The 241,968-nt window shown below is 46.0% G+C and overlaps 10 protein-coding genes, 1 long non-coding RNA gene and 1 pseudogene across 16 annotated transcripts in view; 6 read left to right on the top strand and 6 right to left on the bottom strand.

Annotated features, from left to right (window-relative positions):
- Positions 1-3,332: 3,332 nt before the first annotated feature.
- On the bottom strand, positions 3,333-5,139 carry Ydjc (YdjC chitooligosaccharide deacetylase homolog). The gene is made up of 5 exons (XM_090320160.1): positions 4,927-5,139; positions 4,685-4,844; positions 4,448-4,547; positions 4,185-4,362; positions 3,333-3,992 (listed from the first exon to the last, which is right to left on the bottom strand). Exons 1-5 carry the CDS (start codon positions 5,088-5,090, stop codon positions 3,626-3,628), a joined length of 969 nt encoding a protein of 322 aa, XP_090176286.1. The 5' UTR covers positions 5,091-5,139; the 3' UTR covers positions 3,333-3,625.
- A 2,419-nt stretch (positions 5,140-7,558) lies between these two features.
- Ccdc116 (coiled-coil domain containing 116) lies at positions 7,559-14,645 on the top strand. The gene is made up of 5 exons (XM_090320555.1): positions 7,559-7,650; positions 7,949-8,085; positions 11,112-11,678; positions 11,817-12,395; positions 13,635-14,645. Exons 2-5 carry the CDS (start codon positions 8,014-8,016, stop codon positions 14,469-14,471), a joined length of 2,055 nt encoding a protein of 684 aa, XP_090176681.1. The 5' UTR covers positions 7,559-7,650; positions 7,949-8,013; the 3' UTR covers positions 14,472-14,645.
- Positions 14,646-17,945: 3,300 nt separating this feature from the next.
- Sdf2l1 (stromal cell derived factor 2 like 1) lies at positions 17,946-20,436 on the top strand. Its single transcript, XM_090320158.1, has 3 exons — positions 17,946-18,176; positions 18,482-18,678; positions 20,037-20,436. Exons 1-3 carry the CDS (start codon positions 17,990-17,992, stop codon positions 20,316-20,318), a joined length of 666 nt encoding a protein of 221 aa, XP_090176284.1. The 5' UTR covers positions 17,946-17,989; the 3' UTR covers positions 20,319-20,436.
- Positions 20,437-30,038: 9,602 nt separating this feature from the next.
- On the top strand, positions 30,039-38,746 carry LOC150045265 (uncharacterized). The gene is made up of 6 exons (XM_090320554.1): positions 30,039-30,288; positions 30,420-30,543; positions 32,437-32,627; positions 34,250-34,320; positions 37,478-37,582; positions 38,518-38,746. Exons 1-6 carry the CDS (start codon positions 30,067-30,069, stop codon positions 38,690-38,692), a joined length of 888 nt encoding a protein of 295 aa, XP_090176680.1. The 5' UTR covers positions 30,039-30,066; the 3' UTR covers positions 38,693-38,746.
- Positions 38,747-40,907: 2,161 nt separating this feature from the next.
- Positions 40,908-65,928, top strand: Ppil2 (peptidylprolyl isomerase like 2). Its single transcript, XM_090320549.1, has 20 exons — positions 40,908-41,079; positions 44,187-44,236; positions 45,022-45,067; positions 46,236-46,298; positions 48,721-48,772; positions 51,324-51,375; positions 53,905-53,996; positions 54,568-54,657; positions 55,213-55,288; positions 57,232-57,392; positions 59,299-59,374; positions 60,165-60,271; positions 61,098-61,187; positions 61,493-61,526; positions 62,059-62,176; positions 63,001-63,057; positions 63,487-63,559; positions 63,647-63,709; positions 63,828-63,964; positions 64,249-65,928. Exons 1-20 carry the CDS (start codon positions 41,048-41,050, stop codon positions 64,343-64,345), a joined length of 1,566 nt encoding a protein of 521 aa, XP_090176675.1. The 5' UTR covers positions 40,908-41,047; the 3' UTR covers positions 64,346-65,928.
- Positions 65,929-66,508: 580 nt separating this feature from the next.
- Positions 66,509-87,752, bottom strand: Ypel1 (yippee like 1). 4 transcript variants are annotated; one of them, XM_090320553.1, is made up of 5 exons: positions 87,578-87,752; positions 73,302-73,564; positions 71,384-71,427; positions 70,839-70,947; positions 66,509-68,768 (listed from the first exon to the last, which is right to left on the bottom strand). In XM_090320553.1, exons 2-5 carry the CDS (start codon positions 73,416-73,418, stop codon positions 68,679-68,681), a joined length of 360 nt encoding a protein of 119 aa, XP_090176679.1. In that variant the 5' UTR covers positions 73,419-73,564; positions 87,578-87,752; the 3' UTR covers positions 66,509-68,678. The 4 variants fall into 4 exon arrangements, with proteins under 4 accessions (XP_090176679.1, XP_090176676.1, XP_090176677.1 ...); XM_090320550.1 differs by having other exon boundaries at positions 73,302-73,538; XM_090320551.1 differs by having other exon boundaries at positions 73,302-73,499.
- A 5,175-nt stretch (positions 87,753-92,927) lies between these two features.
- On the bottom strand, positions 92,928-106,759 carry LOC150045262 (heterogeneous nuclear ribonucleoprotein A3 pseudogene; annotated as a pseudogene).
- Positions 104,656-178,090, bottom strand: Mapk1 (mitogen-activated protein kinase 1). The gene is made up of 9 exons (XM_090320548.1): positions 177,754-178,090; positions 139,036-139,218; positions 136,451-136,640; positions 128,601-128,717; positions 124,122-124,236; positions 123,747-123,878; positions 115,241-115,350; positions 112,305-112,430; positions 104,656-108,774 (listed from the first exon to the last, which is right to left on the bottom strand). The coding sequence occupies exons 1-8, from the start codon at positions 177,870-177,872 to the stop codon at positions 112,314-112,316; spliced, it is 1,083 nt and encodes a 360-aa protein (XP_090176674.1). The 5' UTR covers positions 177,873-178,090; the 3' UTR covers positions 104,656-108,774; positions 112,305-112,313.
- Positions 178,091-192,241: 14,151 nt separating this feature from the next.
- Positions 192,242-193,717, top strand: Babam1 (BRISC and BRCA1 A complex member 1). Its single transcript, XM_090320157.1, has one exon. The coding sequence runs from the start codon at positions 192,352-192,354 to the stop codon at positions 193,351-193,353; it is 1,002 nt and encodes a 333-aa protein (XP_090176283.1). The 5' UTR covers positions 192,242-192,351; the 3' UTR covers positions 193,354-193,717.
- A 10,662-nt stretch (positions 193,718-204,379) lies between these two features.
- On the bottom strand, positions 204,380-224,585 carry Ppm1f (protein phosphatase, Mg2+/Mn2+ dependent 1F). Its single transcript, XM_090320547.1, has 7 exons — positions 224,337-224,585; positions 217,911-218,056; positions 213,028-213,230; positions 211,166-211,354; positions 207,922-208,065; positions 206,349-206,442; positions 204,380-205,421 (listed from the first exon to the last, which is right to left on the bottom strand). The coding sequence occupies exons 1-7, from the start codon at positions 224,537-224,539 to the stop codon at positions 205,042-205,044; spliced, it is 1,359 nt and encodes a 452-aa protein (XP_090176673.1). The 5' UTR covers positions 224,540-224,585; the 3' UTR covers positions 204,380-205,041.
- A 1,744-nt stretch (positions 224,586-226,329) lies between these two features.
- Positions 226,330-229,441, top strand: LOC150045258 (uncharacterized). Its single transcript, XR_016532952.1, has 3 exons — positions 226,330-226,496; positions 228,766-228,891; positions 229,338-229,441. It is a non-coding gene; the product is annotated as an uncharacterized LOC150045258 (long non-coding RNA).
- Positions 229,442-236,373: 6,932 nt separating this feature from the next.
- Top3b (DNA topoisomerase III beta) overlaps positions 236,374-241,968 on the bottom strand; it is an 18,754-nt gene continuing 13,159 nt past the window's right edge. For all 3 annotated transcript variants that reach the window (XM_090320542.1, XM_090320545.1, XM_090320543.1), the window contains 7 exons: positions 241,202-241,348; positions 240,923-241,096; positions 239,528-239,656; positions 238,881-239,030; positions 238,462-238,562; positions 237,836-238,037; positions 236,374-236,966 (listed from right to left, as the gene is read on the bottom strand). In XM_090320542.1, coding sequence (XP_090176668.1) covers positions 236,485-236,966; positions 237,836-238,037; positions 238,462-238,562; positions 238,881-239,030; positions 239,528-239,656; positions 240,923-241,096; positions 241,202-241,348 — 1,385 coding nt within the window. In that variant the 3' untranslated portion in view covers positions 236,374-236,484. The remainder of the gene's footprint in view (positions 236,967-237,835; positions 238,038-238,461; positions 238,563-238,880; positions 239,031-239,527; positions 239,657-240,922; positions 241,097-241,201; positions 241,349-241,968) is intronic.

Below are 241,968 nucleotides of genomic sequence, written 5' to 3'. Positions count from 1 at the left end.
CTGAGTTCAAGCCCCAGGACTGGCAAAAAAAAAAAAAAGAAAGAAAGAAAGAAAGAACTGAAACCATAGTTCAAGGATTTGGAGGCAGGCAGGAGGAATGGAACAGTATCCTCTTCATGCCGTCAGAAAACTGCTTGTCCCCAAAGGCTGCCTAGAGGGAGTAGAAGCTCTTTTGGCATCTGATCCCATATTTGACTCAGGCCAGGGGGGTCTAATGCATATTAAATATCAAATAAATGAATGAGCATATTAAAAGTTCTGTTCTAGCTGGATGCAGTGGCTCACATCTGTAATCCTAGCTGAGGCTGAGATCTGAGGGTCAAGGTTCAAAGCCAGCCCAGGCATTAAAGTCTGTGATACTCTTATCTCCAATTAGCCAGCAGAAAACCGGAAGTGGTGCTGTGGCTCCAGGGGTAGGGCAGTAGCCTGGAGCTGAAGAGCTCAGGGACAGTGCCCAGGCCCAGAGTTCAAGCCCCTTAACCGACAAATAAATAAATAAATAAATAAATAGAAACTCTGTTCTGTGACTTCTACCTGTAAATCTGTAAATGGAGACATGAGAAATTAAGTAACTACAAGACTCTTATCTCCAGTTAATCATTAAAAAGCCAGACCTAGAAATGTGGTTGAAGTATAGAATGTCAGCCATGACTGACATTTTTCAGTCATGACTGAAAAGGCTGAGCAAGAACACAAGGCCCTGAGTTCAAGCCCCAGTACCAAATCCCTCCCCCTCCCCAAACAGGGCTGGGAATGTGACTTAGTGGTAGAGTGCTTGCCTAGCATGCATAAAGACCTGGGTTCAATTCCTTGGTAACACATACATAGAAAAAAGCTGGAAGTGGTGCTGTGACTGAAATGGTAGAGTTCCAGCCATGAGAAAGCCCAATAACAGTGCTCACATCCTGAGTTCAAGCCCCAGGACAGGCAAAAAAAAAAAGAAAGAAAGAAAAAATCTTGCAGGACATTTTCTGCCTCACCTGGCTTTGAACTGCAATCCTCAGATCTCAGCCTTCTGAGTATCTAGATTATAGCCACAAGCCCCTGGCTAATCCCAGGTTCTTAGTTCTACAGAAGACAGACCCTCCTGGAAAAATTTCAGCACTTCTATGTTTGTGCAGTATCTACATAGACATGTGCCCTATAAAGGCATATGATCTTTTTTATAAAGTGAAAATTGTGGTTACCATATGTCTTTTAAAAAATAACTAGTGAGGGGCCGGGAGTTTGACCTAGTGATACAATGCTTGCTAGCATGCATGAAGACCCGGGTATGATTCCTCCGTAACACATACATAGAAAAAAAAAGCCAGAAGTGATGCTGAGGCTCAAGTAGTAGAGCTCTAGCCCTGAGAAAGTCCAAGGACAGTGCTTAGGCCCTGAGCTCAACCCCAGGACTGACAATAATAATAATAATAATAATAATAATAATAATAATGATAATAATGATAATCTGGGCACAGTCGCTCATGCCTGTAATCCTAGCTACTCAGGAGGCTGAGATGTAAGGATCAGCGTTCAAAGCCAGGTGAGGCAGAAAAAGTCCTGCAAGATTTTTTCTTTCTTTCTTTTTTTTTTTGCCTGTCCTGGGGCTTGAACTCAGGATGTGACCTGAGACTCTTATCTCTAATTAACCTCTAGAAAATGGGAAGTGGGGCTTGGCTCAAGGGTAGGATGGTAGCCTTGAGCTAAAGAGCTCAGGGACAACGCCTAGGCCAAATTCAAGCCCCATGACCCACCAAAATAATAATAATAACTAGTGAGATGACAATCTCCTATTCTTAATCTCTCCTATCACACACAAAAAAAGAATAAAGAGAAACTGAAGCTGAAGAGAGAGTAACACTGTTCAAAAAGAAATTAACTAAAAAAAAATGTGCTCGGGGCTGGGAGTTTGGCCTAGTGGTAGAGTGCTTGCCTAGTATGGATGAAGACCCAGATTCAATTTCTTGGTACCACATACATAGAAAAAACCAGAAGTGGTGTTGTGACTCAAGTGGTGGAGCTTTAGCCTTGAGAAAGTGCAAAACAGTCCTCAGGTCCTAAGTTCAAGCTCCAGGACTGGCAACCCGCTCCTCCACCCTAAACCCTCCCCCCAAAAAAACTGAAGCTGGAGCTGGTAGAAGTGACTAACTCCTGTAATGCTAGCTACTCAGGTGTCTGAGATCTGAGGATATCAAAGCCATCCTGGGCACTAAAGAATGTGCCAGGGGCCTGGAGTTTGGCCTAGTGGTTAAAGTGCTTGCCTAGCATGCACGAAGACATGGGTTCGATTCCACCGTACCACATACATAGAAAAAAGCCGGAAGTGGTGCTGAGGCTCAAGTGGTAGAGCTCTAGCCTTGAGAAAGTCCAAGGACAGTGCTCAAGCCCTGAGCTCAAGCCCAGGACTGGCAAAAAAAAAAAAAAAGAATGTGCCACTCTTTTCTCCAATTAATCACTAGAAAACCAGAAGTGGCGATGTATCTCAAGGGGTAGGGCAGTAGCCTTTAGCTGAAGAGCTCGGGGACAGTGTCCAGGCCCAGAGTTCAAGCCCCATGATCTACCAAAAAAAAAAAAAAGGGATGCATTCACTACCTCACAAATGTAACTGTAACCCCTCTATACATCACCCTGACAATAAAATAGAGAGAGAAAGAAAGAAAAAGAAGAAAAAATAACATTGTCAGATGCAGTAGCATGTACCTGTCCTAGCTACTAGGTAGGCTTGAATCCAGGAGTTCAAGGTCATAATGAGACTCCCCCTCCCATGTCAAATCCAAACCAAAAATACCCAAACATGAACAAAACTAGAATGTAGAGATGCTTTTTCCCCCCCTCAGTCCTAAGGCTTAAGCTCAGGGCCTGAGCAATGTCCTTGAGCTTTCCCAAGGCTAGCGCTCTACCACTTGAGCCATAGTACCACATCTAACATTTTCTATGTATGTGATACTGAGAAATTCAACCTGGGTCTTTGTGCATGCTAAGCAAGCACTCTACCACTAGGCCATGCTCTCAGCCTGCAGAGATGCTTTTGCCATTTTTTTTTCCAGTCCTGGGGCTTGAACTCAGTACCTAGACACTGTCCCCGAGCTTCTTTTGCTAAAGGCTAGCAGTCTACTATTTGAGCCACAATGCCACGTCCAGCCTTTTTCTGTGTATGTGGTATTAATGAATCAAACCCAAGGCTTCATACCTGCTAGGCAAACACTCTACCACTAAGCCACATTTCCAACCATAGAGCATTTTCTTTTGGTTTGGGCCACAGAAGAGTTGCTCTACATCCAATCTTGTTTCTGTGAAAGTTTTCTGTACACTATTTATACACCATCCAAGTCTGAAGGATACCGTTATTCTTTTATTAACATGCATTTTCTACTCATTGCCCCTGAGCAATCAGTTTTGACATGCAACAGGAATTGGCTCTGCAGGCCTTAGGTCAAGATGTCACAGTCTGCATGCAGGCAGAAGAGGCTACCCAAGCACTAGTTATCACTCTGAGTCATAGGAACACAGAGCTTGGCACAGAACTGGCAGAGTCTTAATCTGGGAAGTCACAGACAATGCTCTGAGACCTGTTTCTAGACTGTGCCAAAAGCTTAATCTTGGCCCACATTGGGCATTGGTGCTTAGCTGGCTGCTGACATCAAGGTGATGGCTCCAGGATAGGTTCCAGACTTGGCTCCGGAGGGACTCCTTCCTCAACACACTTGGAGTTCAAGACATCAAGAGTACAGAGCTGTATGCTTTCCTGGGCCAGCTGGGTCTTCAGTGTAGGTTCCGTGAGGACTTGGAGCTCATGCAGCCGCTCCCAAGAGCAGGAGAACGCATCTGGGCCCTCACCACATCCCCCGGCTGGAGGCACACTGGGGTAGCCCGGGTGGACCATCCACTCGGCTGTCACAGCCTGGCCGGCAGGAATGCCTTCCAGAGCTTGCTCCAGGGCCCTCAACACGCGATCAGCAGACATGTGGCGGCCACAAGTGCTCAGGCCCACGAAGGCATCAGTCCACCTATGGGTGCCAGGTCAGAACAAGAGCTGCAACAAGGCGAGGCAGAGGGCAGGGCAGAGCGCGAATAGGGGCAGCCAATGGATGTTTGCAAGGCCACGTCAGGCCAGACATCTGTGCCCTGGATCCCGTGGAGGTGGGGTGGGGGCGGGGAGCGTTCAGACCCAGACACCTGGAGCAGAAAGGGGTGCTCACCGCAGGCCGTGTCGGGAGAAGGGGTCCACGGCGGCCCGGGCATCGCGCTCCACAGTGCAGGCGAAGGCGTGCGCTGGTGTTTCCAGCCAAGTGCAGCTGCCCACGCCGCGTTCCACCGGTAGCCGTGTGACGCACACCCCGTAAGCGTGCAGCACCTCAGCAAACACCTGGCACACGCCTGCCAGAGAAGCAGGTTTAGGGAGGAGCCAGAATCTTCACCCCAGAGCAACGCCTCTTACACGTGTGAGCCTCCGTCCACACACCTGGGAGCACGTGTACGTGTTGGTGGGCATCCACGTGCGTGGGGGCCCTGCCCAGCAACTCCCGGAAGCGGCTCAGTTGGGCCTCTAGCTCCTCCCGCACCTGCGGGGAGAGGTAAAACACCCTGAGCCCCCGCTGTGCTTCTCCAGCGTGGGAGAGCCCCTGACGCCTTCGTGGCCCCCTCCGGGCTGAGCTTTGGGGTTCACCGCGCGCATCTTCCTGCAGGCGCGCCCTCGCACCTGGGGCAAAGCTACGTCTCCCGCCGCTACCGCCTCCCGGAATCCCATCTTGCCGAGGAAGAAGCCTTTCCGGCTGAGCAGCGACGAGTTTCCATGGCGGGCCGGGCCCACCGGGCGGCCCTCCGACAGGTTGGCGTGGAGGCCCGTGGGGATGCTATACCTGCGGGCGAAGCTCGAGCGGGAGCACAGGCAGCCGCCAGGGCCCCCAGACCCACCCGATCTTGGAAGGGGATCGTCCTCACCTGCGGGCCAGCTCCGCCGCGCTCTCTGCTGATGTGCCGTTAACCAATAGGGACACACTGGTCACGGTTCCTGCCAAGAAGGCCGCCAGGATGCCCTCATCGCGTCGCGGGCAGTAGCCAAAGTCATCTGCGGTGACCACCAGCTGCACACGCGGCCAGGCCATGATCGCGGGGAACCCTCCACTGACCTAAGGGGTGGAGGCTAGACCCCCCCCCCCATTCAGCTCCTGCAAGCTGCTGGAGGCCCCGCGCCGACGCACACGCCCAGACATGCCTCTGTTATCGCCATCTAGTGGTCCCAGATGGGCACTGCAACCACTCTCGCCTGCCCTCAAAGATCCTACTGCTTCCCAGAACTTGTCTTGGGAAGGAGAGAGGCGGTGAGAGGAAAAAAGAAGAGGGCTAGAGCTTGAACTCAGAGCCTGGCCACTACCTCTTAGCTTGTTTGCTCAAGGTTGATAGTCTACCACTTGAGAGTCACTGTACCACTTGCAGCTTTTTGGTGATAACTTGAAGAAAAGAGTTTCACAGACTTTCCTGGCCAGGCTGGCTTCAATCTGCTATCCATGGATCTCAGCTTCCTGAGTAGTTAGGATTACTGGCGTGAAGAACTGGTCCCTTATCCTCTTTAATTATTATTATCGTTATTATTATTATTTTGGTCGGTCCTTGGGCTTGAACTCTGGACCTGGGTGCTGTTCCTGAGCTCTTCAGCATAAGGCTAGCGCTTTGAGACACAACGCCACTTCCGGTTTTCTGGTGGTTAAAAAATTGGAGATTTCTCACTGAGTTTCATGCCAGGGCTGGCTTTGAGCCTCAATCCTCAGGTCTCAGCCCCCTTCAGTAGCTAGGATTATAGGCGTGAACCACTGGTGCCAGACATGAATGCAATTCTTTTTGGACGATGTATGTCACTCCTTCATTTGCTTTCCAGTCATCATCTTCTCCATCCCAGCCCACAAGTTCCATAGTTCATTTTCTATGTAGTATCTACTAAAAGGAAGCTTCTTTTGGTTTTGGTCAGTCATGGGACTTGAACTCAGGGCCTGGGCCCTGTCCTTGAGCTCTTTTGCTCACTTGGAGTCACAGCTCTCACTTCTGATTTTCTGGTGGATAATTGAGGATAAGTGTCCTGCCCCCACTGGCTTCAAACTGGGATCCTCTTATCTCAACCTCCTGAGTAGTTAGGATTACAGACATAAGCCACCAGTTCCCAGCAGGAAGCTTTTCCTTTCCTTTTTTTTTTTAAAATTGTTATTATAGAGGTGAAATATAGAGGAGTTACAATTACATGAGTCAGGTAATGAGTACATTTCTTTTCATACAGTAATATCTGAGGCATCTTTTTCTTTTTCTTTTTGTGGTCATGAGACTTGAACTCTGGGCCTGGGCATTGTCCCTGAGCTCTTCGACTCAAGGCTACTGCCCTACCCCTTGAGTCACAGGGCCACTTCCAGTTTTGTTTTGTTTCTGGTGGTTAATTGGAATTAACCACCAGAAAAGTCTCATAGTCTTTAGTGCCCAGGCTGACTTTGAACTGCAATCCTTAGATCTCAGCCTCCTGAGTAGCTAGGATTACAGGCATGAGCCACAGCACCTGGCTTAGGAAGTTTTTTTTTTTTGCATTTTTTATTGTAATTAGTAAAAGGGTTACATGATATTTGCCAGATAGAAGGTGCATTAATTCACATACATTGATACCCTTTCACATGTCTTGGTACCCATTTCCCTCCCCCCCCAAGGAAGCTTTTTCTTAATGAAAACTCTAGGCAAGAAAATGAATGTCCATTTATACCAAGAGTTTAATCAAATATTTAAAGTCTGTTTTTATCTTCGGTTATGAACTAAGCCTGACTTCCAGTTTTCAAGTCGCTCCCGTTTTTTTACAGAGAAGGAATCAGTGTCCAAACAGAGTGCATGCGATCCTGCAGTAGTGGTAGAGCTGAGACTCTGGGCCTGTATCCCTTGTCTGATCCCCTAGATCAGCAAAAGGAATAGAGTAGAAGTTGAGAAATATAAACAAGCCTCAAAGCGTCCATCAACCAAGATTATGGTATAAAGACTGTTGTCTTCTATCATAGTGACTGGAAAAGAGAAACTGACATTAAGCATCTCTGCATGCTGGGTAGTTTGAATATTAGACATTAGTGCCTCAGTTCCTGTCCCAAGGGAGTACCGTCTGGTAGACCAGTAAAAAACATACGGAGCTTCTCTTACAGTTCTGGGTGTAGTGTATGCACATTTTTATGTAATCCACATACTCCTTCGTGTACTAATGCTCAACCCTTTTCAGATGAGTCCATGCTCTAACTGAATCACTCTAGCAAGAAACAGCAGAGCCAGGACTCTATACTGTTCTCTGGAAGACTGGGGTAGTAGACAGCTGTAGACTGGAAAGCAGTGTAGTGACCAGGGAGGAACTGAGGAAAGTGTGTCACTGGTGGAGGCTGTAGCTTTGCCCTAAAAATGATTCGACCTCCAGTTTCAACACTCCTTCTGGTGGATGAAAGAATAGGGTCTTCCCGAACAGCGCGTGGTGGGGGCGGAGCCAGAAACGACCACGCCCCAACCATTGTGTCGAGTGGAAAAGAAATGCGTCATTATCCAATCAGAACCTTATATGTAAATGAGCAAGCGAGGGAGGCTTTCTGATAATTCTAGCCACTCTCTTCAGGCTGCGCGGATCGCGGGAACCGATCCGAGCTCAGCGCGGCCAGGGCTCTGGTGAGTGGTCAGAATGCCAGGGCGACCCTGATTTGGGAGAAGGGAGGATTGGACATATACCCAGACCCAGAGACAGTGAGAGGCAGGATTTGAATTTTCTCATGGTAACTCTGGAATGGGACAGTCTGCAAAGTCCTGGGGGTTCTGAGCAAAGGAAGGGCCTAACGCACCCAGGACACAGGGTGTGGGGACAAGGGCCCTTGGAGCCACTGACACAGAAAGAGACAGACGAATAAGGAATTGGAACCATGAAGGATTGGACCGACCCTCATGCCATCTTCTTTCCCCCTCCCCTCAGAGGAGTCCTTGGCTGTGCTGCCAACTTAAGAGAGAAGAAGCAGGAAAGGCTTGTCTGCAAGCATCATGCCTAGCTACCGCTACCAATCCGGATACCTGGCTGACGACGAGGCTGGCCACAGCACTTTTGTAGCACGGGTAAGTGTGCCCAGCAGATTACCACCTCCTTCCTCACTTCCTATTGACTCTCCTCACTGGGCCCAGTAGTGAAGCATTAATGTAGTGGTGACCTCTCCTATGACTGCCTGCTACATCCTCTGATCACCTTTGGTTTCCCTTTCCCCTCTGATTCCAGCGGTGCAAGAGGACTTGGGTGGGGCTGGGAGTTTGGCCTAGTGGTTAAAGTGCTTGCCTAGCATGCATGAAGAGCCGGGTTCGATTCCTTGGTACTACATACATAGAAAAAAAGCCAGAAGTGGTGCTGAGGCTCAAGTGGTAGAGCTCTAGCCTTGAGAAAATTCAAGGACAGTGCTCAGGCCCTGAGCTCAAGCCCAGGACTGGCAAAAAAAAAAAAAAAAAAAAAAAAAAAGAGGACTTGGGTGGAACCCAGCATTAGAACATAGACAGGCAAGACCTAGGATACAAGTTAGGTAGAGCAGAGGGTCAGGGGCTCTTTATTGTACAGCAGTGAATACAGAGTTGGCAGCTCTATGGATGAATTAAGAGCTGGAAACTGGTTGCTGGTGCCTCTGCTTCTAATCCTAGTTACTTAGGAGGCTGAGATCTGAGGATTGTAATTTGAAGCTAGCTCAGGCAGCAAAGTCTATGGGACTCTTATCTCCAATTAACCAGCAAGAATCCACATATGGCTCAAGTGGTAGAGTGGCAGTCAAGTGAGAAAGCAAGGCCCTGAGTTCAAGTCCCAGTACTAGGATATGTGCATGTGTACACCTGAACTCATGTACATGCACACGTACACAAGCTGAGGGGGACATCAAGATTTCCCACTTATACCATATGTGAGTACAGAGTCCAGTTTGCTTTCAGAATTCCCAGCCGGGTCTTGTATATATGAAAGGTAGATCCTCACTTTAAAGATGAGGAAATTGGACCTCAAGAGGGGCTACTGGGGCAAGGATCCTAACCCAGGATTAACTGATTCTTCGTGTGTGTGTGTGTGTGTGTGTGTGTGTGTGTGTGTGTGCCACTACTGAATTTAGGGCCTGGTTGCTGTCCCATACTTTTTTACTCTACTACTTAAGTCACAGCTTCACTTTCAGATTTTTAGAGATTTATTGGAAATTAAAGTTTCATAGAAGCTGGGTGCTAGTGGCTCACGCCTATCATCCTAGCTACTCAGGAGGATTGTGGTTCAAAGCCAACCTGGTCACCAAAGTCCATGAGACTCTTATCTCCAGTTAGCCAACAGAAAACCAGAAGTGGCACTGGGACTGAAAATGGTAGAGTGCTATCCTTGAGCTGAAGAGCTCAGGGATAGTGTTCAGGCCCTGAATTCAAGCCCTACTACCAGAACAACAACAACAAAAAGTTTAGTGGATTTTCCTGCCCAGGCTGATATTGAGCTGCAATCCTCAGGTACCAGCCTTCTAAACAGCTAGGATTAAAGAGGTGAGCCAAAGGCTAGGAATGTGGCTTAGTGATAGAATGCTTGCCAAGCATGCATGAAGCCCTTTTGATTCCTCAGTACCACATACACAGAAAAAGCTGGAAATGGTGCTGTGGTTCAAGTGATAGAGTGCTATCCTTGACCAAAAAGAAGCTCAGGGATAGTGCCCAGCCCCAGGACTGCCTCAGAGAGAGACAGAGACAAACACAGAGACAGAGAGGAGGAATCAGAAGTGGTGCTGTGGCTCAAGTGGTAGAGTGCTAGCTTTGAGCAAAAGAAGCTCAAGGACAGTGCCCAGGCCATGAATTCTAGCCCCAAAACCAGTAAAAATTAAAAATAAAGATGTGAGCCACTAGTGCTCATTGAGTTAAATGACTTTTTTTCTGGTCCTGGATTCAAACTCAGGGCTTGGGTGCTATCCCTGAGCTCCTTTTGCTCAAGGCTAGCATTTACCGCTTCAGCCACAGTGCCATTTCTGGTGGCTGTATCCTCCTCCTCCTCCTCCTCCTCCTCCTCCTCCTCCTCCTCCTCCTCCTCCTCCTCCTCCTCCTCCTCCTGGGGCTTGAATTAGGACCTGGGCATTATCCTTGGAAAATTTTGCTCAAGGCTAATGCTTTGCCACTTGAGCTACAGCATAATATCCGGCTTTTGGGGGGGTATGTGGTACTGGGGAATCGAACCTAGACTTCATGCATGCTAAGCAAGCACTGTACCACTGGGCTACACTCCCAGCCACTTCCGGCTTTTTCTATCATTAATCTAGAGATAAAGAGTCTCATGGACTTTCTAGTCCAGGCTGGCTTCAAAATGCAATTTTCAGCTCTCAGCTTTCTGAATATCTAGGATTACAGCTGTGAGCCACTGGTGCCCAGATTAAGTGACTTTTTTTTTTTCCAGTCCTGGGGCTTAAACTCAGGGCCTGGGAACTATCCTTGAGCTTTTTCAAGGCTAGTACTCTACTCCTTGAGTGCTTGAGTGCTTCATCTTAAAGCTACAGCCCTACCCCTTGAACCACTGCCCTACTTCCCGTTTTTTTTTTTTTTTTCTAGTGATTAATTGGAGATAAGAGTCTCATGTTCTTTAGTGCCTGGGCTGGCTTTGAACCATGATCCTCAGATCTCAGGTTCCTAAGATTACAGAGGCACCGTGCCCAGCTCCTTAAGTGACTTTTTAATTTTTAATTTTTATTTTTTGCCAGTCCTGGGCTTGAGCTCAAGGCCTGAACACGGTCCTTGGACTTTCTCAAGGCTAAAGCTCTACCACTTGAGCCTCAGCACCACTTCCGGCTTTTTTCTATGTATGTGGTACCGAGGAATCAAACCCTGGTCTTCGTGCATGCTAGGCAAGTACTCTACCACTAGGCCAATCTCTGGGTCCCTTAAGTGACTTTTAATGTGCAATTCCTGGGCTGGAAATGCTTAGGGATGGAGCACTCACATAACATGCTCAAGGACCTGGGTTCAATCTCTGAAAGGAAAAAAAAAAAAAGATTTTACTGCTGAGTCCCCAAACAGCTTCTAGACTTCAGGAGGTCCCCAGGGATACCCCCAACCCCTTACAGGGCATCTTGCCCACTGTGACAAGCCTGTCTGCTCAGGTGCAGCCCAGGAAGCCATTGTTGCCAGAAATGGAGCCAGCCTTCAAGCAGAGTCGCAAGCCACATCCACCATCAGTGGATGGCAGTTCAGCACACCGAAGCCACCGCCACCGCCGCCGAGACCCTACATGCCCCCAGGCCTTTGGTAGTTTCCTGGATTTCCTGACTGAGGGTCAGATACTGGATAGCTTGCAGTCAGTGGTGGAAGAGGCAACTGAGCGTATGGCTGCCATGAAGACAAACACCGGGGCGCCACTGGTGGAGGTTAAGGACCCTGTGGAAGTGGCCACTCCTATCCGGCGGCCCAGGACCCGACCAAGACCAAGTTTTGACACTGTGCACAGGCACCGTGCTCGACCTACCCTCTGCACTGGGCGCCTCAATAATTACCCATCCTGCTCCAGCTCCATGTCTGACTCCCAGAGCAGCCTCAAAACTGGCTATCTGGATTTCCACTTCCGAGACAGTGACTTGGATTTCCAAGACTTGGGCTCAGTGCCACTGGTAAAGGATGAACTCCTGCTGGAAAAAAGCCTCAAGAGAATGCAGCGGCTGGAGAACAAAGGGGTGAGATCTGGGGCCACAGCTGGGCTGAGTTGGGGGGGGAGGGAGTGGTGTTTGAACCCAAGCCTAGAGCTTGGGGCAAGCCTGACTTCTGACTTGCATGCTCCAGAATGCCTCTTAGAGTCCCTGTCTCTTTTGCAGAGAAGTTCAAGTCAACGCTACTCCCAGGGGGATTCCCAACTGTGGAATCCGCTGACCAACAGCCAGTGGTCTCGTGAGCAGTCCCTGCCCTGGTTCTCAGAGGTGCTGGGCTCCAGAGCAGACACCAGTAGGGAATCAGAGCTGGGATCTGGAGAACGTGAGCTGAGTGTCCCCAAACAAGAGTTCAAGGAGATGAAGTCATTGCTGAGCCAACCAGAATCCTTTGACTCACCAGGCTACTGTTCAATCCGTGAACCTCACCACACGTTGGACTTCCTGGCCAAGCATCACCTCTTCCCAGCCCTGCAGAGTGTGGTCAGCCAGGCTGTGGAAAAGTTCAGCAGTGCTCGTTGCCACAATGGCTGTCCTCTCTTCCATGGGAACGTGGAGCCCAATCTAAGGCTCCCAGTTTCCCATATGCTGCACCTACAGTCTAAGATGCCTATGCCCACCAACACAGAGGAGACTCAGTCGTTTCCCACCAGAGCCTCCAGCCCCAAGATACCTCACAGAAAAAGCAAGACCAGATGGGTCTCCCCCATACCTTCTACACAGATGGCCACCAGATTCAGGCCCAAGGTGACTTCCACAGAAGAGCCCAAAGCCCCCAGGCCCTTGCCCCACCCCATCCAGGGGCCAGATCCCAAATTACCCAAATCATCTATGGTCCTGAGCTCCAGCCAGAGGGCCCAGCCCTGGCATGGCCACCACATTACCTTTCCCAACCCTGATACCACTGAAGAGGCCTCCAGCTAGGGTTGCCTCAGGGAATCCTGTCTGCGAACTTGCCTTCTACCATTCCTCCATATTGTTCCCACTCTTTTCAGTGAAGAGCGATTCCCATTCTCCCCCAAGATTTCCCTGCTCTCCCCTCTTTGGAAAGCAACATCTCTCTCTCTCTCCCTGTGTTTTTCACCCTTCTCCTCCTCCTGTTTTCCCCACTCCCTGTGGATAAGGGCCATCTCCTATTTTCCCCATGCTATCTTTGGTCCCTACCTTTTGTCTCCCCTTCACCCAGTGTAGGGTGGGGAAACATTTGGTAGGGTAGTGCTCTTTTAGTCTAATTCTCCTGGCCTGCACGTGGGAAACCCACATGGATACAGTGCAAGCTGCTGAAGGCCTAGGGATCCTGGCCTAACTACTATCAAGTATTGTCAAAGACAAATAAAGGCTCCTCTTCTTCTTTTTCTTGTTTTTAAATCCTGGAGATTTTTTTTTAAACATCTGTTTAAAACATCTGTTTTTAAACATCTCACATGGAGAGAGTCCTGTCCCTCATGGACAACAGGCATTGTTCAAAGCGGGACCTGAGATCCTGTGTCCTAGGGTCTACTACCCCTAACTCTCATTTAGGACAGTATGGTATCTCTTTCCTGCTGAGGAAACATTGCTCAGGAAGGGTAAGTAGAAGATGTAGATGGTCCCACCCTACTGGGTCCCCAGCATTCCCTAAGTTCTGTCATTTCCTAGAGCCTAGGTATGCTTCCCTCTGAACAAGAGGTCTCGCATAACCTTGCCAATCTATCCAAGATTCATGTTCATTGACATGGACGGAGGCCACTGGTCTGTCCCAGGCTCAACGGGAGAGGCAGAGAAAGTATGAGTTGGCTGTTGAGTATGATAGCATGGCAGACCTGGCAGAGCTGTGTCCTTAGTATGGCAAGCATGGTTTTGTGTTCATGATGGGAAGGGGTAGTGGGGGAGGGGCCGCAAAGGAGGGTGCTGTGGAGTGATGGGTGTCACAGGACAGCAAGAAGCGAAAGACTGACAAGGGATGACATATCTTCTCATTTTTTCCATTCCTTGATTGCTGTGCAGAGCTCCAGCACCAAGTTCTCAAAGACGAAACCACTGCCTTCCATCTTGTCCCAATCGAGCATAACCAACCCTTGGCAAGAAGAACTTAGCAATCTTTTGACTGAACAAGCTGTCTCCTTGATCATCTATAAGTACAAGTTTGAGGACAGCCTCAAAAAGCAACTTGGCTTCCTCTCCTTTCCTGTCACTGAGACTCTCATGGATATTTTCCTGGGCTTCAAGAATGTGACGGATTCCCACATCTGCCTGTCCTCCACCATTGACTGGAGGTGCCTGTTACACAAACTGGAGGAGGCTGAATTAGAACAGCAGGCCTTGAAGCAGGCCTCAAAGCAGGCCTCAAAGCAGGCCTCAAAACAAGTCTCAGCGCAGCCCTCCCAGATATCAGTCAACTTGTCTGACATCTCTCACGAGGTTACTACTCACCAGGAAATCACTGGACCCAGCACAGAGTCCATGGATCCACTTGAGGCACTCACTGACATTAGCCAGAAACAGATCACTACCAAATCCCACCATAACGAGTTGCCAATTTACCAGCTGCTCAGTCCTCAAGGATCTGCTGAAGCTGAGGAGCAGACACCCCCAAGCTTTTCAGATCCCAATGTCTCTGTGTTCTCCCTCATTAGCATGGACTCGGATGTCTTCAAATCCAGGGAAACGGTGAACATAGAGGACAATAAAGGCAGTGAAGAGGAGGAGGAGGAGGAGGAGGAGGTGGAGGAGGAGGAGGAGAAAGAGAAGGAGGAGGATGAAAGTGAGCCCCAGATCCACACTAAGCATTCACCGGAGGCCCTGATCAGCTCCTGGGATATGGAGCACACTGACCCCACATGACATTCCTGGAAGCCACACCCAGTCCTCCATTCCCTACTGCTGCTCCTCCTCTAATAGAATAGTTGCTCACCCAGCTGGCCCCTACCCTGAGCAGAGGTCAGGATGGGCAGAATGCCCATTGACACTCTCAGGGGAGCCAATGACAAAAATAAAGAATGTGTTAATGGAGCCTAATATTTCATCTAGCCATCTAAGCATCCTTGTCCTGGAACGTATGCCTTTGCCCTGTGTTTAGCACCTTGCAGTTGGGTTAGCCCTAGCTGCTGGCCTTCTGGAAGCTAGTGATAGTCTGACCCTGCTCTGCCTTGGAGCTAATTGTTTTGCTATATTTTGTTTGTGCTGGTACAACCCAAGGTCTGGTGCCCTGTCCTTTAGCTTTTTCACTCAAGAATGGGCACTCTTATCACTTAAGATAGAGTGGTGAATTGGAGATGACTTTCATGAACTTTCCTACCTTGGGTTGGCGTCAAACTACAATCTTCAGATTGTGCCATATCCTCACATGTCAGCCTCCTGTGTAACTCAGCTCTTTGGCACTGTCACATATATATATATATATATATATATATATATATATATATATTTTTTTTTTTTTTTTTTTTTTTTTTTTTTTTTTTTTTTTGTCGGTCCTGGGGCTTGGGCTCTGGGCCTGGGTGCTATCCCTGAGCTCTTCAGCTCAAGGCTATTGCCCTACACAGCGTCACTTCTAGTTTTCTAATGGTTAATTGGAGATGAGAGTCTCATGTTCTTTCATGCCCTGGCTGGCTTTGAACTAAGATCCTCAGATCTCAGCCTCCTGAGTAGCTAGTATTACAGGCATGAGCCACCAATGCCCCGCTTGTCCTGTAGGGTTTTTTGTTTGTTTTGCATTTTATTTTTTGGTCAGTTGTGGGGCTTGAATTCAGGGCCTGGGCATTGGAACAGAGCCTCTCAGATCTCAGCCTCCCAAAAAACTAGGATTATACACATGTTACCATGCCTGACATCCCTAGTTTTGTTTTTTTTTTTTGCCAGTCCTGGGCTTGAGCTCAGGGCCTGAGCACTGTCCTTTGACTTTCTCAAGGCTAGAGCTCTACCACTTGAACCTCAGCACCACTTCTGGCTTTTTTTTTTTTTTTCTATGTATGTGGTGCCGAGGAATCAAACCCGGGTTTTCGTGCATGCTAGGCCAGCACTCTACCACTAGGCCAAACTCCCAGCCCCCTAGTTTGTTTTTTTTTTTTTCTTTTCCTCAAGGCAAGTACTCTTACCACTTGAGCCACAATTCTACTTCTAGTTTTTTGGTGGTTAATTGGAGGTAAAAGGGGCTAGGAGTTTGGCCTAGTAGTAGAGTATTTGCTTGCCTAGCATGCACAAAGCCCTGGATTCAATTCCTCAGTGTCACATATACAGAGAAAGCCATAAGTAATGTGGCTTAAATGGTAGAGCAGTAGCCTTGCGAAATCTCAGGGACAGTGCTCAGACCCTGAGTTCAAGCCTCAGGATTGGCAAAAAAAAAAAAAAAAAAAAAGCTGTAAACAGGAAAAACCTTGCTTTGAGCTCAGTGTGACAGTGTCTAGCCCTGGGTTTGATCCTCAGTACTACAGAAAAAGTCTAAACACCACTGTACACTTGTAATCCAAGTTACTGAAGAGGTACGTATCATGAAATTTTGGTCAGAGACTGGCTCCATGAAAATCTTACAACAAAACTAAAAGGTCTAGGGCTCAAATGGTAGAGTACTTGCTACAGGACTCTGAATTCAAATCAGTATTTTAAAAAATTGAATCATGTTGCTATGCTAAAAAATCTCCCCCCTTCCTGCCAGTACTAGGGTTTGAACACTGGTACTATCCTAGCTTTCCACTCAAGGCTAGTGTTTTATCACTTAAACCACAGCTCCACTTTATTTTTTTGGGGGGGGGTTAATTGGATATAAAAGTCTCATGGAACTTTTCCCTGGCTGGCTTCAAACTGCAAGCCTCAGATTTCAGCCTAAGTAGCAAGGGTTACAAACATAAACTACCAGTTTTCAGCTTCTTTGTATTTTCTGAGTGTAAAATTCTGAATAACTTAATGAACTTTAATCGCTTTTTCAGTGTCCTAAGTGCATGATTTATCACACTATTGGGAAGTGGAGCTCAGAGGCAGTTCCTCTGTGACCCTAGCATAAAGCCTGGAGTGAAATCAATATAGGAGCTTTGCATGTATAAGTAAACAAGGGCAGACTTTCCACCCTTGAAGACTGAGTGGACAATCCTCTGAGAAGGTATCAAGAGGAGCATACTCATGTCCAGAAGACCTGAGATCTAATGAGGCTTAGTTCCTACAGCCCCGTAGTGTCCTTAGGTTATAATTTCCTAAGACAGCGTTGTAACTTCTGTGAGAACCTGATATTGTCCTCTACACTATAGCTCCCTGCCACCCTCTGCTGCCTGACCCAGTGACTATGACAGTTTGGAATGGAAGGACTCAAAAGGCTGAGTGGCCAGGGGAATTCAGAAGCTCCACTGTTCAGGGATTTAGGTGACCCGTTATCAAGAGAGATCAAGTAGCTGGGGGGATGGATTCCAAGGGTAAAAGACTTGAAGGATCAGGGGATTCAGCAAGGGATTCACAGATCCCAAAGTTGTCATCACAAAATATAGTGACCCAGCAGCCTCAAGACTGCAAGCAGGGAGTCACTGCTGGCCCATACCTGTAAGTCTAACTACTCAAGAGGCTGAGATCTGAGGATCAAGTTCGAGGCCAGCACAGGCAGAAAAGGATGTGAGGCACTCTTGTCTCCAATTAACCACCAAATAGCCAGAAGGGTCCCAAATGGTGGCCTGCTAGCCTTTTTCTGTCCTCTCTCCCTCTCCCTCCCCCACCCTCTCTTTCTCTCCCCTCTCTCCTTTGAGCTTCTTATGCTTACACTTGAGCCCAGCGCCACTTCTGCCCTTTTCTGCTCACGTTACTGAGGAATGCCCAGGGCTTCAGGTAAGACAGACAAGCACTCTACCCCTAAGCCACATTCCCAGCCCAGGGTGCTAGCCTTGAACAAAAACCTCCAGGACTGTGCCAGGTCCTAAATTCAAGCCCTAGAACTGGCACCCCCCCCCCCCAAAAAAAAAAAAAGGCAAGCTGCAGGCCCAGGAAGAGCCAAAATGTCTGAGATCCCAGGGATGCAGAATCACGAGCTCCCAGTGTATAAGGATTGTAAGGTGGGTGATGTCCAGTTACCCTAAAGCCCGGGAAGCTCACGCTCCACGCCACTCCGCGATCTCTTCAAGCCTGGGGCTACAGCCTTGGCATTCATTGGTGGGTTCGCCGAAGCGTGGACCAATCAAAACCCTCCTCGTGTCTGCAGCCTCCTCCCACCTACCGCTCTGGAAAGCTTGGGGGTGGGTCCCCTTCTCGGTCATCCAATGGCAGTGCAGGAGGAGCGCCGCGCGGGATGATGATTGGCTGCCGCGAGCGGGCGCTGTCAGAGCCGGATTGGCTTGTGGCGGGGACGGAAGCTTCCCGGGGTCTGGAGCAGCAGGAGCCGGGCAGCGGCGATGTGGAGCGCGGGCCGCGGCGGGGCTGCTGGACCAGCGCTCCTGGTGCTGCTACTGGCGCTTTTGGTGCCGAGAGGTGACACCTCCAAGACTGGCGTGGGTCTCGTGACCTGTGGATCGGTGCTGAAGCTACTCAACACGAACCACCGGGTGCGGCTGCACTCGCACGACATCAAATACGGATCTGGTGCGCGGAGCTGGGGACGGGGGGGGGGCGGGGGCGTCACGGGGGGGGGCGGGGATGGGAGTTTGAGAAGGGGTCGTAGAGATCTGGGATGGCTGGCGGGGGCCATGAGAGAGAAAGACCGGGGCATGGAGGGACCTTCTACAGTATTGGGAAGGCCCACGGGGAACTTGGTGCCGAGAGACTTGGGGTTCAGGCAGGACTGAAGCTGAGTCTTTGGAGCCCTAGGCTTGGGCCTGTGTTCAAGACCAGCGCCCGGAGTTGTGCGGTTGACAGACCCTCGGGTCGGGGGGGGTGTCACTCCTCAGGCAGCGGCCAACAGTCGGTGACCGGCGTGGAAGCGTCGGACGACGCCAATAGCTACTGGCGGATTCGCGGCGGCTCGGAGGGCGGGTGCCCGCGCGGGCTCCCGGTTCGCTGCGGGCAGGCGGTGCGGCTCACCCACGTGCTCACGGGCAAGAACCTGCACACGCACCACTTCCCCTCGCCGCTGTCCAACAACCAGGTGAGCCCGCTCCCTGACCTCCTGGAGAGGCACCCGGGTTAAGGTTTCTGGGCCTCTGCGAAATAGGAACCTCATTTCGGAAATGTTACCTTACCTGAGCGCCCTCTCTGGTGATGCGGGGTTCCTCTCCCCAGGAGCTTCCAGACCCACTGAGAGAGACAGGAAGAGAAGTCCTTGTCATTAGCTTCTCTTTGGGTACATGAGACTCAGCACCTTCTGCATGTGCAATAAGAAATTTCACAAGATCACCAAAGTCTAGAAGGATGAGGAGCTCTCCAGGCCCCAGAGAGGAAAACAGACTTTCCAGACCTGTATAAGAGAATATGTCAGGATCTGGAGATTAAGTGAGGTGCCACTGGTTCAAACCTGTAATCCTAGAGACCTGAAGATCACAGTTTGAAGCCAATCCAGGAAGGAAATTTTATGAGGCCTTTATCTTCAATTATCTTACCAAAAAGCTGGGTGTGAAGTTGTGGCTCAAGTGGTAGAACACCAACCTTAAGGGAAAATACTAGGGAACAGCACTCATGGCCCTAAATACAAACTGCAGTACTAGTAGAAAATCATGTGCATACACACAGAGGCATGGAGATCATTACAATTGTAACTGGTAGATTGGTGGGAGAGAGGATTGTGCAGGGAACAGGGTGTGGAAAAACTAAAACCTCTTTCTCCTTGTTCTCAAAATACTAACCCTTCTCAAGTCCAGTCCCCAGTCAAGGCCTTTGTCTCCAGGTGGCTCATTGTAATCTTAGCTTCTCAGGAAGCTGAGATCTGAGGATTCTGTGTGTGTGTGTGTGTGCCAGTGTGCCAGTGTGCCAGTCTTGGGCTTGAGTGTGGGTGCTGTCCCCAAGCTCTTTTGCTCAAAGCTACCACTCTACCACTTGGGCCACAGCTCTAATTCTGGCTGTTTTTGGTGGTTAATTGGAGATAAGAGTCTCATGGAGACTCTTGTGCCTGGGCTGGCTTTGAACCGTAGTCCTCAGATTGCAGTTTTCTGAATAACTAGGACTACAATGAGCTTTTGAAGGTAGAGGCCTCAACTTGGGACTGGACTTTAGATGGATTAGGACTTGAAAATGAGGAGAAAGGTTTTAGCTTTCAAGGGACCATTTGGATCACTATATAATACAACAGGGTATGTGTATGTGTCATAAAGTTTTGCATTGGGGAAAGAATACTGGTGGTAGAGTGGAGGGGCAGGGTCCTGCTGTTTTATTTTGGCAGCTATGGAAGCTGAGGCTCACAGAGATGCAGAGAAAGGACTAGAGATGAGTACACAGACTCCAGGTGCCCCTGCCAGGCAAACGGCTTCGGAACTGTGGTGACCACTTTAACCCATATCCCACCCCTAACAGGAGGTGAGTGCTTTTGGAGAAGATGGTGAGGGTGATGACCTGGACCTATGGACAGTGCGCTGCTCTGGACAGCACTGGGAACGGGAAGCCACCGTGCGCTTCCAGCACGTGGGCACCTCTGTGTTCCTGTCAGTCACTGGTGAGCAGTATGGGAGTCCCATCCGTGGACAGCTTGAGGTACATGGCATGCCCAGTGCCAACACGCACAATACATGGAAGGCCATGGAAGGCATCTTCATCAAGCCTGGTGCAGAGCCCTCTGCAGATCATGATGAACTCTGAGTGCGTAAATGAATGAGTAACTGGGTGGCAGAATTCAGAGCCACTCTAGAGAGACTTTGGGTTTATAGGGGTCCCAAGTGCCTTTGTGATTAAAGAATGTTGTTATGTTGTTCTGTGATTTTGTTTGCTGTGAATCTTGGTGTGACCAGGAGTTTCCTGGTTATTCCAGATTTTTTTTTTGGCCGGTTGTGGGGCTTGAACTCTCTGGTCCTGTGTGCTGTCCCTGAGCTCTTCAGCTCAAGGCTGTCACTTTGCCACGTTGAGCCACAGTGCTACCTCCAGTTTTCCAGTTGTTAATTAGGATAAGAGTCTCATAGACTTTCGTGCCTGGGCTGGCTTTGAACTGCGATCCTCAGATCTCAGCCTCCTGAGTAGCTGGGATTACAGGTGTGAGTCACTGGCACCTACCCATCTGTTCTTTTATGTTGTTTTGTTGTTGGTCATAGGGCTTGATCTCAGGGTCTGGGAGCTGTCCCTGAGTTCCTTTGCTCAAGGCTAGTGCTCTACTATTTTGAGCCACAGTACCACTTCTGGATTTTGAGTTGTTAATTGGAGATAAGAGACTCACAGGGACTTTAGTGACCAAGCTAGCTTTGAACCACGATCCCCAGATCTCAGTCTCCTGAATAGTTAGGATTACAGGTGTCAGCCACACCAGTGCCTAACTTGTCCAAACTGTTTTGATATTCATTGATGCTTTTTAAGACTTCTCTGAGCAGTTAGCTCTCCTGTCCACCCTTGGCTGCTCTGATGTCAAGTGATAGTTCCCCAGCTCTTGAACTTAATGACATTTCTTCTGGGTTTTCATTTTGGTTTTGGTTTTCCTAGTCCTGGGGTTTGAACTTGGGGCCTGAGCACTGTACTTGGGCTTTCTCAAGGCTAGAGCTCTGCCACGTGAACCACAACACCACTTTCAGCTTTTTTTTCTATGTACATGGTACCAAGGAATCGAGCCAGGCAAGCACTCTACCACTAGGCCAAACCCCCGGCCCTGAAATTTCTTATTAAGGGCCAACCTAGATGACTCAGGCTCTCCAGTCCCTTCTTCCCTTATTCCTGTGGTTGTTGTGGCAGTCTTGACACCTGTCTTCCACCAAGCACCAGGTGAGGACTTTTCCCATCTGCTAGAAATTAACATCACAGGGTCCCTCACTTTTGGTATAACAGCACCCCAACCTAAACAAACTACCCAAGGATGTGGCATCTCAGATCACCACAACAGTCCAAGATGCTAATAAGAGAATTTACAATAATGCTTTAAGGGAAAACAACTACAAAAAGCACCACCTGCAGAAATCTGAGAGGGCTTACTGGAAGAGAGGACCCAATCTGGTATTGACATTTAAAGGGGAAGCATAATAAACTGGAGGACCCAAGTGAAGTAAGCTAGCAGCTCTGCTGGTAATGTGGGTGGCCTATAGAGGGCAGGGGGGAGAGGTGGGGGGGAGAGACATAAACTTCCTGAACTTGCTCACTGAGTCCTGAGAACAGTTTCAAGGAGTTTCTGGGGGCCCTGGGTGCTGCTCTCCTGAAAAAAAGAGCCTAAGGAGAGGCTAGAAGTGCTAGTTTGCCAGAAAGGGCTTGGAATAGTGTGGGCCAAGAAAATCAGTTGGCCTTTTTAAATGCTAGGAGGGTGGGGATTGGAGAGAAGCTCTAAGCCAATTGAGCCTGGGTCTGCGCCTTGGATCTGTTACTCTACTTGCTATCCACTTGAGACCCTGGCCCTGTACTGGCATACTTTATTTTTGGCCAGTCCTGGGGTTTGAACTCAGCTTGGGCACTGTCCTTGAGTTTTTTCAAAGCTAGCTCTGTACCACTTGAGCCACAGCACCACTTCCAGCTTTTTTTTGTATGTGGTTCTGAGGAATTGAACCCAGGGTTTCATGCATGCTGGGCACTGTCACTATGCCATACTCCCAGGTCTCTATTGGCACAAATTTTTTTTTGGGGGGGGCGGTCGTGGGACTTGAACTCTGGGCCTGGACATTTTCCCTGAACTCTTCAGCTCAAGGCTATTGCCCTACCCCTTGAGCCACAGCACCACTTCTGGTTTTCTGGTGGTTAATTGGAGATAAGAGTCTCAGGGACTTTCGTGCCTGGGCTGGCTTTGAATTGTGATCCTCAGATCTCAGCCTCCTGAGTAGCTAGGATTATTGGCGTGAGCCACCACGCCCGGCTTCTGTGGCATACTTCTTGAGAGCATCATCTACAATCTACCCACTTCTAACATCACTACACTGTGGCTTGGAGAAGACTTAAATGGAGCTAGACTGTTGGGAGTTGCTCCCAGAAAACACTGGAATAAAACCATGGAGTTGTGCTGGGTGCAGTGGCTCACACCTGTAATCCTAACTATTCAGGAGGCTGAGATCTGAGGATCAAGGTTCAAAGCCAGCCCAGGCACAAAAGGACCTGAAACTTACTTCCAATTAACTAGTAGAAAAAGGGTAAGTGGGGCTTGGGTAGGGTGGTAGCCTTAAGCTGAAAAGCTCAGGGACAGCCCCCAGGTGGAGTTCAAGCTCTATGAAACCTCCCCCCCAGGCAAACCAACCAACCAACAAACAGAAAACCCATGGAGTTGTGAGAGAGTAAGGGAAAACAGTCAGGGAAGGGTACATTGTGTCTCCTGCACAAGACTAGAATTCAGGTTTATTGGGGATCTCATTGAAGTTGTCCTACCTGAGCCAAGAGCTGATGTCTTCTGCTTAAAATGCCTAGCGACTTAGAAGTTTGAGATCTAAAGATCACAGTTCCAAGCCAGATTAGGCAGGTAAGTCCAAGAGATTTTTATTTCCAACTATCAGCCAATAAGTGAGATGTAGAGCTGTGCCTCAAGTGGTAGGGTACCAACTTGAGCAAAGAGACAATGCTCAGGTCCCAAGTTTAAGCCCCAGAACTGGCACTAAGTAAGTAAGTAAGTAAGTAAGTAAATAAATACTGGTTCTACCTGAAAGGCAAAGAAGCTAGGGTAGGTACTCACCAAAAATCTCTCTCCTCATTGGTTATGGACTGATGGATGGGTGGAGCAATCACACAGCAGTATTTTCCACTGTTCGATCGATCGTTGGAGAAGGGACTTCTGTCATCATGATAAAGCCCTTAGGCAGAGCTACAGATACTGGCAGCAGTGGCCATTCCTTCCCCTCCCCCCCAGTCCTGAGGCTTGAACTCAGGGCCTGCGCACTCTCCTTGGACACTTTTTGCTCAAGGCTAATGCTCTACCACTTGAGCCACAGCACCACTTTTGGCTTTTTCTGTGTCTGTGGGTTCTTGGTTCTGGGGAATGGAACTCAGGGCTTCGCGCATGCTAGGTGAGCACACTACCACTAGGCCATGCTCCTGGTCCCTCAGTGGCCATTCTTTATGTGCCCTGGGATTCATGGCACAAATAGTCTATAGCCTGCACACCTACGAAGTTGTCAGTTCTGGGGCTTGAACTCAGGGCCTGATCTTTGTTCCTGAGCTGCTTTTTGCTCAAGGCTAGCACTCTCCCATTTTAAGCCATAGCACCATTTCTCGCCTTTTCTGTGTATGTGGTTCTAAGGAATCAAAGCCAGGGCATCATGCAAGCTAGGCAAGCACTCTACCACTAAGCCATGTTCCCAGCCCCAGAAGGTGCACTTTTGTTCTATATGCAGATGGACCCTCCTACACCAGGCATACAACAGAGAGGAAAGCAATGAGGTAAGACCAAGAGTGCACAACAAGCAGGAATACCTGGACTACCAAAGCTTAAAATGTAAGAGTAGATAAATTGGCTCCAGACAAACTCAGGACAAAACTAAAAATAAAAATCACATCAACAGCAGAACTGGAATTTATTGAACATTTAGTGCCTGGTGTTGAGTGAATGATTTATACAGCGTCCAATTTGCACTTGGCAACAACTATAAAATAGGTCCAATTATTGTATCAGTTTTGCAGAGGAAACAGTTGAGGTTTGTAAAAAAACAGCTCTGCCTGCTTCACACTTGTTAGAATGATGATGCTTAGTATTATAAAAGTAAAGTAATTGTGATATTAGCCACAGTACTGTATTTATATGTAACCATTTAATCTCAATAAAAATTAAAAAAAGAAGCTGGGAGCTGGGGGCTCACACCTGTAATCCTAGCTACTTAGGAGGTTGAGATCTGAAGATCATGATTCAAAGCCAGCCAAGGCACAAAAAGTCCCTGAAACTCTTATCTCCAATTAACCACCAGAAAACCAGAAGTGTTGTGGCTCAAGCTCTAGCTTTGAGCTGAAGAGCTCAGCGACAGCGCTGACCCAGACCGAGAGTTCAAGTGCCATGACTGACAAAATATATGTATATTAATATTACATATAATAGAATATTAATATAACAACATAATATTAATATATCAGAAGTCATAAAGATAAGGAGTCAAAGTTCTGAGACCTCAGTACTATCCGTGAAGAAGATAGTGCATCTGATTTTCTTTAGAAGTCAGTATGCATATTGCAGATATTGGGCAGACACTAAAAGAATTGAGACAGAATAACACTTTTAAACAAGTACAGTAATGATTACAAAATCCAAAGGATTAAAATACATCTATTAATAACAGAATTGTCCTTATATTTAGAAATTGTTACACTTTTTATGGATTGGAGAAAGACTATTATTAAGGGAAAGCAGATGATGTTCTTGGACTAAATGACCCAATATAAACTTGAACAAAACCTCATGGGATGCAAATCTGGAGAACAATTTTAGCCTGAAATACTAGAAAAGCAAGGGTGGAGATGAATCAGTCATCTTTTCCAAAAAGCTAGGAGATGAACAGAAAACAAAGCCAAACTAAAAGAAGGAATATAGTAGCAATAAAAACACTTGTTCACAGCCACTCAACAGGATAGAGCAGGAAAGGCCTCACTGCCCAGTTGTTTCAACATTCCTCCTAGCTCCCCACACACCCACCTTTCAGAACTGCTTAGTGTCGGGAAACATACATCCGTTCTGTGGATCACAACCACTTCCCTGTACTTCCCTGCACTTAGCCCCGAAGGCGTAGTGAGCCCCAGGATCCCGTCTCTACAACCCCGGAGGTTGCAGTGAAGCTCCACCCCGGCGATGGGTTTGAGAGCAGGAAGAGGAGACTGGCGACCCCTCTCGGAAGCCCACGGGGTCCTGATGAGTACTCCATCCGGGCTGGGCCCAGTGTCGATCTCAGCACACAGTAAGGAGTAGCCTGCGACTGCCTTCCCCGAAGGCCTGGGGTCTCCGCCCTGGGGCTCAGCAGCGGGTCCCCTCCCATGGGTCTGGGAAGCGCTCAAGGCAGGTTAGGTGCGGCTAGAAAACTTGCAGAGACCGGGAGCTGAGAAAAAGGCGGGCACATTTTCCTTCTGATAAGTTATGAATGGGAAGAAAGTGTTTGTGGAACTCATTGTTAAAACCGCAGGGAGCCGAGACTCGGGCGGCGCCAAGCCAACCCCAACCCAAGCCAATCCAAACCCGGAGGCTATTTTAAAATCTCTCGGGTAACAGCCAATAAAGTGTGCGGGAGGCGCAGCCCCGCGCCAGCGCGGGCCAATGAGCACGGCGCTATGCTAAGGACCCGGGGCTCCAGCCCCTCCGACTGTCAGCGGGTTAAAGATGGAGCCGGCGGGCGAGAGGGCGCCACGAGGTGCGGGGTCGTCGGGGTGGGATCGCCGGGCGGACGATGGAAGGCCTCGCTCCGATTAGCCTGGGTACGGTCCCCGCCCTGGGCAAAAGGAGGGTCTTTTACCCCGTGAGTAGCCGGGTCTGGGGAGCAGGGGTGCGGGAAGACGGGCGCACAGAGGGATGTGTGGAGGGGCGCTGCCAGGACCCCTGAACGCCCTCCCTCCGCAGGGAAGTCCAGAAGGGAGAGCTGGCCTTCACCGTGGGCCCCTGGGGTGGAGACTCTCTAGGGCAGCGTGCAGAGCCCACGGGAGGGCTGGGGACCAGGGCAGGGGGGGGGGGGATTGAGCTCGGAAGAGGCACATAGCAAGGGGGTGGGGAGGGGCGGCTACTGTGGTCCCGGAGCTGCGGGGCGGATTGGGGCGCAGGGTCGTCGGGCTGTACACCCCCGGCCCCGAGCACTAGCGGGCTTCAGAGAGCGGGCAGAACGCCGGCCCCTGTCCTTTGTGTGTGCCCTCCCTCCCCTGTCCAGCCCATCAGCTCTCAACGCAGCTGGGATTTGCCTTCCACTAGAAATTGGATCTGGTTCGGATACCCTAGGGTTCTGAAGACCCTGAAGATGGCAGTCCTGCGGTGATCCACTTCTGCGCCCCCCCAAGTCATGGACAAGGGCTCTGGCCCCACCCACCCATCCGTGGCTCAGCTTCCCGCCTTGCGTGTATGGAAGGCTGTGGGGGTCCCCCCTTGCTGGCTGTAGGTGCTCTGACGAGGTTGCACTACTGTGCTCTGAGAAGCAGTGCAATGATATTGTCATAGCATCTGGGACCAGCCTTGGAGACACCCCCCAACCCCTTCTTTCTCCTCCCTGCAGGCCTTGTACCTTAGGCTTGCAGGTTCTCCCCTCCCCCTCCTCAGTGTGCTCTCTTCTCCATGGAAACTTGAGATTCTAGCCAGGCCTGGGCCTCTGGGGTCAGAGGGCACCCTTCCCCCCGAGCAGAGGCCCCGCCCTAGTGGGCCTGCATTCCAGGTCTCAGATACCAACCACCACCACCACCATCACCACGGGGAGAGAGAAAAGACAGACTAGTAGGCCTGGCCAACACTCTTTCCCTGTTGCACTACTGTGGGCCGCTGGGAAGCAGTGCAATGATGAAAGGGCATTGGTCAGGCCCTGCCTGCTGCTCACAGTGCTTGGTGGGAAGAGGGTTTGCTGCTTCGTTCCTCTCAAGCTCAGAAAGCTTGAATCCTTCAGGATCTTTAGGTCATTCCCCAAGCTGTCTACTCAAACATGGCTGGATAGAAGGAAAGACATAGACCTCAGAGTCACAGAGGCTCTTATTTGGAGATCTCTCCCTGGCTCCCCAGGTAAGATTGTGAAGAAATAAATGACCACATGCGGGGGGGTTTCAGTACCTGGCTCAGATCCAGTTCAATTGTTATCATGTGGGGGTCAACTTGACCCAGGCTTCCCTGAATGTTTGAAGAGGGTCCAGCGCTGGAGAGAATATTCTGGGTTTGATCTTGGGAAGTAACTTTCACATTCGGGTTCACACATACACACACACACACACACTCCAGCTAATGCTGGAGTGACACCTGGGATGTGATTCAACAAGACCCATGAGCCAGCCAGTTTATTCCGCGTGCGCGTGTGTGTGTGTGTGTGTGTGTGTGTGTGTGTGTGTGTGTGTAAATGTGTACTCAAGGCCTAGGCACTGTCCCTGAGCATTTTACTCAAGGCTAGCATTCTACCGCTTATGCCACAGCTCCACTTCAGACTTTTCCCTTGGTTAATTGTAGATAAAAATGTCATTGATTTCCCTGCCTGGGCTGGCTTTGAATCTTGATCTTCAAAGCTCAGCCTCCTGGCCCAGCTACCGCCTTGTTCTCTTGTAGTCCTGAGCCTGCCAGAAGGACTGCAATGTGTCTGTGTCTGGCATGCTGCCTTCCCATTTGCAAGAAGGAAGCTGGAGCTGAGCTTCCCAGGATCTTGCCCCTAGGTGTGCTTGCAGGCCACCACTACCATCAGAACTTGACTCAATTTACCCTATTGACAGTCATTTAGGATGCTCTCTTTGAGAGAAAACTAAGGTTTATAGATAGATTTTTGAATGTGTTCTTCACCCCTGGCAGAGAACAATGCAACACTTTTTTTTGGGGGGGGCAGGGCACTGTCCTTGGGCTTGCTTTCTCAAGGCTAGCACTCTACCACTTGAGCACCACTTCCAGCTTTTTCTGTGTTTGTGGTACCAAGGACTCTAACCCAGGGCTCTGTGCATGCTAGGCAGACATTAGTACCACTGGGCCACACTCCTGGCTCCTGCAACACTGATTTCTATATGACTGGAGATGGTATTGCCTCTCCCTCGTACCACGGGGGGTGGGGTGGGGAATTAGGACCAGTAGCACATGCTCCTTGCTTTCTAGCCCTGACCCTTTGTTACATCTTGATCCCAAAGTCACCTGAATCAAGCCTCTCCTCCCTTTCCTTGAGTTCCTGGGCCCAAAGCTAGAGGTGGCTGCTCCTTGCCATCTCTTTGATGGCTAATTGGAGTTTCGGGGACTTTCCTTCCCTCTTGGGATGGCTTTGAACCAGTATCTCCAGCCCTCAACTTGATGGATTATGGGCATGAGCCATTGGTGCCCACCCTGCTTGTCTCAAACAGATTCAGTACTCACTACTAAAGAATCCCTCAAGAGAAGCTTTCTCTTAGCTTTTCTGTTCCTAGTTTTTCCGGCAGAGCCTGAAGTTGTTGCCCAGAGCCTGAAGTCCTCATTTAGACTAGGAGTCTAAAGTCAGATGTTTGTGTGTGTGTGTGTGTGCTTGAACTAAGGGACTGGGAAATGTCCATCCACTTCTGGCTTTTTGATGGTTAATTAGAGATAAAAGTTTCACTGACTCCCTTGCCTTGGCTGGTCTTCAAGGGCAATCAATCCTCAGATCTTAGCCTCCTTAGTAGCTAGGATTACAGGTATGAGCCACTAGCCCATGCTGGGCTTTGATTTTTAAATCTCCTTTTCCCAGAGGAGCCCAGTATACTTTTTATTGTTTTGTTGGGAAAGGGGTGTTGTTTTTTGTTTTGCTGAGATTAGGTCTTGTTATATAGCCCATGCTGGCCTAGAACTCCTCCTGCTTGTGCCTCCTAGCTATTGGAATTACACCATGGTCAAATATATTGTTATACTAAAAAAAAAAAAAAAAATAGCCAGGCATCTGTGGCTCACCCCTGTATCTATGCAGAGGCTAAAATCTGAGGATCTCCATTCAAAGAAGTCTGTGAGACTTTTATCTCTAATTAATCACCAAAAAGCCAGAAGTGGAGCTTTGGCTCAGGTAGTACCATGCAAGTCTTGAGCAGATCAGAGACAATGCCCAGGCCTAGAGTTCAAGCACCAGGATTGGCAACACACACAGACACACACACCACCACCGCCACCACCACCAATATAAAATATGAAGCATGGTTCAATGGTCTCATGGCCTTCATTCCTCCATAAAGTACCACCAGGCAGAAAGCAGCATAAAGGAAGATGCAGGAGTTTCGGAGTAAGCCAGGAGAGGAAAAGTGACTTGAAGGGTGAAGTCCCAGTTAGGCAGATGCAAAGTTTAGCTGCTGTGGTCACTGCCTGGGGATCGGGGGAGGAGGGAAGCAAGACTCCATCCCAGGGAAAGCTGACAGACTGGTTGGATGGGACACTGGACTGGAGCCTGAGAGGTGGGGGCTTCCGGCAAGAAGGAAATTAATAAAGCCTACAATTGCCTGGCGCCGGGGACCCGACTAGGCCCCAGAGACCCTAGCAGCCGCGTGCGTCCCGTCGTAGAAGCGAGGGCGCATGCCCGGAGCGCGGAGCATTGTCACGTGCGTGGGGCCGGCCCCGCCCCCTCCCTCATTGCCTGGGGCGGGCTAGGGAGGGGGGTGGTCGCCGGCCAGGGGAACTGCGTCTGCACCGTGGCTGTGAGGGAGGACAGGACCCCCCCTCCCCCGCCGCCGCCTCGGGTAGCCCCCCCCACCCCCCTCGCCGCGGGCCCCCGGGGAAGTGGGAGTGGGCGAACCCCCGGGGCCACGCCGAGTCCCCAACCCCAAACACTGCGCACCGCTCCGCAGGCGCCCGGGGCCCTTCCACCCCGCAGCCCCGCCTCCGATGGAGGTCCTGGACGAGTTCGACAGCGAGCTCCCCCTGAGTGTGACCTTCTGCCAGCTCATCTCCGAGGAGGACTTCGAGAGGCAGGCGGCCATCCACACGGAGCGCGCGCTGCGCCGCCTCTTCCGCACCCTCGACCGTAACCCCGCGCTGGCCGAGCGGGTGATGCGCCGGGGCAAGCAGGTCGAGTGCGAGCAGCGAGGGCTCTTCTCGTTCCTCTGGGTGCGGAGCGCCCTGCGGGCGGGCCAGGCGAGGGGGGTGTGGGTGGGTGTGGGTGTGGGTGAACACGCCGGCCACTCACTCACCTCGTGGGCGTCTTCCGGGGCCTGGCCCTTCTCCGGACCTTATTGCAGGCTAAGTTCATCAGTGCCGTCCAGGGGGATCTGAACCACTGCAACAGCATGGGCGCCTTAGAGATGCACCGGCGCCTGGAGCAGATGAAGAGGCGCATCCTCCGCGTGCACCTGTACTCCCAGGGTGAGCATCAACCACCTTTGCCCACGCTCCCAGACAGCCAGCGGCTGGGTCACGCACTGACTCAGGTCCACTTTAGGTTAAGCTTTGCCTTTCCGAAACCAGAACCAGAGTTGATTTTTCTTTTTTCTTTTTTTTTTTTTTTTTTTTGCCAGTCCTGGGGCTTGAACGCAGGGCCTGGGTTCTGTTTCTGAGCTTCTATTTTCTCAGGCTAGCACTCTACCACTGGAGTCACAACACCACTTTGGGCTTGCAGCATGCTAGGTGAGCACTCTACTATTGAGACACATTCCCAGCCTGGGACCAGTTTTTCTTCAGAGCAGAAAGGGAGATCTGGGTCAGGTGGGGTCCAGAGAGGACCAAGTACAGCCCCTAGCTAGATTAGCTCAGTAGAAGACCAACGCCACAAGTCACAGTTACCCTTATAAACTGGAGAGTCCTTGGAGCTAAGTTCACAGGATGCTTTGTGGGACTGCAGGCTTTGCCTGGCTTTACTAACCCAGCCAACTTGACACAGGCCCCACTAGTAGCCATTTGTCAAAGTTCTTATTGAAAAGGTCGTCATACAGTGTGCATAGTTTATACCTATAATCCTCACTACCCAAGATGCTACCCGTTCTGAGGACTTCTAGTTCAAACCAGCCTAAGTAGAAAAGTCTGAGAGACTTTAATTATAGATGTGCTGCTGAAGGGCCGGGAGTGTGGCCTACTGGTAGAGTGCCTGCCTAGCACGCATAAAGCCCTGGATTTGATTCCTTGGTACTACATACAAAGAAAAAGCCAGAATTGGTGCCATGGATCAAGTGGTAGGGTGCTGGCCTTGAGAAAGCTCAAGGACAGTGCCCAGGCCTTGAGTTCAAGCCCCAGAACTGGCCAAAAAAAAAAAAAAAAGAATTAGGTTGTAGAGCACCAACTGGGAGCAAAAAAGCCAATGCAGAGTAATGCCTTTCAATTCAAGTCCCAACACCAACACATACATGTACATTAGTTCTGCTGGTGGCTATTGCCTATAATCTTAGCTTCTAGAGGCTGAGACTTGGAAGATTGAAGTTCAAAGCCAGCTAGGTTATACAAATCTTCAAGACTCTTCAATTAAACGTTAAAAATTTACCCCAGCACAAGTTTAAAAAAAAAAAAAAACAACTACAAAGAAATAATACTCACTGCCAGGCCCTGGTCATTTATGTCTAATCCTAGCTATTCAGGAGGCTGATATCTGAGGATCATGATTCAAAACCAGCCTGGGTAGGAAAGCCTGTAAAACTCTTCTCTCCATTTACCCACCAGAGAATGGGAATGAAGTTGTGACTCAAAAGTTTGTAGAGCACTAGCTCTCTTCAAAAAGAGCTCAAGGACAGCTCTCAGGCACTGAGTTCAAGCCCCATAACCAACAAAAGACAGAAAGGAAGAAAGAATACCCAAGGCACCTGTCATCAGCGCTTCAGCCAGTGGTCCCGTCAGGCCATGCTTATGTTCATTTCCTTCTTTGTACCTTTGTATTTTCCTAAAATATTTTAAAAGGAATCTCAGATGTTGTCATTGTGTTGTTGTTTTAAGATTTTAGGCTATATCTTTTTTTTTTTTTTCCAGCCCTGAGGATTGAACTCAGGGCCTGGGCATGGTCCCTGAGTTTTGCTCAATGCTAGCACTCTATCACTTGAGCCACTTCTGGCTTTTTCTGTGTATGTGGTACTGAGGAATGGAACCCAGGGCTTCATACATGCTTGGTAAGCACTCTACCACTAAGCCCTGCCATGAATTTGCTCCTGGAGATGAAAGATGTTTCCCTTTCTCACAGAAAGTGAGTGTGAGAACCTTGCACCCTATTTTTTTTTTGGCTTCTATGCTACCCCATGCTGGCTATAAGTTAAGCACTCACTGAACCCTTTGTTACAGACGCCAAGAGGAAGAGAAGAAAGCCGATACTCAAGAAGCCAGAGCCCATCGTCTTACAGGACCGGTCAACCTCCCCATGCCCGTCACCTCCATCACAGCCTCCACCTGTCAACACCATGTCCTCTGTGGTGGCTTCATCACCCCCTGCCTACACTATGCCTAGGGTCTTTGGTCCCTTCCCTACAAATACGGTCAGTGGTCTTCCCCCACTTCAGAGATTCGTGGTGGGGGCAGCCTCTGGGCCTCCTGATTACAGCAGTTCTTGGTGTTCTAGGTTCTCAGCCACGACGTTCAGGTCTCTGTAGATTGTTCTTTGTAGATCAGATTTGGTAAAATTTCAAGGGATTAAAAAAGGGGCTTCTTGGGGCCGGGAGTGTGGCCCAGTGGTAGAGTGCTGGCCTAGCATGCACAAAGACCCTGGGTTTCAGTCTTCAGTACCACATACAGAGAAAAAGCTGGAAGTGATGCTGTGGTTTAGTGAGTTGAGAAAGCTCAAGGAAAGGGCCCAGGCCCTGAGTTCAAGGCCCAGGACTGGCAATAAAAAAAGGGGGGGTGGGAGGGGCTACTCTTGTTGGAAGGTACTGCTCAATCCTGGTAACTTGCGCCTGTAATTCTACCTGGCTAGGAGGCTGAGATATGGTGATGGTTTGAAGCAGGCCCGGGAAAGAAAGTACATGAGATTCTTTTTAACCAGTCATGGGGTTTGAACTCACGGCCTGAGCACTGTCCTTGGGCTTTGTCAAGGCTATAGCTATACCACTTGAGCCACAGCACCACTTCTAGCTTTTGTCTGTGTATGTGGTACTGAGGAATCGAACCCGGGTCTTCATGCATGCTAAGCAAGCACTCTACCTCCAGTTAACCACAAAAAACAAAGTGGAGCTGTGGCTCAAGTGGTAGAGCACTAGCCTTGAGTACAAAAGCTCAGGGACAGTACCCAGGCCCAGAGTTCCAGCCCCAGCAATACACACACATACAGACACACACACTCCTCTATCTTCTTGGCCTCAGGCCAGCAGCGCAACCCAAGTGAATTGGGCAGGCTTCTTGAACTCCCAAATGACAGGTGGAAAGCCAGGGCCCTTTCCCAGGGTTAACCTTGTCCTCACTCTTCTTCCTATGGCTGTTGCCTCCAGCCTTCAGGTAAGTACCTCTAGGTTTCTGTTTATCTTGGACATCTTACTTTAGGTCCCTTTTCCACCTCCTCCAGGCAGCCCTCCATCCTCTCTGCTGGGTTAGGATCCCTGTTACCATTTCATTCACTGTACTCTTAAAATGTCAAACACAAGGTGGGCATTGATGGTTTTGATGAAGGAATGAAAATCCTCTGGTTCTTTTTTTTTTTTTTTTTTTTTTTTTGTGGGTCATGGGGCTTGAACTTTGGGCTTGGGCTCTGTCCCTGATCTCTTCAGCTCAAGGCTTCTGCCCTACCCCTGGGGCCATAGCCCTACTTCCCATTTCTAGTGATTAATTGAAGATAAGAGTCTCCTGTTCTTTAGTGCCCAGGCTGGCTTTGAACTGTGATCCTCAGATATCAACCTCCTGAGTAGCTAGGATTAAGGTGTGAGCCACCACACCCAACTTTTTTTTTTTAATTGTATTTTATTGTCGGGGTAATGTATAGAGGGGTTACAGTTAACGTTCATCAGGTAGTGGGTGCATTATTTCTTGGACCTTGATACCCTTTCTCATGTTTTTGTCTTCCTGTCATTCCCCCTGCCCCCGCCCCAGTCTTCTGGTTCTTATGTGAGGATTTGTGTTCTGCATGTTGAAGTGTCTGTACTTGTCTTGAAATTTCCTTTGTTTCCTGCAGATGGAGAAATTGGACATTTCAAGGTCTGAAGTGAAATTAACCTGGAATGGCCTGTCATCAAACCCAAAGAGGTGGAAGCAATTTACTCTGGGTTTGAGGGAAGTGAAAAGGAATATATACTGAGAGGGTGACAGCAAAAGAGAGACCAATAGAGTGGTTTTGTTTTTTTTTAGCTTTATTTTCATTTGCTTATTTATTTTTGTGTCAGGCCTGGGACTCAAATTCAGATCCTGAGCACTATCTTTGAGCTTTTTTTTTTTTTGCCAGTCCTGGGCTTGAGCTCAGGGCCTGAGCACTGTTCTTGGACTTTCTCAAGGCTAGAGCTCTACCACTTGAGCCTCAGCACCACTTCCGGCTTTTTTCTATGTATGTGGTACCGAGGAATCGAACCCGGGTCTTCATGCATGCTAGGCAAGCACTTTAACCACTAGGCCAAACTCCCGGCCCCCTTTGAGCTTTTTTTTTTTTTTTTTTTTTTCCCATGACAGCTTGAACTCAGGGCATGGGCACTGTCCTTGAGCCTTCGCTCAAAGCTAGCATTCTATCACTTGAGCCACTCACCACTTGTGGCTTTTTCTGTGTATGTGGCACTGAGGAACCAAACGTAGGGCTTCATGCAAGCTAGGCAAGCACTTTACTACTAAGCCACATTCCTAGCCCTGTCCCTGAGCTTTTGTGCTCCAGGCTAGTGCTCTACCACTTAAGTCATCCCTGTACTTCTATTATTTTTAAAAATTAGCATATGTTAATTGTACAAGAGGGTTTAATTACAACATTGACACAGATGGAAATAATGAATCTCAATCAACCTCAATCCCTTGGTCACATTTATCCCACTCCTCTGTTCTTAAAACGATTTCAACAGGGTTCATTGTTTTCATATATGCAAACTACTTCAACTTTGTTCATCCTTACTCACCTGCTACATTAGCCTTTCCACTCTTACTGGTACTAAGCCTTTTTTTTTTTTTTGATGAGTCTGTCCCTGAGCTCTTCAGCTCAAGGCTACTGCCCTACCCTTGAGCTAAGCCCCACTTCCTGTTTTCTAGACTCCCGGCCCCCCTTATGCTATTTTTCTACATAGTTAGCAGTGTATTTTGAAATTATCTACCCTCCATCTTTTTGTTGTAGAGGGGATTATTCTGATACACACACACACACACACACACACACACACACACATCAGACATATATACACATGTACCTATCCATCTATCTCTATTTTATATATATAATATATATTATATAATACATATATAGATTATATATATATAATCTTGTATTTTTGAAGTACCATGATGAAAACCCTTGGTACTACTGAGATACACTAAAAAGAATGATAGCAGATGCTTGGCACTGGTGACTCATGCTTATAATCCAAGTTATTCAAGAGGCTAAGATCTGAGGATCCCAGTTTGAAATCAGTCTGGGCAGTAAAGTCTGTGAGACTTTCCTCCAGTTAATCACCAAAAAACCTGCAGTGGATCTGTGGCTCAAGCGATAGAGCGCCAGCCTTGATTGAAAAAGGAACAGTGCCTAGGCCCTGAGTTCAAGCCCCAGTGTAGGCCCCCCTCCAAAAAAAAAGAATGACAGATATAGAAAGGTTCTGTTTGAGGGGCCAGGAGTTTAGCCTAGTGGCAGAGTGCTTGCCTAGCATGCACGAAGACCCAAGTTCGATTCCGCAGTACCACACACATAGAAAAAAGCCAGAAGTGGTACTGAGGTTCAAGTGGTAGAGCTCTAGCCTTGAGAAAGCCCAAAGACAGCACTTAGGCCCTGAGCTCAAGCCCAGGACTGGCAAAAAAAAAAAAGGTTCTGTTTGAGGGTATGGCTGTTGATAATGAGGGGATATAGGATGTATGAGGGTGAGTATGACCAAAGTACTTCATTTATGTGTGTGTGAAAGTAGAACAGTGAAACCTTCTGAAATTGTTTTCAGAAGGTGGAGAGAGAAGGTAAGGGAGAATGTTAGAGGATGTCCTCCTCTTGTACAACTCATGTATGGATTTAAAGGCCAGCCTAAGCAATAATAGTGAGACTGGCTCAAAAACAAAATTAAAACAAAAGGGCTGTGGGGAGCATGGCCTACTGGTAGAGGGTAGAGTGCCTGCCTGGCATGCATGAAGCCCTGCGTTCAATTCCTCAGTATCACATACCAGAAAAACCAGAAGTGGTGTTGTGGCTCAAGTGGTAGAGTTCTAGCCTTGAGAAAGCCCAAGGACAGTGCTCAGGCCTTGAGTTCAAGCCCTAGGACTGGCAAAAAATAATAATAATAAGGAAAATTTAAGGGGGTATTCTGATAGCCAACTCCATTGCTGTTTTGTCCCAACCACATTATTATTATTAGTGTGTGTGTGTATGTGTGTGTGTGTACTCATTCTGGCATTGAACTCAGGGCTTTACACTTTTGTTCAGCCTTTTTTCCTGTCATGGTTGGTTGGTATTCTACCACTTGAGACATGACTCTACTTTGCCTTTTTTTTTTTTTTTTTTGACAGTCCTGGGCTTGAACCCAGGGCCTGAGCACTGTTCTTGTGCTTTCTCAAGGCTAGAACTCTACCACTTGAGCCACAACATCACTTCTGGCTTTTCTCTAGGCTAGAGTTCTACCACTTGAGCTATAGCACCACTTCTAGCTTTTTCTATGTATGGGATACCAGGGAATCAAATCCAGAGCTTTGTGCATGCTAGGCAAGCCCTCTACCATTTTGCCAGACTCCTGGTACCTGTACTTTGCCTTTTTTTTGGGGGGGGGGGTCATGGGGTTTGAACTCTGCCTGGGCACTGTCCCTGCAGCTCAAGGCTACCTCCCTACCCCTGGACCTTGCCGTTGTCCCTTGAGCCAAGCCCCACTTCCCATTTTCCAGAGGTTAATTGGAGATAAGAGTCTCAGGTCCTTTTGTACCCCACTGGCTTTGAACCTTGATCCTCTGATTTCAGCCTCCTGAGTAGTTAGGGTTATGGGCATGAGCCACCCATACCTGGCTTACTTTCCCTAAACAGGTTAATTAGAGATAAGAGTCTTGCAGATTTGTCTGTTTCAGCTTGATTCTCAAATGTCAGCCTCCCGATTTGCACTGGTGCCTCTGTGCCTCAGTTCTCTCCACAGTGGTGACTGGTTTTTATCTTCATTTCCTGGGAAAGAGTCTGGGGTCTGTCTGGGAATCCTGCATGTGGAAGCTTTGAAGGGTTCCCGGGCTGACAGCCTGTCTCTGTCTTGTCTTGCAGCCACCTGGTTGATCTGACCCCCTTAGTCCTCAACCCCGGAGGCTTCCATTTCTCATACTTGGCTGGAAACAGTGCACCCAAGCTCCACTGCCCTGGCTTCCCCTGGTAAGCCGGAGTCCTACTTCCTACTTTGTGCTGCTCTCTGCCTGATTATCTCTTTTGTAGGCTTTCTAATGGTCTTCTGCCCCTGACTGGCATTGTGAAGAAATTGCATGATAAGATTTAGTTCATTGATGGGTACCAAGACATGTGAAAGGGTATCAATGTATGTGAATTAATGCACCTTCTATCTGGCAAATATCATGTAACCCTTTTATTAATTACAATAAAAAATTATTTAAAAAAAAGATTTAGTTCACTTACAAGGACTCTAAATAGAATCAGGGGTGCCTGGTGTTTGTATTGGAGAGAAGCCAGTGACAAACTATCTACATACCCAATAAATAAATGATATCACCAACTGAAAAGCAGCCTGGAATTGTTATATATGTGTTTGACAAAGCAGGGATTCCCTGAATATGGGTTTGATCACTTGCTTCTCCTCTTAGAAGGCTAAAAATTTTCTAATGTCATTGAATGCTGTGTGTGTGTGTATGTGTGTGCGCACATCTGTGTACTAGCACTGGGGCTTGAACTCAGGGCCTCATGTTTTCAATTGGCCTTTTAGTTCAAGGCTCTACTGTTGGCCATATGCCTCCACTTGTGTTCTTCTGCTGGTTAATTGGAGATAAGAGTCTCATGGACTTTCCTGCCTAGATTGGCTTGGAAGGAACCTCAATTGTCAGATCTCAGCCTCCTGAACAGCTAGGATTATAGGTATAAGCTACCAGCACTCGCTGAACGCTGTTCTTAGTTTGTTTTGTGCCAGTCCTTGGGTTTGCACCCTCTGTACTGTTTCTTTCTTCTCCACAGGAGAGGTTTCCAGAAGTAGAATTGCCTCAACTCATCTTGCAGGCTAGGATTTTGTCACCTGTACGTTTGGTGACCCTCTATATTGATGACCTACCCTATGAACACGTGCTGTCTTGTCTCCCATGCAGGACCTCAGCCTGTAATGGACCCACCAATGCAGGTGAAATTCCACGCCATGGTGTGAGAGCTTCTATCTTCTCCCCACCTGTCCTACTCAAATTCAAGCCTGTGTCCAAACCCAAAGACGACTCAGAGAATGACCCTGGCAGTGCAGAATCCACGCCCCCCAAGAGGAGCCAGTAACCTCTTCCCTGCAGACCACAGCCTGAGGAATTAATAAAGTTCCCATGGAGGTGCCATCCTTGTGCTGGACTTCCTCGATGTTGTGTGATCCAGAGCCTCTAGCCAGAAGAGGGGGGAGGTGCAGGCCTGAACCCCCTAGGTCTGAGCCTGACTTGGTCAGTTCTATGTGAAGTTCTCTTGTTTACCTATAGCATGACAATTCAGCTGTGTGCACTTTGAAAGACTGGCGAGCACTATGATGTTTAGTACCTCTCAGGCCTACATCGGCCTCTCTTCAGTTGAGTTGCAAGTCTACTGTATTTTTCATATACCTGGCCCCTAAACAAAAGCCTATTGGGTTGGTGGGTATAGAAATGGAGCTGTTTTTTTCCTGGAGGAAAGTGAGCAGGCCTATCAGTTTTCACCTTGGCACTTTTTTTTTTTTTTTTGCCAGTCCTGGGCTTGAGCTCAGGCCTGAGCTCTATCTTTGGGTTTTCTCAAGGTTACTGTTCTACCCCTTGAGCCACAGCACCACTTCTGGCTTTTTTCTATGTATGTATACTGAGGAATCAAACTCCGGTCTTTGTGCATGCTAGGCAAGCACTCTACCACTAGGCCAAACTCCCGGCCCCAATCACCTTGGCACTTTTATCCCAAGAAGTTTCAAAAATATCTGCTGGGCACTGGTAACTCATGCCTGTAATCCTACCTACTCAGGAGGCTAAGATCTGAGGACTGAGGTTCAAAGCCAGCCCCAACACCAAAGTTCGTGAGACTCTTATCTCCATTTAAACACCAGAAAACCAGAAGTGGTACTGTGGCTCAAAGTAGTAGAGCACTAGCCTTGAGCAAAGGAACTCAGGGATAGCTCCCAGACCCTGAGTTCAAGCCCTATGACCAACAACAAAACAACAAAAAAGAACAGATGGGTAGGTGCCAGTGATTCACACCTGTAATCCTAGCTACTCGGGAGGCTGAGATCTGAGGGTTTCAGTTCAAAGCCAGCTCAGGCAGGAAAGTCTGTGAGACTCTTATCCAGAAAACTGGAAGTAGCACTGTGGCTCAATGTGGTAAAGCGATAGCCTTGAGCTGAAGAGCTCAGGGACAGCACACAGGAGCAGAGTTCAAGCCTTATGACTGACCAAAAAGAAAAAGGATCTTTCATTGTTTTTTTTTGCCAGTCCTGGGCTTGAGCTCAGGGCCTGAGCACTGTCCTTGGACTTTCTCAAGGCTAGAGCTCTACCACTTGAGCCTCAGCACCATTTCTGGCTTTTTTCTATGTATGTGGTACCAAGGAATCGAACCCGGGTCTTCATGCATGCTAGGCAAGCACTTTAACCACTAGGCCAAACTCCCGGCCCCAGGATCTTTCATTGTTATCCTGTATGTGGGCATTAGAACCCAATCAGTAATCAGTATGTTGAAATGTAACCCCTTCCTGAATAATGCTTGATTCCTGGACTTTAGCAAATACATTCACTGAGCCTTGGTGCATGCCCATTGTCTTGTTTGGGACTGGAAAATAAACTAAGCAGTCCAGGTGCCCGTGTCTTTCCCTAAAGGGCTTATATCCCGTACTCCTCTGTGTGCATCGATCAGTACACAGGAAAACATCACTGTAGATTACAAATGGGATAAGCTCTATGAGAGATGTGTGGAGAAGGGTGGACAGTGTTCTTGATCTTTTCTGTTATGTATGTTGAAAACGAGTTAAGTCAGTTGTGACCTGAGAACAGGCTTTGAGTGCCTAGATGGATGATGCCTCCAGAGTAGCTAGGATTGGAGGCATGTAATCTATTGGCCCTTAGGGCAGGGCTTTGAGAGATTTATCTCCAATTAACCACCAAAAAGCTAGTGCCAGCTTGAGCAGAAAAAGCTAAAGGGCAGTGCCCAGGCTCAGAGTTCAAATTCTAGTAATAGGATACATGTATGCACACGCACACGCACACGCACATCATGAGTTCATGCTTATTTAGCATGCTTGGGGCCTGGAGTTTAATTCTCAATCACAACAGGCCAGGAAACATACTGATTTGGCTCAAGGGAATAACTTAGCAGGAGAATCCGGGGTGGGGGACTGTGGTGGTTTCGAACAGGGGTAGCATTGAGCGTGGACTGGGCTGGTAACAAGGTTCAGCTTGGACCGTGGGGAAGACGCAGAAACTGACCAGTTCTGCTCTAGCGCCAAAGGCACCGTTCCACGCCCAACTTTGCCTGAGTCCTCGGTACCAGGAAAACTACAGTTCCCGGCATGCCTAGCGTGCATTTCCGGAGCGGAGGCACCGAAACCCGGAAGTACTCAGGAAGGAGCGCGATTCTAGGTTTGTACGCCGCTGCTTTTCCGCGTCCGCTGGTTCTGCTGTCGCCGCTGCCACCATGGGGAAACGACAGCACCAGAAGGACAAGATGTAAGTTTGAGCCGCAGCCAGGAGCGGCGTCCTCTCTCGGTTGGAGTTCTTGGCCTGAACTCATCACACAAGTCACTTCCTTCCAGAAGCCTCCGCCTCCTCCCCGGGCCCAGCTCAGCGTCCGTAGCCTCCGGCGCCCGGCCCCGGCCCGGCAGTGTCTCCTCAGCGGCCGTGGTCGTCCTCCCGACCCCCCTCAGCCCGCACTCGAGCTTGGGATGTCGCCGTCTAAGGCTGCCGGGCCTGTTTGTGTGATGCCGTTTAGACCGAGTAAAAGACGGGACCCCCGGGCTGTTTTTCCGCTGTCTTACCGTGTGTGTGTCGCTCCTGGGGCCTGGGCACCGGCCCTGAGCGCTTCCCCCGCTCCCCCCCCGGGGACCTTGTGGTGGTTAGTTGGAGATGAGCGTCTCATGGGCTTTCCTACCTTGACTGATTTCAAACCTCCATTCCAGCGCGATTAAAGGCCCGGCGCACAGCTTTTGTTGTCTATTGAAAACAGTGTTTTGTTCCCCCCACCAGCAATGGGGGGGGTTCCACATCTGGTTCAACTCACGTCATTTGATTGGGCTTCTCATTACATAGTGTCCACTCCCCCCACACCCTTTCTTTTCTCTTCCCCCTGCTCTTCTTTCTCCTCCTCCTGCTGCTGCTGCTGCTGCTGCTGCTGCTGCTGCTGCTGCTGCTGCTGCTGCTGCTGCTGCTTCTTCTTCTTCTTCTTCTTCTTCTTCTTCTTCTTCTTCTTCTTCTTCTTCTTCTTCTTCTTCTTCTTCTTCTTCTTCTTCTTCTTCTTCTCTCCCCCTCCTCCTTTTTCCTCTTCTGCCCCCCTCTTCGTTTTTTTGGCCAGTCCTGGGGCTTGAACTCAAGGCCTGGACACTGTCCCTGAGCTTCTTTTGCTCAAGTCTTGTACTCCACTACTTCCAGCCTTTTCTGTTTATGTTGTACTCAGAAATAGAACCCAGAACCCAGGGCTTCATGCATGCTAGGCAAGCACGCAACCACTACGCACATTCCTAGCCAGTGTCCACATCTTTCTGAAGCCCTTTCATGGTGCTGCTTCACTAGACACTGGTTTTCTCAGACTCCATTTCTGGGTCTTAGATTTTTTTTTTTTAATCTCTAAGGGTGATTTGAAAGTTGAGTTGTCTAGTCTTGCATAATGGAACTTGGAACCCTGTGTCCCCTCTCGCACCTTCCCCATCTCATGTATGTTTTTATAGACAGTCCCTAACTTACTGTAGGTTGACTTACACTTCTTCAACTTTGTGATATTGTGAAGTAATATACATTTAGTAGAAGCCATATTTTGATTTTATTTATTTATTGCTAGTATCAGGCTGGTGCTTTACCATTTAAGCCACAGCTCTACTTCCAGCACCCCCCCACCTTTTTTTTTTTTTTTTTTTTTTTTAATGATAAAAGTTTCACAGACTTTCCTGCCTTGCCTGGTTTTAAGCCCTAATCCTTAGATTGGAAACTCCTGAATACCTAGGATTATGAGCGGTGAGTCACTGGCACCTGTTTTGATATTTGAATTTTGAGCTTTTTTAGGAGCCAGAAATATCCAGTACTCTTCTCTTACTAGATGCTGTTCAGAGACACCAAAGCAGGCACTCAGTCAGCTAGGCAAGCTTGTGGATAAATAATCCATACTTTGGAGTTGGCTGCTGGTGACTTAGACCTGTAATCTTAGCTACGCAGGAGGTTGATATCTGAGGATTGCTATGAAGCCAGTCTAGGCAGAAATCTGAGAAATTGAAAAGGTTATGTAAGAGCCAGAGACCATGAGTTCAAACCTCAGTATTGGGGGGGGCGGGAGTTTGGTCTAGTGGTAGAGTGCTTGCCTAGCATGCACAAAGACCCAGGTTGGATTCTTCAGTACCACGTACATAGAAAAAAAGCCAGAAGTCGTGCTATGGTTCAAGTGGTAGAGTGTTCACCTTGAGAAAGATCCAAGGACAGTGCTCAGGTCCTGAGCCCAAGCCCAGGACTGGCAAAAAAAAAAAAAACCCAAAAAACAAAAAAACCCCTCAGAATTGGCAGACACAATTTTTTTTTGCATACTTGGCTTACCTTCATTCCACGTGGAGCTTGTTATTTCTCTGTTCACCATGTTCCTTTAAATGGGGGCCTCCTCAGCTTTTTTAGGTACTGAGGATTGAATCCAGAGTACACCCTGTTCTCCTAAAATGAGCTATTTCTTTGATAATTTTGTCTAACTGTAGCAATACAGGTATTAAGAGGTATGCTGGGTGCTGGTGTCTTACACCTGTAATCCTAGCTACTTAGGAGGCTGAGATCTGAGGATCGAGGTTCAAAGCCAGCTGAGGTACTAGAGCCTTTTGGGACTCTTATCTCCAATTAATCACCAGAAAATTGTAAGTGGTGCTGTGGCTCAAGGGGTAGAATGATAGCCTTGAGCTGAAGGGTTCAAACCCTATGACCAACAACAATGAGGGGGCGGGGAGCAGAGGCTAAGCCAAGATAATTGGCAGATTAGGTACATTAAAGGCATTTTCTACTTGGCATTTCTACAATGGATTCCCCATTGTATATTATGGAGAAGCATCTGGGATTGGCCTCTCACCTCTTCATATTTGCCAAGGAAGTTCTACTGGTTTACCCAAGTGACTACTTTTCACTTTGTCTCATGTTCCACCAGCACAAACCCAAAGATCTTTCAATGACCTTAGGGGCCCTTTATGATCCATTTACTGTTTATCTCTATCTACCATTAACATTCTTCAGTGACATCTCCCATTTTCTACATCCTGCTTTACCCACCTCTGGGTTTTTATATGGGCTATGCCCATGCATATTACTTCATAACATTAAGTTGAAGAAGCCTTGATTTCATGTGCTTTGATCCTTTCCCCTATCAGGTCTTTTGATAATCCAGTTCATTTCCTTCAGAGCAAAATAGGATTGTTAATATTTATTTACTAGTCTATGCATCCCTTTGTCTGTTATATTTATCACTATGTGGCTGACACCTTGCAGATGTTTAATAAGCATTTGCTGAATGAATGGCCAATAGGACATCAGTTGCCTACTTCTAGTTTCCTTCCATATGAAGGGAATGTAGTAACATACTCTCTTCCTCTCTCCTTCAGGTACATTACCTGTGCTGAATACACTCACTTCTATGGTGGCAAGAAGCCAGGTAAACCATGAAATCTTTCTGTGCATCTCTAGGAATGGAGGTGGTACTAAGGAACCATGTCTTCATTAGAAATCACCGGAAACATGGATATCACGATAGACAATTAAGCTGAGGCCATGGTCTGTAGACAGGATATATACTTAACATTAGAGAAATTGTTTCATCTTAATGGAGATTTGTGTGTGCATATGTGCGCCATGGTACCAGGGCTTGAATTCGGGGCTTTGTACTCAACTTGCTTGCTTAGGTTTGGTGCTCTAGTACTTGAGCTACATCTTCAGCCTTTTTTTTTTTTTCTTCAATTTTTTAGCCTGACTTTTTTTTGCTAGTAAACTAGAGATGGAATCTTGAAGAATTCTCTGCCTAGGGTTTCAACTTCTTGAGTAGCCAGTATTTTAGGTATAAGCCCCTGGTACTCTGACTTTTTTGTTTTTGAAACACTTTCACAGTGTAGTCCAGGCTGGTCTGGAACTTGAGATCCTCCTGTCTTTCCCTGCTGAGTGCCAGAATTGCAGCAATAGGCAATCATCTTTTTTTCTTTTCTTTTTTTTTTTTTGCCAGTCCTGGGGCTTGAAGGCCTGAGCACTGTCCTTGGGCATTTTCCTCAAGGCTAGCACTCTGCCACTTGGGATTTTCTATGTATACGGTATCGAGGAATTGAACCAGGGTCTTTGTGTGTGCTATGTAAGCACTCCTAGCCCATGAATTTTTTTTCAGAAAATATAATTTTGATGGTAGGTACACCTGGATAATGTATTTTCTCCTTTTTATTTAATTTTAAACAGATATCCCACAGTCAAATTTTCGTCGTCTGCCTTTTGACCACTGCAGGTAAGTTTTAAATTCCTTACTTCCTTTCTATGTTTGTGTGCTGGTACTAGGGTTTGAACTCAGAGCCTTGTAGTCATCAGCTTTTTTGCTTATGGTTGTGAAACTTGAACCATACCTCCAGTTCCTTTTTTCCAAAATGCTTTGGACCAAATGTGTTTTAGATGTGTGAGTTTTTTAGATTTTGGAATAATATTTGCATAGACTACCAGTTGATCAGCCTTAACCTGAAAATCTGACATGTTTTAAAATCCAATGGATTGGGGCCGGGAGTTTGGCCTAGTGGTTAAAGTGCTTGCCTAGCATGCATGAAGACCCGGGTTCGATTCCTCGGTACCACATACATAGAAAAAAGCCAGAAGTGGTGCTGAGGCTCAAGTGGTAGAGCTCTAGCCTTGAGAAAGTCCAAGGACGGTGCTCAGGCCCTGAGCTCAAGCCCAAGACTGGCAAAAAAAAAAAATCCAATGGATTTTCAGGTTAAGGATGTGCATCAGACCTTTGAAAAGGAATCAGGGATCTCACACAGATGCAGTCTGCCTTTCCTCCACAGTAGCTGGGATCTCTGTAGCCCTCTACTCCCACATTCATGTTTCATAGCTTCTGAGGGGCTCCTGGGGCTACTGTCTTAACTCAGTTACGTGCCCAGCACATAGGGAAAGTGAGGATGGTGTGTGCACTCTCTCTCATCAGAGTCAGGCAAAGTACTCCAGATCACCTTGTCTCACTTCAGTCCCCCCTCAGTCCTTCTCTGGAAGGGTAGGAAGAATCACTCTTAATAGAAACGCTTAGTCTGTCTGCTGGCTGAGATTTTGGAGAGTAAATCCCAGCCCCGTTTTCCCAGGTCCACCTCCACAGGTCTCTGTTGAACTTGACATGATAAGTAAAGCTTACATGCTGCACTGGGGTGTGTAAGGAACTTGGCTGCTGCTGTTGCACAACGGCTCCTGCATTATCCTCTGGCACCATGCCTTAGTCTTAATGGTCTGGGGGTGAGGAGGGAGAGCATCGGGGTGGCCACCAACAAAGGCTGTGCAGTGGGACCCCTGGAACTACTGGAGGAGTGACTGAAGGGGGGAAGCCAGAGAAAAAGATTGTGAGAGCCAGTCATGGTGGCTTGACTGGCCGCATGGCATGACAGTGTGCCCAGTAGGAGTAACTTTGTCCTTTTCAGTCTCTCCCTGCAGCCCTTCACTTCCCCAGTCTGCACTCCAGAAGGTGTCATCTTTGACTGGCTGTGAGTATTTCTTAATTTTTTAATCTGACAAATGTAATGAGATTGCTGTCATGCACAGTGAAGGAGACATTGGGTTTGTTATTGCAGGTAGTGCTAATGTCACCAGTCTTGGTTACAAGTGTCTCAGGAGCTCTAGATGGGCCTCATGGGGACCAGGAAGGATAATCAGGACCTCAGGTACCACAACAGTGCTGCAGTCATTGCCGAGAGTGGATTGAGTCCTCCTTTATCCCCACTATGCTAATGTTCTGACTGCTACACTGTACCTGATTGACAAACTACCAAACTGGGGCCCTTCCAGGTTATGGAAGCAGAGCCATAATGATGGCACACAGTACATCTTGAAGTATTATGTCCAGTGTTATGTTTCAGCATAAGTCAGTTTCTGTAATTTTTTTTATTATTTCAAGCTTATCTTAGAAAATTTGCAAAAATACTTCAAAGAAAAAGAAAAGGAAAAACATCCCATAATTTCATTCTTCAGCATCACCACTGTGAATATTTATCCTTTTTGTTTTGAATTTATTTGTAGTGCCACAGCTGAGCTAACACTGTAAAGACCAGTTCAGCTCACTTTTTTTTTTTCCCCCAGTCCTGGGCTTGAGCTCAGGGCCTGAGCACTGTCCTTGGACTTTCTCAAGGCTAGAGCTCTACCACTTGAGCTTCAGCACCACTTCCAGCTTTTTTCTATGTATGTGGTGCTGAGGAATCGAACCTGGGTCTTCATGCATGCTAGGCAAGCACTTTAACCACTAGGCCAAACTCCCGGCCCCTCAGCTCACTTTTTGTTTTTGTTTTTGGCTGGTCTTGAGCCTTGAACTCTGGGCCTGGTGCTATCCTTAAGCTCCTTTTGCTCAAGACCAGCACTCTACCACTTGAGCTACAGCACCATTTCAGGCTTTTTTTTTTTTTTTTTTTTTTTTTTTTTTTTTTTTTTTTTTGCCAGTCTAGGGCTTGAACTCAAGGCCTGAACACTGTCCTTGAGCGTTTTCAAGGCTTGAGCTCTGGCTGGGAGTTTGGCCTAATGGCAGAGTGCTTGCCTAGCATGCATGAAGAACTGGGTTTGATTCCTCAGTAACATATACATAGAAAAGCCGAAGTGGTGCTATAGCTCAAGTGGTAGAGCTCTAGCCTTGAGAAAGCCCAAAGACAGTGCTCAGGCCATGAGTTCAAGCCCCATGACTGGCAAAAACAACAAAAACAAACAAACAAACAAACAAAAAAGGGCTAGAGCTCTACCACTTGAGCCACAGAACCACTTCGGGCTTTTTCTATGTGTGGGGTATGGAGGAATGGAACACCGGTCTTCATGCATGTTAGGCAAGCACTCTACCATTAGGCCAAACTCCCAGCTCCTATTTCAGGCTTTTTCTGTGATTAATTAGAAATGAGTCTCATGGACTTTCTTGCCTGGGATAGCTTTGAACTGTAATCCTCAGATCTTAGCCTCCTGAGTAGTTAAGATTACAGGTGTGAGGCATTGGCTTAGCTTACTGATGAAGAGAGCTTTTCTCTCCATGTCAATAAAAAATCTGTATAACTATCATTGCTCTTTAAAAAAAAGAGGGGGAGGGGGGCAAGATGAGATCTTGCTATGTTGACTACATCGCCTGAAAACTCAAGAGCTTAAATAGTCTGCATGCTTGGTGAGAGGAGCACTGGGATCTGAGTAGATGCATTCTACTGAGCTTGGCTGCAAATATGTTTGATTCTGTTTGGTCTGTTGTTCCATTATACACACATGAAAACACATGTTTATGCTTTCTTACTCAGCTATAGTTTTTGCTGTTTATGCATGATTCAGTCAAAATGCTAAATGGCCTTGGAGTATATAGCTCAATGATAAAGTACATGCTTGGCTTGTGTGAGGCCTACACCAGCCTTCCTCCACCAAAAAAAATTCCTGAACATATTTAGAAATTGTATATCTATAAACAGTGTGCTGCTTCCTTCGATAAGGGAAAGGAACTCTTTCCTCCTACAAGAAGGCTCGGCTGGGGCCAGGAGTTTGGCCTAGTGGTGGAGTGCTTGCCTAGCATGCACGAAGGCCCGGGTTTGATTCCTCGGTACCACATACATGGAAAAAAGCCAGAAGTGGTGCTGTGGCTCAAGGTAACCTAGAGAAAGCCCAAGGACAGTGCGCAGGCCCTGAGCTCAAGGCCCAGGACTGGCAAAAAAAAAAAAAAAAGAAGGGTCAACCAACTTATAGACCTCTTACTGAGATGCAACTAAGACCTATAGCCTCTAATCTTAGGGTATGGTGTTAGGCAAGCACTCTACCATTAGGCCAAACTGCCAGCCCTAGCCTGAATTTTTTTTTTTTTTTTTTTGCCAGTCTTGGGGCTTGAACTCAGGGCCTGTGAACTGTCCTTAGGCTAAATCTTGATGCCCTGGTAAAATATTCTGTTCTCTTTCTCATCAGAAATATTGGTCAATGGCTTAAGAAGTATGGGACCAACCCCAGCACTGGAGAGGTAGGTAGCCATGCGGGAATTTCAGTGATGTTAGTGAGATTTGTCCTTTTGCCTTTCCTCTGTTCTGGTGGTGTTCATGCACACACAGATGACATTGGGAGTAATCTCTTTCCCCACATACACTTTTTTTTTTTTTCACCATTCCTGGGGCTAGAACTCAGAGCCTGGACACTGTCCTTAGGCTTCCTCAAGGCTAGTGCTCTACCACTTGAGCCACAGGACCACTTCCAGTTTTTTCTGTGTATATGATACCAAGGAATTGAACCAAGGGCTACGTGGATGCTAGGTAACCACTCTACCAGTAGGCCACACTCCTGGCCTCTACACATGTTATTTATTTGTTTAGTTAGTTCTCATGTATATCATCACTGAACTATACTGCTAGTCCTCTTGGTGTGTGTATGTGGACGGGGTGGGGGTTGGAGTAGCAGGGATCCTGGGGCTTCAACCAGGCCTGGTCACTGACCCTGGGCTCTTCTGCTCAAAGCTAGTGCTCTACCACTTTGAGTCCCAGTGCCACTTTTGATTTTGTGGTTAACTAGAGATAAGAGTTTCATGGATGGGCCGGGAGTTTGGCCTAGTGGTAGAGTGCTTGCCTAGCATGCACGAAGACCCAGGTTCGATTCCTCGGTACCATATACATAGAAAAAAGCTGAAGTGGTGCTGAGGCTCAAGTGGTAGAGCTCTAGCCTTGAGAAAGTCCAAGGACAGTGCTCAGGCCCTGAGCCCAAGCCCAGGACTGGCAAAAAAAAAAAAAGAGTTTCATGGACTTTTGTGCCCGTGCTGTTTTTGAACCATGATTCTCAAATCTCAGCCTCCTGAGTAGCTAGGATTACAGGTGTGAGCCACTATGCTCCGTTTCTTTCTTTACTTTTAATGATTAGGTTTTTTTTTTTTTTTGCCATCACTGGGGCTTGAACTTAGAGTCTGAGCACTGTCTTTGGGCTTTCTCAAGGCTAGAACTCTACCACTTGAGTTACAGTACCATTTTCCAGCTTTTTCTTTTTTTTTTTTTTGCCAGTCCTGGGCTTGAGCTCAGGGCCTGAGCACTGTCCTTGGACTTTCTCAAGGCTAGAGCTCTACCTCTTGAGCCTTAGCACCACTTCCAGCTTTTTTCTATGTATGTGGTACTGAGGAATCGAACCCAGGTCTTCATGCATGCTAGGCAAGCACTTTAACCACTAGGCCAAACTCCTGGCCCCTTTCCAGCTTTTTCTATGTATGTGGTTTGGAGGAATCGCACCTGGGTCTTTGTGCATGCGAGGCAAGCACTCTACCACTAGGCCAGACTCCCAGCCCATTCTGCTTAGGTTTCTTTTCTTTTTCTTTTTTTTTTTTTGCCAGTCTCAGGGACTGAACTCAGGGCATGAGCACTGTTCTTAGGCTTTTTTCCCTCAGGGCTAGTGCTCTACCAGTTGAGCCACACCACCACTTCTGGCTTTTTCTATGTATGTGGTACCGAGGAATTAAACCCGGGTCTCCGTGCATGCTAGGCAAGCACTCTAACCACTAGGTTAAACGCCCAGCCCCTACTTATGTTTCTTAAATATTCATACAACAGAATAAGCTAAACACCTAAACACCTGGGTACCCCACTAGTACTAAAAATACCTAGCTATTAACCTGATCAAGGAAGTGAAAGGCTTCTACAGTGAAAGCTATAAAATGTTTCAGACAGAAATTGAAGAAGACCAGAAGATGGAAAGGCCTTCCATGCTTATGGATTGATAGAACCAATTTATGAAAATGGTCATAGTGCCAGATGCAGTGGCTCACACCTATAATCATAGCTACTTAGGAGGCTGAGATCTGAGGATCAAGGTTAGAAGCCAGCCCAGGCACAAAAGGACCTGAGACTCTTATCTCCAGTTAACCTCTAGAAAATGGGAAGTTGGGCTTGGCTCAAGGGTAGGGTGGTAGCCTTGAGCTGAAGAGCTCAGGAACAGTGCCCAGGCCCAGAGTCTAAGCCCCACGACAAAAAAAAAAAAAAAAAAAGAAAGAAAAATAAAATGGTTCTAGTGCCAAAAGCAGTCTACAGATTCAGTACAATAACCTGAAAACTAGAGAAATCCAAAATTTTATAGAGAGGTATAAAAGACATAAGACAGCAAGAGTGATTTTGAATAAAATACAACAACCTTGGAGATAGAACAATCAAAAATAAGCTTACCATAAGATGCTCAGAGAAGGATCAGGCATTTAGCTCATTGGTACAGTATGTGCTTTACATCTTTAAGGTCCTGGGTTCAGTACCTGATACCCCCCCAAAAAAATTGTGTGGAAGTCTTAAAAAAAATTGTGGGAGTCTAAAACCAACCTCTGTCCTCCACAGCCTCATCCTTCAACTTAGGATCACCTCTCAGATTTGTCAGTGTTTGTGTCTGCTAACCTGAGCTCTGTTTACAACTTGGGGGAGGGTTGCAGATTTCCTAAACACAACCCCCAGACACGTGCTGCATTGGAGCTTAGACTGGAGTCCTAGCTGTACCCTAGGGCCTCCAGAGGTCCGAGAACTTCTCCACATACTTACTCCTTATTAATTATCTTTTAGAAACTTGATGCAAGATCTCTGATAAGTCTGAACTTTGCCAAAAACTATGAAGGTAAGTCATTGTCAGCCAGTTCTAAGACTGGCCCCTAGAACCCCATAACCCCTGTTTTTACCAAGTTCTTTTTTTGTGTGTGTGGGTCATGGGGCTTGATCTCGGCCTGAGCGCTGTCCCTGAGTTCTTCAGCTCAAGGCTACCGCCCTACCCTTGAACCAAGCCCCACTTCCCATTTTTTAGAGGTTAATTGGAGATAAGAGTCTCAGGTCCTTTTGTGCCCAGGCTGGCTTTGAACCTTAATCTTCAGATCTCAGCCTCCTGAGTAGCTAGGATTACAGGCATGAGCCACCTGTGCCTGGCTTGAATTTTTTTTTTCTATTCTTTTCTTTTTCATCTGAGATCAGGACTAGAACTTGGTACCTGATGCTTTCATTCATTGGCTAGTGCTCTACCAACTGATCCACACCTCCAGCCTTTTGTTCTTTTGTCTAGTTGGCTTAGAACTGTCATCCTCCTACCTTTCTGCCTTCCTTGAGTAACTGGGATTACAACCATATACCACCATGCTCAGCTTTGTTTTTTGTTTTTTTTTTTTTGCCAGTCCTGAGCTTGAGCTCAAGGCTTTAGCACTGTCCTTGGATTTTCTCAAGGCTAGCACTCTACCACTTGAGCCTCAGCACACCACTTCCGGCTTTTTGCTATGTATGTGGGGTACCAAGGAATCGAACCCAGGTCTTCGTGCATGCTAGGCAAGCACTCTACCACTAGGCCAAACTCCTGGCCCCAGCTTTGGGTTTTTGTGTGTGTGTGTGTGTGTGTGTGTTTGCCAGTCCTGGGCTTGAGCTCAAGGCCTGAGCACTGTCCTTGGACTTTCTCAAGGCTAGAGCTCTACCACTTGAGCCTCAGCACCATTTCTGGCTTTTTTCTTTATATGTGGTACTGAGGAATTGAACCAGGGTCTTCGTGTATGCTAGGCAAGCACTCTACCACTGGTCCAAACTCCCAGCTCTCAGCTTGCTTTTAAAATAAGGTCTGGCTCTTTTCCCAGACTGACCTCTAACTACATTGCCCTGCCCACCAAGTAGCTAGGATTATAGATGTGCCTACCACAACCAGCCCAGTTTTAAACTGAGGTAGGCAAGGATGGAACCTCAGGTATTGGGCATATTTACCCATCAAAGACAGGGCATCGTGAGCTGGTGGCCTTTGAGGGCACAGTCTGGCCTTGCAGGGCAAAGAGTACATCTGGCTGAGGCCATTGTCTATTCCTCGCTGAAGACAATCTGTTCAGGGTGAAACCCATGATGTGCATCTGGGCTGTGTGGGTGTGAGAGGTCTGGAGGGATTTGTAGATGGCTTTGGGGCTGGGCCTACATAGCTTGGGGGCCTCTTGCTATTTTTTTCTTTTATTTTCCTTTTTTTTGGTGGTTTTGGGGGCTTGAACTTGGCCTGGATGCTGTCCCTGAGCTTTGCAGCTCAAGGCTACCACCCTACCCTTGAACCAAGCCCCACTTCTTGTTTTCTAGAGGTTAATTGGAGATAAGAGTCTCAGGTCCTTTTGTGCCTGGGCTGGCTTTGAATGTTGATCCTCAGATCTCAGCCGCCTGAGTAGCTAGGATTACTGGCGTGAGCCACAGCACCCGATTCCAGGTCCCCTTTTTGCCTACAGAAAAATACTCTGCTTCCGCCTACAAGGACCTTGCATCTTGGTTGGTGGGAGAAAAAAACCAGTCAGCTAATCAGTGTGTTAGATGCTGGTCTGCCATAGACGAAAGCACAGAAGGGTTAAGGGAGAGAAGGTCACAGATAAGATTTGTGAGGAGCGCCTATGGAAGGAAGAGGGGAGGGAATTGGGTGAAGATCTGGGCAAGAACATTCTAGACGGATGTGTAATCAGTTCCAAAGTCCTAAGACGGTCATGCAGTTGAGAGTTTTCATGTGTGCCCAGGCGTCCAGTGTTAGTGGAACAATGGGAGTGAGGGATGGGGACAGGAGACGTAACTGGGGAGGTTGGGGATGGGGCAGGAGGCAGAGCCAACTTGCGACACCTGAATGGCTAGAGGAGAATCTGGGCATCTATTCTGAAATGAGAACTTTACTACTGAGAGGAAGGATGAGATTGGGCTTCATTTACTTTATTTAGGTTCTGAAGACACAATCCAGGGTTTCGTACATTATTAAGCAAACCCTGCCAGCCTGTTTTTTTTTTTTTTTTTTGTTGTTGTTGTTTTTTTTAAGCATCAATTGTGGGGCTAGAACTCTGGGCCTGGGCACTGTCCCTGAACTTTTCAGTGTTCAAGGCTAGCACTCTACCATGTTGAGCCATAGCCCCATTTCCTAGTGGTTAATTGAAGATAAGAGTCTCCTGGTTTTTAGCGCCTGGGCTGGCTTTGAACCACAATCCTCAGATCTCAGCCTCCTGAGTAGCTAAGATTACAAGCATGAGCCACCTCGCCCAACTTGGTTTTGAATTCTTGATCCTTCTGCCTTAGTCTTGTAAATAGTTAGTCCTATTTGGGTGCCACGGTGCCCTGCTTTGTCATAGTTTTTGAGAGCACTGCTGATCTTTCTCTGCCTTCTGCTTAGGAAAGTACCACTGCCCAGTGCTGTTCACAGTGTTCACTGACAACACCCACATTGTGGCTATCAAGAAAACTGGCAATGTCTATGCCTACGAGGTAGGAGCTGGTTGGGGTGGGGGTGAGTTTGTCACTGTGAGCCTGGCTGTCCTTGTAGCATTTTCAATCATCCGTACAGGGTATCTGCCAGGCTCTGGCTGTGCAGCCTTCCCACTTCCAGATGGGTCCAGAATTGGGGGTAGACGCCTGACAACAGCTCCTCAGTAGTTCCTCATGCCCCTCAGTGGAGGGGGTGCTGAGCCCCATAGGGCAAGGGGAGGTAAAGTCCCCAGCAGGCAATTGTCCCCAGGCTGGTGGGAGGAGCTCTGGCAGGAGTGGATCTAGGGACAGGTAGTGGGCAGGGTCGGGAGAGTGGGGAGCAGCCTGGCAGCACCACACGTGTTCTTGGGCCTTTTTCCTTCCACTTCGGAATATCTGCAGAATCTGGGTGGCCAGAGCTTCCCAGGTGACCTGAGCCACTTGCTGAAGCCCAAGTGGCTTGGGTAGTGCTCATTGGCAGGGAGAAGGTGGGCACCTGTTATGCTTGTTCTCTGCTTGTCTCTGGTCCCAACACTGGGCCAGCATCTGGAGTGGGAGTGGGCCCTGGAACACCAACTTGTATCTGGCACAGGCAGTGGAACAGCTGAACATCAAGGCCAAGAATTTCCGGGACCTGCTGACTGATGAGCCCTTCTCCCGCCAGGATATCATCACACTCCAGGTGGGAGTTGCCAACTGCAGGAGCTCCCACCTGGGCCCAGTTAGCTCTCAAGCTTGGTGGTCTCCTCTCTCACCATCTGCCCTTATGTCCCCTCCTTCCCCTTTTGTCATCTTGTGTCTTTCCACTAATCCCTCCTTCCATCCCAGCCTCAGAGCTTCTCCTGTGAAACCCCTGTCCCCACGTCCATCTCGGCCTCAGAATGGATTGACTACTCTGCAGGCTACTTTTGCACTGCCTCCTAAGATCAGGGACAGGATGTCACATGCTCATATATAGCACCAGTGTGGGACATTTCTGTAGGTGAAGGTGGATGATGTAGAGAAGCAGAGTGGTTAGGTCTTTCCTGTGGCTTGTCCTGTGACTCCTGAGTCAGTCATGTAGTTGTGTGCTTTGTCTCTACCCACCCTTCCTTGGGCAGGGTCTCTGCCTAGCTCACTAGGCCTCTCGCAGCTAACAGCTTCTCCCCTCTGGGCCCTGGTTCATCTGTGCATCTGTCCTACTGTTGAGCTGCAGCCAAGCAAGCATTCACACTATTGGGTTCTGTTCTTGCTACAGGATCCTACCAATCTGGACAAATTTAATGTCTCCAACTTCTTCCATGTTAAGAATAACATGAAAGTAACGGACCCAGGTATGTATAACTAGAACGTGCTTCGGGTAGTATAGATGGTGTTTTGGGGAAAAGCTTTCCCCAGCCTAGGGCCTACAGGGCTATGGCTCTACTCCTAGGCCTCTCATTTCCCAAATCCATGCTCAGTGCCAAGTGTCCAAAGACTCAGCTAAAGGCAGTCAAGGAAGCACCAGCCATTCTCACTCACCACCCTCTGGCATATCTCTACACATAGATTTATTTAGCTTCAGTGGTCAGACCAGAATATCATAGGATCAGGCCCATATATTGATGTCTAGTCCCTGCCCGCAGGAAGGGTGGGGTAGAGATATCCTGTAGAGTGACCAGTACATTCTGATTTCCCACTTGGGGAGGCCTTTCCACCTCATTTTCTCTGCTTACTGTGGCAGTTTTGCAGCCATGGATGAGTCAGCAAGACTCATGCCCAGTGGTGAACTGTACGAACTAGTTCAGATTTTGGAGGGAGGGGACTCATTTCATGGCTAGGGATTGCTGAGTAAGAGACTGAGAGTCTGGGAGTAGGGTCCAAGGATGCCAGCACCCAGATGAGCCACAACCTAGCTTTTTCTAAGTCACTACTACGATTTGACCTCAGCGCCTTATGCTGGCTAGGCAGACTGTTTACCTTTCAACATCACTAATTCTTTTATGTGCTTAATTATTATTATTTTTTGTTTTGCCGGTTGTGGGGCTTGAACTCAGGGGATGAGCCCTGTCCTTGGGCTTTCTCAAGGCTAGAGCTCTACCACTTGAGCCACAGCACCACTTCCAGCTTTTTTTATGTATGTGTTTTTTTTTTTTTTGCCAGTCCTGGGCTTGAACTCAGGGCCTGAGCACTGTACTTGGACTTTCTCAAGGCTAGAGCTCTACCACTTGAGCCTGAGCACCACTTCCGGCTTTTTTCTATGTATGTGGTACCGAGGAATCGAACCCGGGTCTTCATGCATGCTAGGCAAGCACTTTAACCACTAGGCCAAACTCCCGGCCCTATGTATGTGGTTTTGAGGAATGGATCCTCCAGGTCTTTGTGCATGCTAAGCAAGCACTCTACTACTAGGCCAAACTCCCAGCCTGTGACCAATTTTTTTTTTTTTTGTGGGTCATGGGGCTTGAACTCAGGGCCTGGGTGCTGTCCCTGAGCTCTTCAGCTCTAGGCTACTGCCCTACCCCTGGGCCTGGGTGTTGTCCCTGAGCTCTTTAGCTCAAGGCTACCACCCTACCCTTGAGCCAAGCCCCACTTCTTGTTTTCTAGAAGTTAATTGGAGATAAGGGTTCTTTAATGCTCGGGCTGGCTTTGAACCTTGATCCTCAGATCTCAGCCTCCTGAGTAGCTAGGATCACAGACGTGAGCCACAGCGCCATGTGCCACCGCGCCCGGCTCAATTATTTTTGAGATAGGGTCTCACTGTCCAGAAACACATCTGGACCACAATCTATTTTTGGCTTCCTGCTTTAGCTGAGATAATAAGTAAGCACCACTATGTCCAATTTCTTCCATTGAGAAGAAACCTCATAGATTTTTCTGCCTGAACTGGCCTAGAATTTTGCTTTTCCTAATCTCAGCCTTTCTAGAATGATAAGTGGCCAGTAAGGATAATCATTAACGTTATACAAGTAACATGTATACTGTAAGATTACTGTAGTATAAGGTAAATAAAAAAAAGGCAGAAGGCTAACAAGCCTTCCTTTCTGTTTAAGCCTCTTGTTGGTTGTGTGAAGAAGAGCTCTTTGAGTCTGAGACTGGCACCATGGCACTGTGTTTTACCATTCTCACCAGAGCTGCTGAGCTGTGACCCAGGGCCTACACTGTGGCTGATAGCCCTGGCAAACTTGTCAGTAATTCTGTTCCTGTGACTATCTGCTCTAGATCTTGGTTCCCACTGCACCCATCTCTAGACACCACTGGGATCCAGTTACTCAAGGCCTTTCTCTATACTTTGTAGATGAGGAAAAGGCCAAACAGGACCCATCTTACTATTTGAAAAACACAAATGCTGAGACCCGAGAAACCCTACAGGAGCTGTACAAGGAATTCAAAGGGGATGAGATCCTAGCAGCCACTATGAAGGCCCCAGAGAAGAAGAAAGTGGACCAGCTGAATGCTGTGAGTAGACGACTATCATGTTGCCTCTCTGAGCCCAGTGGAATGATCTTTGAAAGACACTCATAAATCTGGAATACCTCTTCCCTTCCCTCCTCACTCCCCCCACTCCCTCCCCAACTCCTGGGCCCTGGATACTTCCATCCCAGTGCTGCTGAGATGTTGCTTCCAGCAGGTGGAGTAGTCACCCAGACTGTCATGATGGGTATGAAATGAATGAACCTGACCATCTAGGAAAGCTACTTCGCCTCAGGAAGGGCAACCTTGCCACCTGGTCCCAGGTTCAGGCTAGGATGGCCAACTACCTGCTGGCATTGATGTGAACATTTCTCCTCCCCTTTTTTGTTTGTCAGCCTTGGGACTTGAACTCAAGAGCCTGGGCACTGGACAGTGACATGTAAGCTTTTCTGCTCAAGGCTAGCACTCTTACTTCTTTGAGTCACAGTGCCACTTCCAGTTTGGGGATGTTTGGTTAGAGTCTCACAGACTTTCTTACCTAGGCTGGTTTTGAACTGTGATTCTCAGATCTCAGCCTCCAGCCTCCTGAGTAGCCAGCTAGCATTACAACATTACAGGTGTGAGCCACCTGTAGGCCTGCCCAGGTAGGCTTTTTTTTTTTTTGTCTTGGGGCTTGAACTTAGTGCTTGGGCACTGTCCCTGAGCTTTTGCTCAAGGCTAGCACTCTACCACTTGAGTTACAGCACAGTCTACAGTCATGGTCTTTTCTGTTTATGTGATACTGACCAATCAAATTCAGCGTTTACTTTACCACTAAGCTACATTCCCATTCCTTAGGCCTTTTTTTTTTTTTTTTTAAACTCAGGCACAGCAGTCCAGAATTTGCAGGTCTGTAATAGAGAAAGCAGGACCCACTGAATTTCAATGTGCCCAGGGCAAAATCAGAGGCTGCAGGGCCTGCTGAATACTCAGCCACTGAGGTGTTGGGAGCTATGCCCAGCCCCTTGGTTGGAAGTGCTTCCCAGGGGAAGTCAAGCTGAAGGCAGCCCTAAGTCTCTGCCCTAAGGAATTATCTAAAGAATTTCTCTACCACTAGGCCACACTCCAGTCCCAGATAATTTTCTTACTACAGAAAAGCATACCGATCTTTTAACTGGGAATCAGTGTCTCATGCCTGTAATCCTAGCTACTCAGAAGGCTGAGTAATCTGAGGATTATTGTTCAAAGCCAGCATAGGTACAAAAGACCATGAGACTCTTATCTCTAAGCACCATTAAACTGGAAGTGGTACTTTGGCTCAAAGTGGTAGAGTACTAGCCCTTAGTTGAAGAGCTCAGGGACAACATCCAGGCCAGGAGTTTAAGCACCATGACTGACAAGAAAAAAAAAGGGAGGGTAGGGGGCAATAGTTTTGCCTAGTGGTAAGAGTGCTTGCCTAGCATACACAAAGACCCAGGTTTGATTCCTTGGTACCACATACATAGAAAAAAAGCCAGAAGTGGTGTTGTGGCGCAAGTGGTAGAGCTGCAGCCTTGAGAAAAATCCAAGGACAGTGCTCAGGCCCTGAGCCTAAGCCTAGGACTGGTAAAAAAAAAAAAAAAAAAAATTTGCAAGCATCTTGTACTTCTATTTCTAGAAAATGCCGGTTGGTTCTTGTATTTATTCCCAGAATTTGACTTAGTGTCATCAATTAGAGCCCAGTTGAGGCCGCCACCCAGACTGACCTTGATACCTCTGTCTGGTTTTGGCTCTCTATTGCCATTACTGCACTCCATGTCTTCTGATCTGTCTGGTTTTGGCTCTCTATTGCCATTACTGCACTCCATGTCTTCTGATCCTTGCTGGCTCCCAGATGTAAATGAGGCTGTCCCCTGGACTTGTGGGTGGTGATTAGGGAACCATCCCGGCAGAGGTACCAGGCAGGGCCTGAGCAGTGTGGTTCTTCTTGCAGGCCCACTATTCCACGGGGAAGGTCAGCGCTTCCTTTACCTCCACTGCCATGGTCCCAGAGACAATTCATGAAGCAGGTACCCACCTCTGACTCATTGGTCGCCAGGCATGTGAGTTTACATGTCACCAAGCAGGGTGTCCGCACCATTGTCATGCCTGCCCCTCAGGATCCACAGGGCTCAGGGGTCAGGTGGGCAGTGTTCTTGCAAGGTGAGTTTTGTGTCAGATACAAGATAAGCTTGACTAGGAGATACTGTCCTCACCATGTGGCCCCCTGCCCCTGGTGGCCTATTCCTTTAGGCCCCTGGCCTAACCTGGCATTGACCTTCTGGGTTCTCATCCTGCCAGTGGCCACACTTTCACCCAAGTTTTTGCTCCTTGCTGTCCTATGCTGCTCCTCAATTCATCATTTTGAGTATTCTCCTCCCTTCCCCTTTTTGTGCTGGTTCTGAGGCTTGAACTTTGGCCTTGGACACTGTCCTTGAGCTTTTTTGCTCAAGGCTAGCACTCTACCACTTGAGCCACAGCTCAACTTAGGGCTTTTTTGGTACTTAATTGGCATTAAGAGTCTCATGTGGTTTCTTGCCTGGGCTGACTTTGAACTTCAATCCTAGATCTCAGCCTTTTGTGTAGCTAGGATTACAGGCGTGAGTTACTACCACTCTGTGTGGGCCCCCCAAACCCATAGTGTCCAGGCAAGCCTAGACATAGACAGGGCAGATTCATGCCCTTTGATCCTGTGCTCTCCCCAGCTGGAAGAGCTGTGGAGCTGGGCCTGGGTGTTAGGACATTAGGACAAGATGGGCTTTGGGTAGTAGGGCTGCCCCATACCCAGGGCAGGTGGACAACTCAGGCCTCTGTTTGTAGCTGCCATCGACGAAGATGTGCTGCGTTACCAGTTTGTGAAAAAGAAAGGCTATGTACGTTTGCACACCAACAAGGGAGATCTCAACCTGGAGCTGCACTGTGACCTGGTAAGTGTTGGGGGTATCCCCTCCACCCAATGCAAGGTGATTTGGGGCCCAACTGACAGCCGTGTCTTAAATATGAAGCTGTAGTTACATGTGTTTATAGAAAATTCCATATGGGAGAGTTTGGCCTAGTGGTAGAGTGCTTACCTAGCATGCACAAAGACCCAGATTCGATTCCTTGGTACCACATACAAAGAAAAAGCTGAATGTGATGCTGTGCCTCAAGTGGTAGAGTTCTAGCCTTGAGAAAGCCCAAGGAAGTGCTCAAGCCCTGAATTCAAGCCCCAGGACTGGATAAAAAAAAAAAGGGCGGGGGGCTGGGAGTTTAGCCTAGTGGTAGAGTGCTTGCCTAGCATGCACGAAGACCTGGGTTCGATTCCTTGGTACCACATACTTAGAAAAAAGCCAGAAGTGGTGCTGAGGCTCAAGAGGTAGAGCTCTAGCCTTGAGAAAAAATCCAAGGACAGTCCTTAGGCCCTGAGCTTAAGCCCAGGACTGGCAAAAAAACCCAAAAAACCCTGTAAGCCCAGCAGTATACTGAGGTGCCCTGGATTCTTTTCCTGGGGCTCTTGGCCTGGCACTTTCCCTGGCTGCTTGGTGGATACATATGCAGGCATGAATGCATCCCAGTGAAGGGTCCCAGCTCCTGTGCTGTTCCACAGTGGGTCACACGGCTACAGAAGTCCTGTTGTTGTTGGACTTTGCCTTCCCTTTTGGGGGTGATTAAAGTAAGGTTTCTGGGGGCTCTGCTGCTCGTGAAGCTGCCCTTCCCTGCTGCATGATAAACACCCACATGACTTTTATGATTCTGCTGGTGGCTGTTTTACAGACACCAAAAACCTGTGAGAACTTCATCAGGCTCTGCAGGAAGAACTACTACGACGGCACCATCTTTCACAGGTCCATCAGGAACTTTGTGGTGAGGGCAAAAGGCAGCATCATGCACAGATGGGTTTGTAAATGGGGGGGGCATTAAGAACCACATGCACTTGTCCAGGGTCCTGGGCCAGGCTGTGGTGCCAGGGCATGGCAGGTCCTGTCAGAAATCTGCAGGCTGAACCTCAAGTGCCCAGTCCAGGCAGACCTGGGTTTTGGCAGAGGTTGTCAAAAGGCGCTGTCCTCCCTAAGGCCCAGACCTTCCGGTGGGGAATATATTCAGGCAGGGCCATCGGTGGGTGGTAGCCTCAAGCTGTACCTCAGGCTGACTTACTTTTGTTCTTGCAGATCCAAGGTGGTGACCCCACAGGCACTGGCACAGGTAAGTGCCCATGCCAGGCCTGTCCCTGACAGCTTTGGCTACTCTGAGGGCCAGGTGGGCAGGGATATGGATGTGGAATCTGACATGTGGGGTAGAATTGCAACTCAGTCTTGGCTCTGTACCACTTGAGACACGTCCCTTGGATTTTCCATCTTGAGGCGAAGTCTCTATGGTAGGTAAAGAGTGTTGCCTCCTCTTGGTGCCACCAGTGTCCATCAGCTCTTAAAGGGAGGCTTGAAGGCCTGAGTTCTTTAACTGACCTCCCTCCTGCTTCCTCTCAAACTTGCCTGCCCCTTCAGCAGCATGAGCTGCTTTGCCCTGTGCATTGTGCTGAGGCAGCCTTACAGCTTTGACCCATAGGCCTCAGTCCTATGAAGGCAAGCTGTGTGGATGGCAGCTAGCCCTCAGGGAGGTTGGCTACAGGGTACCTCAGAGCCCAGGGTTCTCTTTAAAGTGATGTCTCTTCAAGGAGGCATCAGTGAATGGCTCAGGTTTTTGTGGCTGCCAACTGATTATACTCTTTCTGTTCTAGGGGGACAGTCGTACTGGGGCAAGCCCTTCAAAGATGAGTTCCGGCCCAACCTCTCTCACACAGGCCGTGGCATCCTCAGTATGGCCAACACAGGGCCCAACACCAACAAGTCTCAGTTGTGAGTCTGTCCTGTTGTTGTACCTGGCTAGTTGTGTAGGTTAAAGAAAGTTCTTCTGATCTCCTGGGGTTTGTCAGGTTATGCTGAATCTGAATGAAAGCCAGTCTGTAGCATACCTAGACCAAGCACGCTTCTGTTATGGAAAAGGGAGCCCATGCGAAGCAAAACGGGTCAGAGTAAGTGCCTGTGAGAATGGGCTCTCCCTGGAGGGACAGCGCTGATAGAACCAGAGCTGTTTGTGAGTGGCTAGGACCCTGGATGAGGTGTGTAGGGGACGGACAGCTAGGTGGAGGTGCTGGGAGAGAGAGGCTAGGGAATAGAGGAAGGACTCTGTGTCAAGTGTGGCTATAAGGGAGGGCTGGTAGTGCCTGGAGATGCCTGGCCATGTAGGCATGTAGGTACTGTAGAATAGCCATGCATTTTTACATTTGTCCACTATCTAAGAATGTGTCTTGATTTAATATGTCATTTATTTGTTTATTTTGCTAGTCCTGGGGCTTGAATTCAGGGCCTGGGCTTGTCCTTGAGCTTTCTCAAGGCAAACGCTCTTCCATTTGAGCCACACCACCACTTCCAGCTTTTTCTGTGTATGTGGTACCAAGGAATCAAATGCAGGGTTTTGTGCATGCTAGGCACATCGTGGCCCTCAAGGCTGCTTTTTTTTTTTTTGGCCAGTCCTGGGCTTGAGCTCAGGGCCTAAGGACTGTACAGTCTGCACAGCGGACCCTGGATCCACACATTCTCCTGTGTGGATCTAGCAGCTGGCAAGAAGGGGTGGACTGAGCTGAGCTCACCGCTCTCCTGACCCTCTCGCCCTTCTCCAGCTTTATCACATTTCGCTCCTGTGCCTACCTGGATAAGAAGCATACCATCTTTGGACGGTAAGAGCAACTGTTTCATGGGCTGTCTTTCCCCAGATATACGTACACTTGTGCTCCCCCAGTCTGTCTTATAATGCTGCCAGGGACTGCGATGTGCAGAGTGAGGACCTCATAGGTTTCTGCGGAAGGGGCTTAGTTCTTCATACCTTGTAGCCTGTGAAGGACATGAATCCCAGCCCAGTCTGGCCAGCTGACCTGGCCCTCCCACCTTGGCATCTTTTTTTTTTTTTTTTTATGGGTGGGTCATGTGACTTGAACTCAGCCCAGGCGCTGTCCTTGAGCTCTTCAGCTCAAAGCTGCTAATCCTCTCTTCTGGCTGGCAGCCCCACTATTGGCTCTTCTGAGCTTGTGGGGTCCTGCACTATGGGCCAGTCCCCCATAGGGGTCCTACGTTGGGTACCTGCAGACCCATCTCTGACTCTGTTTCAGGGTTGTTGGGGGTTTTGAGACACTGACGATCATGGAGAAGATAGAAAGTGACCCCAAAACTGACCGCCCGAAGGTAAGTGCCCAGGGAGAACAGAAGAAGCATCCTGATTACTGGCTGGGAGGATTCTGTACCTACTCACTGTTCCCCATTTGCCACCAGGAGGAGATCCGCATCCTCACCACCACAGTATTCGTGGATCCATATGAGGAGGCAGATGCCCAGGTGAGGGCATGGAGTAGCCTCTTAGGGCATACCTCTGTGCATGTGTCCTTCTCAGCTGGGGCAGGATGGCCCTGCACCTGAGATGCTCTGGATCAGCTACTGTCCTGTTCCTCCCCAGATTGCCCAGGAGCGGAAGAAGACACAGCTTGAAGAGGCCCCAGAGGCCAAGGTCAAGACTAACCAGCCCCAGTCTAGTAGCCAAGGCCCCCAGACATACCGTCAGGGGGTGGGCAAGTACATCAACCCAGCAGTCACGTAAGTGCCACCATCCATGTCCCTCCAGACAGCTGGAATCATTTTCCACTGTTCTCAAGAAGGGCAGATCAAGTGGTGGTTAGAAAACCATATGCACCTGTTGAGACTGAGCTTATAGTCTGGAAGTTCCCACAGCCAGAGGGGACAGCCTTGTAGGTATGAGCAGGGCTCTGTGTAGGCTGACGACCTTGGGAAAATCATGCTGAGGGAGTCAAAGAGGGCACATGCAGACCTGGCTCAGCTCAGATCTGGCATCTCTAGGCAGCTAGCGTCTCTCTTTTCAGGAAACGAGCAGCAGAAGAAGAGCCATCAACCAGTACAGCTGCCTCTGTGACCAAGAAAAGGCCCAGCCGGGGTTTTGGAGATTTCAGCTCCTGGTAGCAGAGGGCTGCCACCCTGGATCTGGGGTGGGGTGCAAGGAGGCAGGCTGTGTCCACAGCACTGTGTTCTCTGCCCTTGTAAGCTGCTTGACAGGCTTTCATTCAATAAAACCCCTGCCTGTGGACCCATTCCTGGCCCCTGGGAAGACCTGGTCATCCCTCACCAAGGAGGAGTCTGGCTTCTAAGGCTTGAACCCAGCCTTTTGGGTCTGACTTTCCACCTTGCTTGGGTTGCTGGGTTGTAGGTGGGATAGGATTATTGACAAAAAATTGGCTCCCCACCATATTGTCCTGTCCTCTCTTCTGTCATCTTAAGGATGGTCACTTGACCAGTGCCACCACCTAGGACCATGTTAGAAATACAAATTCTCAGCCAAGAGCAGTGGCTCATTCCTGTTATCCTAGCTACTCAGGAGGCTGAGATCTGAGGATCGCCATTCAAAGCCAGCCCAGGCACTAAAGTCTCTGTGACTCTTGTTTCCAATTAAGCACTAGAAAACCGAAAGTGGCTCTGTGGCTCAAGGGGTAGGGCAGTAGCCTGGAGCTGAAGAGCTCAGGGACAATGCTCAGGCCCAGGGATAGGGTGGTAGACTTGAGTTGAAAGAGCTCTTGGTTCTCTGAGCTGGCGAGCTTTACAAACCATTTCTAGCTACTGTCTGTTGCTTGGGCGGGGCTTACCCACTCTGCTAGCTGGTCTCCTGTTCTCCTCTGTCAGCCATACCTGCATGAGGCTAAGGCCCATGCATGTAAGGGCAGCTGGGAGTCCCCCAGCTGAGGAAGAGGCCTCTCTGCTGCAAGCCCAGCCCATCCCCACCATCTCTGGCTTGCCCCTTACCTCTCATCTGCAGTCTCAGGATCTGCTACCTCCCCCACGAGCGCCTTTAGTGTGGGGACATTGCCCCAGCAGTGTCTGTCTAGACAGCCTGAGTCCCACTTGATGTCCAGCCCAGCCTAAGCTCCGTTGTCTCTGCTTTACCACTCCTTTCCAGTTTGTTTTAAATTCTAACTTAAGCTCGAGTCTTAGTTTTCTTTTTCTTGGAATTCTTGACTCAAAAGCTCTTGATTCTAGAACATACCTTGGCCTTTTTTCATCTCGGAAGCAAAGTCCTTTGTCTCTTGGATGGCAGACACTTAGCAACCCCCACTCTGCCCTTGCTTAATTGCACATGGCTGCTGAGTGAGCTTGAGGCACTTTTGCCCTCTGTCATCCTCATGCTTGTTACTGGCTGTTCTTGGGCTGAGAACAGATCTTTACCCCTTGCCTGCAGCCCCCTGGCTCTACAGTGACCTTGTAGCCCACCTTGCCAGTCTCCCTCCAGCTCTAACTCCAGACCACCTGATCCCTCCTCACACAGCGGAGCTGGGCCTAGCGCAGGGCTGACTACTGGGTGACTGTGGGCCTGTTTGCCTCTGGAGCGACACTAGGGTGCCAGATGTGAGAGCTAGGAACTGGCTCTTCAGGATGTCCTCACTGTATTCCTGAACTTGTTTTCCTGGCCATACTTAAAAGCTCCCGGTCAGTTAGTGACAGAGCAGCTGGACCCCAGCAGCTCTGGACCCTTCTGAATTGCTCTGAGACTGTGAGCCCTGGCATTCTGGAAACGAGGCTCCTGAATAGTGAGCACTATAGAACCAAAAGCTGGAGATCAAACGCTTTATTTGTAAGCCTCACATAGACAACAGGACCCAAAGGGTGGCCAGGGGATGTAGGAGGCTGAAGGGAATGCGCATGCTTGAAGCCTGGCCGTTCTGCTCCTCTTGGTGAACATCCAGCTGCCTGCAGGCTGCAGCCCATGTACCCCCTGCCCCTCTAGCCTTAGCCAGCAGTAGCCTGCACCTGCCCCTGCGGGGAAGCCACGTCCCCCTGTACTTACCCACCACAGGGAAGGACAGGGCACATAAGGGGCCTTAGGCAAATGCGGGTTTACTTTTTTGTGGTTCGTTTTAGAGCTTAAATTGTAACTTTCTAAGTATTTAAACCACTTGGATTTTGCAACTGCCTGATGAAGTCATCAGGTAACATAACAGAGCTTTTGGGGGAACAAAAATCTCATTTCTTATCCTTTTGAAGTATATGACAGATGCCATCAAAGAAATAAGTATAAAAATACTGTGTACACAAATAAAATGGCAATAAAACTAAAACACCTTTCTAAAAGCAAAATTGCAAAAGGACACAATAAATGGATTTATTTGTGATCCTGGCATTGCCTGCCACTGTTCTCAAGGAAAATTTTTAAATAAATGAAAGTCATGGTATGACATTTATTGTGTAGGAATTTGAAGAGGGTGGGACGTTCCAGGACTTTAACAGCATATCTGGTTATGGTCTTAGATCACTCCCCCTGAAGCCAGTTCACGGTCAGTTCATTTGGTTTAAAAAGGATCTTGTATTTTGTAGAAGATAACATTTGATGTATTTTTCTTGGTAATGAATTCCAACAAACCTTACAAGTCATAAAATACTAGTAAAATGTTTTCAAGCAACGCCATCACAAGACAATACCAAAACCAAAGTGCTCAAGTTGAAGGGGCAGTAAGCTTGCCCAGATCATAGAAAGGCTTTAAATAGAACCTTCATATATACAAAAATGTGTCTGAAGCATTCTTAAAAAAATTACCTTTCAATTTAAATGGAACATGTGTGGAGACGTGCCCAGACTGACCGCAGCACCCCAGCAGGCTGGCGACACCTCATTTCCCTTGGTCTTCGGGGACTGTTTTTGCAAGAGATGTGACAACTTGGAAGGGAAGTGTCAGCTGGTGCTCAGTCTAAACAAAGTTGTCTCTCCAGCCTTAGGAGTTTCAGATGGGGGTGGAAGCACTCACTCTACGGCGTCAAGTGCCAGTGGTGAGTGAACTATCTTCAGATAGCACACCCCGGCAGTGGCAGTGCAGGACAGCTGTCGCCAGCTCTGGGACACTTCAGGGGAGACACCTGTGTTAACTAGGACAGCCTCTGCAGGGAATTGGCACTAGAGAAAGCAGCTTGTGGGGAAAAGCCTATGTTGGTCTGGATTTGGGGAGAGTTGGGGACTCAAACAGCTAGAAGCCACTTTCTTCCTGCCCACAGTTTCAGAGTCAGGCTGTGACTCCTGCCTCTCCCCTTCCTGGGCCCTCTTCCTGTCCTAAATAAGGGACCGTCCACTGAAAACTTAATCTGAGCCTCATTGTGAACTCTGTGTCTGCTGGTAGATCATGACAGAATCTGTGAGGAACAGCACTGAGGACAGCATGGGCTTTCTGTGTCAGCCCACGGGTGTGCCAGGCAGACAGGGCACTGCCCTGCACAGCCATTGCCTTTACTTACAACACAGGCCTGTCTCTTGACTACCCTTTTCTGACATTTTTCAAACGATCTGCCAAAAGTTTTGAAGGTTTTTTTCCCTGCTGGTTCTGGCCTATTTCATATGCAAACATTTTTTTCAAGTACTTCCAGGGTAGAAAATGAAAACCCACTTGGATTCACTCTGGTAAGCTACTCCACAAGGCCCAGACACTCAACTGCTGGACCAAACTGCTGGACAAATCACGGCTGAGGGTGACACCACTCCCCCCACCAAAAAAAAAAAAAAATGTACAAGCTGGTGCCTTGGGGATAGGCCTTGAGGCCCCTCAGGAAAATCTATTCTAGACACTGGCTCACTTGCTTTCTAGACAGGGAATCCACTGACTGAAATAAACAAGATGCTCACTAGACATTCCTCTAGAAGCTTATCTAAAATGGCCTTAGTGGTAGTCTCTGGTTTTGAACTGAATACAAGAAAACCACTCTTGGCATATATATTTGTTTATAATTCTGGAAGATTCTGAGGACTAAAAATGTGCATGGTGGGATCACAGGACGACTGCCCTGTGGTGTTGGTGGGCTGTTAAATGGACCTATGCCTTTAGTAGTTTCACTGCAGGGAAAAAAAAGTAACCCATTTGTGGTTTTTGAGAATTGGGAGGGCAAACAAACTACAATATCTTTCAAGATATCTTTCTGCTCTTGAAAGAAAGCCTGCCTCTGTGGTCCAAGGTAGGTTGAATGGTATTGAAGACATAGGGTAGAAAGACGGTACAGGTAGATCATCAGCTGGTTAATTCTTTTTCTAGAACTTCAACAGTTAGAAAAAGAACATTTCAAACTTCCAGAAACAACCGTATACGTGAGGAGGATATAGATGGGGCTCCTTACCCAAGGGGGTGGCCTAGAGGCCTTAGAGTGTGGAAGTGTGGCTAGCCTGCGAGGTCAAAGTTCAAGAAACACTGCCATCAGGATGCCGTGTCTCCGGTACATTCACAATCTCTTTCATAAAATAGTATTGGAGAGGGAATGGAAGGTTTCCACTTTACTCCCAGCCGTTGTCTTTGATCATGTGGGCCAGCTCAATAATAAATTTTCCTTCCTTATATTTCTGACTGCTCTCAAAGGCATGTTCCTTGGGAGGAAAAACAAAAGTAGAAAGAAGCCATTCAGGACAATATCGTTTCATTTTTCAGCTTCATTACATTTACTTATTACATTATCTCTGAGTGCTCAGTGTGCTCATCCAAAGTCCTTTGGGCTCATATTCCTACTTTTTTTTTTTTTTTTTTTGGTCGGTTGTGGGGCTTGAGCTTTGGGCCTGGGCACTGTCCTTGGGCTCTTCAGCTCTACCCCTTGAGCCAAGTGCCACTTCCGGTTTTATAGTGGTTAACTGGAGATAAGAGTCTCAAGGACTTTAGTGCCTGGGCTGGCTTTGAACCACAATCCTCAGAGCTCAACCTCCTGAGTAGCTAGGGTTACAGGCATGAGCTACCATGCCTGGCGTACTTTTTTTTTTTTTTTTTTGGCCAGTCATGGGTCTTGAACTCAAGGCCTGAATTCTGTCCCTGAGCTCCTTTTGCTCAAGGTTAGCCCTCTACCAATTGAGCCACAGTACCACCTCTGGCTTTTTCTGAGTAATTTATTGGAGGTTAAGAGTCTCATGGACTTTCCTGCCTTGGGCTGGCTTTGAACCTTGATCCTCAGATCTCAGTCCCCTAAGTAGGTAGGATTGCAGGCGTGAGCCACTGCTGCCCACCAGCTCACTTCTCTTCTGAAGCTGCGATGTGGCTCCGTGGGAAAATGCGTGCCTACCTAAGAACCTGGATTTGATTCCCAGCATCATAAAAATGAATACACAAGTTAGAAGTAAAATCTGTTTACAGAGTAATTCAGGAGTATGGAGTGATGTGAACACAGTGATACAAACAGGTCAAAGGCGCTCAGGGGAAGAGTGGCTTTGTGTGATCTTGTACACAGAGGATGGGTAAGTCCTGCCTGGTGGACAGAGGTCCTAATGGTTGTAGCAGTGCAGAGCTGTACAGGGCTCAGTGGCCATGGCAAAGCTCATGGACCGCATTAACCAGGTAGAAGCAGTAAGGACACACAGGCCCATTGGGCATATCTCTATGCTAGGGTGCTAATCGCAGCTCATGGGGAAACAGGGAGACTTCAAGAAAGAGAGCAGACAACCTCAGTGTAAGATCCGTAGGCTAGGCCTCTCAGTGCCACAACCAGGTGGGGCATCTGCGTGGGCAGAGGGAGCTGGCTGGAAGGTGCTAGAATAGATGTTCACAGCCCCTCTAGGTAGGAGGGCTTGGCATATGAAGGTGGGCAGCAGAGGGTTGACAGGAAGAAAGACAGTGGTGCCGGCTTCTATGGCATGGTGTGCAGGGAGGGAGGGAGGCCAGGCCTGGGGTTGGAGCAGGGGGCCACATAGGGACTGTCTTGTCACGGCTGACCTGTCAGATCTGCTGTGCGTGACAAGAGGAATCTAGAAGGCGAGAGATGGGGCAGCCCCCTGTCTCTGACCCCAGCAGGTCCTGGCACTGAGCAGTCTTGCTGAGGTTGCCCCAAAAAGTGGCACCCGGCTTTATGGTGAAGCTCCTCTGGCATCTGGAGACTGAAGCAGCGCCCAAGATAGCCAGGATGGTGAGGATGGTAGAATGTGGGCCTGCATTGTCCAAAGACAACTGGCTAATTGGCCTATGCCATCCGTCCATGTGAGGTATCCTTAGCAGAGGCGGGTAGGGTATAAACAGAGTATGGTGGCTCATGCCTATAATTTTAGATACTGAGAAGGCATAGATAAGAAAGAGTATTACAGTTAAAGGTCAGCCAAGCCTGCCCCCCCCCCAAAAAAAATTTACAACATCCTAAAGCAAAAAGAGATGAGGGCATGGGCCGGGAGTTTGACCTAGTGGTAGAGTGCTTGCCTAGCATGCACGAAGACTGGGGTTTGATTCCTTGGTACCACACACATTAAAAAAAAAAAAGCCAGAAGTGGTGCTGAAGCTCAAGTGCTAGAGCTCTAGCCTTGAGAAAGTCCAAGGACAGTGCTCAGAGCTCAAGCCCAGGACTGGCAAAAAAAAAAAAAAAAATGAGGGTATGTGGCTCAAGTGTAGAGCACCTGCCCAGCAGACATAAAGTCTTGAGTTCAGGCTCCGATACTAGAATTTTTAAAAAAGGAAGAAGTAATACTCACATATTTCCACCCAAGTGTGGTCTTGCAGTTTTCGCAATAGATGTCCGCAACCGCATGCAGGCCAGTTAGAAGGACTCTTTCCTCAGCAGGGCCACAGCCCACATTCACCCTGCAGAGCCATGGAATGACTGGGCTGGGGGCCTGGACCCCCAGCCCTCCCATCATTTAAAGTTCACCAGAAACAGCATTCTAAAGAGCGGCATTACTTTCTCAGCTCCCCCCCACACCCCATTTTTTTTCTTCTGTGCTAAGGATCAAATTCCAAGTACTCAACACCAACCACCCTGGTCTAGAACTCTCCCAACATGGGGTAGAAGTTTGTGTGTAGGGATTAAATTCTCAGACAAAACCACCACACTTTCAGAACCTCCCAAACATTGGGAGGTTGAATTCCCTGAAAGACACTGGGTAGGCTGTTGTAGACTGCAAACACCATTCCGGCGTTGCTTTCTGGTTGGAATGGAGAGGTGGAGCAGGAGGGAAGGCAGGCTGGCCTCTCACAGACACCCAGGCTACCTGCCAGATACAGACATGCAAGTACTCACACGGAATTGAAGAGGTAGGCTCGCCCCTGACTTCCCTGGAAGGACTGCAAAGAAGAAGACGGTGTTAGGAGACTGCTGTGACACCATGGCCCGTGAGTTCTGCGATCCCGAGTGAGTGAGGAGCAAGGTGAGAGCCATTGGAAGGGCTGAATACCTGCCCAAGGCACCAGACTGCAGGGGCTCCATGAGCTCCATCAGGACACATGACATATCCTCGCCCTCAAATTGCACCCCTAGTAGTAAGAGTTATTAAGCGAACAATGTAGTGCTGCATTTGCAAATGGCAGGATTATAAAAATGATGCCAAGCTGAGCACGGTGATTATTTCATGTATTTTGTTACAGTAATGCAATGCTATCATAGGCATCTTCATCAACAGCGGAAATAAAAGCTTGGATACTTCTTGGAATCCTTAGCCCAGGTCATGAGTTAAGAACGTAGTTCCTGGCATCTTTTCCATCTAGAAGCTCATCTGTTGCCATGGATATTACTTCCCCGCCTTCCTAGCAGGCTTCTGCCTGTCATCATCTCATGGTGCCTGTTTACTCTGAGTGTGCCTCAGAAAATGAGGTGTCTGAAAAGCTCCCATTGCTTTCCAGAAACTTCTTGATGGACAGAGAAGCCACCGAATCCTAGCCACTCAGGAGGCTGAGATCTGAAGATCAAGGTTTAAAGCTAGCCCAGACACAAAAGAACCTGAGACTCTTATCTCCAATGAACCTCTAGAAAACGGGAAGTGGGGCTTGGCTCAAGGGTAGGGCAGTAGCCTTGAGGCTGAAGAGCTCAGGGACAGCACCCAGGCCGAGTTCAAGCCCCATGACCGACAAAAAAAAAAAAAAAAAAAATTGCAATTTTCAACCATGAACAGAAAGTCTTTTATTGTTACTACTGAAAATGCACATAGATAAATTATTCTAATTGAGTTAAATAAGCCCAAGAAGAGATGGTTGAAAGGTATAGCCTCTTGACAGGCCTTTAGCAACAACCCAGGATCCGGGTGGTGGTGGGGGGACCTGCTGAGGAGGGGATGGGTCAGGGCCATACATGACCTGTAAGTGTAGGAGTGTGAGTGTAGAGTATGAGCTTGTTACATTTGGACTGTTCTAAATGTTCTCAATTGGTTAATGATAAGGAGTTTGTGTTCTCAAGATGGCTTACTCTCTGGGCCATTTTTTTCTTTTTATCCTTCCTTCCTTCCTTCCTTCCTTCCTTCCTGCCCCCCTCCCTCCCTCCCTCCCTTCCTCACTCCTTCCTTCCCTATCGATCTCTCTCTGTCTCCTCCTTTTTCTTTCTGGTGCTGCAGATGAACCCAGGCCCTATGTACAGTAAGTAAGCACTCTATCACTGAGATGCATCCAGCCTTAATCTTTTTTTTTTTTTTTTCCAGTCCTGGGCCTTGAACACAGAGCCTGAGCACTGACCTTGGGACAGAGCCACAGCACCACTTCCGGTCTTCGTGCATGCTAGGCAAGCACTCTACCTCTAGGCCAAAGTCCCAGCCCCTTCATCATTTTTTTTTTTCTGAGCAATCTCTTTCCTTCTAAACCATTTTAAGCTTTAAAAATGTTTTGGTTCCCTTATTATTAACCTATTTCTACAGATTCTCTAGATTTCTTTGGATCCTTCAAAGTTCTACAATTGAACATTCATTTCAGTGCTCTGACAAAGAACTGACTCATCGTATTCTTTCTAATCTATGGGACTCCATCCTGCTCCCGCTCCAGTTTGGGCCTCCCTCAAACCACCATTGTGGTACAGTCACACTTAATCACACACAAAACTTCCACCAATACTGGCTGGAAGGCTCTAGGCCTTATAAGTCACATGATGGCTAACTTCCCATTAGCCAGGCCCCAGGAGAACCACCAACCACTGAGCCAGTGAGCAGGTGACTCAGTTTGGGGCCCTAAGCACTTGCCTTGGAGATAAGCTCGTCGTGATTGGCCAGGTGGGCTCTGCAGTGGATGCAGCTGTAAGTTCGGTGACAGTTGGGCAGGTAAGCTTGGAAAGTTTTGGATTTGGTCATTTTCACCATCTCTGCTGGGCACTCCTCACTCAGCTCGGGGCTGGCACTGGCAGAGCTGCGGCTCTGCTGGATTCTCTGACAAAAGAAACACTGGAAAATGCACACAAGAGCCGCCGTTGTTCCACACAGCTGGGACAAGAGAAAAAGGTTACAACCTGTAACAGATCAAGACAAGGCTGAGCGTTATAGACAGACTCAAGCACAGTAAGGCACAATGCTGAGGATTCATGTCTCATCAAGAATGGGGAGCAGGGGCCAGCCTAAAGGTTAATGATCTATTTTTTTTGTGTGCTAGTAACTAGGGCTTGAACTCGGGGCCTGGGTGCTGTCTCCCAAGACTAGCACCCTACCACCTTGAGCCATTTCCAGCTTTTTGGTGGTTAATTGGAGTTAAGAAGCTCACAGATTTTCCTACCCAGGCTGGCGTTGAACTGAGACCCTCAGATCTCAGCCTCCTGAGCAGCTAGGATTACAGGTGTGAGCCACTGGTTCCCAGCTTATGATCTCTACTGATACTAGGACTTGAACTCAAGGCCTGGGCACTGTCCTTGAGCTTCTTCTGCTCAAGGCTGGTGCTCTACTTGAGCTGTAGCTCTACTCCGGACTTTTGTGTGTGTGTGTAATTTACTGGCGATAAGAGTCTCACAGACCTTCCTGCCTAGACTGGGTTTGAGTCCTAAGGCTGTCATTAGTTCCCCACCCCCAGTCCTGGGGCTTGAAGTCAGAGCCTGAGTGAGCACTGTCCTTGGGCTTTTTCCTCAAGGATAGTGCCCTGCCACTTGAGCCTCAGCACCACTTTCAGCATTTCTATGTATGTGGTAACGAGGAATAGATTGGGTCTTTGTGCATGCTAGGCAAGCACTCCACCACTAGAACAAACGCCTGGTCCCCCGTTAGCTTTTTTTTTTTTTTTTTTTGCCAGTCCTGGGCTTGAGCTCAGGGCCTGAGCACTGTCCTTGGACTTTCTCAAGGCTAGAGCTCTACCACTTGAGCCTCAGCACCACTTCTGGCTTTTTTCTATGTATGTGGTACCGAGGAATCGAACCCAAGTCTTTGTGCATGCCAGGCAAGCACTCTACCACTAGGCCAAACTCCCAGCCCCCCATAGCTCCACTTCTTACTTTTTGGTGGTTAACTGGGGGGGGGGGGAGTCTCAGACACTTTTAGTGCCTGGGGTGGTTTTAAACTCTGATCTTCAGATCCCAGCTTCCTGAATCGCTAGGATTTACAAGTATACACCATGGACACCTAGCTTCACTTTTATTTTTGTAATGCTACAGATCAAATGCAGGGCTTTACTGATGTTCCAGCACTGCGTACATCCTCAGCCCAAAATCTAGCTGTCTAAATGGATAGGATACTAATAGTGCCATGAGTTAATGATACTTAGTCCGCAGTTAGTAAGAAGCAGCAAGAGGGCTACTGTACATACAGATCAGAGAAATTGAAAGCCAGGCTCACACCTATACTACTTCTCAGGAGGCTGAGATCTGAAGATTGAGGTTCAAAGCCAGCCCAGGCAGGATAGTCTGTGAGACCCTTATCTCCAATTAACCACCTAAAAGCGGGAAGTGGAGGTGTGGCTCAAGTGGTAGAGCACAAACCTTGAGCTTTAAAAAAAAAAAAAAAGCCCAAGGACAGTGCCCAGCTCTGAGTTAAAAAAAAATGATAGCATTATGGCCTCAATCCTGTACTTGATGACACTTATGAGTGATGGATCTAGTTAACTAATCTTCTGGCTTTTTGCTATTTAACTAGAAATGAGTCTCATGGTCTTCCCTGCAGGGGCTGGCTTCAAGCCCAGATCCTTAGATCTCAGCTTCCTGATTGCTAGGCTCACAGGAGGAAGTACCAGCGCCCAGCCAAGCACACATCTAGTGTGGGCAGGTACCTGTGTCCCTAGCCTGAGAAATCACCAAAAATATGGGCAGAGGTGTAACTCAGGGAAGGAGTGCCTGCCTAGCATGTGGGGGGCCTAAGGCTTTTTTTGCGGGGGGGGGGGTCATGGGGCTTGAACTCTGGGCCTGGGTGCTGTCCCAGAGCTCTTCAGCTCAAGGCTACCACCCTCCCCTCAAGCCGAGCCCCACTTCCCGTTTTCTAGAGGTTAATTGGAGAGAAAGAGTCTCATTTCTTTTGTGCCAGGGCTGGCTTTGAACCTTGATCCTCAGATCTCAGCCTCCTTAGTAGCTAGGATGACAGATGTGAGCCACTGTGCCCGGCTAAGGGGGCCTAGGTTTTGAACCCTAGGAGGGGGAGCTGGAAGCAGAGCAGCAGCACTACCACAAAACCACCAGGCACTCAAGGAAACGAAACAGTACAAAGGAAAAGACAAGCAGCAGAAATGGACTCACAAAAGACTCCACTGAGCATAGGGAAGGAAACACTTGGGGCCAGGAGTTTAGCCTAGTGGTTGACTGCTTGCCTAGCATGCATGAAGCTCTGGGTTTAGATATGGAAAATACCTCAAGTACAACTCAATATCCTGGAACAGAATGGGTTTAACAAGATTAAGACACAGGGGAGGGCTGGGTGTTAGGCCTAGTGGTAGAGTGCTTGCCTAGCATGCACAAAGACCTGGGTTGGATTCCTCAGTACCACATACATAGAAAAAAGCTAGAAGTGGTGCTGTGGCTCAAGTGGTAGAGCTCTAGCCTTGAGAAAGCCCAAGGACAGTGCTCAGGTCCTGAGTTCAAGGCCCAGGATTGGTTAAGAAAAAAAGACACAGGGGAATTAGGGAACTGATGTCAGAGTAATTAATGGTGAAGGATCTTCTCAAAATGAAGGACATAAATATACAGACTTAAGAATCTCAAGTAAGGAAGTGGCCCTGTGGCTCAAGGGGTAGGGCAATAGCCTGAAGCTGAAAAGCTCAGGGACAATGCTTAGGCCCAGGAATAAGATTTAGGCCCAGGGATAAGATGGGTAGTCTTGAGCTGAAGAGCTCAGGGACGGTGCCCACGCCCAGAGTTCAAGCCCCATGACTGACCAAAAAAAAAAAAGAATCTCAAGCAATAAAAATAAACCTATGCTAGGCACATAATAATATAGGTACAGAACACCAAAGAAAATTTGAAAAGAAAAAGAAAGTGTTAAACATATTCAGGAGGGCAGGAGAAAAAAAATTAGTCAACATAACAGCATCCCAAGAAAAACAATGAAATCTAGAAGGCTGTGAAAAAGTACTATTAAGTCCTATTCTAGATAAATACCTTTCAAGAATTAGAGGGCTGGAGGCTAGGAGTGTGGTTTAGTGATAGAATGCTTGCCTAGTTTCCATGAAGACCTGGGTGCAATTGCTCAGCTCAGTACCACATAAACAGAAAAAGCCAGAAGTGGCACTGTGGCTCAAGTGGTAGAGTGCTAGTCTTGGGCAAAAGAAGCTCAGGGACAGTGCCCAGGCCCTGAGTTCAAGCTCCAGGGACTGGCAAAAAAAAAAAAATAGCAATTGTGGTAGGGAGACTGAGACAAGAGGCTCAAGAGTTTGAGGCCAGTCTAAGTTACACAATAAGGGGCTGGGAGTTTGGCTTAGTGGTAGAGTGTTTGCCTGGCATGCATGAAGACCTGGGTTCGAATCCTCAGTACCACATACATAGAAAAGCTAGATACAGTGCTGTGGCTCAAGTGGTAGAGCTCTATCCTTGAGAAATCCCAAGGACAGTGCTCAGGCCTTCAGTTCAAGCCTCAGGACTGGCAAAAAAAAAAAAAGTTAAACAATAAGACTTTTAATAAGTACAAGATCTTGATTTCAACTCAGTCTAGTCAAAAGTACAAGAAAGGAAAATAGAATGGTCACTAGGTAGATAAAGAGAACTACAATTTCATATAGGGCCTTATAAAAGATACAAATGTTTAATACCAAAAAAAAATTCAACTGCAGCTGGGGATGTGGCTCAAGAATACTTGCCTAGGATAAACCAGGGCCTAAACTGAAACTTCAGTACTAACACCAGTAAGTCAAGAAAAAGCTTAAGTTAAAAATTGCCCTTTATTGACCCTTTTTAACTACATGTTGCTAAGGGCAGGAGTAAGTTCTAAGAAAGGTGTGGTAGAGTGTTTTCATTATATAAACAGTGCAGGGCACTTATGTAAACTAGAAGGCCTAGACAACTCTAGGCACCATCATCGGGTGACCCATTGTTAACCATGTCAGCGAGCAGTACATGGCGTGCGTTTCCTCTTTCCTGGTAAAGTAAGGATAAATGCTGTAACTTCTGATGAAATTATTTTTTTTGTTGGTCGTGAGACTCAAACTCTGGGCCTGAGTGCTATTGCTGAGCTCTTCAGCTCAGGGATAAGGTTATCGCCCTACCCCTTGAGCCACAGCCCCATTTCCGATTTCCCAATGGTTAATTGGAGATGAGAGTCTCATACACTTTAGTGCCCGGGCTAGCTTTGAACCCTGATCTTCAGCTCTCAGCCTCCTGAGTAGCTAGGATTACAGTCGTGATTCACTGTACCTGACTCTGACAAAACTTCTATAAGAATAAAAACTATGGGGCTTGGAGTTTGGCCTAGTGGTAGAGTGCTTGCCTAGCATGCACGAGGACCCGGGTTCAATTCCTTGGTACCACATACATAGAAAAAAAGCCAGAAGTGGTGCTGAGGCTCAAGTGGTAGAGCTCTGGCCTTGAGAAAGTCCAAGGACAGTGCTCAGGCCCTGAGTTCATGGCCCAGGACTGGCAAAAAAAAAAAAAAAAAAGAATAAAAACTATGTAACTCCTAAACCTATAAAGGGAAATAGAAATCTGAGCACTAGTAGCAGCAGCTCAGGGACAGTGCCCAGGCTCTGAGTTCAAGCTCCAGAACTGGCAAACAAAAGCAAACAAACAAAAAAAGAGGATAGCGGTAGAAAGGAGGGCACCTACAGTCCATCCATCCTAGATACACAAATCCTACCTTAATATGCAAATCACTCCTCGATATGCAAATCCCTAGGTCTAAGACCATAGCACTCCAAGTACATAAGACAGGGTCTTCAATTGGGTTGTCCAGGGAAAACCAGTGTAGTGGCTTGATAGCGCCCCAAGATAGCCTAGAAGGTTCTAGAAAGGATTTTTATCTACTTAGAAACAAGTTGATATGAGTTTGAGACTTCCTGGAATAAGTTGTTTTTTGCAAAGGCAGTCATGTTCCTGTCTTAGCATTTGCAAATTCTCAGGGCCATCAAATTACCTGTCACAGCACCCTGTGTGATGGTGAAGTCTCAAATGCCCAAGGGACTGCTGTGATCCCTCTAGCAGGCAGTGCTTTAAATCCCAGGTGTCTTCTACTACTCAAGCCCCAGCGGGGAATCGTCCCTAGGTGTCAGGTAGAAAATGGTGTCCTCCTGTCATCAAGGAGCCAGTAGAGGCCAACCCCTCCCAAATCTGATGTCCCTCTAAAGGTCCCCTGCCTGGCCAATTTCTACTTCCCTATTTGCGCCCAGCACAGACACCACCATGAAGCACTCTCCCTGCCAGGATTCTTTACTGCTCCTTCCCTTATCCACTCCTGGCTGTCCACAGGGCATGGTACCAATTGCTGCTGGCTGAGTCTTTCAGAGGCAGGGCAGACACCACCTCAAACTTCAGTCTGGCTCTGTCCTTCTGCCTACTCGTTTCTCTGAAGTTCAGATTCCTCCTGGGAAGTGACCACGCTGCTAATTATGTGGACTGGAGGAAGGCCACCAGTTCAGTGACACTACAGTTCAGCACTGTGGCAGCCAGTTTCCAATCAGAAATCCCAGACAGCCCTGGCCTTCTTCAGAGACTTCTGGACAGGCCTCAGCCTCGGCATCTTTTTTTTTTTTTTGCCAGTCCTGGGACTTGAACTCAGGGCTTGAATACAGTCCTTGGACTCTCTCAAGGCTAGAGTTCTACCACTTGAGCCACAGAATCACTTCTGGCTTTTCCTATGTATGTGGTACTGAGGAATTGAACCTGAGCCTTGGTGCATGTGAGGCAAGCACTCTACCACTAGGCCAGACTCCGCCCACCCTCAGCATCTTTACCTGAAGAAGCCTCTGTGCTCCAGTGTGCCCAAAGCCCCTCCAGTCACAGCTTCTACTGAATCTGGACTGTTCTGTCAGCCCTTCTAAAGGCAGGGCTACCACTCGCCACACAAGTCCTTCAAATGACAGTCAAGTCACCTCAGGCCCAACGGCCACTCTTACCACCAGCCATCAAGTTCCTGCCGCACAACAGCAAGGCTGGCGGCCGCAGCCCTGACAGGCCTGCCATGCTGGTTTGGTCGAGACATCTTAACTCTTTTCAAATGTTTCTTTCAATACTGAGGACTCTGAAGTCAAGGCTTGAGCCATGCCTGCCAGCTTAACTCAGCCTTTAAACTAGACTAGGATGTTGCCTTGGGGAAAATCATGGCCAAGAAAAGCAGCCAATATTACAAAGGGACTTTTTACAATAAGATCTATTGACAAATTAGAAACCATCTTAAAGTAGGGCAAATGCTGGACCATTTACCAAGTGTCCCACAAGGCCCTTGGGGAGTGTCTGAATCTAGACAGCCCCCTCCCTCCCCCCAGCAGGTACTGCTGTGCACTAAGTGTGTGAGGCAAAATCAATTCTTTGGATCCCAGAAGTTTCTCTCCTAAAATAAGAACACAAAATTATTTTAAGAAAACGTGAATCAGATTCCCACCCATATGGCGTCGTTACCGCATTTCTAAAGACAGAAACAGGGAAGGAGAAATCCAAGTCCCAGAGGCCTTCCATCTCTAATGGAATGAGGTGCAGACTGCTGGGGGCCACAAGCACCCCTTCCTCCTCCCTACCCTCCCCCCACATGCCCTCATTAGCCTGGCATGTGAGCTTGCTCCCTTCCACGTTGTGAGGAAGGTTGACACTAGGTAGACAGTGACCATATTTGTGTCACCGGCTGAGGAATCAAACAGAACCAGAGCCTCTGCTGGGCTTGATCAGGAGCACATGTGCCAGATGGACCAAACTCCAGGAACAACGGGGACAAAAAGATAACAGCAAGCTGGTGGTTCAGTTCACACCTATAACCCTAGCTACTCAGGAGGCTGAGATCTGAGGATCACAGTTCAAAGCCAATCTGGGCAGGTAAGTTCATGAGACTCTCATCTTCAATAAACTACTCAGAAAAGGCCAGGAGTGGTGCTGTGGCTGAAATGGTGGGCTGCTAACCTTGAGCAGAAGCAGCTCTGGAACAGGGCCTAGGCCGAGTTCAAGCCTCGGGACTGACACGCACGCACGCACGCACGCACGCATGCACGCACGCGCACACACACCCCCAGAATCCTAGTCCGGCCCCTGGGATAGGAACATCAGATCCATCTCCCACACAGGAGAGAAGAGCAATAGCAGAGGTGAGTGAGGGGAGCCGCCCTTCTTTCCTTCCATGGAAGAGGCCTTCCTGTGCCACCGCTCACTGGCAAGCACTGCCCTAAGGATTAAAAAAAGTAAAAAGGTCACAACTGTCAGACGGAGAAGGACAGCAGATTATCAGCTCAAGGAACAGAAAATGCAGTGGTTCTCTAACAGCCAAAGCTAACACTATGCTCAGCAGTTCACACAAGGAGCAATAACCATAAGACATCTGTTTATTGCAGTTCTCCTATGCGCATGGGCAAATGGAGGCCCAGAACCCAGAGGCAGTCTGACCGAGGCTACAAAGCTAGTAAGCTGTGGAGCCAGCCACAGAGCCAGAGTCCACAGCTTGGACTACTGTGCCTGCAGACACATGAACAGAAGAAAAACTTCATTGGGTACACCAGTTATCTGTCTTCTATCTAACAGGTTGATGATGCTTCAAAAAAAAAAAAACTGCAGCCAGGTGCTAGTAATCCAGGTGTCTGTAATCCTAGCTACTCATGAGGCTGAGAGCTGAAGATCGTGGTTCAAAGCCAGCCCAGACACAAAAGTCCGTGAGACTCTTATCTCCAATTAGTACCAGAAAACCACTGTGGCTCTGTGGCTGAAATGGTAGAGCTCTAAGCTTGAACTGAAGAGCTCAGGGACAATGCCCAGGCCCAGACTTCAAGCCCATGACTGACCACAAAAAAAAAAAAGAAATGGAGCTGGGTGTGTTGGCACATGCCTGTAGTTCTAGAATCTGGGAGACCAAGGTGAAAAGATTCAGGAGTTTGAAGCTGGCCTGGGTGATACAGAGAAATTTATTTTTTTTGTTTTTGTAAATTTGGGGGTTTGAACTCAAGGACTGGGTTCTGTCCCTGAGCTTTTTTTTATTTTTATTTTTTTGCCAGTCCTGGGTTTGAGCTCACGGCCTGAGCACTGTCCTTGGACTTTCTCAAGGCTAGAGCTCTACCACTTGAGCCTTAGCACCACTTCTGGCTTTTTTCTATGTATGTGGTACGGAGGAATCGAACCTGGGTCTTCGTGCATGCTAGGCAAGCACTCTAGTACTAGGCCAAACGCTCAGCCCACAGATACAGTTTTCTGATGGTTAACTGGAGATAAGAGTCTCACAGACTTTTCCTCCCTAGGCTGGCTTTGAACTACAATCCTCAGATCTCAACCTCCTGAGCAGCAAGGATTACAGATGTGAGCAAGCAGCGCCCAGGGAAAAATCTGATTTTTGTTTTTTGGGTTTTTTTTTGTGCCAGTCCTGGGCTTGAGCTCAGGGCCTGAGCACTGTCCTTGGACTTTCTCAAGGCTAGAGCTCCACCACTTGAGCCTCAGCACCACTTCCAGCTTTTTTCTATGTATGTGGTACCGAGGAATCGAACCCAGGTCTTCATGCATGCTAGGCAAGCACTTTAACCATTAGGCCAAACTCTCGGCCCCTTTTTGTTTGTTTTTTAATTGTTGGGATAATATATAGAGAGGTTTCAGTTGGTCAGGTAGTGGGTGCATTACTTCTCGAACATGGATACCCCTTCTCATGTTTTTGTCCCCCTTATCTTCCCCCCACCCCTTCCCTTCCCTATTTCAAATAAATATATAACATACCAGATATAAAGTCTATTTTTTTGTTGTTTGTTTTTTCCAGTCCGGGCTTGAACTCAGGGTCTGAGCACTGTCTTTGGGATTTCTCAAGGCTAGAGCCCTATCACTTGAGCCACAGCACCACTTTAGGCTTTTTTTTTTATGTGTATTGTGCTGAGGAGTTGAATCCCGGTCTTTGTGCATGTTAGGCAAGCACTCTATCACTAGGCTAAACTCCTGGGCCTGTTTTTTAAGGAAAAAAAAGTTTTTAAGGTTACTAGCAAAGACCATTTGATATAGCCACTTAGGAGCTCCCAAAGCATTCAAGGGCCCATACCCCCAAACCACCTCATCACCTCCAGATGGGTTTGTTCTATGCAAAATAGCTGCATGAAAGTGGTGACTATAAAACCAAAATTATAACCCATTCTAATTTGAACCAAGAGACTAGCCCTAATCAACATGTATAAGGTCAGGTACAGTGAGTACCTCTGTAATCCCAGAGGTAGAGATTGGAAGGACTGAGATTTGAAGTTAGCTTGAACAAAAAGTTAGTGAGACACTCCCCCCTCCAACTCCACCTCTAAGGTAGGCACAGCTGTATGTAGTCTGCCAGCCCATCTATGTGGTTCAGGCTGGCAAGGGTAAAAACATGAACTTTTATTCTAACTATTCAAGAGGCTAAGACGTAGAGGATGGATGTTCAAAGTCAGACAAGGTTAAAAAGTTTGCAAGACTCAATCTCCAATTAGCCAGCCCCTCCCCCCTCAAAAACAAAACAAAACACTGGAAGCATGGCTCCTATGATAGAGGCCCAAAATCAAACAAAAAAACTAAAGTAAAAAGGGCTGGGACTGAAGTGGTAGAGCATCTGCTTAACAAACAAGAGGCCCTAAGTTCAGTTCCTTGTATCACACACACACACACACGCACACACTAAGTATCAGAAACACTTCCAATGTGAGCTTCAAGTAAGACACAGACGGTGGCTTTCTTTTCACTTTTTTTTCTTTTGTATTTTCGGTTTTTGACTGGTACTGAGACTTGAACTCAGGGCTTCAAACTCTTGCTCAGCTTTTTCTTCTCATAGTGTTCTATCATTTGAACCACACCTCTACTTTCTGGTTAATTGGAGATAAAAGTGCGGTGGCTTTGTCTGCCTGAGGATGGCTCTGAACAATGTTCCTGAGATCTCAGCTTCCTGAGTGGCATGAGGCACTAGCACTAAGCTGTATCTTTATATTTTGGTGCTAAGTATATGTATTTGGTACTAAGTACACATATTGACTATTCAAACTCAGTTCATGCAGTCATATGCATGAGAAGCCTGCAAGGATTTATTTACTCCAGGGCCACCAGCCTACCTTTACATACACACACCCATGCACGCACATCTTATTTGAATCTCAGGATGACAATTCTTTCTCCATATTTCAGAAACTGGAGCCTTGGTAGAGCACAGAAAACAGAAAAGTGGAGCTGTGGCTCACTCAAGTGGTAGAGGGTTGGCCTTGACAAAAGAACTGCTCAGGACAATGCCCAGGCCCTGAGGTTCAAGCCCCACAACTGACCCCGCCACCTCAAAAAAAAAAAAAAAAAGAGAGAGAGAGAGAAGAAAGTGAAAACGGGAAGAAAGGAAAGGGCTTCTGCTTCTTTGTATTTCAAATGGTTTTTGTTTTCTATGGAGAAAAAAAGAAAACACACATGAAAACCACATGGCTCTCCTACCCTCTCCAACCCTGCCCTACCCTTTGACACAGTGTTGTGTTGCTTAGAGAAGACAGGCACATATCAGAGGGCAGATGTTAATACAGAGACACTGGTGTCGAAATAAACAACTTCATCAATTAAGTACTTAAAAATGGAAAGGGCGCAGTGGTTCACACCTGTAATCCTAGCCACTCAGGAGGCTAAGATCTGAAGATCAAGGTTCAAGGCTAGCCCAGGCACTAAAGAACCTCAGATTCTTATCTCCAATTAACCTCTAGAAAATGGAAAGTGGATCTTGGCTCAAGGATAGGGTGGTAGCCTTGAGCTGAAGAGCTCGGGGACAATGCCCAGTCCCAAGGATAGGGCAGTAATCTTGAGCTGAACGGCTCAGGGACAGCACCCAGGCCAAGTTCAAGCCTTATAACCCATTAAAAAAAAATGGAAAGGGAAGTGGGGCTGTGGCTCCAGGGTAGAGCGGTTAGCCTTGAGCTAAAAACAAAAACACAGAACTGTGGCTCTATATAGAGCTACAGCCTTTAGTATAAAAACTCAGGGACAGCATCCAGGCCCAGAGTTGAAGCCCCAGGACCCACAAAATTAAAAAAAAAAAAAAAAAAAGACTAAGCCCTGAGTTTAAAGAATGGATCCATGATATGTATGATATATGCACACACACATATAGAGAGACATAGATATATAGTTTTTATTTTATTTTTTTTTATTTTATTATTTTTTTTTTTTTGCCAGTCCTGGGCTTGAGCTCAGGGCCTGAGCACTGTCCTTGGACTTTTTCTCAAGGCTAGAACTCTACCACTTGAGCCTCAGCACCACTTCCAGCTTTTTTCTATGTATGTGGTACCGAGGAATCGAACCCGGGTCTTCATGCATGCTAGGCAAGCACTAGGCCAAACTCCCGGCCCTTATTTTATTTTTTTGGTGGGTCGTGGGGTTTGAACTCGGCCTGGGTGCTGTCCCTGAGCTCTTTAGCTCAAGGCTACTGCCCTACACCTGAAGCCACAGCCCCACTTCCCTTTTTCTAGTGGTTAATTGGAGATAAGAGTCTTAGTGCCTGCTGGCTTTGAACCGGGATCCTCAGATCTCAGCCTCTTGAATTGCTAAGATTGCAGGCATGAGCCACCCCGCCCAGCTCCCACATTATTTTTTATGCCAGTCCTGGGTCTTGAACTCAGGGCTTGGGCACTGTCCCTGAGCTTTTGTACTAAAGGCTATAGCTCTATATAGAGCCATAGCTGTACTTTATGTGTGTGTGTGTGTATGTGTGTGTGTGTGGTTTATTAAAGAGTCCATAAAGCTGGGTTCGGTGGCTCACGCCTGTAATCCTAGATACTCAGCAGGTTGAGATCTCAGGGTGGCAGTTCAAAGCCAGCACTGGAACGTGAGACCCTTATCTCTGATGTACCATTAGAAAGCTGGAAGCGTCCCTGTGGCTCCAGGCGTAGGGTGGTAGCCTTGAGCTGAAGAGCTCAGGGACAGTGCGCGGGCCCAGAGTTCAAGCCCCATGACCCACCTGCACACACAAAAAAGAGTCCATAGACTTTCCTTCCAGGCTGGCTTTGAACTATGATCCTTGATCTCAACCTCCTGTATAGTAAAGACTACAGAAATGAGAAAATAGTGCCCAACCCCGGTTATTTATTTTTATCTAATGTAAGGTGGCATAACAAGGTGAGGATATGAGATGTGGATATATAATGGAACATGACGGTATTATCTTCCTAAATTTGTTTTCTTATTGGAGCTAGGGCTTCATCTATGATCATTATCTGTTCTACCACTAAGGTTCATCTCAGCAACTTTACAGTGTGTGTGTGTGTGTGTGTGTGTGTGTGTGTGTGTGTGTGTGTGTGTGTGTGTGTGTGTGTGTGTGTGTGTGTGTGTGTGTGTGTGTGTGTGTGTGTGTGTGTGTGTGTGTGTGTGTGTGTGTGTGTGTGTGTGTGTGTGTGTGTGTGTGTGTGTGCAGAGCACTTGTTCCACATACATAAAGTCCTGGGTGTGATCCCCCAGCACCAAACTAAAAAACAAACAGTAAATGGAACTATTCTTCAGATTGGTAACTAAGATCCTTTCATTGGTTGTTGTTATTGGTGGTGGGGGTGTTGGTGGTGTTGGTGTTTAAACTCAAAGCCTGGGTGCTGCCTCTGAGCTTTTACAAAAGCTCAAAACTAGCGCTCTACCACTGTGAGCCAGAGTGCACTTCTGGTCTAGTGGTTATTTGGAGATAAGAGTCTCATAGACTCTCCTGACAGGCCGGCTTTGAACTGAAATCCTCAGAGCTCAGCATCCTGAGTAGCCAGGATTACAGAAATGAGCCACTTGCACCAGCAAGTTTTATATTGTCATAGACATGAAGAAGAGATGTAAACTGAAGCCAGAGGGCTTGGGGTGGGGAAACTGAAATCTTTCATATCATTAATTCATTTATTATTCATTTATTTATTTATTGCCAGTCCTGGGGCTTTAACTCTGGGCCGGGGCACTGCCCCTGAACTTGTTTTGCTGAAGACTATAGCACTCTACCACTTGAGCCACAGGTGCTACTTGTGGCCTTTTCTGTTTATGTGGTAACTGAGGAATCAAACCCCGGACTTCATGCATGAGAGGCAAGTGCTCTACCCCTAAGCCACATTCCCAGCCCGTCATAGCCATTATTATCTACAACAGAAACTCTGCGACTTTCTATCCCAGAACTTAGCACAGCATAGAGACACGTCTCCTTGTGGCCCTGTGCGAGAGGTTCACACCTGCAACTCCAGCTACTCAGGAGGTTGAGATCTGAGCCTCATGGCTCCAAGACAGCTGAAGCAGAAAAGTTAGGAGATGCTTATCTCCAGTTAACCCCCCCCACCCACACACAGACAGACAGACAGACAGACAGACAGACAGACAGACAGACACACACAGACAAGCCAGAAAGTGTAGCCATGTCTCAAGGGTAGCGCATTAGCATGGAGCAAAACAAAGCTGAAAGGCAGCACCCAGTTCAAGCCCCAGCCAGTACCGGTACAAAAGAAAGAAAGAAATCAATGGGTGGCAGGCATGCGGGGGGGGGGGGGTCCCCTGATGCCCGGGTCTGGAGAATCTCTGCAGTAACAAAGCCTAGCGCGGCAACACAACAAGGACAGTTCATTCTAGGAATGATTTTCACATGGACAACTCGAAAACGTTCCTCTTCTCCCCCCCCCACCCCGCCCCATTAAGAAACATTCCTTTATTGGAGACATCTTTTGTCCTCATTCGTCTCCCCAACTGTGTGTGGTCAAGCAGGAAGAATGAGCTGGGCGTCTACTTTTACTTTGTGTTCGTCCGTTGGCCCCCCGGGGAGGCCGGCGGGGAGATCACACATGGGATCTGGTAGTCGGGTCTCAAGACCAGTGAACTAAATAACACGTCAAAACAAACAAGACATCGGAACAAAAAGAAGTGGACGGGCCCGCCCGCCCGCCCCAAGCCCAACAGGTGCTTCCCCGGCCCGCCCGGCCGCACCCACCGGGAACCACCCGCGACGCTGTATCGAGGCCCGCCGGTACTCACGGCCGCTCGGCGGTCCGCGCCCCGGCCCGCAGCGCCCATCCGGCCCGGGCCTTGGTCAGCGCGGGCTTTGGCTCTCAGGCGGCCCCGGCGCTGCCCAGGACTCGATCCAGCCGTTGGCGCCCAGGCAGGGCGCGAGACATCCTCCCGCCGCCGCCGCCCCGCGGGCCGCCTGCCCTTTGTTTTGGAGCCACGGCCCGGCCCAGCCGCCGTTAACGGCCTCGGAACGCGGCGCTGGCCAATCAACACGCCGTGCCTGCCCGCGCTCCGCCCTTTCCCTTCCCCGCCCCGGCTCTCGTGTCCCGGCCCTGCGCGCTCCGCACCGGGGAGCGGGTTCGAGTCCCACCCGGTGGGGCGGGCGGGGCTGCACGTGCCGCGGGGCGCGCCTCGCTGCCATTGGCTGATCCGCCGGGCCCTGCCTCTCAGCCAGCCTGTAAGGGCCGAAATACGTGAGGGGCGGGGCCTCCCGGGGAGGGGGCGGGGCCTCCCGGGAGGGGCGCGGTCTAGGGGCGGGCTCGGCGAGGAGCCCAGAGCGCACGCGCAGGCTGGCGCCCTGAGGTTGCTGGTCGGTGGGGGTTCTTGGCCCCGCGGCTCCAGGGTCGGGGTGGGTACGGGACCCGCGAGCAGGCCGTTGGGCAGGGGATGTGGTGTCTACGTCCAGTCCGCGCTGTAGGCTGCGTTCAGGGGCCGGCAGCAGCCACTGGCAGGACATTAGCTGCTTGGCGGTCCGTGCAGTGGGGTCCCCAAAGCGTGGGGGCCAGTGTGGTCTCCCATCCAGAGCGCCCTCCTGCTCTCTCGCCACCTAAGAACCTCCACAATCTGAACCCTAACTAGATGGGCTGGACCCCCCCCCCACAATTGCATCCCAGGACTCCCTGCTCCCGTAGGCATCCCTCCCCCTCTGCGGGTCAACTGAGTAGATCAGTGTTTAAATTACAGTTAAAGCAACTGTTGGGCTGGGCAGGTGGCTCAAGCCTACAAGCCTAGCTACTTGGAAGGGGGAGATCAGAGGCTCCGGGTTCTAGACCCCATCTCAACCAATGGCTGGGTAAGGCGGCGCGCGCCTGTTATCCCCATTGGGGCACCGAAGCCCAGGCTGGCAGGGGCATAAAAAGGTAGGGTCTCTACCTCAAAAAAATGCAAAAAGGGACTAGAGGCATGGTTCAAGTGGTAGAGCATCTGCTTAGCAGATGGTGGTGGTTCTTTACTGCAATCCATGGTTTAGGTTTCAAATTTGTTTTTAAAGATCTCTTGCTCAGCAGGGCCAGGTGGCTCACGCCTGTCATCCTAGCTACTCAGGAGGCTGAGATCTGAAGATCAGGGCTCAAAGCCAGCCCCAGCACTAAAGAACGGGAGACTCTGATCTCCAATTCATCACTAGAAAATGGGAAGTGGTGCTGTGGCTCAAGGGGTAGGCCGCTAGCCTTGATCTGAAGAGCTCAGGAACAGCACCCAAGACCAGAGTTCAAGTCCTATAACCAACCAAAAAAAAAAAAATCTCTTGCTCAGAGTGCCTCTAGTTAATTGCTTAGACTGGGGTTGTAGGGTTGGTTATCCCTGAGACAGGTCCCTGTGTACTTAGCAAATTTTCCCTAGTTGTATCTTCAACTCTGCTTCCTGGCTGGTAAATGGGATCTCATGATCATTTTAGGATTTTTTTTTTTTTCCCTCCAGAAAGTTTTCAGCAACTTTTCACTACGGATTAGCCATTTGAAGTCTCTGGTTTCTTTTTTCGTATGAAAAAATTGGAAGATTCCTTTGATTCTTTTAAAATATCAGGTCTTTATAGTTTTTGTTAAACTGCAGATTTTCTCTCAGCCTGTCCTTTGTTGGGAAAAAAAAAAAGGCAGCAAAGGTAAACTGAAATTACATCTCTACTGAAAAATAATTTCACATCATCTTCTGCCCCAGTGCCAAGCGACCACCATTTTACAGTTTGTGAATTTAACTACTTTAGGTACCTCATATAAATGGAATCATATAGTATTTGTCTTTTCGGGGGGGGGGTCCAAGAGCAGAACTCGAACCCAGTACTTGACAGTTTCACTCATTGGCATTCACTCCATACCAATCTCCGTATTTGTTGTTGTGGCAGACGTATTCCACTTACTTTTATTGTTTTTCTAGTCCCAAGGCTTGAACTCATCCCAGCCCTCTTTTTTTTTTTTTTTTGCCAGTCCTGGGGCTTGAACTCAGGGCCGGGGCACTGTCCTCCAACACTTGTTGCTCTAGGCTAGCACTCTGCCACTTGAGCCACAGTGCCACTTCCAGCTTTTCTGTGTATGTGGTACAGAGGAACCGAACCTAGGGCTTCATGCATGCTAGAGAAGCACTCTTACCACTGGGCTATGCTCCTGCCCCCCTTTTTTAAAAAATAAAGTTACCTTATTGTTATTATAGAGGTGATGTACAGAGGGATTGCAATTACATGACTCAGATAATGAGTACATTTCTTTTTTCTTTTTTCTTGGTGGGTCATGGGGCTTGAACTCAGCCTGAGCGCTGTCCCTGAGCTCTTCAGCTCAAGGCTACCACCCTACCCTTGAGCCAACCCCCACTTCTGGTTTTCTAGTGGTTAATTGGAGATAGGAGTCTCGGGTCCTTTTGTGCCCAGGCTGGCTTTGAACCTTGATCCTCAGATCTCAGCCTCCTGAGTAGGTAGGATTACAGGCTTGAGCCACTGTGCCCAGCTACATTTCTTTTTATACGGCGTTTTCCCTTTCCTTAATCTGCTACTCCCTTCCTCCTGTCTGCACCCACAAATTGTATAGTTCACTTTCATAGTGTCCAGTGGTTCTGTTTTTTGTTTTATTTTTTTATTTATTTTATTTTTATTTTATTTTTTTTTTGCCAGTCTTGGGGCTTGAACTCAAGGCTCGAGCACCACAACACCAGTTACGGCTTTTTCTGTGTATGTGGTATCAGGGAATCAAACCTAGGGCTTCATGCATGTGAGTCAGCACTCTACCATTAGGCCACCCTGCTGTCCCCAACTAATTGTTTTGTTACTAGGCTCCCTCTCTTTAGCTCATAACACCTACCACTCAATGGTCCCACCACCTAGGGTCTGTCTTGTCCCCTGCTCACTGCCCTCATAGCCCATTCTCCATATCACACATTTGCCCATCTCAGTTAAACAGGAGTCTCCTGCCTCTGGCAAACACTCTTACAGAGTTTTAAGAGAACTTTGTCCTGTTGGCCACTTTCTACTGTTTCATCTCTTGTCTTTTGAGATTCCTTCTCTCCTAAAAGATGGCACTCTTCCTCTTACTTTACTAATTCCACGTCCTCACATACTATCACAGACCCGGGAGAGAATTCCTCCTTTTTCCCATCAGTAAGCATTTCTCCAGTCATCTCCCTTGTGGACCCAAGCACTGCCACAGCGGCCTGAGCACTATCTCTCAGCTTATTTACTCAAGGCTAGTGCTCCACTTTTTTTTCTTAAACCATTCTGGGGCTTGAACCCTGGGCCTAAATACTGCTTCTGGGCTCTTTTTTCTTTTTTTTTTGCCAGTCCTGGGCTTGAGCTCAGGGCCTGAGCACTGTCCTTGGACTTTCTCAAGGCTAGAGCTCTACCACTTGAGCCTCAGCACCACTTCCAGCTTTTTTCTATGTATGTGGTACCGAGGAATCGAACCTGGGTCTTCGTGCATGCTAGGCAAGCACTCTACCACTAGGCCAAACGTCCCCCTCTGGGCTCTTTTTGTTCAAGGCTAGCACTCTGCCACTTCAGCCACAGAGCCATTTCTGGCTTTTCCTGTGTTTAACTGGAGATAAAAGTTTCATGTGGGCTGGGAGTTTGGCTTAGTACCTGCCCAGCATGAACCAAGACCCAGGTTCCATACCACATACATAGAAAAAGCGGGAAGTGGTATTGTGGCTCAAGTTGTAGAGTTATAGCCTTGAGAAAGTCCAACGACAGTGCTCGGTCCCTGGCAGAAAAAAAAAAAAATCTCATGCACTTTTCTGTTCAGGCTGGCTTTGAACCAGAGTCCTCAGATCTCAGCCTCCTGAATAACTAGGATTACAGTGCATACGCCACCAGTCTTTCTTGGACGTTTTTTAAAAATACTGTCTCTGTGTTTGCCCTCACCTCAAGTCACACAGCCAGGCTATGCGTGACCAAGACCACAGGGAACCATTCTCCTCCCCTTCTCCCTTCTCAGCAGCCGTTTCCAGAGCTTAGTGACTCCCAGCCAGAAGCCCAGGGCAGAGGCCAGCCCTCTCGCTGGGCAGAGTTCAATCCTTGGCTAAACAGCTTAGGCTCAGCCTCTGCTCTCTAGGTATGCCCACTTCCTTGTTGCTACTTACTGCTTCCTTATTCTCCACCCTCTAACCCCTCTCCAGGAGCTGCCTTTTCTCTTTGATTGACTGTGCATCTCCTAGTCCCAGGATTCGTGCCTGCTCAGGGCCAAGACTTGTTTTGTTCTTTGCTGTCTCTCCAGTGCTGAGGACTTGTGCGGAGTAAGCAGGCCCCGCACGATGGTTGAGGAATAAATAGGACCCAAGATGTCAGGAAAGCTCAGAATTCCTCTCCACCCAGCTCTTACCACTCAGGCAGTTCACAGCACTGGTTTCTCAGGAAAAGACTTCGATTGGCCTAACGGTGTGACAACACTTGCCAGACCTGGCCCTTCTCAGCATGGCAGAGAAGATGGAGGCCTGGCTGGTGCCCAGAGCCCATTCTGGCTAGATGTCATGGTCTGCACAGTAGCCTGAATGCTCACTGCAAACTGTCTTTCCTTTTTTCTTTCCATTTATTTATTTATAAAAAGTTAAAAATTCCTTATTTTTATTCCTGGTACCACTATAACAATTTATAGGGCAATATACCTGATGTAATGAAAAAGTAAAAGACAAAGCTACAACAGATAAAGACCTCAGGAATGTACATCTAATTGACACTACATTGCATTAACCAATAGCTGCACTTTTTTGCAACCTTGGCTATGACAGTCCTGAACAAGTCCTGTTTAAGCTGCAGTAACTTTTCTATGGATCATCATTCCTTCTATGGTAGATTTTTACAGTTCCTCTAATGCATTGCGGACAACTGTCTCAAAGTAACCTGCAGCTTTCCTGGCAACTCCCCACTCGCTCTCCTGCTAAGAATTGTAACCCCTTTTCTGTCGTTTTTTTTTTTTTTTTTTTGCCAATCCTGGGCTTGAGCTCAGGGCCTGAGCACTGTCCTTGGACTTTCTCAAGGCTAGCACTCTACCACTTGAGCCTCAGCACCACTTCCGGCTTTTTTCTATGTATGTGGTACCAAGGAATCGAACCCGGGTCTTCGTGCATGCTAGGCAAGCACTTTAACCACTAGGCCAAACTCCCGGCCCCTTTTCTGTCGTTTTTAAAACCTTCTGCTAACATAGCCACCACTTCCACCACCAGATTCATACCCACCACCATATGGACTGCCAGAGCTTCTTCTACCCAAACTGCCCCCTTCATGGGACCATAATTTGAATGCTGTTGCCCACTGGAATTTCCAAAATCATTATAGTTTCCATCACCATAGTTACCACCACCAGAATTTCCTCCTCATCCATCCATCATATCCTCCACCACATCCATCCACTACCGTGGTTTCCATAACCTTGGCCCACCTCCACCATAGCCCCCTATACTACTATGACCAGAAGCACCGCCATAGTTACCACCATCACCTCCAAATCCATTGTATCCACCATCACTTCCTCCACTGCCAGCACCTCCACTGCCACAGCCTCCGCTTCCAGCAGCTTCCACCACGTCCAAAATTACCTCCTGCATCTCCAGAGTTTCCTCCATGACCCGTAAAGTTGCCAGATCCATCTCCACGATCTCTTTGTGATCCAGCAGACTGCACCTCTTGTTTAGAAAGAGCCTTTTTCACTTCACAATTATGCCCACTAGTAGTGTGGTGTTTCTGACCAACAATTTTATCAACTGTATCATGATCATCAAAAGTTACAAAAGCAAATCCTCTCTTTTTTCCACTCTGCCTGTCTTCCATGACTTCTATGGTTTCAATCTTGCCGTATTTTTTTTTTAAAGCAGTCTCTCAAATTAGATTCTTCTGTATCTTCTTTAATACCACCAACGAACATTTTCTTCAATGTTGGATAAGCTCCTGGCCTCACAGAATCTTCTCTAGAAACTGCTCTCTTTGGTTCTACAACACGCCCATCAAGTTTGTGTGGTCTAGCACACATGGCTGCATCAACCTCTTTTTTTTTTTTTTTTTTTTTTTTTTGCCAGTCCTGAGCTTTAGTTCAGCGCCTGAGCACTGTCCTTGGATTTTCTCAATGCTAGAGCTCTACCACTTGAACCTCAGCACCACTTCCAGCTTTTTTCTATGTATGTGGTACCAAGGAATCAAACCCAGGTCTTCATGCATGCTAGGCAAAGCACTCTACCACTAGACCAAACTCCCGGCCGCTGCATCGACCTCTTTAACACAAGAGAAAGTCACAAAATTGAAGCCCCTGGAAGATTTTGCTGAGGATCTCATTACCGCACAATCTGCCAGTGTGTCCCATTTCTCAAAATTTTCTCTTAAACTATCATCTGTAGTTTCAAAGTTCAAACCATCAATACACAGCTTCTAAACTGTTGTGGTTCCTTTGGACATGACCCTCCATTTTGAGGCTGGACTTGCCTCTTCTAACTCGAGTTCAATTATTTATTTATTATTTTGGTTGGTTGTGGGGCTTGAACTCAGGGCCTGGACTCTACCCCTGGGCTTATATGCTCAAGGCTTATACACTCTACCAGTTGAGCCACAGCTCCACTTCCAGCTTTTCAAAATTTACTTTTTATTATTATAAAGGTGATGTATAGAGAGCTTACAATTATATAATCAGGTGAAGAGTACATTTCTTTATGGATAATGTTACCCCTTCCCTCGCTTTCTCAGTTTTTTCCTCCCATCCCACCCACAAGTTGGAATAGTTCATTTTCAACACAGGGTCTAGTGAGTGCCACTGCTGTATTTGTTCACACTTTGTCTCCCCATTTTTGTGCCCCTCTCATGCGCCCAAAGACAAATAAATGAACAAACAAGCCAGAATGAAAAATAAAGAATAAAACCTCATGTTTCCTGAAGTTCATTTTGATAAATACTATTTTGTATGATCAGATACCTATAGGCATTGTGTCTTTGCGTTCCTCTCCTAAGAGAATCCTGCTCTGCTATCACTGTGTGAGCATGCCTAGACTCCTGTACCATTTGTCATATCCCAGTGTACTTAAATCTACCTTCCTCATATTAGAGAAAGCAGGCCCTATTTGTGTCTCTGAGCTTGGCAACCCCACTTAATCCTTCAAGCTTTTCTTTCTGGTTGGTTGTCAGGTTTGAACTTAAGGCCTGAGTGCTGTCCCTGAGCCCTTTTGTTCAAGGCTAGTGCTCTACCACTTTGAACTACAGTGCTACTTCTGTTTTTCTGGTGGTTAAATGGAGATAAGAATCTCACTGACCTTCCTGCCTGAGCTGGCTTCGAAGTGCAATCCTCAGATCTCAGCTCCTTGAGTAGCTAGGATTCCAGGTGTGAGCCACACTGTTTTGTGTGCATGTTCCAGGACTGAGACTGGAATTCAGGGCCTGGACGCTGTCGTTTAGTGTTGTCACTCAAAGCTAGTGCTCTATCACTTGAGCCACAATTCCACTTTCTACTTTTTGGTGGTTAACTGGAGATCAAGTTTCATGGACTTCTCTGCTGGGGCTAGCTTCAAATTGTGATTCTCAGATCTCAGCCTTTTAACTATAAGTGTGAGTTACTCATGCCAGGCTCATTTCTTTTTTCTTTCCTTTTTTTTTTTTTTTTTTTTTTTTTTTTTTGTGGGTCATGGGGCTTGAACTCAGCCTGGGCGCTGTCCCTGAGCTCTTTAGCACCAGAAATGGTGTTGTGGCTCAAGTGGTAGCGCTATAGCTTTGAGAAAGTTCAAGGAAAGTGCTCAGGCCCTACTTCAACCCCAGGACTCGCAAAAAATAAGAAAAAAAAAAAAAAAAAGAGCCAGGAGCTGGTGGTAGCTCACAAACTCAAGAAGCTGAGATTTGAGGATCACACTTTGAGGTCATCCTGAGCAGAAAGTCCACGAGACTTTTTTTTTTTTTTTTTTTTTGCCAGTCCCAGGATTGAGCTCAGGGCCTGAGCACTGTCCTTGGGGTTTCCGAAGGCAAAAACTTTACTACTTGAGCCACAGCACCACTTCTGGTTTTCTGGTGGTTGGAGATAAGAGTCTCACAGACTTTAGTGCTCGGGCTGACTTTGAACCATGATCCTCAGATCTCAGCCTTTTGAGTAGGTAGGATTACAGGCGTGAGCCAAGGGCGCCCAGGTTGTCAGTTTGTCTGTAAGACTCTCATCTCCAATAAATTACTCAGAAAAATCCGCAAGTGGTATTGTGGCTCAAGTGGTAGAGCACTAGCCTTGAGCACAAAGGCTCAGGCACAGCCCCCATCCCCTTAGTTCAGGACTAGCAAAAAAATAAATAAAACTGCAGGTGGCATTGGCATAGCAACCCAGCCGTCGTCTTATGCTCTTGCCCAATTAAAAGGTTTCTAGGTTTAGGTTTGAGGAAAGAAAGATGTAAAAGCAGAGATGAAATTAAGTTATTGATGAAAGCAGTTGTCATGGCACCCTGCTGTCTTTGGAGCCTGCCAGCTGCCAGGAGATTTTTCCATGGTTTTGTATGTAAATGAGAAGAAAATGGCCTGCCTCCTACAGTGAAGGAAAAGAAGAAACTAGGGTTTTTTTTTTTTTTTTTTGGTGGGTCATGGGGCTTGAACTCTGGCCTGGGTGCTGTCCCTCAGCTCTTCAGCTCAAAGCTACCACCCTATCCTTGAGCCAAGCCTCACTTCCTGTTTTCTAGAGGTTAATTGGAGATAAGAGGCTCAGGTTCTTTAGTGCCCAGGCTGGCTTTGAACCTTGATCCTCAGATCTCAGCCTCCCGCGTGGCTAGGATCACAGGTGTGAGCCACTGTGCCCAGCTGGCAAAACCCATTTTTAAGCAGTCATGTGGAGTTATGTTTATACTGTGTATAATCCCATCAGCACTGGAGCTGCACTCCCGGCAAGTGTATAGCACCCCAACTCCTCCAGCACAGGTTTCATTCTTCAAAACTGTACCCATTTCCATTAAATACCACTCCACCCCACCCCAGTGACGTGGTAATGGGGAAGTCGCTGGTGTGTGGCCCACTTCATACTTACCAGGCTTCAGTTGGAATTGTTCTGTGTATCAGAGCCCAAGGAAGGTGGAAGGCATTTTGAAGGGCTCAGGGATTCTGAAATGAGTGGGAGGTGGGACAGAGCAGGCAATGTCTTTTGGGACAGCAGACTACTTAATTCACAAATGTAAGTCGTAAATTAGAAGGTGAAGGGACGATAAAAGAATGGGGAGATTAATGGAAAGACACTTGAAATTCTTTGTTATTGCTTAGGATGAGAGACCCCTAAGTTTTGTCATGTTGAGATTTAATCTCTCCTACAAGTATTAAGATGGTAGACACTTGCTCGCTTTTTTTTTTGCCAGTCCCAAGGCTTGAACTCAGGGCTTGAGCACTATCCTTGAGCGTTCCTCAAGACTAGTGCTCTACCACTTGAGCCAAAGCACCACTTCCAGCTTTTCTATGTAGTACTGAGGAATTGAATCTGGGTTTTCATGCATGGAAGTACTACTCTATCAGCAGGCCAAACTCCCAGCCCACCCTTTTCTTTTCTTTTTCTTTTTGCCAGTCCTGGGGGTTTGAACACAGGCTGAGTACTGCCCCTGGGCTTCCTTTGTTCAAAGCTGGGGCTCTACCACTTGAGTCACAGTGCCATTTCTGGCTTTGTTTATGTGGTACCAAGGGATCAAATCTACGGCTTCATGCATGCTAGGCAGGCCCTCTACCACTAGGCTAAACTCTCAAGACTTTTTTCCCCCGTGTTGGTATTGGGACTGGAACTCAGGACTTTGATGTCCCTTTTTTATTTTTTTAAATTCAATGTTGGTGTTCTCCCACTTGAGCTGCAACTCTACTTCTGGATTTTTGCTGGTTAATTAAAGATAAGAGTCTCACTTTCTTGCCCAGCCTGACTTAGAACCTGAATCCTTAGGCGTGAGTTAACCAACAAACCAGGCAGAATGTCCGGTTTGGAAAAGTGGCTTTTGGAAGGGATTAGGATTAGATAAAAGTCATCAGGGTAGAGCCTCCAAGATGAAATCCTAGAGATTTTACACAGGAGGGAAGAAGGCCAGATAGACAAATGTATTGCATATATACTGTCTCTTGGCAGGTGATTATGCCCTGCTCTGCTCTAAATCTTCTCAGAAGGCCAGCACCAGATGCAAGCCCTCAATGTGTGACTTAAGGAAATTTTTCTTGAAAACGTGTCCATCAAGTGATGCGGTGGGGATGGAAATGTGGCTTAGTGGTAAAGTGCTTGTCTAGCATGCACCGAGTCCTGGGTTCGATTCCTAAGTACCACAAAAACAGAAAAAGGTTGGAAGTGGCACTAATGGCTCAAGTAGCAGAGTGCTAGCCTTGAGCAAAAGAAGCTCAGGGACAGTGCCCAGGCCCTCCCGAGTTCAAGCTGCATGATCGACCAAAAAAGAAAGAAAGTGCCTTTTACATTGCTGTATGGACCTGCTAAGTTTACTAGTCTGTTTTTTAATGTTGGGAAGCTCAAGTGATTTACCTTCTTTTTGCTATGACTGTCAATGCTGGCATCATCTCTGGACATATGGAATTCCCTTCAATTATTGTTAGAGGAGGAAAATCCAAGTAATAGAATCACTGTATTGAAACTCATCTTCTCATTGGCTTTAGTTACATCAACCAGATTCCATTGTGTTTATTTCTAGAATTTTCAATGCCAAAGGATCCATATTGCCTTACAACTTTACAACATTTGGCTTTTTATCATTTCCCTTATGTTAAAAGCAGAAGAAACAACAAAGTAGGTTTTGTACTATGACAAGGATTTTTTTTAAAACATTAATACTGGGACTCATGTTCTTACTTGGCTATTTGCTTGATGTTGATGCTCTCCCACTGGAACCCACAGTTTCAGTTCTGGATTTATTGCTAGTTAACTGGAGAGTTGCACTGGTTTTCCTGTCCAGACTGGCTTTGAACCCAAGTGCTTCAGATCTCAGGCTCATGCCTAGCTTGTGTGACTTAATCCTATAAATCATAGCTGCTCAGGAGGCTGAGATCGGACAGTCATGGCTTGGAACTAGCCAGAGGCAGACAAAATCGTGAGATTCTTATCTCCAATTAATTAGTCAGCAAAAAGCTGGAAGTGGGGGCCAGGAGTTTGGCCTAGTGGTAGAGTGCTTGCCTAGCATGCACGAAGACCCGGGTTCAATTCCTCAGTACCACATACATAGAAAAAATCTGGAAATGGTGCTGAGGCTCAAGTGATAGAGCTCTAGCCTTGAGAAAGTCCAAGAACAGTGCTCAGGCCCTGAGCTCAAGCCCAGGACTGGCAAAAAAAAAAAAAAAAAAAAAAAAGCTGGAAGTGGAGGCGAGGCTTAAGTGATAGTGTCAGGCTCCATCAGAGCACCAGCCAATACTGAGGAATGGGTCTATCAGTGCCAACTTTTTCTAGCCTTTCTGTCTTGCCAGATGCCAGTGGCTTTCATCTGTTATTCTAGCTACTCAGGAGGCTGAGATCAGCCAGCTCTCACAGGAAAGTCTGCCAGACTTTTATCTCCAGTTAACCAGCAAAAAAGACATGTGGCTCAAGTGGTAGAGCACCAGCCTTGAATGAAAAAGCTAAGGCCCAGGCTCCGAGTTCAAGCCCCAGGACTGGTATAGGCACATAAAAATCTGAGCAGTTTGCTCACTTGGTGCATAGCTTACTCAGAAGACCCCATCACAGCATTACAGAATACTTCCTTTCCCTTCACAGCTGACCATCCTATCAGCAGGATTTCCACGTAATTCAGAAATTTATAATTGAAAGAACTGCAAGGCTCAAATTCTATTTAAGAAGAAATCTCCTGGGAAACCAAAGACATGGGAAACACAGGACCATAAGAGGGAATCTTAGTCTTTAAGATGGTCAGATAGCTATAGCAAACAATAAAGACAGACTATTTCCTGGCTAGAAAAAACAAAACAAAACATAAAAATCTCATATTAAAGTCAGGTTGGCTTAAAACTATGATTTTTTGATTTAAGCACCCTAAGTACCTACAATTACAGGTGTGTACCACAAGCACCCAACGGACAGCCTGTATGTATGTATGTATGTATGTATGTATTTATTTATTTATTTGTGGCTCATGGGGCTTGAACTCAGCCTGGGCGCTATCCCTGAGCTCTTCAGCTTAAGGCTACACCCTACCCTTGAGCCAAGCCCCACTTCCCGTTTTCTAGAGGTTATTGGAGATAAGAGTCTCAGGTTCTTTTGTGCCCGGGCTGGCTTTGAACCTTGATCCTCAGATCTCAGCCTCCTGAGTAGCTAAGATTACAGGCGTGAGCTACCAGTCCCTAGCTGATAGCCTGTTCTTAAGGGCAAACAGCATGTGCACACAGACACAGCTCTGTAACGGCCTCACAATGTTGGACATGGGTTCAACATAGGGCAGCCAGAGGAGTGTCTGCCCCAGCTTCCTGCGGCCTCATGGCTTCTGTGTACCTATTCTAGGACCTTTGTTCTTTTCAAACAGAAGCCAGAATCAAACTGTGTCCAACCCCCTTGGCCCTGCCTCCCAGTTCCTGGTCAGTGGTCTAGGGAAAAGGGCAGAAGAGAAGCTTGTATATTGGGCTGCTCGCTCACGCTGTCCCCAGCCTCTATCATAAATGAGAACAGGAAAGGATACAGGAATGTCATTGTTTTTTGTCTCCCACGGCATCTGACTTTACTGGGAAGTATTGCTCTTTTCAGGGAGTTCATCTGGACAGCTGGGCCTCTCCCTGCCCAGTGCTCCCACTTCTGTAGGTGACTGTTAAATGCTGTGCTCTCAGCCTTGGCTTCCAGGTAGAATGTGACGACATGGTAATAGTTTCTTTAATGGTCACAACTGACATGACTCTCCCTCTTTCACTTTGGTCAGTCCTGGGGTTTGAACTCAGGCCTAGGCACTATCCTTTGGCTTTCTCAAGGCTAGTGTTCTACCACTTGAGCCACAGCACCACTTCCAGGTTTTTCTGTGTATGTGGTACCAAGGAGTGGAACCCAGGGCTTTGCGCATGCTAGGCAAGCATTCTACCCCTAAGCCACTATGGCCCATCCTATCCTTTCTCTATTTTTTTGGTTGATCATGGGGCTTGAACTCTGGGCCTAGGCACTGTCCCTGAGCTCATCAGTTCAAGTTTACCACCCTATCCCTTGGGCCACAGCACCACTTCCGGTTTTCTGGTGGTTAATTGGAGATAAGAGTTTCAAGGACTTTTATACCAGGGCTGGCTTTGAACTGTGATTCTCAGATGGCAGCCTCCTAAGTAGCTAGGATTACAGGTGTGAGCCACTGGGCCCAGTTCTGCTACCTTTTTAGGCCAGGACACACAACTCACCAGAGTGTCTTTCTAATTTTTTATTTTTTTGTGGATTGTGGCTCTTGGACTCTGGGTCTGGGAGCCGTTCCTGAGCATTTTGGATCAAGGCTACCACCCTACCCCTTTGAGCCACAACATCACTTCTGGTTTTCTAGTAGTTAACCGGAGATGAGTCCCATGAAGCTTTAGTGCTTGAGCTGCCTGGCTTTGAACTGCGATCCTTAGATCTCAGCCTCCTGAATAGCTAGGATTACAGGTGTGAGCCACCATGCCCGGCATCACCAGAGCTTCTTCTAGCAAGTTCTCCATCTCCTCAGCCCACTGCGGTTCATTTTTGAGGGGTCAACAGTTAATCTGTGACCTTGATGGTTTCTTTTTTGCCAGTCCTGGGGCTTGTACTCAGGGCCTAGCACTGTCCTTGGGCTTTCTCAATGTTAGAGCTCTGCCACTGCACCACTTCTGGCTTTTTCTTTTTTTCTTTTTTTGGTTAGTTATGGGGCTTGAACTGTGGACCCGGGAGCTGTCCCTGAGCTCTTCAGCTCAAGGCTACTGCTCTACTACCCCTTGAGCCAAGTGCCACTTCCGGTTCTCTAGTGGTTAACTGGAGCTAAGAGTCTCAAGGTCTTCAATGACAGGGCTGAATTGAACCATGGATCCTTAGATCTCAGCCTCCTGAGTAGCTAGGATTACAGGCCTGAGCCACTGTGTCCGGCTACTTCTGTTTCTTCTATGTATATGGTACCAAGGAACTGACATGCTAGGCAAACACTACCACTAGGCCAAACTCCCAGACCCATGGATGTCTTCTTTGATTACTTATTCACTGGTGCCAACGGGAGTTCTGTGATTTCTAGCGTAAGACTTTCCTGCCCTGGCTGGCTGCCACCGTCAGTGACCCTCAGATCTCAACTCTCTTGAGTAGTGAGAGCTATAGGTGGGAGCTACCAGTGCCTGGCTGAGATGCTCTTTCTTTCAGGTCTTGGGCTTGGTGTTTTCTTTTGAGATTCTTTTTCCTTTTTCTTTTTTGTCAGTAGTGAGGCTTGAACTCTGGGCCTGGGTGTTGTCTCTGAGCTCTTCAGCTCAAGGCTACCGTCCTAGCCCTTGAGCCACAGCCCTACTTCCGGTTTTCTAGAGCTTAATGAATCACCAGTGTTTGGCTCATGATGCTTCTTTTTTCTTTTCTTTTAAAAGAATCTGTACCTTGCAGGGAGTAGTGGCTCATGCCTGTAATCCTAGCTACTTGGGAGGCTCTGATCTGAGGATCGCGGTTCAAGGCCAGCCCGGGCACTAAAGTCCATGAGATTCTTCTCTCCAATTAACCACCGGAAAAAGTGGCACTGTGGCTCAAGGAGTGAGCTGAAGAGCTCAGAGATAGCACTCAGGTCCAGAGTTCAAGCCCCATGGGCAAAAAACAAAAACAAAAACATCAGAATCTGGACCTAGAGAGAATCTGACCATGGTGGAAAAATCACCCATCCTGGTTTACCGCATCATGTATGGGGTCTGAACACCCTGCTGTTTTCTCAGCCCTATGGCGTCTTCTCACTGCCTCATTGATTCATCACAAGCCCTTGGTCCTCTGCTTTTCCCAGGTAACATGGAGGACTGGAAGACAATGTATCACTATGGGTCACCTCATTTCTACTTCTCATGAAGGGTCTTCCTTATCATCAATCAAAATGCTGGTTCCCATTTCACCTGAAAAATACCTGTCATCATTTGTGTAAGGTGGCTCATAATTGTCATCGCAGCTACTTGGGAGGTGGTAATCAGGAATATTATGATTTGAAGTCAGTTAAAAATTATAGACTAGCTGGTGCTAGTGACTCATGTCTAAGTCCTAGCTACTTAAGAGGCTGAGATCTGAGGATTGCAGTTCCAAGTTAGCAGGAAAGTCTGTGAAACTCTTATCTTCAATTAACCACCAGGAAACAGGAAGTGGTGCTGTGGCTCAAAGTGGTAGAATGCTAGCCTTGAGCAGAAGAGCTCAAGGAAAATGCCCAGGCCCTGAGTTCAAGCCCCATGACAAACCAAAAGCAATGACGTTATTGACTTAATTTCAACGAAAGCTGGGCACTGTGGCACATACCTGTCACCCCAGCTAAGTAGGATGCAGATACCGGAGGGTAATGGTCTAGGCTGGTCCAAGCACAGACACAGGATCCTACCTCTAAAATGGCTATAAGCAAAAAGGGCTAGAGGCTTTGTACAACAACTGTTTAGAAAGTGTAAGGCCCCGAGTTCAAACCCTGGTATCATCACAACCAGAAAAAGAAATAAGACAAGCCATAAGAAGGCATGATGGGGCTGGGGATGTGGTTTAGTCTACCACGCATGAAGTCCTGGATTAGATTCCTCAGTACCACATAAACAGAAAAGACTGGAAGTGGTGCTGTGGCTCAAGTGGTAGAGGGATAGCCTTGAGCACTGACAGGTTCAGTAACAGAGCCTGGGCCCCAGGACAGACAAAAAAAAAAGCAGGGGCTAGGAGTTTGGCTTAGTGGTAGAATGCTTGCCTAGCATGCATGAAGACCTGGGTTCGATTCCTCGGTACCACATACATAGAAAAAGCTGGAAGTGGTGCTGTGGCTCAAGTGGTAGAGCTCTAGCCTTGAGAAAACCCAATGACAGTGCTCAGATCCTGAGTTCAAGCCCCAGGACTGGCAAAAACAAAGCAAAATAAAACAAAACAAAAAAGCAGGAGGCATGATCTGCCTATTTCCTCTTTTCCATATAGCAATAATTTTCTTACTTGGCATGATGGCATGTATCTGCATTAGGAAGCAGAGATGGGAGGCTGGACAGTCCAAAGACAAAGTAAATATAGAAATCCTATCAAAAAATGGGTTTGGGAGGACTGAGTACTTGGTTTAATGGCTTGCCTAACAGGCATAAAGTCCTGGGTTTAATCATTTTATGGAAAGGGGGAAGAAGAAAAAACTCTCATTAGTATTTTTTTTTTTTGCTAGTCCTGGGGCTTGAACTCAGGGCCTGAGCACTGTCCTTGGGCTTTTCTCAAGGCTAGCACTCTGCCACTTGAGCCACAGCACCACTTCTGTTTTTTTTTTTTGTTTTTTTTTTTTGTAATGTATGTGGTAGCGAGGAATCAAACCTGGGTCTTCGTGCTTGCTAGGCAAGCACTCTTACCACTAGGCCCAACTCCTGGCCTCATTAGTATTTTTGATGCCAGATACAGAGAGTTCATGTCTGTCTTGACCCCACCCCTTATCATGGCTAACCCAAATTCACCCCTGCTTTTACTGCCTCTGTTTCCCTACTGGCTCTTTCTTCTTACCCAGAGATAAGCCTGTCTTCCCATGAAACCTCTTCTTCCCTCATCCCTTCCCTGTTCTGTGCACACCTCAAGCCTGCTGGTCCTGCCTGTCCTGGGCCTTAGGGGTAGTCTGTCTTTGCTCCATCAGCAGTTTCACATCAACCAAGTGTTAATTTGGACATTTGTGATTACATATAGTAAAACCACCCAGATCTAGATCTACTGCCAGCTATACTACCACAAAGGGGAGGAGAAAACTATTGGTAAAGTCAGTGGCAGGGGGTGGGACAACGGGGAGTGGCAGGCTTCTGTGCTAGAGAAAGAGTGACTATACGTGCACAGTATTGTTATTTGGTAATACAGCGACACAATTTAATGATTCTAAGGAATTTTTTGTATGTTTTTTTTTACAAGTCAGGTGCCATAAACATTCAAATAATCCATCTTTTAAAAAGTACGTTTACAACATTAAAAGAATTAAGATGAAATATAAACCTTTCTACTTACAATTTTTATACAGATTAACCAAATCACAGATACCACAAATAAATGTTAAAGTATAACAATATAATGAATAAACATTCAGAAATTTAATAAAATCTTCCTTTAACATTATTTTTTAACTTACCATTATACTAAATAATCTATGCAGAGTTTTGGGGTACAATACCAAGAAGGCACCAACAGTACAAAGCAGATACAAAGCAGTTTCAGAACTTTCTGGAGTGCTCTATACGGATAAACAGCACAAAAAAAGGCAACAAGCTTTAGGTAAACCTGGTACAATCCTAGAGAATTTCCTCTGGATTCCCAGTTGTTGCTAACCCATCATGTCAAGTTGGACGATAGCAAGAGAAACCACAGTTACTTTACTCTTACATGCTTTTCATCTGCATAATAGAGTATCATGTTTCAAACGCCAGCATAACCATTTTAAAGCGCAAATGCTTTAAAAATGTGTAAGCAAAAGGATTGCTCAGATTTTCAAAACCACTACATTTACAAAAATATTTTCCCTAAACTTGGGATTGCTCCAAAACATTGATTTACAAATATAAAAGTATTATGGAAGGACCCAAAGCATGTGTGCATATGTATGTGTGTATTAACATACTGCTACCGTACTCTATAAAAGTTACCAATACAAAAAAACTGTATTAACACATAAGCAAATAAAGATAAAACAGTCTCCTCTGAATATTATGTGCCTGTGGCAGAGGCAGTCTACCTCTGTGATTCCTTAGAGCCTGTAGCTCCCCAAAGCAACCACTGCCCGTATGTGAGAGCAGCAAGAATGCATGTGAAACACGTGTGAACATACCACACATCGTGAACTGCACACAGAACACAACTCTTCTACCTAGATGGCCCAGTGGTCTGAGGGCCTTGTGTCAGCCTTAGAGACTTGTGTCAGGACAGTGTCCTCAAGGGTTCTCACATCCACCCCACTAGCTTGTTGGGTTCTATTTTATACTGAATGAAAGAACTGGAATGTTTAACAAGACTTTTTGGGCAGGGAGGGCTTACAATTTAGACATCCCAAAATGCCATCCATCTAAGAGTTTATCTGTGTATATTAATAATGGAGGTGCTCAGTATCACCACTATTATTATTATTATTATTATTTTGTCAGTCGTGGGGGCCTTAAACTCTAAGCCTGGGTGCTGTCCCTGAGCTCTTCAGTTCAAGGCTAGCACTCTACACCACTTGAGTCACAATGCCACTCCCGGTTTTCTGGTGGTTAACTGGAGATAAGAGTCTCACAGACTTTTGTGCCTGGGCTGGCTTTGAGCTGTGATCCTCAGACCTCAGCCTCCTGAGTAGCTAGGATTACAGGCGAGGGCCACCAGTGCCTGGCCAGTATCGCCATTATTGAGATGACTAAGCTCTACATCTTTACAGAAGTAGAAGAACAAAAATGATGAGCATATTTACTATATGTAATAACTAAGTTTTTACAGGTCCCTTAATTATGACAATTAGCTGGCCAGGTAAATTACACTTATGATAGAAAGAAAAAACATACAACTGTAGCTACAGTGACTTATAGAATGCAGTGAATGGTTTCATGCCAATATGCCTCTATAGTACCTGCAGGGAGGACGGCAGACATTGGTCCGACGTCCCAGGTATTACTAGTCAAGGCTGTGCTTGCTTTCTCTATTCAGTAGAGGACTGCAAATTCACCTCATAGTTATAGGAACATTCCATTACAAAAAAAAAACTACAAAGAAACGAGAGCAGTAAAATGGTCAATAATGCTCTTTCTAAAATGAAAACTGCTTACCTAAGAATCAAGTAACAGTCAAATCTCTGCATCCACCAATGCTAGCTGGACTTTCACATGGCAGCTCTGCATGTGGAAGCGAGAAACATCTTTTTTAGGGCAAGAATCAAGGTGTAATCCTGACTTACGAGGATGAAGTCAGCCATCCTTCCTTAGCCTCATGAGGTGAGTGTCCCTGGGCTGGGTGGTAAGTGCCACACGAAGCTGGGCAGCCCTTCCTAGCACTGGGCTGTGCTAAGCAGCAGCTCTGGTACGTAGAAGCAAAGCAGGCCCTCTAGAGGGAACCACAGGTTCCGACCTGAGATGTTTGGGCTTTGCCATCAGAGTTGGACTAGGTAACACCTATGGTTTGAAAAGAGGAACATGGGAGCGCCATGGGGGGAGGGAGACCTTTCTAAAGCCATCTTATGTAAACTCAAGTATGGGGAAGGGCCCAGGGTGGGGAAGTGAGGCCCATGAGCTTTTCTGTTTGACGGACAACTGAGTCTGACTGTCCATTCAAACACGCTGATTCAGAGGAAATCAACACTGAATCTTAATATGGATGTGAAGATAAAGATGTACATTTATTTCCATGAATTACAAGTGCATTGCTCTTCAGATTAGCAGGCAGTTTTTATATAACCCATTCTCCACTGCTGTAAAAAAAAAAAATCAGACAACAACAACAAAAGGACAGCTGAGAAATGAAAAGCTAAAAATAGAACTATTTTTTCCTAAATGATCTGCTGGGTAGCATTTTCTGTGGTACACAACTCAGAGGTAACAATAGATTTTTTTTTTTTCATTTCAATCATAGGCATGTGGCACTTAGACAGTCATCTCTGCACAGAAAGCTGTAACAGTCATGCGAGGGTACAGTAATTATTGAACAAGGCAAATTTCTCACCACAGAGAGCAGTGGGGGAGCCAGGAGGCACCGCGCTGGAGCAGAACACCAAGTCAATTCCACAGTACACAGTGGCGGGAACAAAAAAAGAGATCAGGAAAATATGGCGAGAGAGCTCTGAACATGACTTAGTGCTAGCTTTTTCTGATGGTCTTGTCAGCAGTATCAACAGAACAGTACTTCATGTCAGGAGCTCCTGAAGGCTGTATTACAAACTGTTATACTGTAGGTTGAAAATGAACTTGAGATGCTGACATGCTATAGGAGGAAAAAGAAGTGTATACTTTCTCATTTAAAGACGCAGTGTTCCTCTCTGTTAAATCCTCAGGCATTGAATGTGGTAAGATAGCGCTGGGTGTGGAATTCCACCCGGCACATCAGGTCGGCTTGCCTGCTGCTATGCCTCCAGAAACTTCCCACAGCTTAGTGCTGCGGCCTTTGTGTTTCTTACCAAATGTCCAGCTGAGCCAGACTTACAAACATCAAGTACTGTATGAAATGCATTTTGGCAAGTGTTATACCTCTATAAACATTAATAAGGAACTGCAGGACACTGCTGACTGCAGTACTTCCTTTTAATTTTTTTTGGGGGGGGAGGAGAAAAAAGGACTGAATTTTCTAAAAGTTGGGAAAATAGCACATACCTAAATTATGTTAGTGACTAACATGATAGAGAACAGGATGCTGCCAAGTGCTTCCCAAAGGATTCCCAAGATGGAAGCACCTGCTGCACGCTGCAAATATCACCCAAGGTATCCCCACAAACTCCTCTCGGGGGAGACAGTTATAGTCAACATGTGAAGTGCAAATCTGGGGCTGTCACTGACTAAAGTGCCCTAGGTAGTAGCCTTCCCTATGGTAAAGAGAGATGCCAGTGACCGGAGCGAGCTGGGAAAGACTCTTCGTCTGGTGAGGCTGCACAGGTCAGCAGGCGCCGTGGACACAAGGATTGAGGACAGGGAGGAAACCACTGCATCTTTCAAACCAGAAAGCTATTAGTGACTAAAGCAACAGTAAGCAGTAGGTGCACTCAAAGTACGTACTGCTGCACGTCACTGGTGCATGACACACACAGGGGTGCCAGGAGGAATTCTCTGGACTGAAGGAATTCTTTGAAAGCATAAAAGCCACAACTACCAGAAACCGCTCCTCCGAACGGCTCAAAGGAGTCAAAGTAGATAAGCCGAGACGGGCTGAAGACAGGACCAGGGGTCAAGAACTGGGAAGAAGAACACCGAAGTCTGAGCACGTCCAGTCCTCTGAGCCCTTGTCCTATAAAAACATAAACAGACCTAAAATTAAAGACTGAACTAGGTTAAAATAGCAGAAGTAGCATTATCACAAAATGGAAAAGTGAAACCACAAAAGGGGGAACAAAACTCCTGCAAAAGGGCTGGGAGTGTGGCCTAGTGAGTGCTTGCCTAGCATGCACACAACCCTGGGTTCGATTCCTTGGTACTTCGTACACAGAAAAAGTTGGGAGTGGTGCTGTGGATCAAGCGGTAGAGGGCTATCCTTGAGAAACCCCAAGGACAGTAACCAGGCCCTGAGTTCAAGCCACAGAACTGGAACAATAAAAACAACAACAAAACAAACATACAAAAACTGTGAGTAAAATTTCTAATTTACTTACAATTTAAAGAAGCTAAAAAAAAAAAAAAGTACCAAAGAGAGGCTGGGAATGTGACTTAGTGATCAAATGCTTGCCTACCATACATTAGGCCCTGGGGTTTGATTCCTCAGTACCACCCACATTAAACAATAAAAAAAAAAAAAACGATGGGCTGGGAGTTTGGCCTAGTGGTTAAAGTGCTTGCCTAGCATGTATGAAGACCCGGGTTCGATTCCTTGGTACCACATACATAGAAAAAAGCCGGAAGTGGTGCTGAGGCTCAAGGGGTAGAGCGCTAGCCTTGAGAAAGTCCAAGGACAGTGCTCAGACCCTGAGCTCAAGCCCAGGACTGACAAAAAAAAAAAAAAAAAAAAAAAAAAGATTACAAAAGAGTAAAGACTCTTGAGGAAGACGATGCTCTGAAGATCAAAGGGATTAGATGGTTCCTCTAAACTCACTGCCTTCCTCAACAGGAAGCCAGCAACTCTCTTTGGGAAATAGCAAACCCTAATATCCATGTTCCCCATCAACAGTAGAGTTTTACCCTCCCTCCTAGTCCTGGGAATCTTCTAAACGATGCACACACACATGCACACATCACACACAATGTCATTTGGAACTGGAGGTATGACTGTTAACTGGTAGAGTACCAGTCTTGAGAAAAGAGTAAGCAGGAATAGGAGGCCCGGATTTCAAACCCTCAGTACCCAAACATACAAAAAGTCCTATGATGCCAGGTGCAGTGGCTCACGCCTGTAATCCTAGCTACTCAGGAGGCTGAGATCTGAGGATCTTGGTTCAAAGCCAGCCCAGGCACTAAAGACTGAGAGACTCTTATCTCCAATTAGCCACTAGAAAACTAGAAGTGGTGCTGTGACTTGAGGGGTAGGTCAGTAGCCTTGAAGCTGAAGAGCCCAGGGACAATGCGCAGGCCCAGAGATCAAGCCCCATGACAGACAAAAAAAACAACAACAAAAAAGTCATTACTCGGGTACTCAAGATCACTGATATGCACTTATAAATCTATGATGGGATATGTATCTATGACAAGAGTCTCAGCTAATTTCTTTTTTTTGTTTTTGTTTTGGCTAGTCCTGGGCTTGAGCTCAGAGCCTGAGCACTGTCCTTGGACTTTCTCAAGGCTAGAGCTCTACCACTTCAGTCTCAGCACCACTTCCAGCTTTTTTTTCTATGTATGTGGTACCGAGGAATCAAACCTAGGTCTTCGTGCATGCTAGGCTAGCACTCTATCACTAGGCCAAACTCCCATCCCTCAGTTTAATTTTACTTTCATTTTTAAATTTATGTGCCAGTGATTGCATATTGAGATTCCATTCTTGAATATGTGTTTGTTAAACTTGACATTTGAAATGTGATGCTAAAAAAAAAATCAGGGTTAGGCCGGGAGTTTGGTCTAGTGGTAGAGTGCTTGCCTAGCATGCACGAAGACCCAGGTTCAATTCCTTGCTACCACATTATAGAAAAAGCTGAAAGTGGTGCTGTGGCTCAAGTGGTAGAGTTCTATCCTTGAGAAAGCCCAAGGACAGTGCTCAGACCCTGAGTTCAAGCCAGGACTGGAAAAAAAACAAACAAACAAAACAATAACAACAACAACAAAAACCAGGATACCCCCCCCTTTTTTTTTGGTGGGTTGTGCGGCTTGAAGTCAGCCTGAGTACTGTCCTTGAGCTGAAGAGCTTCTGCCCTACCCCTGGGCCTGGGCTTTTCCCCTAAGCTCTTCAGCTGAAGGCTACTGCCTTACCCTACAGCCAAGCCCCACTTTCCATTTTCTAGAGGTTAACTGGAGATAAGAGTCTCAGGTCCTTTTGTGCCAGGGCTGGCTTTGAACTTTGATCCTCAGATCTCAGCCTCCTGAGTAGCTAGGATTACAGGTGTGAGCCACCAGCCAGCTTCGTAAAATCTTTTAATAAGAAAGTCATATGATGGGGGGTGTGGGGGGGGGGAGGGAAATGGGTACCAAGACATGTGAAAGGGTATCAATGTATGTGAATTAATGCACCTTCTATCTGGCAAATATCATGTAACCCTTTTCCTAATTACAATAAAAAATAAATAAATAAATAAAAAAAGAAAGTCATATGAGGGCTGGGAATTTAGTCTAGTGGTAGAGTCCTTGCTTAGCATGCACGAAGACCCAGTTCGATTCCTTGGTACCACATACATAGCAAAATGCCAGAAATGGTGCTGTGGCTCAAGTGGTAGAGCTCTAGCCTTGAGAACGCCCAAGGACAGTGCCCAGGCACTGAGTTCAAGGCCCAGGACTGGCAAAAAAAAAAAAAAAAAAAAAAGTCGTATGATACATTTGAGCATAAGCACATACATTCACTCTCTATATGTGTACATACACACAGTTTATGCTTACACACAAGTCCTTCTCTGCCTAAGTTCCAAAATCGTATTAGTTATTATTTCAAATCTGCCATCTCAATTTGACACCAATTTCATATCATTGTAATTTCTCTTCTTTAAATCCTCAAGCAAAATGCAACTGAAGAGGAATATACTCAATTCTTCTGAATATCATTTATTTCTTTCTGTTAATAATATGCTTAAACCAAGCACCAGTGGTTCATGCCTGTAATTCTAAAGATCTGAGGATCCTGAATAAAAGCAAGTCCAGGCTGGAAAGTCTGTGAGACTCTTATCTCCAATTAACTCCCTGAAAACTGAAAGTGGTACTGTGACTCAAAGTGATAGAGTACTAGTCTTGAGCACAAAAGCTTAGGAACAGCATCCAGGCCCTGAATTCAAGCCCCACCGCCAGAAGAATAAAAGCTTAAGGTTTCAGATATTCCAGGCTGGAAATGTGGTTTGGTAGTAGAGCGCTTTCCTAGCATGCATGAAGCCCTTGGTTTGATTTCTCAGTAACACACACACACACACACACACACACACGCACACACACGCACACACGCACACAGGCTTGGTAGTAGAGTGCTTTCCTAGCATGCATGAAGCCCTTGGTTTGATTTCTCAGTAATACACACACACACACACACACACATACACACACACACACAGAGAGAGAGAGAGAGAGAGAGAGCGCGCGCGCGTGTGCGCGCGCGCGCCGGAAGTGGCACTATGGCTCAAGTGGCAAAAGAAGCTCAGGGATAGAACCTAGGCTCTGAGGTTCAAGCCCCAGGATTGGGAAAAAGAAAGGTTCAGATACCTGACAAATTTAAGATCTGTATCCTGGCTGGAATCTAGCAGTCTCTTCAAAGATGAGTTCCTTGAGCTTTTCCTTAGGCAAGTCATCCAATTCCATGTCAAACTTGAATGGTGCTTCAGCAATGGGCTTTATGAGAAAACAAACATTTAACAGTCAAAAGTAGTTATGGTTAAGGCAGTAATTTTTTGATTCATAAAATGATTGTAGGCTTACATTCTGAATAATGTAACAGGACTGGTATCTCATAAAACTTGAGAGTCCCAGGACTAGGGATGCAACTCAGTAGTAGAAAGCTTGCCTTGCATGTGTAAGACCCCAGATTCCAACCTTAGCACTGCACAAAAACAAACTAGACTGGGAGCATATATGGTAATATCAAAATGAAACCCTTCATATAATGTACACTAACAGAAAGAGGAGGAAGAACATTTAAACATAAAAAACCTGGGAGATGCCAGGTGTGGTGGCTCATGCCTGCAATTCTAGCTACTCAGGAGGCTGAGATCTGAGGATCTCAGTTCAAAGCCATCCCAGGCATTAAAGATCATGAGACTTTTATCTCCAATTAATCACTAGAAAACAGGAAGTGGCACTGTGGCCCAGGGCTAGGGTGGTAGCCTTGAGCTGAAGAGCTCAGGAACAGTGCCTAGGCCCAGAGGTCTAGCCCACGACCACCCCTCCCCCCCCCAAACAAAACAAAACAAGTAAACAAAAAACTGGGAGAAACAATTCACTTTGAGTTTACTGTTGAACTTATCACAAATCCTAGACTAATTTTCATGTTTAAGGTTTCTCAATGTTGCATAGCAGAATGTGCTGCAGTGGAGTGCTTATATGTTCAGGCTGTCAAAAGCATAAAACTGAAGTGAAATAAATGCATTTTATTAGGTATGAAGAGATATTATTATGTGAATATTTCTAGTATCAAAAATATTATGGAGAAAGTAAAAATAAAGCCATAAGGAACAGTAATACTATTGGAAAATGCTCATGTTTGCTTCAAGAATAAAGCTTTCAACAAAGTAGTAAGACTTGGAAATACTCCCGAGAGATACACCCACACACATATATACACACCCCCACACACATCTTTAAAATTGGCATTGGCAACTGAATTTAGGCTTGTGATTGCTAGGCAACTTGAGCCACATCTCAAGTCAAAAACTTTTTTTGAGACGTGTGTGTGTGTGTGTGTGTGTGTGTGTGTGTGTGTTACGCAACAGACACAGCAGCCCACACCTGTTTCAAACTCAAGATCCTCCTGTCTTGTTCTCCTAAGGATGCTTAGATTACAGGTGTGCACCACTAGGGAAGCTTCGTTTTGAAACACCCAGAACTAAATGGTACAGGACTAACCTGACAATAAGACAAACCCAGAGAGTCATAGCTCACCCACCTAATCCTTACACGCAGCCTCTAGAGGAAGATGGACCCCAAATAATGCACCATGCTTTGGCTGCTTGAAAGGGGAAAAGGATTCATATCCAGAAAAGAACGAGTAGCCCTGCCTAAACGATGCTTTATGTTTGGGATCATAACCAGGTGTCCTACACAGGTCACTCAGTGCCCCAGGTCATTGATTATATGACACACCAAGGGGCTGGAAACAGCCTGATCCTTGTATCTCTACCTCTTTCATTACTGACTGTACTGTAGACATCTTTGTAAGCTGTCTCAAGTGTTAAGGGGGTAGGTGTACAAAGGGAAGTTCATTAATACTTCAATTTGATTTGAGTACTATATTTTTTTTTTCTTCCTCTTTTTTTCTTTTTGTTGGTCATGGGGCTTGAACTCAGCCTGGGTGATGTCCCTGAGCTCTTCAGCTCAAGGCTACAGCCCTACCCCCGGGCCTGGGCATTGTCCCTGAGCTCTTCAACTCAAGGCTACCGCCCTACCCCTGAGCCAAGCCCCACTTCCCATTTTCTAGAGGTTAATTGGAGATAAGAGTCTCAGGTCCTTTTGTGTCTGGGCTGGCTTTGAACCTTGATCCTCAGATCTCAGTCTCCTGAGGAGCTACGATTATAGACACTATAGACACGAGCCACAAGTGCCCAGCTGAAAGGGTTTCCTTTTGGCCAGTCCTGGGGCTTGAACTCAGGGCTTTCTCGAGGATAGTGCTCTACCACATGAGCCACGGCACCACTTCCAGCTTTTTCTGTGTATGTGGTACTGAGGACTCGAACCAAGGGCTTCATGCATGCTACACAGGCACTCTACCACTATGCCACACCTCTGACCCATGAAGGTTTTATTTTCTATGCATATAAACTTCAAGTAGAACAATCTAAACTTTGGCTCATGTTGCTTTTTTCTTTGTTATCCTTCAGGGAATAAAGGCTAAAATGAAACCCATAGAGGAATCAAAGAAGCAAGGCATTGGAACTGTCCTGGAAAGAACACACAAAACTACATTCATCTGCTCTAAAGAGCTGCTACATCTACCTTTGGACTTACTGCTCATAACAGGTTCTGTGTTCTGTCTCCAGGAAGTGGCATACCCAACAGAGTCATCAAGCTAAGGTATAAATCATGCAGGCTGACTTGTTCTCACGGTGTCACACCTCCCTAAGTAAGCTGTCTGTTTCTTTACCCTCAAATCCTAGGATAAGCACTTGAGTTCAGATGTTTCCATAGATTGTCTATAGCCTCAGGTCCTTCTACTCCCCATCGTCCAGTGGTATAGCTGTTTCCCTTTGTGCATGCACTGTTCCAGCCCCTGTTTGCTGTAGGTGGCCTGGAGAAAGTTTTCTGAGGTAGCAAGAATGGGCTTGGGGATAAGTTTGACCTATAATCCACAATGTTCGTCCTCAAGGCAGAGATGAAAGGACCAAGTATGCCACCATTAACCTCTTAGAACAATCGAAGTAGGACACAGTTTGGACCACTATTGGCTGGTCTAAATCTCTGAAGCAGCAGTCGGGAGTATGGACTCTTACCTCATCACTTGGGTCATAATACTGCTCCAGATATGGGTGGGCCAGAGCCTGTTCAACTTCAATCCTCTTGTGGGGGTTGAATGTCAACATTTTGTCCAGCAAGTCCAGAGCTATGAAGAGAGGTTTTGTAGTGGTGAGAAACAGTAGTCACTAATATGCTCCAATTTTCTCGTTAAATTGACCTCCAAGACTATAAGAGTGAAACATCACTGTTGGATGAGCACACAGCACACGGAATGCCATCTGAGTGAGTCCCTTCAATGGTGAATACGGGTGCTGACTACCTGATAGGGCTCAGAGAGATAGGGCAAGCGGTCAGCTTGGTCTACAAAACAAAGTTCCTAGATCATTACTCTGCAGGTATCAAAAGTAAATTATTTATCCCAGAGCAACTCTGGGATTTGAGGTATGGTCATTTTGCCGGGGGTGACAGTTATGTGTGAACTACAGGCTCCAGTCATCCTCTCTGCAGCTTGGAGTCTTTCTGAAAGGCTCAAAGCGAAAGTACATGTTTGACATGGCTAGTTGCCAACAGCGGAATGTGTCTTTCATGTTAGCAGGAGGACCAAGTACAGATCACTGGGAACAGGGCCAATGAGGAACATGCTCTGCTGGCCTCTAGCTGTTGTCCAGGTAGCCCAGAACTCATCAGGACGGAAAAGAGCAAGACTAACAGTATTAGGAAGAAGGATTGAGGAAACCTGACAAAAGCCTTCTTGGATTAGCAGAAGCAGGCATCCATGTGTAAGAATGCACATCTTTTGCAGGTGCTAAAGGAGCTTAAAACCAAACCAACCAACCAACCAACCAACCAAATAAACAAAACCCCCCAAACTGCCAGTGCTGGTTGCCCACACCTGTGATCTTAGCTACTCAGGAGGCCGAGATCTAAGGATCATGATTCAAAGCCAACCCAGACAAGAGACTCATCTCCAAGTAACTACCAGAAACCTGGAAGCAGTGCTGTGGTTCAAAACAGTAGAGAGCTAGCTTTGGGGAAAACAATAAGGAACAGCACCTCAGCTCAAGCCCCATGGCTGATAACAACAACAACAACAACAACCCTTTTATATTAGTTATGGGAGGGGTGATATCTCATTGTCATATCTTCATACATGTTTACACTGTATTCCAATCAATCTCACTCTCTGTCTTCCTCTTCTCCAAAAATGGCACCCCTATAGGTTCCCTTCCTTCCTTCTCTCTCCACCCCCCTGCCCCACCCCCTTTGTATCAGTCTTGGGGTTTGAACTCAGGCCGTGGGCACGGCCCTTGAGTTTTTTTTTTAAATCAAGGCTAGTGTTCTACCACTTGAGCCACAGCACTAATTCCAGCTTTTTTTTTTTTTTTTTTTGCCGGTTCTGGGCTTGAGCTCAGGGCCTGAGCCCTGTCCTTGGACTTTCTCAAGGCTAGAGCTCTACCACTTGAGCCTCAGCACTTCTGGCTTTTTTCTATGTATGTGGTACCGAGGAATCGAACCCGGGTCTTCATGCATGCTAGGCAAGCACTTTAACCACTAGGCCAAACTCCCGGCCCTAATTCCAGCTTTTTTTGTGTATGTGGTATGGAAGAATCTAACCTAGGGCATCGGGCTAACTAGGCAAGCATTCTACCACATTTCTGGCCCCCCTTGTTTTGTTTTCATAGTTCCAACTAATCTATTTTGACAGCATTCAAACCTCCTTCATCTTCCCTGCCAGTCCAATCCCTTTCCTTCAGTAACTAATCACTGAAAATCTAGTTCTCTCCTCCCATCCCCTGCTGATTGATAGCTTTAGCTGGGTTTCTCTATGCTACCCTCATACATACTTGCAATGCAATAAAATAGTTATTTATCTTTCTTTTTCCATTTTCCCTTTTCAGAGTAATCGCTTAGATTGATTCATGTTCTCTATTAAATCATAAGAAATGTGTGTAGATGTGTTTGTATGTGAGAGAGAGAGAGAGAGAGAGAGAGAGAGAGAGAGAGAGAGAGAGAGAGAGAGAGAGACAGACAGACAGACAGACATGGAGATGGAGACACACACACACATTTTAGGCTTGGCTTATATATCCTCAAGCATCTCAGAAGAATCCTAGGTTCAACTCTAAAAACTGACTGTATGTCTAAGAAACTAGTAGTCAACAGGAACACTAATTTTTAGTGAATGTAAGTGACACTGAAACAGAAACAGGGACCAGGAGCATGGCCTAGTGGTAGACTGGTTTCCTAGCATGCACGAAGTCCTGGGTTCGATTCCTGGTTTCAGTACCACATACACAGAAAAAGCCAAAAGTGGTGTTGTGGCTTAAGTGGTAGAGTGCTAGCCTCGAGAAAGCCCAAGGACAATGGCCAGGCCCCAAGTCTAAGCCCCAGCACTGGAGAAAACAAGCAAACAAAAACAAAATGACATCTACTCAATGAATACTCTTGGCAGCTAGTTTCCCTCATGGCTGAGGTTACTCAAAGGACATGGGTTTACATGCTCATGCTCAGTTCTGGCACTGACTTTCTACTCATGGCATAGACCACAGAGCCAATCCTTGGGGGGGGGGGGGGGGGGTGGGGGTGTGTGTGTGTGTGTGTGTGTGTGTGTGTGTGTGTGTGTGTGTGTGTGTGTGTGTGTGTGTGTGTGTGTGTGTGTGTGTGTGTGTGTGTGTGTGTGTGTGTGTGTGTGTGTGTGTGTGTGTGTGTGTGTGTGTGTGATGGGGCTTGAACTCTGGGCCTGGGCACTGTCTCTGAGCTCTTCAGCTCAAAGCTACTGCCCAACCCTAGGGCCTGGGCATTGTCCCTGAGCTCTTCAGCTCAAGGCTATGGTCCTACCCCTTGAGCCACAGCTCCACTTCACGTTTTCTAGTGATTAAACAAGCGTCAGCCACTGTGCCTGGTTCAATCCTTGATCTTTTAAGAGAAATAATGGTGGACACTGTGAGAAATTCCGTATTTTTCTTTTATCCAATATACATACTTTTTTTTTTTGGTGGGGGTGTCAGGGCAGGGGAGGGAGCTGGTCCTGGTGGGGCTTGAACCCAGGGTCTGGGCATTGTCCTTGAGCTCTTTTGCTCAAGGCTAGTGCTCTACCACTTGAGCCAACAGTATTTTAAGCAGCCCTCCACCGCCTCGTGATAGTACTGGGGCCTGAACTCAGACCTTATGATCTTATCTTGTGCTCTGCCAAGTCTCCACTTATGACTTTCTTTTTTTTTCATATATTTTTTGACTTTCTTTTAAGTAACGAGAGATAAAAAGTCTTAGATTTGTCTGCTAGGGCTGGCACAATCCTCAGATCCCAACTTTCTGAGTAGTTACTGAGTAAGCTAATGGTACACCTGACTTTTAATAGCATTATTTCCATAGCATTGAGGGTACTACTCTGTTCAAACTTGCTGGTATTAAGTAGGAAGGTAATTCAAGGCAACTGAGTATTTTGCACCTTAGGCATTTCTAAAACAGACGATCCCTTCTAAATTCTAGGCCCTTATGCTTCCAGGCAAAAATTTCTAAAGAAAATGGCTTTTTCTCAGCACTTAAAATGTAACTGCCTCCTTATACTGCTATTTCTGCATTATTCACAGCTACCAAAGGAGAAAAGGCAAAATGGGAGGCAGCTGGCAGGTGCAGATCCCACAGTCAGAGTGCTCGCCCTCCTCCTCCTCCCACACAACACAGAAATCCACTGGTACCACTTAGATGGTGTGAATCATGGCTGTTTGTGTGCATGTTTTCTTGGGCACAAGTTTCCTTCCCCCAAGAGACTGAAGTCCCTTCAAGCTGGGATTACATTTGAATATGATCCCTAGCTCTTCCTGCTATCCACTCTGGTATTCCCTACCTTCCAGTATTACACTAAATAGAATAATGCGCTGGGAATGTGGCTGAATGGTAGAGTGCTTGCCTAGCATGCATCAAGCCCTGAGTTGATGCCTCAGTACCACATAAACAGAAAAAGCTGAAAGTGGTGCTGTGGCGCAAGTGGTAGAGAGGGCTATAGCCTTGAGCAAATAAAGCTCAAGGGACAGTGCTCCGGACCTTTGCTTAAGCCCCCGAATTTGGGGGGGGGGGAGAGGAAAGAAAAGAAGAAGAAAAAAGAATACAGTAAGCTGGGCCCCTTTCCTCCTCCTAGCTCATCCTGGGCAGGCTACCTAACTGGATCCATACAGCAGCTATTTGAGGCCCATCTAGTAAAATTCTGATCCTGGAGCCAGGCTGCAACCTCTCACTGCCACCTTAAGTTTCCAGGCAGTACCAGAGAAAATAACCTAACTAAAGCCTGTGCCATGGAAAGTGCTTCAAACTTCCTTGTTTCAGAATCCCTTTATAACTCCTAAAAATGACTGAGGATCTATTATTTGGAAAGCAGAGGTTAGAAGTGTCCCGAGTTTGAGGCTAACCTTGGGAATGAAGTGAAATCCCATCACAAAACCTGAGGATTGATTTAAAAAGCTAATTCAGCTGGGCATTAATGCTCAGCCTCTAATCCTAGCTACTTAGGGGGCTGAGTTCTGAGGATTAGGGTTGAAAGCCAGCTCAGTCAGGAAAGTCTACTCTATCTCTAACCTACCCAACCCCACTCCTCCCCACAAAAAAGGAAAGAAACAAAAAAAGGCCAGAAGTGGAATTGTGTGGCTCAAGTGGTAGATAACTAGACGAGCATAAAACCTCAGGGACAACAACCTGTTCCTGAATTCAAGCCCCAGGACTGGCACAAAAATTTTTTTTTTAAAGCATATTCAACTCATATCACCAGCATTTTTTTCTCAAGAAAAAAACACTGCAGTCTGGTGCAGATGGCTCGGGACTACAATCCTTAAACAGCTGACACACACAACCTACCCCTAAATGTCACAAGGCCCTTACAGTCTATGGGGAGGGGGGAATACTGTTGTGTCTTTTATTTTATATAGTTTAAATCATACTGTATAACAAATGCTTTATTATTTTCCCAAGTTATGAAAACTGCAAAAACAACTTCTTAGTGGCTTTACAACATCTCTTTAAGTAGATAATTAACACTGGCATATAGGTGGTTCCTAATGCCTAAATTTAATGTGATCCAAACCAAATTCTCAAGGCAATCTCCTAAACTGCTTTTCTGTCATTCTCATCTCAGCATTTCCTGTGAATGGAACATCTTTGTCCTTTGCTCATTCACTTAGCCACTGAGCTCTTTAAGATTTGTCTCTGCACTCTCTATACTAATAGTAAGTATAGAGAGTGCAGAGACAAATCTTAGATGATAAATTTAACATTAGTAACTAGTAATTCACTTAACCTTATCAATTATCAAGTGAGAACTGAATCTGTATGGGAAATTATGGAGCCTTTCCAAAATCAAAGGCTACCAATATGGAATCCTAATTTTTAATTCAGGAGGCTGATTCCAGAGCTCTAGGGCATTAGCTACTCTTCTGTTTTCCTTATATATAACAGTAAGGATATAGAAACTTAAATGTTATTCAGTGTAGAAAATCTTAGAACTATTGTTCACACCTAGGGCCAGGAGCATGGTCTAGTGGTAGAGTGCTCACCAAGCATGGACGAAGCCCTGGGTTCCATTCCTTGGTACCACATACACAGAAAAAGCTTTGACTCAAGGGTAGCTTGCTAGTCTTGAGAAAGCCCAAGGACAGTACCCAGGCCCTGAGTTTAAGCCCCAGGACAAGAAGGAAGGAAGGAAGGAAGGAAGGAAGGAAGGAAGGAAGGAAGGAAGGAAGGAAGGAAGGAAGGAAGGAAGGAAGGAAGGGAGGGAGGGAGGGAGGGAGGGGGAGAGGAGGGAGGGGGGAAGGTGGAAAGAAAGAGGAAAGATTTTTCAAAGATTAGGTGTGAACACTTTCATGCGATCAAATCTATTCTTTTTCCTTTCTGTTTGTTTTTGAAGTTTAGGAAGAGTCTTCAGGTACAGACCAGAAAAAAACAGTAAATACTCTAAAAATACTGTTTTTAACAGAATAATTAAAAAAACTAGTTAATAATTGATGCTTTTGGAATCATTTTCATGTGTGAGTAATAATGTAAACTGATTTTCTTCCAAATATTCAACCAGCCTAGAACCATCTGCTGAATAATAATCATTCTTCCCCCTCACTCCAGTCATTTGGAGAGAATTCTAACCTAAGATTTCTTTGAAGAAAAATCTACAATAATCACTGGCTTAAGGGATTTGGTAATCAAAAATGTCCAAAAAAAATGTGAAAAAAAATGTTCAATTTCACTCTTAATTAAATACAATTAAATGCCACTCCCGCCCCCATGTGGTTGGCAGACCCAAAAGTTCAATACTCCAGAATTACTGGAACAAAAGACATGTGACTGAATTGCTAAAGTACCCTCCAAAGAGATGCAACTAATTTACACTCTACCAGCTGTCTCCGAGAACATCCACTTCCCTGCAGCCTTGACCGTACGTACAGTGGCTTATCGAACTTTTGGTGTTTTCTATTTTGAGAAATAAGTCCAAAAAGAAATATTGACCTTCAATGTCCTATGCTGCATGCGTTTAAAATTTAAAAAACAAAACAAACTTTTTTGGGGGCCAGGAGTGTGACCTAGCATGCACAAAGACCCAGGTTCGATTCCTTGGTACCATATACATAGAAAAGGTTTAAGGACAGTACTCAGGCCCTGAGTTCAAGTCCCAGGACTGGCACAAACAAAAACAAAACAAAACAAAAAAAGACTTGATAATAATCTAATACAAAATAATGACAAAAGAGAAAAGTGAGGAAACAAAAGGAAAGCCTGCAAGTAGGTCCATTTATCACAACCGCTTAGCTAGGGTGGCACTCTACCACTTGCTCAACTTCTGGTGTTTGGGTAGTTAACTGGACATAAGGGTCTCTTGGATTTGTCTACCTGGGCTGGTTTTGAAATGATATCCCCATATGGGTGGCCTGAGCCACCTGAGATAGCTTCGATCTGTGATCCACTGATCTTAGCCTTCTGAGTAATTAGGATTTATTAGCATGAGCTGCCAGTGCCTGGCTTGTTATCATTCATTCATTCATATTTTTGTCAGTCATGGTGCTTAAACTCAAGGTCAGGATACTGTTCCTGAGCATTTCTGTTCAAAGAAAGTGCTCTACTACTTATAGCCACAGCTCTATTTCTGGTTTTGTGGTGGTTACCTGGAGAAAAGAGTCTTTTGGATTTTTGTGCCTGGACTGGCTTTGAACCACAACCCTCAGATCTCAGATTCCTGAGTAGGTAGGATTACAGTCATGAGACACCAGCACCTGACTATCTTTTATTTATTATTACTTTTTCCTTTTTGCATACAGGTTATCTAATTGTTCCAGTACCTACTAAAAAAGAGATGGATATAAGCAAAAACATTTTTATAAATCAAGTGAATTATGATAAATGGAAGAATACATACATAAAGGCAACACATTCCATGATTAAATTAATATTATATTCTTGAAAAGGTACAGCTATAGGGATAGAAATCAAATCACATCACTCAGCCAAGTGCTGGTGGCAGGGGCTGGGGAATCAAAAGTTCTAGGCTAGCTTAGATACATAGAGCCTCTCTCCCAAGACAAAACAAAATCAAATGTCCAGATAATAAAGAATTTAGGATTGAGCATATCTGATTTAAAATAAGAGAGTTTTGAACACACAATTCAAAATGTAGAAAATCTCCCATATTGGAATGACCTATCGACTCACACTCAAAACAGACTAAAAACATTGTATAAAATTACCATCAGGTTATACATTTATGAAGCATAAATGAATTTTGTACTTAGATATATTGGTCCTTTCTCTAAGTTATCTCATGTTTATTAAATATCCCAAAATCGAAGAAAATTAATAATTCCAAACAATTTTTTTTGTGGGTCATGGGGCTTGAACCCGGCCTGGGCGCTGTCCCTGAGCTCTTCAGCTCAAGGCTACCACCCTACCCTCCAAGCCCCATTTTTTTAGGTTAATTGGAGAAGAGTCTGAGGTTCTTTTGTGCCCTCACTGGCTTTGAACATTGATTCTCAGATCTCAGCCTCCTGAGTAGCAAGATTATAGGTATGAGCCACCGCGCAGGCTCCAAACACATTTGATTGAGCATTTCAGATAAGAAATAGTAAACCTGCAATTTATTTTCTAACACCTCCCGAGTCCTAGAAATGGGAACAGGAATTGAATCAATACAAGTAACTAAAAAAGTAGAAAACTGGGGTCGGGAGTTTGGCCTAGTGGTAGAGTGCTTGCCTAGCATGCACGAAGACCCAGGTTCGATTCCTTGGTACCGCATGCATAGAAAAAAAAAGCTGGAAGTGGTGCTGAGGCTCAAGTGGTAGAGCTCTAGCCTTGAGAAACTTCAAGGACAGGGCTCAGGTCCTGAGCTTAAGCCCAGGACTGGCAGTGGGGTGCATGGCTATCATAAGGGTGGACATTGGGTTAGAGCCACAGCAGTGGAATATAATTTAAAAGAGAATAATACACACATTTCAAATAAGTTGACCTTACAATTTAACAAATACACTGAATAACAAGCTAAGCAGAAGAAAACGATAATGCGCTAAGGCTTACCTTTAGAGTCAGCATTTGGAAACAGCCTATTCCATGGTACTTTATTTTTGTGTGGAAGAGAAAGCAAATAGTTTCTAGCCTTTAAATTTATTATACAATTCAGGTCTTCCTGTGATGGGGATCCAAGAATACCTATTAAATAAAGTAATTAGCTGTTAAAGACCAAGGCAAACACACTTGATACCAATTTGGGATAAAATGAACTTTGGTCCTTCATGTCTTCTCACCACTATTTAATGCTTATCTTTCCTCCAAATTTTTACATAAATGGTCCCCCCACCTCAAACATTTTGAGATTAAAAACTCATCTCTACTACAGATTAGAATTATCAGAACTGTTGAGTGATGTAATGATGTGACTCTCAGGAACCTTACCCAGAATGTGGTTCAGCTGGTCAAGATAATGCTTTCCTGGGAAGATGGGCCTATTGGACAGCATCTCTGCCAGGATACAGCCCACAGACCAAATATCAATGGACTTGGTATAGCCCTGCAGCAGAAAGGGGGAAAAGGCAGAGGAAGATCATCTATGCACATGACAAAACCATGAGGTCTTGCTCCATGAGATGAATACTGCTGATACCAGCTGGGGCTTCTCCAAAATTTCACAAATACGTGGCAAAGAGCAAATAATAATTTGGTTTTTTAATACTTAATAACCATGATTACTTAATTTTATTTCACACTTCAAACACTGATTAACTTTCTATTTAATCATCATTTCCAGCCAGACACTGGTGGCTTATATCTGATTTCCTAGGTATTCGGGAGGCTGAGGTCTGAGGATTAAGGTTCTAACCAGCCAGGCAAAGACTTGAGACTCTTCAATTAAACAGCAAAAAGCTGGAAGTAGAACTCTGGCTCATGTGGTAGAGTGCCAGCCTTGAGTGGAAAAAGCCAAGCAAGAGCACAAGGCCCGGAGTTCAAGCCCTGGTAGCAGCACATGCATGCATGCGTACACACACACATAGAACACTACACACAAGAATCTCTGAAGTGGAAGGGTATCAATGTATGTGAATTAATGCACCTTCTATCTGGCAAATATCATGTAACCCTTTTATTACAATAAAAAAAATAAACATAAAAAAAAGAATCCCTGAAGTGTACACTTCAGTCTTTTTTGCAAAGTATGAGGATGATTCATAATTATTCTATGTCTCAGGACACTTATAATCCATTTAGTCCTTTTTGGAAACATGGAAGTCAGTTCAAAAGAGGAGACATTACTATACTATACTATACTATACTATACTATAAGAATGTCTCAAAAAAAAAAAAGAAAGCGAATACATTACTAGAAGTAACATTCTCAGGCTACATGTACTACAAATGAAAATGAACTTATACTAAGTTTTTACAGTGGTAATTCTGTAAGTAGAACAGATGAATTAGGCACCTGAAAAAAATGTAGAACTACCCTCCTCTTTGGGGTGCTTTCTGCTAGAGGGTGATGAGAGAAAGGCAGTGGGGATATTTTAAGTTCTAATGAAGACTCAAGGTCAAGGGCCATCAGGACAAAAGGCTCAGCAGACACTGCACTTCTGCATGCCAACACTCTACAATGGCTATCATGTAACCATTAGAGAAAACAAGGCTGCTGCTTGCGATGATATGCAGCACAAAGTTATTTACGAGAATCCACACCACAGTTTTTTTTCTTTGAAACATTTACTGTACAAAATCCTGCTTTAAAATGTATTTTCCCCCTCATGCCAGTACTGGTGTTCTATAGTAAATCCACTTGTGAGAACAAAAGAAGCCATCACTTAAAAGGCCCAGTTTAGAATCTCTATTGCAGCATTAGTGGATGGCAGGGGGGCTCAAGTCACAAAGCCCAACAGCCCTGAATACAACTAACACATGGCTCAAGTGGCCAAAACTACACAGGGTGCAGGGTATTGATCTTAAGGAAGTAAAAAGCAAATAAAACCCCACCAAACACTCAAATCTAGCAAAGATGTTAAATATAAGCCAAAACAAATCAAATGTGGACACAATCAAGGGGAATTAAGAACCAATTATCTAAGGAGAATAAGACTTTTCTGGAACCTACCAATTCAAAACACACTTTTAAGCTAAAGAATAGCCTCTATTATTAAGGTCTTTTGCTTAGACCTAGCCTCTTTATCTCACTGGGACTTGAAGTCATGAGCTGGGCACAGTCCTTTAGCTTTTTCACTCAAGACTGGTGCTCTATGGGCTGAGAGTGTGACCTAGAGGTAGAGTGCTTGCCTAGCATGCACAAAGCTCTGGGCTCAACTCCTCAGTACCACATACACAGGAAAAGCCACAAGTGGTGATGTGGCTTAGGTGGTAGAGTGCTAGCTTTGCGAAAAGTCAGACCCTGAGTTCAGGCCCCAGGACTACTGAAAAAGAAAGGAAGGAAGGAATAAATGAATAAATAAATGACTGGTGCTCTACCACATGAGCAATAGTTCCATATTTAGCTCCTTGCTGGCTAACTGGAGAGAATCTCCTAAACTTTCTTGTCCTGGATGGCTTTGAATTGTGACCCTGAGATCTTGGCTCCTGAGTAGCTAGGATTACAGGTGTAAGCTATGGGAGTCAGTAGGAGTATCTTTTAATGTGATTTTGCTTAATTAAAACCATATGTTAAAAAAAAGTAACGTGCCAAGCCTGGTGGGCTTACGCCTATAATCCTAGCTACTCAGGCTGAGATCTGAGGATCGAGGTTCAAAGCCAGTCCAGGCACTAAAGACTGTGAGACTCATCTCCAATTAACCACCAGAAAATTGGAAGTGGCGCTGTGGCTCAGGGGTAGGGCGGCAGCCTTGAGCTGAAGAGCTCAGGGACAGAGCCCAGGCCCAGAGTTCAACCCCATGATCAACAAAACAAAACAACTGTTGTAAGCAAATCCCATTTCCTTATAAAAATCAGTCTAATAGCTTATCTCTACTTATAAAGAATAGAGAAAGAGCATACTAATGGCTTACATCTGTAATCCTAGCTACTCAGAAGGCTGAATGAAACTAGCCCAAGCAGAAACTCTGTGACTGTTGTATCTGCAATCAAAAATATCATAAAACTCAAAGTGGACGTGTGGCTCAGGTGGCAGAGCTCTCAGAACAGGACACATTAAAAAAAAAATAGAGAATGATGTCTCTAAACAAAGTAGACTTGTTCCTTTCATTTTCATTAAACCCCTCAGGATCTAGCATCCCAAACATGATGCCCAATGTCTATCTACTTTTCTTCATATATCTTTGTGTGTGTATATGTGCTGATCATTTTTGAAAGCTCACTGGAGTTTCACAGACTTTACTACTTTGGCTGGCTTCAAACAGTGATCCTCAGATCTCAGCCTCCTGAGAGTAGCTAGGATTATAGGCATGAGCCATTAGCACCTGACAACTTTTTTTTTCATGTAACTTAAGGTTACAGCGTAGCAGATGGAACCATATTTTAAAAGTTCATAGTCTTCAGATATTAAGTATAGATAGTATGCCAAGTAGACTTAAAGTATCTAATTTTGATACCTTACTCATATACTATTTGAAAAGGATGTTAATAATACTTAATTTCAATCTAGAAAAGCCCCCAAGTTTTACCTGATTCATGTTTCTAATAGCCATACTTTCTTTTTTTTTTTTTTTTGGGGGGGGTCAGTCATGACCCTTGAACTCTGAGCCTGGGCATTATATCTGAGATCAAGGTACAATGCTCAAGCACTAGCTCAAGGCTAGTGCTCTACCACTTAAGCCACAGCACCACTTCCAGTTTTCTGGTGGTTAATTGGAGATAAGAGTCTCATGGACTTTAGTGACTGGGCTGGCTTTGAACTGTGATCCTCAGATCTCAGCCTAGTGAATAGCTAGGATTATAGGCATGAGCCACCACACTCAGCCCACTCATTTCTTATGACCTAGATATAGCAGAGTTTAGATACAGAGGAGGTATTTCATTTGGAAAAAAGATTACCACACTATTTTAGAAAAATATCACATAGAAGTTCTATTTTTTCCACATACTATTTCTTTTCTTTTTCATATAATTTTTATTGTAATTAATAGAAGGGTTACAATTATATTCACCAGACAGAAGGTATATTACTTCACAAACACTGATACCTTTTCTCATGTTTGGGTCCCCATTTCTCTCCCCCTACCCCCACCCCCTTATCTTGTTTTCCCCCCTTCTCCACATACATTTTCTTCAAGTAGTACAAGTTATACTGTGGCTGTGCAAGAGAAATACATTATTATTTTGCTGGTCCTGAGGCTTGAACTCGACCTGCGCGCTGTTCCTGAGCTCCCTTTGCTCAAGGCAAGCATTATGCCAGTTGAGCCACAGTGCTACTTTCAGCTTTTTCAGTGATTTAATAGATGAGAATCTCACAGGCTTTCCTGCCCCATCTTGCTTCCAATCTTGATCTCCAGATTTCAGACTCCCGAGTAGCTAGGATCCTAGGTGGGAGCCATTGGCACCAGATATTCTTTATTATCAGATAAAACTGACCTTTTACAATGTCTCAGTTCACATTCACAGGAATATACATTACTGGCATCTAATACAAAGATTGCCTCTACACACTCAGTTTTGGGCAGAGTAGGTATGAAAGCTGCCATAGGCAGGGCTTCAGGAGACTAGACACAGGAAGAGATGGACCATTTATGGTATCAGCATAAATGACTACCTCCTCTAGATTCCAGCTGAGGTAGAGAGATTGAACTACAGGGTCCAAAAGTTAAGTGATGAACAAGTTTAGTTGGTATCTTAACTCTGGCCAGATGGGCCACCCCTAAACCGAAGCGGAAGCTTGGACATGGAGGCTATCTATTTGAAATTTTCCCTGCTTTCTGGTTTTCTTTTTTATGTTAACTTGGTCCTTACCTTGGAATTCAACATAATTTCTGGAGCTCTGTACCAACGTGTGGCTACATACTCTGTCAGGAAGCCTGTGTGATCATGATCTGGATCTGCAACACGGGCCAGGCCAAAGTCACAGATCTAAGGGAGACAAAAAGTAGGCAACTGAGAATCTACCCAGCTTGATATCAGAATATCATAAAAGTAAAAAACAACAAAAGTAATAATGATAACAAGCAGTTGCTACTATTAGTATGTTAAGTATTTTGCTAGGAATTCTATAAAAACATTTTTTTTTTTTTTTGTCGGACATGGGGCTTGAACTCTGGGCCTGGGCTTTGTCCCTGAGCTCCTGGCTCAAGGCTACCGCCCTTACTCCTTGAGCCATTTCCGGTTTTCTGGTGGTTAATTGGAGATAGTCCCTGGGCTGGATTTGATCCAGATCTTCAGATCTCAGCCTCCTGAGTAGCTAGGATTACAGGCTCAAGCCACCACACTTAACCCTTCTACTGCTGATTTATATTGCTTTAGCCACTGCTTTTACATTGGTTACTGTAGTGTTTTGTGTCTCACGCGTGTCTGTATGTAAAGCTTGAGCAAGGCTGGCACCTTACCACTTGAGTCATTCCTCCAGCCTAGGATTTTTCTGGTTAACTGGAGATAGAATCTCATGGCCTTTCTGCCAAGGGCGACTCCTAATTACTATATTCCAGGTCCCAGCTTCCTGAGTAGCTAAGGAACACAGGTACCAGCCAGCCTTTCCTGGTAAGATCTCCATTTCTGTGTTTCAATCTCTGGTGTTTGTAACTTTCTAGGCCTCAGTGTGAGGTTTAAAAACATTTTTTTATTTTATATTTCAGTTTTAGTGACAACATCTTTTCTGTATTTATATTTGTGTCCAATGCCTAACAGCCGATCTGTAACAATCTGAGGACCAGTGTGTTTCAATGATTTTCTGAAGTGCCCTATCGCTCTGCCCTTGAATTTCTTACTATTTTATACTTCTTAATAATTCATCTTAAATAATGTATTTGCCTCCTCTCTGTAGAAGGTAACTTGGCTAAGGATGTGTCTCCAAACACAGGCTGGCTTTGAACTGCAAGATCTTTAGATCTCAGCCTGCTGAGTAGCTAGTGGCTGGTGACAGGCTTTAAAGTTTTTTGTTTTTGCCAGTCCTGGTGCTTGAACTTAGGACCTGAGCACTGTCCTTGAGCTTCTTTTGCTCAAGGCTAGCATTCTACCCACTTGAACCACAGTGTCACTTCTAGCTTTTTCAGTATGGGTACTGAGAATTGGAGTCAGGGCTTATACATGTTAAGCAAGCACTTTACCATTAAGCCACATTCCCCTGACAGGATTTTTGAAATAATACAACTTGCTGGGCATTGGTGGTTCACTTCTGTAGTACTAGCTACTCAAATGGGCTCAGATCTGAGGGGACTATGGTTTGAAACCAGTCTGGACAGCCAGAAGTAGAGTTATGGCTCAGATAGTAAGAACAGTATGGCTAGTACATACACGTATGTACACACACACACACACACACACACACACACACACACACACACACACACTTAATTTGATGGGATGAACAGGGTTGGAATAAGATGTGGGAGAGAATGACAAGGAAGGGATGCCACTGCATTGTACTCATAAATTGACATGCAGAACTAAAACCGCTTTGTATACTATTTAAAGACAACAAATAAACACATAGAAGACAGCTTAAAAGGAAATCTTACACTTCCTAATTGTTTAGTTATAGCTACACACAGGTGACTTGACAAAAACTGTTCTGGGTAAATTTAGCAAAGCCATCCAGACCCCTCTTTCAGTCTTATCTCACTGGAGCTCACAAGATCACCACTGCGAGGATGAGCTATTCAATCTGCACCAACCTTCTACTTCTCAGATTTCATTTCTTGAGAGTTCTCTATTTAGTCCAAGAAAATGACATTTTTAGATCCTCTCACTCCCCCGCACCATTTCATATAGTCAAATCTTCCTATACTTAAGATGCACCATTTTCTGATTTTAAAATATCTACTCTCTCAATTTGTTCAGACTTGCAGAAGTACTTCTTAAACATTCCTCCTCTGGCTCTCCAATACTGTGGTGCTGGTCAAGAAGACTGTTTTATAAAATAGCTAGTTGTATGACATGCAGCTACACTCTTGTTCTATACAAATTCAGAATCTTTTAATTCTTTGGTCCTTAGGAAATTAACTCAAAAGAAAGACCTGTTAACAAAGATGGGCCAGAGTAACTACACATACTCTCAGAAGGTAGGCTGGAAGATACGGACTAATCTGGAAGTCTGATGGAATTAAGTAGGCTAAGAAACAAGAGTCTAAACTACGGCCCTAAAAGGAGGGACATTAAAGGATAAATCTAAAAGGTATTTATAGGACTTGGAATCTACCTAGATTTCAATCTCTACCTTTGATCCTACAGATCCTCTCATTTACTTTGACTACAGCAACCAAAAAGTTGCACATTTATATTGCAGAATATCCTTATCTTAAATATTAAAAGCTAGGGGAAAGTGAGAGGTTGAGTTCGAGACCCAATACTGGCACAAAAACTGGGGGGGGGGGGGGCGGCGTTTGTTGAACAGCAAATCTGCTTCTCCAGTGGCTCTCCCACAGGCTGCTTTCCATGTGGACTCTCACAGGACAGAACAGCAAGGAAATCCTGTCCTCCTCCATAGCTCTGACAGACAACTCTAGCCATTCCATTCTCATATATATAACCACCACAAGCCTGCACCTCTCCTTTCCCAGATGGCTTGCTTGCCAATTACATTAAAACTCACCAGCAGTAACAAGTCTCTCAGTTTGGCCAATGAATAGTCCATAGCTTTTGTAGAGGAACATAGTTCGTGTGTGGGGGGTGGGGGTGGGGAGGAGTTATGGGGCTTGAACTTCGGGTTTGAGTGCTGTCCCTGAGCTCTACAGCACAGCCCTACCCCTTGAGCCACAGCCCCACTTTCTGTTTTCTAGTAGTTAATTGGAGATAAGAGTCTCACGAAATGCTCTGCCTGGGCTAGCTTTGAACCTTGATCCTCAAATCTCAACCTCCTGAGTAGGTAGGATTACAGGCCTGAGCCACGGCATCCAGCTCATAGTTGGATTTGAGACTTTCAATGTACTTATATCCTACCTGTCGACTAGGTGTTATGGAGATAATTGCTGGAAGCATTTCTAACATAAGGCTCACTAGCAACTGAAGTCAATAAGAGAAGCCATGAATGATCAATTGTTTCTATGACTGAAGAGGAGTGCTCTGAGATGTCACTTGTTTTCTCTGATTGCCAATCCATTCCAGTGAGGTGTGGCTTGAACTTTTCAAATATCTGTAATCTATGGTTCTTTGCTTTTTCAGGGCTAACAGTTCATTGTATGATTCATGTTCAACCAAAGCTTTGCTTTTTATTACAGGAATGATATCTCAAGTCACATTCTAAATCAGACAATCAGAACAAAAACACTGTGCCTTATCAATGGAACAAAATCAGAAGAAGCCTCAGAATGTAAGGCAAGTTCTTTTAATTTCTCTTGGTGCTTGCTGGCTGGAGACACAAACCGTCCCACAGTAGAAGCAATAGGAAACAAGAGGAGGCCCTTGAACATGCTGTGGTTCTATGAAAACCACAAGGAGTAGGGGTGAGGAGCACTGGGAAGACAACTCTTTTTTTTTTTAATTAAAGAATTTATTAACATCCATTTTTACATCATATTTCAAATGACATGTTTAACAAACAATGTCCAGGAAGGGAATTTCTATAAACAATCACTGGCACTTAGATTTTAGTACATAATTAAAATTAGGCTGAGGGTTTGTATGTCATAGATACATATCAATCTATGCAATAAAACATTATGTCTACAGAAAAAAAAAATAAAAAGACTGCAGAAGGTGGGGCGTGGTGGCTCACACCTGTAATCCTGGCTACTCAGGAGCCTGAGATCTGATGGTCATGGTTCAAAGCCATCCCAGGCACTAAAGTTCCCAAGAGATTATCTCCAATTAACCACTAGAAAACCAGAAATGGTGCTGTGGCTCAAGGGGTAGGGGAGTAGCCTTGAGCTTAAGAGCTCAGGGACAGTACCCAGGTCCAGAGTTGAAGTCCCATGCATGACCCAACAACAACAAAAAATACTGCAGAGGTTCAGTCTTGATACATAGCTTTGAGGAGGAGGAGGAAAAGCAAGTGGGGTGGTACATGTTTTTAAATGGAGGAAATGGGAGGATAATGAATGGCTTGAGACTAACCTGGACAAAGGGTTAGTGAGATTCTATTTAAAAAATAATCTGGATGTTATAGTACATACTGGTAATGCCAACTGCTAGGGCCTTATTATCACTTTTGATACTATTTGCTCCTCAAGTGGTTTGATCCTCAAGTGGTTTAGTACTTGCCTAGTAAACACAGGTTCAAACTCCAGCACTGCCAGAACAAAGCAAAAACAACCCTCCCCGAAAGAGCCCCTCAAAGGGTAGTTATTCTTTTTTTTTTTTTTGCCAGTCCTGGGCTTAAGCTCAGGGCCTGAGCACTGTCCTTGGATTTTTCTCAAGGCTAGAGCTCTACCACTTGAGCCTCAGCACCACTTCCGGCTTTTTTCTATGTATGTGGTACCGAGGAATCGAACCCGGGTCTTTGTGCATGTTAGGCAAGCACTTTAACCACTAGGCCAAACTCTCGGCCAGGGTAGTTATTCTTCCTGGTTGCTTTCCCTCTGAGAGAAACTCAATCTGAAAAGCATTAAGTAGGTCATTCAATGTAAGTAGAAGGAGAGCAGGCTAACGGCTTGTATAGCATATGAGCAGTTATATGAGAGTTAAGAGAGGGCTCAAGGTAGTGTAGGTGTGAGGTGAAGACTGGGTCTGGTAAGGAGAGAAGCAGCATATGTAGGGGATTGGAATCTGAGCAAAGTGATATTGGGCAAATCAAATAATGGTGGCTTTCTATTTTGATTCCCTTATTTTTATTGGCTAGAATTGTTTTTTCTAGAAGATGGGCTGTGGATCATAAAAGTGGGCTATTTGCTTTTTGCCTTGATGCAGAGATACTATTGGATTTCCTATTGCAAAAACAGAGAAAATGTTTAATCCTTTCCCTTTAGTTAGCAATGTTTGTAATAGTGGAAAGGCATGAGAGAGATGGTTTACCATCTTCATTCCTACACGTAGTAAAAGGTACAGGACCAGCAGCAGCATGTCACTGTGCCCTCCCCACTCCAGTTTTCTGAATGCTACAATACTAGCATTTACATAGCATTAACAAATAAAATGCTACAAAATAAAAAAGCAAGGATGCTGAAAATAAATCCTCCAAAAATGAGATGTTACATTTTTTTGTATGGAATTACATAAAATGATCTATTACATTTAGCACTTCCCTATCTGGCTACTTTCTCCTCCCTCCCTCCCTCCCTCCCTCCCTCCCTCCGTCCCTCCCTCCCTCCCTCCCTCCCTCCCTCCCTCCCTCCCTCCCTCCCTCCCTCCCTCCCTCCCTCCCTCTCTCTCTCTCTCTCTCTCTCTCTCTCTCTCTCTCTCTCTCTCTCTCTCTCTCTCTCTCTCTCTGCAAGTCCTGAGATAGGGCCTTGGCACTATCCTTGGGCTTGGGCTTTTCTCAAGGATAGTACTCTACCACTTGAGTCACAGCACCACTTCCAGCTTTTTCTGTGTTTGTGGCAAACTCAGGGCTTTGCACTCTACCACTAGGCCACACTCTTGGAACCCAAGACCCTATTTCCAATATAGCCAATCACCTACTGAAAGCCTTCCCATATAGAAGACTAGGAAGGATGTGACCTTCTTCCTGCTGCTTCTCATAGTAGTAGCCACAACTGGTCCCCTTCTCTCTTTTGCATTTTGTATAGTGCATTTCAATTATAGTACATACTATTTTATAATCATCTACTGTCTTATCAGATTTCTCATTGGTGAGGTTTTTTTTTTGCCAGTCCTGGGCTTGGGCTCAGGGCCTGAGCACTGTCCCCGGATTTTTTTCTCAAGGCTAGGGCTCTCCCACTTGAGTCACAGCACCACTTCTGGCTTTTTGCTATGTATGTGGTACTGAGGAATCTAACCCAGGTCTTTGTGTATGCTAGGCAAGCACTCTACCACTAGGCCAAACTCCCAGCCTGGTGAGTTAATTTTTATTTTACTTTTATGCTCATCTTCTGGCATAGCATACTTGACAGAACTTAACACAATAAACGTCTGTTGGACTGAGGGAAAAATGATTATTCCTGTATATTTAGATATTTTTTCTTTCGGTAATACTGGGGTTTAAACTTAAGGCATCATACATTCTAGGCAGGTGCCTTACCATTTCAGCCACTTAACCAATCTCTTTCTACACTGATAATCTTCCAGGTAGGGTCTCATTCCCAGGCCTGGCTGCAGCATAATCTGTCTATGTGTGCTTCTTTGAGATGTCAGGTATATGTCACTGCAGCCTGACATTGTGCTTCCACTTTGGCTTGAGATAACAGGTAGATGCTACAGTATCCAGCCACTGACGGAGATGAAGTCTTGCATGTCTTTCTGCTTTTTGGTCTTGAATTGATGTGAATTTTTTTTATTAGATCGAGTCTATATTTTTTCATTGTAGCTAAGATATCTATAGATCTTCCTTTTTATTCAGCTCTGCCATCTGTTAAGACAGAAATACATGCTATGCCTCTTTAGGAAAACTCTAAAAGGACTGTAAAAGATCTGAATTTCTTCCCTATGAAATTCCTTATTAGGGATTAAAGACAGTGTGGTTGTTTTCTGAGTCTCCCATATAAAACTTATTGCAGGAAAAAGATCATCAATGAAAGAAGATTTAAGAACTTACACATGAGTTGGAAGTGTGGCCCAGTAGGAGAATATCTGACTACCAAGTATGAGGCCCCAAGTTCAAACCCCAGCAACACCAAAAAACACTTACTGCTTACAGGTACATATGGCCTATCTGTACACATAAAACATAAAAGTGCACACATACCTAGGAGAGGAAGAAAAGAATGGTTTAGAAAAAGAATTAGCACTCTTGGACTAGGAAAGTGGTTTAGTGGTAGAGTGCTTGCCTAGTAGGCAAGAAGCCCTGTGATCAATTCTGTTTATGTGGTACTGACCATATAAACAGAAAAAGCTGGAAGTGATTCTGTGGCTTAAATAGTAGAGTGCTGCTAGCTTTGAGCAAAAGAAGCTCAGAGACAATGACCAGGCCCCGATTTTCAAGACCCAGGACTGGGGGGGGGGGGGGGGGAGAGACAGAGAGAGAGAGGAGGAGGGAAGGAAGGAGCAAAGGGAGAGGGAGAGAAGGAAGAGAGGGAAGAGAGGGAGGGAGGGAGGGAAAGGAGAGAGGGGAGAAGGGGAGAGAGGGGAGGAAGGAAGGGAAGGGAGGGAGGGGAGGGAGGGGAGAGGAGAGAGAGGGGAGGGGAGGGGGAGAAAGGGAGGGAAAGAATTAGCATTCCATACTTGCATTTCTGCCATAAAAATATTTTCATAGCCAGGTGTCAATGGCTTATCCCTATAATCCCAGGTAATCAGGAAGCTGACACCTGAGCACTGCAGTTCAAAGCCAGCCTGGGCAGGAACACATGTGAAATTTTTCTCGCCAATTAACCACCAAAAATCCAGAAGCAGAGCTGTGATTCAGGTGGTAGAGTGCTAACCTTGAGTGAAAAAGCTGAGTTCAAGTCCCAGTATCAATACATGTGTGTGAACATGCATACATACATGCATACATGTTCTCATACACTTCTGGTATAACTTTAAATATAATGAAATAACTTTAAATAACGATGAAATAACTGTGCTTCAGTAAGTCCCCCCCCATACACTATTATCATCTTAATAAAAATAACCTGGCTGACCTTGAGATCGCAGGTGGTATTGAGCAGCAGGTTGGAAGGCTTGAGGTCACGGTGCAGAACATTAGCTGAATGAATATATTTTAACCCTCTAAGGATCTGGTAAAGAAAATAGCAGATATGGTCATTGCTGAGGTGTTGTGTCTTCAAGAGCTTGTAAAGATCTGTTTCCATGAGGTCTTGTACTATATATCTGTTTGAGAAGGTTAAGGTAAAATACAAAATAACTGATCGTGGTTAGTCAAGCTTTACAAACAATTCGCCCTTTCCAAATAACCAGTTATTGTACCATCATGACTTTAAGGGAAACAAATTGGATAAAGTTAATGGAGGGAGGGACTAAGAGTTTGGCCTAGTGGTAGAGTGCATGCCCAGCATGCAAGATGCCCTGGGTTCAATTCCTTGGTACCACATATACAGAAAAATCTGGAAGTGTGGTAGTGGTTCCAGTGGCAGAGCGCTAGCCTTGAGCAAGTTTTTCAAAGCCAGCCCAGTCAGTACCCAAGCCCTGAGTTCAAGCCCCAGGACTGGAAAAAAAAAAAAGTTAATGGAAAGAATCTGAAGTAGTTAACTTCAGTAGTAGTTTAGGTAATCGTCATTCTATCTACTTGACGTGGTTGCTTATGAGGACACACTAAGATTTCAAACAGAAATATGGGCTCAGTAAATCTAAGCTGTCCACTATTAACAAATCTGTAAACCTTAGGACAGGTGGTAACCAGCAAGATTATATGCTCCTTTATCTCTTTGGCCCAATCTATAATGTTTATTGTCTCCTTAGTAACCAAACATAAAACTTTTGGTAATACAGGCCTCGTAACACACTACTACAAATATAACCCTTAGTCTATTTTCATGACTCTTTGATTACTGTTAAACTCCTATGAAAGTAAGACAAAAAGGAGTTTGTGCTGGTTTGTGTTCTTGCTGCTTTCCTGCCTCACCATTTATCTAGGCATCTTACACACTACACAAAAGCCTTTTTTTTTCTATGTACGTGGTACCGAGGAATGGAATCCGGGTCTTCATGTATGCTAGGCAAGCACTCTACCACTAGACCAAACTCCTGGCCCCCAAAGCTTTTTATTTTTAACTTCGTTGTAATGCTTATTTTATTAGTGATATTTTTACATGTTAACTTTTTTGTTATTGCAAAGGTGATATACAGAGAGGTTGCAGTTATATTTTTACATTTTAAAATGATATTGTTTCCTACAGATTCATGCAAGATGAGATTCGGTACAAGATACAGGATTTATAAACCTGTTGTCTAAGAGGCTTTTTGTTGTTGCTACCAGTCCTGGGCCTGGGTACTAGCTATTCCTGAGCTTTTTTGCTCAGGCTTGAGCCACAGCTCTACTTCTGGCTTTTTGATGGTTAAGAGTATCGTGGGACTTTCCTGACTGGGCTGGCTTTGAAAAACAAGCATCAAATCTCAACCTCCTCAGTAGTTAGGATTACAGCTATAAGCCACGGGCACAGGCAGCTAGCTTGAGGCTTCTTTTTATGGTGAAGGTAAAAGCAAGACCAACAGGTGGTAGCAGTGGGAGACATTTCACTTAAAATACCACCACAACTTTTCACCAGAGAGCTGTTTAAAAATGGAAAGGGATGCCTACAGATGGTAAGCTGCTGCTTCTCTAAAGGATGGATTACAAACTGGTCAAAGTGTTATGTGAATTCTGTGCTGGCCTAAAGGATAACTTGTTCTCTTTGACAGAACCTCTTCACTATGCTCAAGGCTTCCTTTATTATTATTATTTTTTTTTTTTTTGTGGGTCCTAGGCTTGAACTCTGGGCCTGGAGTGCTGTACCTGAGCTCTACAGCTCAAGGTTACCGCCCTACCCCTAGAGCCACAGCCCTATTTCCCATTTTCTAGTGGTTAATGGGAGATAAGAGTGGTAGACTTTGAACCAAGATCTTTAGAACTCAGCTTCCTGAGTAGCTAGGATTACAGGCATAAGCCACCGCACCTGGCAGGCTTCCTTTCTCTTTAACAAACAAGTATTTTCTAGGTAGCATTTTCTGGACCTGCTTAATCTTCATTTTTAATACTGGCCAGTTGCTCATACAATTTCTGCCCAGTGCAACATTAAAGACAAGCTATGATGGTGTCTAGCATCTGAATGGTTCTGACTGGACAAGGTGAGTATCTCAGGCACTCACTTTGTGCTTTCCCTTTCACTATGACAAATCAACTGAAAGGACAACATATGATTGAAACAAACCAAGATTTTCCGTAACTACCTTTTAAGAAAATGTTTACATATATAGAGAAAATATTGGACTTACCTAAAAGATACAAGTTATTAACTAAACACTAATAAAATGAATCAAAGAAAAAGGTCAGTGATACAAGTGCTACTGTAAAAGACACTAAAGTTATTTGCTAAACACTAATAAAATGAATCAGAGAAAAAAATGTCAGTGATACAAGTGCTACTGTAAAAGACAGATTATCATCTCCTCTTAAATAAACTTCATGAACTTTTCCTTTACTGTGATAATCAAGGAAATTTCAAGGTTATATTTACTCAACAAAGGGGACCAAGCAATGGTCACCTAGCTATTTGCCAGAAAAGGATACACATCTTTCATTTGCTCAATGGTCGGTGCTCGAATAATATCATTGATGCCAATGATGTTCTCATGTCTGAAGCGCAGTAAGATTTTTATCTCCCTCAGTGTTCTCTGGCAGTAGGTCTGATGCTCAAAAGGGCTGATTTTCTTGATAGCTACTCGAACTTTGTTGAGATTATCATAAGCAGAGCTGAAAGAAAAATGGATAGAGAGAAAAGGGGAGACAAGCATTAAAAAATAGCTCATAGAATATTTTGGCAGAAATGTCAATGGGTAAAATACTAAAAATTTAACTCTGTGTGTAAATACTTGCATCTGTGATGGCAGCAGCTATGTTATCTACAGAAAAGGGTGAAAAGCAGCTGACACCAGACAGCAGCTACTGAACTTCAAACTTAAGAGGGTCCCCTGGATGGATGCCCATTGTCACAAATCCACACAAAATGCACGAAAAAGCATTTTCTTCAATATCTTAAATAGCAACTGCATTCTAATGAGAGCAATGATTTCTGCCTCCAAAATAACTGTCAACGGTTAAGATTTCTTTGGCTCAGTAAAAACACTCAAATGACCATCAACTAGATCTTTATCCCTAAACAAAAACAGACCCAAGAGGATGCCTTGATTACTTATACTTTATTTTTTCTCTTTACATTTCTAGCTCTCAGCTTTGTACAAAATGATAAAATTATTTTTTGTTCTCAAGGACCTGAATCATGAAGTTGGGGTAGTTTGTAACAACAGTGAAAATAGTTTCCAAAAATAAGTTCATTGTCTTCATATACAGTCCAGTTTGTTCCAAGTTGTCGTTAAAGTCTGACAATCTAATTCTAAGCAGCACTGAAAAAAAAGAAATTATATCTACAATATTATAATGAATTTAAATCTTGGGTTAGCATACTATTATCCTTCCTGACCAACAGCCTATTGAAAATTTTTCTATGGGAGCATTTTATATTAATTAGCTTCAACATCTTGTCCATTTACCAAAGCAATGAAGTAACACTGACAAGCATCAAAAACCACTTGTTTTCTTAGTAAGTGCTAGAAACATGAAAGAGTAAAATTCTAAAATCTGTGCTTCTACAATCATATTTTTTGGCTTACTGAGTAACTGAAAAAGACATGATAGTAAAGAAAAACAGGTGGCCAATGAACGGATATCAGTGAGAAGGGGAGGGTAAATGCCAGAGTTTTTACTATCACAAGCCTCAACAATGGTTCTGCAAACACTTTCACTCAGTTCGGAAGGGGAGTACTTCCCCTGGTGAACCAAAAGAAGCCCTGTGACTGGTATAAACATAATCCTTCATTTGTGCCAAAAGGACAGGCGCCCTTGTTATACTCTCATTGGGGGCTATATAAGTGGGCTATTTGGCTCATTATGTGACTATGCTATGGCCCCCACCCAATAAAAGGTTTCTTGTCAAATTTTAATCTCTATAATTAGTAACCTGGTTTCTCACGGTAGCCACTATACTGGTGGTGGTGGTGACACCACCAGAGGAGGGGGAGGGGAAGGAAGGAGAAGAAGAAGCAGAACAACAACAATGGCTATAAAGTGATAGACAAGAATAACTTTGGGTCCTGGTTACTAGAAGCTGAGAGTTGTAAAGCCCACCTTTACTGCCAAGGGCTGGGAATTCTTGTATCAACGTCCTGAAAATAGCTGTGGCTATAATCACCCAGGTCCTGAATGAGACCTCTAACACTAGAGGGAGGGCACTACCTACTACTACTGCAATTGCCCAGGCAGTAGACTGGTCACAGTATGGCATACAGGAATAAGGGATAGCAAAACCTTTCATGCATATTCCCCCCTCCCCCTTCCACTCTTTTTTTGCCAGTCCTGGGGCTTGAACTCTGGGCCTGAGCATTGTCCCTGAGCCTTTTTTTTTTTATTTGTGAATATTTAGTTTTAATAACTGACCTCTCTGATAGAAAAACAAAGGGGTTTTCTCTTGGTTGGGGTAAATTTTGGGTCAGGTCAGCTTGGTTTTATTTTAACTTGCATTGTTAAAAAAATTCTTAGATTTTTTTCTTGTGTCTTATAGCCTTTTTTTTTTTAAGTGATCTCTAAACATTTTTATTTCAAATCTCTTTTCACCATTCCCCAAAAAGACATGGGTCGATATACAATCAAAAAAGGAGAGACAAAGCACAACAATGTTCATTGCAGCACTATTTACCATAGCAAAGATATGGAACCAACCTAGATGCCCCTCAGTTGATGAGTGGATCAACAAGATGTGGTATTTGTACACAATGGAATTCTACGCTGCTGTCAGGAAGAATGACATTGCCCCATTTGTTAGGAAATGGAAAGACTTAGAAAAGATCATATTAAGTGAAGTAAGCCAGACTCAAAGGAACTTAGGCTCACCGGTTTCCCTCATTTGTCATAATCAGTAGAAACCTTGGGCTCTCCTAGCAGAGATTTGCAATAGAAAAAAACCTGGATACCAAAGGCCATATAGTAGGACACTAAATGAAAGGATCTCTAGGATATAGAAACATAAGCCACATAATGAATGATTGTTCTTCTTAAGGTACTATGTTATCTCTCATCTCTTTTGCTGTCCCTTGGTTATCTCATATTGTTACAGTATCTCACTTTGTTACCTGATATATCAGATATATTTGTATTTGGTTATTTGAAATTGGATAGGGAAGGGGGAAAACAAGATGAGGGGTGAGGGTGGGGGGGAGGGAAATGGGGACCAAGACATGTGAAAGGGTATCAATGTATGGGAATTATTGAACCATCTATCTGGCAAATATCATGTAACCCTTCTATTAATTACAATAAAAAATATATGAAAAAAAAAGGGGAGACAAACACAAGAGTCAAAGGTCTCCTGCACTGACACAAAAACCTGGGAATTGTACATGGGATTTCCAAAAAGGACCTGCAGCAGCTACTAAAGTCCCTTTACAAGAGTCAAACATGCCTAGTAATCCAGTATATACAGACATCCTGTTCTGGAACTAATCTACAGTGTCCCTGAGCTTCTTTTTGCTCAAGACTAGCACTCTACCACTTGAGCCACAGCCCCACTTCCTGCTTTTAGTTTATGTGGTACTTAGGAATTGAACCGTGGGCTTCCTGCATGCTAGGCAAGCACTCTACTGCTAATCACATTCCCAGCTCCACTATATCCTTTTTTTTTTTTTTGATCATGAGGCTTGAACTCTGGGCCTGGGAGTTGTCCCTGAGCTCTTCAGCTCAAGTCTCCTGCCCTACCTCTTGAGCCACATCGCCACTTCCCATTTTCTAGTGATTAATTGGAGATAAGATTTCATGGTCTTCAGTGCCCAGGTTTTGAATAACGATCCTCAGATCACAGCCTCCTGTGTAGCTAGGATTACGGGTTACCACGTCCAGCACCACTGTAAACTTTTTTTTAAATTAAAATGAGAAAAACACAATTATTTTGGAATCTAATACAAAAGTGTTTAAATGGAATTTTTTTTTTAAAAAGTTGTTTTGGCCAGTGCTCTACAACTTGAGCCACAGCACCGGCTTTTTCTGTGTATGTGGTGCCGAAGAATCGAACACAGGGCTTCGTGCATGCTAGGCAGGCACTCTACCACAGGGCTACACTCCTGGCCTCGATATTAAAAATTATTAGTACAAAATATTTAACTTTGCCACCTGAATAGAAAATCTTTAATAACAGAATTCTGTGTATGCATTTTGTATGTGTGCATGCACATGTGTGTGGGTGCTGGTTCTAGGGCTTGAATGCAGGGTCTGGGCACTGGCCCTGAGCTTTTGTGCTCAAAGCTAGTGCTCTCTCACTTGAGCCACGGCTTCACCTCTGGCTTTCTGGTGTTCAACTGGAGATTAGTCTCATAGGCTTTCCTGCTCAGGTTGGCTTTGAATTTTAATCCTCAGATATCAGTCTCTTGAGTAGCTAGAATAATAGGTGTGAGCAACCAGCACCTGACAATACACATATGTATACATATGCATGTGTGTGTGTGTGCTGTAAAATCACAACAAAAGTAAAATAGGAGATATTTACTCAGCATTGGCTAGTACTTGTATTACTGAGGACTATTCTATGAGTAGGGTACAACGCTAATACTTTGCTCTTCTGGAGTTCAAGCTATGGAAGCCTTTTTTGCTTTTGGTTTTTAGATAGCGTCTCATACTTCACACTTTTGCTAGGTTGGCCTTGTACAGCAGGCAACCTTCCTACCTTTAGTTTCTGAGTAGCTTGGATTAAAGTTATGCACCACTATGCCTATCCTTCTGGGCACCTTGAACACAATCTCAAATTTCGGATGACCCTTACCCTAATACCTCTATGTGCCCGGAACAGGGGGATATCAAGGCTGGAGGTGTGTATGCACTCATCTCAATTCTTTTTTTTTTGTGTGTGTGTGTGGGGGGGGCAGTCCTGGAGCTTGAACCCTGGGACTGAGCACTGTCCTTGGGCTTTCCTCAGGGCCAGCACTCCACCACTTGAGCCACAGTACCACTTCTGGCTTTTTTTTTCAGTGTATGTGGTACTGAGGATCAAACCCAGTGTGTTGTGCATGCTAGGCAAGCACTCTACCACTAGGCCATGCTCCTGGCCCCCAATTCCTCCCCAGTCGTGGGACTTGAAACTCTAGGCCTGGGCACTGTCCCTGTTTTCTTCAGCTCAAGGCTAGTGTTCTACCACTTGAACCACAGCACCACTATCACTTTTCTGGTGGTTACCTGGAGATAAGAGACTCACGGACTTTCATGCTCAGGCTGGCTTTGAACTGCAATCTGCAGATCTCAGCCTCCTGAGTAGCTAGGACTATAGGTATGAGCTACTGGCACTAGGCTATTCATCTTAATTCTTAAAAGATAAACTGGAGCCAGGAGTTTGGCCTAGTGGTAGAGTGCTTGCCTAGCATGCACGAAGACCCGGGTTCGATTCCTTGGTACCACATGCGTAGAAAAAGCCAGAAATGGTGCTGTGGCTCAAGTGGCAGAGTGCTAGCCTTGAGAAAAAAGCCAAAGGACAGTGCTCAGGCCCTGAGTTCAAGCCCCAGGACTGGCAAAGAAAAAAAAGGTAGATGAACTATTGCTACAAGGAATACAGATGAATCTCCAAATAATTATGTCAAGTGAAGACAAACCAAAATGATAACATTTCATTTATACAAAACACAAACTAGGGGAGGGAAATGGGTACCAAGACATGTGAAAGGGTATCAATGTATGTGAATTAATGCACCTTCTATCTGGCAAATATCATGTAACCCTTTTACTAATTACAATAAAAAAAAAGAAAAAAAAACAAAACAAACTATCAGGACAAGATCAGTAAGAGGAGGGAATTACACATGAAAAGAAGGTAACTTTTGCAGGTAATATGTTATCTTTATTGTGTTGATGGTTTCACATAAAGTATCAAAACCATAATTTTTATATTTTAACAGTATGTATTAACTACTCCTCAATGAAATAATTTATACCAGACAAAAGAAACAGTCTATTCTAGGACTGAGGTGGATAGGAACAGATACCAGAAACACACTGAACAGTAAATGTGCAAGTCCATAAGATTCTGGAATGGATTATTTAACAGATGTTTTGTGATCACTTAGGAAAGTAAAGGAAACCAGTGTGAGTCAATTATAAACAAGTCATGCTAAAGTAACTTCATTTCCTGTTTAAATGGGGTTACCACAACAACAGGAGAGTAAGGCCAGAGCTGGGATGAATTTGAGCCACATTCATTGTGATTTCATGCTAAGATTGGGGCATAAATAATATTCCTACTCTTGAGAACTTTCAATTTAGTGTGAAAAGTAGACAAAAACACACAACATTATCACAGTAAAAGCACTTCTAGAACAGGAAAGAATCTGGGTAGATTAATTTCAAGTAAGGATATTAAGGGAAGGATTAAAAGATGAATCCTGTATAAGCAAGCCATATACTGAAGAATGACTAGGGTTTTGATATAAAAGCAAGGGGATGAAGAGGAAACACAAAGAGAGAAAAGATCAGACATCCTTGGGTACTGCTTGCCCTTATCCAGCACTGTCCCATCTCATAAGAGGTTTATAAGTGGGACCATGTTCCCACAAAGCCTCAAACTCCTTTGCTCTAGTACCTAGGTAAGCCTATGTAAGCATCTACGTTGAAAGCAGAATGTTCTTAAGTGTGCAGCAAAGGGGTGGCCAGAGGCCCGCATGCAGACTATGCAGGCTGACAGGCACATCCTCTTCCTCTACTGCCTCGCTCTCTCTCAAACTCATAGTGAGGGACAGAATAGTGGCTGGGGAAAGAGGTTTGTGTGGGAGGTGTGCTTTCCTGGTACAGAACTCTGAAGCCTCAGAATTTTTTCGTTGAATCTGACCTTCAAGGTCATTAAGAACATACATCTGACAAAAGTAGGAGGAAAGATCACATTCTGTTTAATATTTCTTGGTTTGATTTTTTTTTACAGTATGTGGGGCTTCATTTATATTCTACTCCAGGCTTTGAAAATCTGAGGGGCAAACTTAGATCTGAGTGGTATAACCCTTTAAGGGTGGGTTTTGAACACCCTGATTTAGGGATCTAAGGATGCCTGTGAGTGATTCAGAGCTGGTGGTTCTCTTTTTCCTGCAGAATAAGGAGAGAATGAAGTTGAGATTTTTTTTCCCTCCTTTTCCCCTCCCCCACTTCCTTACCTTAGTGAATACACTGAATTTTATTACTTTTAGTAAGCCATTTTATTTTCCTCATAGTCAATGCAAAGAAAGCCACAACAACACTTCCAGTTTTCTGCTTGTTAGTTGGAGATAAGAGTCTCACAGAAATTCATACCTGGGCTGGCGCTGAACTGACATCCTCAGACCTCAGCCTCCTGAGTAGCTAGGATTACAGGCCTGAGCCACCAGCTCCTGGCTTATCATTATTACTGACAGTTTAAAAAAAAAAAAAAAGCCTGATACATTCTTGCAGGCCTCAGAGTGCTAAATAATGGGAAACACTTAATGGCTCCAGTGGATTATAAATCATTTTGAATCTGATATACTCAGTAGAATCCCAATGATATCTGGTGCCTATAGTTACTCTACGGTCGCTGTGAGAAGTAAGAGACCTAGGTGTTTCTCAAGGCTAGAGCTCTACCATTTGAGCCACAGCATCACTTCCGGCTTTTTCTATGTATGTGGTACCAAGGAATTGAACCCGGGTCTTCATGCATGCTAGGTAAGCACTCTACTACTAGGCCAAATTCCCAGCCCCTATACCTAGGTTTTCTTTAGCATAATGGGAGAAAAAAACTGGTCCTTTTTTTTTTTTGTACGGAAAATCAAAATGTAATTTATTTTTTTTAACATCCTAATTTTCTTTTTTTTTCTTTTTTTATTGTAATTAGTAAAAGGGTTACATGATATTTGCCAGATAGAAGGTGCATTAATTCACATACATTGATACCCTTTCACATGTCTTGGTACCCATTTCCCTCCCCCCCCCTACACCCCACACCCGTCTTGGTTTTAAACTGGTCCTTTTTTAAGTACATGGATACAAGTACTGTTGTAGTCTACATTGATGTAGTTTAAAGATTGCTAGAGTGAAATAATGAAGGTACACATCAAAACCATTCTACCAATAAGAAGCTGTTATTATTACTTCCTCAAATAATGGAACAAATTATTTTTCTAGGCTATGGTGGCTATGAAGTTCATCATCAAAGGTAAGTAACTGAACTGAACCACCCGAGAGATGTTATAGTAACAGATGTTGTTGCTGTTTGAAATCCAAATTTGCTTCCTTGGTCTGTTGCAAGAGCTAAGGAGGTAAGAATCCAGGTCACGAAGCATGCTCTGGAATATTATCAATGATCTTTCAATAACAGAAACTCCATCTCAATTTGACCCAGCTATAGTATATATAATCCTTCAACATTTGGTAACTTCTTCCCTCCCTCCCCTTCGGTCTGCTATAGTATATATAATCCTTCAACATTTGGTAACTTCTTTTCCCCCCTCTCAGTTATGGAGCTTGAACTCTGGGACTGGGTGTCTCAGTCTTTAGTACCCGGGCTGGCTTTGAACTGTGATCCTCAGATCTCAGCCTCCTGAGTAGCTAAGATTACAGGTATGAGCCACCTCGTACAGGAAGCACTTAGATCATGTGCCAAGAGGTACTCTTTTATCTTGTCAGATCAATCATCCCCGGGTTTCTCAACCTCTTGGTACCCTTTCTAAGGGTTCTTTACAATTTCAGATTCAAAGACAGGTTCCTCTGCAAGTTGTTTTCAATAACCTGTGCTCTAAAAGCAGCACTTACTACACCTTTAGAAATTCTCTTTTGGGGCCTTGTACTTGGCTGGACAGGTGGGCTATAAGTCATATCTCTAGTCTGACCTTTCTACCTTCCTCCCCTCTCTCCCTTCCTTCAAATTTTTTTTCCTTTGGTTATTTTCCTAATCAGGTCTCGCTTTATTCCTGGAGACGGACTGCACTACGATCATTCTATTTACATGTCCATGTAGCTGAGCTACTGAACAAGAAGTGCCACTGCACCCAGCTTTGTGAATTTTTTGACTGGCCTAGCCTTGGATTGCAATCCTTAATCCTAGCTACTCAGGAGGCTGAGATATGAGGATCAAGGTTCAAAGCAAGCCCGGGCACAAAAGGACCTGAGACTCATCTCCAATTAACTTCTAGAAAATGGCAAGTGGGGCCTGGCTCAAGAGTAGGGTGGTAGCCTTGAGCTGAAGAGCTCAGGGACAGCACCCAGGCCCTGAGTTCAAGCCCTATGATTGACATGCATAGCAAGCATGAGTACCACATGAACAGATAAAAGCTGGAAGTGGCACTGTAGCTCAAATGGTAGAATGTTAGCCTTGAGCAAAAAAAGCTCAGGGACAGTGCTCAGGCCCTGAGTTCAAGTTCCAAGACTGGCAAGAAATAAAAAATGTGTGCAGATGGGGGAAAAACTGTGACACATAGTACTTGCTTTAAGAATAACTTTGCCAGGTGCCAGTGGCTTACACCTGTAATCCTAGCTACTCAGAAGGCTGAGATCGGAAAACCACAGTTCAAAGCCAGTGAGGGCATAAAAGTCTGTGAGACTCTTATCTCCAATTAACCACAGAAAAACAGTGCTGTGGCTCAAAGTGGTAGAGCATTATCCTTGAGCTGAAGAGCAAATCTAAGGGACAGAACAACCCAGGCCAGAGTTCAAGCCCCATGACTGATAAAAATAAAAAATAAAATAAACAAATAACTTCTACAACTCTAAACTAAGACAAAGGTTGATTTAAAACATGCAAAAAAAAAAAAACCCTCTAAACTTTCTGTATAATAATAAACATGAAAATAGAGTTGAGTCATAATGGAAATTCAAATTAGAATCACACACCTACTAACTAAAGGCAGTGCTTTCAGGATGTAGAAAAGCTAGAACTCTTTTATTTATTTATTTAGCCAGTCCTGGGGCTTTCTCAAGGCTACAGCTCTACCACTTCTGGTGCCACAACACCACTTCTGGCTTTTTTTTTCCCTTTAATGTATGTGGTATCAAGGAATCAAACCCAGGTCTTTGCCCATGCTAGGCAAGAACTCTACCACTAGGCCAAAAGCAAGAACTCTTATAACCGAAAAATGGTACAGCTACTATGAAAAACAACTCAGAAATTCAATATGCTTTCTAACTTCCCTCAGTAATTCTACTCTTAAGTATTTACCTAAGGAAGAAGAACCATACATTCTCAAGAGACTTGTAAACAACTGTGTATTTAGTTATAAGAGCCCCCACAGTGGGAACAATTCCAATATCCTTTAAAAAAAAAAGAAAAAAGTCGGACCGGGAGTTTGGCCTAGTGGTTAAAGTGCTTGCCTAGCATGCATGAAGACCCGGGTTCAATTCCTCGGTACCACATACATAGAAAAAAGCCAGAAGTGGTGCTGAGGCTCAAGTGATAGAGCTCTAACCTTGAGAAAAGTCCAAGGACAATGCTCAGGCCCTGAGCTCAAGCCCAGGACTGGCAAAAAAAAAAAAAAAAAAAAAAAGTAAAGGTTGCCAGAAGTGGCAATGTAAACCCAACTCACAATCCCAGGATATGGGAGGCTTGGCACAAGGGTCAAGAGTTAGGGGCTAACATGGGCAGTACGACTGCCCTTCAAACACACACACAAAGGCAATAAATTGAGACAGTCAAATAGATAATACTCATAACAAAGGGGAAACATCACTGATACATACAATAACAAGGATGAACCTGAAAAACAGTATGAAAGAAGCCTGATACCAAAGAACACACACTTCCGGTTTCATTTATTTGAAATTCCAGAAGAGCCACAACTAACCTTATCTGAGAGCTAATCTGTAGTTTCCTGAGAAATTCAAGTGTGGGGTTTGAACTCTGGGCCTGGGCATTGTTCCTGAGCTCTTCAGCTCAAGGCTATTGCTCTACCACTTGAGCCACAGGGCTACTTTGGTTTTCTGGTGGTTAACTGAAGATAACAGTTAACTGGAGGCTCACAGACTTTCGTGCCCAGGCTGGCTTTGAACCTTGATCCTCAGATCTCAGCCTCCTGAGCCGCTAGGATTACAGGCATGAGCCACAGGCACCTGGCAAAGATGGATTTCTTAAACTGAGCGGTGCTACAAAATTTGGGTTTTTTCCTTATCTTTCTTAGTTTTCTGTCATTGAAATTGTATATTACAGTAGAAGATAATATTTGTGGATAATGAAGTTTATCTAAATAAAGTAGCTATCAAGCACAAGCACCGCAAACTGTATACACCGTTAAGCAACTAAAATGCTACCTATCAAGTGTGAATGGGTTATTTTTAGAGGAAGCTATTAAGTTGTTCTCTAAGCTACTCATCTTGGTGAACTTTAATTATCTGAACACAAAACTACAGTACTTAAGTTTCACAGATAAAAATTAACTTGTCTTCAGATGCTAAGTACATTAGACTGATCCAAATTAATGTTCCAAAAATAAGTAGGTAGATAATACTAACGACTGCTTTAAAAGAAAATGTATTCCTTATTTAACTTGGTTCTCTCATAATTTCACTCAGTAAGCTAATGCAAAGGTTTGTTTTTTAAAGGATAAAAACCATTAAACAAGCTCAAGTTAGTCTTATTTTGACTATAAAACCTATAGTAGTATGTTTCATTTATTCCTAATTTTATTACTATTTTAACAGTCAATGCTCCAATAACTTACAGTTATTATGACTTAAAATCTGATAACATTAGGACATACACAAACTCACTAAAACAGTGTTCTGGAGACCTTGAGAACTTTTGTTGGCCATATATGTACTTTCCAGTATCTTCAATAAAAAGCAGGGCTGACGCTGAATGTGGTACTTGCCTATAACCCCAGAAGTTGGCATGAGGATTCGAAGTTTGAGGTCAACCTGAAGTTAGACTTTATTTTAATCTTCCCTAAATGCCTCTCCCCAACCATACCCCACCCCCCCCCAAAAAAAATCCTACGGGGCCTGATGGCACAGTCAAGGGTTCAACTTTGGCCTTGTCTCTCATTAGCTGACACCTAAGGGCTGAGCTCCTTAACAGCCCAAGTAAGCACTTGCTTGGTTAGAACATGAGGAAAGCACAAGGGATGTAAAGATTATAGAGGTAGCTTTGCAGAACCTGAAGTAATCAAGTTTTCCGCAAAAAAAAAAATAAAATGGTACTGACTTTAACATTTTGTTATAATTAATTCCATTTGTTTTGTAATACCCTAAGAAAATAACACCAGACTTCAAGTCAGAAAGTCTTAGCTTTAGTCCTGGCTCAGCTATATCCTACATAACATATTTTAAGTTGCAGAAGGAAGATTCCATCCTTACATGTTCAGGCTTCATCCAAACAAAAATATATAGCTAAACAAGGAAAACATTAGCTGGGCATGGTGGCTCACATCTGTAATCCTAGCTACTTAGGAGGCTGAGATCAGAAGGTCAAGGTTCAAAGCCAGCCTGGGCACAAAAAGGACCTGAGACTCTTATCTCCAATTAACCTCTAGAAAATGGAAGTGGGGCTTGGTTCAAGGGTAGGGTGATGGCGCCCAGGTTGAGTTCAAGCCCCAATGACCCACCAAAAAAAGAAGGAAAAAAAAAAAAGAAAAAACTCACTCTATCATATGCACAATAGATGAAGGCAGACTGAAATATACAAATTGCCAGAGAAAAAAGTACAATGTGTGTGAAGTAATGCTCATTCTATCTGGTGAATATAACTGTAACCCCTCTATTAATTACAATAAAAAATATGAATAAAAAAAGAAAAAAAGATACTTAACTAAGTACAAAAACCTCTACCAAGCAGCTTTATCTGAAGCATTCTAGGGCAATACAATGTCATACTAAGTACTTATTGCAACAGAAACTTTAATCCAATCCAAAGCAGTATTATTTAGAATTAATTTTTGTAATTTTTAGTCTGAACTTGTTATGGGGCAAGCAGATAAGCTGTCTATTTATTGATCATTTCCTTTTTAGATAAGCATTTTAGAAGGATCCAGGGTTGGGCTGGCTAGCAGTGAGCAGTGGACAATTAACAGTACTGTCAACAAAGATGAAGAGTGTCAAATGTTTTCCAAAGCTGGTCAGAATGCGGTAATAATTTCAGAAGATCCAGAATGAGGCCAAACAGGTAGACTGTATATCATAAAGGTGAGAATCTCAAACCAGGAGACTTGGGGAGAGAAAGGACAGGGAGCTATAATTTGATTAAAGGATGATTTACTTTATAAAGACCTTTGCACAGTTTTGTAAGCTGTACCTCTAAGAGGTAAGTCAAAGGATGATTTCAATGTTCTTTATTACTGAAACATAGGGAGTGAAGAATAAACTGTCTTAACTGTCAGGAATATTAAACATCTGCCTCAGACATGAGAAAAATGACTCTTTAAAATGGGAAAAATGTTTAAACTTGAACTACATGGTATTATTACAGAAACTAAAAAGAGCTGCATACACAACTAAGCTGGTGGTGAGATGTTATAAAACAGATGCTAAATTAGGTAAAGTAGGAAAACGCAATATGTAGCTATAATTCTATAATGCCAGTTAAAAGAAGTTTTTTGTTTGTTTGTTTGTTTTTGCTTATTTTTGTGTGGGGGGGGGGTCGTGGCGTTTGAACTCTGGGCCTGGGCCCTGTCCCTGACCCTGAGCTTTTCAGCTCAAGGTTACCTCCCTAACCCTGGGCCTAGGAGTTGTCTCTTCTGCTCAAGGCTACTATCCTACCCCTTGAGCCTCAGCCCCACTTCCCATTTTCAAGAGGTTAATTGGAGACAAGAGTCTCTCCTTCTTTAGTGCCAGAGCTGGCTTTGAACCTTGATCCTCAGATCTCAGCCTCCTGAGTAGCTAGGATTACAGGCGTGAGCCACCACACCCAGTAAAAGAAGTTTTTGTTTTTTGGCATTAAAATTTGGGGGGGCTGGGAGTTTGGCCTAGTGGTAGAATGCTTGCTTAGCATGCATGAAGACCTGAGTTCAATTCCTTAGTACCACATATACAGAAGAAGCTGGAAGTGGTGCTGTGGTTCCAGTAGTAGAGCGTTAGCTTTGAGGAAAGCCCAAGGACAGGCTCTGAGTTCATGCCTCAGGACTGGCCCAGATAGATTAGATTAGATTAGATTAGATAGATAGATAGATAGATAGATAGATAGATAGATAGATAGATAGATAGATGGGCAGGCCGGCCAGGTGCAGTGGTTCAAACCTGTAATTTCAGCTGCCTAGAAAGTGGAGTTTGGAAAAACTGTTTTTTGAATCAAGCTGAAGCAAAAAGTTAGCGAGGCCCTGTTCCCTACAAAGAAGCCAGGTGTTGTGCTGTACATCTGTTCCTCCATGAAGATCGTGGTCCAAGGCAAACCCAGGCAAAAAGTTTGAGGCTTTGGCGGCGGCGGGGCGGGGGGGGGGGGGGGGGGTGAACACTCAAAAAAAGGGCTGAGGGTGTGGTTCAAGAGTGCTTGCCTAGGTAGCCTTGAGCTGCATATCACCCAGGCTGAGCTCAAGCCCCATGATCCACAAAAAAAAAGTGCTTGCCTAAAAAGCATGAGTTCTTGGGTTCAATTCCCACTACTGTCTAGCAAAATAACAATAAAAACAGTAAAAGCTGAAGCAATCTTAATGTCCAATAGAAGTTATATAAATGATTTTTATAAAAACTTAATATGATTATGTTGGTATTACATATCATAAATGGATTCAAAAGCATATTAAAGGAGAAAAATAGTACACAGTAATATAGACTAAAATATTAAGTAGATTTTGAAAACAGAAAAACTTTGCTGGCAGATCTATGTTAAGAAAAGTGAGTTTATATGAAGAAGGAAGAAGGTGAAACAGCAGGCAGGGACATAAAGAAAGAAGAGTCAAGGCTGTCTTGACTCTTGCCTTGAAGGGAAGTGGAGGTTTGACTGTTTTATTTTTAGGACTAGAAAGTCATCAGCCCCTAGGAATTTGGATGAAGTCACACCAAGAGATTTGTATGCAACACAAGAGAGTCCAAGAACTAAGAACAAAGGGTCAAAGGGTGGGGTGGGTGTCCTTAGCAAAGTAGAGGCAAACTTTTAGAAGGAAATGATTTATAACATTAAATGTTTGAGGAGGGGGGAATTTTGCTTGGGGGAAGAAGGAGGTCAGGAAAAATCCACCAATCAAGAAGGATTCAATGGGTCGGGAGTTTGGCCTAGTGGTAGAGTGCTTGCCTAGCATGCACAAAGACTTGGGTGAGACTGTAACACATACACAGAAAAAGCCGGAAGTGGTGCTATGGCTCAAGTGGTAGAGTGCTATCCTTGAGAAAGCCCAAGGACAGTGCTCAGGCCCTGAGTTCAAGCCCCAGGACTGACAAAACGAAACAAAACAAAAGGATCCACGTTGAGAAAGTATGCATGCATGCATGCATGCATCAGGAAATGTGCACAGAGCCAGTTAAGAATGGGTGGGATGGAAAAATGGGGTACGTGGTGGAGAATTACATCTGAAACAAGCAAGAGGCAAATTTGAGTATTAGAAAGGAAAAGACAATAGTAACACCTTTCCCACGAGAACCTTACTGTAAAGAGTACAAGGGAAAAGTCATTCTTTACTCTGGGGCAGGGACTGGGAAAGTACAGAACTAGATTAACCAATTTAAAAGTACCAGACAAAGTAACAGCAATTGGTTTTATTATATCTGTTTACAGAAAAGGTTTGGGTTGAGGTTAAAGGATGTAAAACATTGAAATATCATTAACTATAAAACTGCCCACTATATTGTAATAAAAATGACAATATTCTAGGGGCTGATGGCTCACCTCTGTAATCCTAGATACTCAAGAGACTGAGATTTGAGGATTGTGGCTCAAAGCTAGCCCAGGCAGGAAAGCCCATGAGACACATCTTCAATAAACTACTCAAAAAAGCCAAAAGTGGCATTGTGGCTTAAGTGGTAGAGCATTCTCCTTGAGAGAAAAACAAAAAACAAAACTCATTGGGCTGGGAGGTTAGCCAAGTGGTAGAGTGCTTGCCTAGCAAGCACAAAGATCCGGGTTCAATTCCTCGGTACCACATACATAGCAAAAAGCCAGAAATGGTGCTGTGGCTTAAGTGGTGGAGCTCTAGCCTTGAGAAAGCCCAACAACAGTGTCTAGGCCCTGAGTTCAAGGCCCAGGACTGGCAAAAAAAAAAAAAAACTAAACCAAAACAACAACAAAAAACTCAAGGACAGCATCCAGGCCCAGAGTTCAAACCCTAGGACTGCCAAAAAAAAAGAAAAAAAGAAAGAAAAGACAATATGAGAGGCTAGAAGCCTGGCTCAGTTGGTACAGTGCTTACCAATGAGCAGGTACCAAGTTGGAGTCCAAATCAAGAAGCATAATTTTTAAAAATAATTAATTAGATGAAGAAATAAATTCTGTGCAAATCTTTAATCATCTGGGAAGTAATTTAAAACTCAAGGCCAATTATCTCAATAGACTCTGCAAAAAGCACTTGTCAGCAACTTTTTCATGATATTAAAAAAAGGTTCAATAAACTCATTATAAAAGGGAAAGGAAATTTATCACAGAAGCCCTATCTATTGATGTAAGAAAGACTTTCCTATTTAGGACAGAAATAAGGTGGGGATGTGTGCTCTCACCATTTTTTTTTCCCCAATACTGTACTAATTCCCAAGGCAACTAGGCAAGAAAAAATAAAGGACAGCTAAACTGGGGAATCAACTCAATTTATAGATGACACAAAACCTTTTCTACAGAAATAAAGGATTTACTAAAACATTAAAATAGATAGCTCAGTGGAATAAGATCAATATACTAAATTTATAATCCCTAAAACCAAATTGCATGCACAGTCTAAGATCATCAATTTCATTCACAATAGCATCAATAATAAAATACCTAGCAATGAGTTTAGAAGAAAGTACAAAACTTGAAGACTCTGGATGTAAAACATTACTGAAAAATATTTAAATAGAAAAAAATATCATGTTCATAAGACAGAAAGTTAATATGATGAAGATAGCAATATTTCCCAAATTGATCTACCTAATCCACTCAAAGCAATCTCACCAGAATACTAGCTGGTTTCTTCTAGGAATTGACAAACTGATCCTAAAATTCATATGAAAGTTTAAGAAAACCATAATAGAAAAAAAATCATGTGAAAAGAAGAATAAAGTTTATGGGACTCATAGTGCCAAGTTTCAAAAGGTAATGAAAATTAGGCTGGGTGTGGTGGCTCACGCCTGTAATCCTAACAACTCAGGAGGCTGAGATGTGAGGATTAAGGTTCAAAACCAATCCGAGCACAAATGCCCTGAGACTCTTATCTCAATTAACCACCAAAAACCCAGAAGTGATGCTGTGACTCAAAGGGGTGGGGTGGTAGCCTTGAGCTGAAGAGATTAGGTCCAGAGCCCTGGTCCAGAGTTCAAGCTCTAGGACTAATCACACACCCCCCCAAAAAAAACCCAACAACACTTAAAGAAAATTAAATAATCAAGGCTCAACTACTTGAACCACACTTGTACTTCGGGCTTTCTGATGACTAACTGGAGATCCCTCTTGTTTTTGTCTGCCCAAACTGAAAGGAGATTCTCAAAATCTCAATCTCCTGAACGGCTGGGATTGTAAGGGTGGCTGACATAGTAGAGAGCTTGCCTAGCAGGCTTGAGAGACCCTGGGTTCAATTCTCCAGAACAGGGAAAAAGAAAAAAAAAAAAAAGTTGTGGTTAAGATGGCCAGACATGCTTGACACACTTATAATCAATCATGGCCCTCAAAAGATTGAGGCAGGGCTGGGAGTGTGGCCTAGTAGTAGAATGCTTGCCTAGCATGCATGAAGCTCTGTGTTGGATTGTTCAGTACCACATATGCAGAAAATGCCAGCAGTGATGCTGTGGCTCAAGTGGTAGAACACTAGCCTTGATGAAAGCTCAAGGACAGTGCCCAGGTGCTGAGTTCAAGCTCCAGGATTGGCAAAAAAAAAGGTTGAGGCAGAAAGATTCTGAGTTCAAAACCAGCCTAGGCTATTTATCAAGATACTATCTCAAAAACAAGCAAGGCAGTTATTCAAGTTATGGAAAAGAAGGGAACCTGAAGTGTGGAGAAGCGGTGTGGGGGAGAAGAGCAACAGGAAAGGGTTAAGATGGTAAAATTTTTAAAAGAGGCTTCACGAAGTTACTTATGTTCTCAATTATCCAGACAACACCCCAGAACCATTTTGTTTAAAGCTCTCATCGCTTATACTGGGATACAAGAGAAAATTATTCTCAGTATTACATAGTGATTGTTCATAGTTCAATACTTAAGAAAAATAATCTTGTCTCACTAAAGAATAAAAGGATACTCTGAGAAGTCAATGGCTGCTCTGAGTTATCCACCTTCCAGCACTACAGCTAAGATCTCAAATGTAATTTTCTAAATTGATAGCTAGGATAGACTTCCTACTGCTCTTAAAGAGGCTTGTAGTTTTAGAGAGGAACTCAGTCTTTCCTTCATTCTTGTAATCAAATAATATACAGATATTGAACAGAAACACCAGGGAAAGTGAAGACTATAAGAACAGCACAGTTAGCCACCCTCAAGGCACTATCGTGGGTACTGTATCTGCTTGATTTAACAAATATCTACTGAGTATCTACTACTATGTACCATGCATGTAGGAGATACTGGTGATACAACAGAAACAAGATCCTCATTTTCAAGGAGCTCATAAGAGAGGTGAGTTTTTATTTATCACTAGTTGACTTCCAGGCACGCAGAACTGGCCCATCTTTCCACTTCCCAAACCTCATATAATAACTGATTTCACTCCTACCTGAATTAGGAGCTCTGACCACCTGACATTAATATCCTATACACACACTCTGGCCTGGTTTTATAGTGATGTCTGTTCCTACAGTACCTTTCGCTCACACTTCCTTCTCTCAATGTGAGGAGGGAAAGCTCCTGTCCTATCCACCAGTGATCCCACAACTGCAAGCTATGGAGGCTCAATGTAAGTCTGATTTTTCCTTTTCTGTGGCTTTCTTCTAACACCATGAATCAACCCAACAGAAAAAGATGCTTTTTCCCATTGATACAAAAGGCTATTGCTCATATAAAAAGTCTCTTATTGATACTTTCTCATATAATTTTTATTAGCAGATATTAACAGCACAAGGGAGTTTAGTTGTGATTAATTCCATACTTCCATACACACAAATCCACTCCCCTTTATTATATTCCCTTAATTCCCCTCTGCCCTCCCATTGTTAAAACTTGTAAAATGAGGACCGGGAGTATACCCTACTGGTAGAGTGCTTGTCTAACATGCACAAAGACCCTGATTCCATTCCTCGGTACCACATACATAGAAAAAAGCCAAAAGTGGTGCTGTGGTTCAAGTGGTAGAGTTCTAGCCTTGAGAAAGCCCAAGGACAGGACTCAGGCCCTGAGCTCAACGCCCAGGACTGGGGAAAAAAACAAAAAACAAAACAAAACAAAAAACTTGTAAAATGAGGCCAGGAGCATGGCCTAGTGGTAGAGTGCTTGCCTAACATGCACAAAACCCTGGGTTCTAGTCCTCTATACCACATACAACATAGAAAAAGCCAGAAGGGGTGCTGTGGCTCAAGTGGTAGAGTGCTAGCCTTGAGAAAGCTCAAGGATAGTGCTCAGGCCCTGAGTTCAAGACCAGGACTAGCAAAAAGCAAAACAAACAAAAAACTTGGAAAATGAAAATCCCTTCACCCTAATTCTAATTACTACTCAAATATTACTAGTCTTGTTTTTTGGAGGGCTTTTTGCTTTTTTAGTGTGCTGTGAAAAATACCTGGCTTGTAGTCTGAGATATTTCAGTCCATGGCTGGCTGTATAACTATGAGCCACAAAGCAGAACGTCATGGCAGCGCCAGTGTGTTCATCTCATGGTGGCCAGGAAGAGGGGCAGGGAGCTTAAGTGTAATAATTACATGAAGAAAACGTACTCTTTACCTAACTGTAGCCCCTCTGTATATCAGTTTATTTTTGCCAGTCCTGGGGCTTGAACTCAGGGCCTGGGGACTGTCCTTGGACACTTTTTGCTCAAGACTAGTACTCTACCACTTGAGCCACAGTGCCACGTCCAGCTTTTTCTGTGTATGTGGTAAGGAGGAATCAAACCCAGGGCTTCATGCATGCTAGGTGAGAACTCTAGGCTACGCTCCTGGCCCTGGTGTATCACCTTTATAATTAACAATTTGAAAAAGGTTTTAAAAAATTATACAAAGAAACACTCTAGACTTGTCTCCAGTTCTGAAGACTGGAAAGTTGGGATTCAGCGTACCTAAAAATTATGGACAAGATTTCAGAGAAGCAGGGAGGAAAGGGAAGGAAGGGAGGGAAGAAAGAGAGAAAAAACAGTAGGGGGAGTAGCTAAGATTACAGGTCTGAGCCACCAGCACTTAGCAAGGCTTCTTTTTAAAACAGATTACCTTAGTAACTCTATCAAAGTGGGCCAGAGGGAAAGGCTAGTTAGGGAACTTGTAATCTAAAAAGTCAATTAATTATTCATCTCTTAGCATGAATCTATAGACATGCACTCCTCTCTGAAGCCCTGGTAGAAGGGTATGCCTCAGAACAGCAAGGCCGCTAGGAGTTTGGCCTAGTGGTAGAGTACTTGTCTAGCATGCACCAAGACCCAGCTTCAATTCCTCGGTACCACATACATAGAAAAAAGCCGGAAGTGGTGCTGAGGCTCAAGTGGTAGTGTTCTAGCCTTGAGAAAATCCAAGGACAATGCTCAGGCCTTAAGCCTAAGCCCAGGACTGGAAAAAAAAACAGCAGGGCCTCCTCTGGCTGCTGCTGGCCACATGGAAGTTGGAGCAAGGAGGTAGAAGTGAGAAGAAGAGTAGAAAGGAGCAAGGTAGTTCACGTCATGCATGAGTCTACCTGGGGTAGTTAGCAGGCACATTGAGGTGGTAGGCCAATGTGGGATTGCTGACACTCTCAAAACTCAGGGTAGAAAAGGCATGGTATCTCTCACACATTTGTTTCTTGTTCATCAACGTATCTGGGAAAGAGGATAAGATTTAAGAGAACAAATAATCTGGAGACTAATTGAACAGTCTGTTGTGGCAGTACCCATGGTACTTGTTTCCATCAGTTTAGTAGAAGCAGGAGACAATTGCTTACAACTGCAGCTTCAAATCTGCCCTTCCAGAAAGTTCTGGTAGAAATAATGAGCTTGTAGGCTAGAAAGATCACAAAGGGAAATTAACCTATATCATGGAAAACTTGAAAAATGACTTGTTAGCTGGGTGCTGATGGCTCACTCTGTAATCCTACTTTCTCAGAGGACTGAGGTCTGAGGATTACACTTCAAAGCCAGACTGGGCAGGAAAGCCTGTGAGACTCTTATCTCCAATTAACTACCAGAAAACTGGAAGTGGCACTATGGTTCAAACTGGTAAGCACTAGCCTTGAGCAGAAAAACTCAGGAAGCGTGCCCCAGGCCCTGAGTTCAAGCCCCATGACCCACCAAAACAACAACAATAACAACAAACCAATACTGTATCTCTAGTTAACTAATGGATCATTGGAAAAAGGGGATTGCATGCAAGATATAATTCAAAGAATGGACTTAGGGTTGTTGGCCAATTCCATTCAAAGGAAAATCTGTTGAATGGGAAATTGTGTTTTTGTTGTTGTTGTTGTTTGGGCTTAATCCTTTGCTGGACAAGCAAACTAGTGAAGATTGTTACTATTTGTTGGATCTAATTCTGAAAACAGAATGATAATGTAATCTGTGCTGTTGTCACCGCTCCTGATTAAAAATGACTGACTGGCATTTAACACAGTTGGATCAGTATAATCCAGGTATATTATCTTTTTGTTTTCTTGTTGAATGAAAGTTATAACTAGATGTTATCATTTATTCACTCCCATCTTATTCTAATTAGTCAAGCATTTTGAAAATATTTTATTTATGAAAATGAATACTAAGACAACAGTGGTATAAGATGTGTTGAAAGATCCCAGCCATATGTGCTTACCATAATTTTACATTTTCATTACTATAGTAATTAAAAAATTCCTTAGGGCTGAATTATAGTAAAATTTTATGTATCCTTCTACTGAGCATAAACTAATTTTCTTTCCCACTAATCAGTGTTAATTTAAGTAGGAAACATTTTTAATTCTATCTCATTTATTCATATCATGAAAATTTTTACTCAACATCATGTCCTTCTAAATACTATGAGACTCAGTAACTTATCTCTATACTGAAGATTAAACATAATCGTATTTTATCTTTTAGCAAAGTTTCATCATTCTGGCGTGTGTGTGTGTGTGTGTGTGTGTGTGTGTGTGTGTCTTGAATTCAGGGCTTGGACACTGAGCTTTTGTTTCAGCTTTTCAGCTCAAGGCTGGTACTCTACCACTTGAGCCACAGTTTCACTTCTGGCTTTTCTGGTGGTTACTTGTAGAAAGAGTCTCATGGCTAGCTGTGAACCATGATCCTTAGATCTCAGCCTCCTGAGTAGTTAGGGTTACAAACAGGGCCATGGGCATATGGTGTCACCAGTGATTTTTATGAGTTCAATCCTAATTATTGGGTGGTCTGAACTCTTTGCATCAATGTTCCAATGTTCATGGAGGTCCTAAAAAAGTCATAAAAAGTAGAATATGTGAAATGCTAGGTAGTAAATTAGCTAAATTTCCACTCTTAATTTCCCACTTTCAAAGTAAGGAGTACCATACTCTTTGAAATCCCTATGATCCTTAAAAGTCTAAAAGGTGGAGGGGCATGGCGGCTCATACCTATAATTCTACCTACTTAGGAGGCTGAGATCTGAGGATTATGGCTCAAAGCCAGCTCAGGCACTAAGATCTGTGATACTCATCTCCAATTAACCACTAGAAACCCTGGTGCTGTGGTTCAAGGGGCAGGGCGGTAGCCTTAAGCTGAAGAGCTCAGGGACAACACCCATGCCCAGCTGTAGGGTGGTAGCCTTGAGCAGAAGAGCTCAGGGATAGTGCCCAGGCCCAGAGTTCAAGTCCCACAACTGACCAAAAAAAGTCTAAAGGGTACCATTTTTTAGGTAACTTTGGCATTAATTTTCTGCTTCACTTTTCTGGTCCTTATAGAAAGTAAATGTAGCTCACAAGAAAGGTTATAAAGCCATGTGTAGTGGTATTTGCCTCTTATCTAGCACTCCAGAGTCTGAGGCAGAAGAAATGCAAATTTCAGTCTCAGCTACCTAGTAAGATACTATCTCAAACAAAGCAGAGTAAACAAAACAATACAAAATGATACCAAATCTAATTAAAGACAATTATAGAAATGCCAGAGGAACTAGAGATCTCTATTTGTGAAACAATAATTTTCTGTCCTGGCTTGCCCATTTGGACTTCTCTTAGGAGATATGCAGTGGCAAATGGAGGGAAAAAGAACAGAGAGAATACTATACTTTGAACTCCGACTAATTCCATGTAGTACCTGAGACCAGAGAGAGGTTTTATGTCAGGGAGATGCTTGGTTACTGGAAACCCAGCATCCATGTGTCACCTGAGAGAAGGAGGACAGAGGATAAGAGAAGGATGAGGGGGCTGGGAGTTTGGCCTAGTGGTAGAGTGCTTGCCTAGCATGCACAAAGACCCAGGTTCAATTCCTCGGTACCACATACATAGAAAAAAGTCAGAAGTGGTGCTGAGGCTCAAGTGGTAGAGCTCTAGCCTTGAGAAAGTCTAAGGACAGTGCTCAGGCCCTGAGCTCAAGCCCAGGACTGGCCAAAAAGAAAAAAGACAGAAGGATAAGGAAGAAGGAGGACAGAGGAGAGGCAGCCATTTCTTGTGTTTTCTGTATGAGCTGTTATATAAATATTACTTCCTGTCATTCTTTACAACCACTTGCCCTGCAACAGCCAGTCAATGAGTATGAAGGATTATCAGATGTCTACGTCTAGACAGTGCTGTTAAAGGAAATCTGTATGGCCTGCTAGACGTGGCCCAAGCCTGTTAATCCTAGCTACTCAGGAAGCTGAGATCTGAGGATCAAGGTTTAAAGCCAGCCCGGGGCATAAAAGGACGTGAGACTCTTATCTCCAATTAACCTCTAGAAATCGGGAAGTAGGGCTTGGTTCAAGGGTAGGATGATAGCTTTAAGCTGAGGAGCTCAGGGACAGTGCTCAGGCTGAGTACAAGCCCCATGACCCATTAAAAAAAAAAAAAAAGCAGCCTGTATGTAGAATCATCTTAAAACAAGCCTTCAGGATGGAATAACTCTGGATGATAAAGTTTCAGATCCCATGACTGCTCAAGGCTGGTGCTCTACCACTTGAGTGAAACATTCACTTCTGGCTCTTTGACGGTTAATTGGAGATAAAAGTCCCAAATCGTTTCTGCCTGGTCTGGCTTTAAAATATAACCCTCAGATCTCAACTTCCTGAAAAGTGAGGACTATAAGCATGGACAATTCGCCTAGTATGGAGATACGAGTTCATGGACTTTCTCAGCCTCCTGAGTAGCTAGGGTTATAGGCATGAGCCACCAATGTTCAGCTACTTTCACATATCTATATTTCAAATCCAAGAATGAATTCTAATTGCTGCATATATAAGCAAAAGTGCAAGGGTGGTACCCTCCATGAAAATGGAAATACTTGGGGCTGGGAGTTTGGCCTAGTGGTAGAGTGCTTGCCTAGCACACATGAAGACCAGGGTTCGGTTCCTCAGTACCACATACACAGAAAAAGCTGGAAGTGATGCTGTGGCTCAAGTGGTACAGCTCTGGCCTTGAGTAAACCCAAGGACAGTGCTCAGGCCCTGAGTTCAAGCCTCAGAACTAGGGGAAAAAAAAAAAAAAAGGAAATGCTCCCCCAAACCCTCACATCTCCATTTTCCTTTTCCTTATTTAATGTTTATCTGTAACACCAAGGCTCCACTATCACTTAGGGTCATTCTAGCACTAATACAAAAAGGTCATAGCAATGAAAAAGAAACCAGCTTTTTAAGAAGCTTACTAGAGAACAGTATCCCTGTATAGCTGCTCTGAATGTATGCCATCAAATTCTCTACAGAATATTGCTGATCAGATGCAGAGTTAGGATGACAGAAACTAAATCTTACTCATTTTGTATTCCACATAATTCAGTATTTGTTCCTCATACAGTTATGACTACTAAACATTCATTGAATTAATAACCACAAACTACTTCTGGATTATGAGTCACTTTAAAAAAATCTAACTTTCCCACCTTTGAATATTAAAGTCTAAAACAACTGTCAATGCTAGAGAAAATTCAAAATCACCTGAAATGGGCAGTTTTTAGACAGACACACATGGAAAAGCCTGAATTCTGGGCATAGAGAGGAAACAGGAAGTCATCTAATTTAATTTCCAATGTTTTTGTTTCTACAGTAATTTTATTTTCCTTTTTGTCAGTGATGGTGAACTTGGGACATGGGCACTGTCCCTGAGCTCTGTTGCACAAGGCTAGTACTCTACCACTTTGAGCCACTGAATCACTTCCAATTTTTTGGAGGATAATTGGATATGAGTTTCATGGACTTTCCTGGCCAGGCTGGCTTTGCACTGTAATTCTCAGACCTCAGGAAACTAAACAGAACTACCCTAGGATTCAACAGCACCGTGCTTAGGCACATATCCAAAAGATTACATAATCAGGCTGGGTACCAGTGGCTCATATACCTGTAAATCTTAGCTACTCAGAGAGCTGAGATCTGAAGACTGAAGTTCAAAACCATCTGAGACAGGAAAGTCTGTGAGACTCTTATCTCCAAATTAACCACAAAAAGCCAGAAATGGAACTGTGACTCAGATGGTAGAGCATTAGCCACAAAAGCTCAGGGACAGGGCTCAAGCCTAAAGAACAAGTACGTGCAAGCACACGCACATGCATGCACGCAGACACAAGCATACAAATTACAAATCTAAATACAGTAAAGCCACTTGCATGCACAACTATGTTCATTGCTGCACTATTCATCACAGCCAAGATGCCTCTCAATGGACAAACGGATCAAGAAAATGTGGCATATATACATAATGGTCTTTCACTTATCCATTAGAAAGAATATTATATATCATTTACAAAGGATGGATTGTATCACTTACAAAGGATGGAACTGGAAAGAATTATATCAGACCCTGGGGACAAAGGATGCACGTTTTCTCTCATATATGGAAGCTAGACCCAATTTATAAATGTACAAGTAACCACATACAGGGTTATATGCAAGTGTACATGAATGTATTAACTGAAGTATGGTATTTGCAGGAGAAAAATTCAAATGGTACAATTCCTTAGAAAAACTCACAGTCCAACAAAATGAATACCACAAAACTAGCACTGAAAGACGTAAAAGGTAGGTTAAGGGGAGGGAAGTAGACAAATGAAGAAGGGGAGAGACTGCAGTAGTGATATTCAAGGCGTATCCTAGGAAACAGGGGAAGAATGCTTCGGGAGGGACATCAATCAAGATGCTTCACACTTATAAACTGATCTGTTCAGTGGTAATAATTCCTTTGTACAAAGAGAATTAACATTTTCTTACTAAACTCCAAACCAAAACTATACGGCAAAACTGTTCCCACAGTTCCAAACTGTCTTTCAATCAAAGGACTGAATGATTCCAATTTACAAAAGGAGGCAAGGAAAGGGAAAGTACCCTCTCATCTTGTAAGTGAGATGGCTTCAGCACTGACAGACTGAAAAGAACAGAAAAATTCAAACAAGCCCGCAAAGGAAATACTTTCATCATGTCTGTTGAAGCATTATGGTGCAGTACCCTGAATTAAGTTATTGACTCAAGATAAATCCTGTGTCCATGGTGAATTCTGTATGTATTTTTGTACTCTGAAGGCCTGACTTGTGTTCAGTGGTAAATTAAATATTAAAAGACAAACATGTATTATTTTGCTTAAGCAGTGCAGCAAAAACTTCTTTCTTTAAAAAGATTATACTGAATTCTTTGTTTTCTTTCTTTTTTGTCAGTCATGGGGCTTGAACTCTGGGCCTGGGCACTGTCCCTGAGCTCTTCAGCTCAAAGCTACCACCCTACCCCTGGAGCCACAGCGCCACTTCTGGTTTTCTAGTGGTTAATTGGAGATAAGAGTCTCACGGACTTTAGTGCCCAAGCTGGATTTGAACCGAGATCTTCAGATCTCAGCTTCCTGAGTAGCTAGGATTACAGGCATGAGCCACCGCACCCGACTGAATTATTTCTTTTTTAGATTTTTTTTACATGAGTTTTATGTGGGTATTTCTCTATTTCCAAAACTCTACATTTTTTATTACACACTTTCAGTAATGCTAATATGGAACATGAACATGTATTCCAGTTACTTACTCAAGACTTGTCAGTTAAACCAGGTAAATCACTGAAGGTAAACTTCTACTCTTTATCTCTAGAGCTAACCAGGTTCAGTCATTTTCCTCAAGAATTCCATTTTAAGCTTTTAATATGAAAGTAAATAGATCTACTGAGTTTTTAACCTAAAATGTTATTTCGTATTTCATCACATCTCAATGACTGATCTAGAGAGTTATTCATTTACCAGTCCTGGGGCTTGAACTCAGGGCCTACGTGCTGACCCTGAGCTTCTTTGCTTACGGCTGGTTCTCTACCAGTTTGAGCCACAGCACCATTTCTGGCTTCTTCTATGGAGTAGTTTATTGGAGGTAGTCTCAAGGGCTTTCCTGCCCAGGCTGGCTAAAACCACAATCCTCTGGTCTCAGCCTCCTGAGTAATAGGATTACAGGAATAAGCCACTGAGCTCAGCTTGGTTTTTTTTTTGTTGTTTTTTTTTTTAAGACAACTCACACTATGTAACCTAGGATTATGCCTAGAATTCACAATCCTCTTGCCTCACTCTACTGAGTGCTGAGATTATAAGTGTACAAAAACAAATTTAGTAATCCAGATTTTTAAAGTAAACTGCACTAAAACAAACAGCTCCAATATCAAGGAAATAATCCAAATATGTCTTGTTTGTACATATTAATTGCAAGAGAGTTCTACAAACTATCTTAATCCCTTAGTTTACATATGAAAAAGACTAACATCTGTAGAAGCAAAGTTACTAGCCTTAGCCCACACATCAATGACAACAGGGTCTGAGCCCTGGGTCTCCTGATTTACAAGCCAGTTGGCTGAAAGGTTCATGTTTTCCCTCAAATTTCAGCACATAGTCACACAATTTACTCGTTTCTTCTTTCACCAAAAATTCTCTAATGAAAAGGAGATAAACATCAAACTAAAGTTACAAATTTAGTTATTCAATGTAAGTTTGTAAATATGATACCTAAATAGGATCTACTATGTTAGTATTTCCTATAAACAAAGTAAGACCCTCTATCATTCAAAGTAGCCTTTAAATTCACTAGCATGTATATATTAGTCTAATCCCTAGATTAGATTAGTTTTACCAACTGTGTCAATTCAGACTTGTATACTCCATGCAGTTTGATATGTCATACCTATGTCTTCTCTTCAGTTTCATGACCTTAGTATTTTTTGAGGTTTTCAGATTGGTTATTTTGTAGAACCTCTCTAAATTAGAATTTGGCCAACATTGTTTCATGCTTCTATGAGATTATTCAAATACTTGGTTTTCTTTACTCTCAAGAAACATTTTGATGATTAATAAAACTGCATCAAAATCAAAGAGTAGGCAAAAGATAATTGAGCACTTCAAAACAGATATACAAATGACTAATATAAGATATTCTTCATGAGGGGCTGGGGGCATAGTCTAATGGTAGAGTGCTTGCCTAGCATGCATGAAGCCCTAGGTTACCACATACACAGAAAAAAAGCTGGGAATGGTGCTGTGGCTCAAGTGGTAGAGTGCTAGCCTTATAAACGTATCAGATGAGATAGATGAGATATAACCAAAAGACTGACAAACCCATGTGGCTGCTAGCTCAGCGGCAGAATGCCTACATACCAAGCACAAGGCCCTAAGTTGAAACCCCAGTACCGGGAAAAAAACAAAATAGACTTTAGGATCTGAACAAATCTCAGTCCAACTCAATAGTTATTGGCTCTAAACCACAGATACTTTACCTGACAATTCCCTCATCTGTAATGTGAAAAAAAAAAGATTAGAAGAACTGATGTGACTACGTAAAGCTACACAGGCTCACAATTTACTCTTGGAGTTGTCACAGCATATCCCATGGGTACACAAAACATTCTACTTTCTAGCTCTTCCTGGCCATGTGTTCCAGACTTGAAGTGGTCCAAAAATGGAAAATATGAGAAGGACCTTGGAGAATTATATATGCTGTTGGTTTCTTAATACTCCGGAATTCTTGTCCCAAAGGGACTGAGTCTGTTGATCCTTATAAGTACATACGTTAAGGTGATAGATGAATAGACACAAAACAAGAAAAAGGAAGGGGACTGGAAAGTGAAAGAGCACAGAAAGGAAAAAGCAGGATTGCTTCAGTGGGGAACAATATGCACTGCAATGATATTTCCCCATCTCGGGTAAGGTTTGAAGCCCCTTACAAAGGAGGCTGTTTGAAATCCACAGATAGAACATAAGCTTTCATTTTTAGTTGGGGAAACAGAAACCCGTAAATAAAGCTTTCTCCTCCTATGGCTCTCCTCAAATTTCAGAAAGCCTGGTGTCAGAATCCTCTCGGAATGGTGCACAGTATGTAAGGCAACTAGCCTTTCTGCATAGTAGCAGGGACAGCTACTGGATATGCTCTTAGTAGCAGAGATATGCTCTGCATAGTGGCAGAGACAGCCACTGGATATGCTCTAGGCCCCTCAGTGTGGGAGCTCCAGGGAGTAAATGGAAAACATAAATGATGGTAAGTGAAGCAGGCTACATGTAGGGAGTTTACTGGGGGGAACTCATTGCTTTTTAATTAAAACTACCTTATTGTGACCAAGGCTGTGAATAAATTATATATGATTCTTGTTAAAACTCACCTTAAATGCTTTTATCAACAATTTTTATAATATCTGAGAATTGAAAATTCTTACATTTATGAGGATAATGTGACAATTAGTCAATTCATTAGGATGCTATTAATATAAAAATTAACTCTGTTGTTTTTTTGGAGGTGCTGGAGAATCAAACTCATAAAAATCTATTTTAGACCTAGTAGTAGAGTGCTTGCCTAGCATGCCTGAAGCCCTGGGCTTGATTCCTTGGTTCCACATACACAGAAAAAGCTGGAAGTGGTGCTTGCTATGGCTCAAGTGCTAGCCTTGAGAAAGCCCAAGGACAGTGTTCAGGCCCTCAGTTCAAGCCCCACGACTGGCCAAAAAAAAAAAAAAATCAATTTTATTCTTAGTTTTACTCTAAATTCTACTCAGAAACACTAAATTTGGGGCCGGCCAGGAGCATGGCCTGGTGGTAGAATGCTTGCCTAGCATGCATGAAGCCCTGGGTTTGATTCCCTGGTACCACATACACAGAAAAAGCCCGAAGTGGTGCTGTGGCTCAAGTTGTAGAGTGCTAGCCTTGCGAAAGCCCAAGGACACTGCCCAGACCCTAAGTCTAATCCCCAGGAGTGGGGAAAAAAAAAAAGAAACAATAAATTTCTTGCATCTTATATATTGTCTCCTCACATGTTTAGGCTTCAAAAAGGGTATAGGAACCGGGTACCTGTGGCTCACGCCTGTAACCCTAGCTATTCCAGAGACAGAGATCTGAGGATCACTGTTCAAAGATAGCCAGAGCAAATAAGTCTGTGAGATTCTTACTTCTAAGTAACCACCAGAAAACTGGAAGTACCACTATGGCTCAAAGTAGTAGAACACTAGCTTTGGGCAAAAAAGCTCAAGGACACCACTGCCAAAACCCTGAGTTCAAGCTCTATGACTTACCACAAAAAAGAAAAGAAAGAAAGAGAGAGAATACAGAGATACTTGCTGCCAGAGGTATTGTCTGACACTGCTGTGCTTGTTAACTGAGACTTCTGCTGAAGACCAGGTACAATGCAGTGCCCAGCAGGATGACAAAGTGACAATGAGAGCAGAAGAGTTTGAGGACACAGACCACTAAATTTCTTTGTTTGGAGTACATATTGTGAATGAACACGGCTGTGAATCATGTCTCATCTACATGCTCTGCATGCAAATGACCTGATGGTGAAAACATTAAATGAGGGGATGTGAAAAACAGCCCTCTACAAACTACACCCAAAACACCTATAATCCCTGATCAGTTTATATTAATTACTACACAGATAGTGACTGTCCTTGCTTGGTGTTTGATATTCTTGTCATTCGACCACCAGTTGATCCTGACTCAGGTAAACTTTATTTGAAGAGAGCATGTGCAAAAAGAAAGCAGACCATAATCATCATATTTGGAAATTTTTAATGAATACAGCAACTCCCTTACAAGAAAAGGCTGGAAGAGTTGTATGAAAAAAGGCATTCGTTTTAATAAAAAAATGTTTTGGTTGGTTGTTGGGCTTGAACTTTGGGCCTGGGCGCTGTCCCTGAGCTCTTCAGCTCAAGGCTACCACCCTACCCCCTGAGCTACGGCACCACTTCTGGTTTTCCAGTAGTTAACTGGAAATGAAAGTCTCATGGTCTTGGGAGCTAGAAGTTTGGTCTAGTGGTAGTGCTTGCCTAGCACGCATGAAGACCCGGGTTTGGTTTCTAGGTATCACATAGAAAAAGCTGGAAGTGGTGATGTGGCTCAAGTGGAAGGGCTCTAGCCTTGAGAAAGCCCAAGGACAGTGCTCAGGCCCTGAGTTCAGTCCCTAGGACTGGCAAAAAAAAAAAAGAAGAAAAAAAGAAAAAAAAGTCTCACGGTCTTTAGTGCCCGGGCTGACTTTGAACCTCAATCCTCAGATCTTAGCCTCCTGAGTAGCTAGGATTACAGGTATGAGCCACTGCGCCAGGCACATTCTTTTTAGAAAATAAAGTGGTTGACAGTTTTAAGGTATATAGTGTTTACTTGTTTGATTAAAATAGAAGACTCCTATGAAATTAAGCTTTTCTTCATAAAATCCCTTTACACATAATAAAGCCAGGGAAAAGATGCTGACTTAGAAAAAGCCTAAAACACAGCATAATAAAAACGTTCATGTTGCTGGCCTGAATCTGGTTCAGCACAAGTCTTTCAGTCAAATGAAGAGATGGTGAATCTGGTGCCCTTTCCTGCTGGACTCTAGGCTAATTAAAGCTGACTAATGGCAAAGGGCTGCTGCCTTAAGAGCAAACCATGCAAACAGTAACTGTGTATCAGTGTCTTCAGGAATGTATAGGCTTTATCAGCAGGTTGTGAAAACTTCTTAAGTAATATGTTATTTCTGTCAAAAGTATCTTAGAGTGACTAATACAGTACTGTGAATTACTGGGGCTCTTGAGGCTTATTTTTCTGAATATAATGTTAATATAATATATAATATTGGATTCATTCAAGCTAATAGAGCAGGAGGAAAGCACTATTTGTTTTTACATCAGTCATTTCAGTTGTACCTGTTAGGACATCTAAAGACTGCAGATTGCAGAGCTCAGCACTTTCAAGTACAAGATAGTTTGGATTTCATTTCCGTTTTGAACAGAGCTTATTGTCTATAAACTATGTTCTCTAAGAAACAGAGAAGTGAGAGGAAACCAGAATCCTTGTTCAGAGTTTGTTTTCTTTAAGCAAATTACTGCATTGTTACAGTAAGAGGGAGAAAATGTGTTCAAAGGGTTTCTATGAAGCCAGATATTTAAATGAACGACTAATGTGCATAATACAGACAAAACAAACCAATAACTGATCATTGGCAGCCCCATGGCTGACCAAAGAAGTTCTTTGCCATTTACACAGGAAATGAAAGACATTTTATAATATAAACTAATTTAAATGCTTTATTGAAAAATATTTGTCATATAAAATTACAGTGGCAAACCAGACACGGCGGTTCACGCCTGTAATCCTAGCTACTCAGAAGGCTGAGATCTGAGGATCTCAGTTCAAAGCCAGCCCAGGCACTAAAGTCTGTGAGACTCCTTTCTCCAATTATCCACTAGAAAACCAGAAATGATGCTGCAGCTGTAGGGATAGGGTGGTGGCCTTGAGCTGAAGACCTCAGGGACAGCACCCTGGCCCAGAGTCCAAGTCCCACGCCCCTTCCCCTCCACACACACACAAATTACAGTGGCAATAACTTGAGTTTTTATAAATATGTGATAAATAATGTAAGTTTCATATTTTTAGAGCAATATAAAGTCATTTAGTAATTTTGCTTATGCTGACTCAATTTATAACTGAACTTTGCTCTAGTAAGAACATTAATTCAACTTTAAAACTGCTGGGATATCCAGGCTTCAATGGCTCATCCCTGTAATCCTAGCTACTCAGGAGGATGAGGTCTTTTGATCACAGCTTGAAGTCAGGAAAGTCCACGAGACTCTAATCACCAATTAACCACCAAAAAGTTGGAAGTGGAACTGTGGCTCAAGTGGCACAATGCTAGCCTTACAAAAAGGCTAAGAGACAGTGCCAAAGCCCTGAGATCAAGTTCTAGTATTGACATACAACAACAACAAAAATTGTTGGAATAATTAAGATTAATAAAAGTATATCTAGTCTTTGAAGAGCCTAAGGCTCTGGTGTTCAAACCTATAATCTTGGCTACTTAGGAGGCTGAGATCTGAGGATTGAAGTTTGAGGCCAGTTCTGACACACAGATCTAAGGGACTCCTATCTCCAATTAACCAGCAAAAAAGAGAGTGGTGGGGGCATGTCTCAAGTGGTATAACACCAGCCACAAGCAAAAATGCTGAGCTAGAGCAGGAAACCTGAGTTCAAGTCCTCATACTGGCATACAAATAAATAGTAAAGGGCTGGGAATGTGGCTTAGTGGTAGAGTGGCCTAGCATGCATGAAGCCCTAGGTTCAATTCCTCAGTACCACATAAACAGAAAAAAAAAGCAGGAAATGGCACTGTGGCTCAATTGGTAGAGTGAGCAAAGGTAGCTCAGGGATGGTGCTCAGGCCCTGAATAAGCCCCAGAACTGGCAAAAAAAAAAAAAAGGATATATATATATATATATATGTAATTTTTAAAAATAAAATGTGTACGAGACTTATTAAAAGTTAAATTGAGGGCCAGGAGTTTAGCCTAGTGGTAGAGTGCTTGCCTAGCATGCATAAAGATCTGGATTCAACTGCCACAGACATAGAAAAGCCAGAAGTGGTGCTGTGGCTCAAGTAATTGAGCAGTAGCCTTGAGGAAAGTCCAAGGACAGGGCTCAGACCCTGAGCAAAAAAAAAAAAAAAAAAAAAATCACGTTTAACAGAGTTCTACAGAAGATAATAGCAACACAAGTAGGTAAAGTTCATAGGGAGAAGCTTTTTGCAGAGGTGGACAACAACCATGGACTCAATAAGGCCAGAAAAATCATCTGGGACTTGTATGCTTCTCTTTTGTCTGTATTAATAGTTCTGTATAGCTCTCAAATGATGTTACAAACATCCAAATAACTCTTGGCAAAAGAAAGGTTCCCCATCCCTATTACTCTGTGCTTCCAGGTTAGATGGGTATATTACTGGCATCTTGGCAGTACAATTCTCTAGTGGAGGGATTTTTATCATGCACCATGGGTCATTTAGCATGTCTGTCCCATAACATAGGTTCTGAAGGCCTATAATACACATGCCCCCAAATCTTTATTAAAATCATCTCCTCCACATTTCCAAATGCCTGTGAAGAAAAGGAGTTAAATCATCCCTAAGTACCACTAGATAAATGGTAAGCAGGACTAGGGATGTAGTTCAGTGTCAACAGTGCTTGCCTAGCATACAGAGCCATTCATAGACTGTAGCCTAGCACTGAATAGAAGGAGGAAAAAAAGAAAACAAGAGGGACCCGGTGCATAGCCTAGTGGTAGAGTGTTCGATTAGCATGCATAAAGCCTTGGGTTCGATTCCTTGGTACCCTGTACACAGAAGAAGCCAGAAGTGGCTTTGTGGCTCAAGTAGCAGAGTGCTATCCTTGAGCAAAAAGTGTCCAAGGACAGGCCCAGGCCCTGAGTTCAAGCCCCAGGACTGGCAAGGTAGGCAGGCAGGCAGGCAGGCAGGCAGGCAGGCAGGCAGGCAGGCAGACAAAGAGAAGGAATAACAGGCAGAAATCAAGAGGCAGAACACAGGGGAACATAAACAAAATTTAGTAAGAAACTGGCAAAAAAGGGGTCATTGTTCCATGACTCTTCATAACGTCCAAGATTCATAATATCTCTTTAGGAACTAGCCCTGTTTAACTCCACCTTCTCCTGGATCTGTAACTCCAGTCATTCTAACTTGTGGTTTTCCTAGAGTGCTGTGTTCATATTTCAATGCCTTTGCATGTTCCCTTAACCTAGAAAGCACTTCACAAGGCTTCACTCACACATCAACACCAAGTTCAAAAGTCTGTAAAGCCATATCAAGACATCCCCATATCCTTCAATCTTTTTTCTCCTGGAGTTTCATAGTCCTCCTGTCCAGTACCAGTACTATTCCCTTAGCCACTATCTCCCCAGACTCCTTTGATTACATGCACTCAATCAGTTCTCTGATCTCTCTGACTACATTTATCTTCGTCCTGTTTTCCATAACTTGTCTTCTGTTGACACCAGAAGGCAAGCATTCCACTGTCTTAGTTCTCAGACTTCTTTTTCCTTATCGGAATCCACTCAAACTTCAACTAGCATCTGTATAGAAGATTACCCCCACAAAAGTCACTCAATATTTCAAACTTAATTTATTCCAAATAGACTCTTTTTTTTTTTTTTTTTTTGCCAGTCCTGGGCTTGAGCTCAGGGCCTGAGCACTGTCCTTGGATTTTCTCAAGGCTAGAGCTCTACCACTTGAGCCTCAGCACCACTTCTGGCTTTTTTCTATGTATGTGTTACTGAGGAATCGAACCCGGGTCTTCATGCATGCTAGGCAAGCACTTTAACCACTAGGCCAAACTCCCGGTCCCCAAATAGACTATTATTTTGTAGTTAACAAGCATAGAGCTTAAATGTCTTCTCTTATCCCCACCAATCTTCCCTTGTACAGACTTCTCACAAACTTGGGTTCTTTTTCCTTTGCTGCTGCTCTTTCATTTGTCCTGCTACAGTGATGTCTTTGATTCTCTGTTCTACCTTAATCATTCCTCCACCCTGTACAGAGGTACACAGGCTTGAACTTCAAGCCTTAAGCTCCCTCAGCTTGCTTGCTCATAGCTGACACACTACAACTTGAGCCACACCTCCAGCCTGGCTTTCTGCTGGTTAACTGGAGATAGAGTTGCTTGGACTTTTCTGCTCACACAGGCTTTGAACCACTATCTTTCAGGTTTCAGTCTCCTGAGAAGCTAGGATTACAGGCATGAAACACTGGCACTCAACTTCTCAGTGGTTAACCTTTCTGGAATAATAAACTCCTTTGAAATCTACTGAATTCTCCTAACCCTTGCCTCCATCTGCTGTCTTCCACTGCTACTGGACTGCTGTGCCTCTAGAGATAGTTACAATGGCCTGATTCTTTAACATTTTTTCCCTATCATTCTAACCAGTTTTAAGCTATCACCACCCAAAATTTCAAAACTGACTATTACTACCTCTTAATTCTGCCAAGTATCCATGTGATCCTAGCTACACAGGAAGCTAAGATGTGAGAATCATAGTTGCAAAAAAATGCTAAAAGTAGGGCTGTGCCTCAAGTGGTAGGGTGCTGGCCTTCAGCAAAACCAAACAAAAAAACCTCAGGCACCGTGCCCAGACCCTTAGTTCAAGCCTTAAGATGGACACATACACACAAAAAAGTTAATGCTACCCTGATGCACAAATACACAAACTCAGTCTTGTCGTTAAAATCCTCTACAGTCTGTTACCTAAGTACTTTTCCAGGATTAGATTCCACAGCTCAAGCTGTCACTTGCTCCTATTATCTGCCTATCAAAATCACACCCACTCTTAAAGGCACAACTCAAACTTCAGTCTTCGTCTTCATACCCTCCACTTAACAATTAGGAAAGAGCCTTGAACAAATTACCTATATTACCTAATGAACTGATCCAGAAAATGAAAGATGTAATTGCTAAAGAAATTAGAAATCCTTAAACCCTCCTGAGAGTATTAAATTTTTAGAAATTAGCATCCAAATAGTACCATTACAGCTAAGAAGCCTTCCATAAACTCAGCACTGTTGATCAACTCTGATCAAATGCTAATAATGTGCCATTCAGAGACTCAATTTACACTCAGATACATTTTCAACAGGAAGACAGATAAAAGGCTATATCTGGACACAGGATTCAAATTCCAATTACACTTGCATGCTAAATAAAACCTGCAATTTACTTAAAACCACATTAGGAGAATTTAGCAACTTTCAAGTGGAGACTTACAAGGCTAACCAAATACACAATAGCAGTAAAAATTAGCTCCCAAACCTAAACCACCTTCAGACTAGTTAATATCTTAACAGGTGACTGGGGAAGCAAGGAGCATCAAAAAGCCTTTCAAATGACATGTCCTAAGATTTTTTTTTCTTGGTCCATATTTTAAACAAGTGAACTTTGTTAAAAATGAGAATGTGAGGGGAAAGGAGCCACCCACAAGACACATTCACTGGCACACTCACCAGCACATGCAAAAACAATGAGATTTTTGACAGACAACTGATGCTTCAGACACTTTCCATTACTTTAAGCCCTTATTTCTTTAGGCCTGACCTAATATTTAATTTGTCCTTTGGTTCCTAAACCTGTAAATTCAAGTAATGTCCACAGCTGTACACCATGAAACATTCTGCTCTTCAGAAAACAAGAATATTCATGAGTCAAGGTCTTTTTAAAAAGAATGTTGACTATTCTATCTAATTAAAACGATTAGTAATACTTGCCCTCTTTGACACTTCTAAAATTATTACTATACCAATTTGAATGCATTTCTGAAACAGACTTGCTTGTAACAGTAAAACATGCTAAAATTATGAATTATTAATAACTCTAAGGAAAGCAAGGTATAATGGATGGAGCTGCAGTATTTCAAACAGGATCTCAGTCTACAATCAAAAAGTCTGATTCTAAGTTATTCGACCTTGAGAAATGGCTTCAGCTGCAAATATTTCCTTAGTAGAAACGGAGTGATCTTTTCCTTTCCCAAGGTGGCTAGCCAAGAAAAATTAAATTATGTAGGTAACACACTATCTACCACAGGGCATTCACAAGATTCATTTATTTCACCACAAAAGATACACACAACTTGGATGTAAAAGACCTATTTCCATTCAAGTCTTCAAAAACACTACAGCTACTATGTTCTAATAAAAACAGTACTGTCACCATCATTCTGCAAACATTTCTGAGGGATGTGGATCAAGATAAGAGCTTGCATGGGATTGTGCAAGATCATTATGGCTGCACATATATACTGATCACTAAAATGTTAACAGGAAATGTCTACAGTAATTAAGCAAGAACATCTCTTAACCTTTATGTTGCTAAGAGCTCACAGGATTTAAAGGGAAGGGGGAAAAAAAGGGAGGGGGGGACATTAAATTAGGCCCAACTCCAGATCTTTCATCAAGAGAGTGATTCGGGCTTATTCTTCCTGAAGCACAAACAGTACGACGTCGAAATACCATTGAAAAACTTCAAGGTTCAAAGATTCCACAACCAGAAATGGTGTCACTAAACGCCTTTTCAGAAAGCCTGCGCAGAAAAGCACTATTAGCACCAATGGTAGAGATATTTAAGGAAGGCTGTTCGCAGTACGGAGACAAGGACAAAAAAAAAAAAAAAATCATTTCAATTTTCTGCACCTACAAACCGAGGCGAACGGCTTTCAAAACCACCGCAGCCGCGACCACTAACTAACTACCGGACAAGCGTCTCGTGGACTTCCCGGTCTTCCAATCTAGTATCGAAAAGAAGACCATGACACTTGCAAACTGGGGGTGGGGGTGGGGGTGGGGGTGGGGCAGCGCTTCCCTTCCCTTCCCGGGGCCCAGATCTGAAAGTCTGCTCTGGGGGGAATCGAGTGTCGGGGGGCGGGGGGGGGTCTCTGCGTCCTGCCCTCCGCCTCTAGAGTGCCTCCCCCCACCTCCACCCCCCAACGGCGACCGAGAGCCGAATCGGGAAGCACCGCGGAGCAACACCCAAACTGCGACCGGCCCCGCCCTCCCCATCCCCGCGCGCAGACCGAGGAGAAGCTCAGGGTCGGGGTCGCCCGCCGCACCAGCGGCCGAAGGGATGAGGGGCGAGGCCGCCAACTGCGTCCACTGCAGCCTCGAGCGGAGGGGGTGTCCCGGCGCGGCTGGGTCCGAGGGCGATGGCAGACACTCACCACACCATGCCGTAGGCACCCTCGCCGATGTACGAGAGATTGGTGTAGCGCGGCCCCACGTCGAACACCTGCCCGCGGACCATCTCCGGGCCCGCGCCCGCTGCCGCCGCCGCCGCCATGTTGGCTGCCCAGCCGCCGCTTCCTCCGCCGCTCGGGGCTCAAGGCTTCGCGATCTCCGCCCAACCTCTGCTGCGCCTTCTGAAGAGACTGTGTGCCGCCGCCCGTGCAGCCGCCGCGGCTGACCGGGAAGGAGAAAGGAGGACGACACTCGGGAGGTGGAGAGCTGACCGCAGCTCGGACCGTCTCTGCCTGGCTTGACTGACGGGCGGGCCAGCGGGCGGAGGGAGGGGCGCGCGCCCAGGGAGGCGCAGGGGCGGGGCCAAGAAACGTGCGCGTGGATTGGCTGTTCGTAGACAGGGGGCGGAGTCTCTCGGACGGGCGGAAGCCTCGAGCTCTGGGAGGAGCACTGCGGCGGCAGCGGTGGTGGTGGTGGTGGTGGTGGAGGCGGCGCCGCCCGGCGGAGTCACGTGTGTTCGCGGGCGTGCCGCGCGCCTGGTGGCTCTTGAGAAGCTGCGGGAGACCTGGGCGGGGGAGACCGAGCCCACGAGACTCGTCGGTCTGAGAGACTTCGAGGGGGCCGCACGCCACCGGGAATGGAATCCTGGCCGAGCTGGAGAAGGCCCTGGGCCTGCGCGTGAGGCCCCACGAGGTACCACACACCCTGGCCCCTGTGCTCTGAGACCCCCGTGGCTGTGAATCCGTGGTCTGCATACTGATGAACTAGGCCTCCGGACTAGGGTGGAAACCGAAAAGGCCTGACCGAGATCTAGAGGTACATTTGCATACTGAGAAAGTGTGACACACACACACCTCCGACAAATAAAAACGAGAGATTGCGTCCACTCAGCCGAGGTTTGTTCAGCCAGTACTTGTTGGGTACTTAGCCTGTGTTTGGAGACACATCCTTAGCCAAGTTACCTTCTACAGAGGAGGAAATACATTATTAAAGATGAATTAAAAAACATAAAATAGTAAATTCGAGGGCAGAGGGATGGAACACTTCAGAAAAACGTTGAAACACCGGTCCTCAGATTGTTACAGATCGGCTGTGAGGCATTGGACACATTCAAATATAAATACAGGAAAGATGGTGTCACTAAAACTGGAATTAAAAAGAAATGTTTTTTAAACCTCACACCGAGGCCTAGAAAGTTACAAACACCAGAGATTGAAACACAGAAATGGAGATCTTACCAGGAAAGGCTGGCTGGTACCTGTGTTCCTTAGCTACTCAGGAAGCTGGGACCTGGAATATAGTAATTAGGAGTCGCCCTTGGCAGAAAGGCCATGAGATTCTATCTCCAGTTAACCAGCAAAATCCTAGGCTGGAGGAATGACTCAAGTGATAAGGTACCAGCCTTGCTCAAGCTTCACACACACATACACACAAAAGACACAAAACACTACAGTACAAGCAGTGGCTGAAGCAATATAAATCAGCAGTAGAAGGGCCAAGCATGGTGGCTCCAGCTTGTAATCCTAGCTACTCAGGAGACTCAGATCTGAAGACTGGATCAAAGCCAGCCCGGGCACTCTTATCTCCAATTAACCACCAGAAAACCTGAAGTGGTTCTGTGACTCAAAGGGATAGGGCGATAGCCTTCAGTTGGACAACTCGGGGACAAAGCCCAGGCCTACAGTTCAAGCCCCATGACCAACAAAAAAAATCAACAATCAGCAGTAGAGAAGATACACATCAAAATATTTTCTAAATATCTAACAGTGATGAAATTCTTTAAGAGAATTTTTTAAGGCAACAAAGACAATAATGGGAATTCAAAATAAAGATATTCTCAAAAGAAAACAAATCAAGGGTCCAGGAGCATAGGTTAGTGGTAGAGTGCTTGCCTAGCATACACAAAGCTCAATTCTTTGGTACCACATACACAGAAAAAGCAGACATGGCATTGTAGCCCAAGTGGCAGAGTGCTATCCTTGAACAAAAAGTGTCCAAGAACAGTGCCCAGGGCCCAAGTTCAAGCCTCAGAATCACACACATACACAAAGAGAGAGAGAGAATCAATTAGAAACAGTAACCAAAATTATGATGAAAGAAAAGTCTCCTAAGATCTTCATTAGAGATGGAAAATTGAGTAAGTTCACTAGGATCAAGAAAAGTTTATTAAGCAGAGGACTAAGAGACTTACCACTTAATTGAATTCTGTAATGAAATAAATTGAAATGAAGAAGCTATTCACTAAAAGAAAGACTGTTTTTCTACTAAACTTGCAGAATATTAGGTGAGACAACAACAAAAAAAATCCCACCAGCACCACTACTAGCAGCAGCAGCACCAAAATATAAAAAGCTCAAAAACTTATACAGCAATAATAATAATAATGGTAATAATAATAGACAAGTTAATTGAACACAATCTCAGAAGAATATGAAGAAATGTCCAGTGTCCTTAGTCATAATGGAAATACAAATCAAAAACTTCTAAGGTTTCTCCTTAGGAAGGTTTCAAAAAAACAACACCAAATGCTAGTAAGGATATGGGGAAAAAACAAAGCAAAACTAAAAAAAAAAAACAACAACTAAATAGACTTGCCTTCAGACCCTGCTGTGACATTATTGGAAATATAACTAAAGAAGTTTAAATCAGTATACAAGAAAGATATCTGCATACCCACGTTCATGCAGCTCTATTTACAATGACCAAACTAGACTCAGTCCAATAGATGAGAATAGATAAGAAAATTACACACACACACCATGGACTATTACAGAATAATAAATAAAAATAAAACTGTGCCATCCTATTGAGAGATGCCAAGCTCAGAAAGCCAAGTATCATGTTTTCAGCCAATTTTAGGAAGATAAGCCTAAAGAACATGGACATGTAGTAATCACAGACATGTATACAGATAATGAACATGATCTAACTACGTGATTATTTAGAGAGATGAGAAGAGACAGAAAAATGATCAAAGTGAATGATTTTGAAACTGAAGGAACTATTAAGAATCTCAGTGTAGGGCCGGGAGTTTGGCCTAGTGGTTAAAGTGCTTGCCTAGCATGCATGAAGACCCGGGTTCGATTCCTCGGTACCACATACATAGAAAAAAGCCAGAAGTGGTGCTGAGGCTCAAGTGGTAGAGCTCTAGCCTTGAGAAAGTCCAAGAACAGTGCTCAGGCCCTGAGCTCAAGCCCAGGACTGGCAAAAAAAAGAATCTCAGTGTAGGGCTGGGAGTTTGGCCTAGTGGTTAAAGTGCTTGCCTAGCATGCATGAAGACCCAGGTTCGATTCCTCGGTACCACATACATAGATAAAAGCCAGAAGTGGTGCTGAGGCTCAAGTGGTAGACCTCTAGCCTTGAGAAAGTCCAAGGACCAGTGCTCAGGCCCTGAGCTCAAGCCCAGGACTGGCAAAAAAAAAAAAAAAAAAAAAAGAATCTCAGTGTAGGACCAAGGAAAGAGAAGCACTAGAGAGAGTTATTCTAATTAAAATATAATACATGCATGTCTGGGGAGGGGGACAGAAAGTTTATTAGTAAAAGGCAACTTCAAGACATAATTTGGATCCACATATAATGGTCCATGTCTGTAATTCTAGCTCCAAGATGGTAGACATTCAGACAGAGCATGGCTATCACAAGTAGCCAATTGTCTTTCAAAATAAGAAGAGGGTCCTTCTGGGAAAAAGAGGCAAGGAGAAGCTCTCCCAATACTACAAGAACAACTGTTTAGGCTTCAAGATGCCCAAAGAAGCTATGGTGGTAACTTAGATTGATTGACAAAAAATGAGATGCCCCTTGCAGGTAATGCCTCCATCCAAAGGCAGATGCTGTCTGGTATGGTGACCAAGATGAAGTTGCAAAAGACCATTTTTATTCACCAGGACTATATCTACTATATATGCAAATAAAATCCATTCGAGAAACACCACAGGCATTTAACACCCATCCCCCTGTTCCAGGCCTGTCCACATCAGTGACATTGTCAACATGAGTGAATGCCAACCACTGAGCAGGGCTGGGGTTTTTTTTGTTGTTTTGTTTTGTTTTGTTTTTGCCAGTCCTGGGCTTGAGCTCAGGGCCTGAGCACTGTCCTTGAACTTTCTCAAGGCTAGAACTCTACCACTTGAGCCTCAGCACCACTTCTAGCTTTTTTCTATGTATGTGGTACCAAGGATTTGAACCCGGGTTTTCATGCATGCTAGGCAAGCACTCTACCACTATGCCAAACTCCTGGCCCTGAGCAGGACTGTTTTATTCAGTGTGCTCAAGGTCACCCAGACCATGGCACTAAAAGAAGCAATTCCACAAGTTATGAGACTGGACACTGCCCACTCCCCAGGATGAAATAAAGTAATTTTGCACCCCCCCCAAAAAAAAATAAGTAAATAGGGCCAGGAGTTTGGTCTGGTGGTAGAGTGCTTCCCTTGCATGCACGAAGACCTTGGTTCGGTTCCTCATTACCCCATACATAGAAAAAGCCAGAAGTGAGCTGTGGTTCAAAAGGTAGAACTCTAGCCTTGTGAGCCTCCAGGCCTTGAGTTCAGGCCAGGACTGGTAAAATAAAAAAATAAAAAAATAAATAAATACATGCAGAAACAGGAGTTAGAGGCCAGCCTAGGCAATAATAATGAGACTGTCTTGGGCCAACAGTTTGGCTTAGTGGTAGAGTGCTGGAGTGCCTGCCTGCCTAGCATGCATGAAGCCCTGGGTTTGATTCCTCAGTACCACATACATAGAAAAACCTGGAAGTGGTGCTGTGGCTCAATTGGTAGAGCTCTAGCCTTGAAAATGCCCAAGGACAGTCCCCAGGCCCTGAGTTCAAGCCCCAGAACTGACAGAAAAAAAAAGGGCCTGGGGAATGAGGCTCAAGTGGTAGATGCTTGGCTAGCATGCACTAGACTCTGCGTCCAATTTCTAATACAGTTTTTCCTTTTTAAGCTAAAACTTGACCACCTAGCTGGGTGCAGTTTCTCATGCCTGTAATCCTAGCTACTCAGGATGCTGAGATCTGAGGATCATGGTTCAAAGTCAGCCCAGGCACTAAAGTCTGTGAGACTCTTATCTCCAGTTAATCACCAGAAAACCGGAAGTGTTGCTGAGGCTCAAGGGGTAGGGCCATAGTCTTGAGCTGTCTTGAGCTGAAGAGCTGAGAAACAGCACCCAGATCCAGAGTCCAATCCCCATGACCAACCAAAAAAAAAAAAAGACCACCTGCAGACTTCTTTGCAGTCATGGAAGGGAAATTAAGACTGGCAGAATTTGGAAGTGGTAGACTGTGACCCTCCTTGGATGACTTGATTTACTCTAATGCATTAATTTCTCTAGATCTTTGGGTTTTTTTGGAACTTTTTTCTTTTTTTTTTTTGCTAGTCCAGGGGCTATAACTCAGGACCTGAGCACTGTCCTTGGGTTTATCTCAAGGCTAGAGCCCTACCACTTGAGCTACAGGACCACTTCCGGCTTTTTTCTATGTATGTGTTACCAAGGAATTGAACCCAGGTCTCCGTGCATGCTAGGCAAGCACTCTACCACTAGGCCAAACTCCCTTACCTTTGGAACTCTTTTTTGGATCCAGTTCAGCACATCTGCTTGTGCACTGGAAGGCTCCTCCCACAGGTCATCAGCTACACATATATGGGCTGCCAGTGCTTGATGAGGAGTTCTGAGTTGAGACTGCCAGAGCATTTGAATCTTTCCTAATCCATTTATCTCCAATGAAAACTGTTTCCCAAGACATAAAATGGGGATTACTTATCTCCTATGGCTTCCCCTACCAGGAGCAATCTTTCCATAACAAATCTGATCATGTCCCCCTTACCACTCTTTTTTCTCTCTGCTGATGGGATCAAACCCAGTGCTTTGTGCATGCTAATCAATTCAAACACTGAAAGGCACTGTGGTTCAAATGGTAAAGCACTAGCCTTGAACACAGAGAGGCTCAGAGACAGCACCCAGAACCTGAGTTCAAAGCCTTACAACTGACAAAAAAAAATCCAAAAAACAGCAACAAAAAAACCTTCCATGCTGGACATGATGGCTCAAGCCTATAATCCTAGCTGCTCAGGAGGCTGAGATCTGAGGATAGAGGTTCAAAGCCAGCCTGATCACTACAAAGCCTGAGAGACTCTTATCTCCAATTACTCACCAGAAAACTGACAGTGGCTCTGTAGCCTTGAGCCGAAGAGCTCAGGGACAATGCCCAGGCCAGAGTTCAAGTCCCACAACCCATAAAAAAGAAAAAAGAAAAAAACCTACCACATTGATAGATTTTCACACTTGTAAACATATCACCATGTGCTTCCAATGGTTGTATGTGCTTGCTTGCTTGCTTGCTTGTTTGGCTTGCTTTTTTGGTCATGGGGCTTGAACTCTGGGCGTTGCCCCTGAGTGCTTCAGCTCAAGGCTAGTGCTCTGCTACTTTGAGCCACAGTACCACTTCCAGTTTTCTGGTGCAGATAAGAATACCATGCAGGGACTGGGAGTTTGGCCTAGTGGTAGAGTGCTTGCCTAGCATGCATGAAGACCCGGGTTCAATACCTCAATTCTACATACATAGAAAAAAGCCAGAAGTGGTGCTGAGGCTCAAGTGGTAGAGCTCTAGCCTTGAGAAAGTCCAAGGACAGTGCTCAGGCCCTGAGCTCAAGGCCAGGACTGGCAAAAAATAAATAAATAAATAAATAAATAAATAAATAAAATAATAATACCATGGAGATTTTTCTGACCTGGCTGGCTTTGAACTATGATCCTCAGATCTCATCCTCCATGAGCTACCAGGGCCCGGTGTTCCTGACCTTTTTTGCTTACTGCTTGCTCTACCACTTGAGCCACAGCTCATGTTACTTTCTGGCTTTTTGGTGGCTACTGGAGATAATAGTCTAATGGACTTTTCTGCCTAAGCTGGATTTAAACTGTAATCCTCAAATCTCAGCCTCCTAAATAGCTAGGACTATAATTTTTTTCCACTCCTGGATCTTGAACTTAGGGCCTGTCCTTGATTTAGCTTGTTTGCTTGCTTGCTTGCTTGCTTCCTTCCTTTCTTCCTTCCTTGCCAGTTGTGGGGCTTGAACTCAGGTCTGAGCACTGTCCTTGGGCTTTCCCAAGGCTAGCAGTCTTTCACTTGAGCTACAGCACCATTTCCAGCCTTTTCTATGTATGTGGTGCTGAGGAATCAAACCCAGGGATTCATGAATGCTAGGCAAGCTAGCATTAACACTAGGTCATGCTTCTGGCCCTGTCCTTGAGCTTTCTCAAGGCTAGAGCTCTACCACTTGAGCATTTTCCTGTATGTGGTACCAAGGAATCAAACTCAGGGCTTTGTGCATGCTAGGCAAGCACTCTACCCCTTGACCCACTTCCTGACCCACTTCCAATATTTTGTGGAAACCAAAGCTGTGCTTCTTCTGGCGACTTGGGCACTCACATGAAAGCTGCACTCAGCTAGCTCTAGAAGTGAATTGCACTCACTTGCTGCTTCATTTTGGACTCAGTTGGCATCTTCTACAGCAGCATGACTGTGAGTGACGCTGATTGGCACACACTGGATCATGCCGTCACTGAGAGCTTCAGTAGAGGATGTAATGCTAAACCCTCAAGGCCTTACATCATCTACCAGGAGCCTCAGGGAACCTGGCCAATACAGCCACAGGAGCACTTTGGCCCTTGATTCTGTGAAATGAGACAACTTTTGGAGTGTGTCCAGAACCAGCGTGGTGTTAAGCTTTGGGAGGATCTCAGTAAAGTCCTGAAATGGTTCAGAGCTGCAAATGGATTTATCTAATTAAGAAGTTGATTTTGAAGGAATGAAAAATGGATTCTCTGGCTAAGTTACTTAGGTCTAAAAAGATAAGTGAGAGCATAAGGTGTAAAGCCATCAGTTCAACCTCTTTTTTTTTTTTCAACTTTTTTCTTTATTTGTTCATTTCTTGCATATGAAGTACTCTTCGATGACATCCTTGGCCTGAGACTCTTTGCCATAGTCCTTAACCACTACACAGCTGCAACCAACCACTTTACGGGGTTTCTCCTCTAGATCAATTTTGCCCTGGCGGTGGGTTACCGGTGAAGCCGAATCTTGAGCCTCCGCGCGGCTTGGCGGCGGCAGGGAAAGAGCCAGTTCAACCTCTTTCGTTACAAACTTTCTTGATTTAGAATTGCAGTGAAAGAAGCTGTTCCTGTTGTACAGAAGGTCATTGAGATGGTTTAGAACTTGAGGCTGAACAGATGTGATGACATTATGAGTTAATTCAAATAAAGTGATTAGTCTTCCAAAAATTAACACACACACGCTTCCACATTGTCAATTTTCCCCCAAAGTACTCCTCTTGCCTGGATCCAGGGACACCAAGGCAACCTCATGATTAAGATTTGATTTCACTTGTGGTTTTCTGACAGCGAAAGTGACCTGACCAATTCAGAGTCTGTAGCAATTATTTTCCATTTTAAGATGGAGTTAAATCTTACCAGTCTCTGATGAGTCAGATTAGTGTGAGCCAGAACCCCAAGGAGCAGCCATCTAGTCACATTGACAAGTTTCTGGAAGCACAAAGCTGAGAAGCAATCTTTGGGACATGGGAAGATCATGCTAAGTTACTATCTACATCTAAGACCCAGAGGGGCACTGGTAGCTTATACCTGTGATCCTAGCTACTTAGAAGGCTGAGATCTGAGAATTGTGGGGTTTTTGTTTTGTTTTGTTTTGCCATTCCTGGGCTTGACCTCAGGGCCTGAGCACTGTCCTTGGACTTTCTCAAAACTAGAGCTCTACCATTTGAGCCTCAGCACCACCTCTGGCTTTTTTCTATGTATGTGGTACCGAGGAATTGAACCTGGGTCTTCATTCATGCTAGGCAAGCACTGTACCACTAGGATAAACTCTTGGCCTGAATCGTGGTTTTGAGCCAGCCTGGGCAGAACAGTCCCCATGAGACTCTTAACTACTACAAAAAACAATAACAAGTTCAAGCCCTATGACTGAAAAAAAAATAATCCTAAATTGACTCATTAACTGGCTAACTGAATGTATTCCTTATTTGGGTAGATTGTCCTAGATTAGTGATAACCCATAGAGGTGCAAAATCTTAGAAAACATGGTTGTTTTTAATGTCATCAATGGTGACTTGTTTTGGTAGCAAAAACCCAAGTTTTCTTTGGTGAACTGTCCAATCTGCAAACATGTATCTTGAAGGGCTGGCCTCACTCCCAAGTTCTAAAAGAAATCCTAGGCTGCCCCATCAGGTCAACAGTGTTTTCTGGAAGGATGGATCTGTGATCTTAGCCAGGCCAAGAACTTTCAGCTCAGACTTTCACAGAAAACTGTAGGAAAGGTGATGTTCTTTCTTGCTCAGGAGCCAGGAAAATGAATATGAATCTGGGACCCCAATATATCATAATGTGAAAAATACCCTTTGAGAGTGAAGATAAGACAAGGAAGGCAGAGCTTAGAGATGGAAATGATTTCCTGATACTGGAATCTGAGATTGTACTCAATTCAGCACAATGAACCAAGATGCTTTCCTTTTTCACTTGAGTCAATTTGAGCTGGTTTCTGTAACTTGAAACCACAGAGTTATGACTAATAGACTACCCAATTAACTCCTCTTTCTGCGAAAAATTGCTCAGAATTATTCAATAAATCACTGAGACATGAATCACAAACTCATGAATGACAAAATGCAAGAAAAAAAACTGGCGATGAGCCTTGAAGCCAGCTAAAGATTAAAAGATAGCTGAATAAAAACACCACTTAGTAGAGACGGTTTGATATCCCAATAAGTTGAAATAGTTCATGTTGCTATGGTAACCGAAAAGTACAAAAGAAATGAAAAAAGAGGACTTTTTTTTAACACTGAGGTTTTTGATCTTAATGAACATTAAGAAAGAAGAAAAATAATAAAAATGGCAAGATACTAAGCCTTTGTTTTATATAAAAAGGGATTAAAACTTTTTTATTGTTGTTATTATTGGTTATGGGGCTTGAATGCAGGGCCTGGGCACCATCCCTGAGCTCTTTTGATCTACCACTTTAAGTCCCAACTCCACTTCTAATATTCTACTGGTTAATTGGACATAAGAGTCTCATAGATTTTCCTGCCCAGCCTGGCTTTGAACCATCTCAGCCTCCTGGGTAGTTAAAATTACAGGTGTGAGATACCAGCACCTGGCTAAAACTATTAAAATAGTGTAATTTTATAAAACCTTGTAGTTTAAAAAAGGTCTATGTGTGTCTTATACATTATGGTAAATAAAAGGAAAAATACAATTTGCAGAGCAATATTGAAGAATCTTGTACCAAGAAATTTATTAGACATTTCCATTTACAATTTTCTTTTTTTTTTTTTTTTTGCCAGTCCTGGGCTTAGGCTGAAGGACTGAGCACTGTCCTTGGACTTTCTCAAGGCTAGAGCTCTACCACTTGAGCCATAGCACCACTTCCAGCTTTTTTTTTCTATGTATGTGGTACTGAGGAATCGAACCCGGGTCTTCGTGCATGCTAGGCAGGCACTTTAACCACTAGGCCAAACTTCCCGGCCAGCCATTTACAATTTTCTTATCTTTTTGTTTATTTATTTATTTTTTGCCAGTCTTGGGGTTTGAACTCAGGGTCTGGGCACTGTCCTTGGACACTTTGTGCTCAAGGCTACTAGTACTCTGCCATTTGAGCCATAGCACCATTTCTGGCTTTTTCTGTTTGTTTGTTTGGTTTTTGCCAGTCCTGGGCTGGGTTCAGGGCCTGAGCACTGTCCTTGGACTTTCTCAAGGCTAGAGGTCTACCACTTGAGCCACAGCACCACTCATGGCTTTTTTTCTATGTATGTGGTACCGAGGAATCGAACCTGGGTCTTCGTACATGCAAGGCAAGCACTCTACCACTAGGTCAAACTCCTGGCCCATTTCTGGCTTTTTCTGTATATGTAGTACAGAGGAATTGAACCCAGGACTTCATGCATGCTAGATAAGCACTCTACCACTAGGCTATGCTTCCAGCCTCCATTTACAATTTTCATCTCCATTTACGATTGTAAATGGAAGAGAAGTGGCAAAAAAAATAGTAAATAACATTGTTAGCCACCAGAAAACTAGAAAAGATTATACTAAATGTAACAAGATAAATATAAATAAAAAAGGAAATTAGTTTAAATTTCTGTATAAAATATGTAACTTGAGCTGGGAGTGTAGCCTAGTGGTAGAATGCTCACCTAGCATGCACAAAGGCATGGGTTCAATTTCTTGGTACCACATACTTAGAAAAATCCAGAAGTGGAGCTGTGGCTCAAGTGGCAGATTGCTAGCCTTGAGCAAAAAAGTGTCCAAGGGAGAGCGCCCAGACCATGAGTTCAAGCTCCATGACTGTCAAAAAATCTATTTAAATAAATAAAATATATGCAAATCTTAGTTCATATCAAAAGCTAAAGTCTGAGTATATTCTATTCCTTAAAGGGACTTGTGAGCACTGGAGGTACAGCTCAAATAGTAAACTCGGTGCTGATGGTCCATGCCTATAATCCTAGCTACTCAGTTCCCTAGAGTAAGACAGAAAGGTTTGACTTCAAAGTCAGTTTAAGGAAGAAAAATCTACAAGACTCCAATTTCCAATTAATCAGCCAAATGCTGTTGATATAGCTCAAGTAGAGTACCAGCTTGATCAAGAAGGCCAAGTGAAAGCTTGAGGCCCTGAGTACAATCTGTGTTATACACATGTTGCATACACACACACACACACACACACACACGCATGCAAACACACAGAGGCATTGTGAAGTGATCTGGTATTTTATACCTGTAATCCTAATTACAAAAGAAGGATTAAATTTTGAGGCCAGCTTGGGCAAAAATGCATAAAATTAAGAGGGGTGACATTATCCAAAAAGAAGCGTACTCTTTACCTGACTTATTTAACTGTAACCCCTCTGTATGTCACCTTTATAATAACAATAAATGCATAAATAAGTTTGTTAAGAGAGCTTGTCTCAAAAACAAATTGATTGGGCTGGGAATGTGGCTTAATGGTAGAATGCTTGTCTAGCGTACATGAAGCCCTGGGTATTTGATTCTTCAGTACCACATAAACAGTGCCACTTCTGGCAGGTAGTAGTTTGTATCTGTCAGCCCAGCTGTGGGGATGACACAATGGCTGTACATGGTGGCAAATACCTGTTATCTCAATGATACAAGGAAGCACAAATAGGATTACAGTCCAGGGCATAAGGTAAGACCTTAAATCAAAAATGACTAATGCATGGGCCGGGAGTTTGGCCTGCTGGTAGAGTGCTTGCCTAGTGTGCATGAAGACCTTGGTTCGATTCCTGGGTCCCACATACATAGACAAAGCCAGAAGTGGTGCTGTGGCTCAAGGGATGGAGCTGTAGCCTTGAGAAAGCCCAAGAACAGTGATCGGGCCCTGAGTTCTGGCCCCAGGACTAGCATAAAAAATGACTAATGAGGGTCATTAGTAGCTAGGATTACAGGCACAAGCTACCTTGCCAGGCTTGCTACAATGTCTTATACCAATCAGACTTATACTTATAGCCTAGAAAATGGTAAGCCTTCTTATTCACACGTGTGAGGGGTCTACATCTCAGCCAAGTCAGGGCTCCTCCAACAATCAGAAAGGAAGCAAGAAAGCTGATCCTGGTAGCTCATGCCCGTAGCCACCTAGAAGCCTAAGATCTGAAGATTGTGTTTCGCAGCCAGCCCAGGCAGAGGAGTCTGTGAGATTCTTCTTTCCAATAAAGTAAACAGAAAAAGCCAGAAACGGTGCTGTGGCTCAAGTGATAGAGCTCTAGCCTTGAGCAAAAGAAACAGTACCTGGGCCCAGAGTCCAAGTCACAGGACCAACACAGAAAAAGAAAAAGAGGTTGGGTGCCAGTGGCTCATACCTGTAATCCTAGCTACTCAGAAGGCTGAGGTCCGAGGATCACTGTTCAAAGCCAGCCCAGGCACAAAAGTCCCTGAGACTCCTATCTCCAATTAACCACCAGAAAACTGGAAGTGGGGCTTGGCTCAAGGGTAGATAGGGTAGTAGCCTTGAGCTGAGGAGCTCAGGGACAACATCCTGACCCAGGGATAAGGTGGTAGCCTTGAGCTGAAGAGCTCAGGGACAGTGCCCAGGCTGAGCTCAAGCCCCATGACCCGCCCCCCCCCAAAAAAACTTGCTGTATTCTTTTTGTCTTTTATTTATTTTTTTTTTTGGTGCTGGAGATCAAACCTGGGACGTTGCACTTGCTAGGCAAGCGCTTTGCCACTGAGCTACATCCCAGCTCTGCTGTGATTATTATAGGTAAGATATGAAACCAAGAGATGTCCCTCGGTAAATGAATAGATCAAGAAGATGTGGTATTTATACAAAATGGAATTCTATGCTGTCATCAGAAAGAACGACATCACCCCATTCATAAGGAAATTGAAAGATTTGGAAAACAGTCATATTAATGAAGTAAGCCAGACACAAAGAAATATAGGTTCCATGGTTTCCTTTATTTGTAATAGAAATGTATACATCTAGGATTCTCCTAGCAGAGGATCACAATAGCTCAAAGACTATATACGGCCAAAGATATGTATGGACATATAAAGGCTAAGTGAAATGAATTCTAGGATATGGAAGCAAGAGTTTTTTTGTTTTTGTTTTTGCCAGTCCTGGGCTTGAGTTCAGGGCCTGAGCACTGTCCTTGGGATTTCTCAAGGCTAGAGCTCTACCACTTGAGCCACAGCACCACTTCGGCTTTTTTGTATGTATGTGGTACCAAGGAATCCAAGCAGAATCTTCCTGCATGCTAGGCAAGGAAACAAGAGGTTTATCTTTGTGATTGTTGTTCTTAACGTATTATGTGAAGTTATTTCTTTTCTCTTTTTCCCCCCTTATAGTTTATCTCATGTTGTTACTGTATTTGACTTTGGTACCTGGTATATTGTATATACGTTTATTTGTGTATTTGAAATAAGAAAGGGAAGCGGAAAAACAAGATGATTGGGAGGGTGTGGGAGGAGGGAACATGGGAGAAAAACATGGGAAGGGGAATCAATGTTCAAGAAATAATGTACCCACTATCTGCTGTATGTAACATAGGTTACATGTAACATAGGTTACTCTATACATCACCCTGACAATAAAGTATAAGAAAAAACCCCAAACCAAAAAACTTGCTGCGCACTGTTGGCTCATGCTTGTAATCCTAGCAACTCAGAAAACTTATTTAGATCTGAGGACTGCAGTTCAAAGCCAGCCTGTGCAGGAAAAGTCCATGCCACTTCAAGTAACCACCCCCAAACCTGGAAATGGAGCATTGGCTAAAGTAGTAGAGTGCTAGCTTTGAGCACAACAATCCCCAGACCCTAACTTCAAGCCCCGGGACCAGCACAATCAAACAAAACAAACTTCCAAGTCCTCTCCAGCCTGCTGGCTTCATGGGGAGCGTGTGCGTCCTGAGAGCGCGCCGAACTACATTTCCCAGGAGGCGTTGCGACGCACGTACAACTTCCGGTTCAAAGATGGCGACTTCCTAGAGAAACTCTGGCTGCCGTTTGGTTACCAGAGTATCCTGACTTCCACATTCCCTGCTCGGTCCAGCAACTCGGCAGTCATGGAAGTGGCAGAGCCCAGCATTCATACCGAAGAGGAGGAAGAAGAGGGAGAGGAGGAAGAGCAGTCTGCGGAGCCACGCCCCCGAACGCGCTCCAACCCTGAGGGGGCCGAGGACCGGGGCCTCGGGGCCCAGGCCAGTGTCGGCAGCCGCAGTGAGGGTGAAGGTGAGGCGGCCAGTGCCGAGGATGGGACCCCCAATCCAGCAGGACTGGGTCCCAAGCCCTGGCCCGTACCCCCCCCAGCCCCGGAGGTCCAGATTCGCACACCAAGGGTCAACTGTCCGGAGAAGGTGATCATCTGCCTGGACCTGTCAGAGGAAATGTCGCTGCCGAAGCTGGAGTCGTTCAACGGCTCCAAGACCAACGCCCTCAACGTCTCCCAGAAAATGATCGAGATGTTCGTGCGCACCAAGCACAAGATCGACAAGGGCCACGAGTTCGCGCTGGTGGTGGTGAACGACGACTCGGCCTGGCTCTCGGGCCTGACCTCCGACCCCCGCGAGCTCTGCAGCTGCCTCTACGACCTGGAGACGGCGTCCTGCTCCACGTTCAACCTGGAGGGCCTCCTCAGCCTCATCCAGCAGAAGACCGAGCTGCCCGTCACCGAGAATGTGCAGACCATTCCGCCTCCTTACGTGGTCCGCACCATCCTCGTCTACAGCCGCCCACCCTGCCAGCCTCAGTTCGCCCTGACCGAGCCCATGAAGAAAATGTTCCAGTGCCCCTATTTCTTCTTCGACGTGGTGTACATCCATAACGGCACCGACGAGAGGGAGGACGAGATGAGTTGGAAGGACATGTCTGCCTTCATGGGCAGCCTGGATACCAAGGGTACCAGTTACAAATACGAAGTGCCCCTAGCTGGGCCGGCCCTGGAGTTGCACAACTGCATGGCGAAGCTGTTAGCGCATCCTCTTCAGCGACCCTGCCAGAGTCATGCCTCCTACAGCTTGCTGGAGGAGGAGGAGGAAGGTACTGGTGAGGGCGAGGCTACCGTCTGAACCTCCCTGAATTCGTCCTTCTTGTACTTTCGACCCTAGTTCTGAAGTTCCACTTCTTGAACTCTTGAAGAGATCCTCTCTCCCTACATGTTCCATGAGGCACTCAGAATGCCTGGGGGTGGGGGCCGGGAGGGAGGTCCTGAAATGAAATCCAGGATTCCAGGAGGCCTCTGGGGACTCCTAACCCCCATTCCCCCCCATCCCCCAGGCCACACTCACTCCAAGTTTGTCAGTAATAGTTCTTGTTTCTCCCGGTGTGTTTTCGTTTTATATACATATATATGTATGTGTATATGTATATGTATACGTACATATATCTTGAGTATCTCAAAAAATTAAAAGTTTGAAAAACACAAGGCTAGTATTTGCTTTTGTCATTTGAAATCATTTAAAAATGTTTCTAATTATGTAGATTTCCTACATTATTTGTTTTTTTTTTTTTTTTTTTTTTTTTTGCCAGTTCTGGGCTTGAGCTCAGGGCCTGAGCACTGTCCTTGGACTTTCTCAAGGCTAGAGCTCTACCACTTGAGCCTCAGCACCACTTCCAGCTTTTTTGTATGTATGTGGTACCAAGGAATCGAACCTGGATCTTCGCTCATGCTAGGCAAGCACTTTAACCACTAGGCCAAACTCCCGGCCCGATTTCCTACATTATTTTTCCTAGTAAATTCTTCTAAACTTATTCAGGGACAGTTTTTTCAAACACTTGAGTGAGAGTTTGCCCCTTTGGTGCACATTTAGGCCATGTTGAATGTTTGGTTACAACAGCAGTGCCTGATGGTCTCTGGTCATGTGCCATCAAGTCAGACATCCTGGCGCTTACCTGTTGTCCAAGGTTACTCTATAGCTGTCATAACATGGACAAATTATATGGCCCTCTTTTTTTTTTTTTTTTTTGCCAGTCCTGGGCTTGAGCTCAGGGCCTGCACACTGTCCTTGGACTTCCTCAAGGCTAGAGCTCTACCACTTGAGCCTCAGCACCACTTCCGGCTTTTTTCTATATGTGGTACCGAGGAATGGAACCCCGGTCTTCATGCATGCTAGGCAAGCACTTTAACCACTAGGCCAAACTCCCAGCCCCCTGTATGGCCCTCTTTAAAGAGGATTTGAAGGTATAAGGAGAAGGTGGATGGGCAGGGTCAGGGGAAGTGGGTGGAGGCAGTTCTAGGTGTCTGTCACGAGCACTTGGGTAGTAGATGGTGACAGCAATCCTTAGGATGAAGTGACTTCTCGACATACAGAGTTAGAGGTGTCCACATGACTTTCAAGGGACATTTCTACGGTGTAGGAGATGTAGTCCCTGCCCACCAGGGGCAGGAGGAGGTACTGCTGTCTTCGGGCAGTTAGCATAAAGGAAGAGGTCATTTCAAGTGTTCTAGTGACATATTTGGGCATCAAGTTGAGAGCAAGGGGTAGAAGACTAATTTTTTTTTCTTTCTTTTTTTGCTAGTCCTGGGGCTTGAACTCAGGAACTGAGTACTGTCCTTGGGCTTTCTCAAGGCTAGAGTTCAACCAGCTTTTTCTGTGTGGATGGGACTGAAGAATCTAACCCAGCGCTTTGTGCTTGCTAGGCAAGCACTCTACCACTAGGCCAAATTCCTGACCCAGAAGACTAATTTCTAAGAAGTTACCTTGATCTTGCCCCTACACATACTATGTATGAATTACACATAATTCTCAAATGCTCAACATTATATATATATATATATATAATAAGGTATATATAAGGTATATATAAGTTATACCTTGTTCCCCCCCACACACACACATACAAAGGTACATGTTAGAAGACACGATGAAAGGAAATATACTCATTACCTGACTCACGTAACCTTCTGTACATCTTTATAATAACAAGTAAATTAATTTTTTTTTTTTGGCCAGTGGTGGGGCTTGAGCTCTGGGCCTGAGCCAGAGCTCTTTAACTCAAGATTCTCACTCTACTACTTGAGCCACAGTGCCACTTTTCATGGATATTCTTTTTGTTTGTTTTTGTTAGTCCTGGGGCTTGAACTCTGGTCCTGGCCGCTGTCCATCATTTCTTCAGCTCAAGACTAGCATTCTACCACAGTGCCACTTCCACAATCAAGTATTAATTCTTCAAAAATATACATAGAGGGATGCCAGGAGTTTGGCCTAGTAGTAGAGTGCTTGCCTAGCATGCACAAAGACTAGGGTTCAATTCCTCGGTACCACATACATAGAAAAAAGCTGGGAGTGGTACTATGGCTCAAGTGGTAGAGCTCTAGCCTTGAGAAAGCCCAAGGACAGTGCTCAGGCCCTGAGTTCAAGGCCGAGGACTGGCAAAACCGAACAAAAAAAAATGTATATAGAGGGAAATTAAAGAAAAATAAACTACCATGAAGAAAAGCACGTGTTGACCACGTAGGCAGAGCTCTGCTTGGTAGGATGTATCTTTTTCTCTTATAGCCCTCTGTTTTAGCACTTCTGCAGTTTACTGGCAGATAGCAACCTTCTCTCTGATAAAAAAGAAGAGGCCTAGGGGCCAAGAGTGTAGCCTAGTGACAGAACGCTTGGCTAGCATGCACAAAGCCCTAAGTTCAATTCTTCAGTACCACACACACAGAAAAAACCAGGAGTGATGCTGTTGCTCAAGTGGCAGAGCACTAGCCTTCAGCAAAAAGTGTTGAAGAACAGTTGCAAGGCCCTGAGTCCAAGCCCCAGGACTGGCAAAAAAAAAAAAAAAAAAAAAAAAAGGCCTACATAGGGGTGGAATAATTAATGTTTGGTTTGTGCAATATACCCTAGAATTTCAGAGATGGAGTGAAAAAAAAATAGCCACCACTTCCACATATAATTCAGTCCTCATCCTCACCCTACAAAGGGATTGTCACCATCCTCACAGACAGGAAAATAAGAGGTTCACCCAGGTGAAGATCCCAAGAGCAGTTTGAACCAGGCATTCGCTTTTTTTTGTGTGTGTGGGTCATAGGGCTTGAACTCGGCCTGAGCACTGTCCCCAAGCTCTTTAGCTCAAGGCTACTGCCCTACTCCTTGAGCCAAGCCCCACTTCCTGTTTTCTAGAGGTCAACTGGAAATAAGAATCTCAGGTCTTTTTGTGCCCAGGCTGGTTTTGAACCTTGATCCTCAGATCTCAGCCTCCTGAGTAGCTAGGATTACAGGTGTGAGCCACCTCACCCAGCTCAAGCCTTTGCTTTCTGCTCCTCTGTCTGCCATACATCCTACTGCTGAGTGGAAGCTGTGCTGTGTTGGTAGGATCTTGCATACTGATCTGGCGAGTCACACAATTCATTCAGTTCATGTACATTCAATAGAGACTCGGTTCGAGGCTAAAAACAAAGAGATGAAGAGAACATATTCCCAGCCTGAAGAAACTATACAGTTGCATAGCTAATAGCTACATAAAAAACTACAAGGGGCTGGGAGTTTGGCCTAGTGGTAGAGTGATTGCCGAGCATGCACGAAGAACCAGGTTTGATTCCTCGGTACCACATACGTAGAAAAAAGCCGGAAGTGGTGCTGAGGCTCAAGTGGTAGAGCTCTAGCCTTGAGAAAGTCCAAGGACAGTGCTCAGGCCCTGAGCTCAAGCCCAGGACTGGCAAAAACAAAAACAAAAAACAAACAAAAAAAACCCCTACAAAACAATATAGCTCTTTCAGTTGAGAAAAAGAGTCCTTAGAATGGGAGAGATTTCTCATGTGCACTTTGAGCCATAGCCCCACTTCCCATTTTCTGGTGATTAATTGGAGATAAGAGTCTCATGGACTTTTTAGTTCCTGGGCTGGCTTTTGAACCTCCATCCTCAGATCTCAGCCTCCCGAGTAGCTAGGATTACAGGCATGAGCTACTGCGCCCAGCTCTCAGTCTCTTCTATGGTTTCAGTGTTGGTATGTCCTTATCAAAAGTCAAATTGAGGCTTAATTCCCCAATAGAATACTGCGTTGATAGGGACCTTTGGACAGATAATTAGGTTATGGGGCACTACTACTGAGCATGATTAATGTGAAGCTCTAGAGGTTGGGTTAGGTATGGCATGATTGGGTTAATTACCATAAGACTAGGTTTGTTACCATGTGAGCCACAGCCCTCTTCTCCTGCTGCTTTGCCATGCTGGGATTGTGGTCAGAGATACTTGCCAGATGTAACATTGCTCTCTTGACCCACCAGAATTGTGAGCCAGATGCACCTCTTTGTGTTATAAAGTACCTAGCGTCAAGACGAGCAACACACAACAGACACACGTAACATCTCATGGAACCAAGGAAGCAGAAATTGAAACAAGATGCCATTTTACTTTCACTTCATTGTCCAAATGTAGAAGTGATGGTTTCCATGATGGAAAGAATGGAGAACAGAGGGCATAGTACACGTTGACGTCAGCTGCCTCTTACATGACCTCTTATACCAGCCTCTTGCAATGACTTTGGAGCCAGCCATTATACCCAGAACACAGTATTTTAATCACTAGAGCTATTCATCCAATGATTCATTGTCTAGATAATGGTTGCTAATGTTTTGACATATCAGGTGGTACCAGACTGCACATTTTATGTGTGTGTTGCCAGCACTAGTGCTTGAACTCAGAACCTGTGTTCTGTCTCTTAGCTTTCTGATGCAAAACTGGCACTCTACCACTTGCGTCACAGATCCACTTCTCGCTTTTTGATGGCTGATTGGACTTTCCTGCCTAGGGTTGTCTTCCAATTGTGATCCTCAGATCTTAGCCTCCTGAGTAGGTAGAATTATAGATGAGAGCCACTAGTACCCGCTTGCATGTGGTTTTCATAAGTGCATGCAGAAGCTATCCAGCTTCTGGAGGACTGCCTACAGGTGACCTGAAGTTAATTTTATAGTAAGGATATGGAGAAAGGGTGGTGACTGGCCTGAGGTAAACATTTGGAGCTCGCTGGGGCTGTAGGATGAGTAGGAGATCCCCTAAAGCCAGAATGACTGACCAGAAAGTGATCTGCCAGCCAGGCGCCGGTGGCTCACACACTCAGGAGGCTGAGATCTGCATAACACTGTTCAAAGCTAGTCTGGGCAAGAATGTCTCTGAGAAACTTTCCTCCAATGAACCACCAGGAAACTGGAACTGGAGCTGTGGTGCTAGCTTTGAGAAGAAAAAGCTCAGGGAGAGTGCCCAGGTCCTGAGTTCCAGCCCCATCACCAAAAAAAAAAAAAAGGCCAGGAGTTTGGCCTAGTGGTAGAGTACTTGCCTAGCATGCCTCAAGACAGGGGTTTGATTCCTCAGTACCTCATACATAGAAAAGCCAGAAGTGGTGTAAGTGGTAGAGCGTTAGCCTTGAGCCCAACGACAGTGCTCAGGCCCCGAGTTCAAGTCCTGGGATTGGGAAAAAAAATAGTGATCTCAGGAGGGCCCTATCTGGATGGGCTGTAGAGCATTCTGCAGGACCTGAGCTGGTGTCTTCTTGGGACCTTCTAATGGTATTCAACAGTCCTCATAGCTGGCTGTCAAGAATGCTGGGTCTCCTCTTTGGCCTTTGGTCACCTGAAGTCTGGGGTTGGAAGTTTTCCTTGACCTGCCTTGAATGGTTCAGGCCAGCCGAGAGAGGCTGAGAGGAGTTCGCATGGCTAGAAGCTGGCAGCTGGCTGCAGGCTGCACACGCTGAGCTCTAAGGGCAGCTCTGGGGGATGAGCTAGGCTTCAGCAATTCTTGCCTCTCTCTTCCCCTGGCTTTGTTCCACCCCAGGCTAAGGCTGGGCTTTTTGTTTGGCTTCTCAAGGCTGAAACTCCAATTTGGTGGGCATGATGCCAGTTTTGACTACCCCAGCACACTTTATGGCCTCAGCTCTTTGGGCTGGACTTACTTTGCTCCCCTTTGGCAGAGAACATAACACAGGGCCTTCCCTCATGAGGATGGGGTGGTAAACCACCTCCAGGTACTGGGCAGCTTGAGCCCCCTCTGTAGTCCTGAGCTGGTGTCAGGCTCTATGGAAGTTGGGGGGCAGGGGAAGAGCTCAAGTAACCATCTGGAGATTCAGACGCATGAGACGAGTCATTAGGTAACCATACAACAGCATATACTTAAGGAGAATCTGCCAGGCGCTTCAGAGGAGCTGAGTGGGTGGGGGGAGGAGGAGGACAGATGGAAGTGCGGGTGGCAGGGAGTGAGGGGGAGGGGAGAGCGTGGTAGCAGGCCCTAACTACGACTTGTATCTCAGCACATCTCCTTAGCTCATTTCTTCACATTCTCTAGGATAGCCTCTGGGAGCCAGATGGTGATAGAGTTGCCTCTCTCCTGGCGTGGTCTGCAGGGTTGGAGGTTTCAGCTCTGGGTGGCAGGCACCCAGGTCTGCAATAGAAAGGGATTAGGAGAGATGAGGCAGACAAGGCAGGAGAAGGGAAGAGAGGCCATCTATAGGCAGAATTGAAACAGGTTTGTGGTTTGAGACAGGACTAGGGAGAGGGAAAGGCACAAGAGGCCTGGGTGAATTGGCTCAGGGGAGCTGCTCAGTTTTTTTTTTTTTTTTTTTGGGGGGGGGGGTGGGCTGTGTTGCATGAAGACTTGATGTTCCCTTAAGGCTTGAGCACTGCCAGAGACACAGGAAGAGGTCAGTCCTAGGGCTTGAACTCAGGGCTTGGGCACTGTTCTTGGACACTTTTTTTTTTTTTTTCCTCAAGGCTAGAGCTCTGCCACTTCAGCCACAGCGCCACTTCCAGCTTTTTCTGGGTATGGGGTTCTGGGAATTGAACCCAGGGCTTCATGCATGATAGGCAAGCACACTACCACTAGGCCATGCTCCTGGCCCCCCCAAACTCTATCTTTAATGGGGACTTGGTTGCTGAAAACAGAATAGCCAAAGGTTGGCCAATGTTTTTGAAAGGATTGGGTGATCAAGTCTCATGACTGTCTTACTGCTCAGTTATTTGGACCTGAAATGATAGGAATGACCCCTGAAGGTATTGAGAAGTGTCTCAAACATCAAGTTCATGCATACTGGGGGATGGGGGGAGGCAGGGGAGAGCACAGCCTTAGGACTGGGCATGCGTACATTGCACTAGATTATAGTGGAAGGATCAAGCCCTCCTGGGCATTCTGGCTGCTGCCGCCTATGTTGCTGGCTGAGCTTGTGGTGGGTGAGGTGGGAGGGCTGGAGGTCACTACTGGAGATTACAGATCTGGAGCAAACTGTGGTAGGTGGAGAGGCCATGCAAGGTTTTCCTTACAGAATATCCAGTGTGATGGTCTGAGGCAAGTCTCCAGGACTTGTCCAGGCAGCCTCAGAGGGCCAGTCCCCCTGGCCATGAAGGGACCTGAAAGATCAGGCCTTTTCACTGAGATTGGTAAGTCTTGTCTTCAGTTGAAGTCCTGCCTGCCATCGAAAGCCATCTCAAGGAAGAGGCTTCCTACCTCCATATCCTTGGCCTGGCCCCCACCAGACTGTAGAGCCACCTGGCTACCCTGAGCATTTCAGTTACCAACAGTGCAATACCAGTTCACTCACTCTGGGGCCTTTCCTCTCCCAAGTCCTCTAGCGAGCTCAGCTCCCCGTTGTGTGCTGGGTCAGTCGCCAGTGCTTTTGCCCTTGTGCAATACAAGAAGCACCTGCTTCTGCAGGGTGCTCATGCTGGGCCAGAATGGTGAGTTGCACATCCTTGCATAGCGAGGGTAGTGCATGGGGCAGGAGGCTGGAATGAGAACAAAAAGAATACTTAGTGCTTTGATTTTAATATGGTTCAGGTTCACATCCACAGATGTGGTGGGCCCACATTTGGCTATAAGCTGGGAGGGAGTTTTACTCAGCATTAAGATGCCTGGAGACTACTGGTTCCTAAAATGAGAAGTATAGACATTCCTGTGGTCTCTTCTATGTCATGTCACTTCAGCCCTCTCCTGCCCCCTTCGGCTTCAGAGATTTGGGATAAGCACCAGGTCCAGCTGGCTAGGCAAGCACTCAAGACTTGCATACCGTCTCCCAGTACCTCAGCAGCTGGACATACAAGGGAGCCAGGTGCAAAAGAATAGAAAACCCAGGTGAGACTCAGAAATTGTGTTTTATTGACACTTTAGTAACAGTAGGTTCTAAGAGACAACTGCAACGGCCTCTCCACCTTTGGGCTTGTCCCAAAGTCCAGGAAGCCCACTGAGCATGCACAGACAAGCCCTTGGCAAGGCCCACATGGCACGTGAATGGCAAAGCTTGGCACATTTGGCAAAGCTGTGAAGCCTTGGTGAAAGCACAGGACTCCAGGGACTGCCCCTTTGGGCAATGGAGGCAGGATCAAACTAGAAACAGCTTATTTTTACAGACAGACCTGGCTTCCAAGTAGCTTGAGTAGAGCTGTCCTCACAGCCCTGGGAATACTGCTGAGGTAGCCAGGAGGTCCAAACCCGAAGTCAACATGGCAGGAAGGCGGCAGGTATTGGGGAAGCATGCTGGCCCCCAAGAGGGCAAGAAACCAGTCAATGGGAAGGGCTTGTCCAAGGCGATAGACCTTGGAGAGCCTGTGCTTCTCCTATGGGGCCTGAGACCTAATGGTGACACTGGCCATTAAAACACAACCATCTCCTATTCTAGATTCTAAAATACTAGGCCCCTTCCCCCCTCCTTGCAGGCTTCAGCTGGGAATCAGCTGTACCTGTGAAAGCAGGGTCTGATCCACTCCAGCTTTTGTATTCCATATAAGGTGCTGGCATCTGCAACTTGATTCTTTTCCAACCCACTTAATTTTAAGAATAGACACTAATAATACTTAATCACCCCTCCCTGCTAGCAGTGGGGGGAAAGGGCCCATGTGCTGGTAGCATCTCCACAGGCTGTGCCAGGCTCACCTTGAGTAGCCCCTGTACCTCCAAAATCTCAGGTTGGAGCCTCTGCAAATCACACCTTGTGCTAGACAAAAGGGAAACTTGAGGCCCCAAAGAGGTGCAATGATTTGCTCAGCTCATGCAATGAGCTTGTGGCAAAGCTGAGACCAGTGGGCTTGGCTAGCGACCCTCTCAGGATCATGGCTTGCAGAGGTGGTGGCTCAGGAGTCTTAGGAGCTGGAGAATCCTGGTGGCTCTGGGTACAGGCTGGCTAAGATGAAGGGCTCTCCGCTGTGCTCAGGAGCTAGGACAAATCCACTTCTAGACAGAGCACAGGATTCTCTTAGCCACAGACCTCTACAAAGACTGGTTTTGCCCTATCCTGCAGCAACCCTATGCTGGGTTTAGGAAATGAATCAAACCCCAAACAGTGATCCAGATCTCTGGTCTCCATGGGGTAAAACTCTACTTTCAACAGCCATGAACAGAATAAGATTAGCAAAGGACCCCCCCCTCCCCCCCAAACCCAAACCCTAGAAAAGTCAATACTTCTGTTAAGGTCCCTGCCTCGGGCAGAATGGAGCCACAGGGAAGAGTGGACCCACATTCTTGTGTCTCGCCCAACCCAGTGCTGAGATGGAAGCCGGACCTACGCTTCTTGCCTCAACAGGGCAGTGGGCCCTTCGGTTAGGCTAAAAATACCTGGTTGTTGTTCATGGCTAATCATTCTGAAGGAATGTCTTTTGTTATTTGTGGGCCTTGAACTAAGTGTGGGCTCTTCAGCTCAAGTCTAGTGCTCTACCACGTTGAGTCACAGCTCCACTTCTGGTTTTCTGGTGGTTAATTAGAGAGTCCTATGGACTTTCTTGCCCAGGCTGGCTTTGAACTGCAATACTCAGATCTCAGCCTCCTGAGTAGCTAGGATTACAGGTGTGAGCCATTGGCGCCCAGCTGTGAACGTGATGCTATCAGGAGATCCTGAGAGAGCACTAACGATGAGGTGTAAACATCTCTACAGGGGCAGAACAGGTTCGCTCCCTCCCTCCTGGACAGTGGACTTGCCTCAGGAGGAGAGAACTTGTGAACTTGATCTGTGTGAGCTGAGAAAAAGGCCCAGACATTTGGGGTACAGCTCTATAGGCCTTCCTGGGGCCCCCACAGCCTGCAGGTGGACATTAGCTCCATAGGAAACTCAAGCTAAGCTTCTCGCCTGGTCTCCAAACCCCTCTTAAGACGCCCGTTGCTCTCTGGCCTTGCTAGCCTCTGCCTGCTCCTCAGTGTCTGGCTTCCTGGCTGATCCTGTTTTCAACGCTTCATGGGCTGTATGAGCTCCTTGAGGCCTTGAAGTCTCACAGATTGTGAGCTTTGCCTTTCCAGTGTCTTTTACGGCTGGTCAGGCTACAGGGCAAAGCCCAGTGGGGGATGGACACCAGGCACAGAACCCAGATAAGAGCTGGCAGTGACAAGGGCAGCCAGACACTGGAGACACTTGCTGCCTATGAGCTTGCCAGAACCTCTTAATTAAACATTTTCCCAACGGGAACCCATGAAATCACACACACAAAGACATTCTGGAACATTCCAATCAAATAGTAATGGTCCCAGTGGCATTTGGCTACTTGCCTGGCAGGGCCTGGAGTGTGGGAGGGGGGAAGATGGAGTGCTAGGAGGCAGATATCAGACACCCAGAGCCTTAAAATCTGGGCCCAGACCCTAGCTTATCACAGCCATAGCTCCTACTAAACACCTTAGAGACTCTTGGGGGTGCACAGCATCACAAAAAAAGAAAAAAGAAACCCTGCTCTAGAAAGGTTTCTAGCCCAAGTCATGTCTTCCTAACAAAACAAATGCTGCTTCTGTGAGAACACCATCAGGCCTGTCAGAATTTATGGCAGACCAGTGGATTTCCTTTCTCCCAAAGCAGTTTAAGGCACTTAAGTGGCTTATTAACACCACCTGGTAAAGTTTCTGCTTCAATCCTGATTTAGGAAAAAAAAAATCAGTAATACTGCAAAAAAAAAAAAATGTTTCCACAAAACAGTAAAAAAAAAAAGTAAATACTTAAGTTTTCTAAGGAATAGAATAAATGCTAAGCTCTGCTTAAATTATACAATACCATGAGTTACCTTGGCACTGAAACAAATAAACAAAACAAACAAACAAACCCAAGAGCTAAAACCTGAAATACTGTTTCTGAATTAAGACTTTTCCCTGGAATCAATTCAAACACACAAACGAAAGACACTGTGAGCTCGGAGCCTCGTCTCCTCAGGATGTCCTAGAGGAGGAGAGAGGCCCAGAGGCCCGGTGGTCCTCACGTATCAGAGCTACCAGGTACAGTAGCTTCTTCAGGACTACTCTCTCCTCTTTGGGAAGTCAGCTTGATTAAGCAGGACCTGCTGGGCTTACTGGTCAATATGAACCCTCTCTAGCCCCAGCCATACTACCATGAGAAGCCAGGAGAAACTGAGCTGGTCAGTCTACCTACTAGGACGTCTCCTGGCATCTACTTGAAGATTCCTTGGGCCTCCTGGATCTGCCTGAACCCCACGGATGCACCTCCCATGAATCATGTACACCCCCTGTGTCTGGTCAGGCATCACCAGCTGTCTACGGCCCCTAGTAGCACCTCCTCTTCATGGAAGGTTGTGGACAAGCGCTGGTCCACGTCCCAGGCCACTTTTCCACTTTGCTCTTTGGTGAGTTTTTTTTTTTTTTTCCTATGCTTTCTACTGAGATCCACGTGCTGAAGGATGCAGTTCTGAGGTCATCGGGACAGGCTGTAGCAAGCACCCCAATAAACTTGGGTGCTGGGGAAACACTGTATAGTGAGCACTCCCTGCACACGATTGCCTGTCAGGTCCTAAGGCCTCTGAAGGGGAGAGTCACAAGGGAGAGGAAGGGGTTGTTTGGGGGTGGGGGGCGTCCTAGATCATCTAGCTTCTTTGTGCAGTGTTGACTTCAAGCTCTGAGAGGCCAGAGGGCGAGTCTTGGCTTCTCATGTCTGCCCTGGAGTCCCCTGCCTCCTGGATCCTGTTCTCCAGCAGCTCCTGAGGGTCCCTGAGAAAGACCACCATGACTGTGATGTTGTCACGGGAGCCCCGCTCTCGAGCCTCAGCCACTAGCTCCTCAGCAACATGGAACCCATTGCCCTTCTGCTTGACCAGGTGACTGTAGACGAGACCAGCAACTTCCTGGTGGGGGACAACGTCAAAGAAGCCATCACAGGCGAGCAGCAGGTAGTCCTCAGAGCCGGTCAACTCCCGAGAGGCGGCATCTGCCTCCCCAGACACATAGGGCTTCTGGAAAGCGTCCCCTGCAGGAGATGGAAGAGCCTGTGTCAGATGCTTCTTCCCATCCACTCAGGGCCCAACCTCACTACCTGTCATCATGGAAGGTGATCTGTTATCCTCATATTCAAACTTGCTTACTGCTTCCCACCTTGCTCAGGGTGGAGCACTGTGGCTGTGAGCCCAGCCCCTAGTTTCTATCTAGATGGAGGGGGCTCTCGCGCCAGCTCTGCATGCCCCTCCACTGCTGGTGTGCAGTGACACAGGGATAGCGATGGCTTGGGGCGGGCTGTAAGGAAGGAGTGGAGGATGGGACTCTTGGCAGGGTGAGAGGGGCACTGGTAGGGTTGATCCTTTGCGATCCTTTTCCTGAGCTAGAGACACAAACTGTCCCTGTCCTGGGAACTGACTGCAAAGTACAGTTCCCACCAATCCTGAGAGAAAGGGGCTCTAGCACTCTGTTGTAGACTGATACTTGCTATAGGTTAGGTGGTTTAAACACATTTTGGACTTACAATATTTTCAATTTATCAGGGGTTTATTGGAGGCCATACCCTTATAAGAGTCCAGCAGCATTTATAAACTGCAAATGTATATATGTATGTATGTCTGTATGTCTGTCTATCTGTATGTATGTATGTTTCTGTTCCAGTTGGAGCTTGAACTCAGGGTTTGGGTGCTGTCTCTGAGTAAGCTAGTCCTCTACCACTTGAGCCACAGCTCTACTTCCAGCAATTTTTTTCTTTTTTTGAGGTTAATAAGTAAGAGTCTTACAGATTTTTCTGCCTGGGCTGGCTTCCAACAGAGATCTCAGACTCCTGAACAGCGAGGATTACAGGTGAGATACACCAGTGAATAGCTTAAACTGCAAATTCTTCTTGGCACTTTACACTTTCCTAAACTACTGAGTGGACCTGTGGTTGCATCTGGGTTAGGCTCTGTAACCCCCTTACCAATAGCTCTGGACACAGCCAGGGTCCTGTTGACTCTCCAGCAGTCTATGAAGGACACGAAGCCACCCAGTGCTTCAATCCGTGCCTTTTCATCCTGTGTGGAGACAGTGAGGAGGATAGGGGTCCTGGGTGACTTCATGGGACAGGGGGCCCCAATGTCACTGCATAAACCAAAATATTGAGCTAGCTTCCCTTCCTTTCCCTCCCTCCCTTTCCTCCTTCCTTCTCCCTCTCCCTTTTTCTTTTGGTATGTGCCTCTACTGGAGCTTGAACTCAGAAGCTTTAGGGCCTAGTAGCTTTTTTGCTCCAGGCCCATGCTCCACTTTTATCACAGCCCCACATGGCACAGGCCTTACAAAGCCTGAGCTAGCCCTAAGAGGCAAACCTGGGCCTACTCCTTTCTTCCTTCTCCTGAGCTTCCCCCAGACACTGTCTTTGCTTGCCACAATAGAAGACCACAGTGCTCTAGCCTCAACGGCTTCCCAAATGGCGAGGACAGAGACTCAGTCTAGCCACAAGTCTTATGGAAAAATCTTTGGTCCTATGAGTTCCCAGGGGAGAGTGTTGGGCAGAAACACAGGGGCATTAGCTCCCCCTCTTCCTCTATACTGCTGTGCAGAAGAATGACTAGAGCTGGGAGAGTCAAAGCCTCTCTCCAGATTCTGGCACTAAAGACTGGGCATCCAAAGAACAGGAATGATAGGCTCTCATCTGGCAGGTTGGACATCCTTGTCACTAGAAGTGGTCCCTTGTCCCAGTTCAGGGAGAAATTCTTTTTTGTTGTTGTTGGTTGTGGGGTTTGAACTCAGGGCCTGAGCTCTGCCCCTGAGCTTTTTCACTCAAGGCTAATGCTCTACTATTTTGGGACATAGCTCCACTTCTGGTTTTCTGGTGGTTAATTAGAGATAAGAGTCTCATGGACTTTTTTTTTACCCTGGCTGGCTTTGAACCTTGATCCTCATATCTCAGCCTCCTGAGTAGTTAGGATTCCAGGCATGAGCCACCAGCTCATGCTTCTCTGTCGGAGCTAAGCAGTCTAGACCCGTTGGTGACACATGGTCGGAGCAGTAATGTCACTCTCACATCCAGGTAAGGACATGAGGCTCAACCAAGTGAAACACCAGGCCCCAGGATCTCAGAGTAGCTTCTGCCTACTGAAGTCTCAAGACGGGTGCCCTTCTATTTCAGTGCAAAGTCACCTCCAGGTTCTTGCTCTGTGGCCGGCCACTCCTTGTTTGAATACTTCACAGGCATCTGGGCTAGGCTGGGCTGCCCAGCTGCCTGGGCCTTCTGTTGGGTGAGGAGATCCAGCTGTCACCTGGAACCCCAGGCTCCATATCATTGTGACTCACAGGCGTCTCACCAAGGGCTCATTTGCAATACCTGGCCACGTGGTCAGGCAGGAGAGGCCTCTCTCAGTAGGAACACCGTGAGTTTCCAAGGCCCTCTGTGCTGTCTAACTTACCCAGACAATTCTGGTTGGGGTTCCCTGACATTCTGTTTCTCTGTGAGGTGCCCAGGCTTGGGTTCCCAGCACAACAGGTCCTGGGCTTGAGCACAAGGAGTTCTTTACCTGTCGCTCAGGTTTGTGTGGTTCCATCAGCTTCACCACCTGTCCCTGCTGCACCAGGAGAACCTGAGAGTCCCCGAGCCACGCAATGTGCAGGGTCTTTCCGGCAATGAGTGCACACACACCCGTGGTGCCGCTCTGTAGCCGCTGTGGGGAGAGATGTGGCATGAGCGTGGTATGACAGAACCACCATGAGACCAGCATTCATCCTGGAGGGTTATGCTCTGCTGAGAGAATGGATCCCACACATCGGTACTGGCAGGAAGCAGTGTGGGAGGGGAGTGTGCAAGTGCAGAAGGCGGGACAGGGATGACCCAGGTCAGAAAGGAGTTTCTGGTGTGATGACACTGTCTTACTAGTAGGGCAGGAGGATCATGCTCATCCAACAAGCTGGCTGTTTGGTGGCTCATGCCTGTAATCCTAGCTACTCAGGAGGGTGAGATCTGGGGGACTGTGGTTTGAACCAAGCCTGGGCAGAAAAGTCTGAAAGACTGTCTCTAACTAGCAAAAAAAAAAAAAAAAGGCCAGGAGTTTGGCCTAGTGGTTAAAGTGCTTGCCTAGCATGCATGAAGACCCAGGTTCGATTCCTCGGTACCACATACATAGAAAAAAAAGCCAGAAGTGGTGCTGAGGCTCAAGTGGTAGAGCTCTAGTCTTGAGAAAATCCAAGGACAGTGCTCAGGCCCTGAGCTCAAGCCCAGGACTGGCAAAAAAAAAAAATCTGGGCTGGAAGCATGGCTCAAATGGTAGAGTGCTAGTTGAATGAACGAGCAAGCTAAACAAGGGTGAGGCCCTGAGTTCAAACTCTGCTAATGTTCAACCACTTGAGCCATAGCACCACGTCTGACTTTTCTGAAGTGTTTATTGGAGATAAGAGTCTTATAGACTTTCCTGCCTGGGCTAGCTTCAAATTGTGGTTCTCAGATCTCAGCCTCTGGAGCTGGAATGATAGGTGTTGAGTCACCAGCACCTGGCTACTTTGCAATTGTTTTTTTTAACTTTATGACTCACTGCTATCTAGAGCCTTGATAATCCTGGAGACTGCTCCACCATGGCTAGCTAAGTCCTAGACTCAGCATGTCAGCTGTGAGTGTACCTTTCACAGGTTGGCCAGCTGGTTTGGAGCTCATGCCCCAAATACGTACTCCCTTTGCATAGTAGGCAAAAGTCTTCCCTGCCCTGGTGGCTTCAGCTGGTGACTGCAAGCTCGAGATTACTCTGGTAGCTCAGAATTATTCAAACTCTCCAATTCTGATTTTGCTGGTGCTTGGCTGGGCCTACTGAATGGGCCATGCTTTTTTTTTTTTTTTTTTTTGCCAGTCCTGTGCTTGAGCTCAGGGCCTGAGCACTGTCCTTGGACTTTCTCAAGGCTAGAGCTCTACCACTTGAGCCTCAGCACCACTTCCGGCTTTTTTCTATGTATGTGGTACCAAGGAATCGAACCTGGGTCTTCATGCATGCTAGGCAAGCACTTTAACCACTAGGCCAAACTCCCGGCCCTGGGCCATGCTTGTCTATTTCCCTTTCTTCCTAACCAGCCATGGCACCTCTCCGTGTGGCTCTGTATGGCATGTAGGCCTATTCCTCTTGGCAGCTATAAGCAATAAAATCTCTCCAGGTTCCTGTCACTTTTCCATATCTGATTAAACCAAAATCAGAAGTACACACCCACACCCACACCCACATATACATCTTGGTGCCTGTCCTGGGGTTTGAGATCAGGGCCTGGGCACTGTCCATGGCCTTTTTTTTTTTTTTGCCAGTCCTGTGCTTGAGCTCAGGGCCTGAGCACTGTCCTTGGACTTTCTCAAGGCTAGAGCTCTACCACTTGAGCCTCAGCACCACTTCCGGCTTTTTGGTATGTATGTGGGGTACCGAGGAATCGAACCCCGGTCTTCATGCATGCTAGGCAAGCACTTTAACCACTAGGCCAAACTCCCGGCCCATCCATGGCCTTTTTTGTAAAAAGTTAGTACTCTATCACTTCAGCCAGAGCTCTACTTCTGACTTTTAGGTGGTTCATTGAAGCTAAGCGTCTCAAGGACTTCCCTGCCTGGGCTGGCTTTTGAACTGCAGTCCTCAGATCTCAGTAGCTAGGTTTATAAGTGTGAGCCAGATTTTAAAACAAGTGGGGTGCTGGGAATGTGGCTTAGTGGTATAGTGCTTGCCAAACATCCACGAAGCCCTGGGCTCAATTCCTCTGCACTACATAAAAAAAGCTGGGGGGTTAGGAGTTTGGTAGAGTGGTCGTGCTTGCCTAGCATGCACAGAGACCCAGGTTCGATTCCTCAGGACCATATACATAGAAAAAAAAAAGACGGAAGTGGTGCTGTGGCTCAAGTGGTAGAGTGCAAAAAACAAAAACAAAAAAAGCTGGAAGTGGTGTTATAGCTCAAGTGGTAGAGTGCTAGCCTTGGGCAAAAAGAAACAGGTGGTTCTTCCTTCCATGATCTACAGAAGATCTATTTTCAAGTCTATATTGCTGGGGGCTTGGCATGCTGTTTCAGAGGTGCTAAGATTTGGAGATAGAGTGTGCCCCAAGGCTTTGTGTGTTGAAATTTGATTCCCATGGTAAGGTATCTGGAAACTCAATCCAACTATGATATTTAGAGGGAGTGTCTTTGGGAGGGGACTGGGGTTGGATACGGTCATAGGGGTGGAATCTGGTGCTTTATTTATTTATTTTTGCCAGTCCTGCACTTGGGCTCAGGGCTTGAGCACTGCCCTTGGACTTTCTCAAGGCTAGCACTCTACCACTTGAGCCTCAGCACCACTTCCGTTTTTTGTTGCTATGTATGTGGGGTACCGAGGAATCGAACCCGGGTCTCCGTGCATGCTAGGCAAGCACTTTACCACTAGGCCAAACTCCCACCCCGGAATCTGGTGCTTTATAAGGAGAGGGAAGGAGACCAGAAGACAGACTACAGGTAGACACCACCACCACCACCACCTGTAGCACAACACACAAACATTTACTCTGTCTTGTTACGTGATGCTCTGAGCCACTTTGGGATTCTGCCAGCAAGCACATTACCTCATGACCTTAATTCCTCCAGAACCGAAAGGCAAAAATGAGTCCCTCCCTCTAGAAAGAATGAAATGGCATAGCCCCCAACAATATCCTGTAAGGATCACCCCAGATCACCAACTACTTCCCTTTCCTTTCCTCTGCAGAAGCCACGGCTCTCTGATGCGCTAAATGCTATTAGTCCCCTAACCTCCTTGAGATCTGGCTGCTGGTTCTTACCTCTCGCTTGGCTTTCCAGAGAAACATGTCATCGGTGAGCTGGAAGGCTTCTTTGAGGGCTGCAGCAGGGTCCGTGGGCAGCTGCGGCCGGCGGGCAGCGATGACATGCACGTGAACAGCGGCGTATCTCGCCGCATCCACACCTCCATGACCATCGAACACCGCGAAGTAGGCACGATCCACCGAGTCCTGGTGGGGAAGGCGGTGGGAGTCACAGATGGCTGGCTTTGTACCTCCCTGGCCCAGTTGCTATCACCTGGTGGGGAGGGGTGGTGGGGGAGGGGGTGCAGCCTTGGCACTGACTGAAGTCGTGTTATAGTTTCCATGTTTGCCTCCCAGAATTCCTGTGCTGGAAATTACTCTCCCAAGGCTGATGATATCTGGAGGTGGGACTTTGAGAAGTAATTGGGATTGATCTACTTACGAATGAATGCATTACCAAGGGAGTGGTTTTGTTAGAAAAGAGAGGGCTCTCTTTGGCAACCTCTTTTGTCTCAACAGTGCTGACATTGTGCTTTAGGACTCTGCAGTCCCCACCAATAAAAATCTCAATAGATGAGGGCCCCTCTCAGTTTCTAGAATTGTAAGAACACATCCCCCCCCACCCAATTTCAATTTATAAATGACTCAGTCTCGGGTTTTCTCTCTTTTTTTTTTTTTTTTTTTTTTTTGCCAGTCCTGGGCTTGAGCTCAGGGCCTGAGCACTGTCCTTGGACTTTCTCAAGGCTAGAGCTCTACCACTTGAGTCTCAGCACCACTTCTGGCTTTTTTCTATGTATGTGGTACTGAGGAATCGAACCCGGGTCTTCATGCATGCTAGGCAAGCACTTTAACCACTAGGCCAAACTCCCAGCCCCTCGGGTTTTCTCTTATAGTCAGCAGAGATAGGTTAAGTCTGAAAGAACCCAACATGGCTTTCACCACCATCACACCAGTCAACCTGGCTCAAGCATGCCTGTTAGGCCTCAGGGATTCCAGGAGTCTGGGCTTTGCCAGCTATCTAAGATGGTTACAGACAAAATGAATTGAGATGTTACAGATGGCTCCTGAGGGTGGGGGCTGCGCAGGGCCCAGCAAAACAAGTCTGAACTTGGCACTAAGCCTCCTATCAGGCATGGGCCAACTGTTGCTTTTTCTCCCCCAGCCCCAGACCTGGGCTTGAACTCAGGGTCTGGGCTCTGTCCTTGTGCTTCAACCTTTGCTCAAGGTTAGTTAAGTGCTCTAGCCACTGAGCCACAGGGCCACTTATGGCTTTTTTTTTGCAATTCATTGGAGATAAAAGTCTTACGGATAGCTGGGTGCTGGAGGCTCACACCTGTAACACTAGCTACTCAGGAGGCTGAGATCCGAGGATTGTGGTTCAAAGCCAGCCTGTGCAAGAAAGTGTGTAAGATTCTAATCGTCAACTAACTACTCAAAAAGAAGTAACAGAACTGTGGCTCAAACAGGCTAGTCTTGAGCAAAAAAGGCTCAGAGATAACACTCATGATTTCAGTTCTAGCCCCACAACTGACCAAAAATAAAGGGTTTCACGGACTTTCTTGTCCAGGCTGGCTTCGGACCCTGATCCTCAGATCTCAGCTTCCTGAGTAGCTAGGCTTACAGGCATAAGCTACTGGTACTTTGGATTCAAGGGGATTGGTGGCCTGGCCCAAAGGTGCCAGTGCTATGAATTACCCTCCAGATTTCCCAGGGAACCAGCCACCAAATATCTTGGTCTTAGACAGCAGCTAAGAAGTAGTTCCTCTGGCTCAGCTTTGACTAGCTGCTCTTCTTGGCACCCAGGGTTCCCACCTCCTGCTCAGCCCCCCCCCCCCTCCCGGTGCCACCCTGTGCAGGACGGGGCCAGCCCCTGGACTCACTGAGAAGCCAAAGAGATGATTGAAGAAAGGAAGGGACACATGCCGATCTTCCATCTTGCGGCGAGTGTTCCGGATGGCGTGGATGGAGACCAACCTCTGCCGTGGTGGGGTCTGGGCCATCAATGGCAACTGCTTCTGCCACTGGCCACATACTTCCCAGAGTTGGTTGAAGAAACTCCGTGTCAGGCCTTTGGCATCAAGTACTGATGAGCAGGAGAGAAGAATGGTTAGGGATGTACAGACCAGTCCAACTGCAGCTTATGGGCCCCCTGAACAAATGCTTTTCCTGCTACTTCCAGTTTTCCAGAAGATTCTATCAACCAATCACTTCGTGTGTCAACATACAAAACTATGCACTACAGCCTGTTGTTAGCTAGACAGACATTTTTGGTTTGACGATATGTACTCAGAAGTCACCTGGCCTCCAATGGAGTAGTTCCATTCATAGACTGCCACAAGGAAATAATCAGTACTACAAAAATAAAGATAAAATACAGAACCATTTAAAATTGTCCATTAATTAAAAATGCTATATATCTAATGACAGAAGAATAATTCAACTTTGGTCCAGTCTCTTGATGAAGAATTAAGATTTTTGCAAGGGTGAAAGGCATAGCTCGGTGGTAGAATACCTGCCTAGCAACTCTGAATGCACAGCTTTGTGAACTGCTTCTACCAAATGCAATAAAATGCAGGTGACTCCATGTGGTCTGGGACACTATCTTGTACGCATGCTCTCTGCTGTGTGATTGAATTGTCTTGAGAGCAGTTCCCCCAGGCAGCAGCAACCATGTGACCACACCTTCACGAGAGCCTGGACAAAATCACCTACCTAAGCTGCTCCCAAAATGCAGACATATGGAAACTGTCATTTGAAGCCTGTGGACTTGGGGATAGTTTATAATGTAACAACAAATGGGATGCCCAACAAAATCCCAGTGAAACCTGCGTCCTAAAAACAAACAAAAAAAACAAGCAGCAACAACAACTAAAACATGTAGCGGGGCACTTGTGGCTCATGCCTGTAATCCTAGCTACTCAGGAGGCTGAGATCTGAGGATATCTGTTCAAAGTCAGCCTGGGCATGAAAGTCTGTGGCCCTCTAATCTCCAATTAACCACCAAAAAGCTGGAAGTAGAACTGTGGCTCTTGCTTGAGTGCTAGCCTTGAGCCTTAAAGACTAAGGAACAGTGCCCAAGCCCAGAGTTCAGGTTCAATTTCAGGCAGGTACACACACACACACACACACACACACACGCACGCACGCACGCACACATCAACCAGGACCAGGTCCAAAGGAAATGCCAAGGGCTCTGCCTTCAGGCCTTCATTTCAATGAACAAATCTCATCCCTCCTGGAACTTCAGTTCTGGCCAGTTCAGGTGCACATGGAAGGTACAAGTGAGTCAGAACCAGTCCCTTAAAAATAGAATTCAAGGTCAAGTCACAGGAAAAAGGGTATTGCAGGCCATAGCCATAGGCCACAGGGAACTGGGAGAAAAAGTGTTCCCACACAGAGTTGTGACTGTGAAAGAAAAAAAAAAAAGCTTGGAAGCTAGAGGGCATCACAGGAGAAGAGCCCATGTGCTGGTACCCTGGAACACAGGAGGACCCTGAAGGATGAATTTGAGGGGAACCCTGTATAAAGTTTGGGGTAAGGTCTATCATTGACTGCTGCTCCCATATCCAGGACAAGGCCTTGTTTTGAGGACTTGACAAAAACTGTGGGACTGGCACGGCCAGGCTGAGGATATGGGTGCCGATGAGGATAAAGGGCCAACTTGGTTGGACCTATCTCAGGGGCAGCAGCTCCATATACCTTTAGCTTAACAGATCCCCTGCTCGCATCAGAGACGCCATCATTCAGCCAGGCCTCCTGGTGCTGCCTCCAGGCCCTCCTCTCCCTCTCCTCTGCTCAGAAAACCACTTGGAAAGCTGCTGTGGGCTCCTTCTCACTCTGGAAATTACTGGTGCTTACCAGGCTTACAGTACGTAGAGAGCACCCGTCCCTGTGCTGTCTCTTTCCTTTCCTCGGCTACTTCCACTTATGTGTTTGGGCTTGAATCTTGCCCAAAGGGCAGTTATAAACGAGGATGATAAGCTCAAGTAGTGATTCTGGGTTGTCAGGTTACTGGAGCCTTATCTGCTCCTCTGGTCAAGAGCTGTGGATATGGAGCTTTATAAACTTCCTTAGGAGATCTGTTTGCTCATGCCTGTAATTTTAGCTACTAAGGAGGCCGAGATCTGAGGATCCCAATTCAAAGCTAGCCCGGGAAATCTCCAACTGAACAGCAAAAAAGCTGGAAGTACAGGAAGGAATGATATTGTCCAAAAAGAAATTTACTCCTTCCTTCCTTCCTTCCTTCTTTACTGGTCATGGGGCTTGAACTCTGGGCCTGGGCACTGTCCCTGAGTTCTTCAGCTCAAGGCTACTGCCCTATCCCTTGAACTAAAGCCCCACTTCCTGTTTTCTTTAGTGCCTGGGCTGGCTTTGAACCTTGATCCTCAGATCTCAGCCTCCTGAGTAGCTAGGATTATAGGCGAGAGCCACTACTCCTGGCTTCCACTTTCATTTTTCTGATGGTTAACTGAGAATAAGAATTGCATACACTTTCCTGTCCAGACGGGCTTTGAACAGTGATCCTCAGAGCTCAGTCTCCTGAGTGGCTAGGATTATAGGCATGAACCACCAGCACCTGGCAAGAAATGTACTTCTTTTTGGTCATGGGACTTGAACTCTGGGCCCGGGTGCTGTCTCTGAGCTCTACAGCTCAAGGCTAGTACTCTACCACTTGAGCCACAGTGCCACTTCTGGTTTTCTGGTGGTTAATTGGAGATAAGAGTCTCACAGACTTTAGTGCCTAGGCTGGCTTTGAACTGCAATCCTCAGATCTCAGCCTCCTGAGTAGCTAGGATTACAGGTATGAGCCATCACGCTGGGCAAGAAATGTACTCTTTATCTGACTTATGTAACCTTTCTGTGTATCACCTTTACCATAACTATATATATATTTATTTATTTTCTTTAAAGCTGGAAGAGTTGCTGTGACTCAAGTGGTAGAGTGAAAAATTAAGCGACAGTGCTCTGGCCCTGAGTTCAAGCTCTAGTACTGGCACAAAACAACAATAACAACAGCAACAACAAAAATACCCCAAACCAAACTAACACAAGAGAACAATAACAATACCTATAACCAAGGAGAAGTGGTAAGCCAGAGGCTTCACGAGTATCTGCACTTCGGTGGTAAATCTCAAAATGCTTGTCCTGATATAGTCTGTACAAGAATGGGTTGGAGATAACAGACTGTGTATATGATCTATTGCTACGAGTAATCAAGGCCGCTAGGCCAGGCCTGCATGATATGCTTTGGGGCAGACAGCATGGGCCAGGCAGGGCAGGGCAAGCTGTGATTTCCCAGCCCTTCCCTCCTTGCAGGCCCCAGGTGTAGGGCTTGGCTACGTGGCAGTTCTCCTTCCCACCAGCAGGTGACACTGTTTCCTGCCTGGACAGACAAAGGAACCAGCCAGGGTTGGCTGGGGTGGGAGAGTTCCCTTTGTGGACACCTGTCCCCAAGTGGACACTTGGTGGCAGCTCCCGCTGCCGGAAGCTTGCTGGCTTTGTGGAGAACAATGGCTGACTGTCATTGAGGACAGCTGTCTCCCAGGCAGGGAGACAAGGCTGTGCTCGGATGGAAGGTGGGCTGGGAGCCAAGGCAAAAGGGTCCAGGAAGAGGAGGGAAATGGCCTGGCACACAGGATGCCAGAGGCCTTGAGTGTCTTTTCTCTTTTCCTCCAGTTTGTATCTTGTTTTTCCGTCTATGCATGGGATAGTACCGAGTTTAAAGGAACACAGACAGGAAGGAAATGGGAAAGGAAGGCAAGATCTGCTTCCTACTGCTGGGATTGCTGTTGCAGAAGTGAATTGCTACCTAAAAAAAAAAAAGCCAGGCTGGGAGTTTGGCCTAGTGGTAGAGTGCTTGCCTAGCATGCACGAAGACCTGGGTTCAATTCCTTGGTACCACATACATAGAAAAGAAGCTGGAAGTGGTGCTGTGGCTCAGGGTAGAGCTCTAGCCTTGAGGAAAGCCCAAGGACAGTGCTCAGGCCCTGAGCTCAAGCCCAGGACTGGCAAAAAAAAAAAAAGCCACACACCTCCTCCTGGATCTGCCTGCAGTCAATCACTTTCCCTTCCTGAAGCTTTGGTCCAACATGAAGGAACAACTTGGTCAAACACAGTCAAAAGCAATTACTAGGAGATTTAAAAAAAGCTGTGCAGTACAAGAGCCTTGCATCTTAATGAGCAGACTGTCAAATGGCTTTGCAGGCTTCTTAACATACCTGTGGTGTTTCTGGTGCCAGGGCCAGGTCCCACTAATGACAGTCCTGAAGTAGGAGGTGACAGGTGAGCCTGTATCACCACCTCATGAAGGCCACAGATATTACTAAGGGGCTCCCCCTAATGATCTTGCCTCCAGTGAGCTGAGACCAAAGGGTCTCCTCTCATATTTTCTACCACCTGGACCATGATACGGCCCCTGTGGATGGCTGACACCTCAGTCTGTTGACTGAGCTCCAGTTAGCTGAGGGAAAACAGTGACTGTATTTCAATCTGACCACCTGACTGCAAACTGTCACCTTGGATTCCTCACATATAAAAGAGGACAAGACTGATTCAGACCAGTCCTAAGGATAGACCTAAAAAGGGAGTATGGCACCCAGGAGGCCCTGTCTCACTGGGTGACTCTTGAGTGGCAGGAAAGGCCATGGCCCCTCTTTCTGCCCTTTGATCCTGCCCCTCTGACTTGGAGCAACACATTGCTCATACCCTTACCCTGGTGATGTGTTCAGGAGCCCCAAGACCACTTGAGAAGAAAGCAACTCACAGGTCACAGGAGGCTTCTCGTCTGCCTCCTCTTCCTCCTCCTCCTCCTCCTGCTCGGGCAACTTCCTAAATTCAGAAAGGTCTGTGTGTAGCAGCTGGGAAATGGCTTCGTGGGTCAGAGCTGCAGCAACGGATGGCGGAGCATTTCTAGGGACAGGAAATGAGAAGTGAGGTTGGGAGGGGCTCGCCCACTCCGAGGACTCTTTCGAGGTGGTGATGATGGCTGGTATCCCACTATGGGTCACAGAACATGGCAGTTGTCCTGGGGGAGCTGGGACAGACATCCACACAACAGCCAGCGGCAGACACACATCACCCAAAGGGACCTGCTTAGAAGGTGCCACAGTGTGAGCCCAGTGTGAGCCTTGGTGTTGGCAAAATCAGCCTCCTTTTCAAGCTGATAAAGGAAGAGGATCAACAGTGCCAGGAGAGTTATGAGTTGAAGTATACCCTTCCAGATTCACATGCTCAAACTCCAACCCACAGAATGGGACCTCAGTGGGCAATATGGCCAGGGCAGATCTGGGAAGAGATAAAGCTAGGAAAGAGAGACGTGGCCCATCCAGGGAGCAGCTGGTGAAGTGGCGAATGAGCCAATGGGATCACTGAGCTACCGCCTCACACTGGGAACAATTCTGACAAATGAAACTTGGTGACTGCTTTGAAGGTCAAGAACAGAGCTGAAGAACTGAGTAGAAACAGGTAGGGTAGACTGGAAAGTCACTCCAGCCTGAAGCCAAGTGGAAGGGTTGAAATGCCAACCGTGTATCAGGCACCTCTGGGCAGAATAGGTAGATGGAGGGAAGATGGAAGCCTGCTGTTGCCAAGGAGGATGGCCTGAGGGCATCCATGCCCATCCTGCCCCACCCATGGGCTCTGTGCCTCTGGGACTCTGCACACATTCATTCCACTTCCTCAGACACTCTCTCTCTGGCTTTTCTGAGCAGAATGGATCAGCCTTCCTTCAGCCCCTACAGACTCTAGGGGACTTTACAACCCTGAATCTGCCTCCTTGCCTGGGGGTGGGGTCCCCTCCAAGGCTGTGCCAGATGGGATTTTGCTTGGGGGCAGCCGAGTGATTCATTGCAAGGATGATACTCTGGCTTTAACAAGAGGACAAGAACCTTCTAGTAGCCTGGCTGATGGGTCATGTCCTGTGGGGCCAGAGTATGTGAAGGCTTTGCAGATGGTGCTTGGAATCGATTGGGATGAACTAATACTTTAAATGAGAGTGATTTAAGGTAGAAACATCTGACAAAACCACCACCCTGCATAGGGTGTGGCTCAGAGCACTTACACAGCATGTACAAGGCTATCGATTTGATTCCGCCCACTCCACCCTCCACTCCCCACCAAAAAAGAAAAAAAATTAAAAAAAAAAAAAGCAGGTAAGCAAGCCAAGACATGAGAAATGAGTTCCTCCGGTCTGACATTTCCTGCCAACCACTGGGTTTTCCCATTCCACACGCTAAAAAGGGCCCTGTTCTCCTTGGCTCTGTGAGGTCATGCTTTAGCTTCCTGCCCACTCTTTCCCTGCTGCAGTTGCTAGTGGGGGCAGGGAGGCAGCTTCCGGCCCTGTAGAATCAGACAATGCTTGGCCTTGGGCCTCCAGCATCCTTTTCCTGGATGCTAAATCCAAGGACCCACCCCATGGCTCTACTATGAAGGCCTCGAGTCTCAGCACTGTACCAGAAGGCCAGCCAGAAAAGTTCCAGGGAATGGCCTAGGTACCCAAGAAATACCAGCTACCTGGGGCAGGGAAGTTCAGCAGGAGAGATGAAAACTGCATCTAAATAACTGCTCTGGAAGGCATGCAGCTGCTGCAGGAACTAAACCTATGACCACGAAACTGCCATCAATAACAAAGGGAGACAGGACCTCAAACAAGCAGAGCTTTCAGGATCTAACTTCTATAGGGTCTGAGGACACCATTTAAGATCTGAAAAAGAGCCTCAGTGGGTCTGTGTGGATGGAAAAGAGTGTGAGGGTGTGTGAGGCACCGATCAATAGAAGTATTGGCTTATGCATGTGTGGACACAGAATGCACTTATGAAGGAGTACTCATGTCTGCATGAAGAGAGACAATAACTTAACTCTATTAAGATGACTAAAAATAAACTTTTTTTGGGGGGTGAGGTGGGATGGGTTCTGGGGCTTGAATTCAGGGCCTGGGTGTTGTCCTTTAGTTTTTGTGCTTAAGACTAGTGCTCTACCACTTTGAGCCACAGCTCTATTTCTGGTTTTCTGGTGGTTAAGGACTGGGTTGGCTTTGAACTATGAACCTTAGACCTCAGTTGGGGGCTGGTGGCTCATGCTTGTAATCTTAGCTACTCAGGAGGCTGAGATCTGAGAATCACAGTTCAAAATCAGCTGGAATGAGAAAGTCGGTGAAACTCTTATCTCCAATTAACCAAGAGAAAAATCAGAAGTGGTGCCATGATTTAAAGAGATAGTGTGCTAGCCTTGAGCAGAAACAGCTCAGAGACAAACCCCAGGGCCTGAGTTCAAGCTCTATGACCAATTAAAAAAAAAAAAAAAAAGACTACACATTTGAAGTTTTGATAAGATGGATATATAGTCCATAGTCCAGACTAAGCAAGGGGGGGGGGGCTTTGACTCCTCCTTCATCCTATCCAAACTCTACTGCCCAAGATTCTTCATCTCAGTCTCTAAGCCGTAACCCCTGCTCAACCCTTCTGTTGTCAGCCACTGCAGATGCCTTGACAGAACTTTTCCTCATGTCACTGTTGTAAAGTAACCCTAGCCCCTTCTAACTCAGGCATGCTCAAAGTCTCCTTGTTGTACCCCTACACCCAGAGACTTAAGATTCACACTAGAGCCCCTTCAAGGCCCTACTAAACTATCTTGGCTCTTTTCTGCCTAGTTCCCTGGCTGAGATGTCCTGTGAACCCCCGGGATCCAGCCTGATAAATTATATATTTTATTATTATTACTATTATTATTGATGCCAGGCTTGAACTCAGGGCCTGAGTACTATCCCTTAGGTTTTTTGCTCAAGGCGGATGTTTTACCACTTAAACTACAGTTCTTCTGGGCTTTTTGGTGGTTAACTAGAGGTAAGAGTCTCATGGACTTTCCTGCCTAGGCTGCAATCACAGTAACTAGGTTTATAGGTGTAGCCACCAATGCTCAGCGCCAGTCTGGACTTTTTGGCTCAGGCCATGTGTCCTTGTCACCCTAGCAGCCAGATACCATCTGTTCTTCCTTGTCCTCTTGTCATCCTCCTGGGCCTAGCTTTCTTCCTAGTTGTCTGTGAGCTCCCCAAGCCTATGTTCCTTCTCCTCATTTCATGGAAGGCCCAGTGGCTGCTGTACCTGTCTGGAACTGTCCCTACTCACCTGTTCCCAGGTGTTACTGCTATCTCTCCTTGAGAAGGAACTATTCAGGGGCCTTTCCCTCACCACTTATAGCTCATGGCACCAATCCTGATAGGCCAGGGACATCCCCAGAGACCAATCTGCTTCATTCTACCTGACCCTAAAATATTTCACTTAAACAAGTCAACAATATTGTTTGCACGTGCCTACTTCCAGGCACATGGTCGTGGAATACAGCTTTTTTTTTTGGGGGGGGGGGGATCTCGGGGTTTGATCTCTGGCCTGGGTGCTGTCCCTGAGCTTAAGGCTACCGTCCTACCCCTGGGCCTGGGTGCTGACCTTGAGCTCGTGCCCGGCTAACACTGCTCTTTTTTGTGTATCTGTTCTGGAGCTTGAACTCAGGACCTGTGTGCTGTTCCCGATTTTTTTTTTTTTTTTTCTTGAGATGAGCATTCCAAACACTTGAGCCATAGCTCTACTCCCAACTATTTTGGTAGCTGATTAGAGATAATAGTCTTATAGATTTTCCTGTTAAGGCTGGCTCTGAATTATAATTCCCAGATCTCAGCCTCCTCAGTAGTTAGGATTACAAGTACAAATTACTGGCATCAGGACAGCACTGCCTCTTGAGCCAAGCCAAGTATGGATTGCAGGGTAGACATGGCTGTGGAGGAGACCCGCCCATATGCTCAGTAAAGGCCTGCTCCCACACTGCAGGAAGGCTTGAGTTCTCCACTCTGCTGGGCAAGAAGCAGGCAAAAACCATGCTCAGGGAAGCAAAGTGACAAGTCAAGGCCAGAGGCTCTGTTAGGGAAAGCCACAGAGGCAGGGGATGGCTTTAGGGGATTTGCAAAAGATGAATATTCTGTATAACTAATGTAGGCTAAAAAAAAAAAAGCCAGGCACAGTGGCTCACACCTGTAATCCTACCTACTCAGGAGGCTGAGATCCGAGGATCACGGTTCAAAGCCAGCGTGGGCACTAAAGTCCGTGAAACTTTTTTTTTTTCCTTGCCAGTCCTGGGCTCAGGGCTTGAGCACTGTCCTTGGACTTTCTCAAGGCTAGCACTCTACCACTTGAGCCTCAGCACCACTTCCGGCTTTTTGCTATGTATGTGGGTTACCGAGGAATCCAACCCGGGTCTTCGTGCATGCCAGGCAAGCACTCTACCACTAGGCCAAACTCCCGGCCCAAGTCCGTGAAACTCTTATATTCAATTAACCACCAGAAATGAAGGAAGTGGCTCTGTGGCTCAAGAGGTAGGGTAGTAGCCTTGAGCTAAAGAGCTCAGGGACAACTCCCAGGCCCAGAGTTCAAGTCCCATGGCTGACAAAAAAAAAAAGACGACAATGACGACTCATGAATGCTGCTGGGCCTAGGGACTGGGCTTGTCCTCTTGAAGAGGAGCGAGGTTCACAGGGAGACAGCAGCCTTCTGTAGCATGGATGGAACAACCCTTGTGTATGATACAGTAGCAAGATTCCAAACATCTGCAGCTGTCTGAACTGTGGAAAAAAAACCAGACCTTGTCCTTCACTGTCTTTTATATGACAAATACTTTCAGAGTGAACGAATAAATGAAAAGGGGTGTTGGTGTCATGGTTTTTGTGAGGCAGGGCTGAGGTTAGCCTAGGAGATGCACTGTTGTCCATCTTCCCTGAAGACTGCAGGGCTGGTAGCACTTTTCTATGCCTCTGTTTCCTCACTTGTCACATGGGGACAACCCCAGCTCCCTCTCAACATGTGGTTGTTAGAGAGCTGTGTAGCCCAGCTCGGCCTACGACGCCTTAACCCAGTCTCTTTGCCCACTTACCTCTACATTCTTGGCTACAGAAATAGATCTTAGCATTCAACATTCCACTGTGCCCTCTGCCTCCCTACCCCCAAATATGGCAAAGTCCTCGTCTATTATAGTAGCTCAGAATGGGACCTTATCTGGAATTATAGCCTTTGTAGTTTACAGATTTGCACATGTAGTCTGTAGATTTCCTACAGCAGTAGGAAAGAAGAAGAGCTTACAAGCCAATATGACTACCATCTTCAGAAGCAGCAAGGCTTCAGACACACAGCCAGGGACAGCAAAGGTGACAATGAAAGTGAGATCAGAGAGCTAAGTCTATAAGCCAAGGAACACTAACAAGTTGACACCTGATGGGAAGATAAAGGCCTAGAATGATTCTCCCCTACGGCTCTTAAGAGAACAAGATTCTGTGCACATACCTCGATCCTGGACTTTGGGCCCTCAGAAATGGAGGCCAAGTTTCTTTTGTACTAAGCCATCCAGTCTGTGTTAAGACAGCAGACAGAGGAAGGCAATAGAGCAATCCCTCCAAATTCACAGTTTCACTTTGTGCCACTTCAATTACTTGCAGTCAACAACAGTCTGAAAATAAATAATCCTCAGCTCCCAGCCACCTGAGTAGTTAGGACTACAGCTCACTAGTACCTGGCTACAATCTGTAGTTTTTAAGCTGTGTACTGTTTTGAGTAGTGGGAAAGAAACTTGTATCATGTGTACAAATCACCCATTTTTCCAGTGTATCCATGCTGTCAGTGCCACCTGCTCATTAGTCACTTAGCAGCTGTCTTGGTTACTAAATGAAATATCCTGGTACTCAAAGAAACTGGATTTCACTTAGTTAGTAATGGCTCTAAATCATGAATAATGACACTAGCAATTCAGATAGGTTGAAGAGAAGCTATCAAGTACTTGAATCGAGGAGGTGAAGGCTTTTGACTTAAGGAAAATAAGAAACCAAACCCTGTGTTACAGCTGCTAAGATTTACCCTAAGAAGAAAATCTGTGTCATTACCAAGGAGGAGAAATCCATGCTAGTTTTGTTTTTGCACTTCTAATTGCCAGTTAGAGCCACAGTGTACTAAGTGCTTAGCTAAGAGGGGAAGACATTCAGTGATAAGGCTTGGTATTATTCGTGATTTCAGGGCCTTCACTGGGGGGTTTGCAGTGTGGATGGGGGGGAACACAGATGTACTGCTGCAATGTGGATTAAAGTCAACAAACGACAGACACATCACTCCCTGCTCCTCGCCCAACCCAGCCACTCCCCTCTGGTATGGCACAAGCCTACCTGCTGCTCAGGAAAGTCACTGCCAGCTCAGCCAGCTCCCCCTCCACCTCTTCTTGGCTGAGCGTTGCCCCAGGGACCTTCCATGGCAAAGGGCTCTCTGGGCTCAGCGGGGCTGTAAAGTCTCGGAGAAATGCATCCAGGAAGCCTGTGATCTCTGCGCCACAGGCCATTGGGCTGCTGTTCTGTGGAGTTCCAGAAGCCATTCCCAGAGCATCCCGGGGAGGGAGTGGGGGCTGTCGAGTGTGGAGCCAGGCGGTCTCCAGTCAGGCTTCACTCTGGGGGAGAGACACACGAGTCAGCAGTATCACAAGGGTCTGACCATGTGGAATCCATACGCCCTGCTTTGTTTCCTCCACCTGCAAGCAAAATGTGACCCAGTCGTGAGCTCTGGGCTTCTAGTCCCGAGGTGACAAGGGAAGTGGAGCTATGCCCCAGTCTGCACCTCACATGGATCCAAACGGGGACATGTGACCACTCAGCCGCAGCGGGGGGATTATGCCAGCAACAGAGGTCACATGAACATCTCAGAGAATGGACAGAAAAGGCCTGTTCCCAGCATGGCATGGGTGGTGGTGTGGCCAGAGGGGCAGAAGAAGCACCCTAGAGCTGAGTCCTCGAAGGGTTCCACATGACCCTGGGATGCCACCAGCCAAAGGGCTCTAGGGTTGAGGACATGGTACCACCAGGTTTATGTGCTTACAGAACTTGTGCTGGCCCACAGAGACCGTCTGGAGGGAAGGCTAATGAGTAGAGGTGGCGAGTCCGGGGCAATTTGGGAGTTGGCCCAAAGTGAGAGCAAGAAAGGTCCTCTTGAGGGTTAGACAAGACAGAAGCAGGTTTACATGGGCAAAAGGGCACAGCTGGCATGCTGTCCAGTCTGTGCCCGTCAGAGCCCCCTTCACAGGAGTGGGTCATGAATTTAGGCCTCTTACTCCGTGGCTGGAAGAGCAGCACTATGGATGGCCCAAGGCTTCCGATCTCCTGGCAACACCGGCTCCCGTCTTTTCCTTCCCGAATCCTTAGAAATGCTGGGGGCTCAGTAGAAGCCAGGCTGTGTGTGTCCCATACACTTCAGGAGCCAGGCCAAGGGCTGGTGTGACACATGTGAGCCCTGGGACGGGGAAGCCAGGCAGCCTCTCACTTGAGGTCTAAGGATGGAGAACGGGATCCAGGAGGGATCCACAGTCTCAACTTGTCCCTGTCTCATAATGCTCTTCTCACACCCAAGACAGGACCATCAGTGCCCCAAAGGCTTGGGCAGCCCACAGCTCACTCTGACTTCCTCTCGGAGGTGGGATTCCAGCTCTTTTCTCTCGCTCAGACCCACCTAGCCATGGCCCTGGCTAACCAGCCGGCTCCACACACCAGAGTAGTCCTGTCCTCTCGTCTGTCACCCACTGGACACACCTGGGGTCCTACCTAGATTCCTACCTCTTACAGTTTTCTAACGCTTCCATCTTTCTCCTCGCCTTCCCCCAATCCCTGTATTGGGGATTAAAATCAGAGCCTTGTACATGACAGGTAAGAACTCAACTGACCCACACTGCTGGCTCCATCTTTCTTCTATGACCACAGGTGACTTGCTCTACCTTCCCCATTTGGGTCTTCCAGTGTGGCAGCCTGACTCCCCGCAAGCAGGCACTCAGCACAGTACCTATTTTCTCCTGCCCCTTGCAGGTAGGCATACCCAGGGACTGGTGCTACACATAGTTCTCTCCAGCCTGCCCATGGCTATGGCACCTCTGAGGGCTTGATGTCACATACAGGCTCTGAAACTTTGCTGAGGAAAAGAGAACCGTGTTTACTACTAAAGGAAACAGAAGGGGGACACTTTAAGATGACAACATTGTGAGGGTCACCCCAAGTTCTAGGTGGTAGAATCTGAAGGGCTGCTTTCTAGCTCATCCTCTTCCTAGTCTGTTCTTGTTTCTAAGCCTAGGTTCTAAGTGGTAGAACCCCGGGCAAGAATATTCTAGAACCATCGGTCTTAGAATCCCTACAGACAGTGCCTTTAAACTTTGCCATAAGGGAGGCTAATGGCAAGGGCTTGAAGATGAAGGATTAAGAGTTGAAAACAAGAAGAGATAAAGGCAGCTAACTGCTCAAAGAATACTCCCTTATTCCTGATTATTAACTTAAAACAAGTGTGGAAGCATACAGGTAACACACACACACACAAACTAGATGGGAGACTCTCAATGCCAATCAGTACAAAATTGGGGGCTGCAGAGGGTGAGGAGTAGCTGGGCACTGATGGCTTATGCCTGTAATCCTACTCAAGATTTGAGTATTGTGATTTGATGCCATCATGGGCAGAAAAGTCCATAAGACTATCTCCAATTAACTACCAGAAATCTAGAAGTAGAGATATGGCCCTGAGTGAAAAAGCAAAGTGAGAGCTTGAGGCCTTGCATTCAAGCTCTGGTACCATCTCAAAAAACAAAAACCAAAAACAACCAAAAAAAAAAAAAATGGGCCATGAGCGTGGCCCAGTGGTAGAGTGCTTGCCTAGCATGCATGAAGCTCTGGGTTTGATTTCTTGGTACCACATACACAGAAAAAGCTGGAAGTGGTGCTGTGGCTCAAGTGGTAGAGTGCTAGTCTTGAGGAAAGCCCACGGACAGTGCTCAGGCCCTGAGTTCAAGTCCCAGGACTGGGAGAGTAAATAGTGGTAAGTTAAAAAACAAAAACAAAACATTCTCTATACAGAAATAGGAATCAAAAGTTATTGTCAACCTCATTTACTTATAAGTAAATGCAATGTAGACTTCATTACAAATGACAAGTAGACGAACAGATAAAAGAGTATAAAGCAAAGAAGGAAAAATCAGAATGGATATATTCTAACCAAGGGCAAAACTTTGTAAAACAGAGAAATGACAGCAGACAAGGAACACTGGGGGTGGAGGTTGCAGCAGTCACCACAGGAACTGGCAGGGACTCAGGGCCTGCCTGCATAGCTCAACAGAGCTGTAAGCATGAATGAAGATTAGATAGACCCATCTGAAGACAACAGGATGGTGGGAATTCCCCAGCAAGCTCAGCATCCTCAAATGAAGGAAGAGGTTTAGATGCTCTGTCTGCTACGAACAGCTCTGGTTAACTGGTACATTAGAGAGGGAAATGTAAATAATGAATGGGGTGCTGTCCCCCAAGCAACTATCAGTAGCTTTGGACTACACTTAGTTCTCATGCAATTAAATGGCCCAGAGACATTGAAACCTCTAGCTGAGCTAAGTTGTTCCAATAAACTTATGGTTAGGGTAAATGAAAAGATGGCACATTGACACTTTCAAAGGTATACAGAGAACCCCAGATGGTGAAACCCTGGCCCACAGCAAGACACCTCCCGTTCAAGTACAGGATTCAAGTCCTTCTACCTTTGACAGCAGTGGCTGGTGACTTGTTGGCTGGGCATTTTGCAACACTGGTACCTCTTCCTCATCTCCACCCCGTCATGTTTCCTGTGCCTGTCCCCCCTCCTCCCTGCAATGCAGTAATACAGTCTGCACAGGCTGGAAGCCTATCATGTACCGGGCCACCTGTTTGTTCTCTGTCCTAGGGCCAGTGCCCTGAGCCCAGGACGGGACCTGGTTCCCAAGGTCAATCTGTATTATGCAGAGTCTGGGTAGGTGAGGCTGCACAGCGTGACATGATAATCAGTGTTCACCGGCAAAGCTCTGCCTACGAGGGCAGAGGATAGGCTCGCTCACTAAGGATCTACACCAACTGCCTCCTTCTGCTAGACAGGTAGACGGCTCAAAGCCATTTTGCTTGCTGGGGACTATTACCTACACTTTTCTTTTGGTGGGCTTGAATTCAGCTTGAATCCTGTCCTTGAACTTTTAGCTCAAGGATAGTATTCTATCACCAGAACCACATTTTCACTTCTACCTTTTTTTTTTTTTTTTTGGTGGTTAATTAGAGATAACAGTCTTACAGATTGCCCAGAGCTGGTAGTTTATGCTTGTAATCCTAGCTATTCTGGAAGCTGAGATCTGAGGATTATGGTTCAATGCCAGCCTGGGCAGGAAAGTTCATGAGACTCTAACCTTAATCATTCACAGAAAAAACTGGAAAGGGCTCTGTGGCTCAAGTGGTAGAGCATTAGCCTAGAGCCAAAAGGAGCTTGGAGACAGTGTCCAAACCCAGAGTTTGAGCCTCAGGATGGGGGGTAGGAGAAGAGAATACCTTATAGACTTTCCTGTGTGGGGTGGCTTCAAACTATAGTCCTCATATCTCAGCCACCAAAGTAGCTAGGACTACAGGCATAAGCCTCTAATGCCTGGCTACCCAGACTCTTTTCTTGATTGTCCAGCTGGGGTCAGAAAGGCAAAACAAAAACAGGTCACAGTATTCTTTCCCAGGATCCCAGCTGGGGTAAAGGATACAAACAATATCCTTTCTTGTTTTTCCTTTATCCAATAAGCACCTGAATCTCATGCAGGCCTTAAGGATAGGAGCAGAATATTCCTTGCCCTGACAACCCACAACCTAGACAGTGGTAGGAGAAATTTCTAACCTGGAGTAGGAGCTGGAGACAGTGCTGCAACAGGTAAGGGATAGTAAGAGGGTTCTGAGCTCTTCTGAGATCACTTAAGCAGTTCAAAAAGGGAGGTGGTGGCCAATCAGCACGCAGCATATGGGCAGAGGAGTTTAGGGAGAAGGCAGAGCTGGGGAGAAATTAGGAGGTGCTGGGCTGGTGTAGAGTTGTTGACTTGGCTGGTGCTAAGTGGAGGAATGTGTGCAAGTCACCAAGAACCTGGAGGGAGGAGGTGAAGACACTGGGCTCTTCCCCTCCTCCCCCAGTGCTGCCTGCTTTAAGGCTAAACCTGATCTTTAATCAATTCCTGCTGGTTTCTGGAACGAGGTCTCTGCACTTCGATCAGCTGGCCACAACAGTGATGATATTAAGGGTACTTCCAGCTGTTAGGGTCCTGGGGTGCCATCACTGCTCTTCTAACCTTCTGACAAGCACCCTGGATTCTTTCCACTTTACAGATGCAGCTGTGGCGTAAAGGCGAAGTGACTTGCTCAGAGTTCCAGGGTGGGGCTCACACCGGGGAACTAGTCCCTGAAGGCACAGCTTTTCTGATTCCTTCCTGTCTCTGTCTCTGACCCACCCCTCCTTGCTCACCAAGCCTGGGCCTTGGCTCTTTCACTGCTGGGATAGACTCCCTTCTCTTTGTTCTGAATGAACTGACGTAATCCTGAAGTCTCTGTGCTTCTGTGACTTTTTTTTGCCTCTCACCAAAATCTTTAACTGTACAAGACTGTTGCAACTCTGGGGGTCCAACATACTCTTTTGCACACCTGTACAACTTCTTTCCTGGTACTTGTCATCATAGATTTTATTTTCCTTTTAAAATCAGACGCATCAATTTTTTTAGTTTACTGGTTTGGATCTACAAATGCAACTAACATAATTGTACAGCTGCATTATGTTTTCTCTAGCTGTTACCGACAAAATACTTGTTGAGTCTTGTTTAATTTTAGAAGCTGGGTAATGACAAAGTAGTAGTCTTGTGTGTGTGTGTTAGTACTGGGCTCGAACTCAGGTACTGAGTGTTGTCCCTCAGTTTTCCTATTCAAGGCTGGCACTCTATCACTTGAGCCACAGCTCTACTTCTGGCTTTTTGTTGTTTAATTGGAGATAAAGAGTCTCAAGGGATTTTCTTGCCTGGGCTGGCTTTGAACGGATCCTCAGATCTCAGCCTTCTAAATAGGCAGATTACAGGCATGAGCCACTGTTGCCTGGAAAAATAGGACTATTTATAAGAGCAAACTGTATAACTATTGCTATGAAAGTACTGAACCATTACAAATTTCCCCCTAAACCAGCACCCTATCACTTAAGCCACACTCCTAGCTCCATGCTAATTTTTCAATTAACTAACAAGAGACTCTTCTTTATTCGTCATTATTGGAAACAGCATGGTATCATTTCTCCCAGATCTTAACAAGGTATTTTCCTATACATAGGAAAATGTTTTATAGATTTGGTTTTTTCATTATATACTGTGGCAAAATATAACCTAAAAATGACCACTTTCACCATTTTTGGGGATGCTAGGGATTAAACCCATTGCTTTATACATGCTAAGCACATGCTGTACCCCTAAGTCACACCTTTAGACCCCTAAGCTCCTTGGTGCCTACTTTAACCTTTCTTCCTTCCTCTTTTTTTTTTTTTTTTTTGCCAGTCCTGGGCTTGAGCTCAGGGCCTGAGCACTGTCCTTGACTTTTCTCAAGGCTAGAGCTCTACCACGTGAGCCACAGAACCACTTCCAGCTTTTTTCTATGTATGTGGTACCGAGGAATTGAACCTGGGTCTTGCTAGGCAAGTACTCTACCACTAAGCCAAACTCCCGGCCTCTTTCTTTCTTTCTTTTGCCTGAGATAAAGACTCAAACTGCATCTGACACTTGTTTTTCTCATTGTTTGGCACTCTACAACTTAAGCTGTGCCTCCAACTAGGGTGCTCGCTAGGCAAGCTCTCTACCACTAGGTCAAACTCCTGGCCTTCTCTCTTTTGCCAGTCCTGGGGCTTGGACTCAGGGCATGAGCACTGTTGTTGGCTTTTTTTTTCTCAAGGCTAGCAGTCTACCACTTGAGCCACAGCACCACTTCGGGCTTTTTCTATGTATGTGGTATCAAAGAACAAACTCAGGTCTTTGCCTATACTAGGCCAACACTCTACCACTAGGCCAAACTCCTGGCCCACCAACACCTTTCCTTTCAAGGCTGGATTTTCTTGATGGATCACATGGTCCCTTTGATCACGGTGCCCACCCTAGAGGCCCTTTGTGTGGTGGCAGAATGAAGGTAAAGTGGCCATCACATGCCACATGCTGAGATATGCAATCTGACCACGGACACTTTTTTTTTTTGCCAGTCCTGGGCTTGAGCTCAGGGCCTGAGCACTGTCCTTGACTTTTCTCAAGGCTAGAGCTCTACCACTTGAGCCTCAGCATCACTTCTGGCTTTTTTTTTCTATGTATGTGGTACCGAGGAATCGAACCCGGGTCTTCATGCATGCTAGGCAAACACTTTAACCAGTAGGCCAAACTCCCAGCCCAGCCACGGACAATTTCAAAGAGGAAAGGAAAACATACTACATAGCATGGCTGAGTAGCAGAGATGGGCCTTAAAGACGGGGTCAGCATTAACTGACATCTCAGAGAATTCTCCAAGTGAACTTGTATAGGAAGTTTTAAAAGCGGTATGCACAGCAGAGACTGTAATTCTAGCCACTTAAGAGGCTGAGATCTGAGGATTTTGGTTTGGAACTGAACAGGAAAGTCTGTGAGACCCTTATTTTCAATTAACCACCAAAAAGCTGGAAGTGGAGCTGTAGTTCAAGTGGTGGAGTGCCAGCCTTGAGCAAAACAGCTCAAGAACACTGTGCAGGCCAGTAGTGAAAGCTCTGGTGCTGGCATGCACACACACATGTGCTCGTGAAATCTGACTGACTGACAGACAGACAGACAGACAGACAGAGAGAGATAACAGCCAGCCATAAGCCAGTGATGAGCTGAGTGCCTGCCAATACCACATTCCATCCTCCAGGTGGGTGCAGAGTTTGGCTGAAGGAACTTGTCTCTGGAAATGTCACGAGGACCTATGTCACTCAGGGAAGAAAGCCTTTGGCTTGCACAAACAGCTGAAGGGGCTTGTCTGGAATCACACTGCAGTGGGAGCCCAAGGCCTGCCTCCACATTTGGGGCGCTACTTCTCACAAATCAGCTGAAGACGTTGGAGGCCAAGCACTGCTTAAACTTAATCACTCACCTTTAGAAGCCCTGGGAGCTCTGGTAATACGGGGTAAACGGCAGGGTAGTGGTCCCAGGAGGCGCTTGCGCTGGTGGGGCAGGAGGCAGAACGGTGGGCCTGGCCACGTGTCCCTGGGGAGGGGGCTAGGCTGGATCCCTGAAAAGTGGGGTGTGTCACCCCACGATACCCAAGTCTGCCTCTCCGGCCCTGGGTTCCCACCTGGGCCCTTCTGATCGACCGAATCCTCTCTCCCCCCACCCCGCGCCCCCAGTTCCATGCCTTGGCTAGCCAGCCCCGAATTCTCGGGTTCCCCTGTTCCTCCCCTTCCTCTTTAGTCCTCTTTCCACACCACATCCCCCTAAGGTCCCTGTATCTGAGCCGCGTCCGGGCCTTCTCACCTCCTCAGCCCCCCCCCCCCCCGATTCCGTCTCTCAGGTTCCTCACCCCCACTTCATCCTTGTGCACCTCGGATCCCACCTCCACGCATCTCACCTGCACTCCAGCTCTATCAGCCTCCCCCCACTCCACGTTGCGCTCCCAACCCGGATTTTTCCCACCCCCCCCCCCAGCTCCCCGCGGGCCTCACCTGCCACCCCGCCGCTCCGCGCCCCGCAAACTGCTCCCCGCCGGCCCCGCCCACTTCCCGTCCCGGGCAGCGCGGGTGCTGCGCAGGCGCAGTCGGGCCGCAGGGCGGGCGGGGTCCGGCCTCTGCTGCCCTCTGGCGGCCGCGCGGCAATTGGCTTTCAGGCGGACACCTGCGCCTCGGACGCTAGCAATTTGCTTCACCTCCAGACTAGACAGCTGACAGCAATCCTTACTCGACAGCGACCAGAAACTAACGTGCGCCTTCCACAGGTGGTACGTGCAGAATGCGGATGCAAACCCTGGCTTCCCAATGTTGGCTTTCCCCTTAGGGGCAGGAGACGCAGCGCCCAGGGTACAGTTATTCTCCATCAGAACTGTTCCGCTGCAACAGTTGCACCGCTTTATTATCTCCAGGGGTCCAAACAGGATACAACCTCTGACGTAGAAACTCTGCCAACAGGTTTTTTTTCAGTTTAGGGACCTCCTTCGTCTCTCCCGGCTGTTGAGACTGTCCACATTCGTGGCTTGGTGCTCGTTGTCTTCTTTGCCAGCAAAGGTCAAGTCTAGCCCTTCTTTCTCTGTCATCTCGTTGAGTCCCTCTTTTGATTCCCTCTGCTACTTCTAAAGATGTGGTGTTGACATTGGGCCCATTCAGATAACTCAAGATTTTTTGTTTTCTTTTCTTTTTGGTATCTGTCCTAAGGTTTGAATTCATGGACTTTTCCTGCTCCAATTTTTTTTTTTTTTTTACCAGTCCTGGGACTCAAACTCAGGGCCTGAGCACTGTCCTTTGGGCTTTTTCCTTAAGGCTAAAACTCTGCCACTTGAGCCACAGCACTACTTCCAGCTTTTTTCTATTTATGTGGTACTGAGGAATCGAATCTGGATCTTGATGCATGCTAGGCAAGCACTCTACCACTCGGCCAAACTCCGGGCCCTTCCTGCCCCAATTTGAACCTTAATCCTCAGATCTCAGCAAGGATTGCTGACATGAATTACTGTTGCCAGGCCATGTTTTCATTGTTTATATTGGCGGAAATAAAACTTAACACAGTAAAGGGTTTCATCTGAGTATTTCTCTCTCTCCCTCTCTTTTTTGTGGGTCATGGGGCTTGAACTCTGTGCCTGGGCACTATCCTGGAGCTCTTCAACTCAAGGCTACCACCCTACCCCTTGAGCCACAGCCCTACTTTCTGTTTTTTAGTGATTAACTGGAGATAAGCGTCTCAGGGACTTTTGTGTCTGGGCTGGCTTTGAACCTTAATCCTCAGATCTCAGCTTGAGTAGCTAGGATTACAGGTGTGAACCACTGCACCCAGCTCATCATGACATTTCTATACAGGTTACTTTCTTATCCTTTCTCCTGCTCCCCTCCCCCTTTTGTTGGTCTGGGATCTGAACTCAGGGCCCAGCTGCTGTCATTGAGCCTTTTTACTTTTGTAGCAGCAGCCATGGAAGGCAGGTACACCTGCTGTCCCCTCAGCTCTAATACCAATGTGCATCACCATCTCAAGGCAAGAGAAATGGGGTCTGTAAAGGGAAACGGTCTGTGTCCAGCCTAGCCTTCTGAACAGACAACCAGATCCGACCACTGAGAGTCATAGGCACCACAGGGCTGGCTTGTGAGATCCGGCCTCAGCAGAGTATCAGCCCTCCAGCCAGACTTTTCCAGGACATAAAGGCTGGTCCCCAGTGCATGGTTCACTTGAAGACAGTATGGTCTAATATAGGCCTCCCTCCTTCTTTGTCCTTATTGTTCCCAGGGCCTGGGGTTGGATGCACAGGCTGGCAGGACAAAAGCCCAGGGTGCAGAATGTGGCTTCCCTTGCCTGTGGGTCTCCTAGGAATGCCATGCAAAATCCAACCACAGAGAAAAGTAAAGGAACACCTATGTCAGTGCAGAAACGTGACTGTGTGTGGTCTGGACTTAAGGCCTAGGAGAAAGGCTATTCTCTAAGCCCAAACTAACCCTGTAACAGATCTGCCTTGTTTGGAAGGGTCCAGGGGCATCAGGGAAGGTTGCTTTCTTGTGGACAGAAAGCCCCAGATCCACGCTCCATGTGACTGTGACCATATAGGTGGACAGTCATATATTTTTGTCTGAGGTGTTATGCATCAAGAGGTGGGCCCTTTTCAGGGCCCCAGAATCTGGCTGGGGATGGGCTAGAGGCTTTCTTTCTTCCTGAGACACTGGCTCAGGAACTTGTACAACTTCCCTGGCAGATGGCCTCAGCAACAGCTGTCTGCAAAAAGGATACCTTATTGGGTGCTGGTGGCTCACACCTGTATCCTATTACTTCAGAGGCTGAGATCTGAGGATTGAGCTTTGAAGCTAGCCTAGGCAGGAAAATCTGTGAGACTCTTATTTTTGTCAGTCATGAGGCTTGAACTCAGGGCCTGGGTGCCATCTTTGAGCTTTTGTGCTCAAGGCTAGCATTCTACCACTTTGAGCCATAGCTCCACTTCCAGTTTTCTGGTGATTAATTGGAGATATGAGCCCCAACAGGCTGTCCTGCCCATGCTGGCTTTGAACCACAATCCTCAGATCTCAGCCTCTTGAGCTGCTAGGATTACAGGTGTGAGCCATCAGCACCCAACCATGAGACTCTTATTTTCAGTGAACCACCAAAAAGCCAAAAGTGGAGCTGTGGTTAATATGATGGAGCATGAGCCTTGAGCACGAAAGCTCAGGGTCAGTGCCCTTGCCATGATTTCAAGACCCAGGTCTGGCGCACACACAAATACCTCTTACTGAATATTTTCTTGCAGCTTCTAGAGGGGCTTCCTAAGCTACGTTCCAAGGACACAACAGTGCTGGCTTGTGGGGTCTGAAGTGGGATGTCAAGGCTGCTTATGTGGACTGCTGCACGAGCTCTGGGTTTCTCTGTAACTCTCCTAAGCCCTATGTATCCTGGTATGGACAGAGGGTAGGGACCTGGCCCTTCAACAAGAGCTCCGCAGAACAGTCTGCAAAGCTGCTTGGCTTTTTTTCTTTTTAGGGACTGAGACTGGAACTCCAACTTGGTACCCGCCTTTCGCTCACTGGCTTGGGCTCCACCAACTGAGCCATGCCTCCCACCCCTTTGTTGATGGCACATTTTGTCACATGGTAAGACCTATATAGGGTGGCGGGAATCTCCAACATGTGACAGACCTAACAGAAGAGCCCTTGTTGGATTGCTGTCCAACGACTGTCAGGGCGTGGCTCAGAGCCCATATTTAGCTGCCATGAGGCAGTTAAAACTGGTTACATGATCATCTTCAATTTGGCTTCCAGCTGCCTGTGGAACAATCGGGTTTGTTATGCACACAAGCACCCACTTGCTGAGTTTGCTTGGAGTTGCTGAGTTGGAAGCTCCAGCACACAAGAGTAGGGTCAGAGGGTGGGACCCAGGCAGTGAGCTGTCTGGAGTCAAGGCCAAGAAGATGCTCCAGCTGACCTCATCCTAGGACACCTGCTGGACTGTTGATGTCCTCATAGCCTCTGGCTGCCTCCTTGCTCTACACACAGCCCTGCTATGGCTCCCGTCCTGAGTGGACTGGTAGCTGCAGACTGGCTCGATTCTCTAGGTTCTAGGATGGCAGGCTCATGGGGTGTAAAAAGCGCTCTGGATGTGTGCAGACTGCCCTACATGGGAAGTCGGAACCCTCAGATCACTTCACCAGCAAAGGTCTCAAATTTCTTACTCCAGAGAGGACAGAAACAGTTTTAATGGTCTCAGGGGCTGAGAAACAACCATGGTGACCTGGGTGCATCGAGCTGGAGTCAGAGTGAGGGAGGATAGGAGTGTTACACAAAATAGGCAGCCAGGGCTGACATCTTGTCCTTCGGTCGCCTTGGATTGGGCTTTCCCGGGGGCCGGCGGCCCCTGGCCCGCCCTCGGCCCTGCCTCCTCCCAGGCCCGCCCCGGTGCATGGGGTGGCAGGAGGCGGCATGCTTCAGCTCCACCAGCTCTTGGAAGATGGGGTCACAGAAGACACAACCCGTGTGTTGTGTCTCATCGCCAGGGAGGGGGGATTTGGCTTTGTTGAAGTCCACGTCCAGCAGGGCGGCCTCGCAGGTGTTGCAGGTGTCAGCAGATACTCGTACACGGTGGGCGTTCTCAAAGCAGTGGGCTACCACGTTGCATTTGTTGCAAGCCACTTTCCACTTGGGGCCTGAGGTGGGGTCCAGCACCAAGATCCCATTCTCGCACTCCACGCACTGACCGATGCCCAACATGCTCAGCGAGTGCTGGCAGGTGGGGTGTGTGCACTCATTGCAGCCCATGCCTAGGGGAGAGAAATCGTGCAGTGCACGGTGGCCTCCCCTCACCCCCACGAACCCCTCTTTGGCCTTTTCTCAGTGCCTCAAACTCTGGATCCCTGTGCCAGTGTCTTGGGCTCCTCTCGGCTTTGCTATACTGGCGCTGTGACCCTAAATCCCCAGCTGCCATCATCCTGGTCTCCTCTTACCTAGTCTCCTTGATCTTCAAGGGACCCCAGGCTAATGCCTTTCTAGCAGGTTCCAGCCAAGTCTACCTTAGCTCATTACTGACCCTTGTGTCTCTAGACTGCATGAGACTACTGTCCAATGCTCTGGAAGCTTCTAGAGCACAGGCTGTCAATGACCCAGGCAGACTGCATGAAGACTGAGGTCTTGGGGTCCCCCCTAGATTTCTGGTGAAGTGGGCAAATGCATCACTGTTGCTGGTCCCTAATCTGTGGTAGGGGACGGTTACACACTAGTGTTCGCAGTATGGATGTCTGTGTGGGTCCAGGGCACCCTAGACACACGTTCTTTTTCCAGTAATAAGTGCAAGGACAGATAGAGCTAAGGATGCTCTGCCTGCGGAGTGGCTCCACCTGCTGCTACCTCTTACTCATCCCAGTTGAGGGCTACAGCTCGCTCCTGGCCTGGACCCCGAGGAAGCAGCTGCCTAGAGTTTCCTGCCCAATGACACCAACAGAATCCGTCACGCCAGCAGCATGGCACCTATTCCCTGGATTTCTGTCTCAGGGAAGATTTAGGAAGGGCTGGAGTGATCCTCAGACTCTGGTATGGTGTGACACTGGGGCTGAGAAAGATGGCAGATCCTTCACCAGGGGTGAGGGTTGGCCATGCCAGGGGAGATGACTGCAGGACCAGGCACCGTACTCACCTTTCTTCATGTCTCGGAATGGCGGGTGGTTGTAGCAGTAGGGGCACAGTGGGTAACTCTTGCCCCGGGAACCTGAGGACCACAGGACCAGCTCAAAGTCATCCAACGGGCACCGCAACTCCTTGTAGAGCTTGATGGTACCGTTCTGGGGGAGGGTGTAGGTCTCATCGCAGTGGGAGCAGTGCAGGCGGCTGGGCTTGGCCTATGATGGCAGCAAGAGGGAGACAGGGCTGCTGGGGAGTGATTTTCCATCCGTCTTCCTTCCCCTCACATCACAGACTACCGGAATCTGTGTCAGAGCTCCGACTGCAACTAATAGTCAAGGATCTCTCAACCCTCTGCTTGAGCCTTTGGACATCTGCTGTATACACTATGGCCGGAAGACCAGAAGCCCTGGAAGAAATGTGGTGTTAGGAGGAAGGGACAGTGTGTGTTTGTGAGGTTACTGGCTTCCTGTGCTCTGGGTCACTGGCATGCTGTGGGAGTTTGGTGGCTCCTGATTTAGGCCTTTGGAACATTCTGGTTTACTGGGTGACTTCACAACGCAGAGGCCAAGGAATTGACAGGACTTCCTGAGACAGTGCACGAGAGCCATGAGGGGCGGTTAGAGCGCGTCAGCTCCTTACCTGGATGTACTTCATGAACCGATGGCACTTCCCACAGCGTGAGAGGGGCTTGCCTGTGGCTGCCAAGGGCGAGAAAGATACCTCCATCAGCTCGTCCATGCCTGCAAGCAAGCAGAGTGCAAGGGAGTCAGGTCTCTCCTGCTCTGGCAGCTGACCCTCGCAGGAGGCTAGGGGGAAGTGGGCTGGCAGGGAGAGGCCGCCCCAGCCACGACTGAGAATCTGAGGGACGGCAGCAGGGGAGCCGCAGCACCGCTTGTCGGGTAGGAGATGCTGCTGGGCCGAGTGTGGCATTGACTCAATGGTAACAAGAAGGCTGGCATCCTGGTCAGGGCCTGTGGATGCCCAGAGCCCAGATCTGGAAGCGAACCGTGTCTGGATTCCCTAAGGGACCAGGTGGGGTGGGGAAGAGGTGGAATTACCGGCAATGGAGTCCACAAAGTAGTGGAACTTCCTCTTAAAGATGTCCAGAGTATGGCCTAGGACTTGGCGGTAGTCAGCCTTGCCCTGGGCGATCAGGTTCAGCTGCTTCTCCACTGCGCTGCGGATGGTGGGGAGCACCAGCTCCGCGTCTATGAGCAGGCAGATTCCCACAGTGAGCGCTGGGACCCGGGGCCCAGCACGGCCCCACCTCCTCCTCCTGGCCTCTTCCTACGTTATCCCTCCACGGGGATGGATGGCACGTGTCTAGTGCCTCTAGGTCTTTCCTCATTTCCCACCAGGAAATCTCAGGGAGAGGGGCCAGAGACATGTTTGTTTAGGACCATATCACCGGTGTGGTCTAGGTGCTCTTGGGCCAGGTCTGCTGTGTGTGTCTCTATCTCCCAGGCCCTGGGGCACCTTAGTGAGGGCTACAGGCCCAGTACAGAGCTGGGCTACTGGAAGGACTTTCTTGTTTTTCCCTTTTATTCCTCATCTGTTTATCAAGCCTGTCTCAAGTCCCCGCCCTGGCTCCTGGCAGCACTTCACAGTGGGAGTGGGCTGGGGTGCACTGCCTGCCCAGGGAGGAGGGGGGGATCCAGCTGCTGCCTATCCCTGCAGATCTTGGCTGTGTGACTGAGGGACTCACCGATCTTATAGTAGCCGTGCACCAGGACGATGCCAAGGTTGGTGGGCTTGAGCCGGCGGCCACTCTCCACGGTGACATAGTTGCGCTGGCAGATATTGTTGATGTGCACAGGGATACTAGCATCCGTTCCTGGAACACACGGCAGCGCCTAAGCAGTCCCGAGACAGCCTGAACACAACCTACTAGACTGTGCACCCAGGCTTCACCCTGCCGTCATGGGGTCCAGGCTTCTGGCACCTCCCCATGACTGCTGGGAGGGAGAGCTGAAGGGAACATCATGTGCCTTGCAGGCACTGCAGCCATAAGCTCGGAACCATTACCATGGGATGTTTATTCTAGCCTGACAGCAATGGACAGAGGCTCACCGAGGGTAACAAACTCTGCATGGTCACATAGCTTTATCTGCAACTACTAAGTGTGCCCTTCCTGGCCTTTACCACCTAGAACCAGTGCTCACCCCTCTGAGAGCCAGGCATAACCCCTTCCAAGGAACTCACAAGCCCACTGCTGTACCAGGCTGGCTTCACCCATGTCCTCCCTCTTGCCAGGTCCCTTTATGATCCCTGAGACAGATGGCTACTTACAATTCCTCCTGCCTTGAAGCCTATTCTTGGTGGAGAAGGTGATGGTAAGGCTGAGTTGCATATGCTAGTTAGAAGTTCACACTGACTGCACGCTTGCCAGTGCTGGGGTAGGGGGCATGCATCTTAAGGTAACCCTCTGAGCCTTCCACAGGTGAAAAAAAAATTGGTATCTGGAGGCTAAAAGTCTGCTGATGTTCCATGGTCCACCATAGGCACGTGGTACTTTGCCTATGTGGGGGTCGTGTGTTCCCAGTGTGTTCTCATCACAGCCCTGGGTAGCAGCTGTTGTGAGGCCCTTTCCCTATAGCCCTGAGGGCCTTTGTCATCACAGCCATCCACACCCATGTTCCTGTTTAGAAAGTCAAAGACCCCTTCATTGTGTTTCGTCTAGACTGCAGTCTTGGGCATGGCTGCCAGAAGGTATGATGTCAGGAAGAATTGTAAGTCAGGACAGGGTGGTTCTGTCATCAGGAAGGGGTGGATACTGGGGGAGGCAGCACCCACACACCACAGTGGGCTGAGGGGGGCTCGGTCAGGGTACACCGTATTGCTCAAAGGATAAAGAAGCAGGCTTGGAGCCTTCTTCCAGGGCACAGCTAAAGGGATGTGAGGACAGAGGAGGCTGCTGGTAAAATCTGTTACTCCGTGGGCACCCGAGAGAGCCCTGAGCTCTGTGGGTGCTAGGCAGCGAGTATTGGTCTCCCAGTGCACTCTTGGCCTTTGCAGGAGAGCCAAGATGCAATGGGAAGGCCCTGTGGACGGTCTGGAACTGGGTGGGGCCCCTGGGTCTGGGATGTAGGCTGAGACCCACCGATGCCATGCTTCTCCATGAGTGTGATGAGTTCAGCCTCCGTCAGGTAGTCGGGTGGGCTCGTCTGCTTTTCCAACATCTTCACCTCTGCCACAGCGAACGTATCTCCGCGCTGACAGGTGGGCAGGCTCTCCTCCAGCGGCACGCTCTGCCAGGGCATGATCTCTGTGAACCCTAAGGAGACAGTAATACCACTGAGCCTCCCTCGGCCTGCTAACCTCCAACCTGATGTGTGCCCCTGGGTGAGAAGAGAAGGATCTCTAGGAATAGCAGCTTTACCTGGGGAGATGACGGTCTTCCCTGAGCAAGTAAAGAGCTCGGGCCCGATCCTGAAGGAGATGGTACTCTGGAGGAACTTGCAGTCGTGGCTGACGGTGGCGATGAAATGCCTGGTGATGTACTCGTACAGCCTCCACGCATCACCCCCTGCGAAAGGCCCACAGCCAATCACCTTGGCTGCTCAGACCCCTAACGCCCTCCCCCTCCTGAAGCAGGGTCTTGGTACAGATGCCCAAGAGAAGAAAATCGCAGCGCGGGGAAACCTGCCTTATCACTGGGTGGTCCCTCCTAGCCACAGCTCTCACCTCCTCCATCTGTTTCCAGTGGGGCTGCTCGCTAAGATCCAGCCTGTCCTTGCCCATCCAGTGACATGCCACCCTTTCTTCAAGTGGCTCTACTTGTACTGCGTTCCCTCTCCCGCTCAACCTTCTGGCCGCGGCTCATTAGTACAACTTGCACTGGGTGGGAAGTAGGTACAGCCCCAACATGGAGCCCTGTCTGTCTGTACCTCATGCCCTTTCCCTAGGATGTTGGCAGACTGGCCCTTCCCTGAACAGCTATCATTGCTTCACCACTAGATCTGTGGTATGGAAACTAAACCTTTCGGTGAATGGATCATGTCTCCTCTCCTATGCAGAAGCCGGATGGGACCTGATAAATTACCCAGAGCTGCAGGCATTTACGCTCAGTGAGACCAAAGGATAGTCCTAGGGGAGGAACGCAAAGGCACAATGCCTGTGTGCCTCTCATCATGTGAAATAACAGTC

The sequence above is a fragment of the Megascapheus bottae genome, chromosome 28, assembly GCF_031878675.1.
Source record: "Megascapheus bottae isolate mThoBot1 chromosome 28, mThoBot2.hap1, whole genome shotgun sequence".
In the NCBI taxonomy this organism is placed as follows: Eukaryota; Metazoa; Chordata; class Mammalia; order Rodentia; family Geomyidae; genus Megascapheus; species Megascapheus bottae.
The sequence above is the reverse complement of the archived record's forward strand: the minus strand, read 5'-3'. Positions and strand labels throughout refer to the sequence as shown.

Coding starts and splice junctions, on each gene's coding strand:
- Ppil2 (XM_090320549.1), top strand. CDS start 41,048: ATGGGGAAACGACAGCACCAGAAGGACAAGAT. Junction 48,773..51,323: donor CCAACCCCAGCACTGGAGAG/GTAGGTAGCCAT, acceptor ATTATCTTTTAG/AAACTTGATGCAAGATCTCT. Junction 63,965..64,248: donor TACATCAACCCAGCAGTCAC/GTAAGTGCCACC, acceptor CTCTCTTTTCAG/GAAACGAGCAGCAGAAGAAG.
- Ccdc116 (XM_090320555.1), top strand. CDS start 8,014: ATGCCTAGCTACCGCTACCAATCCGGATACCTGGCTGACGACGAGGCT. Junction 8,086..11,111: donor ACAGCACTTTTGTAGCACGG/GTAAGTGTGCCC, acceptor CTGTCTGCTCAG/GTGCAGCCCAGGAAGCCATT. Junction 11,679..11,816: donor AGCGGCTGGAGAACAAAGGG/GTGAGATCTGGG, acceptor TCTCTTTTGCAG/AGAAGTTCAAGTCAACGCTA.
- LOC150045265 (XM_090320554.1), top strand. CDS start 30,067: ATGGAGGTCCTGGACGAGTTCGACAGCGAGCTCCCCCTGAGTGTGACC. Junction 30,289..30,419: donor GGCTCTTCTCGTTCCTCTGG/GTGCGGAGCGCC, acceptor ACCTTATTGCAG/GCTAAGTTCATCAGTGCCGT. Junction 34,321..37,477: donor CTGTCATCAAACCCAAAGAG/GTGGAAGCAATT, acceptor CTTGTCTTGCAG/CCACCTGGTTGATCTGACCC.
- Mapk1 (XM_090320548.1), bottom strand. CDS start 177,872: ATGGCGGCGGCGGCGGCAGCGGGCGCGGGCCCGGAGATGGTCCGCGGG. Junction 139,219..177,753: donor GGTGCCTACGGCATGGTGTG/GTGAGTGTCTGC, acceptor TTTTTCTTTCAG/CTCTGCTTATGATAATCTCA. Junction 115,351..123,746: donor TCCAAATGCTGACTCTAAAG/GTAAGCCTTAGC, acceptor CTCTCTTCATAG/CTCTGGACTTGCTGGACAAA.
- Ppm1f (XM_090320547.1), bottom strand. CDS start 224,539: ATGGCTTCTGGAACTCCACAGAACAGCAGCCCAATGGCCTGTGGCGCA. Junction 218,057..224,336: donor GTGACTTTCCTGAGCAGCAG/GTAGGCTTGTGC, acceptor TCCTGTCCCTAG/AAATGCTCCGCCATCCGTTG. Junction 208,066..211,165: donor TCTGGAAAGCCAAGCGAGAG/GTAAGAACCAGC, acceptor CTCTCCCCACAG/CGGCTACAGAGCGGCACCAC.
- Ypel1 (XM_090320550.1), bottom strand. CDS start 87,616: ATGGGCGCTGCGGGCCGGGGCGCGGACCGCCGAGCGGCC. Junction 70,948..71,383: donor GCCTACCTCTTCAATTCCGT/GTGAGTACTTGC, acceptor ATGGCTCTGCAG/GGTGAATGTGGGCTGTGGCC. Junction 68,769..70,838: donor CCACACTTGGGTGGAAATAT/GTGAGTATTACT, acceptor TTTCCTCCCAAG/GAACATGCCTTTGAGAGCAG.
- Sdf2l1 (XM_090320158.1), top strand. CDS start 17,990: ATGTGGAGCGCGGGCCGCGGCGGGGCTGCTGGACCAGCGCTCCTGGTG. Junction 18,177..18,481: donor CGACATCAAATACGGATCTG/GTGCGCGGAGCT, acceptor GTCACTCCTCAG/GCAGCGGCCAACAGTCGGTG. Junction 18,679..20,036: donor CGCCGCTGTCCAACAACCAG/GTGAGCCCGCTC, acceptor CACCCCTAACAG/GAGGTGAGTGCTTTTGGAGA.
- Babam1 (XM_090320157.1), top strand. CDS start 192,352: ATGGAAGTGGCAGAGCCCAGCATTCATACCGAAGAGGAGGAAGAAGAG.
- Ydjc (XM_090320160.1), bottom strand. CDS start 5,090: ATGGCCTGGCCGCGTGTGCAGCTGGTGGTCACCGCAGATGACTTTGGC. Junction 4,548..4,684: donor GAGACGTAGCTTTGCCCCAG/GTGCGAGGGCGC, acceptor CTCTCCCCGCAG/GTGCGGGAGGAGCTAGAGGC. Junction 4,363..4,447: donor ACACGTACACGTGCTCCCAG/GTGTGTGGACGG, acceptor CTTCTCTGGCAG/GCGTGTGCCAGGTGTTTGCT.